The sequence below is a fragment of the Enhydra lutris genome, unplaced genomic scaffold (genome assembly GCF_002288905.1).
Source record: "Enhydra lutris kenyoni isolate GAN:26980312 unplaced genomic scaffold, ASM228890v2 scaffoldscaffold85, whole genome shotgun sequence".
NCBI lineage: Eukaryota > Metazoa > Chordata > Mammalia > Carnivora > Mustelidae > Enhydra > Enhydra lutris.
The window spans coordinates 8,311,101-8,590,140 of NW_019154169.1; the positions used below are offsets into that span (position 1 = coordinate 8,311,101).

Consider the following 279,040-nt stretch of genomic DNA (forward strand, 5'->3'; position numbering starts at 1 on the left):
GACCCACATTGGGAAGATGAGTCCCGTTACATTTGGTTTTGAAAACCAGTGGGACTTAACTTCACGAGTTTTTACAATCAGTGGGGCTTAACTCTGGTTACTTTAAAAATCAGCAGGTTTGGTTCTGGGAGAGAGCCAGAGGGTGACAGGAAACTCGAGTCCCTATCCTTTTAGAGCCAGCATAACAACCTGCTCAGATAACAACATAGAATAAGCAGTCTGAAAAAGCACCTGGGGGTATACATGAAGAACATTTATTTACTAATCTCAGAATGTGTGCTGGAGGGACACGGATCTTTGGGAAACTTCCCCAAGAACAAAAGAGCCAGCAGGAACCATTCCCTGCCCACCCCCAGTCACCACCTAGATAGCTGGAAGCTTTAGGAAACCAGTGTAAACATGCAGCACCTACCCTTCTAGCACTGCATGCCCCACCTTCGCATCCTCCTGAGGATCTGTCCCATCCAACCCACTGCACTCCAGAGAGGCTCCGGCCCCAACACACCTTCCAAGCAGCCCCAGTCGGGACAAGTGCCACTCCAAAGAGACTCCTGCTTTGTGGTCAGGGGAAGGATAAGCACACACACCAGTGTACCCACAGTTCCAGCAACCAAACTTTAGAGCTAGCGGTATGGAGAGTACCCTGCTGATCAGTGCACCTTCAGCCCTGGCAGATGGTCTAGGAGCAGGCAGTGTGACTGCCAGTCCTGCCTACCAGTGAGCAAGGGAACTTGGCCCCCTCTCAGGGGGAAAGGCAGAGAGAGTGCCTTGCAAGGTGGTGCAACTACAGTCCCAGTAGATAGGCTGAGAGCAGGCATCGAGTCTGACTGCTGACACCACCGATCTGCAAGCCCCTAGTGGCCCCCAACAGACCCCTTAAAAGCACAGAGACCAAACCTTACCCAGAACAGGCAAAGTGAGCCATTGCCACCAACGGGCTGAAAGCAAAAGAGGCTCTGCTGTTTTATTTGACAGAGAGAGCAAGCACAAGCAGGGGGAGCAGCAGAGGGAGAAGCAGACTCCCTGCTGAGCAGGAAGCCCGATGCAGACTTGATCCCAGGACCCTGGGTTCATGACCTGAGCTGAAGGTAGACACTCAACCCACTGAGCCACCCAGGTGCCCCGAGGTCACTATTTTCAAGATCAAGAGCTGTAACTGACTTTCCTAATACACGAAACAGAGTTATATAAAATGAGAAGACAGTGGAAAATGTGCCAAACGAAAGAACAGGACAGAATCACAGCAAACGAGCTGAATGAAACAGAGATAAGCAAGGTACCTGATAAAGAATTCAAAGTGATGATCATAAAGATACTCACTAGACTTGAGTAAAGAGTGGATGATCTTAGTGAGACCTTTGAAAACAAACAGTAAATATTAAAAAGAACCAATCAGGGGTGCCTGGGTGGCTCAGTGGGTTAAAGCCTCTGCCTTTGGCTCAGGTCATGATCCCAGGGTCCTGGGATTGAGCCCTGCACTGGGCTCTCTGCTCAGCAGGGAGCCTGCTTCCTCCTCTCTTTCTGCCTGCCTCTCTGCCTACTTGTGATCTCTGTCAAATAGATAAATAAAATCTTAAAAAAAAAAATTCAGAATGTCATAGTTTAGGTAAACAAGCCTGGACTCAGAAAAAGAGAGAGAGATAAAAGCCAAATTAAAAAAAAAATTAAATTTAAATAAATTTTATGGCACAGAAGCGCTTCAGATAACTAAAAAAGCCTAACAGTAAAAAAAAAAAAAAAAAAAAAAAAAAAGTAAAAGTAAACAAAAATGTTTTAAAAAGAAACCGATCCATAAATCAATTCATGAACTTTGACTGGATCTTAAATTGAAACACACTCCCACAAAACCAAATAAACGAAAGTTTTAAAGAGAAATGAGAGAAATTTAGCTGTGAGCTATGAGCTGTGAGCTGTGAGCTGCAGATGATACTCCTGAAATAGGGTGATTTTCTTAGGTGTGACAATGGTATGTTTATTTAGGTTAATTAAGATAATGAAGCTAATTAGGAATAATGAAAGGTTATTAGGACCTTTCCTATTCTTAGAAGATACAAAGTGAAATGTTTAGGTACCACATGTCAAAACATCAGTGACTTAGACCTACAAGTGGTTCAGCAAAAAAGGTTTCAAACATTTAGATACATAAATACATACAGCAAAGGTGGCCAAATGTTCACAACCAGTGAATCTAGTTTTCTTTCTTGTTTTTTAAAGGTTTTATTAATTTATTTGAGAGAGAGAGAGAAAACAAGCTTGGGGGGCAGAAGGAGAACCAGGCTCCCCACTGAGCAGGGAGCCCAACACGGGGCTTGATCCCAGGACCTTGAGATCACGACCTGAGCCAAAATGAAGACTCGGCCGCTTAACCGTCTGAGTCACCCAGGTGCCCCCCAAAAGGGTCACCTTTGAAAGGATGTAAGAAACCAACACGTTATTTAGAAAATTAGTAAACAAAGGAAAAGAATATTTATCTTCAATTTTCATATGAGCTGTACAACTGAGTAACTGAGTAGTAAATAGGGTGAAGTTTCTTTTTACACATGCATTCCAGCTAATAAAGAATAAATGACAGAATTCGAATATCCACCAATTTACAACCTCTGACGAATTAAGGGACATAGTATTGCCTGTCAGTGGCTGCTGCTAACACTAGAACAAGAAATCCAGACATCACATGTCAACGGACTGAAGAGTGTCACCAACACCTAGGGGGAAAAAAGGTTTCCCAAAAGTTTGATTAAGGTTCTGGACCCGTAAGAGGAGACAGAGGAACATGTTCCTCCATAACACCAAGATGTCGTCAGCAAAATCCAGATGGTCTGAAACTACAGGACAAATGCTCTAATTTAATGAAGAAAAAAACAGTTCACAAAAAAACAAAGAGGAACCTTTCATCTAAAAGAGACTTAAAAGACTTTTTAAAACGATAGGTAAAATGAAATCAGACTGGAGATGTTCACTCAGACAATAAAACCCTAGAGAAAACCTTTCCTGCAGGGAGGGGAAAGTCTGTGAGTGCAAAGAAACCCACAACAGGCTTCCAGAACAGCTGGCAAAATTGTGACTCACGGCCTGGTGGTTACAAGTGTAGGTACTTTTATTTTTATTTTTTTTATATATTTTTAAATTTTTATTTATTTGACAGAGATCACAGGTAGGCAGAGAGGCAGGCAGAGAGAGAGTGGGAAGCAGGCTCCCCGCTGAGCAGAGAGCCCGATGCGGGGCTCCATCCCAGGACCCTGGGACCATGACCTGAGCTGAAAGCAGAGGCTTTAACCCACTGAGCCACCCAGGCGCCCCACAAGTGTAGGTACTTTTAATCATGCAATTCTCTGTGTTGCAGTTTTCTGTGTCCTTGTCATACTTAGTTTATTTAAAAACTAAGAAGTGAGGAACACTCTCAACATAGAACATGGCTCTAAGTAACTCTTAGAACACATTCTGTGTTCTTCACAATGATAATCAGAACCTTGTAGGATCTGGTCCTGGCCTAACTCCCAGACCTCCCTTCCCACCATCCCTTTGTCTCTTTGGCTCGAAACTTCTTACTGCTCCCAGGAATAAAGAGACCATTTCCTGCTCAGGACCTCTGTGTGTCCTGCTCAGACTAGAATGCTCCTGCCCAGATTTGTGGCCTGAACCCTTCCTTCACGACTCTGTGCAAGCACGCCCACTTCAAGTCATGCTCCCTAACCACCCAACCCTGTCATTCTCCCCGCACTGTTCCTGTACACCTGTCTGCACAGCATCATTCCCAACAGTACTGACTTACTCATCTGCTTACTTGACTGATCCGTGTCTTTCTTGCCAAGGGCAGAAATGCTCATGCTCACATGATCATTTCACTGTACAGACAGTGCCAAGCAAAGTGCTTTGCTTGGAGTGGACCCTCAATAAATATTTGCTGAATATATGAAAACATTTTTTAGATCCTAGAAACACATATTGGCTCAGGGGTTTAAAACCTCTGCCTTCGGGCTGCCTGGGTGGCTCAGTGGGTTAAGCCTCTGCCTTTAGCTCAGGTAATGATCTCAGGGTCCTGGGATCAAGTCCCGCATCGGGCTCTCTGCCAGGCAGGGAGCCTGCTTCCTCCTCTCTCTCTCTACTTGTGATCTGTCAAATAAATAAAATCTTAAAAAAAAAAAAAAAAAATTCCTAGACCCGTTGTTCTCAAACTTCAGCTACATCAGAATCACCTGGGGGTGATTCTTTAAAAACAAAACAAAACAAAAAAAAAAACTCTGCCTTCGGCTCAGGTCATGATCCCAGGGTCCTGGGATCGAGCCCCACTTCGGGCTCTATGCTCAGTGGGGAGGAGCCTGCTTCCTCCTCTCTCTCTCTCTCTCTCTCTCCCTGCCTCTCTGCCTACTTGTGATCTCTCTGTCAAATAAATAAATAAATAAATCTTAGAAATTTAAATGCAAAAGCAGAGCTAGAAAGCAGATGGATGCAAAATATATGTTAAAAGATTACACTGCGGGGGGGGTGTCTGGGTGACTCAGTCAGTTAAGTGTCTGACGATTTTGGCTCAGGTCATGGTCTCAGGGTCGTGGGATCAAGCCCTTCGGCAGGCTCCGCACTCAGTGTGGAAGTCTGGTTGGGGTTCTCCCTCTCCCTCTGCTCATGTGCGTGCGATCTCTAATAAATAAATAAAATCTTTAAAAAAAAAAAGTTCACTCCACTGAAAGGAGAGGAAATAAAAGGACAAAACTTAGAGATAATTAGCAAAAGATGGAGTTCCTGTGAGAGCCCATGCTGTGTGATCTTTATTTCCTTCTCAGATCTCGGGCATTTTTATCCAACAGGCCTTGGGTCTTTGAAGGCATTTTTCCAAACCACATCTCAGGGGTATGACCCCTCTCTGACCCTCCTGCTCCTCTCTGCCAGCTTTTCCTCTACTCACCTGGGTACCATCCACTTGTTTCTCTCCTCAAAACCATCCAAGGTTCTTTCTCCTGCTCCAGTAAGGTAATCATATCTGGCTTAGAAATGGAACTTTCTGCTTAAAAACAAACAAACAAAAAGAGAAATGACATGACATATGGTGTAGAAATTTATTTATTTTTAAGATTTTATTTATTGGTCAGAGAGAGAGAGCACAAGAAGGGGGAGCAGCAAGCAGAAGGAGAAACAGGCTCATCAGTTTCTTAATGAAGAAACCCAAGCCTGGTACGGTGTATATGCACATGGATTTTCTTACTCAGTCTGCAGGTGCCACTTATCTGCCTTGTGTTCTTTCAGAAAAGAATCTTGATCATGGAAATTTCTGATTATCTTGGTGAGATACAGGTAAAGGAGGTTAGAACTGGTTGCTGTTACTTGCGATAGTCACACTGATTTGTCAACTCTCATGACAAGCTCAGTTCTTTAATGATTGAAAGTACCCACTTCCTGATAGCTCTGTTTTTGTTTTTGTGGTTTAATTTGGAAGTTGCTTTATTGTGGGGTTCTGTTTTATTTTTATTTATTTTTAAGATTTTATTTATTTGACAGAGAGAGATCACAAGCAGGCAGAGAGGCAGACAGAGAGAGAGAGAGAGAGAGGGAAGCAGGCTTCCTGCTGAGGAGAGAGCCTGATACGGGACTTGATTCCAGGACCCTGAGATCATGACCCAAGTCAAAGGCAGCGGCCCAACCCACTGAGCCACCTAGGTGCCCTGTTTGTTTGTTTTAGAGAGACAGTATAAGCAGGGAGAGGGAGGGGCAGAGAGACAGAAAAAAAAAATTTTAGGCTTCATGCTCAGTGTGGAGCCCGATGCGGGGCTCGATCCCAGGACGCTGGGATAAGTGACCTGAGCTGAAGGTAGACGCTTAACTGACTGAGCCACCGAGGCATCCTGAAAAAATTTTTTTAAATATTCAAAAACAAACAAACAAACAAAAAAAACCCCACAAAACAAAACAAACCAAAAACCTTTGGTTGAGATCTGGTTAAGTCTGTAGTAATATTTTTTTAGAGGGGGCAGGGGAGAAGGAGAAAGAAAATCTCAAGCAGACTCCTCACCCAGTGTGGAGCCCGACACAGAGCTCAATCTCATGACCCTGAGATCATGACCTGAGTTGAAACGAAGAGTCAGACGCTTAACAAATTGAGCCACCCAGGTGCCCCTAAATTTGTAAAAACAGACAGGCCCATTTTCAATCTGACAAATTCCAAATGATTTCCTCTGGGAACAAGAAGGAACTCAGCTATTTCTTAAAAGATGGCCCTGAAACTCACGGTGAAGCAAGCTGATGTTCCAGAGAAGAGACATTAATACTTTATTAAATTATTAATTGTTTTAAATTACAAAATTAATTATTAAAATTTAAATTATTAACTATAACTGTTCAATACCAATTTCATTGTAATATTAGTTAAAGATTTTTATTTATTTATTTGAGAAAAAGAGAGACAGAGAGAGCAAGCAAGAGCACTGGGCAGGGTCGGGGGAAAGAGAACCAGGCTCCCCAATGAGCAGGGAGCTCAGTGCGGGGCTGGATCCCAGGATCCCGGGATCGTGACCGGAGCTGAAGGCAGACGCTTAACCAAGGCATACCTTTATTGTAATATAAATCTTTAGAATGAACTACTACTGCAGGACAGTCTTACCCAGGGAGACCAGGTTGCTGTAGGTCTCCAACATCACGTCCCTGTACAAGGCCTTCTGAGCAGGGTTCAGATACTCCCACTCCTCTTGGGAGAAGCTGATGGCCACATCCCCGAATGACAGAGATCCCTGAAACCACACACACATGCATTACCGTGAAACTGAAGGAAATTACCGCAAGGTGAAGAGAGAGGAGGTGAAGAACCGCCATGCAGGACAGGGAAAATATGCCGCTTCTCAGCGTGCCTGCCGGTTCCTGAAGCATCTTGTGGCTGCACAGCACACTCACTGGGTGCTGTGGGATGACCTACTGATACCCGCATGGTGGGGAATGGCTAAAAAAAAAAAGTCATTATATTTCGGGAGAAGAAATATCAACTTACATAGGCCATGTTTTTAGAATGACAAAACTGGTCCATCTTCCTCATGCTTCCCCTCCTAGAGAGAGAGAAAAAACAAAGAAGGACTAAGCCAGGCTGTGCTTTGGTGCTCTCTAAGTGACTCATATTAATACAACAATTTTTTCTCCCATTTTTATGTCTCAACTACTCCCTAAAATTCCTCTTTTATCCCTCTCTGCTTCACACAATCTCCCTTTCCCTCCATCCCTCTGCCTTTCCCTCCCATCCCCCATAAAAAGTGGCCTCAAACATGAGGAGTCTGGACGAAATCAAGCTCTCCCAAGCCCCGGGGAACATGCTGTCCTCCAAAATATCTTAGCATGAGGGATCCTCCAATCTTGGGACGCACGACTAGGCCTAGGACTGGGCCCCCCTATCCTGCTCTGTGCAGATCCTCCTCTGCCATCCCACCTTTCAGGGCTGAGAATGGGTCACATCATCCACATCAGAACCTCTTTGTGAACTCAGAATTGGGAGAAGTGGGGCAAGGCATGAAAACTGAGAAGGATGTAAATGGAATTACTCAGGCAGAGTTTGGCTTTCTAAGTCCACCAAAGCCAGCCGGTTACACAGGGCAGGGCATTCTCATAACAGAATACTAAGTAATCATTACATGCTCAAGATACATGGTCAGCAGAAAACTCATGTTACAAAACAGGATGCAGAATATGATTACATCTATAAAACATGTATATATATGTAAAGACTAACAGACATTGACAGAAAAAAATTCTGGAAAATTACATTTCACGTTAACAGTTCTTGTCACCATATTGTGGCTCCAATTCTCTACTTTTTGCTTAAGAGTGCTTCACAATTGCAACTATGGTGCCTTGGCAACTTGGAATGTATATATAGTTATATTCATTAACACAAACATATATGTATGTGTACATTTATATGTACTTTTTCCTATGAGGAAGCTGTTCTCTAAATCAGATGAAAGACAAACTTTTACTTAACTTCCCTATGAACTTGGAAAAACTCAAGATATTCTAATAAACTCTTGTTTTTACTTAATGGGTTTGTTTCCTTTATTTCCCAATTCTTTTTTTTTTTTAAGATTTTATTTATTTATTTGACAGATGGAGATCACAAGTAGGTAGAGAAGCAGGCAGAGAGAGAGGAGGAAGCAGGCTCCCTACTGAGCAGAGAGCCCAATGCGGGGATCAATCCCAGGACCCCGGGATCACGACCTGAGCCGAAGGCAGAGGCTTTAACCCATTGAGCCACCCAGGCGCCCCTATTTCCCAGTTCTTGAATCAACACTAAAATATCTATATTTATCTGAGCAGGTTACAATAATTTGTAGGAAAAATGTCTGTAAGCCCCGAGCAATGTCCTGTATACATTTGATAGTCTCACATGTCCTCTTAACAGAAAAGCTTATTATGTCTCTAAAACTATTACTTCGGGGACACCTGGGTGGCTCAGTCATTACACGTCTGCCTTTGGCTCAGGTCATGATCCCAGGGTCCTGGGATCAAGCCCCGCATCGGACTCCCCACTCGGCAGGAGGCCTGCTTCTCCCTTTCCCAATCTCCCTGCTTGTGTTCTCTCTCTTGCTGTGTTTCTCTCTGTCAAATAAATAAACAAAATCTTTTTTTAAAAGTTTAATTAATAATAAAACTATTATTTTGGCTACGATATTCCCTACACAGCCACTGTATCATCTTCTACTATTAATCACTTTGCATTTAACAGATTTAGAATTTCTAAGTAAGGTACAAATTTTCCAACAGTTTCTTTAACTCTATAGAAATTCCATGGGCTTATAATTTGGTCAAAGCGTGGTGACACTATAGCCCAAAAGAGGTGTCTTTCCTGTAAACGTTCAAAGTACATGAGATGACTTTTTCTGATTGGGCTCTGTCAACCTCTGCTCTAAAGTTACTCTTGTTCAGACTTCTGTGCTGCAGAAATAAGAAACCTAAAAAAATACTAAGAGAATTCAATGGAAATGCATAATGACACATATTAACTGAGGGTAAAGATTACGTTTGTTAAAGAAACTTAACTCCACGGTTTCCCTTTTCCTTGTGTAAGTCATACAACAAAATATAGTGTAAGGCCTGTTCTTTTTTAGAATGCTAACCAAAAATATTCAGAGCTTAACTTGGAGAATGAAATTCTTAAAGAATCACATTAGCAAAGAGGGTTCTCAGAAAGACAAGGAGAAAAGGAGTCTTCCAGGCCAGAAGCCTCAGAGAGAGGCAATGGTGTTATGCCCTCTCTCACAGGCCCAGAAATGAATGAAAACAATCGCTTGATTTGTTTTTTGAACTGATTCTGATTCTATTCTACAGAAACAAAACGCTCGTATTCACACAAAAAAATAATTGGAAAAATATAAACCAAGGCATAGATAATGACTACCCCTAGAGGGTGGTATTGTAATTTTAACTTTCTTAAGTTCCTTAAAAATAAGTTTTGCACTATTCCATCATCAAAAATAGACAATAAAGGGGCGCGTGGGTGGCTCAGTCAATTAAGTATCCAACTCTTGATTATGGCTCAAGTCATGATCTCAGAGTTGTGAGATCAAGCCCAGAATGGGGCTCCACACTGAGCCTGAAGCAGAAGATTTTTCTCTCTCTCTCTGCCCCTCCCTCCCCCTGCTTCAGGCTGTCTCTCTAAAACAAACAAAACCCAAAACAAACAAACAAAGACCCACAGTAAAGCTACTTCCAAATTAAACCATAAAAACAAAAAGAGAGCTATCAGGAAGTGGGTACTTTCAGTCATTAAAGAACAGAGCTCGTCAGGAGAGTCAGGAGAGTCAGGAGAGTCAGGAGAGTCAGGAGAGTCGAGCTTGCATGAGAGTCGACAAATCAATGTGACTATCACAAGTAACAGCAACCAGTTCTAACCTCCTTTACCTGTATCTCACCAAGACAATCAGAAATTTCCATGATCAAGATTCTTTTCTGAAAAAACACAAGGCAGGTAAGTGGCACCTACAGACTGAGTAAGAAAATCATACGCATATACACAGTACCAGGCATGGTTTTCTTAAGAAACTGATGAAAACATCATTTTGGAGAGAATCCTTACAGAATGCCCTCGCTTAGTAAATGGGACTCATATACATCTTCCTGAGTATTACTGTCCCTAACATGAATACTGCTTAACACGAGAGCAAATGTTTTCTCTTTTCATGATTATTTATGAACGTAATTTTCCTAAGTGCATAATACTCCATCACGAATCTAGTGTGATTTGCTTAACTACTCAGTTTGTACAAGATCATTTTAAATAGCACTCCCGGGTTTCTCATCCTCTGCATTAATGCCATATTAAACCAGGAAAGTCTTTGTTTCCGGGGTGGGGCGGGGAGGAGGGTGGGGAGGGCTCTCCTGCACACTGTAAAATGTTCGTAGCATCTCTGTCCTCTACTTATTTGATCCAACTATCATTGGCCCCCAGTGTGGGAACCAAAGCTCCCTCTAAATACCACCAATGCCTCCTGGAGGGCAGAATCACCCCGTTAGGAACTACTGATCTACACAGATCGAGTCCAAGCCTTTTAGGTCATGCATGCTTCGAATAATCTCATGAAACTATACACTTCCCCCACCAAATCCACCATAACACTTTCGTATACTATTTGAAAGGATTTGTCGTCCCCTGAAACCACAAATGGAGTCACAGCAACTCAGGTTAAGCACTTTTATTCTTTTTTTTCTTAAGAGAGGGAGACAGAAGGGGAGGGAGAGGCAGAGGGAGAGCAAGAAAATCTTAAGCAGGTTCAATGCCCAGCATGGAGCCCCACACAGGGCTTGATCCCACAACTCCTGAGACCACAACCTGAGCTGAAATCAGGAGTCAGATGCTTAACCAACTGAGCCACATTGGTGCCCCAAGAATTTTTATATCGCCTGAGCATCTCACTCCTTAACATGCAGGCAGCAATCATGGATCACATATTCCCAAGGCCCACGTTGTATAGAAATTGAGAAAAATGAGCAAAAACACACACAGACAACAGCTAAAACGTTACCAAGCACTTACTGTAAGCCTGGCACTGCTCTAAGGGGCTTTATACATATTAACTCATCTAACATTCATTACAAACCTGAGACAGCCACAAAGAGCCACAATATTCCAACCCAGATACTCTGGGTCCACAGCCCCTACTCTCAACCACACAGTATCGCTTCTCACGGTCCATGCAAAAGGACGCCCAAGGCACAACTCGAGCTGCCAAACTTCAAACAGATGTGGCCAATGATACAAATTCCAACTGATGGAACTCCCTGGAAAAACCCTGGCTCTTACCAATACCGACTTCTGTGGCTAGCACTTTCCCTTTTCTGAAAGCCTCAGACTGACTGAAATCAGCTAACCATCTCCATTCTTCTCTTCTTCCAAAAGCAGGCCCTTACAGAGCAAAAGATATCCAGTGTGTGACTCTACCTGAACACTGATTTCCTTCTTACCAAATCAGAGTCTAAAATTAAGCTTTAGCATTAATCGCTGGAGGTTTATTTCCGTGTCATCTTAGAAAAATGGGAGTGCTCAAGAAGATGTGAACACATTTACCAAACAGTTTTTGGTGTATCTAATTATTTACCAAGTGAATATTAAGTGAAGAGGTGAGAGGCAACGGGGGACCAAATGGTGGGGTATCAATTTGCAGGTCTCCCTACATTTCCTGAAAATTTACTGGAACCTCTATATTCTAAAAACAAAAATGCCTTTCTTATGCAAAACAAAGCAGAACTCACCCTTGACTTTGACGTGCAGCAATAATAATACTCTCATCCTTCCCGGGGTCCTTATGGATAATGGTAGAAGGGGAAGGAAAAGAAGAGCATGAGACCCCAGACTTTTCTTGGACGGCAGACTAAATTTGAAAGCACCCTCCAGGGTCACATCTCCCTTACTTCGCACAAAATAGGATGGGAATAAAAGGAGCAATAGGTCCCCGAGATGGAAGCTGGTTCCTGGGGACAGTACTCTGAAAATGCGGTGGTTCTGAACATGGAGCTGCCCCCGTGCGGGACGCAGACAGGCACTTGCAGCTCTAAAACTCCTATTCCAAGTCCAGGCCTGGGCTTTCACGGGGAAACTTTCATTCTAGGGACAGTATCCGACCTCCCTACTGGGGCCATTGGTAGGCTACAGCCACGTGGCTGGGAGGGGAGAAAACGGCGGAAGCGGAGGGCCCACTGATCCCAGTGAAACACACACACACACAGCCACAGCAAAGCACGCTCAGTGTCCCCACGCCCCCTCTCCCGTCACCACAGCACCTCAGCACCAGGAGCGCCCTCACGCAGCCTCCCCCCTACCCCCAACCTCCACGTCCGCCTCTGGCGGTCGCACAATCCCCTCCTCGCTGCGCGCGCACGCTCAGGCGAGGGTCCTTCGGGTGCTTGTGAGCTCCCTGTCCTGAGCGCCTCTGTCTGCCCACCCACACTGGCGGATCCCTCCGGCTGGGGTCCTGCTCAGCAGAGGACTCTCTCTAGCAGCCCCCGACTCCTTTCTCGACCTGACGGCCTCGCCCCACCACGACGACGACGACCCCGGGATGGCCGGAAGTGGTCGCTGACTCCCGGTGGTGGCCGCTGGGAAATGCAGTCCCAAAGTGGAAACGCTTCCGAAGCCCAGCGTTCTGCGGTTTCAGATTGTTCCCAGCGTGCAACTTGGGTCCGCCCCTAATGGAGCTCAGCCCAGAGATTTGTGGGAGTTCCAGCCCCCAGGAGCGTGCAGGTGCAGGCTGCTGGTGACGGAGGGTTCCTCTGAGAGAACATTGCTTCTTCCTAGAGTCTCTGTAACTTACTTTTCTCTTTATGGAGAAAAATGCAAATGTGCTTAACTGTTAAAGGAGGCGGAATCCTATATGTAGGAAACCCTAAAGACTCCACCAAAAAAGGTGGAATAAACAGATTTATTAAAGTTGCAGGATACAAAATCAACAAAACTCAACAAAACTCAACTGTGTTTCTGTACGCTAACAAACTGTCTAAAAACTTTTTTAAGAAGGGCGCCTGGGTGGCTCAGTGGGTTAAAGCCTCTGCCTTCGGCTGGGGTCATGATCTCCGGGTCCTGGGATCGAGGCCCGCATCGGGCTCTCTGCTCAGGAGGGAGCCTGCTTCCCGCCCCCCCCCCCGCCTGCCTCTCTGCCTGCTTGTGATCTCTCTCTCTCTCTCTGTCAAATAAATAAATAAAATCTTTAAAAAAAATTTTTTTAAGAAAACAGTCTCATTCACAATAGCATCAAAACAATACAAACGTAGGAACAAATTTAACCAAGGAGGTGCATAAATTATCCTTGATGAAAGAAATAGAAGAAAACACAAAAATAAATGGGATGACATCTCGTGTTCACGGATTGAAAGAATATTGTTAAAATGTCCATACTACCCAAAGTGATGGACTAATTCGATGCAAGCCCTATCATGTTGCAGTGACATTTTTCACAGAAATAGAAAAAAAATCCTAAAATTCAGATGGAAGCCCAAAAGCCTTCAAATAAGCAATCTTAAATAATTTTTTTAAAGATTTTATTTATTTCTTTGACAGAGACAAATCACAAGCAGGCAAGAGGCTGGCAGAGAGAGGAGGAAGCAGGCTCCCTGCTGAGCAGAGAGCCTGATGCAGGGCTTGATCCCAGGACCCTGAGATCATGACCTGAGCTGAAGGTAGAGGCTTTCACCCACTGAGCCACCCAGGCACCTAGCAATCTTAAGCAAGAAGTATAAAGTTGGAGGCATCACACTTCCTGAATTCAAATTATATTATAAAGCCATAGTAATCAAACAGCATGGTCCTGGAATAAAAACACACGCATAGATCAATGGAACAGAATAGAGAACCCAGAAATAAACTCACACATATACAGTCAAACAGTCATTAACAAGGGAGCCGGGAATTCGTAATGTGGAAGGAGAGTTTCTTGGATAAATGGTGCTGGAAAAACAGGATACCATATGCAAAGGAATTATGGACTCTTATACCATACACAAAAAATCAACTCGAAATGTATTTAAAAATTAAACATGAGACATAAAACCACAAAACCCCTAGGAGAAAACAGAAAAAAGCTCATTGGTGTTGGTCTTGGCAATAATTTCTTGGATAAGACACTTAAAGCACAAACAGCAAAAGCAAAAATAAACAAGTGAGCCTAATTCAAAGTCAAAACGTTCTTCATAGAAAAAAAAAGTCAGCAAAATGAAAAGGCAACCTACAGATTAGGGAAAAAATATTTGTAAATCATATATACAATAAAGGGTTAATATTAAAAAAAATAAGGAACTCCTGTAATTTTTAAGAGCTCAGATCTATAGATATTTAATTTTAAAATGGGCAAAGCAGGGCACCTGGGTGGCTCAGTGGGTTAAAGCCTCTGCTTTTGGCTCAGATCATGATCCCAGCATCCTGGGATCGAGCCCCGCATCAGGCTCTCTGCCTGGTGGGGAGCCTGCTTCCCTTCCTCTCTCTCTTCCTGCTACTCTGCCTATTTGTGATCTCTGTTAAATAAATAAAAATTAAAAGAAATCTTTAATAAAAAATAAAAATGGACAAAGCTCCTGAATAGACATTTTTCTAGGCATGCAAATGACCAATAGGTACATGAAAAAGTCCTTAACAACACTGATCACCAGGGAAATGCAAATCAAAACACAGTGAAATATTACCCCACATCTGTCAGAGTGACTATCATTAAAAGAAAAAAAGGAAAAGGTAAGTGTTGGTGAAGATGTGGAGAAGAGGAAATCATTATGTAGTGTTGGTGGAAATGTAAATTGGTGCAGCCACTATGGAAAACAGTTTGCAGGGACGTACATTGTGGCACAAACATACAATGGAATATTATTCATCCTTTAAAAAGAAGGAAATCCTGCCATTTGTGACAACATTGAAAAACGTGGAGGACATTATGGCAGATGAAATAAGCCAGATAGTTATATCTCTTAGTTATATGTAGAATCCAAAATAGTCAAGATCATAGATGCAGTGAGTAAAATGGTGGTTGACAGGGGCTTGGGGAGGAAGAAACATGGAGGTGATGTTCAAGAGCTACAAAATTACAGTTATACAAGTTACATTATCAAGAATTAATATTGTTGGGGCGCCTGGGTGGCTCAGTGGGTTAAGCCGCTGCCTTCGGCTCAGGTCATGATCTCAGGGTCCTGGGATCGAGTCCCACATCGGGCTCTCTGCTCAGCAAGAAGCCTGCTTCCTCCTCTCTCTCTCTGCCTGCCTCTCCGTCTACTTGTGATCTCTCTCTGTCAAATAAATAAATAAAATCTTTAAAAAAAAATAAAGAATTAATATTGTTAAATTTTATTGATAAAGATAATTCTGGAAATCTATACAACATACTGTCTCTAGCTAACAATCCTGTTGTGTATATTTCGAACTTGCTTAGAGGGTAGATAAGAAGAAAGAAGAAGAAAAAAGAAGAAGAAAAGAAAGAAGAAGGAGGGGGCACCTGGGTGGCTCAGTGGGTTAAGCCTCTGCCTTCGGCTCAGGTCATGATCTCAGGGTCCTGGGATCAAGCCCCGCATTGGGCTCTCTGCTCAGCCTGGAGCCTGCTTCCCCCTTCCCTCTCTGCGTGCTTGTGATCTCTGTCTGTCAAATAAATAAATAAATCTAAAAAAAAAAAAAAAGAAGAAAAGAAGGAAGAAGATGAAGGTAGGAGGAAACTCTGGTAGGTGATGGATATGTCTATGGCCTTGATAGTGATGGTTTCACAGACGTATACTTATCCTCAAACTCATTGAATTGTATGTATTAAATATGCACAGCTTTTTACATGCCAATCATACCTCAATAAAGTTTATTTTTAAGTAATTGTACTAATTTACACATTTATGGGGAGTGTAGAGTTCCAGTTGTTTTTCATCCACCTCAGTACTTGGCATCATCTTTCCTTCTCAGTGTAGCCATTCTGATGTGTGGGTAGCAGTCATTTTTTCTTTTGAGGTGTATTTTTCTTACTGATTTTTAGAAGTTATTTTTTGGTACATTGTGGAGATAAATCCTGTATCAGTTATAGATACAGATCCATTCAATAGATGAATAGATCTATATCTATTGAAAGTATCTTCTCGGGGCGCCTGGGTGGCTCAGTGGGTTAAAGCCTCTGCCTTCGGCTCAGGTCATGATCCCAGAGTCCTGGGATCGAGCCATGCATGGGGTTCTCTGCTCAACAGGGAGCCGACTTCCCTTCCTCTCTCTCTCTCTCTCTCTCTCTCTGCCTGCCTCTCTGCCTACTTGTGATCTGTCAAATAAATAAATAGAATCTTTTTAAAAAAAAAAAAAAGAAAGTACGGGGCGCCTGGGTGGCTCAGTGGGTTAAGCCTCTGCCTTTGGCTCAGGTCATGATCTCAGGGTCCTGGGATCGAGTCCCACATCGGGCTCTTTGCTCAGCGGGGAGCCTGCTTCCCTCTCTCCCTCTCCGCCTGCCTCTTTGTCTACTTGTGATCTCTCTCTGTCAAATAAATAAATAAAATCTTTAAAAAAAAAAAAGAAAGTATCTTCTCTTATTCTGTGGGTTGATTTTCAGTCCCTTAATGTTGCCATTGGAAAAATGTTCTTCATTTTAATATATTACAACTTGCGGTATTTTTATTTTATGGTTAATATTTCTTGTGTCCTGTTACAAATATCTTTGTCTTAGGGTGCCAGGATGGCTCCGTCGGTTGAGCATTCGCTTTTTGAATCCGGCTCAGGCCATGATCTCAGGGGCATGAGATCGAGCCCCATATCAGTGGGGAGTCTGCTTGAGATTCTCTCTCTCCCTTTCCTTCTAACCCTCCCCCACTTGCACATGCTCTCTCTCTCAAAAATAAATAAATATTTTAAAAATGTATATCTTTGTCTCCTCCAAGGTCAAGAAGGTATTCTCTTCTGTTCCCTCTAAAAACTTTATTTAATATTTACAGAGTCTCTATCTGGAATTGACTTGGGGCAGCATCACAGCATTGCTGTAGCATAATTGTCATAAATCAGGTCACCATATATGCAAGGATTGATTACCAGACTCTATTCTATTCCACCGGTCCATTTGTCTTCCCTTGCACCAGTATCTCACTGTCTTAAACACTGTACCAGTATAATGGATTTCTATACACAGCAGCAAAAGTCCTCCAGTTTTATTATTCTTCAGTAAGATTGCCTTGGTTATTTTGGGACCTTTGCATTTTCATATGAGTTTTAGAATCGTCTTTTCAATTTCCACAAATTGTGTGATTTTTAATTCTGTGATTTTTAATCAGTATTTCATTACATGCATTTGGGGGAAATTTTTACATATTTACAATATTGAGCCTTCTAGTCCATAAATGTTATATTCTTCATTATTTAGGTCTTCCTTAATTTCTCAGAGAAATTTTGTGTTTTTCAGTGTAATGGTGTTGCTTATTTTGTTAAACTCATTCTGAGGTATGTGTTGTATTTTTATGTAAATGGTATGATTCATTTTTAATTTATTGCAGATATATAGAAATACAATTGGCTTTTATTTATTGACCTATACATAGCAACATTGGTAAATTCACTAACTCTGAATTTATAAAGATTGTGTATCCTAGAAAACCCAAAGCAAGTATGTGATTTGCAAGTAATAACAATTTGAGGGCACCTGGGTGGCTCAGTCAGTTAAGCACCGATTTTTGGTTTTGGCTCAGGTCATGATCTCAGGGTCGTGAGATTGAGCCCTGCACAGGATCTGTTTGGCACGGAGTCTGCTTGAGATTCTCTCTCCCCCTCCCCGTGTGTCCCTCTCCTCACTCTAAAAATAGATAAATAAATATAAAAAATAATTTTAAAAAATAACAGTTTTAGTCCTTCCTTTCTAATTCTTATGTCTTTTAGTTCTTTTTCTCCCCTTATTTCAATAGCTAAGACCTCCAGTACAATGTTGAGTAGAGAGGTTGTTTAACATCAGACATCCTTGTTTTATCCCTAATGTTAGAGGAATGACTTAACAGTTTGATATTATGATGTTGTTGATTTGTTGGGGCGGGGGTAAGATATCACTCAACAGACTTGGGAAGTTGCCTTCTGGTTTCAGTTTTCTACAAGTTTCATCATGAATGGGTCTTGCATTTTGTCAAATGTTCTTCACTTACTAATTTTTTATGTACCTAGATGACTGTATAATTTGTGGGTTTTTTCTTTATTGGTGTGGTAAAATGCCTTCAATGTTAAAAATATATCTCATTCCTTACGGACACTGGGGAGGGTATGTACTATGGTAAGTGTTGTGAAGTGGGTAAACCTGGCGATTCACAGACTTGTACCTCTGGGGCTAATAATACATTATATGTTAATAGAAAATTAAAATTTAAAAAAATATATTTCATTCCTGAAAGAAACCTCATTTGCTCATGATGTATTATCTTTTTATGTATCACTGGATTTGATTTGCTAATATTTTGTTAAAGATTTTTGCATCTTTGCCCTTCCTCCTGCTTACATTCTCTCTCACTCTCTCTCATAAATAAATAAAGCTTTAAAAAAAAAAGAATATGGGGGCACTTGAGCGGCTCAGTCAGATAAGTGTCTACCTTCAGCTCAGGTCATGATCTCAGGGTCCTGGGATCAAGCCCTGTCGTTGGGCTCCCTGCTCAGTGGGGAGTCTGCTTCTCCCTCCCCCTGCTCCTGTGCTCTTGCTCTCTCTCTGTCCCTCTCAAATAAATAAATAAAATCTTTTTTAAAAAGAATATGAAGGTAGAGAGGAGGAGGAGAACTAAGAACAACCCCTGGTGTACTACGGAGTTAAGAGATCTAGCTTGAAAGAAGTGGGCAGCAAAGAATGTAGGACAGAAAAGAATGGGGTGGTTCAGAAACTAAGAGAATGAAGTACATCAATAGTAAAATAGAGGGGTGGAGTGGGTGAAGGCAGTCAAAAGGTATAAACTTCAAAAGTTATAAAATCAATAAGCCCTGGGGTTGTAATATACAGACAGCATTGTGACTATAGTTAATAATATCATATCATATATTTGATAAGATCAAAACATATATTTGAAAGTGACTAATATAGATCTTAAAAGTTCTTTTTAAAAAGATTTTATTTATTTATCTGTCAGAGAGAGAAAGAGAGAACACACGCGGGGGAGCAGCAGGCAGAGGGAGAAGCAGGCTCCCCACTTTGCATTTCTTGAATAAATCATATATATATATATATGGTTGTGATATATATTTTTAAAAGATTTTATTTATTTACAGACAGAGATCACGAGTAGGCAGAGAGGCAGACAGAGAGAGAGGGCATCTGACTGGCTCAGTCAGTTAACAGGCTGCCTTCTGCTCAGGTCACGATCTCAGAGTCCTGGGTTCGAGCCCCACACTGGGCTCCCTGCTCAGTGGTGAGTCTGCTTCTCCCCCTCCCTCTGTGATCTCTCTCGCTCTCACTCTTTCTCAAATAAATGAATAAAATCTTTAAAAAAAAAAGACTCCTATTTGCCTGGGGATTGTAACTGCCTCAGAAAAGGAAAAAAGCAAATGTGTAAAAATATACGCAAATTTGTTATTGCACTTTGCCTTCTTGTGTCCTTTGATCTCCCAAGCAAGAACCCAGGAGGAACATCATTGTATCAGGTTGGAGTCAATCAGAGAAGTAGAACCACTGGGAGGGGAATGGAATAGGAGGTTTTCTTAAAGTAAGGATTAGACCTTCCACCGTTGTGGGAGTTTACGGGATGCCACGCAGGTCCAGGGGTGGGCCTGAGGTCGGTTGACAGGCCACATAGGCCATAAAAGCTAGGTGTGAAATAGGAGAGGTTGAGGACAAATTGGGACCCAAGTCGGTGCCTCACGACCTCCACCTCCTACAATGTGGGCGACCTATAGAAGCGGGCACTGAGTCCTGGGCTGCACACACACCTGGCACAGTGCTGGGAGGAGCTGAACAAGGTCCTGGCAGGAGCTGGGGCCCCGTGCCCACCGCTGAGTCAGCAGATGAGCAGCCCCGTGGGGAGCTGCGGCAGCACCTGGGCCACACTGCCCTTCAGAGCATATGGCTACTGCTTCTCTTCCAGCTTCCAAATATGGCACAAACATCGCCTCCGCCAAGCCCATCCTGAAACCATTAGGGAAGGGAGTTCTTGGAACTGGTAAAATAGAAAACCACCATCATCTTTCTTTCAGAAGATAAATAGGGCCATGTCATTCCTCTGTTCAAAAATACCTAGTGGCTCCCTAAAAAAGTCAAAATAGTTACACTACCTACAATACTTCATATAAGCTGGCACTTTAAACTCCTCCTGTGGCTCATTCCCCAGTCTCCCCGCAGCCCCTCTGGTCACCTTCCTATTCCCTAAATGCACCACTAACTGTCCTTGCTCGATCTTTCCCCTACCTATCAGCTCTACCCTCTATGTTCTTGCCAAAGGCTGTATGCATCACGTGCTCCCTCCAGTCCTTCAAGACTCTGCTCAAATATCACATTCTCAGGAAGGATCTCCTGACCAGATTATTGAAAACTGAATCACCTACCAGGGCGGCTCAGTCAGCTGGGTGTCCAACTCTTGGTTTCTGCTCAGGTTATGATCTCAAGGTCATGAGATCAAGCCCCACGTCGAGCTCCACACTCAGGGGAAGTCTGCTTAAGATTCTCTCTGTTTAGGGGTGCCTGGGTGGCTCAGTGGGTTAAGCCTCTGCTTTCAGCTCAGGTCGTGGTCTCAGGGTCCTGGAATTGAGCCCTGCATCAGGCTCTCTGCTCAGCGGGGAGCCTGCTTCCCCCTCTCTCTCTGCTTGCCTTTCTGCTTACTTGTGATCTTTTTCTCTCTGTCAAATAAATAAAAAAATCTTTTAGAAAAAGAAAAGGTTCTGTTTACCTCTCCCTCCCCCTCTACCCAACCCCACTCATGAGAACGTACACACTCTCTCTCTCTCAAATAAATAAATAAATAAAATCTTAAAAAACATAAAACAAAACAAAAAAAAAAAACCCCACCAAAACTGAATCACCCAGGGCATTTCTTGTCCCCCTCCTACTCATTAGTTTTCAATAGAGCACTTAGCAGCAGCTGAAATACTATGGTATCTGTTTAATATTTTCTGCCACTCACAGTAGAATATAAACTCCATAACGACCACTACTTCTTCCTATCAGATGTATAACTATATATTCATATCTGAAACATTGCCTATAACAGTGCCAGGCATATAGTAAGGGAGCATTGAATATTCTTGTTAAAATGAATGAATAAAGGAATGAATGGAGTAGAAGTGTAGATCTATCTCCTCTATCAGATCTTTAAATGAAGCTAACTTATTACTAAGTTCTCAGGCATATTCTCTCCACTCTCGAACTGCTCCTCCTCTTATTTCAACCCTACCTAAGTCCCTAGTACCGATATATGTTGTCGGCACCCAAATGTGTATCCCCAAAGCAAGCCTTCCCTCTGTCAAGGGAAGTGTGTGATACCTCACCAGACACATCCGTGAAGCGGATGCCTTAGAGACACAACACACGCCACGTGCTGAAAAGAATGTGCGGTATTTCTACACCCCAAGGACAGCTTCCCAATTTCTCAGGATCGAGATACACCACCGCAATCCCTCCAGGTGCCCATGTCTCCGGAGAATGGTGAGCCACTGTCCACAGCAGCCTTAAATAACCATTGGTAAGATGATTCCTAAGCTCAGTGCTTCCTTCTTTCTTTTTATTTTTTTTAAGATTTTATTTATTTATTTATTTATTTGACAGACAGAGATCACAAGTAGGCAGAGAGGCAGGTGGGGGGTGGGGGAGTGAGCAGAGAGCCCGATGCGGGGCTCGATCCCAGGAACATGAGAGCATGATCTGAGCCGAAGGCAGAGGCTCAACACACTGAGCCACCCAGGCGCCCCTGCTTCCTTCTTTCTAAGGAAGTTTTTCTCAAGTCCATGTGCTGCTCCCCCTCATGTTCATTTTCATCATCTTTATCAGAAGTATCGTCCTCTCTCACCTGGTGGACCTCAACAGTCTCCCGTATCTGCTTCCTAAGGCCACTGTTGCTCAATCCAATAAACCATGCTCAGAATGGGTATGCAAATTGGACGTTTTTTTTAATGCCTCCTTTCTCCTAGACGAAAATCCTTAAATTGTCTGAAACAACTGTTGAGAGTCATGATACAAATTCTTCACCTAATCTGTAAGACCTAGCTAATCGTCATCTGTCCTTCAATCATGCCGAAGTCCCTTGCTCTTGGCATACAAGGTACATGGGTTTCCTTCAGTTCTTTGTATGTTCTCTGTTCCTTCCTGCAAATGGTGTCCAGACACGCTTTTCTGTTTACCTAAAACACCCACTAAGGCTGGCAAACTTCCTCCAAAATGCTCAGGGAGTAGCCTAAGCTGCAGATACAAAGGGAAGCTTCCCACAGTCTTTAAACATGCTGTCCTGAGTTCCTCAGTGCACCAGTCCGCGTGACTGCAATTCTATCATTATTTGTCTGACGTCTGGATTCCCCACTGACTTCATTGGAGCAAATACCCTTGCTGTTCACCACTGTGTCTAACACACATCAGTGGTGCCGAGAATACACTTCACATACTTGACAGTAGGAGATCCAATGTTCTAGAAGGCTGTCAGTAGTTGGGTGAATTCTACAACTTCCTCAAGCAGGAACAGCAGAAGCTGGAGATACGAGGGTCCCTTTTTAAGAGAAAAAGGGACTGAGGGTTGGAAAACAAGATGCTAGAAGCACACTGGTGTTCACAAGCCACAACGGGTGGTTGTCAAAAAGATAAGCATGCATTTCAAAACCGGAAGAGAGAGAATGAAATATAGAAAAACTGCTCACAAGTCTTAGGATAGCTTTTGTGGCTCTGGTCTCTGGGGATATTTGGGAGGATTGCCTAGTGCTGGGAATGTGTTGGACTTGCTGTTGGTGCCTGTGAAGGAAAAATATCATGTACCCACTGGCCCATATCATGAATCCCAAGCAAATAACATCAAGAGAGGTGAAAATAATTAAATGTGTTGATTCTGTAATTGCATTAATCAATCAATTAGGGCAATACCCCAGATTTTATTTCACACTGATATTTCTGCTAGTCTTTGGTCCAGTCCCTTTCATGGGAGCAATGATATTTATCAGCCAATGAAACATTCAACTTGGGACACATGGTGAATTAATGTGCTTTGGGGATTTGAATTTGAGTTCTGCCTATCTACAGTTTGTAGGGTCAATACTCAAGGCCTAGAAACCACCCAAAAGACAGGTGATGCTAAGAGAATTTCCCTAGGCCACTCTGAAAATAAAAGACAAGTTTATGTATGACATTATATAGGAAATATTTCAACCCAAAGGCTACCATTGTCAAAGGGATTCCTCCACAAAGAAGGATCAAAGTATTGGCTAAAGCAAGATGGTTGATTATTTGCCTTAATGGTCTCAATCTAGGTCTCTGAAAAAGAGAGCAGACATGACAATGGAGTAAAGCATTACCCACAGTCCTTATTCCAGTTTGAGCAAGGATGACCATACCTATTGCCAAGTTAGCAGTAATCATTGCTTCGGTGACTAAAGGTCATGACTGAGGTATGATTTTGCTCAGGTCCATAGCACCTGGACAGAAACAGAAAGAACACATGAGTGTCTTCAAGTCAAATGAACTACAGTTCTCACCATAATTTCTTTAAAAACTCCTTTCTGGGAAACCTATCCTCTTGTCATGCACAAAAATCCTAACCCTGAAGTTTTTTTTTTCTCCTCATCACCTACTATATCTCATGTGGTACTTATAACAACTGAAATGATCTTATTGGATAACCTTATTTCTATCAAAGGAAGACCATTTCCTCCAACAGAACTATGAAAGCCACAAAGCAGGGGTCTTGTCTCCATGTTTTCAGTCCATATCCAGGGTCTAGAACAATCTGTTACTAGTAGGCAGTCAATTAATATCTATTACATGAATAAACAAATATGAATAGAGTCATTATTGTCACGCCAAAAGTCATTTCAATAAGTTCTTTACATTGACAGATTTCTTAACACAGAATGCATATCCTCCACTTAATTGTTAAAAATAGTGCATTAAGGGGCGCCTGGGTGGCTCAGTCAGTTAAGCATCTGTCTTCAGCTGAGGTCATGATCACAGGGTCCTAGGACTGAGCCCCCATCAGGCTCCCTGCTCTGTGGGGAGTCTGCTTCCCCCTCTCCCTTTGCCTGCTCCTACCCCTGCTTGTGCGTTCTCTCTCTCTCTGTCAAACAAATAAATAAAATCTGTTAAAAATAATGCTTTAAGCTCACTAATTGTGTTATTTGAAACTGCATGTTCTTACTTGATTTGAGCATTTGCTTGGTTTTGTTTATGTAAAAGCCTAATCTATCTGACAGATAGGTATTCAAGTAGCTTATGTTGCACTGGATCCTATCAAATACCCTCTGTCAAATGTTATCTTTCTATAAACCAATGTAATTTTTTGTCAGGGAGAGAGAGCACGCACAGGCAGGGGGAGCAGCAGGCGAAGTAGAAGCAGGCTTCCCACTGAGCAAGGAGCCCGACGTGGGACTTGATCCCAGGACCCTGGGATCATGACTTGAGCTGAAGGCAGACACTTAACTGAGCCACCAGGTGTCCCCCTATGTAATTTTTTAATACAACTCTTGAATCAAGGACCTAAACTGGATGAGCAGTATATCTTAAAAATAATACAACATTAATGAAGATATATTTCGAGACTACCCACGATTAATATGACAATGAATATTAGAAACAATCTCATTTCATGGGGGAGAAATGACTAACGTGAACTCATGCACACAATTCATTATTTTTCTGACTTGGTCAACAAAATGGCAGGAAAAAGTTATTTCTCTTTGAAAATTAGATCATTTTTATGTGTAATATTTGAAGAACATGCTGAAATATTTTAGAAGTATTAAGATAGTAATTTGCTCAAATGTTACACAAGTATGCAAAAATTTAAAATATAGGGGTGCCTGAGTGGCTCAGTCATTAAGCCCCTGCCTTCGGCTCAGGTCATGATCCCAGGACCCTGGGATCGAGCCCCGCATCAGGCTCCCTGCTCAGCGGGAAGCCTGCTTCTCCCTCTCCCACTCCCCCTGCTTGTGTTGCCTCTCTCACTGTTGTCTCTCTCTGTCAAGTAAATAAATAAAATCTTTTTAAAAATTTACGATATATTATGAATAAACACTTTTCAAATCTTGGAACCAAACTAGATCAGTAATATGCTGGAAATAGAAAAGTAAAAAAAATAAATAAATAGCATTAAAAAATCTTGAATGAGTGGAATTCATCGCATGTTCCTGGATGGGAAGATATAATGCCTCAAGATTTGATACTTCCTCAAAGGTATAGATTCAATTCTTGAAACTTCTTCAAATGTGTAGATTCAGTTCAATGTCAGTCAAAATAGCAAGACAGCTTTGGGGAGAATTGGGAAATTTATCTCGAAATTTAGCTATAATTGTACAAGAAAATCCAAGTCGTTTTCCCCAATACTTTATTACCAAAATTTTCAAACATACAGAAACTGATTCATTTTTTAAAAAAAAATAATAACAAAAAATAATAATAATAATAATAACAATGGATTGCTTACCTGATTTCCTAGAACTTATTACAGCAATTAAAGTGTGGGTACAATTGAAAACCAGTCAAATATATCAATGGGTCAGGATGAAGTGTCCATAAAAAATTATAAATATGTAATTATTATATAATATAAAAAATTATAAATAAATTATAAATAAATAGAATTATTTATAATTCTATAATAATTCTATTATCAATAGATTATAATTATTGGTATAATTATCAACTATAATTATTAATATAATTATTAACTAGAATAATTCTATTATCTATAGAATCTATAATTCTATGATAAATAAAATTATTAAAAATTATAAATAAATAGAAAATTCAACAAATTAGAAAACAGCCATTTGGTATGAGGGACCAGAATAATTGGTGGATGATTTGGAAAGTATAAAGTTGGATTGTCAAATCAAATATTAACAGACAAATAAATTTCAGGGCAAAGGAAAGAGCAGGAACCAGACACATACACGCAGATAGAAATAGCAGCAGAGGTGCTGCTGACCAAGGGAATACGGTGGCTGATGATGAATTCTGTATGGGCTCTGTGCTTGAGCAAAAAAGTGTGAAGATGGCTTCCTTAAGTCCATGTCCCCCAAGGTTCAGTGAGATTGCACCAAATCTTTAAGCCCCTGTGAGCACTGACCCTGTGCTAGCCATGGTCCTGATCGGTCATACTTGCTTTCAGGATTTTTATGTCCCTGGAACACAGAGCAGAAGGAAGGATCCACATCAGATGTCTGATTGTAAGAACAATATACCACGTCTCAGAATTTTGGTTTTGGTTTCAAATATGCTATTGGAAATGAGAACCCAGCTGTGAGATAGTCACAGGTAAGCATGCCTTCTTCCGTAATTGGGTCTGGCATGTGTTCCAAGGTGTATTATTTTGATTAAAAGATCAGAACCTACAATAAGATATAATTTCTTAGTGTACCAATCTAATTAAGATGCAGACAATGTTTTAAAATTTTTCATGCCGTGCACACGTAGCACTCTCCCATATAAATAAATTGCCCAAATTCAGTCTCATCCAGACAAGGTCCAGTGGAAACAGAAGATGTTAATATTTATTTAAGACATTCTAATATTTATTTAAGACATTCTATGTTATGCATCAGGCCTTTAATTTTCCCTATTATGCATTTAATACATTTTGATCCCACACTTAAGGAATCTCAGACTAAGGTTTAATCAAAGAACAGAGGTAAAAATTGGGGCAGAACTAATGCAGAGAAAGAATCAAGGAGACACTGTAGGCAAGTGGGCAAGGGGAAGAGAATCTCCAAATGATTAGAGAACATCCTTTCCCAGTAAGGCAGGCTCTACACGGATTCTTGTGTGTACTCGTGAAAAGGCAGTATTGTCCAGATGCTGTGCAGATTCCCATCTCTGAATATCCACCCCTCTTTTCTCCCAGTTTCTAAATCTGAACTAAAACTCCACTCACCTGAGCAACCTTTGTTAGAAGACGGTAAACCCAAAGTTTACCAGATTTGCCATGGGAGGGAAAAGCTGAACCCTCAGTTACAGGCTTGGTTTTACTGACCTCATCTCTTTAGAGCTGTGATTATTATGTTATTTCTAGCATCAATGACAGTGTCTCCAAGAAAAATCTCTAAACATTTTTTTCTCAGCATACTAATTATCCAAATTAATTATCGGTGTTTCAAGAAAATATTGCAAGATGCTATCAGAGGGAGCAGGAAGAAAACATTTTTCTGTATTCCCTACAGGGATGAGGTCAAATAATTGTGAGGTCATTAAACAGTGAGGGCTTAGAGAATAACATAGGACTCTGCCTTATCTTTGGAAAATCTCTGAGGGGTACATTTCCTAGAAGATAATTTGTAGATCTCACAGGCCTGAATGACTTCCACCTATCAAAGGTTTGTTAGGGAAAACAAGAGGCTTTCCAAGGAAGGAGCGTGGGGGATATCTGAACAAGACAGAAGAGGGGCACCTGGCTGGCTCGGTTGGAAGAGTGTGTGACTCTCGATCTTAGGGTTGTGAGTTTGAGCCCCACCTTGGGTGTAGAGATTACTTAAAAAAAATACATGAAAATTTAAAAAATAAATAAACAAGGCAGTAGGTATTGACAGAGACCCATTTTAAAAGATAAAATAAATGCAACGGGGCTGTGTGATGGAAAGCCAATTTACTATGCACTCGGTGTATGGGAGTGAGAAAATGGAGGGGAGTACAGATCACTCTACCAATAAATGTAATTGTAAAAGAGTAACCAGAACTTCATGGGGAAGAGAGAGAGTTTAAATACTGATGGGTAAGAGCTGGTAGATTGGATTTGTTGGATTACAGTAAAAAGACATATTTAATATTAATTAAATCAAAGTCCATTACTAAGTAAAAAGAAGGAGGAGGAGGAGAAACACCGGGCCTGTGCATTAGTAAAAAAATTAATCTTAGGGTTTTTTTTTGTTATAAGATTTTATTTATTTAACAGAGAGATACACAGCGAGAGAGGGAACACAAGCAGAGGGAGTGGGAGAGGGAGAAGCAGGCTTCCCACTGAGCAGGGAGCCTGATGCAGGGGCTCAATTCCAGGACCCTGGGATCATGACCTGAGCTGAAGGCAGACACTTAACACTGAGCCACCCAGCCACCCCTAATCTTAGTTTTAAAAAGGAATTCATCACTTAACATAAGTGTAGGAAAAAAGAATGGGCATGGGGGCATCTGGCTAGCTCAGTCAGGGGGGCATTTGAGTCTTGATCTCAGGGTCATGAGTTCAAGCCCCAGCGAAGTGTAGAGATTAGTTAAATAAATAAAACTTAAAAAAAAAAAGAATGGGCATAAAGTGAGTATCATTCTGAATTGTGCAAGGAAACACAGGGATTTCTCAACAGATAACTTCAACCTCTCTATGATTAGGACACAAGCATATTTTAAAAGGGAGGAAGAAGCATAAAGATCTGAGGATGGCTGAGAATATTTGAAAGCCCAGTGGCAGATAATGATAGAAAGAGTTGAAAGATGAAATAGAAGGGATCTGCTGGGCAGAATCACAGGAGGAATTCAGGCTATTTCCAATGAAACATTTATGTTGACACCAGTCTACCAATTTGTGTATTCAGCTGCACAAAATTGCCATAGTTGTAGACACAAGAGGAAAATGGACTCTAGATTCAATTAATGCTGAGGTTTTTCTAGGTCAGGGTGATGAAATAAGAAAAGAATTCAGGATACTGGGATTAACAAAAGACTGACCAGTAAATCACAGAGAGAAAAAAAGAAATGTTGGGATGAATTGACATGACAGAAAAAAGAGTATGTGGGGAGCCCGGGTGGCTCAGTCAGTTAAGCATCTGCCTTCAGCTCAGGTCGTGATCCCCGTGATTGAGCCCCACCTTGGGCTCCCTGCTTGGCAGGGATTCTGTTTGTCCCTCTTCCTCTCCTTCCTCCCCCACTCATGCTCTCTCTCACTCTCACTCTCCCTCAAATAAATAAAATCTTTTTTTAAAAAAAGAAAGAAAACTAAGAATATGTATGTAATAGGCTGCAGAGGTGATAAGAGAGAATAGGGAGCTATGCAGAAAAAGGGCCTCAGAAATCTACATGGGACCCCCCCTCCACCAGAGTCTTTGCTGAATACTAAATTGTGCACGCATAGGGTGAAACTCCATAAGGTCACACATATAAAAGATAGGTAGCTATGAACTAAACAGTTCCCAGAGCTCATTCAAAGCTGGAGGTGTTCAAGATATGATCAGCCCAAAAGGAGAGTCCTCACTCATCATTTAGGGCATTCAGTGGAGGCAATGAGGGGCCATGCCTTACTGGTTGGACTCAATATTTCTCCAAAGAAGGTTATTCTAAACCTAGTTAACAAAGCTTGAATATAAGCTTTGAGAGAATCAAACTGAACCACAAGTAAATTAACTGTATATCAGAAGAAGTAAAATTGACAATGTCCATCATTCAATTAAAAATTATTAGGTATGCTGGGGCGCCTGGGTGGCTCAGTGGGTTAAACCACTGCCTTCGGCTCAGGTCATGATCACAGGGTCCTGGGATCGAGCTCTGCGTCAGGTTCTTTGCTCAGCGGGGAGACTGCTTCTCGTTCTCTCTCTCTCTCTCTCTCTCTGCCTGCCTCTCTGCCTACTTGTGATCTCTATCTGTCAAATAAGTAAATAAAATCTTTTTAAAAAAGGGGGGGTGGAAATACATATTTCAGAAAGAATAATGGATAATAGATTCCTAAGTGTCGTGAAAACTATAAACTCACAGATCCAAGAAACACACTTCATAAAAACTGAAGTCCTGAAAACTAGTTAATCATAAAATGAAATTGGGGCCCTAAGATTAAGCCCCACATATGGCTCCCTGCTCAGTGGAGAGTCTGCTTCTCTCTTCCCTCTGCCCGCCCCTACTCATTTTCTCTCTCTCTCTCTCAAATAAATAAAATCATTTTAAAAAGAAGAGGAAAAACCACAGTGAGATACCACCTCACACCAGTCAGAATGGCTAAAATTAACAAGTCAGGAAACGACAGGTTTTGGCTAGGATGCGGAGAAACAGGAACACTCCTCCACTGTTGGTGGGAATGCAAGCTGGTGTAGCCATTCTGGGAAACAGTAGGGAGGATCCTCAAAAAGTTGAAAATAGAGCTACCCTATGACCCAGCAATTGTACTACCGGATATTTTCCCTAAAGACATAAATGTAGTGATCCAAAGGGGCATGTTCCCCCCAGTGTTTATAGCAGCAATGTCCACAATAGCCAAACTATGGAAAGAGCCTAGGTGCCTAACAACAGATGAATGGATAAAGAACATGTGGGATCTATACTCAATGGAATATTATGCAGCCATCAAAAAACTTGAAATCTTGCCATTTCCAATGACATGGATGGAAATAGAGGCTATTATGCTAAGTGAAATAAGTCAATCAGAGAAAGACAATTATCATATGATCTCACTGATATGAGGAATTTGAGAAACAAGACAGAGGATCACAGGGGAAGGGAGGGAGAAATGAAACAAGACAAAACCAGAGAGGGAGACAAACCATAAGAGATTCTCAATCTCAGGAAGCAAACTGAGGGTAGAGGGAAGGATAGGGTGGCTGGGTGATGAACATTGGGGAGGGTGTGTGCTATGGTAAGTGCTGTGAATTGTGTAAGACTGATGAATCACAGACCTGTACCCCTGAAACAAATAATACATTATACGTTAATGGAAAAAAAAGATAAGATAAAAAAGAAGAGGAACAAAAATAAGAAACATTAATGATTTCTAATCAGAATTTACACAGACCCTAAGAGAATTGAATTATATTTTTACAGAGCTGAAAGGGGAAAAAACTGTCAACCTAGACTTTTATACCCAAATAAAATAGCTCTCTCAAGGGAATTTAAAGACTTTCCAAAAAATATATAAAAATAAAAATAAAGATTTCTCTGATGAACAAAACCAGAATTTATCACCAACAGACATTTACTGGAAGAAAAGTTAAAGGAAGTTCTTCAAATGGAAGAAAAATGATAGCAGATGGAAACCTAGATTACACAAATAATGTGTGCTGCAAATGGGAAATGCATAGATAATATCAAAGGGGTTTTTTCATCATTGATTTCTTTTTTTTTAATTTTTTAAAAGATTTTATTTATTTATTTGACAGCTAGAGATCACAAGTAGGCAGAGAGGCAGACAGAGGCGGGCAGAGGGGAGCAGGCTCTCTGCTGAGCCTGATGCGGGGCTCGATCCCAGGACCCTGAGGTCATGACCTGAGCCAAAGGCAGAGGCTTTAACCCACTGAGCCATCCAGACGCCCCTCATCATTGATTTCTTAAAATATTATTTTCATTTTATTTTTTTAAAAGACTTTATTTATTTATTTATTTAGTTGAGAGACAGAGAGAGAGCACAGAGGGAGAAAGGGAGTGAGAGGAGAAGCAGACTCCCCAGTAAGGAGGGAGCCTGACTCAGGGTTCAATCCTAGGACTCTGCAATCATGGTCTGAGCTGAAGGCAGATGCTTAACCGACTGAGCCACCCATGTGCCCCTAAAATATTATTCTTAAAATAAAAATTATAACATTATTTTATGAGGTTTATAACATAGGTAGAAATAAAACCTATGTCAATTGCATAAAGAATGAGTGGAGGAATGGAAATATAGTTCTTATGTTACATGTGAAGTGGCCCACCATTACTTGATGGTAGACTGGTAAATTGTCCACTGTAAACCCTAGAGCAACAACAATAAAATAAGATATACAGCTAATAAACCAATAACAGAGATCACAATGCTAAAAACAAACAAATCAAAAAAACCCCTCAATTAACCAAAAAGGAAAAAAGGAGAAAAAATAAGTGACAGAGGGTGAAAGTAAAAGACAATATCAAAAAAGGTAGATTTAAATTCAATGATATGAATAATCACATTATAAATGGTAAAGATACTTTAACTAAAATGCAGAGAATAGTAGGCTGGATAAAAAGGCAAGACCCAGGGCACTGGCTGACTCAGTAAGAGAGGCATGCAACTCTTGATCTTGGGGTCATGAGTTTGAGACCCATATGAGGTATAGAGATTTCTTAAATAAATAAAATTGAAAAAATAAAAATGCAGGAACCAACAATTAGCTGTGCATAAGAAATTCATTCTAAAAATTCATATAAAGACTTATAGAACAATCCATCATCCAGATGCAAAACAGAGAGAGAGAGAGAGAGAACCTGGACCCATACCTCACATCATATGCAAATATTAACTCAAATTTGATCATAGAACTAAATATGAAAGTTAAAACTATAATATGCCAGAAGAAAATATATATTTCTCTGAAGTAGGTGCAGAATTCTTTTTTTTTCTTTTTTTTTCTTTTTTCCTCAAAGATCTTATTCATTCACTTGACAGAGATCACAAGCAGGCAGAGAGGCAGGCAGAGAGAGAGAGGGAAACAGGCTCCCTGCCGAGCAGAGAACCCCATGCGGGGCTCGATCCCAGGACCCCGAGATCATGACCTGAGCTGAAGGCAGAGGCTTTAAACCACTGAGCCACCCAGGCGCCCCTAGGTGCAGAATTCTTAAATAGAACACAAAAATACAAATCATAAAAGAAAAAAACTGGACTTCATCAAAATTAAAGGCTTTTGATCTTCAAAATTTGCAGTTAAGAACATAAAAAGGCAAACCATGGCATGGAAGGAAGCATTTACAGCCCTGTATCTAACTCGTATCCAGAATATATAAACAACTCTTGAAATCTGTAAGAAGAATACAAACAACTCCATTTTATTTTTTTTATTTTTTTAAGATTTTATTTATTTGACCACAGAGATCACAAGTAGGCAGAGAGGCAGGCAGAGAGGAGGAAACAGGCTCCCTGCCGAGCAGAGAGCCCGATGCGAGGCTCAATCCCAGGACCCTGAGATCATGACCTGAGCCGAAGACAGAGACTTTAACCCACTGAGCCACCAGGCGCCTAACAACTCCATTTTAAAATGAGCAAGATATCAGTCACTTCCCAAAGAAGATATATAAAAGGTCAATGTGCACTTGAAAAAATGTTCGACATGGGGTGCTTGGGTGGCTCAGTCATTAAGCATCTGCCTTTGGCTCAGGTCATGATCCCAGGGTCCTGGGATCAAGCCCCGTGTTGGGCTCTCCATTCAGTGGGAAGTCTGCTTCTCCATCTTCCTCTGTTGCTCCCCCCACCCCACTTGTGTTCTCTCTGTCTCTCTCTTTCCAATAAATGAATAAAGATCTTTTTTAAAAATAATTATTTAGGGACGCCTGGGTGGCTCAGTTGGTTAAGCAGCTGCCTTCGGCTCAGGTCATGAACCCAGCGTCTTGGGATCGAGTCCCACATCGGGCTCCTTGTTTAGTGGGGAAGTCTGCTTCTCTCTCTACCTCAGCCCGCCATTCTGCCTGCCTGTGCTTGCTCTCTTGCTCTCTCTCTCTCACACACAAATAAATAAATAAATAAAATCTTTTAAAAAAATAATTATTAAAAAAAAAAAAAAAAGCTTACCCCCCTGGGTAGGCTGAATAACAGCTCCCAAAGAGGTCTTTGTCCTGATCCTCAGAACTTGGGACTATGTCCCCATATGCAGCCATAGCGATTGTTCCGGTGGTCCAGTGTCATCACAAGGATCCTCATAAAAGGAGGCAGGAGGATCAGAGTTCAATAGAGAGGATGGAAGGATGGAAAGCAGAAGTCAGTGAGGAAGAAGCTACGTGGCTGGCTGTGAAAATGGAGGAAGGGGCCAGGAGCCAAGACATGGAGGCGGCCTTTGGAAGCCAGAGGGCAAGGAACTGGGATCTTCACCGGAGCTTCCAGAAGGAATCAGTCCTGCCACCACCTTGATGTTAGCCCGGTAAGACTTCTGACCTCCAAAATTATAAAGTAATAAACTCACTTTTTTTTAAGCCCCCGAGCCTGTGATAATTTGTTACAGCAGCAAGAGGAAACTAATATAGTCTCTTCAAAGGCAGGTGTTCATTTGCCTCACGTCCCAGACCCACAGAGCTCAGGAGGCTCACAAGAGAGAAGAAATGCTTGGTGCCTGGGTAGACACACACACGCGCGCACTCGCGCGCGCGCGCGCACACACACACACACACACACACACACAAGTAGAATGCCCACCATGTTAAGGGGGACTTTTGTGCAACCTCTAACATTTGAATATCTCCTTAAAATGCATTCACATGGGCGCCTGGGTGGCTGAGTGGGTTAAACCCTCTGCCTTCGGCTCGGGTCATGATCTCAGGGTCCTGGGATAGAGCCCCACATCGGGCTCTCTGCTCAGCAGGGAGCCTGCTTCCCCCCCCCTCTCTCTGCCTGCCTCTCTGTCTACCTGTGATCTCTGTCTGTCAAATAAATAAATAAAATCTTTAAAAAAATTAAAAAATAAAATGCATTCACATAACCAGTAATATCATTAAAATTAAAAAAGGAACAAACTCACCTAAGGTAGTGGTAAGTGTTGTATAAATTCACTCTTGCATTCATTTAAAAATATTTATTGAGCCCCTGCTCTGTCCAGGCACTGTTCTAACGCTGGAGTTTCAGCAAGAACACAGGGGGGGAAATTCGCTGCCCCTGCATATCTTCTGCAGTCTGCTAGCGAGATAGATAACGAACAAAATGATGAGTAAATTACATCGGGTGGGGATTAATGGCATGGAGGATCATACGCCAAGAAGGCAAGGGGTACCAGAGCAGGAGCCGCAAGCTTAAAGGGGTGGCCAGAGACACCCAAACTCAGAAGGCAACTTTTGAGCAGAGGCCTGAGGACGGGAGAGAGGGAGCCATGGGGATCCTAGGGGGAGGGCAATTCCAGTTAGAGGGGAGTGAGCAAGGAGGGGAAGAGAAGATGAAGTCAGGGTTGATGGGGCCCAGGATGGAGGTGGGGGGCAACCTTGCCAGGCTTTACAGGCCTTTGAGGGGAATCTGGATTTTACTTGTTGTGAAGCCGCTGACAGTAATAAGCAGAGAAAGGACATGATCACGTTTGCATTTCAACAAGAGAATAATTTAGAGAATAACCACCCAAGCAGGGTGGTTAGGGAGCAAATGTAAAACCCCAGGGGAGAAATGGTGTGTGTCTTGGTCCCCCGTGTTCGCATTTGGGATGTTTCACAAATTAAATCAACGGGATTTGCAGATCAGATGGCCATGTAATGGAATAAAGAGGGGAGTCGGTCAAAGACGATGCCAAAGATTTTGGCCTGAGCACTGGGACCGGTGGAGTTGCTGGCAACTGAGAAACAGAAGCCTACAGGCCGAGCAGGTTTGAGAGAAAAGATCTGGAGCTTGATTTTGGATGAGTCATCGCACATCCAAGGGCAGAATTCAGGGGATAGGTCTGCACCGGAGACAGAAATCTGGGACTAATGCTGGAGGCAGAGACAGCCTGCCTAGATCCTCCTTTGAGGTACGACTTGCCACTCCAGCCACTGGGAATGCCGTCAGCTCCATCAGGCTGGGTCCTGAGCGCCCAGGGGTGCACAGAACCACCTTGCCCAAAGGCTCACAGATGGCTGTCCCCATGGGGTAACTGAGGGAGTCGGGGATAAAAGACCCAGGACCTTGAGCCACATAGGGGACAATTCTAGTTGGCTCTGAGTCAAACAACAGAAGACTCTAATAGATTATCCACACTCCAGAGCTCCTTGTGGAATCAGTCAAGTCCAACCTTGGGCCTGGATCACAGTTCAAATTCTCTATTCACCCAGTGCTGTTCCTCCCACCCCCCTCCCACAGGTGTCAATCCCTAATAGAGAGATTACACTTCACACGGCATCTCAGTGCCCACTCCCAGAGGGCTCCACGGCCAACAGGACTCATCAGCATACATGTGGCACATACAGCCCAGAAGTTGCACTTAACAAATATAGAGACCACATACACAGACCCTAAAGTATTTCAGGCATTCTTCCCAAGACATCGACTCCTTTGTATCTGTACTAGGAGCCTGACATCCTAACCTAGAGAAACAAGAGGAAAATAAAAATAGCAACTATAAGCATTTCCTAAAGGCCACAATGGGAAAGATCGATGATGTCCGACCTCATTAGAATTCAGTATTCAGAAAGAGTCTGACAAAGGGGTGCCTGGGGGACTCAGTCAGTTGAGTGTCTGCCTTCAGCTTGGGTTGTGATCTTGGGGTCCTGGGATCAAGCCCCACGCTGGGCTCCCTGCTCAGCGGGGAATCTGCTTTTCCCTCTCCATCCGCCCTTCCACCCACTTGTGCTCTCTCTGTCTCTCTCTCTCTCTTTTTTTTTAAAGATTTTATTTATTTATTTGACAGACAGAGATCACAAGTAGGCAGAGAGGCAGGCAGAGAGAGAGGAAGGGAAGCAGGCTCCCTGCTCTGCAGGGAGCCCGATGTGGGGCTTGATCCCAGGACCCTGGGATCATGACCTGAGCCGAAGGCAGAGGCTTTAATCCACTGAGCCACCCAGGTGCCCCTCTCTGTCTCTCTCTTAAATGAATAAATTTTTTAAAAAATCCTTTTAAAAAAGGAAGAGAAAGGAAAGATTCTGACTAAAACCTCAATAGCATGACATTTCATATCCTGATGACCATCAAAAATTACAAAGTCAAGAACTCTAAGAGGTTTTAATCCATAGAATAGAACAAATATCCATGAGTCCATACTGATCTAAGGAAAGGATCTGGTAAACAGGTAAATGGAGGAAAGGGACAGCTCTTTCTCTCAACAGAATTCAAATTCATAAATGTAGAAGGAAAAACTGACACAAAAAATCTCTATTAGGCACATAACTGGGTATTAACTGTTGCAGACAAGACCCAATGATAGGTGTTAAAATTAGTAGGCAAAAGTTTGAGGGAACCAGATTTGTACAGTCTCAAAGTATCTCCCTTAACATACTTATTAATTACAAAGGGGAAAACCATACCTTTATAGTGGAAAGCACAGCAGACAGCACTATAACCAAGGGGTCAAAGTCAACATCGCCCCTAACAGGACACACGGACATTAGGAAGCCCCGGATATAACCCAGATACAATGCACTGAGAAGGACACAACATCATTCCCGTGGTATTCTTGGCAAAAATGCCCAATTCAGTCCAACCGTGAAAAATAGCAAACCCAACATGAGGGACATTCTATAAAACAGCTGTACTCTTCAAAAGCGTCAAGGTCATGAAAGGCAAGGAAATACAGAGGAACCGCCAGGGAGATGTGACAAATGCAGTGTGGAATGCTGGGTTCGATCCTAGAACAGAAAAGGGACATCAGTAGAAAGATTATTAAAACTCAAACCAGGTGGGCAGTTTAGTTAACATGATCCTTGTACTATAATGTTAACGTCGGGTGAGGAGACACAGCAGAACTCCCTGTATTATCTGCAACTTTCCTCCAGACCTAAAATTATCTAGCATTGTAGCTTTGCCTCCCTCTCTCTGGGTCCACCCGCTTTGGGGGGCCAGATGCACACTATGGAGAAAGCCGCGTGCTGAAGGACGGAAACCTACCAGCAACCAGCACTGTCTTCCGCAAGTGTGAAGGCTCCATTTTAGAAGGGGATCCCCTAGTCCCAGTCAAGCCTTCTTATGACTTGCAGCCCTAGAAAATGTCTTCACTGTCAGAGCTGCAAGCCAGAACCATTCATCGAAGCCACCCCTGTACCTGATCCACAGAAAGTGTGTGTGATGTTTATTGCTTTCAGTGACTTTTTAAGAGAAAATATTGCTGTTGTGCACAGTGGCCACCAGATGGCGCTTGGACTCCAAGCATGGAAACCGAGCTGCCGCCAACATTCCAAACAGGTCAATTGCCCTGGAGTTAGTTTACAAATGTATCACAAGCCTAATAAAAATGTCACCAAGGTTTCTCCCTAGACACAAACAACCTGATTATGAGGTTCATTTGGGAGTACAACATGCAAAGATAGGAGGAAAAACTGAAAAAGAGGAAGGAGGAGAAGGAAAAACCCAGGGAGTAGCTCTACCAGATATTAAAACCAATACAAAATGTATTATTGGTGTGTGAATAAGCATACAGATCAAGGGAAAATTATAAAATCCAGAAATAGAACCAATTGCGTATCCTTATAATACTATAATCATTTTTAATTCAGGAAGGGACTTCGGGGAAGTTTTTTAACTTACTAGTGTGGGAGCAACTACACAACCAAGAGGAAAAGCTGGGATCCACTCCTCGCCCTGGATATCACGTTAAATTCAAAGTGCATCAAAGATCTAAGTGAAAAAATACAACCCTCAAATAATACAAGAAAACACTGCGGAGTCTCCCAACCTTGCAGGAGCTGGGTAAATTTTCCAAACTATTCATCAGAATTTCCAAAAATTTGACAACAGAAGCAAGAAAGGGGAGAATCTTGTTAAATGGCCAAACAAAATGAAACCTTTCCCAACTTCAAAACGTAAACCCATCCTACATGAGCTAAAGAGTAACAGAGGACAAAACGAGAAAAAATACTTACAACTTGTATCGCAAAGGGTTCATATCCCTAAAATACAAAAAAGGCATCTAAAAATTGAAGGGAGGGGGCACCTGGGTGGCTCAGTCATTAAGTGTCTGCCTTCAGCTCAGATCATGATCCCAGAGTCCTGGGATCAAGCCCCGCATCAGGCTCCCTGCTCAGCGGGAAGCCTGCTTCTCCCTCTCCCACTCCTCTGCTGTGTTCCCTCTCTTGCTGTGTCTCTCTCTGTCAGATAAATTAAAAAAAAAAAAATTGAAGGGAGTGGGTGCCTGGGTGGCTCAGTCCATTAAGTGTCTGCCTTCAGATCAGGTCATGACTCCCGGGTCCTGAGAAAGAGCCCCACTTTGGGCTCCCTGCTCAGCAAGGAGCCTGCTTCTCCTTCTCGCCACCCAGCTCCTGCTCTCTCTCGCTATGACTCTTAAATAAATAAATAAATAAAATCGTGTTTAAAAAAAAAAAAGGTGGGGGAACCCAGAAAACTTTTGTAAATGGGTAGGATATATGAATAGAAAGCTCACCATGTAAGGAAATGCCAATGTCCCCTACAGATATAAAAATATGGTCTACCTCACTCATAAATTTTTAAAACCACAAATTAAAAACTGCACTGAAGGGCACCTCGCTGGCTCAGTCAGTGGAGCATGGGACTCTTGATTTCAGGGTCTTGAGTTCAAGCCCCATGATGGGTATCGAGATAACTTAAAAAAAAAAAAAAAAGATTTTACTTGAGAGAGAGAGAGACCACAAGCAGGGCTGGGACAGAGGGAGAAGCAGACACCCAACTGTGCGGGAGACCAAGGTGGGACTTGATCCCAGGACCCCAAGACCATGACCTGAGCCAAAGGCAGCCGTTTAACCAACTGAGCCACCCAGGTGTCCTTACAGAAACACTTTAACACGTGGGATTTAACATAAGGAATTGCCAGCTTGGTGTGATGTTGTCATATAGGCAATTGAGAGGGTACAAAGAGAACTCTAAGAGGTTCTTAAACATCAGCCGAATAGCCTGGAGGACCCCCTTGTTAAAACACAGACTGCTGGGCCTTTGTCTGAGTCTCTGATGGGGCTGGGGGGTGAGGGCCTGAAACTGCGTGTCTCACAAGTCTCGGGAGGTGGGGGCTGCTGACCCGGCTTGCTGGTCGGGCGTGGAGACCACGATCTGACAGCCCCAGCCCCAGGAGACCATAGAAGTAGCAGCAGCAGAAAGCAGCTAGCGCCCCCTAGGGATGGGAGGGGGGGACAGAGATGCTAAAGAGCGGGCACCCTCCGGCTGGTGCTGATGTTTGTGATAAACTTGATCTTGAAAACTACAGACTGGCTTAGGGTGCTGGCACAGGAGGAAGCGTGGCTGGGGAAACACGCTCAGGAACAGCAGGCAAGTTCCTTCTGCGTATAGGGTGTCCCACTATCCCGGGGAAGGGGTTCCCAGGGGGCGGGGCTGCAGAACTTTGAGTGCTGAAGCTGGGAGAAATCCTGAGCCAAGCGGAACGAGTTAATCACCCGACTTCTGCAGTCTAGCAAACCCTACTGCCAGGATCTCACAGAGAGCCATCTGGCAAAGCAGGAATGTGGTTTCCCAGCTCGGCATCACAACGCAGAGCAGAGGAGGATGGGTTTGGAGCTGAGGGAGAAGAGCTGCGTCACTGATACTCACTCCTTATGGTCTTCCGGGCCTCAGCAGTCCATCCCCGAGGCCCCCCTCAAGGGCACTTTATACATAGGTAAAACCAATCATTTCAGACTCTTGCTAAAAACCTTTCAATAGCGGCCCGTGACTTTGTGATTTCGAGTGAGAAGTATATGTTTGTTTTTTTTTAAGATTTTATTTATTTATTTGACAGACAGAGATCACAAGTAGGCAGAGAGGCAGGCAGAGAGAGAGGAGGAAGCAGGCTCCCCGCTAAGCAGAAAGCTTGATGTGGGGCTCGATCGATCCCAGGACACTGGGATCATGACCCAAGCCGAAGGCAGAGGCTTTAACCCACTGAGCCACCCAGGCGCCCCAAGAAGTATATGTTTGGTCTCTGTCTCCCTTCCTGGCACAGAGTCCCTAAAACCCTTGGATTTCCTTAAGTGGTAAGAGTGATAAAATGGAAGGAATGTCTTTGGTTATTCAAAACAAGCCCCTTCAACCACACCTGCCTTCAGGTTAATGCGGTGACTTTTAGAAACCCCCTGGGATGGGGGCTGTTTGCCAGAGAACCAACTTCCCAGAACTCTCAGCCTCGCTCCCACTGACCTCCAAGAAGAGAAGAGAGGCTAGAAGTTGTGTTAATCCCCAAAGGTCAATGATTTAAAGTTTCATTTATTTATTTTATTTTTTTAAGATTTTATTTATTTATTTGACAGACAGAGATCACAAGTAGGCAGAGAGGCAGGCAGAGAGAGAGGGGGAAGCAGGCTCCCTGCTGAGCAGAGAGCCCAACTCGGGACTTGATCCCAGGACCCTGAGACCATGACCTGAGCCGAAGGCAGAGGCTTAACCACTGAGCCACCCAGGTGCCCCTCATTTATTTATTTTAGAGAGACAGACAGAGAGACAGAGAGAGCAGAGGGACAGGGCAGAAGGAGAGAGAGTCTTAAACAGACTCCAAGCTGAGCAAGGAGCCCAATGAGGGGCTCCAGCTCATGACCCTGAGATCATGACCTGAGCCAAAACCAAGAGTTGGTTGGGGGTGCCTGGGTGGCTCAGTGGGTTAAAGCCTCTGCCTTCGGCTTGGGTCATGATCCCAGTGTCCTGGGATCGAGCCCCACATCAAGCTTTCTGCTTAGCGGGGAGCCTGCTTCCTCCTCACTCTCTGCCTGCCTCTCTGTCTACTTGTGATCTCTGTCAAATAAATAAATAAAATCTTAAAAAAAAAAAAAAAACAACCACCACCAAGAGTTGGATGCCTAACTGACTGAGCCACCCAGGCGCCCCTGAATTCCAGCTTTTTAATGCAGCATAAAAGGCTCTTTGAAATTATTTTTTTTAAATCAAAAGAAATCAAAACAAAAAACAAAGTTATTTGCACTTACAGCCTAGTCCCCTTTCCTGAACTTTCTGTCCTAGAAATATATAAATCTTCATTTCCTAAAGCAAATCATATTCCCAAGGTGTTATGCTTCGAATAGACTATTCCCACAACTGGGTTAAAAACACATAAACCCCCTTTTTAGAAAAAACATTGGATCAGAAGATGTGCTTCCCCTTTAAGAATGGAAGTTAGTTTTCAATCGATGAAGTGTTAGCTGGATTTGAAGGCCAGAGAAAATCTCAAAGCAAATGTATTTTTGAATTCCACAGTTATTTACTGTTCCCAAGCTTCTAACACCCAAGGAGAAAAAAGAGAAGAAGGCTCCCAGTGCTAATGAAACGTGCTAGTTTTTCTTTCCTGTTAGAGATATTTATACCTGAAGTCTTTTCAAGGTTCCAAACACTTTCAAATGAATTCCATAGATGAAAAGCAATAGTTGGTTTGGAAAATCAAGGATGGTTTATAAAATCTGATGACATAAAAGATTCAACAGCAGTTTACTAAACTCGTTGTTCCTTTTTTAGTAGTCTCTCCACCTGACATGGGTCTCGAACTTCCAACCCCAAGATCAAGAGTTGCACGCTCTTCCCACTGAGCCAGCCAGGCGCCTCTACTAAGCTTGTTCTTAAACTCAAAGGCTAGGAATTAGACTCTTTGTATGTTTATGTGGTTAAGAGTGGTTTTGCTTTTCTTCTCTCTTTCTACAGCAATACTTTTTTTTTTTTAAAACAAGTGATTTCTGACCAGTCCTGTTTGGTTTTTCTCCAATATAAATCCATTGTGAGGACTTTCAAGGCAAACTCGAGGTTCCTTATGGGGTCCCACAGGATTTGGCACCTTCGTCCATTGAGCAAGATTATAACAGCATGACTGTCTTCCCACTATGCCGATCCTCCTTTGAGGCCTTAACTGTGGGTTTTGGTCTCCACCTCGAGCAAGTTTGTGGTTACCTGAGTCTCAGCGGACTGGAAGACGGAGTGCAGGGGGTATGAGTGGGCGCCCTGCCCAGCAGCTGCCCGACCTGTGGCCTGGTGCAAGGATCCAACTGCCCTGGGCCTGTCTTCCTTTCCCGCAGAACAGGGAGGGTAATGATGACTCCTATCTCATCCCTTCCGGTGACAATTTCATGAGATGATGCGTATTAGGTCCAGAGCATATGGTTCGAGACTTTTTAAAAGATTTTATTTATTTGAGAGAGAGAGACAGCACAAGCAGGGCGGAGAAGCAGAGGGAGGGGGAGAAGCAGACTCCCCGCTGAGCAGGGAGCCCAGCGCAGGACTCAATCCCAGGACGCTGGAATCATGACCTGAGTCAAAGGCAGACACTTAACCGACTGAGCCCCCCACGTACCACAGAGCTTGAGACTTTAGATAGAATTTAAATATTCGCTGTTGGAGCTATTTTTTTTTTTTTTTTGAAATATAGTCAGCAGCACTCACGTCATACTTTTAAGAGCTGAAACTAGTAATATGATTAACAGAGATCCGGCCTACAGCGAGCTCTTGCTTGGTAAATCCCTCACTTCGGACTCCTTCTGTCTCTTAGCTGCTCTGGGGCATCTCTGTCTCCCCCTCCAAAATGCACCCTGCTGACCAGCTAGCTTCGCTGCTTCTCATGTCTCCCCCGGGAGGGGGGAAATGTTCTCCAAAAGAAAGACCCAGATAAGAGCCGCTCAGCCACCCCACCCTCCGTCTCTCTGACTCTTGCTATGACAAGTCTGGGTCTTGGGGTCACACCACATGGGAAAGAGCTAGTTAAGTGGGGTCAAGTGCTGGCCTTGGGTTTTATAACAGCAAATGTTGCTCAAAGGAGCAGCAAGGCAGAGTCGCCCCTCCGGGTTTCCAGCCAACTCCCCAGGGCAGTGAGCAGGTGGCCGAAAGGCTGCGTAACGGCAGGGCTCTGCGCCCGCAGTGCAGCAGGTACCACACTGTGGCCGTGGTTTGGCTGGTGCCTTTGGAAGTGGCCTAGAACCACAGTTGGCGGATGTCACCTTGCTACAGATGCACATAACCCCGTGTATTAGTTTGCTGGGGCCGTTGTAACAAAGGACCACAGCCGGGAGGCTTACACAACAGAAACGTGTTGCCTCACAGTTCTGGAAGCTACAGGCCCAAAATCGAGGTGCCCGGAGGGTTGGTTCTTTCTGAGGGCTGAGAGGGAAGGATCTGTTTCCAGAATCTTCTACCTGCCTCTTCACACCCTCTTCCTTCCAGCATGCCTGCGTCCAAATCTCCTCTTTTTATAAGGAAACCAGCCCTATGGGGTTCAGGCCACCCTAATGACCTCATTCTAACTTGATAGCTCCGTAAAGACCTCTCTTTCACATGCTGAGGTACTGGGGGGCTGGACTGGGTGGGGGGAGGGCCACATTCATCCCTCACAGCCAGCTTGGCCATTCATGGTCATGAGAGACGTCGGTCACCCCGTCATTGAGAGCGCTAGGGAGTGTGTCTCGTCAAGACAAGGCCGGTCCAAGCTGTCACTGTGTAAACACTGAGGAGCAGACCCACGATACAACAGCCAGACAACCTCCTCTGAACTATGGGTGAGGTCCAGGTTCCACCCCGTGAGGCGCGTTCGTTGTATGAAAGGTTCCCCGGAAACCGATGAAACCCTAAGGTAGCCATAGGTCCGCCCATCTCTTCACCCTCGGGAGGCAGCAACCCCTATACCAGGGGGCACAGGGTCAGAAAACTCCAAGGCTACAGAGCCGACTGGATTCACAGAACTCGAGCCTCCTTAGTGTTCTGTCCAATGTGCGTGTTGACGTGGGCTCATCTTACTGAAGTGAAAGCCATTCTAACACCTGTTATGCTAATTCGAATTCCCTCTATGTTGCCTGGAGAGAGAGCTCATTAAAACCTGGTAGTAGCCACCTCTGGAGTGTGGCCCTGTGATTAGGGCCCATGTGCAGTGTAGATCCAAACACAACACCCACATAGCCATCACTCGGTCCCGGGTGGCTTTTTTTTTCCGTCAGATTTTTAATAATCATCTTGGCAATACAAAATTAAAAAAAAAATAGGGGCACCTGGCTGCCTCAGTCGGAAGAGTGTGCAACTCCTGATCTCGGGGTTGTGGGTTCGAGCCCCACGTTGGGTATGGAGATTACTTCCAAATAAAATCTTTAAAAAATATATAATAAAAATGAATAAAATAGAATTTTAATTCTATTTAATTATTTAATTATTAATAATTATTTAATTATTATTTAATTCTAGTAGAATAAAAAATAAAATAGAATTAAAAATGTATCTGCATAGGGTTTATAATGAAAACAATTCCCCACCCCACCCCACCCTCGCCCTGCCCATCCTCAACCCCAGCTCTGCACCTCAGAATGTGTGGAAGTATCTTAACATCAATACAGACAATAACGACAACTTTCAACAGCAAAGCTCTCTCTTCCTGGACACTACAGAGCCTGAATTTTACCAGTAGGGGGGGAAAGGAGGTGGCAGTGAAGCCTTTTTTACTTTCTTTTTCTTTTTTAAGATTTATTTATTCATTTATTTGACAGAGAGAGATCACAAGTAGGCAGAGAGGCAGGCAGAGAGAGAGAGAGAGGGAAGCAGGCTCCCCGCTGAGCAGAGAGCCCAATGCGGGGCTCAATCCCAGGACCCTGAGATCATGACCTGAGCCAAAGGCAGAGGCTTAACCCACTGAGCCACCCAGGCGCCCTGCCCTTTTTTCTGAGTAAAATGAACTGCACATGCAGTTTCAGAGGGGACATGATACAGCAGAATCAAGGAGAGGATGGAAACCCAATATGGCAGCCTGTGGGTCTTAAAACTGAGATGCCTCTCACATGCAATTAAATTCAACATTTTCAAGGCATAAGTCAGTGGTTTTCAGCACATTCTCAATTTGTTGCGTCCATGACCAGAATATTTTCATCACCCCAAAAAGAAACCCCATCCCCATGAGCCGTGACTCCGCATTCCCCTCTTCCCTCAACCCTGGCAGCCACAAATCCACTTTCTGTCTCTACCGATCTGCCTCATGTAAATAGGGTGATAACAGTATTTGTCCTTTTATGTCTAATTTCGTTTAGCAAGCGTAGTGTTGTCCGGGTTCAGCCACATGATGACGTGTCTCAGAACTTCATTCCTTTTTGTGGCTGAATAATATTTCATTTCATACCACATTTTGTTTATCCATTCATGAGCTGATGAACATTTGGGTTGTTTTCACTTTCTTTTTTTAGAGAGAGAGCAGAGGTGGGAGGGGCAGAGGGAGAAAGAGAATCTCGTGCTGGACGTGGAGCCTGACGCAGGGCTTGATCTCACGAGCCTGAGATCATGAGCTGAGCGGAGATCAAGCATTGGACGTTTTACCAACTGAGCCACCCAGGCACCCCTGTTTCCACCTTCTGACCACTACAAGGAGCTGCTGTGAACATTCATGTACAGGTTCTTGTGTGAACGTCTGTTCAGTTCTCTTGGGTGTTTCCTTCACAATGGAATTGCTGAGTGAAGTGGTGACCGTGTGTTTAACTTGCTGAGGGACCAGTGTGTGGCTCGAGGGCAGTGCCAAGGACAGGAGAGCAGCGGCTTGTATTATTAGTATTATTAGTTGGCTGTTGCCGGTTGCCACAACAGAACACCACAGATCAGGGGGCTTAGACAACAGACATTTAGTGTCCCACAGTTCTAGAGGCTGGAAGTCCAAGATCAAGGCGTCAGTGGGGTTGGTTTCTCCTGAGGCTTCTCTCCTTGGCTCGCAGGTGGCTTCCCTGTGTCCTCACATGCACTTTTCTGGGTGTGTGCGTGTCCTTGGTGTCTCTTCGTCTTCTTCAAGGACATCACCAGTCCCATGGAATTAGAACTCCACCCTCATGGCCTCATTTAACCCTAATGCCCCCCCCAAAGGCCCCATCTCCAAATTTGGTCACATTGTGGGGTTAGGACATCCACACACAGATTTGGGGGAAGGGGGTGGACATGGTTCAGTCCCTAACAAGGTGATAGATAGGCAGGAGGCAAGTAGGGACCAGAACCATATCACAAGGGCCTTGGGTAAGACATGGCTGGGGACATTCTTCTTGACCCACCACCCGCTGAGGTCCCCAAGGAATTGGTTCCATAGAACCCATGTTTCCCTTTCTGTCCTTTACCTTCCAGGTAGGACTAAGCACTGAATGGGGCTCAACAGTGCATTTTTCAAGGTTGTCCAGGTAAGAGTAGACCCAGTGGGAACCAGCAGAGACAAATGGCCTGAAGAGTAAATGCCTGGGAGGGGTTATGCAGATTAGATACAAGGGACCCACCTCTTTAGGCTTCCTTCCTTCCGTGGGCCAGCTATTGAGGGCTACAGAACAGAACCTAAGCCTTTAACTCCTGCCTTCCACAGATCTGAAGGCCTATTGTGCCAGGGACTGTTCTAGGCCCTGGGGCCCTCACAAGCTTTTGTTCTAGGCCCGTACCATCCAACATGGCAGCCACTGGCACAGTTGGCCAGTCTGAACTGAGATGTGCTAAAGTATAAAATACATACCAGATTTCAAAGGCTTAATATAAACTATTTCATTAATAGTTTTTATACTGGATGCATCTGAAATGGTATTTCATTATATTTGGTTAAATAAAAAGTATATTATTAAAATTAATACCATTTATTCCTTCTTACCTTTCTTTTTATGAGACTCCTAGAAATCCTGAAATTACATATGTGACTCACATTGGTGGTTCACACTCAATTTCTCTTGGACTGTGCTCTCCCAGACTAGGGTCCACCCAGAGACCATGTCTGATCTAGCTCATCCCAGTGGACAGAATCAAAGGGGGTCCTTGATCTGGACCACTGTTCTTAAGGACTGGGGGATGACATCTAGCTGATGATATCCATTTTAAAATGAGCTGTAGGGGCACCTAGGTGGCTCAGTGGGATAAGCGTCTGGCTCTCAGTTTCAGCTCAGGCCGTTGTGGGATCAAGCCCCGCATTGGGCCCCATGCTCAGTGCGGAGTCTGCTTGAGACTCTCTGTTTCTGCCTCTCCCCATGCTTGTGCTCTCTCTTTCTCTCTTTTTATCTCTCTCTCAAATAAATGAGTAAAATATTTTTTTAATGAGCTGTAGGACCAGAAATAAATGGGAAAGGAAAGGAAAGAAAGATGAGATCCACACCCAGCTGGGGAGACTGGGAGGGATGCAAAGAATCTCTAAAGCCTGACAGCCAATTTCCAACTTGCCCTCTGTGGTAGGCAAAATCATGGCCCCCCAAAAATGCCCATGTCCTAATCCCTGGAGCCTGCCAATGTATTATCTTTCCTGGCAAAAGGAACCTTGCAGATGTGATGAAGCATTAAGGATTTTGATTTGAGAAGATTATCCTGGATTATCCAAGCAGATCCAATGTAAGCACAGGGGTCCTTACAAGTGAAAGAGGGAGGCAGGAGGGTCAGAAGGGGATGTGGATGTAGTGCCTAGCTCAGAGTATGGAGGAAGGGACCATGAGCCAAGGAATACAGGTGGCCTCCAGAAGCTAGAAAAGGCAAGGAAATGGATTCTCCCCTCAAGGTTCCAGAAGGGGTGCAGCCCTGTGACCCTTGGTTTTAGCCCAGGGAGACACAGTTCAGATTTCTGACTTCTCGAACCAGAAGATGATAAATGTGTGTTGTTGTAAGACTCTTAGACTGTGGTGACTTGTTCAAGGATAGTAGGGAAACCCCTGGGTTGGGTCTTCAATCTGCCTAGAGGGTCTTTGGACAAGTGACTTTCTTCTCTGCTAAGGCTGGGGGCAGAAAGATTGGTGGGGGGAGGGAATGGGTGGCATTCTCGTGGAGGGGAGTGACATATTTGTCTGTACTGGGCACCAGCAGAGATGGCATTATGAAAATTAGGACAAAACAAATACCAAAATCTGGATGGCTGTCCAGCATCTCATTTACTTCTAAGAACAGCCCCATGATTTGGATGACTATTATTATCCCATGTTAGAGCTAGGGAAACCAAGGTCAGAGAGGTTGGGTAACTTGCCCTCGGTCAACCTTGGTTTGCAGACTTCTGAGAGGCACCCTTTGCTAATGGGAGAGATTTGACCAACAGCGTGGATCCGTACGTTTCATTAATTCATTCACCCCACAAATAGTTGAAATTCAGGGTAGAGTGATGAATAGCTCAGGCCAGTTGAGTCTCACCATGGGACTGGGGGTGGGGTGGGGATTGAGGCGCTGCTTTCGCAGCACTATGTGCTTCTGAGCCTCAGAGCCCATCGCCTTCCCATTTGTCATAACCAAATTCATCATGGTTCTCGTCTTTGTTTTCCTTGGGAATTCCCCCAATACAGTTCCCTTTATTGTCCTGGGTTCCCTCTCCATTCTCCATTGTTCTCTGCATTGTCTTTGGCCCTGCCCATATCCTGCCTCCCTCCATCCTTCCCAAACTCTTCCACAGTGAGCCCTACAAACCACTCCCCGAATAGTCTCTCCAACTTTTGCCCTAACGAAAACCAGATCCATCCCTGGATATAGCCCTTCAATCCTAACTGAATGTTCTTCACGCTCCCAACTCACCAAACAACTCACAGTCTAGAGGATGAGAGGGGTGGTCAGCATATATGCCCCAGAAACAAATGAGGCCAAACCCCAGTGGTTCTCACACACACAAAAACAGAGACTCACTCATGTTCCCTCACCCAACGTGGGGTGGCTGGGGTCTGCTCCATGCCTTCGTCCATGGACCCAGTTTCTTCATTCACAGGCAGCCTGCAAAACATTGCCAATCCCCTGGCAGAGAGAAAAGACACATGCAATGCCATGAGCTGGCTTTTGAAGCTTCCACTCAGAAAAGATGCATGTCACTTGCGTTCACATTTCATGGGCTAAAGTGAGTCATATGGCCAAGCCAGCTATCAGCTGAGCATCCTTCAGGAGAGACAACAAATATTGTGAACAATGTGCTGTCATACTGGCACCCCAACAGTGTTTCCAGATATTATTAATCCTTCTCCATACTCTTATTTTTTTAAGATTTTATTTATTTACTTGAGAGAAAGAGAGAAAGCACATGCATGTATGCATGAGCCAGGGGGAGGGGCACAGGGAGAAGCAGACTTGCCACTGAGCAGGCAGCTGACCTGGGGCTTAATTTCAAGACTTTGAGATCATGACCTGAGCCAAAGTTAGATGCTTAAACAACTGAGCTGCCCTGGGCCCCCATACTCCAATTTTTTTTTTTTAAATCCTGCTTCCCCTTGACAGACCTCATGGAGTGATGTCTAGACCCTCTTGTTTTCCAGCTCTTCACGGTCTTCTAAGAAATCTGAAAGTCACACTTGGCTCTTCCTTCTCCTTCACCCCCTATCAGATCCTTTAGAATGTTCCCAAGGTTCTCTGTCACTTCTCTCAGTCCCCACCAAAACTACCCTCCTCCAAGCCACCATCATTTCTTGCGTGAACAACTATCACAGCAGCTTGGTCTACGATTCACACATCATCTACCCAACAAACAGCAGAGCCAGTCACGCTGCTTAAATCCTTCCATAGTTTCCCACTGACCTTCTGGGAATGTCCAAAATCCTTACCTTTTCCTAGAAAGCTCTTTCCAGCAGGCTCCCACCTGCTGCCTCAGGCCCTGCCACTGTCCTGGTCACTCCACAGTCCAGGACCTGGGCTTCTTCTGTGTCATATGCTGACACTTGAATTGCTTCAGGAATTTCATAACATAGTTCTCTTTGCCTGGAACTCTCTCTACACACCCCCTTCATCTCTCAGGTCTTAATTTCTTCACTGAGGTCTTCAGATCCAGTATTCCTTCTCTGTAGTGCTTCTGCAGCACCCCTACTGCCCCTGTGAGATACTCAACACTCCCTGTGGTGCTTGCTCAGTGCCCTGCCTGCCCACCCAGACTGGAGCAGCATGAAGGCAGAGGCTGTCTGCGCCATTGCTACATGGCAGTACTGTGCTCATGCTCAATAAATATTTTTTCAGTGACACAGTGAATTTGTCATACATAGAGACTGAGGGAAGGAAATAATCAAGGTTAATAGATGCAATTAGCTATGAGGAAATTAGCCTCCTGATGTAATCAAGGGAGGCAGAAGAGGCTGGGACACCTGAGCTACCTCTGGATCCCTTAGTCCCGAACCCACCATACACCGCTCCCTTCCTGCATCTCCTTATGTTTCTAACCTCATAAAGTGTCTTCCTCCCACCCATTGAAAGAAATCTGGTTCCATGACGGAGAAAACGCTTCTTTCTCTCTTCCCTCATCCTCACCCCTGCTGTTCTCACCTCTCCCCCAGTCCTTCCCAGTGCATCCCACAGGTCCTCCCAGCCAAGGCAGCTGGAAGAGTCCAGAGCCTCGCCAAGATGTTGCCTGTCCTCAGATTCTTTCCTGAGCAGAAGGACGTGAATGACACTCTGAAGAAAGGAATATCCTGATGCCTCCATGAGACACATCCCAGGCCTGGGCTTGTTAAATCTGGCTGCCTAACCAGGCGGGGCTATGGGTGCGATGCAAACAGCTTTGGAAAGGCTTCCGGTCAAGGCCTAGTTCCTCCTTCCAGGGCAAAGGCTGTGACTAAGATTACAGCACCGGAGACGATGTTAGTTTACCGTAACCAAGTACCACAGACCGAGTGGCTCAGACAACAACAGAAATGAACTTTCTCACAGCTCTGGAGCATCCAAGATGGAGGCGTCCGCCAATTCGGTTTCTGCTGAGGCCTCTCTCCTTGGCTTGTAGATTGTTCACATTACTGGCTTAATTTCTGTTTTTCTGACCAAACCTCAGCTGATGCACTTTGCCTTCTGGAGCCATAAGACTACATCCTGGCCAACTGGATAGGAGCGGAAGGAAGGTGGGCGTCTTCTGGGTCATGCCCTTAAAAGGAAGCTAGTGGCTCCATACTTCCAAGTTCTGTCTTCTCACACGCTAGGATGTGAATGTGGTGGCAGGGGGATGGCTTCACCCATGTGAGTCAGGATAATGTTCAGAGCAGAGCAATATGAAAGGCGGGAACTATGACCTCTGGGGGTGTGGCCACCTACCAGATCTGGGGCTTTTTGTGAAATAAATGTCTCAGAGGCATTCTGTTCTGGGCTTTCTTTGTTATACCTCAGTCCAAACTCTAGTGTGGACGGCCCTAAAAAGCAAAACTATAAATGCCCCCCAAACTTAATATAATATAAATAACTCTCGAGTTTAAAAAATAAAACATTAAGGAAAGAAATCTTTATAACTGGATGGCAACAAAAGCATGACCAAAAGCAGTGTCTGAGGGGTAATTCTAGCTTTCAACATTTTTATCAAAGAAGACTGAAAACAAGTGAAGAAAGGCTTAGCTTAAGAAATTATATATGAGAGGCGCCTGGGTGGCTCAGTGGGTTAAAGCCTCTGATCTCAGGGCCCTGGGATTGAGCCCGGCATTGGGCTCTCTGCTCGGCGGGGAGCCTGCTTCCCTTCCTCTCTCTCTGCCTGTCTCTCTGCCTACTTGTGATCTCTCTCTCTCTGTCAAATAAATAAATAAAATCTTTTTAAAAAAACCACAAATGTTGTCTATTTGAAATGCTTCAGGCAAAGCTGATGGAGAGATGCCAAATAAAAATGTAATTCTTAGTGAAAAGGAAGAAAGAACTACAGATATAAATATTTTTAGAATAATAAAATAAAAATTCTAACTCTATTAACCAGTGCATTTTTTTTAAAGATTTTGTTTATTTATATGACAGGCAAAGATCACAAGTAGGCAGAGAGGCAGACAGAGAGAGAGAGGAGGAAGCAGGCTCCCCGCTGAGCAGAGAGCCCGATACGGGGCTCGATTCCAGGACCCTGGGATCATGACCTGAGCCGAAGGCAGAGGCTTTAACCCACTGAGCCACCCAGGCGCCCCACCAGTGCATTTTTTTTAAGAGAGAATGCACTAGTGGGGGCAGGGAAGGGCAGAGGGAGAGAGAGAATCTTAAGCAGGCTTCACACTCAGTGTGGAGCCCAATGCAGAGCTTGATTTCACAATCCTGAGATCATGACCTAAGCCAAAATCAAGAGTCAGACACTTAACTGACTGAGATAGTCAGGACCCCTAAACCAATACATTTTAAAATGTTGACAAGATGGATGGATTCCTATAAAAAGAGAAAATACCAATACTGAAACAAGAAGAAACAGTAACTTTTGGATAGACCAACAACATGAAAGAACTGGAAACTTTAATCAAAAGAATCCCCAGGGCGCCTGGGTGGCTCAGTGGGTTAAGCCGCTGCCTTCGGCTCGGGTCATGATCTCAGGGTCCTGGGATCGAGTCCCGCGTTGGGCTCTCTGCTCGGCAGGGAGCCTGCTTCCCTCTCTCTCTCTCTCTCTCTCTGCCTGCCTCTCTGTCTACTTCTGATCTCTCTCTGTCAAATAAATAAATAAAATCTTTAAAAAAAAAAAAAAAAAAAAAAGAATCCCCAGAATGTTTACCAGGAGGGTTCTACCAAACTTTCAAAGAACAAATAACACCTACCATATACAAATTATTACCGGGGCCTGGGGGAGGAAAGAAATTCATTTTGTGAAGCTGTTGTATCCTTGATTCCTCAACCGAATAAGGACAATCTGGGAAAAGAATATTAGAGGTCCGTTTCACTTTCTAAATGCATATACAGGGGCGCCTGGGTGGCTCAGTGGGTCAAAGCCTCTGCCTTCGGCTCAGGTCATAATCCCGGGGTCCTGGAATCAAGTCCCACGTCTGGCTCTCCGCTCAGCGGGGAGCCTTCTTCCTCCTCTCTCTCTCTGCCTGCTTCTCTGCCACTTGTGATCCGTCTGTCAAATAAATAAATAAAATCTTAAAAAAAAAAATAAATGCAGGGGCGCCTGGGTGGCTCAGTGGGTTAAAGCCTCTGCCTTCGGCTTGGGTCACAGTCTTAGGGTCCTGGGATCAAGCCCCACATCGGGCTCCCTGCTCAGTGGGGAGTCTGCTTCTCCCTTTCTCTGCCTGCCTCTCTGCCTACTTGTGATCTCTCTCTCTCTGTGTGTCAAGTAAATAAATAAAATCTTTTTTAAAAATTAAAAAAAATAAATAAATGCATATACAATTCCTAGATATTAGATAAGCAAATACAAATAATGTACTGAAAATAAAATGGCATTGAGTAGGTTTTAGTAAACATTGGAAAGTTAACAATGTAATGCACTATATTATGGAATAAAGTAGGAAAGTCACATGGTCTCCTTCATAGATTAAAAAAAAGAAAATTGTTAGGGGCACCTGGGTGGCTCAGTCGTTAAACGTCTGCCTTCGGCACAGGTCATGATCCCAGAGACCTGGGATCAAGCCCCGAATTGGGCTATCTGCTCAGCGGGAAGCCTGCTTCTTCCTCTCCCACTCCCCCTGCTTGTGTTCCCTCTCTTGCTGTCTCTCTCTTTCTCTGTGTCAAATAAATAAAGTCTTTTTAAAAAAAAAGAAAGAAAAGGAAGCAATACAAGCAAAAATCATAAGGAAAGACAACAAAGGATATTTTATAATGATGAAAGGAATAATTCACTGATATCATGTTAGTATCATAAATCCTCATTCACCAACAACATAACTTCAAAATATATAAAGCAAAAACTGATACAGCTAAATGGAGAAATGGACATATCCTCACTAAAAGTGGGAGAGTTTATTATACCTTCCAGAAGGCAACAAATCAAACAGGAAAAAAGGTAAGGGTGTAGCAGATAAGATGTAGAGAATTAATAAACCCGAATGGTCAGATCTCTGATCCCAACAATCAGAATGCACATCCTTTAAAAACAGACAGGGGGCACCTGGGTGGCTCAGTCGTTAAGCGTCTGCCTTCGGCTCAGGTCATGATCTCAGGGTCCCGGAATCGAGTCCCGCATCTGGCTCCCTGCTCAACGGGAAGCCTGCTTCTCCCTCTCCCACTTCCCCTGCTTGTGTTCCCTCTCTCGCTGTGTCTCCCTCTGTCAAACAAATAAATAAAATCTTTTTAAATTTTTTTTTAAAAACCGCCATAGAGAACACTTCCAAAACAAAACAAAAAACCACATACTATGTCCAAAGGGAAATCTCAACACACTCCTAAGAATTTGTATCATTTAGAACATGTTCATTGAATAAAACCAGCAATCAATTTCAAAAAGATGATCAAGGAAAAATCCAGGTACACAGATAGTCAAAAATACATTTCTAAGTAATTTGGGGGTTAATCGACATTACATTTTTGGGGAACTGAATGACAAAAAACGGTACTGATGAAGGAGCAGAAGTCTGGCTGAGAACAAAGCAAAAGCTGGCACCTTGCACCCCCTCTCCACCCGCTCCCCTTGGTAATATGTGTGACATTCCTCAAGCACCCCTGGCTGCCCTAAAAGAAAAACAAATAGTTAACTTGCAGAGATCACAATCCTGCAAGACAGGAGTCTCCTTTGGTCTACAAATGTCCTAGGGATTCACAACAAAGAAGCTACCTTATCAATAGCCCAACTTCCAGGCACAAGTAACTCAGTTTCTCAAGCCCTAATGTCACCCTCCCCTCCATAAAACTGAAGGAGGCTGAGGCAGAAGGAAATGTAAATAAAGTTAAATTTCTTCTAAACCTAAAACTCACTGACAAAGATGTTTGAGAGGAGGAATGTGACATTCCACCAGGAAACTCCCAATTGTCTTCATGTTAGTGCCTCGTTAGAGGGAAGAACAGCCTTGGCTTGACAATAACCAGAGCTCCAGTATCCTGCCAGTCTTCTTTACCGTGACAGCCCTTCTTAACACCCCCTTTTTCCTCACCTACCCAACTCCCGTGTATATAATCAGCGACTCCTCAGGATAGCAGGGCAGCAGCTCTTTCTGCCCACGGGTCCTGTCCCTGTGCTTTAATAAACCACCATTTTGCACCAAAGATGTCTCAAGAATTCTTTCTTGGTCATCGGCTCCGGACCTCACCCCACCAAACCTCACCTATGTTCTAGAACTTCATCAGTACCACATATCAAAACCTGGAGGAGGCCTGGGTGGCTCACTGGTTTAAGCCTCTGCCTTCGAATCAGGTCATGAGGGTCATGATCTCAGGGTCCTGGGATTGAGCCCCGCATCGGGCTCTCTGCTCAGCAGGGAGCCTGCTTCCCCGCTCCCCCCCCCCCCCCCGCCTGCCCCCCCCCCACCCCCCTCCTGCCTCTCTGCTTACTTGTGATCTCTCTCTCTGTCAAATAAATAAATAAAATCTTAAAAAAAAAAAAAGACCTGGCGTACACAGAATAACTAAATGCGGGGGAGAAATGTGGAGAATGAATCAACAAAGCAGAAATAAATAAAATAAAATCCCTCCCCAAAAATAAGTAGGAGAGATTATCAGTAAACAAAATCTGGTTTGTTTTTTTAACACTGATAAAACTATAAAATTTTGGACAACTTTGCAGAAAAAGAAGAGAAGGAACAAATAAGTACCAGGAAAACCAAAGGAAATACAACTTCAGATGCAAATAAGTCATAAAAAATAACATGGATAAAGTATAAAAAATAACATGTATAAATGAATCTGAAATCCTAGATAAAACAGAGATTGCTGTAGGCAAATATAAATTACAAAAATTTACTCCAGGAGAAAGTAATGAATAAATAATAAAATAAACCAACACCCACAGAAGTTGAAATGACAAAGAACTACCAGAAAGGTACCATGCATGGATGACCTTTCAGTCAAATGCTGAAAGAGCAGATAACTCCACTGAACCACAACCGTTCCAGATTGCAGAATAAGGTAGATGGTTCCCCCAAATCGTAGAACAGGGCTAGCATTTCCCTACTGTCAAAACTGGGCAAGGACAGGGCAAGAAAGAAAACCACGGGCCAATTCCATTCTGAAAACAAACGCAAAACAACCCTAAAGGAAATAGTATTAAAAGTCTGGCACAATGGGGCGCCTGGGTGGCTCAATGCATTAGTTAAGCCTCTGCCTTGGGCTCAGGTCATGATCCCAGGGTCCTGGGATAGAGCCCCACATTGGGCTCTCTGCTCTGCAGGGAGACTGCTTCCCCGCCACTCTCTGCCTGTCTCTCTGCCTACTTGTGATCTCTCTCTCTCTCTCTCTCTCTGGCAAATAAATAAATAAAAATCTTTTAAAAAAATAAAAATATAAAAAAAAAAAAAAAAGCCTGGCACAGGATAAGGATTGTTCATTATCACCACTATAGGTAACATTGCATTGGAATTCCTAGCCAAAGGGGAAGGGGAGAGCAAAGAGTTATAAAGGTGGAAATATTAAGCTGTCATTTTGTTACCTCGAGGGGATCATCTAGCCAGGAGAGTATGGAGAATTAAAACAAGTAAGAGCGAGTTCAATAACGTAGCCAGATACAACATTAGCAATAAAAGCACGATAGCCGTAACTGATAAGAAGAAAAAAATCCAAGTCATAAATAAATAAGTAAAAACAGTAAAGTCCCAGGGAGTGAACCAGAGAACGCACGCGTAAGATATCCCAGGAGAAAATTATACCTGTGTCCAAGATGGAAGACTCAATATCACAAATCATAAATTCTCCCCAAATTAGTAACTTATTCATTACAAGCTCAATGAAAATCCAAGGCATTTGTTATGGCATTGACAAGGTCCATCTCACTCCCCATTCCCCTGCAGGACCCCCCAGGCTTAGAATCAAGCAGGCTCCCCTTCCTCACCCAAGTCTAGACAGCTACTTGGAAACCACCTGTTCTGCCGCCCACCTGCCTCTCTCTGATTTGAATCAACCCACAAGGGAAACAGAGTAACAATGTCAGCATAACACAAGCATGTTGGTTAATGGGCAATTTTCTCCCAGAAGTTAATATTTTGAAGCAATCAGGGGCAAGCGTTCTCACAGTTAAAAGAGGAAGCCTAGTGATCAAAGAGGATCTTTACACACAAAAAGCGGCAAATCTGCAGAAGGCTCTTCCTTTAGATACACAGAGGCTCCTTTTGGTGGTTTAAAGACCATAATGCTTGCTGCAGTGTTATGGTATGTGGCCAAGCTGTGAATGCAGATGAAGAAACTACAATGATATTCTCTCATATCAAAATGACAGATTAATGGGAGACAACACCTTCAATCAGATTTTTAATTTTGATGGAAATGGTCTCCATTAGAAATTATTACCTCCAGACCAGCATCTCCGAGAAGGAAGCACAAGCCCCAGCCTTTAAAGACTGCAAAGAAGGGACTGAAGGAGCTCCTAAGTGCGAATGTCTGTGGAAATTTAACTGTGCTAGTATTTCTACTGGTTTCTCATTGGTATGTCTTATTGGTTTCGTAGCTCTCTGATTATAAAGTTGCGTATGTTTTGAACAATCTGTTCCTAGTTCTATTTTTCCTATAAAGCCTTGTTATTTATAGCGCACTGTTTTGTAGAACTCCAATTTTTTTCAGGAACGCGTATATCAGTTACGGCAAAATCACCTGTACTCAGAATAAGGTGGGGACTCTGTCTTCTAACAAGCATTCTTTTTTTTTTTTTTTAAGATTTTATTTATTTAACAGACAGAGATCACAAGTAGGCAGAGAGGCAGGCAGAGAGAGAGAGGAGGAAGCAGGCTCCCCGCCAAGCAGAGAGCCCGATGTGGGGCTCGATCCCAGGACCTGGAGACCATGACCTGAGCCGAAGGCAGAGGCTCAACCCACTGAGCCACCCAGGCGCCCCTAACAAGCATTCTTGATAGGTCCTAAGTTGGGGAGGGAGGGTGAAGGTTGGGGGGTAGTTCTCTGGACCTTGGGAACCACAGCCCATCAGAGTTCCTCTCTTCTCTCCTACCTCCAGACCTCCGGGCCACCCAGGAAAAACCACGGGAAAAGGCCCAGAATTTTGCCGCTTACAAGCTTACAGATCTTGAGCCAGTCACTGAACCTCTGCAGGACTCAGTTTCCTCACTCTTTAAATGGGAAGGCAGTGTGTTTGAAGAATCATGTTTAATTTAAAAATCTGCCTCTGGGGCGCCTGGGTGGCTCAGTGGTTAAAGCCTCTGCCTTAGGCTCAGGTCATGATCTCAGGGTCCTGGGATCGAGTCCCGCATCGGGCTCTCTGCTCAGCAGGGAGCCTGCCTCCCTGCCTACTTGTGATCTGTCTGTCAAATAAAAAAAAAAAAAAAAAAAAAAAAATCTGCCTCTGATTCCCACTTTGCCATTTACACCTCTGTGACCTCGGACAAGAGACTCTGCTTCTTAACACGTCATCTGTAAAATGGGGTCTCTGCAAGAATTTAATGATGCTCCCCGCGTGCAAAGCACTTAGCACAAGAGGCGCGTTAAGCCCCAATAAATTGAAGTTCCTATTCTGGGAGGCGGGGAATTCTCGAGGGTATGAGGTTTGACTGCTGAGGCGGAAGAACCCAGAACTGGTGGGAAAAGACATGGCTGTGATTTCCCCCACGGACAGTAAACACGTCCTGCCTGCCGGGTCTTCCCCGCTGAGGCCTCTCCATCAGCCGGACCCCCTAGCTTGCAAGAGCCACCAACACGCTTCCAGTGTTTGGGGCCGCCTCCTGTCGCGCGGGTCCGAGAACGGACTACATTTCCCGACGTGCACCTCGGGTCGGGACCCCGAGGGGCCGGCCAGCAAAGAGGACCTTGTCCTAGCCGCGTTAGAGGCTGGAGGCAGTAACCACCACTCAGGCAGCTTCTGTATTTCGCTTTGCGAAGCCAGTCAGCCGCCGTCAATCCCACCTTGAGCCGCGGACCCGCAGGGTCTGTGAGGAGCGCTTGGCCCCCTCCTCCTTCCCTCCTCCAGGCGTCCGGCCCAAGGGGTCCCAGGGTCCGAGGCCAGGCTTATCTCCCCGGGAGGATTCCTTCGGCCCCCCGGGGTCCCCACTGTGGCCCGAGGTTGGCAGCGGGGCTCTGGGGGCTAGGGGACAACCTAGAGGCCGCCCGGGCAGAGACTACAACTCCCAGGCGGCACCGCGGCGGCGGCGGCGAGCACGTCACTCAGGCACCGCCGGCGGCCCCGGGAAGCGGCGCGGGCGGGGGCAGGGCTGGGGCCGACCGGGAGGCCGGTGCTGAGGATGGGGGCTGACCCGCCGCCCCGCGCGTGAGAAGGCCGAGGGGCGCGCCACCCCATCGCGGGGCAGGCGCCCCCCCGGGCCCAGCCACCCCCACCCCGCCCGGCAGTCGTGGCCCGGGATGCGGAGCCGGGGGCCGCCGGTGGAGCTGCGCGGGGTGAGAGGCGCGGGGAAGGGGGCTGCCTGCTTCCCTCACCCTCGTCCACCACCGGCGGGCCCCGGCAGGAATTCGGGAGCCGCGCGGCCAGGCCCTCTTAGCGCCCTGACATTTGGGGGGGACAGGTGAACCCGCCGCCCTTCCCGCACCCCGCCCCGCTTGGGCAGCTAAATCAGAGGGGACGACCCTGCCCTTTTAAGGAGGCTTTTTGTTGCTCCTGCGGAGGCCCTCCCCCCGGCCATGGCCACCAGGAGCCCCCTAAAACCCGCAGGGACTGCCCCCCATCCTGGCCACCGGGGCCCCCCCTCTGCATCCCGCGGGCAGCCAGTGTGAAGCGGCCTCCCGCAGCCCCCGGCCCCTCCCCCATGGAGGAGGAGGAGGGGGGGGACGGCCAAGGAGTGGGGCACGACCCCCACGGGGCCCGTCTGGACCGCGGTGTTCGACTACGAGGCGGCGGGCGATGAGGAGCTGACCCTGCGGAGGGGCGACCGCGTCCAGGTGCTTTCCCAGGACTGTGCGGTGTCGGGCGACGAGGGCTGGTGGACCGGGCAGCTACCCAGCGGCCGTGTGGGCGTTTTCCCCAGCAACTACGTAGCCCCCGGCGCCCCCGCCGCGCCCGCGGGCCTCCAGCTGCCCCAGGAGATCCCTTTCCACGAGCTGCAGCTAGAGGAGATCATCGGTGTAGGGGGCTTTGGCAAGGTCTACCGGGCCCTGTGGCGCGGCGAGGAGGTGGCTGTCAAGGCCGCCCGGCTGGACCCTGAGCGGGACCCGGCAGTGACAGCAGAGCAGGTGCGCCAGGAGGCCCGGCTCTTCGGAGCCCTGAAGCACCCCAACATCATTGCCCTCCGAGGTGCCTGCCTCAGCCCCCCACACCTCTGCCTGGTGATGGAGTATGCCAGGGGGGGGCGCACTGAGCAGGGTGCTGGCAGGCCGCCGGGTGCCCCCTCACGTGCTGGTCAACTGGGCTGTGCAGGTGGCCCGGGGCATGAACTACCTACACAATGATGCCCCTGTGCCCATCATCCACCGGGACCTCAAGTCCATCAACAGTAAGTGGTGTCCTCCCCCCAAAACTTGCTTCTACAGAATCTTGTGAGGTCAATTGTAGGTGGTGGGAAATGGGGACACCAGAAGACACTGCCTAGGGTGAGAAGGGGCAGGAGTATACCTTCCCGGCCAAGTGAGGCAGGCCTCGCCCATTAAGGGAGGAAAAGGAGGCTCAGAAAGGTCAAGGGGCCACCTGTACCCCAGACTACAGAGTCACAGTCACTTTGTTAATGTGACTGGCCCTGCCCTCCTGGCATCAAACAGCACCGATGCAGTGGCCGCCCTCATGGCATTCGCTCTCCAGCCCCGATGCCAGAGTCTGCAGGGCGGGGATAGAAAGAGCCTAGCCTGGAGTCAGGGTTTCTCAGCCTCGGCACTATTTACCTTTGGGGCCAGAGGATCCGAGCAGGCTGCCCTGTGTGTCGGGGTCTCTTTAGCAGGCTCATGGGCCTCTGCCCACCAGATGCCCTGAGCATTCCCCATCCCCAGTTATGATAACCGAAACTTGTCTCCAGACATTGCCAAACGTCCCCTGGGGGTGGGGGGAGGATAAAGCCACCCCCACTTGAGAACCATTTCCTGGAGTCCTCCCAGGCCTCTACCCCAGCTAGCGGAGGCCAAGTGGAGGTGAGGGAGGAGGAAGCGGGATGTGCCTTATGTAAAAGCTTCCAGGCTTCCGGGCTTATCCCAGGCTCTCAGAAGTTGCTTGGTTGGTTGAATGGGAACTGGGGCCAGGCAGAAGGGAAGGCTCCCCAGGACCCCCACTTAGGTCCAGGAGCTTCTCATGATGTTAGCACATGTTAATTGAGCACCTCTTCCCAGTGGTTTCCACACTTGTGGTCCTCACAAACTAAAGATTTCATTCATTCCCCAGTACTTCCCGAGCCACACCCTGCCCGGGGTCCTAAGTATACAGCAGGGGAAAGCCTACCTTCCTGGCTCCTCCCATCCTTCCTCTGCCTCACCTCACTCCCTTTCCTTCCACACTGATGGATTCATTCTTTCTTTTCTCATCTGGTGTTTGTTGGGCCAAGTCATGCGCTAAGGAAAGGGCTCAGCAGTGAATGAGGCCAGAGTGTGCCTCACCTGAAATGTGACGGGTTCCCCTTTGCCCTCACCTTTGGACCCCTGCATCTCATCTACTTCTGATTTCTGCCAATTCCGCACCTTGACATTTGTTTGAATTCATCTTGCGGGGTTTTTTTTTGTTGTTTTTTGTTTTTTTTACAATTTTGTCGCTCTGCCCTCCCCAACCCGCTCCGCAACAGCAAAGCCCCTGCAGCAGAAGGATGTGTGTTCCTTACCTTCTAGGCCTCGCATTTGGGCACAAACAGAGGTGCCAGGAGCTCGAGGGGTGCCAAGCGCTGTGCCAGGGCTGGGGAATGGAGCAAGAGACACACAGATGGCTCCTGCCTTCCCTGATGCTCTGATATGCTGGGCAAGTGGAGGCAGGATGGGCAGCGTGTCCTCTTGAAGGCTGACCGTGCTCTTGGCCCTTCCTCACCCCTGCTGATTCAACAGCCTAAAGGTGGAGTGTAAGGACACACACCTGTGCCGCCAGGTTTCCTGCAGCCATTGCTACTGGACATAGGATTGTTGGGGCTCTGTAGGCTCAGTCAGTGGGACAGGTCTGTGGCTGGGACAGGTCATGGGACTTCATAGCCCGGCTTCCTCCATTCCTCTTTCCCAAAGGAGCCCCTCTCCTGGTGTCGCACATACACTGGTTCATTCAACCAGTAATTCATAAGCAGAATTAAGTATATGGGCCCTATCGTAAGCTCCGGGATTACAGAAGTGAACCAGGCAAGATTTCCCCATATGGAAGTTAGGGGCCAGTAAATAGAAGTAGATGATGGTTATTTAAATGGGTAGGTAGAGAGATAGATGACAGTTTCCAGAGAGTATCAGGGGCTCTGAAGGAAATAAAGTAGATCACAGATGAGGCAGAAGGAGCTCTTGGAGTCAGATAGGCAGGGGAGGCAGTCCTGGAGTGGAGGCCTGAGCAAAGACAACCCAAGGTCCCAAGGTGGGAATGAACATGCCTTGTTGGAGAAAACAGCGAGGAGACCAGAGGGGCTGGAAGAAGAGGAATGAGGCAGAATTAGAAGATGAGGTCAGAAGTGTAGGCAGGGCCCAGATCAGGATGACCCTGGGGGCCATGCTGAGGATTTGGGGTATTTTAGTCAATGCCGTGGAAGCCATTAGAGGGTTTTTATGCAGGGGTGACGCAGATGGGAGGGAGTTCCCTCTGTCACAGGGTCACCCCACAAATAGGAGAGGTGGGGACCAAGAAGAGAGGGATGGAGTCACATGCCAGAGAGTTGAGGGAGGCCTCTGGGCTTTGATGACGGGAGATGTAGCCAGAAAGGATCAAAGATCCAGGTGGAGGACTAAGGATCAATTACGGTGACGTCGCACACTAATAACAATAGCCAGGATTTTGTAAGGACGTACTGTTGCTTCAGGCCCTAAATCCTTCCTACAACCCTCTAGAGTAAATATTACCGTTATCTCCATTTAACAGAGGAGAAATTTTAGCGTTAAGAAGAATACATTAACAAGGATCTGCTAGTGAGCGGCAGAGCGGGATTCAAACCGAGGCAGGACCCTGTACGCTTTGGGGCCTCCGTTTGGTAGAAGCTGGTAGAACATCATAGCAGATAAGAGATTGGGCTCTCGGGACAGATCTCGATCACGTCTTTGCTGCACAGTTTCCTAGCTGTATGATCTTGGCCAGGAGACTTCATCTCTCTGAGCCTAGTCGATAAAATGGGCTGCTTTCTAGTTAATTCATGTGAAGGGCTTAGCACAGTGCATACCATATAACGGACTGCTGATAAAACCAGCCGTGATTATAATCGTTAGGAACCATCCCAGGCAGCAAGCTGGAACCACTCAATATGCTTGGGGGATATGTCTGTCTGATTTTTGTCACCCTAATGCTATGAAACAAGCCACCCCCAAGACTCAGTGTCTTAAAACTTGATGTCATTCATTGCTGCTCACACATGCACGCCTGCCAGAGGGTAAGCTGTAGGCTGAGCTCAGCCGGAGAGCCTTGACTCCAGGTAGCTCCCGTGCACTCTGGACCAGCAGGCTAGCCGAGCAGAGCATGGTCTCGCGGTGATGGCAGAAGCTGAGAGGGCAGGCAGACAGGTGAGGCCTCTCAAGGCCTAGACTAGGACCTGGCATTCTGTCACTTCAGCCTCATCCTGTTGACCAAAATAAGTCACGTGGCTAACAACCCGGAAGTCAAGGAGGGGGAAATGCGCTCTGCCTCTTTCCCGGGGGAGAGGAAGGCACAATCACATGGCCAGGACTGTGATGCTGCAGAAGGAAGTAGAATGCCCCCCCGCCCATGCAGTTTGCCACAGGGGGTAACAAAGACAGAACCACATTCATTCCTTCTGCTCATGGCCTGTAGTTCCCGCCTCTGGGCTGGCTGGGAATTCAAGGCCTAGACCAAGGAGAACCAAGGCATTGGCTACAGACCTTGCGATGAGCTCCCCAGAGCCCAGGTTGAAGTGAGGAGGGTAGTGGGCCCAGGAGAAGCCCCCTCCGCATTCATGGGAGCCTGGGGCAGGGATTGGACTGCGGGGAAGGGTCCACGATATTCCAGACCAGGAAAGGAGACACTGCGGGGAGGGGGATGGACAGCTCAAGGTGAGGGAGAGAACAAGTCGGGGACTCCAGTTGAGGCAGGGGCCAGGACACTCAGGTCTGCAGCCCAGAAGCTGTGGGGTGACCCGCCTTTCTTCCTCCCCACCCCCCAGTCCTTATCCTGGAGGCCATCGAGAACCACAACCTCACAGACACGGTGCTCAAGATCACAGACTTCGGCCTCGCCCGCGAGTGGCACAAGACCACCAAAATGAGCGCTGCGGGGACTTACGCCTGGATGGCTCCAGAGGTTATCCGTCTCTCCCTCTTCTCCAAAAGCAGTGACGTCTGGAGGTGCTGATGGGGGCGGCGGGGGAGTCCTGGCAATGGGGGAGCAGGGGCGGGGGGGTGTGACAGAGTGGGAGGGGTGGTCTCCCACCGAAGCGAGGATCCGGGCCTGGCCAAGGGGCCCGCTGGCAAGGTCAGGCTGGCAGACACCAAAGCGGACGTCTGCTCTGTGCGGTCAGGTGGCAGCTGAGGACTCGGATTCGAGTGGAAAATTCCAAAGATCTAGAGATAAGGTGTCAGCACCAGGGTCCTCAGACACCATCTAGCATGCCACCCCACTTGTCAGCAGGGAACTGAGGCCTTTGGAGGCATCCGTCCATCCACCCATCCACCCAGCCGTCCATCCGTCTGTCTACTCTGGGTGCTAGGGATACGGCAGGAAATAAAAGTAGACACATTTCCTGGCCATGGGGATAGTAAATAAGTAAATAAACACACAAAAAAGCTGGGAAAACAGCTGGTTTTGAGTTTAAAAAGTCCTAAAATAATTTCAAAAGACAGTGAGCTAACCCCCAGGACAAAGCAGCAGACAGTATCAAGAGCCAGGGGCAGATCGAAAAGCCGGAGATGACTTTGGGGAAGGCTTTGCTGGGAAGCAAGACTTGAACTGAGTTCGGGCAGACACGAGGGAGCCAGCCCTGTGCAGTTTGGGGGAAGAAGCTTCCCAGGCAATGGTGACGGGGCCCACAAAGGAGACACCAGCGTGAGAACAAGCTTGGTCCATTCCAGATACAACTATGAGGCCCACGCGGCTGGAGCAGAGCAGACAAGGAGAGAGGTGGTAGGAAATGACAGAGGAGAGAGCGGGACGAGGGACCAGGCACTGGGCTTTATTCTAAGTGCGGGCGAAAGCCGAGAGTGGCCTTAGTGAATGGCATGGTCTGGCTGAGTGTTGCAAGGCTCCCTGGGCTGGAGGATGAGGACAGGATTGTGGGGGACAGGAGTAGTGGGGGAGGGCGCCAGTGAGGAGGCTGTTGCCCTCACCAGCGAGGCTGGTTGGTGGCAGCTGGACCTCTTCAACCCCTGGCCTCCTCCTGGGAGGGAGCCCAACCCAGGTCAGTCCCCAGCTGAGGCTCCAGATGGACCAAGCAGCAAAGTCATGGCTTTGGGGCAGACAAATCAGACAGGAGGTCTCCGTGAGAGCAGTGCAGCCCTTCGGAGAAGGCTCTGAGAGGCTTTATGTTGAAGCATTCATCTGTGGTGCCGAACATTTAACAGAGCCAGATCTCTGAGCAGAAAACCCCAAACGCAACAAATGGAAGCTTCTGCTTGCATGTAAAGCCCAGGGCCTCTGTGGGGCCCCCAGCAACAGGAATTCGGGATCCTAGATCAGGGGGTTCCTCAACAGGGGTGTCACTGACATCAGGCAAGGTCATTCTTCCTTGTGTGGTCCCACCTGTACTTTTCAGGACACCAGGCATACATGGTTCCTGGCCCCCAGACGTCATCGCGCTCCCTGGTCGTCATGACAGTCCAAACATCCCAACGGGTTTCCAGCGATGCGGGAGAGGTGCGGGGTTCACGCCGCTGCTGTTTTCCTCCACCTCGAGTGGCCTCTGTTCCCAAGCTCGCTTCATTATCCAACATCCAAAGTGACTGCTTGGGCTCTAGCTTTTAGGACCACATTACAGCCAGTAGGAAGGCCAAAAGCAGAAAAGACACCCCTTCTCTCTAAGGACTCTTCCCGGAAGTTAGTTGCAGCGGACATAGCCTCCTCCATCCCACTGTCCGGGGCCGTCGCCACAGAGGCTCCCTTAGCTACAAAGGAGGATGGAAAATGATTTCAGACAGGATACGCCCCACTCAGAGTCCCAGTGCAGGCCATGAGAAGGGAGGCTGCCCACTGGAGGAGAGGAGACATGGTGTCCCTCTTGCTCCGGGGCCTAGAACAATGTCTGGCGCAGAGCGGATGTGTTTCTATGTGGAGTGAACACACGCGTGGATGTGGGGGAGCCCGGGGACCTTCTGCATGCCGGGCGCTGCATGAGATGGTCATTAGGCTCCTGAGAGAGCTCAGTTTCCCAGAGCAGGGGGACCCGCAGGGGACCAGCAGAGGGGTGCACGCCCCGGTGTTGCATATCCATTAAGGACACTGCCATGGGCCTCAAGCAGGCCTGAGACCTGTCCACTTACTGGCTGTGTGACCTTTAGGCAGACAACTTAGCCTCTCTGAGCCTGCGCCTGCTCGCCAGATAAAACGGGGGTCATACCCATACCTTCTGCCTTACAGGGCTGTTGTGAGGATTACTGAGAGCGCCTAGCACGGTGCTGGCCTGGAGTAAGTGCTTTATACATGTTAAATAGTGTTAACTTGTTTTTAGAGGTAAGTGCTGAGGGGTCTTGTGGGAACATAGAGGAGGGGCCTCTAACCTAGCTTTGGAGGCTGTGGAATCAAGGAAGGCTTCCTGGTAGAGAGGGTACCTGAATTCTGACTTAAAGGACAGTTACGCAAAGGGAAGGATGTCCTCGACAAAGGGAACAGCATGTGCGAAGCCAGAGGGTAGGAAGAACAGGGCTGTTTCAACTTGTTTGACGTGACCGCAGCTGGTGCTGGGGTTGGTGCAGGGGCAAGAGCACTTAGAGGCAGGGGCTACAGGAGTCATCAGAGGTCAGGGCTAAGAAAAGTGCCTTTGCTCCATGGGCACAGGGGACACACTGAAGGTTTTCAGATAGGGGTGAGGGGAGAGAGAGCAAAGGCAAGACATCAGAGAGAGCCAACCCCATAACATCTATTTGAGATCAGGCCGGCAGAGGTCAATCATGTTCTTGTGGCCTCACTGGGAGTTGCTGGGGTGAGGGAGGCCCCCCAGGGGACCAGAGGCAGGGCTGGGGTGTAGGTGAGGATTCGGGTGGGCTGCAGCATCACCCCTCCCTCTTCCCCACCTGCAGCTTCGGGGTGCTGCTCTGGGAGCTGCTGACGGGTGAGGTCCCCTACCGTGAAATCGACGCCTTGGCCGTGGCGTATGGCGTGGCTATGAACAAGCTGACGCTGCCCATCCCCTCCACGTGCCCCGAGCCCTTTGCCCGCCTCCTGGAGGGTGAGCCAGGGCCCTGTGGAGATAGGCTCAGCTCGGGTGGCAGGGGCCCTCGGGCCAGCCCTCACCCCTTCACACCCATCCATCCCAGTGGGCCCAGGAATGAGGGAGAAGGGGCCGCAACCATCAGACCACAGACTGCTTCCATGGCCCCCAGACTCCTGTTCTGGCCAGGCCCACGGCTCCTCAGGCCAGCTGTTAGCATTCACTGGCCCCAGGATTCCTCCCTGATCCTTGATTCTGCCACACATGAGGGAGCGGGTCCCCAGGTTTCTCTCCCAGAGTTTCACTGAGTGAAATGTTGCCCGGAATTTGGCTCTGCCTTCCTTCCCCTCGGCTCCGTGGAAGTTGTTGGTCCACAGTCCCCTGAAGTCCTGCCTTCTATGGAGCAAGGTGATGCCCCAGAGCACGACCACTGACATCTCCCCTCCCACCGCTGTCCTCCCCACCCCCACCCCAGAATGCTGGGACCCAGACCCCCACGGGCGGCCAGATTTCGGGAGCATCTTGAAGCGGCTTGAAGTCATCGAACAGTCAGCCCTGTTCCAGATGCCACTGGAGTCCTTCCACTCGCTGCAGGAAGACTGGAAGCTGGAAATTCAGCATATGTTCGATGACCTCCGGACCAAAGAGAAGGTGAAGGCAGGGGACAGAGTGGGTGGAATGAAGCGAGAGCCTGCATTCTGGGGCCTTCGGTGGGGCAGAGGCCCCTCCCCTGAGCTGCAGTTTTTGGGTCCATCCAGAGCCAAGGGGGGCTTCTTTGGATAATAAGAAAAGGCACCAGGCACTGACATTCTTACAAGTGATACTGCCTGATCTATGGGGTTCTGAAACCCAACAGCCAGAATGGGAAGGACGGGGGAGGCAAGGGAGATGTGACATGAAGGCAGCTTTGCAAAGTATGAACAGTGGCTGACCTCCAGTGGTGAACAGTACATTGGTGCACTACTTTGCCTTTTTTGGATGTTTGAAGTTTTCCAAATTGAGGAGCCAAAAAATTAAAAATCAAAGGGGGAAAAAATAAAGCCACCCCTTTCTTTGTGCTAAAACAGTCTCATCTCCTGACAGGGCTGGTAAAGAGTGAGTTGCCCCATCACTGGTCGTGCTCGTGCTATGCCCTGACCACAGCAGCCGCGGGTGCATCCCCGGGGCGGGGGGGTGGGGGGAGAGGTGGGTACGGGGCTAGGGGGCAGATAGGTATGCCCCCTCGTCCCCAGCCGCCTGTCTCCTCCCCAGGAGCTCCGGAGTCGGGAGGAGGAGCTGCTGCGCGCCGCTCAGGAGCAGCGCTTCCAGGAGGAGCAGCTGCGGCGGCGGGAGCAGGAGCTGGCGGAGCGCGAGATGGACATCGTGGAGCGGGAGCTGCACCTGCTCATGTGCCAGCTGAGCCAGGAGAAGCCGCGGGTCCGCAAACGCAAGGGCAACTTCAAGCGCAGCCGCCTCCTCAAGCTGCGGGAAGGCGGCAGCCACATCAGCCTGCCCTCCGGTACCGCCCCCCGCCCCGCGCCCCGGAGGCTGCCGGGACCAGGCCTAACAAGGGCTTTTCATCTTCCTTTTAGTTTGTAAACTTTTTTTTCTTGCTAACTATATCACGCATGTGGAAAAAGACCAGAAAACAGTACAGCTTCGGGAGCACATATAGGTCCCCGCCCCATGAAGGCAGAGAGAACCTCCAGCCACCCCGAGTGCCCTCACGCCCCTTCCGAACACCAATCCCCAGCCACCCCCATCTCCACCAAGAGTAACCTCTATTATGACCTTCGAGGTATTCATTCCTCTACTTCTCTTCGTTGTTTCCTCTCCCATCTGTTTTGTTCGTTTGTTTTAATTTTTTTTTTTTTTTAGTTTTAGTTTAGTTTAGTTTTTTGTTGTTGTTGTTTTTAATTATCTTTCAGTCTCCTGCTTTTTCTGGCTTGCCAGAAATTTGTTGAGGAACATCATTTATCCATGGCTTCTCCCACAATGGGAGCGGATGTTGCCGCTTACAGCCCCCTGGATCCCCCTGGCATCGCATAACACACCCCTCCTTCCCCTGCATTTCTGATAAAGTGGTATTAAACCATGTGAAATTGCTGACCTTCAGCCCTTTTGTTTCACATGGCTTAATCAATTTCAAGTTCAGGTTTGGGCTCTTGTTTTCCCAAAGGCTGCTTCCTAGGGACCCTTACAGTGCTCACCTCCATAAGCCCTGTAAAGTCTGCTCGACTCTGTCTCTGGGATATTAGAAGCCATAGTGCAGTGCTCAGAACAGCACTGGCCAACAAAACCTAATGCAAGCCACACAGCTAAGTTTTAAATCTCCTCCTGGCCGCCTTAAAAGCTGGAAAAAGAAATAGGTGGCATTGAATTTAACAATGTATTTTATTTAGCCCAATATATAGATCCAAAATGTTATGGTGTCCCATGTAACCAACACAAGAAACGTTGTTAGGGATTTTACCTTCTTTATTCATACTCAATCTTTGAAACCCAGCATACAAGTTACAGTGCATCTGACTCGGTCCAGGCACTAAATTTGCATCAAAAAATACTTGATCTGCGTTTAGATTTCATGAAATTTGCAGTTGGGAAAGTAGACACACACACACACACACACGATTCACAATACCCAAGTTGTTCCAAACGTACTTCAAGGTTTTCAATAACCAAACTGAGTATCCATTTCTAAGTTTAAGTTTAAATCCACTGCAACCACACAGATGAAGTGTAAACTCTCCAGTTCCTCAGCGGCCATCCCACACGGCAAGTGCTCCGTGGCCACATGTGGCTAATGGCCACCACGTTGGACAATTAGGCCTAGATTCATAGTCAATCCTTAGTTAATTAGGGACCCAATTAGGATCCTTCCTCTCAACCTCCGGCATGTGCCAGAGGTCTCTGGTGGGCTCGTCATGATTAGAAGGCTGCCCTTTACCCCAGAGGTGCAGGAGGCCCCAAAGTGGGCACCCTCTCCCCATCCTTGGCCTCCAGGTAACTTGGGCAGTTTGGGAATGCAAACCAGTGGGGTTCCCATTCCAGCACTTCTTCTATCCTACAAAGAGACCTTCTCTTTGGCTACCCATGGAGCCGCTTGCTCAGGAAAGTCTCTTTCTTTTCGCAGGCTTCGAGCATAAGATCACAGTCCAGGCCTCTCCAACCCTGGACAAGCGGAAAGGATCCGACGGGGCCAGCCCCCCAGCGAGCCCCAGCATCATTCCCCGGCTGAGGGCCATTCGCTGTGAGTATCTCCCCCAGGCCCTGACCCATCTGTCATCAACAAACTTTCTCTGCACACATACCTTGCATTGAGCCGGAGGAACAGGAACAACAGGGACAAGACAGGCAGGGTCCCCTCCCTGATTCTCATTGGAGAGACAGAATAAACAAGCCAACAAGTCAGTTAGGGGGACAATTTCCTGTAGCGATAAGTGCTGTAAAGGAGAGCAGGGAAGGGAATAAAAGAGCAAAATGGCTGTTTTACATCAGGAAGGCCCGTGTAAGGAGCTGGGGTTTGAGCAGGGACCTGCGGGGTGAGAAGGAGAGAGGAGGGCCAGGATCCGAAGGAAGTATGTCCCTGCCAGAGGGACCAGCAAGGGCCAAGGCTGGGGGTGGAGGGGGTGGAAACAAACAAGGGAAGGGTCATGCTTGGAGTTAGAATCCAAGGTCCCTTGGACTTGCTGGTGGAGGGTGGATCTGAGAGTGAGGCGGGGAGCACAGTGGGCAGAGACTGTCCAAGACCCCGTAACCCAGAGGCTTCTCTTGACCAGTGACTCCTGTGGACGGTGGTGGCAGCAGCAGTGGCAGCAGCGGTGGTGGCAGTGGGACATGGGGCCGCAGCGGGCCCCCAAAGAAGGAAGAACTGGTTGGAGGCAAGAAGAAGGGCCGGACCTGGGGACCCAGCTCCACCCTGCAGAAGGAGCGGGCTGGAGGGGAGGAGAGGTACTTGCGGCTGACAGCCCACCGCTGGCCCTGCCCCTGGCCCCCAGGCCCCCTCCCCCACAGCCAGCAGGCCTGCACTCTGACTCCCTCCCCCCATCTCTGGTGCTCCCTGCAGGCTGAAGGCCCTGGGGGAAGGAAGCAAACAGTGGTCATCAAGCGCCCCCAACCTAGGCAAATCCCCCAAACATACACCGATCGCCCCAGGCTTCGCCAGCCTCAATGAGATGGGTAAGAGGGTGAGGGTGCCTTTAAAATGGAGAGGGAGGGGCATCCGGAGGGAAACATAACCCAAGAGGAAGAGGTGACCTCTCCTCCGGCTTGGGGGCTTGCGGGCTTGGGGGTTTGGGGGCTTACCGGGAGGGAGCCGCGGCACTGGACCTGTGGGTCGGCAACATTCCTGGAAAGGTCCTGGAACAGCCGCTGGTTGCAGGCTCATTCCCTGGGGCATGGGGCTCTGGGGCGGGAAAGAGTCCAGAACCATGATTGGTGGAACTTGGTGGCCGCGCTGCCCTGAGGGTCTTTTGGGGCTGCCCCCTTGCCACCGAGTCCCCCCGGGCACCGTGGGGACAGCGGGGTGGGTGGGGGGCGGCCAGCCCCGGGAGGCGAGTGACGGGCCCTCTCCCGGTTGCAGAGGAGTTCGCGGAGGCGGACGGAGACAACAGCGTGCCCCCCTCCCCCTACACCACCCCGTCCTACCTCACCGTGCCCCTGCCGGCCGAGCCCTCCCCGGGGGCGCCCGCGCCCCTCTCCCGGCCGGGCCACGGCGGCCGGCGGCGCTGCGAGCTGGCCCTGCTGGGCTGCGCCACGCTGCTGGGCGCCGTGGGTCTGGGCGCAGACGTGGGCGAGGCGCGCGCGGCGGACTGCGAGGAGCAGCGGCGCTGGCTGGACGGCCTCTTCCCCCGCGCCGGCCGCTTCCCGCGGGGCCTCAGCCCGCCCGGGCGCTCGCCCGGCCGCCGCGACGACGCGGCCCCCGGCCCGGGCCTGGCGCCCTCGGCCACCCTGGTGTCGCTGTCGTCCGTGTCTGACTGCAACTCCACGCGTTCGCTGCTGCGCTCCGACAGCGACGAGGCCGCGCCGGCCGCGCCCTCCCTGCCCCCCTCCCCGCCCAGCACCAACCCCCTAGTGGACCTGGAGCTGGAGAGCTTCAAGAAAGACCCCCGCCAGTCGCTCACGCCCACCCACGTCACGGCCGCGCGCGCAGTGAGCCGCGGGCACCGGCGGACGCCGTCGGACGGTGCGCTGGGGCAGCGGGGGGGCGCCTGAGCCCGCGGCTCCCCGCCCTGGTGAGTGAGGCGCCCGGCAGCCAGGGTGCAGAAAGCCACCCCCCTCCCCACCCTCCCCCAAGGTCCAAGGTCCCAGCCCAGCGGTGACCCCCTCAATGCTAGGGTCTGTGTCCCCACGGTCCTCACTGCTGGGCGGTCGAGCCCCGGGATGCAGGAGAGGTGGCAAACGGAAGTGCTTCCAGGGGCCAGGCGGGTGACATTCCTGGCGACAGCAACAGCTATGGGGAGTCTGCTGTGCCAGACGCTGTTCCCTGTGCATTTATGAACAAGGCCAAAGATGATCAGCATAGTAATGGGCTATACCTACTGCCAGGCACTGGGCAGGGAGGGAGCTGCTGTCCCGCCCCTCGGAGACAGTACTGTGCCTCAGGTCTCTCTGCTGGGCTGTGTGCCCGCACCCCGCACTTCAGAGAGGAATTGGGGGGGAGTGCTTTATCTAGAGGGGTGACAGGGGAACAGGCTGTGACAGCTTAAGGAAGATGCTCAGAGTCGCTCCCAGATGAGTGAGCACTTAGGGGTGCTGGGGGCCGAGGCCAAGGTCTTGCCCCAGCTGGAGAGCGGGCCAAACATCAGCGGGTATTTCCCAAAAAAAGTCAGAAATTCCACTTCTCCTGTAAAGGTCCTGGCTTTTCAGTGCCACCCTGTGGCCCACCCCATTGACCTCATCTGATCCTCTCTTACCAGGCCCTCGAGACCCCCTGGACTTCCCCCGCCTGCCCGACCCCCAGACCTTGTTCCCGACCCACCGCCGGCCCCCTGAGTTCCCTGGCCGCCCTACCACCCTGACCTTCGCCCCAAGACCCCGGCCAGCTGCCAGCCGCCCCCGCCTGGACCCCTGGAAACTGGTCTCCTTTGGCCGGACACTCGGCATCTCGCCTCCTAGCAGGCCGGACACCCCAGAGAGCCCCGGACTCCCTGGCATGCAGCCCACGCTGCTTGACATGGACATGGAGGGGCAGAGCCAGGACAGCACCGTGCCCCTGTGTGGGGCCCATGGCTCCCGCTGACGCCCGCCCTCCACCGCCCGCCTGGGCAGCCATGAATGTAGCACCCCAGGCCCTGCCGCGGCCTGCTGTGCCACAAGGCGGGGGAGGCCCTGGGCAGGATACTCGCTCTATTTATTGGGGAAGGGGTGTGGGGGTCACTTAATTTATTCCTTTGTACCCCAGAGGGTGGGGCCCTGTGCCCACCCTGCAGTTGGGGGGAGGGCGGGCAGGGATACTCAGGGACAGGGCATCATAGGGATTCGGCACAAAATGCAGCATTAAAGGTAACCCCTGCCCCCTACCGCTCTTGGTTCTGTCTTTCCCCAGCCCAGGCCCTGATCCTGGGTCATCCCCAGGAGGGCACCCCCACCCCCTATCCCACATTTCCTCCCTGAGCCTCTGGGTTTCCAAGATCCAGAGGGGGAAGCCCAGGTACGGTCTCCCCCTGATCCCCACAAGAACACCACACAAAGAGGTTACGGTCACCAGTGACAAGTGCTTTACCAGCAAACACACGAGTCAGGGGAAGTTACACGGTGAGGTGGGAGTGGGGGGAGGGAAAGCAACCCCCCTCGGTTGGCCTTAGCCAACGACATCCCGAGTCCCGGCCCCGGCCCCACTGTCTTCCCGCTGGAGGCTGCAACGGTTCATCTTCAGCTGAGTCAGCTGGATGTAGCGGAGGACATTGGTGTCTGTGGGGGAGGTGGGCATGGCGTTACCTGGGTGTCCAGGGACAGCCGGTGGCATCCACACCGCGGCCACTCACACCTCACCTTGCCCAGCCCACAGCGGCTCCCCCGCACAGCCGCTCTTGCCAGAGTCCTCCAGAAGCCCCAGCCACAACAAGCGGAACGGGGGCCTTTCACACCTCCACACTTTAGCTTTTGCTGTGCTCACCGCCAGAATGCCTCTGCTCAGACGCTGCTGTCATACTTCTGCCCACCCTCCCAAGAACATCTGCGAGATGTCTGTTCCCTCTAAACCTCTCACCGGGAAAACTCATGCTGCCTCTGCTCCCACAGCCCTGGCTGGGACCTGTACCCGTTCTGCTCCCCTGTCGCTGGCTCTCAACACAAGACTGATGCTGTGTCTGTCCCCTGTCCCCAACACCCCCCCCCCCGACTATGATGTCTTAGAGAGCAAGCAACAAGCCTCCAGCTCTGCCAAGCCTCCCCCACCCGACCCCACCCCTTAGAATTTCTTAGCCTTGTCCGCCCTGGGGTCTGCCTCCCAGCAAGTGCTCCACCAGCAGCGGGTGGGTGAAGAGGGGAATGATTAGGTGGGTGTGTGAATGGGTTAGTGAGTGGATGAATGAGAATGGGGGGTGGGGGGGGGTTGGAGGGGTGAGTGAGTAGGGAGTGGATGAATGAGAATGGGGGGTGGGTGGAGATAGGGGTGACTGAGTAGGGAGTGGCTGAGTAGGTGAGTGGGAGGCATAGATGAGTCAATGAATAGATGGGAGGGGGTTGGGTGAATGCCAGGGGAACATTGAGGGGGGCGAGGAGGGGTGAATGAATGGCAGGTGAGTGCCCGAGTGTAAGGAGTGGGTGGATGGAGAGGTAGATCCTGGGGAGGAGGCAGAGCCCTTCCTTGAAGCAGCTCTGCCCTGATCCTCCCTCGTGTTTCCTTGTTTTCTCTGCTCTAGCCCCTTTCCTTGCTTGGTCCGGCCCTCACCTGTGGGCTCCCGGCTGCGGGCCTCCTGCAGGTAGCGCAGCGCGCGTGCATAGTCGCCCAGGTGGTAGAAGGCAATGCCGGCGCGGTAGGTGGCCTTGAAGTTGCCCTGCTGCTTCTCCAGGACCTTGAGACAGTACTCGCGCACCCGCTCATAGTTCACCAGCTCCGACTGCAGCAGGCAGGCTGCGGGGACACCGGGGCCGGTGCTCGCAGAGCCTGGCGGCACCCCCAGACCTCACCTGACTGCTAGGAGCCGCCCAGCCCTTTACGGAGGCTGAGCCCTGGGTTAGGGATTGCTCAGGCCACTGGGGCCGCCGATCTTCTGACCAATCAGGGTAGAGTCAATCTGCGCGGCCGCTAGAGGGCGCGAAAACACAGACAAGCGCTCGCGGGCGATTAGCTGGGAAGTTTCTGCAGGGGAGAGGACTAAAGGATATCTCAGGTGAGGGATGGGGCGTTGAATCGCTAATCCCGGGTAAGATTTTCTCATCTGAGGTTCGCAGGTAACAGCCCAAAGCCCATTTCTTGCATCTCAGCCCTTCTATCCCTGTGTTCTCCAACACCCCCAACCCCTCTCCTTGATAAGCTCTGGGGTCTCCCTTCACAGACCCCAGGTCTGGGCCCTTCCAGCCTCCAGCCCCCCACCCAAGGCTTCACGATTGCCCCTCACTCCCCAACCCTCTCCGTATGCACCCTCTGCGCCCCCCCGACGGCCCCATACCCGTGAGAGAGTCATAACATTCCACCTCCGTATTCTCCACCAGGCGCCGCTGCTCCTCGCTGAGGCGGGCTGGCCCCGGGCTGCTGGCGGGTCCGGGGGCGGGGGCGGGCAGGCCTCCAGGGCGGGCCCCCTGAGCCGCCTTCAGCTGCAGCAGTGCCCGGTGATACTTGCCAATGGCTTCCCGGAACTTCTTCTCTCGGTAGCAGCGCTGGCCCTCCGCCTTGAACGCCACGGCGGCCCGCAGGCTGCTGTCGAGCGCCGCGCCCAGGCCCCCCGACGGCTCGGGGGCAGGGCTGGGACGAGCCGAGCCATGGCGGGGGCCCGGACCCGGCGGGGAGAGGGCGGGAGGCGGGCGCGGCGGAGGCTCCGGGGCAGCGCTGAGCATCAGCACCGGGGACAGCGCGCCGCGCTGCATTGTGGGAAACTCCTGCGGCCGCCGCTGCAGCTACCGCATCGCCCCCCGCGGGGCCGATCCCCACCCTCTCTCCGCCCCCGCACCTCCGGCAGCCGACTCCGCCTGCCCCCTATGGGTCTAGAGAAACCCCTCAGGACTTTCTATCCTCCAAATCAGCCCCAGCCCTAGTTCTCCAACCGGCCTCTCCCTTCTTCCCACTCCCCTTACTCCCACCCTCCTGCCTGTTCTCCTCCCCGCTGCCCAAAGCTCCGACAGCTTTCTGGAAGGAAAACAAGTCTACGGGAAAAAGACGGAAGATATCAAACCTCGTGGAAAGCCGGTTTTCAGACCCTAGGCATTTCAGGGATTTAGATAAGAGCACAGGCTTGTGCTGCCCAGATTCAATTCCCTGCTTATAATTTCTCACTAGTGATAGTATTTGGGCAAATCACCCAAATTACCTGGAACTCTATATCCTCATCAGTACCGTAGGACAATGATAGCAACCTGGAAACTCATTTATCTATACCGCAAACAAATATTCACTGATATTTCTGTACCCGGCTCTGGTCTGGGCGGTGGTGGGAAAGAGCAGGGACCGAGAGAGCCTCAGCCCCTAGTCCAGCCGGGAGACAGACCACTGACCAGAGAGTGACAGCCCCAATGGTCTAGCCTGGGAAGCTGTGGCAAAGTAGCCAGGGTGGGATGCATTGGGGAGGCACAACAGGATGTGAGGGCCCAGAGGAGGTGACTGCCTTAGACTGAGGTGGTGAGTGAAGGCTTCCTGGAGAAGGCAATAACTCAATGAACAAAAGAGACCTGCTTCTTGCCCTCCCCAAGCTCACTGGGTAGGAAAAGCCTGGGTAGGAAAAGCAGACAAGAGATGGCCCACAGTGAGTAGCACAAGAATACAAGAGTATACAGAAAAGGAATCACATGAGAGGCTTTTAGGAGAAAAACAGGGTGAATGAGATAGTTGACCTTCAACCCTCCTTAGCTGCTTACTTGGTGGTGGGAGCTTGGCTTCCCCCTGCCTTCCTTCTGTGTGACCTGGGGATACCAAGTGAATTTACTTCAGAGTAGTTGTAGGGACCGAATTACGTTATGCAGATAAAGCAGCATGGGGCCTGGCACAGGAATGGACAAATTAACAACCCCTGTTTCTTATCACCTATGAGACTGGGAGGTGCGTGATCACAAGCTCTGGCTGGGTCAGCATCCAAGGACAGTTGTTGAAGGAATGAGTGGATGAATAATGTTATGTACTCTACATATTACCCACCTCCCCTGAACCCTGCAGGACCCTGGCTTGGGCCTCACAGCCCCTAGCACCAAACTTAAATTTCCACTCTCCCCTCCCCCTGCCACTGCATGTCCTCTTCCAGGAGGCCACATGGCGGGTCCCACCTGACAGGTCCAAACCGGAACACAGCACCTTCCATCCCAGTGGCAATATTTGCTTCTATCTCTTATCGAGCTTTCCCGAGTGAGTCTCTCCCCCTCTCTAGTCCTCCAAGCGTGAACATCTCCAGGGCAAAAACTTCCTCCTCTATTGTACCTCCAAACCTAGGCTTGGTTAAGAATCTAATATTCTTTAAGTTTGAGTTCCTGAGATCACCTCAGGCCTGTTTTTAATTTAGAGAGTGTGGAGATCCATGGATTTCTAACAATTATTTTCTGAGCACTTACTAAATAGCTAGGTGCTGGGGGTTTGATAGAAACCAGGGACAAGTGTACCTAGCTCACACTCCTGCTCGGAGGCTGTGCTAGCAATTCCATAACACTTACTAGGTGTCAGGCCCTGTCCTAAAGCTCTACGTCTATATTAACTCACACCCTCCTCACACCTCTATGAGACCGGTGCTACTATTTATACCCATTCACACCGTGGCACTCTAGGGGTTAAGTAAATCAGATCCCATTAATAGAACACTTGCTATCAAAGACCCATACTATCACAAACTCAGGACTCCCACAGGCCAGAATATGTGATATGCTGGGCTTGTGCAACCATTAAAAAATATTGAATTAGTTGCTAATATATGGAAGCAGAGATACTTATGGAATTGTAGATTTTCAGCTTCACTTGAGCAAAATCTGAAAATCTGGCAACATCGAGGCAGCATTTCTTATGACTGGGATAGCTTCCCACAGTCCCCATCCCTCCTAGTTTCTTCCCAGCCCTGAATCCGAGAGCCACTCAAATTGCAGCATCTCTCCATTTATCTCCCCAGGCGTTTGCACTTGGGATCCTAGTTTTGGCTTTTCAAGCCGCGCTTGCGGACGTCCGCCAGTGCCCCCTGGCGGAGCGGTCCAGAATTTGCGTCATATCTCCCAGCCGCCATTAAGGGACTCGGTAAAAAGCATCCAATCAGAAAGAGGAGAGGCCTGAGAAGTGACCAATCAAAAGCGAGAGGGGGGTCGGAATTCACCCAATGAGAACAGAAAGCGCTCAGGATTAAAACAAAACAAAACAAAACCCCACACACCTCCTTTATTGACGTGGGAAATGGATACACACGGACAGTCTTTTTTGCTGGGGTCCTGGAGCTCAGGGAGGCTCGGACTGGGGGCGGCGGAGCAGGCGGGCGGCGGCGAGGCTGGTGCCCTGGTGCTGGGGCCGCGCGTACTTGAGAAAGATGGCGGCGCGGCCTGGAGCGGGGCCTCGGAGCGCGGCGCGGGCCATGCACGGCTCGAGCGGGCGCAGCTCTGCGGGGCTGCGGCGGGAAGATGGAGAAACTGAGGCGGGGGCAGGGGCAGGGGTGAAGACGACCTGTCCTCGGAGCTGGGGGCGCGAGGCTGAGGAGACGCGTTGACTGGGGTTCCCGAGGACCGTTCAGGGGCTCTCTCGAGCCACTGGAGAGCCGGAACCTCGGGAAGGGACGGAGCAGGTCTGAGGATGGACAGACATCCAGCTCTACCCGGGGGGGTGGGTGCTGAGCTGGGAGAAAAGGGGACTCACCCTGGCCTCCAGTGACATGGTTAACGGGGGTCGGGGGGGCGCCCCTCTGGCAGCTGAAGGGACACCCCATTCGCGGCCAGCAGGGGAGCCGGGGGTACTCGAGAGTGGCAGACCTCTCATCCTCAACCCTGGAACGCAGCTAGGATCTTCCGAGACCGGGAAGATAGTGCATCTTCTACCCAGGAGCAAGGGTCCCCAAATGTGGACAAACACCTCATTCTGACACCCCCCAAGACGGGGGAGGCAGACACACCATTTTCTCTCACACCCAGAAAAGTCAAGTCTGCCCACCCCCCACCCCCGCCATGGTCTCTCATTCTCTGAGACAGGAAACACAGTGATCAGGAAAGTAGGTTCCTGTAGCCACAGAGGCGCTCCCCTGGGGCCGTACCTGTAAAGCGAGGGCTCGAGGCTGGAGCCCGCCCCTTCGAGCAAGCGGTGCGCCAGGCTCAGCGCCGCAGCTGCGCGCCGACCGGGCTCCCATCCTGAGGCCTCGGCCTCCAGCAGAGACAGCTCCAGAAAGTAGGTGGCAAGTAGCATCACCTGCCAAGCACCACCGCCCCCGCGGAGATCAGGCCACGTCCCTACCCTCTAGACATGCCCCCCTGCTCCCTTCCCCTCCCCCTTGCTCCCCCCGCCCGGCCAGACCCCGCACCTGGGGGCTGCTCCCGGCCAGCGCAGCCAGTAGCCCGAGGCAAAGTAGCGGGCCCGGGTGGTGCAGCCGGAAATCCAAGCGGCTCAGGATGCGCCGCTCGGCACGCAGAAGCTCGGCCCGCGAGAAGGAGCCAGCGCCCAGGAGGCAGAGGGAGGCCGACTGCGGATGGCGGGGAAAGAGGTGGGAGAGTCTTGGACCCCGGCTGGTTGCTCCCTGCCCTGTAGAGCCTCGGATCGGCTCAGGCTCCGTTCTGAACCTCGACTGCCTAGTCTGTAAAATGAGGCTACTGATCTGTTCTCTAGAAGCCATGAAGAGCACAGGCTTCAGAATCAGCAAGACCTGGGTTCGACTTCAAACCCTACCATTTTCACACCGTGTTTACATGGACCTCACTGAACACCTGAGACGGAATTTCCTCGTTTGTAAAACGTACGTCACCAGGCAGCTCTGAGCAGGCACGGACTATAACTAGTAAAGCGCTACAGAGACTAACTGTTCAAGCCTGAGTCCGAGTCCCACCTGCTTTGGACAAATGTCTTCCTCTCCCTGGGCCTCAGTCTCCTTCTCTGCTAAAGGGACACATTGGTAGCCCTGGCCTTATACAGATATGCTGGGATTCCAAGAATAGGCAAAGCCGCAGCCCGGCACACAGTAGGTGTTCTGTGACACGACGAACAAGGGTTCGCCTTCCCAACCCCCACTCGGGAAAGTACCTCGGGAAGCACGCACTCTTCCATTTTGCACGCCACGAACAGGCAGGCCACGCCCAGCAGCTGCAGGCGGTGTAGGCGCACTCGGCCGGCGCGCAGGTAGGAATCGAGGAGGTGCACCGCCAGGTAGAGCGTGTCCCCCGCCAGGCCCAGGTACTCCTAGGGAAGGGCGTGAGTGATCACCAGCTTTCTAGGCTGCGACAGGGGCTCAGCCCTGCCCCCTGGCGGTTACGTACGTGCACCTGGATCAGCCAGTCCACCACTAGCGCGCGCATCTCTGGGGTCACGGTCCCGGGCAGGGCCCTCCGCGGCAGCGCACGGCACACCTGCGGTTGGGCAGGGCGGCCTCACTCTCCACACCTGTGCCTCGGCTTCTCGCCTGCGCTCCAGCACCAAGTGTAGCAGCCTCCCCGCACCAAGTGGCCGAAGCTGGAGCACCACACTGAAACTGGCCTCCAACGTCTACTCCAAATGTGTTTCTATTCCTTATCCCGCATTAGAGCCTTGGCCTTTGTTCGGGACGCCTCCCCAATCCACCTCTCCAGTCTGTAGCCCCCATGGCCAGGGCGCCTCCCGAGCATCTGCCTCCGCCCCCTGGCTTTCCAGACCATCAGCCGTCACCAACCCTTAACCCACCCTCCTCAGAGAACCCAGAAGGGTCTTTCTAAAATACAAAACTGGCCGAGAAACTCCTCAGCTTAAAACCTTTCCACGGCTTCCAGTATCCTCAGGAGAGAACCCTAATCACTCTCTCTCAGGCACTGCCCCCTGGCACCAACACCATCTCTTCGCCCTCTCCCTTCACAACCCATACTGCAGCTACACCAGCCTTCTCTAGTCCTAGACTAGGGCAGGCTCTTTCCTACCCCAGGGCCTTTGCACTTATGCACCGTTCCCTCCACCGGGAATGGTCCTTCCCCAGCTCCTTGCACTGTTAAAACCTCAGCTCAAACTCCCTGGGCTTTTCCTACACAGAATTCTCCCAGCGTCCATCCCGCTCTGTGTCAGCACTTTATGGTTCCCGTAGAGTTTTCAGTCTGGAGATAGCTAGTGTTTCCTTGTGTGTTCTGTCCGTTTGCCTCCCTAGGCTGCTGGCACCACAAGGGCAGGGATTTCTCTCTGGATCATGCCCGTAGCTCAGTTCCTAACAGAGTCCTGGCTGGGGAGAGAGGCTCCCCACTTCGGTCTCTTTAACAATTTTATCCCTGCACTATGTCCTCGGACAGTGCCTGTCCGGCACAGGTGCCTGCACTTTGGTCTCCTTTCCGTTATTACCGCCTACGTTTGCTTGGTCGTTACAATGACAGCAGACTATGTTGTTCATCACAGCATCCCCGGGGCCTAGAATATGCTCAAGCACGTTTGTTAATAAATTGCAAAGTGTTTGTGAAGGAATCCGTGCGAGGGACGAGTAGAAGTGGCTGCAAGCAGGTGGGAGTTCGGGAAGGCTCGTGGAGTGGGGGTTGGGCGAGCGGCCAGATCTCCCCTCCCCTAACCCAACCCCTCTGGTGCCCTCTGGGGCGCGCTCACCATGACTTCGGCGAAGATGTCCCCGGCGTACTCGCGCTCTCCCTCCAGCCCCAGAGCGCTCAGCGCCTCGGCCAGACCCGGTGGCGCGCACAGCCCAGGGGGCCTCTCCTGGCGTCCTGGAGACACGCTCGTGTCCTCGGGGATCCTGTTGGGGCCTGGGGCGCTCGGAGGGTCGGGGGACGCGGCGTCGGGACTCTGCAAGGGAGAGCGGTGGGGGTCAGCGGCTGAAGAGAAGCCTGAGGCGGGACGCTGGCTGCTGCGTCTCACCAGCATCCTCCACGCCGGCGTCGGGGGACCAAGCCGAGGGCTCCTCTTCCTCTTGGGGCTGAGGACCCTCGGCGGGCGCTTTAAATTGTGCCTGCACGCATGCGCGCTGAGCCCCCCACTCCCGGGCAGGTGCAGAGGTGATGGCGAATGCTATGCAGGTTGGCTCTGGCCCCTCCGAACATAAAGTCAGGCAGCTGGAGTCAAAAAGTCTTCCTGCTACTTACTGCACGAGCAGAAACAGCCCCTCCGAGGCTCTCTTTCCTCAGCTGTAAATTAAGTATTGTTTCAAAACTAAGACAAATGACCAGCAATGGGCCTGGACTAGCGCAGAGAGCTCCTCACGGCTCCCTGGTTCCCATACCCCTCGGTCTGTTACCCCCCACGCCAAGCAGCCAGAAGGGATCCTGTGCACACCCAAGTCAGATCGCACTCTGCCTCCCTTCAGAACTCCATTGTGGTTCCCATCTCCCTCAATTGGAAAGTCCACAAGGTCCTTTATTACCCTCCCACCCGTCCCCACACACCTTTGAGTTCATCTCCCAAACTTCCCCCCAACTCGGCTGTCTCCTGCCACACCAGCACCCTGGCTCATTCTCACCCACACCAGGCACACTTCTACCTCAGGGCCTTTGCGCTGGCTGTTTCCCTTGCCTGAAATTCTCCTCTTCCAGAGATCCCTCATTTAAGGTATTTAGTCAGATGCTACCTTCCTTGTGAAAAAGGCTATCCTGAGAATTTCCCATCACTATTCTTTGTACCTGACTCTCTCCTTAGCACTTACTGCCTGATCATTTTTACTGTCTCCCTCCTGATGAGACTGTGAACCCCAGGAGGGCAAGGCTTGTCTGGTGTTTTGTTTGATTGCTGTATTCCCAGCGCCTAGAACAGAGTTTGGCACACGGCAGGTACTCGAGAAATATTTGTTGGATGAGTAAGTGAACAGGCAGCACATAACTTAGAAACGGTGGCCTGGAAGGGCCTGAGGTGGTGATGTTGGACTGAAACCTGAAAGGCAAGGGGCCAGGAATGCAAAGGGAGGGGAGAATATTCCAAGGGGTGGGAGTGGCGTGAGCAAAGACACAGAGCTAGGAAAGGGATTGCTGTTTTCAGGCACTGGGAGGTCAGCAAGGATGTTAAAGTGAGCAGAGGAATGCGAGACGCCAAACCAATGACTTTCTGTCACACTTAGAGTAACACCCGAACTCCTTACCTTGGCCACAAGGTCCCTTCGGCCCGCTGTTACCTCTCTAATCCCATTTCCTTCTGTTCTCCCCTTCCCTCGTTCCCTTTGACACACCCTGGCCTCTTTCCATTCCCCCAAACACATCCAGCCCCTGCTGGCCTCAGGGCCTTTGTGTTTGCTGTTCCCTTTGCTTCAACACTTGATCAAACATAGATACCTACATTTTCAGAGTATCTCTATGCAAGATACTAACCTCAAAGGGAAAGAAGTAACTTTATAGTGGCGACACCTGACAGACACTGTTAGCAAGGGCTGGAAGTCCTCACCAGTCACGGGACAGAATCTGATGTGCCTCTTTGACAGGAGGTAGGGAGAAGGGCACAGCATTTCTCAGACTTCCTATCAAAGGTAGCTTGACTAGAACCATGAGGAACGTCAGGCCACAAACCTTAACTAAGGGACATTCTGTAAAATAAGTGCCTTGTAGGCTTCAGACAACCGAATGCAACAGGAGTCATCAGCCAAGTGACTGTTCCCTCGTGTACAAGGACAGGAGTGGGACCATTAGTCAAATTTGATAAGGATCTGCGAGGAGAGGGTTGTTTCAGTATTTGCCTTCTGACCCGGAAAACTGAACTGTGGTCGTGCAAGACAATGTTCTCGCTTCAGGTAGGATATGTGAACACGGAAGGGGAGAAGGAGGGAGTGCGCAGGAAGTGGCACAGCAACCCACGTGAAGGGTCGATGAGAACACTTTGTATTTTAAGGTTAATTTTATAGTAGGTTTACCGGAAGCTGCAAAGAGAGAAGAGAGTTCCCCTACAACCCAAACCTACTCTCCCCTGTAACATCCCAGTAGAGTACATTTGTCACAACCATGGACCAACTGGGACAGCACCCTCATCACCTGTAAAGGGCACTTCCTGCCAACAGGAGTTACAGGGTTGACATTGACCTTTATCACGTCACATAACGTGTCAGATTTCTTCACAGAAAAGTTGCTTCCCCACTTCTTATACTGTCTCCTTCGGAAGGAAGTCACTTTGCAGCCCACACGTAAGGGGGGGTGCCCCCCCCCCCCCGGAGGCACAGCATCTACAGAAACCACCTGGAAGTCCGTTCAGATCCGTCTGTTCCCACCACTTACCGTCGACCTCCGTGCGAACTCACTGATCATGATCTCTGCATCTAAGCCAGTGCTATCCTATTTCTTTTGCTGCTCCAAGTTCTCTCAGCCCAGCGGGAGCACTTTCCACGGGCCCCCGAGTCCCTTCTCATGCCCCCCATCGAGGAGGCTCTGTCTTGCCAGCTTCTGAGCGGGTCCTCACTTCAGGGCACTACACGGCGCTCCGCGCCTAGAATCATGTTTAGTACTGTTCTTTTTGGAAGTTTTCTGCTCCAAGCCTCCACGTGCAATTATTTTAAAAATAAAGGTAAGAATATGTGAATCAGCACACTCTAGAAAGCTAACAGACACGTTTTAAATTCCAGCCACCCTGGAACGTAGGTGACAAAAGCACGGGAAAGCTGCATCATTATAGTTCATGCCGGCACCGTCAGGAGAACCAAAAAACCTGCAGACCGAGTCAATTCTTGTCCACTGGGGGTGGCTGGATCAGTTGAGGGACCTCTGCATCATGTTGGCGAGGAGGTTCCCGAAATATAAGAAGAGATCTTGGAGGCTCTCATTTTTATCAGTGACCAAAACACCCCATTAATAATGTCCGTCTCCGGGCAGGACGCCAGAAAGATGCGGCAGGTGCAGTCCAGACACTCGGCATTAACTGGGAGGCAAGCCGTGCCGAACCCAAACCAAACCAAAGGGAGAGCCTTTTTTCTGATGCTCCGTGCACCTTCACAGGGAGGAAACGAGCGAGCACCAGGGGGAGCGCTGGGGACCTGGGATCAGGGCGCATCTCCACGTCGCTGGCTCCCTCAGCTCCAGCGTTGCTCACGTTATTACACAATACACACAGTTTTCCACGAGCACAACAAAAGACAAACTCACCTCCTCAAAACTAGTTTCCAGTTGATAAAATTTTATTATTAAAATGCTCCCACCTGAAAGTCCCTTCGGGAGAAGTTCTACAGAAGGAAGCACCACTACGGCCAGGGAGCTACGTTTGCCAGAGGGAAGCGGAGTGTCAGCCTGTGGGCCCCGCACGGGGGACCCGGGGGCCGCAAGGGGACCCAGCGGGCTGAGGTAGACTCAGGATGCCCCCCGCCAGAGAGCAAGAGGGGTGACATCCACCCCAGGGGCTTCAACTGGAGAGAAAGCGAAAAGGCTTTTCTTTAGAAGCTTCTCTGCTACTGGTCTTACGACCACCAGGACATCCTTTTGTTATCAAATAAATAATAAACTCGATGTGAAGTGAGAAAAAGCCACGCGTTCCCTGGGTCTTGGCTGCAGCGAACGCAGATTCCTAGAACACTGAATCTGACTCTTCTGCTACCCTCACTCAGGGTCTCTGAGACCACGTCTGTGAAGCCCCAACCCTTCTGGAAAGTCTGACGTTCAATTCACCAGGGCCGCACCCGCCCTGGTCCCCAGATGTGGGCAGAGTAAGCTAAGCACGGGAACCCCAGGGTAAAGGGGGCAGCCGTCAGGACCCCAGCCTGTGAGGGCTGTAACCAGAAATGCCCCCAGCTGACAGCCATCGCGACTCCAGTTCACACACCAAGGACTGTGCTGGAATTTGGGGGCCTTAAGGCTCCCTGGTATAACCTAAGTGGGGAGAAGAGGATATGCAGGCAGTGCCCAGCACCAGGGCCCAAGGGCCCCCGCAGAGAACCCGCTCCCTCACGCTCGCTTCCAGGGCTCAGTGGTGCCTGAGCACCCTCCTCGTTCAGAGCCACCAACCCGACCACCCCACCCTCATGCTCCCCCTTTCCACTCAGCTTCTGAAGACCTGGTCCCCAGGTCTCGGTCTGCCACACCCGCATGCCCCAGGAAGCGTCTCAAGTCCCTCAGCGGCTCCCGCCGCAGGGGCGCCCACCCTGACGGCCAGAGGACAAGCGCGGCTCCAGGTGCCCAGGACCCGGGAGCGGGTCAGCCAGGGCCAGGCTCCGCAGGCAAGGAAGGGCCCAGCGCGGTGGGCCCCGGTCTGAAACGAGTGTCTTTATTGCTTGTACCGTACAAATGGGAGGAATGGGGAAGGCCAGTGGGGAGGACAGAGAATTGTCAGATAAATGACATACACACACAGAAAGGAAAAAGACCCCCCACCCACCCAAACCAACCCTCACCCCACCCTAGGATGTCTCTCTCTGAACTACCTAGTACAGGAGGTGGGGCAAGGAGATCAAAGCCACAACTAAATTCCACACACCCGGAGATGTTAGGGGGGAGGGAGGCTGGGCAGCAAATGGACCCCAGGTGTGGCTCCCCCACCAGGCCAGCACCCCTCCCCTATGGGATGAAATGCTAGGGCTGAGGACAGGGCCCAAGCATGCACACACACACACACACACACACACGCACGCACGCACGCACTCAAGGCTGGGACACGCTTGCCCTCACACACACATACTGAACACACATGCACACACACCCCCATGTGCACCCAAGTCCCAGATGCATGGGGCCATCCAGACACAGGCTGACGCACGCACACGCGAGCCCACAGCAGTGACACACATTCACCTTAAGGCTGCAGAACGTGGGGCCCAGGGAGAGGAGGGAGGGAAGGGCCCTGGAGCCTCCCCTCTCAGAGGCCGCCCCCCCAGTACGTACCAGAGAACCCCACTCCCACCCCCTCTTTGACCCTAGTCTACGGGGCCCAATACTGTCTTGGTGTGAGATGTGTAACAGCTGGAGCTGGCACCTTCCGCCCCCGGCGGCCAGAAGGGGGTGATCCCAGCCCCCATCCTTGGCAAGGGCTGTGGCCAGGCCCGGGGCCCAGCAGGAGTTAAGGCCAGCCGGAAGGAAGCCCTGGTAAGGCACAGGACTGGGTGGTGGGGAGGCTCATCCCTAAATGTCCCTCCCTCCTCATCCACAGGGTCAGGAGAGCAGCTTGGGAGGCTGGGGAAGGCAGGGCAAGGAGGCAGTGCCCAACCCCGGGGCCTTCCTCATGCCCCCTAGGGTAGACTGGGCCCCATCTACACGAGGGATTCCCAAACCCCCAACCCCACAGCTTCCAAAGGACCCCCCCGCCTGTCCCTGGACATTATTGCTTTGCTGCCCCTGTGGAGGAAGGGGCCGGACCGCCCGTGCCAGGCCGCGCTGAGCCCAACAGCACCAGGGCACTGTCCGCAGGGCGTTGTGTCCCACGAGGTGTCCCATAGGAAGGCAGCCTCTGACCGGGGCAGCGGCACAGGGACAGGCTGGCTGCAGGCATCTGGCCAGAAATCCGGGCAGGACCCGCAGCTCCACGTGGCGCCCTATGCTGGGGCTTGTGTTGATTAAAAACCGGAATCTCTCCAACTGCCCGAAGCCCTGGTCCTGGGGCGGCCAGTGGAGTCTCCCAAATCCTGGTCTGGGCACCAAGGTGAGGACAGGACAGGATCCTGGAGGCGGGGCCACCAGGACCGCCGAGGTCAGTTTGGCAGAGGGCTGAAAAAACTGGAAATGGGGGTGAGCAGGTGAGGGATGGGGATGCAAACAAAAAAAGGCAAAATAAAAAGTTTAAAAACAAAGAGACAAGCCCCCAGGGCGGTGATGGCAGCCGATCTAGCGTCCTGCAGCGGAGTCAGCGGCGGTGGGCGGCTCTGCTCACTCGCGGATGCTGGCCGAGTAGGAGAACTGGGGAAAGTGGGTCCGCTGGTCCAGTTCGAGAGAGCCCAGGCTGTCATCTGTGGGGAGCAGGTGGAGGTGGATTGGGGAGAACTGGCCTGCGGAGGACCCAGCACCCCAAGTGCACTCCCGGGGGTGGGCAAGGGGGCCCGGCCTCAGGAAGGAATACGGGTAGCATGAACCCCGACTGGCAGGCCATCCGCAAGAACGGGACAGGGAAGACCTAGCAACTCCCCCTAACAGAGGTCCCCCCCACACCAGAGCCTGGGCCCACAGGCCCCACAGGCTGTTCCCTCTGCCAACTTCACTCTCCCCTCTGGCGCCCCCCTCTGGTCTAGCCCAGCCCCCCCCTCCCGCACCAGCTGCCCCTGCCGCCCTGCCAGTCCAGCCTCCATGTGCAGCCAGAGGAACTCTGCAAAGCCCAGAGGCAGCCCTGCCCCTTCTTGCACCAAACCTTTCCTGCCTCCCCACACAGCAAGTCCCTGCTCCTCCCAGAGGCCCCCAAGATCCTCTTGCTCTGGCCCCCGCCCCCCTCCAGCCCCCAGATGCGCTGGCCTCTGCAACACTCCCACTCCTGGACTCCATTCCCTCATGCCATTCCTTCTGCTCAGTTGCCACGTCTCCTCCTCCAGGAAGCCACCTGCCCTGACTCGCAGGCCAAGTCAGGCATTTCCTCTGGGTCCCCCAGTCCCTGGGCTCCTATACCTTAGACCTGAACACTCTGGGCTGTCGCCCCACCTGGCCCAAAGCTCCCTCAAGGCAGGGCCAGGGTTGTCTCAGTCACTGGAGGATCCCCAGCACAGCCCAGCAATGGCTGAGTGACAGCAAGAACTCAAACAGGAGCAGAGGCAATGCACCAATCAGGCCCCAAAGACCTGGGCAATTTGAAAAGACAGCTGTGACTATGCCATCCTGGCCCTGATGGCTTCCTGTGTGCCACCCGAGCTCTGGAACGTGCCATGGCTGATGGTTCCTGGTGACCCTCACTGGGTCCAAAGGTGCCAAGCCCAGTGGCAGAAAGCCCTGCGAGCAAACTGCAGCCAAACCGCCCGGACATGGCGAGGGGCCCATGAGCTTCCTCCCCGGAACAGGTCAAGGGCAGGCCCCACCGCTGCACACCCAGCCAGGCCCCGCAAGGGAGGGCCAGACACTCACAGCGGTCCGGGGGCGTGATTGTGATGGACTGGGCGGTAAACTCATCGTCAAAGTACCTCGTGTCGACCTCAGAGGTGACCTGAGGTTTGAAGGGTGGTAGAAGCTGTGGAGGAAAGGAGCCCAGACTCAGGACCCTGGGGTCAGGAGACCTGGCCAAGGCCACCCTTGAGCGGGAGCCGGCGGGTGGCAAGGCTCACCTTCTTCTGCACCACGTCCTGCCAGCTGACGCTGACGAAGAACCTGTGCTCCATGACCTCCCTGGCGTCGCTGGGCCCCCCGCCGAGCCTGGGCAGAGACGGCCATGAGCACCCGCCTCCCGGGCCCTCGGCTTCTGCGAGAGGCTTTCGGTGCAGGCCCTGAACAACTTTAATGGATCTGTCCCGGCCACAGACCACATGGCAGAGGAGGAAACCATGGCTTGGGGGTGGGGGTGGGGGCTCACGGGCCCAGGGTCAGAGCCAGGGAGCCTGCAACCTGGACTCCGAGTCCAGAACGGGAGCCAGGGGGGCAGGCTCGGCCACCCTCAGCCAGGATCGGGGCTGCCCTGTCTCTGAGAGTCCCCCAAGAACAAGATGGCGCGGGCAGAGCACTAAGGACAAGCCTGGCCCCAAGAGTGTCCTCTCTAGGGGCCTGCATCAGGGATGATACACAGGCATGTGCCCGTGACTCAGCCCCCTTCAGGCCAAGGGGACAGTGGCAGCAGGTGGCCCTGGGCTGGGCAGGACAGACTCCAGCCCTCACCTCTGCTTGGGGTCCTTCTTAAGCAGCCCAGCAAGCAAGGACTTGGCCTCGGGGCTGAGCGTGCGCGGGAAGCGGATCTCTTCCATGAGGATGAGCTCGAAGAGGCGCTCGTGGTCCTGGTTGTAGAAGGGCAGGCGGCCGCACATCATCTCGTACATGACCACGCCCAGCCCCCACCAGTCCACCGCGCGGCCGTAGTCGTTGTCCTCCAGCACCTGGGCAGGGAGGGGCAATGAGGGGCCAGGTCCATGGCCCTGGGGCCACTGGGCTCACAGGGACCCAAGGGGGGCCATCCAAGGAAAGGGAGCCTGTCCTCACAGGGTCTGAGCTAGGGAAACCACACAGGTCTGAGGGCCCCTCCTCCCTCGGCCTCACCCGCCCGGGGACCTCCAGCCCCAGGCACCTCAGGTGCCAGGTACTCGGGCGTCCCACAGAAGGTTTTCATGGTGGCCCCGTCACTGATGCCTTCTTTGCATAGGCCGAAGTCCGTGATCTTGATGTGGCCATCTTTGTCCAGCATGAGGTTTTCCAGCTGCAGGAAAAGGAAAAGTCAACATATCAGGGTCACGTCTTCCCAAAGCTTTGCATCCCCCGGAACCCCACAGGCCCCAGGAAGGCTCTGGCCTGGGGTGATAGCTGTCATGGCCGGGGCTCCAGACTGACCACGGGGCATACCCCCAGCAAAACGTTAAGCCCTTGCAGCTCAGAGGGAGTCCACGCCCAGGGCAGCTGGAAAAAAAGCCAAGGTAGAGAAAGATGGGAGACAGGCCCTGCCTACCTGCAGCCCCCACCATGGGCTACAGCTTCCCGGGCTGGCATGTGAGCAACACTAGCTTTCTTCCTGCATTTTTTTTTTTTTTTAAAGTAAGCTCTAGGCCCAATATGGGGCTTAAACTCCCAACCCCAAGATCAGGAGACGTGTGCTCTGCCCACTGAGCCAACCAGATGTCCTTCTTCCTCCACTTTTAACTAAACTTAACACAAATGGGCAATTTAACGGGCCTGTGTGGAAGCTCCACCAGGTCAAGAGACCATCCCAGACCCCAGAACCGCCCCCCCTCATGTACCCCTTCCTTGTTATGAACCATCCTTGCAACTGAAGACAAACTCTAGTCCTCCACTCTTCTTCATAGTTTCCCCACCTAAGGACGCCCCTGTAACATGTGGTCTCCTGGCTTCCGCTCCACACAAGCCTGGGAGGTGCATGTGCATGGCCGTGGGGCCGCAGTTCACTCGGTACCGGCTGTGCAGAGCCTTCCAGCCAGTCCCGGACAGCGGACCGTGGGGCTGCTTCCAGCCTGGGGCTCGTGTGAACTGTGTGCCAGCAGCGTGTGTGCACCTAGGCTCTGAGGGGGACACAGGGACATGCTCCGGCCGTGCACAACCCCAGGGCAGAATGGCTGGCTCACAGGGCATGCGGATAGTCGGCGCTGGTGGATTCTGCCGAACCATCTCCTACGGTGCTTGGATGAATACGCCCGCCCCTCCCCCAGCCCCCCACTCCCTGCATGGAGGTGTGTGTTCACCAGGGGTCCCAAAGGGCCCCCAGGGCCGCTGAGGCAGGCGGGTCGGCATCCCACGGCAAGGTGGACTCGGGAACACGCAGGTAGATAGACCCTCCACGGAGGAGGAGGTCCGGGGCTGAGGGCCTGGGTCCAGCCTCCCTGGTGTGAGCTCCACAGGTGCCATGGGCCAGGAGGCAGGTGCATGCTCACCTTGATGTCACGGTACACCACGTCCCTCGAGTGCAGATACTCAAGGGCAGAGACGATCTCTGCGCCATAGAAGCGAGCCCGCTCCTCCGTGAAGACGCGCTCCCGGGACAGGTGGAAAAACAGCTGCAGGAGGGAGGAGGGGCAGGATGTCATACATTGGCCCAGAGGAGAGAAACCCAGGATGCTGCCCACTGGCCCCCAACCTCCAGCCCAGTGCCATGGCGACACCTACTCCCCGAAACTGCAAGTGACAGCAGGAGGAACCAAGTGAGAGATGGTGAGCAGGGACGAGCTCACCATGAGGAAAACATGGAGCGGGGCATGAAGAGCGAAGGACAGTCAAGAAGCATCAAGAGGAGAGTCAGGAGGGACAGAGTGAGGGGGCAGGGGAACGGGGCAGTGAGCAAGAACGCGCAGGAACACAAGTCACGAGCAAGGGACAATAAGCCATGAGAACAATGGGACAGATGAAGCCCACTGTTAGGAGCCAGCGGGTGACACCTGTGCGCAGGGAGAAGGCTGTGAGGGATGAGGAGCAGGTGACAGCCCAGTGACGACGAGTGGCGGCCTCTTCCCAGCAGGAGAGCATGGACCAGCCTGTGTGACCCCCTCCCCATACATTTTCCTTGCTGCCTTACAGGATGCAGTCCAGAGCACACTGGCCACCCACCCCACAGCCCTCCACACCTCTCAGCACCTGCGTGTGCACCCTACCCCCGACTCACTAGCTGGGTGAACTTGGGCAAGCCACTTAACCTCTCTGGGCCTCAGTTTCCCCGTCTGTGAAATGGAGGTGATGATGTCTGCCTCAAGGGTTGGGCGGTGACATCCAGCAAGGTCCCTGCCACCCCCACTGTCTCACTCGTGGCTCCCCTCCGCTGCCCTGACGCTTGGGAAGGAGACATGGGAGGCTGGCGGGGGGCCTGCTGCTCACCTCGCCGCCATTGGCGTACTCCATCACGAAACACAGGCGGTCATGGGTCTGGAAGGCGTACTTCAGGGCCTGTGGGGCAGAAGACAGCCGGGGAGGGAGGTGGGAAGAAGGTAGGCTCTCTGCTGATTCCGCAAGCACACACACCCCCCACCCTTGTAGCCGGGGCTCAAACTTCAGCTTTGCCTTGGGGTACACGAGTGAGCTTTTGGCCCTGAGAGCAGGGAAAGGGTTACTGGGCTGAAGGATGGTGTCTTCAGCCTTCAACGAAACTTCTGAGGCATAGCCAGGGAGACATTCAGTTCTGAGCAACCGAAAACTGTTTCACCTCTCTCCACAGTCAGGTGTGTTGCATGCACACGCGCACACACAGGTTTGCTGGCTGGGAGTCAGCAGTGGCTTGAGAGCCAACCCCAAAGATAAGGATGCACAAGTGATCTGCCCAATAAACAGCAATTCTCACTATGCTCTAAGGAACCCTACAGAAAATTCCTCAAAGAACCCCTGAGTGACCCCTCTGCTCGTGACAAGTCTTCTATTCTCTGTCTGCACATCAAAGTACCTCATAGAATTTCATTTGAACAAGTGCCATGGCTTAATACGACACCTGGACAGCAGCTAAGCTAAGGAAATGACCCATCTCATAAGCCATCTTCCACCTGGTCCATTTAACTGATGGCTGCTGGCTCTGATGGAGACTGTAGCCCACAGAGGTGTCTCCTCAGACTAAGCTGACAGCAGCACAAGAATACATCTCCTTCTAGGACTATATTTAAACAAAGAAACAAAAAAACAATGTTCCCACTCTGACCAGCTGGGCTAAAAGCCTCTAACTCATGAACAGCAGCTCTCCTAGAACCATCTTGTAATGTGGCATCATCAGTCAGCCGAAACACTGCTATGAAGCCACCATCTGTGAAGAAGCTGCCAAACCTGGGGTTTGGTTCAGGCCATCTGGGGAGCCCAACACCATCTGGCCCTGGCCACCTGGCTGACACGAACATGCTTCAAGGTGGCAGGGTTGGGCTCTTTTCCTGAGCCCCGCTGGAAGCAGGTCTCTCATGGCACACAGGGAGGCCAGGCCCTGACTAAGAGGGAAGCAGCACTCACGGTGAGGAACGGGTGTCTGGTGTTCTGTAGGACCCGGCTCTCGGTGACCGTGTGGGCAACTTCATCCTGCAGACAGAGGCTGGGTGAGGGGCTGGCGGGCAACACCACACCTGCCCCCGCCCCCAGCTCAGGGATGGGGGTGCAGTGCTTCGGGGAAATGCACTTCCATTCCTAGCCGCTCCACAGAGAAAGGCAAAGTACCATCTGCAAACTAGAATGAAATTACGGCCCCACGGGCACCTGGGTGGCTCAGTGGGTTAAGCGTCTGACTCTTGGTTTCGGCTCAGATCATGACCTCACGGGCTGTGAGACGGAGACTGAGCCCCTGTGGGGCTTTGTACTCAGTCTGCTTGAAGATTCTCTTCCTCTGCCCCTCCCCCCACTCCTGCTTTCTCTCTCAAATAAATAAATATATCTTTTTAAAAAAAAGAAGAAAGAAAAATGCCCCAGACAAGGCCCATCAGTGGCTCACTTTCAAAGCGACAAGGGGAGAAGTCGATGGGGACTTTATGACAGAGGGCTCAAGCTGTCACCTGCGGAACCCACCGGGCAAGTTTAGTGTCTCTAAGGAGGGAGAAGCCATCCCTGTAAGATCCTGAAGGTGACCCCGCAGGCAGTGGGAATCACCCCTCCAAGTGCTGCTGCTGAACAAAGGAAGAAGAGCTGATTGGGGCTCTACCCCGGGGAGCAGCAGTTCCCGGTGCGTCCCCACGCTGGCAGCATCATGTGGCCCAGGAACTTGGAGAAATGCAAATTCTCAGACCCCTCCCAGACCCACCGAATCAGATACATAGGGGTGGGCCTGGCACAGGCTTCACAGGCCCTGCAGGCCACTTGAATACGGGCTCAAGTGTTGGTATCTGCTGAAAATCCTATACCGCCTGCAGCACTGGGGACACCGGCTCTTCCCGGGGCTGAGTCCATCCCCAGGGGACACGCGATGATGATGTCTGACGACATTCTTGACGGTCACAACTTGGTGCTAGTGGCTCTAGGGGCGAAGGCCAGGATGCAGCTACTCCTCCTGCGTGCACCGGACAGCCCCGCTGTAGAGAACGATCTGGCCCTGAAGACCGACAGTGCTGAGGCTGAGGAAGCCTGACTCGGGGGGACGGACAGCTTTGCTGGAGGAGACCACAGCTCCATTAAAGGCTTCAAAAATCTTTAGCTGTTAAAGATCTGAATCTAAGTATATATGGGTTTGGGGCGCCTGGGGAGCTCAGTTAGTGAAGCAGCTGCCTTTGGCTCAGGTCCTGATCCCCAGGTTCTGGGGTTGAGCCCCGCATCGGGCTTCCTGTTCAGCGGGGAGCCTGCTTCTCCCTCTCCCTCTGCCCCCCCACCCCCAGCTTGTGTGCTCGCTTGCTCTCTTGCTCACTCGCTCTCTCTCAAAAATAAATAAATAAAACCTTAAAGTATCTATGGGTGAAATTATACGATGTCTAGAACGTGCCTTAAGATACTCCAGGGCAAACAAAGTGGGGGGCAGACTAATGAAACAAGATGGGCCAGACACTGACAACAACTGAAGGTGGATGTCAGCTACACGGGAATCCACTGTGTTTACTTTTCTCTTAAACACTTGGTGTATATGTCAGGAACTTTCCCTTTTAAAAACTTTAAAGGGAGAGAAAGAGGAACAGAATTCCATTCTGGTCCAGCCTCATATGGAGAGGCCCCGAGCCACGCCCCCTGCCGCAGGGCCTCCCCACCAGCCCATTCTGTGGCCAGGAGACCTGCCTTCAGACCCTGACAGCGCCCACTGGGTGAGGCCTAGTCAGACACTCCACCCTAGTCCCCGGGGCGCCCGGAGGGCAGGGTGAGGTGGGCCTCAGGCTTCCTGAAGGTGCAGGTGGCCAGCCAGCAGCAGCCCCGGGGGCACCCACCTTGGCGATGATAACTTCCTTCCGCAGGATCTTCATGGCATAGTACCGGCCACTGGCCTTCTCTCGCACCAGAATCACTTTGCCAAAGGTGCCCTTGCCCAGAAGTTTGAGATAGTCGAAGTCATTCATGGTCTGCCCAGGAGAGGGAAAGAGTGGGGCAGTCAGTGCTTGGCACATGGCCCACGGGAGGACATTTTAACAAAGAGAAAAGAAAAATCAAAGGACACTGTTGCCAAAAGGCTTGGGCATAAGCAGGAAGGGAGGCTCTGGGCAGCAACTCTTTGCTCTGAAGTGGCCTTCAGACCGGGGCTCTCCCAGGCAGGGGGCCCCCGGGAGGGTCCAACATGGGGGCAGACAGGTCTTCGCGGTCACTGAGGATGCAGCTGCCCCTCCCTCCAGGGTCAAAGAGCAGCCCTGGGGAACCTATACCCGTGCATCAGCCATCCCACAGGGCAGTCCTGGAGGGTCCCAGCCGCGTCCCTATGCGCTCTGTAGGAAACCAAGGGCGGCAGGGCCAGTGTTGGTGGGGGGAGGGGTGCTCCCAGACAGGCTGCCTGCCCCTGCAGCACTTACCACTTTGGCCCGGGCCTTGCTAACTGCCACTTCCATCTCCTCAGCCGCAGAAGGGTCGCTGGGGGAGCCACACTTATAGTCCATGGGGTCCTCACCTGGGCCCCGCTGCTTGAGGCTGTTGGCAACCATCTGAATGGCTCGCATCCACTCTTCCCTGCGAGGGACAGGTCACAAGAGCCATGAGTCCCAGGGAGCCTGGGCAGGAAGGACTGAGCCCCACCCCCTCCAATGGGAGCAAATGACCAACACCTTTGAGCATTCTGGCAAGATCTGTCTGAGCTGGGGGGGAGCCAACCGGACAGGACTGACATTTTGCAGATCCTCTGGCTGCAGTGGGTAAAGAGAGGGTAAGAGTGGAACAAGGACAGAGATTGTATCTATGTGCCAGGAGAGGCCTGGCCTGAGGGCCACCTGAAGTGAGCAATAATTCAATGACCAAAGAAGGGAGACCACCTTTCTTCACAGCCCCTTGAAAATAAACCACCACCCTGAGCCACAGCACTCCTCGGGACTCCTCCAGAACAAATGACAAGCGCGATGATTTGTAAAAGCAAACCAAGAGTAAAAGGAAGAATTCATCAGCCAAAGAAAGCCGAAGATCTTATACAGCAAGATTCCCCAGAGGGAGCTGTCTGCCAGGAGGACTCAGGGACAGAGGTTCCTAGTGGGGCAGAGACGTGAAGCAGAAGGTGGCAGACAGGGAAGCAGGTCCCAGCCAAAAGGAGCTTGTTTAAGAATAAACTATTTCTGTCACTCACGATTTAGAACTTGCTCGGAAATAGCTTTCTTTTGATACTTGCAAACTGTTCTGTCTCTAGAAAGGGAAAAGCGATCTAGGAGGAAGAAGTAAAAGCAACCAGAGGCCACAAAAAAGAAAGTAGGAGGCTGAACGATACTCCATTTTCCATGCCCCTCCCAGGTTTGACTCACCACACAGTTTTAAGCGGCTCAACCCGCTATGGACTCAGCTTACTTAGGTCTATGAAACAGCCCCATGAACGGTGAGAAAAATAAAATGCACACTGAGAACAAGAAAATTCAAAGAGCCCAAGCGGGCAACTTTCCAAACCACAGCAGTTTAGATAAACCTCAGGGAGACTGGCCGGTCAGCCTCACTTCTTCGAGAATCAGCCCGGCCCCGGGCAGGAGGTGAAACTGTGCTCGCACTCCCGAGGCACGGAGGTCCCCGGCCAAGGTCACGCAGGGAGCAAGCGGCCTAAGGAGCCGGGGCTACCCTGGGGGGGCTGCACTCAGCCTCCAGCTCCTCACACCCCGAGGGGCACTACGGCCACTCCGTGCCGCCCAGCAGTCCCACGTGCACCTCGCCTCGCGTTCTGACACTACTGGAATCCGGGGGCACCTCACAGTTGGTGGCCTATCTCAATTGAACTGGGTATCGAGTTTGCACGGTATTAGAGAAAACAATGGTGTGCCTCCAGGTGATGGCACCTTGGATCTCCCTGGGCGCCGGGAGGTGCGGGGAATGTGTGTGAAGCTTCTATGTAAGGAACACTGGGCAGCTCAGAGGATCTAGACGCAGACCTGGACGGCCTGAGACACCTTAAGGGAAAAAAGAACATGCTGAACAGGGCGGCGTGTCACGCTGCTGGAGTTAGAATAAGAGCAATGCACACGCAGGCACGTGTGCTTACCCCAGCGCGGACCCCTCTGGAAGGGCACGCTTGACACGGAGGCCTGGCTGCCTCCAGGGAGGGGATCTGGGAGCCAGGGGCAAGGGGGAGTCTAATTCCACTGTCCCCCCATCACAAACACTCCTAGAGCACACTCGTCCCTCCTTCTGTGTTACAGATGGGAAAACTGAGGCACAGATTGGTGGGGAAAAAAAGCAAAACAAAAACCCCACCATTCAAGAGAAGCATAGTGGGTGTTCCGAGCCTGGTGGCTGGAATCACAGAGGGCCCGTGACCTTCCAGAGCCAAGGGCAGGGCTGCTCTCGCTCTGCTCCACGGCTCGCTGAGCCGGGCAGTCACTGCCACCAGAGGCCCCAGCTCACATCTGGAAGCTCCAGGTCTCAAAGTGGCCTGCTCACAGGAGACGCTGCTTCATAAGACAGATGTACAAATGCTGCCAACACTGACGCCGGTGCCGGCACACTGGCCCTTCCCAGGCTGAGTCCAGGGGCCCCATAACCCATGTATGTCAGGCCCACGAGGGCAGGGATTTTGTCTGTCTGTGGTATAACGCGACACCCAAGTGGACACTCAGTAGGTACCTGGGGAACCAGCAAGCAAGGAGGCCAAAGTTCAAGTGGCCCCAGACCCGGTGCACACACAGGCCCAGTACACACACAGCTGACACCGAGGCCCAGCACACACGCAGGCAGGGCAGGACTGGCCTCTTCCCTCTCTGAGCCAAAGCCTCAGGCTGCCATTTCTCAACTTGTTTTGACCCATGACCTCTTTGGGACACAGTACAGTATAAATCCCTACCCCCACATTCCTGTTCCTATTTTTCAGTAACGGGCGGGGTGAGCACATCCCATGAGAGGCTTTACCGGATCTCCATTGTCCTCCTAGAGATTTTTAAATGCTGACTTCAGGTGTAAGACCGTGGACTGAAGACAAAACAAATCACTTGGGCACCAGGGTGGCCCAGTTAGTTAGGCATCTGACTCTTCAGCCCAGGTCTTGATCTCAGGGTTGTGAGTTCAAGCCCTGCACTGGGCTCCATGTTGGACACGGAGCCTACTTTAAAAAAGAAAGAACAAACAAGAAAAGAAAGGGAAAAAAAACTCACCAATCTCCTAAGAGACATCAAAAAGAACAGAATACATATGTATCTGACGTATACGCACCCAGAGGGGCTGTCACATGAAAAAGCAAGTTAAAGCCTAGGACGCAGAGCGTGCCGTCAGCTCTGTTTATAAGGGAGAGGAACACAGTCGTCAACAGAAGCCTGGATGAATAAATGACGGCTTGTCCACACCACGGGAGCGCCAGCAGCAGCTCCAAGGGGCCTCTCTGGGCCGCAAAGCTGGCACTGAGGAGTCATGCGGGCTGGGGCTTAAGCAGCAGCTCTGCCCTGAGGACAAGCTCTCCCCTCCCTGGCAGACCAGGGACACCGTGGCACAGGTGAGCTGCTGTGTAGGGAGCACGGTACTCAGGAAGGGTTTGACTCCAGGAAGGTATTCAAGACGCCGGGCAAGGACTGGACCTAAGCCCTCCACCTTGGCTCACGCTGCCCAGGTTCCCCAGGAGCCAAGGAACCCACAAACATGTAGGAGATTGTTCAGGGGTAACAGGGGCTCTCCCACCGCCGGACAAGCCCCCTCTCCTGTTCCAAGTGGACCAAGACTACAAGGTTGCAGCACAGAATTCCAGAGAAAAAGCGAGGCCCGCGGCCCAGGCTACTCCTTAAGGGTTTGCAACACGGTGTCTGGGGCAGAGGGGAGCTCCCACCCAGAGGTGGGGCTGCTGTGCCTTCCCGCCCTCAAAGGAGAGCCCCCGGGGGGGGGCCACCCTCCTTCCCCAGAGACATGATGAGAAAACTAAGGGCTCCACAGACACCAGCCCCTTCCACACTCAACGACACTGGAGAGAGGGGGGCATTTCTGATTGGAAACTGAGACACACAGAGGTCGAATCACTTGTGGGGGTCACCCACACAGACGGTGCCAAAGCTGAGACTCACAGTGGGCCCTCGTGCTCCTTCTGGCACCATGCTGCTGTTCCCTGATGAGAGTAACAGCTCCCTTCCCAGATGCGGCCCGGGGGGCTGAAGCAGGGCCCTCCAGCAGGAAGGCTCGGGGAGAAGGCACACAGTGCCGTGGAGCCCGGGCACGGGGGGGGGGGGGGCGGAAAGCTGCCCGTTGGGAGTTCTGGCCCCGGCCACCATTTCGAGAGGGCCTCCCCCACCAGAGCAAGGGGAACACCACCGGCTTGCAGAGCGCGCTGCAGCCAGAAGCTGCGCGGGTGCTCTATGTGCCTCAACTTGGGAGTCTGCCCACAGCCCTCCCAAGCAGGCACTGCCACTCAGCTCACTCTACAGACGAGGAGACCGGGGCCCAGGGATGCCAGCAGGCGCCCATGACAGAGCCAGCCAGCGAGAGCTGCAGGCCCCAAGCCTGCCAGCCCCCACCGCACTCAAAGCACTTTCCCCATTGATGGAGTACTTTCAGGGACCATCTCATCCCTCCTGTGGGCTCTGGAGCCACCGGAGGCCCACTGGGAGGAGCCACATTCCCCCAGGAAGCACTAGGCCAAGTGCAGACCAGCCTGGGAGCAGGGAGCTGGGCCCAGAGCTCAAGTGCACTGCAGACGGGCCCTGGGGCCCTGAGGGACCTGACCTCGCTTCTCAGGCCTCCATCTGCCTTCCATGCACCAGGACATGACACACGGGCTGAAAAGCAAACTCTGGAGCCAATGGCCTGGCGTGAATCCGAGGTCTGCCCCTTCCTGGTGGTGATGCCAGGCCATCTGACTTTCCTGTGCCTCAGTTGGCTGACACGGAGAGCCGGGACGAGGGTCATGCGAAATGAGCAGGAGACACAGAGTGCTTCGGGCAATGCCTGGCATGGAGCAAGGACCTCAGAAGGGGCCACGGGGCACCAGCCAGCTGGCATACACTTCCCAAGCGCCCTCGGGGTGCCAGGCCTGTGTTCTGGCACTGAGGGTGCAGCCGGGAAGCCCGGGACGTCTGCAGAAGGCCCGCGGGCGCCTGTGTGGCTGGGGTGACAGACAGAGATGAACAGAGGAGACGAGGAGAGGAGGGAGGACGGGCCCAGAACACGCCGGGCTCCGTGTGGCACTGGGTTAGGGACGGACGTGTTCAACCGAATGGCCCAGGAAGCTGTAATGGGTCCATGCAAAGGGTGACGGGATCTGATTTCTGTGTTCCGTCTGCAGCTGCAGTGGGGTGCGGGTCAGGGGCAGGGAGAGGAAGCGTCAGGAGACTATAGCCGTCCTCCAGGCAAAGGGTGCCAGGTGGCCGAGGGGACGGAGGAGAGACAAGGCACCAGCAAGCATGAGTCTATGCAGGCAGCCTGGGCCGGCTGCTTCCTCGGGAGAAAACTAAGGGCTCCACAGACATGAGCCCCTTCCACACTCAACAACACTGGACAGAGCAGGGACATTTCTGATTGGAAACCGAGGCACAAAGAGGTGTGTGCTCCCACCGCAGCCAAGAGCCCGAGATCCACTGTGCGAGTGACACAGCGGGGCCGCTACTGCGGCCTGAGGCAGTGTCTGGCATGTTTAAGGAATTACAAGGAGACCAGTGTGGCTACAGTGAAGAAACTAGCCATAGAAAATGATTCTGCAGAGGAGACCAGATCACGGAGCACTGGGCAGAATATGGCATGAAGTGGGGCCCCTGGGTGGCTCAGTCTGTTAAGCGGCCAACTCTTGATCTCAGCTCAGGTCATGATCTCAAGATCCTGAGTTTGAGCCCTGCACTGGGCTCCATGCTGGGTGTGGACCCTACTTAAAAAAAAAAAAAATGGTGCCTGGGTGGCTCAGTCGGTTGAGCATCTGACTTTTGATCTCAGCTCAGGTCATGATCTCAGCTCATGGTCGTGGGATGGAGCCCTACACTGGGGTCCACACTCAGCACAGAGTCTGTCCCTGTCCTTCTGCTCCTCCCCCCACGTGCATGCTTTCTCCCTGCTCCCTCAAGTAAGTAAAATCTTAAAAAAAAAAATAAAAAGAATACGCATAAACTCTGGAGTTTACTCCCAGTGGAAGTAAAGCCACTCAGAGTTCTCAACAGAGAAATGACACGGTAAGATTTACATTGAAAGGTCGTAATAATCCAATGCACTATTAAGTACACCTACTCAGACCAAACATCTCCAAACTTCTCTTGGAAAGAGCCAAAGAACGAACATTTTAGGCTCGGTAGGTCACAAGATCTCTGTTAGAACTATTCAACTCGGCCATCATAGGACAATGCAGCCACAGACAATTTGTAAATGAACGGGCATGGTGTGTTTCAATAAAACTTTCTTTGCAAAAGCAGGAGGCTGGGCCCTTGTCTGCCAACCCTGCTCAGGCCCTAATTTCTGGTTTACAGGAAATACAGGCACAGAGGAACAAAGTAAATGGTGCAAAGGCAGTAAGATAACACATCCCAAGTATGAGACATTCTACAAGACAACTAGTCGGCTTGTCCGGGACGGGGAGGTGGGGTGGGGGTGAGAGACAGGGCTGAACGAAGTTAACAGGCCAAAGACACAACGAATACCCTGAAGGAATCCTGGCTTAAAAAACACTTTGAGGACAACCAGGGAAATTCTAGTAGACACGGACATGGAGAGATCGCAAGTCCTGCGAACGGTCCCCTCAGCAGTGGTAACGGCATCATGACTCTGTAGGAGAAAGTCCTCATTCTTAGCAGACGCCTGCTGACGTGTGAAGGAGCCAAGTGTCAGAAGTGTGATCAGAATTACACAATTCAGCACAAAACAAAGCTAGATGAGGCCACCGCGGCAGAAGCGGGGCTGCTGAGTCTAGGTGCAGGGCACCTGCACGTTCGTCTCTTTGACTCTTCTCTCCACTTTCCTGCACATCTCAAACAAGGGGGTTGGGGTGGTGGGGGGACACCGGGGGAGGCTCCCGGGAAAGGCTACCAGGAGCCCAGGGAACAGGCCGCTGCGGCCTCTAGACAACGCCCCCAGCCCGCGCCTCTCTCCTTAGACTCGAGCCTGCTAAGGCAGGCCAGTGATGACAGCCACGAATGAGCGTCCTTCCTCTTGCTAACTCACACCTGCCCCAGGGTTAAGGCCGGGAATCTGGAGTCTGGCCTCAGAGCAGCCCCAGCACATTTCTTTCCAGCAGCAGCAGGTGCCAAGAAAAGGAGCAAGGCAGGGGCTGTCTAGCCCCCACAGTCCCGTCAAAGGGATTCCTCCCCATGCTGAAGAGCACAGAATCTCACCCACATGGAAGGCAGAGTGGGGCTCCTGCCTACTCAAATGCTTTGCCAGCTCCCCAATGCTCCTTTTCCAGGCTTGCAAACTGTGCACCAGGTATGGCTGAATCAAGGGCTTCCTGTTTACCACCCCCCGGAATCCCTCAGTGACCTTGAGACAAACCCCAACTGACTCCCGGCCTGCCAAGCCCTGGAGGGATCTCCATCTGGAGTCCATGACCCAGCTGAGCCCGCCGGCGGCAGGGCCTCCACTGGCCCTCTCCCAAGGCCCCTGGCCCTTGATGCTTTGGTGACGAAGAACCCTCTGTGGTCCTGGAGATGACAACCCATCTGCCTCACCTCCAGGCCTTCGCATACGCTGGTCCCTTTTCCTGGCGTCATCGTCCCCTTCCTACCCAACACCTTCCGACGCCCAGGCCCTACTGGTACCTACTGGTCTCCATCTGCGTTTACTGGCAGTCCACGGTTTCTGTCCGCAACTATCAGCGGACTCGCACTTCGGCTGGCCTGAGGCGGTAGGGAGCCCTGCTGCCGGTGGCGGGGCAGGCACACCTTGAACTCTGGGAAGCCGCGCAATGACAGTGACGCCACAGGCTACGGGAACACACCTCACGACATTGTTCTGTGCATCCACTCGATACACGGTATCTGAGAGGGAAGCCACCAGCCATATGCGGCTACTTAAGTTTAAACTGATTAAATAAAAATAAAAATTCTCGGTTGCACGAGCCCCATTTCACATTTCACAAGCTCAGCAGGCACCGGTGACTCCCAGTTCCACCCCACCCCTGCCCCCGGACACCACAGGTACTGAATATTTCTGTCATGGCTGAAGATTCTCCGGGATGGCACCGTTTTCCTGGGTTTGCCACAGCGTCAGCTGAATCCTCGCCCCCCAGACAAGCCAAAGGAGTGTTTCTCAAAGTGAGGTCCAAAGGGACAAAGTGGGGGAAAAGATATGAGCTACTCATTATACACATCTAAGCTTCCTAACACATAAAGAGCTTTCAGAAATGAGACGAAGACTGACTACCCAACAGAAAAATAAGCCAAGGTTATGAACAGACAGTTCAGAAAGGGAAACTCATGTGGCCCTTGAAGGTAGGAGAGGATGCTCAAACTCACGCATATAGATAAAAGGGCCAGTGAAAACCACCTGAAGGTGCCACTTTCCACTGATCAGACGGAAAAAATCCAAACATTAGAAAACACAAGGCTGCGAGGACACTCTCAGACATCACGCTTAGAAATCGCAAATGCATGCTCCCCGGGACCCAGAAACCCCACACCTAAGAACTCCTCTTCCAGGGTTGCCTGCACATCCGTTAAATGAGATAAGCACGGGGTACTTCACTGTGGCGCCGCCTGTAATGAGCCAAAGCCCGGAAACAACCCCGATCACATTCATCAAGAACCGCTCAGGAAACCTGGGGATACGTGTGTGGCCACCTAAAACCAAACCCAGCCAGCGCAGCGGCGGCGGCGGCTCTCTGGGGACTGACGCAGAAAGATGCCCCAAGACACACGGAGGGAAAAACAGCGTTCACAAGTCTGTGTATGATGCCACCTTTTGTGTAAAAAGAACCAACCAGGGGAGCAGGGTGCAAGAGTCTATCTGAATGAGCCCGCCCACCCATGAAGCTCTCCAAGAACACAGAAGAAGCGTGGTTTGTGCGGGGACGGGCTGTATGGGGCAGAAGTAACAGACACCTCCCGACACGGGACTTTTGAACGAGGTAAATCTGTATCATCTCTTCTGATGATGAAACCGATCCTTTTAACACTGAATCTCTGAACCATCTGCTTCAAAATCAATGGTGATGCTCATTAAAAAGGCGGCCCCCTGGCCCTCCGTGGGTCGGCAGGCAGTGAGAGGCCCCGATGTGGGCCCAAAGCTCCGTTCTGTTGGGCTCCACCCAGGAGTCCAATGCCCACTCCAGTCTGAGAACGCAGAAGAAGGTCTGCAGACTAAGAACCCCTGCTTTCAGGGCATCTGGGTGCCTCAGTCAGTTGGGTGTCTGCCTTCGGCTCAGGTCGTGATCCCAGGGTTCTGGGATCAAGCCCCCAACTGGGCTCTCTGCTCGGCGGCAAGCCTGCTTCCCCCTCTCTCTGCCCCTCCCCCTGCTTGTGCTCTCACTCTATCAGATAAACTAAAAAAACAAAACAAAACAAAACAAAAAAACCTGCTTTCCAGTTCTCAGAAGAGCTGAGACAGGAAACTCCTGGGCAGGAGCCTAAGGGACTCTGCCACTCTGTGGCCCTCCTCCTCACACTAGGCCAGGTCACTCTCAAAGGGTGGCCACACAGAGGCCCAAGCTCACCTCTCATCTGGAGAGTCTACATGGAAGGTCCTCTCGATGACCGTGGTCCACTGCAGGCAGCGTATGACAAAGGTATTGGGCCGTGGTCTCTCAGTCTTCATCAGCTGGCATTCTGCGGACAGAGAGAGGGGACAGAGCCAGAAGGGTGAGGGGACAGCCCTGCTGGCCTGCAGCCCACATTCCCCGAGCCACCTCCTGTGTGCCAGATGGTATAGAGATATGTCAGTGATGGAGTCGGCCCTGGGCTTGCCTCTCTGGGGCTCAAAGTCCAGTGTGTGTCGGGGAGGGGGACAGACTACCAGACGATGATAGGTCAGCGAGCAGAGCTGTGACGGGGGACGCCCAGGAGGCAGCCAACCTGGCTCAGAGCTCAAGGGATATCCCAGAGGAAGGAGCATCCCTGCACTGAGCCCTCAAAGAGAGCTGAAGGCCAGTTTGGGGCATGGTAGGTAAACGGGACGAGAGGACATCCAGGGAAAGTGCAGGGGAAGGTGCTCGGGACAGGCTGACAGTTCAAGTGAGAAGCTGGCATGGGGCACAGCCTCGTCAGAGTCATAGAACACAAGGAAAGTGACCAGGACAGAGAGGAGACTGGAGTTGGATTCAGAGAGCATGGGTGGGAGTGGCCTCGGGTGCTGCTGTGGGAGAAGCTGGCACGGAGAGCTGGGTGGGAGAGGCTGGTGGTCTGGGCTGAGGAGCAGGGGTGAAGGGGGGGCCTCTGAGATATTCTCAGGAGGTGGGACAATGAGGACGTGGAGACCAATCCAGGTGGCAGGGTGTCGGGGGCAGGACTGTGGTTCTATGAGGACCAGGCAAGGGATTTGGGCCTGACAAGCTTTTACTGGCCAGGGTCCAGCGGGAAGACACCACTTGGGGTACCACAGAGGGGACGGAGGATGTGAAGTTGGCCCTGCGATCAGCTGAGCAGGGAGGCCAAGCTGTCCATCTCGAGGTCAGAGGAACAGAGAAGTGGGCCGTTACCAGAGCGCAGGAAGGATGGCAGGCGCCTGACATCCACCAGCACCATGGAAATGGAGCCGAGGGCAAGCAGGCCGTGGACAGGCCCACACCAAGGAAAGGCCAAGCCCCGTGGGCCACCTGGGTCTGCCAGCGGTCGGTTCCCCGAGCACCTGACCTCTGGCCTGGCGTGCCCCGAGACGCACCTGCGACAGAGAAGTTGTTCAGGGGGGGCAGGGTCTGGTCAGGGGCATCAGGCCGCTCCTTGTAGCCGATGAAGGAGCCGTCACTCTTCAACAGGAAGTACCGGGGCCTCCAGGTCTTGATGTATTCACCTGAGCCGGGGCAGGGGGCAGGGAGAGTGGTCAGGGTGGGAGGCCCTGTGTCACAGCAACCCGCAAGGGCCCCCGGGTAGGAGGAGGGCTGATGACAGGGCAGGGAGGAGAGTACCCCTCCAGGTAGCCCCTGCTGACGCAGGCTGGGCCAGGCCAGGCGCTGGGCTTGGCCCCAGTGACCCAGAGGTCAGGCCTGGCAGGAAGGCGCCTGCTGCACTGCCCTGGGGCACCGGCTGCCTCTGCGTGTGGCCAGCAGCAAGCCAGCCTGGCCGTCCCTGCCAGCACGTGGCCCACTCCCAGGGGAGGCCCGGGCTTCCAAGCACACACGCCCTGTGGCCCTGGAAGGCCAGATCCCACGGGCTGGCATGCACCAGGACAGCCGTGCGGGCCAATCAAATGTCACAACACTGTGCCAGGCAGGGTCTAACTGCTGCTGTGCCCTCTGAGTGCCCCTTGATTGCTTCCATTTGTTCAAACCATGAAAATCCAAGCACCCTGTGTACACACGCCCGCACGGTGAGGACCCAGTCCCCAGAGGGCCGTGGAGAACTAAATTAAGACGGTGAAACATACCTGCAGAAAAACTTGTGTGTGAATGTGCACAGCAATATTACTCATAATTGTAAGAAGTGGAAACTGAAAGTCCGTCAGCTAATGAACAGAGAGACAACGTGGCAAATCCAGACGAGAGAACAGTACTAGGTCCTACGAAGAAGTTATCACTACACACTACATACAACCCGGAGAGACCATAATCTATGCTAAATGAAAAAAGCTTGGGACCCACAAATGATGTCCCATTTGTATAAAATGTCCCGAGGCGGCAAATCTATAGGTGAAAAGCAGACCAGTGGCTGCCTAGGCCTGGGAGCGGGGGGGACGTCTGAGGGGAGGTCAGAGGGGAACGGCCAAGGGGGAGTGAAAATGCTTTAAAGTGACTAGGCTGAGGCCTCCACAGCTCTGATGGCACCGAGGGCCACTGCAGTATACTTCAGATTCCTGAACTGTATGGGGTGCAAATTCTAGCTCAAGCTGTTAGAAAACATGAGATGGCAACCACAAGACATCCAGCTTGGGGCCCAACACACCACAGGCATTCAGTAAACACTTGCTATCATCGGTCCCCTGTGCAAGCAAGCAAAACAAGACTGTGCCAGGCCCCCGCCCACATGGCACACGGGAGGCAGGCTTGCAGGGTGGGCTCTGAGCAGGGTGTGCTGTGTGGCCTCCAATAAGCCGCTTCACTTCTCTGAGTCTTCGCCGAGGTATCCATTAACGATGACAATGATTAGGTAACACTCTAATGGTATTCTGTGTCAGGTGCTGCCCTGAGTATCTTTTAGGACTTAACTCAGTCAATTTTTTTTTTTAAGATTTTATTTATTTATTTGACAGATAGAGATCACAAGTAGGCAGAGCAGCAGGCAGAGAAAGGAGGAAGCAGGCTCCCTGCTGAGCAGAGAGCCTGATGTGGGGCTCTATCCCAAGACCCTGGGATCATGACCCAAGCCGAAGGCAGCGGCTTTAACACACTGAGCCACCCAGGCGCCCCTACTCAATTCTTTTCAATGTCAATACTAAATGACTCAATGTATACAAAGTTCAAAAACCAGCAAAATCCCAAATCCAACAGCACAAAGGAAGGATTATGCGACATGATCAAGAGGGTTTTATCCCAGGAATGCAAAGGTGGTTCAATTATGAAAATCAACTAATGTAATACATATTAATAGAATGGGGGAAAAAACCTACATGATCATTCTGACTGTGACAGAAAAATACTTGACAAAACCCGACATTCTTTTGTAATAAAAATACTTAGCACACTAGGAATAGAAGAGAATTTCCTCCACATAATAAAGAGTATCTATGAAAAATCCACAGCTAACATCATTCGATGATGAAAGACTACAAACTTTCTCTTTAACATTGGGGAAAAAAACAAGATGTCTACTGCTTTCACCGCTGCTGTTAAACACTACACTGGAAGTTCTAGCCAGAGACAAAGAAAAAGAGAGAAATAAAAGGCACTGAACTTGAAAAGGAATAAGTTAAACTCTCTTTATTTGCAGAAATCAAAAGGAATCAACAAGTAATGACAAGAGCTAATAAATGCATCAAGATCAACATATAAAACCAGCTGTTGGGGGTGCCTGGGTGGCTCAGTGGATTAAGCCTCTGCCTTTGGCTCAGGTCATGGTCCCAGGGTCCTGGGATCGAGCCCCACATCGGGCCCTCTGCTCAGCAGGGAGCCTGCTTCCCCCTCTCTCTCTGCCTGCCTCTCTGCCTACTTGTGATCTCTCTCTGTCAAATAAATAAAACCTTTAAAAAACAAAAAGAAAAACAAAAACAAAAAACCAGCTGTTGTTTCTATACGTTAGCAATGAACAATCCAAAAAGGGAATTAAAAAAAAATTCCATTTACAATAGCACAAGGAGGCAAAAGATGCACACACTAAAAACTACAAAACACCGCTAAAAGAAATAAAAGCCCTAAACAAATGCAAAGATATTCTATGTTCATGGATCAGAAGGCTTCATATGTTAAGACGGCAACACTCCCCAAAGCGATCTACAGATTCAACATGGCAAGGCACCTGTCAAAATTTCAACAACTCTTTTTTCAGAAATAGAAAAGTCAATCTTCATACCTCTCAATTTCAAAAACTTACTACAAAGCCACGGTAATCAAATTAGCGTGGTCTAAGGACAGATAAACCAATGGAACAGAACTGGGAGTCAAAAAATAAACCCACACATATGATCAATTTTCAACAAGAGTGCTAAGACCATTCTGTGGGGAAACAACAGTCTCTTCAGCAAATGATGGGACAACAGGACATCTACCTGCAAAAGAACACAGCTGGCCTCCAGCCTCACACCATATACCATATACAAAAATTAGCTCAACATGGATCTACTTAAATATAAGAGCTAAAATGGTAAACTCTTAGAAGAATACATGGGGTAAGTTTTTATGACCCTGGATTTGGCAATGGATTCTTAGATATGACACCAACATTACAAGCACCAAAAGAAAAAAATAAAGTTGATCATTAAAAATAAAACTGATGTGCAAAGGACATTATCAAGAAGATACATAGACAAGCAGAATGGGCAAAAATATCTGCAAATCATAGCTCTGATAAGGGTCTAGTATCCAGAATATACAGAGTTCCTACAACTCAACAACAAAAAAATAAATAGCCCAATTAAAAAATGAGCAAAGGGCTTGAATAGGCATTTCTCTAAAGATATAAAAATGGCCATCGAGCACATGAAAAGATGCTCAACGTCATTAGTCATTAGCAAAATGCAAGCCAAAACCATGATGAGCTACCACCTCGTACAAACTAGGAGGGCTGTAATTTAAAAAAGAAAACAGGCACCTGGGTGGCTCAATCAGTTAAGTGTCTGACTTTTTTTTTTTTTTTTTAAGATTTTATTTATTTATTTGACAGAGAGCACACAAAAAGGGGCAGCAGCAGACAGAGAAAGAAGCAGGCTCCCTGGCTGAGCAGGAACCCCGGTTCAGGGCTTAATCCCAGGACCCTAGGATCATGACCTGAGCCACCTAGGCGCCCCATATCTGACTTTCCATCTCAGCTCAAGTCATGATCTCAGGATGTGTGATGGAGCCCTGTGGAGCCTATTTAAGATTTTTTTCTCTTCCTCGCTGTCCCTCTCCCTTCTAAAAAATTAAAAAAAAAAAAAATAATAATAATAAAAGAGAAAGAACAGAACAGAAACAGAAAAGTGCTGGTGAGGATGTGGGAGAAAGTGAAAACCTTGTGCACTGTTGGTGGGAATGTGAAGTGCTACAGCCCTACGGAAAAGTCTGGTGATTCCTTGAAAATTTTAAGTACAGAATACACTACAGATTATAAATACAGAATATACAACCCTAATGCATATACGCATAAATACATATAATTAATCACAGAGACTGCATTAGATTATAATTATAGAATATATGACCCAATTTATACAACCTGTACAAATACAGATTATAAATGCAGAATATATGATCCAGTGATTCCACTCCTAAGTCTGTACCCAAAAGAACTGAAAACAAGTAACTCAAATGCTTGTACACAAATGTTCATAGCAGTTCTGTTTACAATAGCCAAAAGGTAGAAATAACCCCAATGTTCATCAGCTGATGAATGGAGAAACACCACATGGTATTTTCATACAGTGGAATGTTGTTTGGCCATAAGAAGGAAAGAAGTGCTGATCCAAGGTATGATATGGACGAACCTCGAAGACATTAAGGTAAATGAAAGGGAGCCAGACACAAAGACCACCAACTGCATGATTCATTTGTAGGAAATGCCCGTAATAACGAAATCCTTAGACACAGAAAACTGATCACAATAAATCAGAGGCTGCCAAGAGCTGGGAGGAGCAGGGAGCCAGGAGTGGCTGCTTAATAAGTGCAGCGCTTTCTTTCAGGGAGATGAAAATGTTTTGGAACGAGACAGAGATGATGGTTACGCCATACTGTGAATGTACTAAAGGCTACTGAATTGTATACTTTTTTTTTTTAAAAGATTATTTATTTGTTTGACAGAGAGATCACAAGTAGGTGGGGGGGGGGGGGGAGCAGGCTCCCTGCCAAGCAGAGAGCCCGATACGGAGCTCGATGCCAGGACCTGGGCTGAAGGCAGAGGCTTAACCCACTGAGCCACCCAGGTGCCCCTGAACTGTATACTTTAAAATGGTAAATTTTGTGTTATGCAAATTTTACCTCCATTTAATTTTTTAAAAAGATTTTATTTATTTGCAATAGAGTGAGCATGAGTTTGGTGGGGGGGGGGCAGAGGGAGAGGGAGAAGCAGACTCCTCACTGAAGCAGGGGGGAGACTGATACGAGGCTCCATCCCAGGACACTGGGATCATGACCTGAGCCGAAGGCAGAGGCTTAACCCACTGAGCCACCCAGGCGCCCCTGTCTTGTTCTACATCTTGATCTGGACATTGGTTTTAGAGTGAGCTTATGATGCAGGCACTCACCTGTGATGTTTTTTTTTGTTTGTTTGTTTTTGTTGTTTTTTTTTTTAAGATTTTATTTATTTATTTGACAGACAGAGATCACAAGTAGGCAGAGAGGCAGGCAGAGAGAGAGAGGAAGGGAAGCAGGCTCCCTACTGAGCAGAGAGCCCGACGCGGGGCTTGATCCCAGGACCCTGGGATCATGACCTGAGCCGAAGGCAGCGGCTTTAACCCACTGAGCCACCCAGGCGCCCCTCACCTGTGATGTTTTATATATTCATAGTAAGGAGAAAGAAAGGGAGAAAGAAACAAACAAACTGAAGAGGAAAGGAAAAACATCTTCACAATCATCCCATTTTACAGATAAGAAAACTGAGGCCCAGCGGCTCCATTACTTGCCTGAGGCTCACAGGAATTCACTGGGAGAGCTGGGATTGGAACTCAGGTTTGCTCCACCCAGTCTCCCCTCTTGACCACTACACTGCCTGCCTCAAAACTGGCAGGCAGGAGCTGGCCTGGTGGGGCCAGCAGAGGGTGTGCTGGGGCCATGTCAGAAAGAGGACCAGCACAGGGCATGAGGGACTCCAAGAGCCATGCTCTCACTTTGCCGGTTCCTTGAGCAGACCCTGCTCAGCGAGAGGTAGCTTGTGGACCAGGCCTTGAGAGCACCGGTTCAGGAGGCAGAGGGTAAGTCTTTGCTGAATCTCGGGGTATATCAGTCTTCCTGCCGACCCTCCGCTTCCTTGCCTATAAGATGGCACCACCTCCCAGGGCAGCTATGGAAACACAGTAAAACTGGGCTTGCCTAGAGCAGAGCCCCGTGCCTGGCACCAAACAGGGACACGGCAAACTGGGGCTCCATTATTTTTAGCCACCAGAAGTGGGGTGAGATGGCACGGGTGCCCATCTGCCCTTGCCCACCTCTGCTCAGAATGGTGGACTATGGCGGGGAGGGGAGTATGATGCCTGCCTGGCTGTCTTTAGAACATTCGACTCTGGATCTTGGGGTCAGGAGTTCAAGCCCCAAGTTGGGCCTAGAGCTTACTTAAAAAAAAAAAAAAAGAAGAATGGCAGGCAGTGGGAGGCCCCAGAGCACCCTGCATCTGCGTGGGCAAACCCAAGGTGGGTACATCCCAGCCGGACCATCTGAGTAGCTCATCTGGGCCCTGGCAGCATGAGTGGAGGTGCTGAAGGCATAAGAAGGGTTAAGACCCACATTTAATACCATTGGCAGCCCTAGACCAGACACAAGTTCCCGGCCTGGCAATAGCTCTCTGGCTGCTTCCAGAGCTCCTCGCAGCCCAGCCCAGTGAGCTGCTGGCCTGGGGACAGTCAGGAGCTGAGACCCTGGCAACACCCTAACACCCTCATACCACCCGCACACACGATCCCAATCATTCTATCAGCAATCAGTAACTGAGCACCTGTTCCATGCCAAGAACTCTCCTAGGCCCTGGGGCTACCACAGTAAATAGCCAGATAACAATCCCTGCCCTCAGAGAACTGAGCAGATCAGAGGCCTGGGCTGTTAACCCATTTTACAGATGTGAAACCAAGGCTCAGAGAGGTAACAGAGCTTGCTCAGAGTCACCAAGAGGAAGTGGCAGAGCCAGGATTAGAACTCTGACATCTGCCAAGGTTCAGAAAGTTCCATCGACAGCCCCAAACTCATGGCCACCCTGGGCAAGTACGATCAAGGTGCCTCATATACCATCCCTGCCTGGAAAGGTCAGTGGGAATCAGGTCTCCCCTGCCCAGTCTGATGGTGAAGGCTTGGCCCTGGGGAACACTTCCATCCCTCCTCACTGCTCTGCGTCTGCAGACTGGGACAGGGCAGAAGGAGAGGGCACTTCTGGTTCTCACGGGACTGGCCCCATTGGCCTCCTTACCTCTTCAAACACGTCTGGCCCACTCCCCCTCTGGCCTCACGGCTGCCCTCTCCTACCCCAGGTAGCCGTGGGGCTCACTCCCTGCACTTCCACAGGTCATTATCAAATACCCCTTCTCAGTGAGGCTATCCCGGACCACCCTTGTTTATGACAGCTCCCCCTGCTTCCTCCCACATCCCTTCTCCCGCTGCTCCACTGTTCTCCATGCCCCTGTATGTAAGACATCAATGTGAGAAGGGCAACTTTCGCCTGCCTGGTCCACTGCCGAGTCGCCAGTGCCTGGAGCACAGCAGCCGCTCAGTACGAGTCTGCTGACTAAATGGGGGCGCACAGAAAGCAGTGACCACAAGGTTTGGCCCCCTCCCTCCCTAGGAGAAGGTCCACGGAAGCCGGACAGTCTGCCTCCTTCACTCCACAGCGCCTGGACGGCTGCCCCCTCAAGCCAGGAGCTCCACGCTTCTGGGGACGGGAGGCCTGGGCTCTAACGCTGCAGGCCGTTAGGCTCCTCACTGTTGATGACTTCATTTCTCCAGGCTTCAGCTGCCCAGCCGTAAAAGCAGATGAGGCCAGGCCCAGCTCCCAGCGTCCTGGGCTCAGATCGCCTGCAGGGTTAATTAAAGCCAAGGTCCTTCCCATGGCCTCCAGGGCCCAGCATGGTCGGATGCCACATCCGGCTAGGCCTTGCTCTCCCCACTCCAGCCAGCCCGGCCAACTCAACCAGGTACACTCTTGCCTTTGTCCCTACTATCTTGTTCCCTAGGACAGCCTTGCCCAGCTACATGTGTGGCTCACTCCTTCACCTCCCTCCACCCTCCCCCCTCCCACCCCGGGCCTCCACCACTGCCCCCTCCTCAGAAAGGCTCGCCCTCAGAGTCCCTACTGCTCCTAAGAACACTCCTCACCACCTGACATCGTACGCCTGCTTCTCTGTTTGGTGTCCTCAGCCCCCACTAGAATGTCAACTCCATGAGGGCACATGTCCCAGGAGCCTGGGAGCCCAGGATGGCCTGGCAGACCACACATACTCAGTAGGTGCACAATGAATGAATGTTGAGTACTGCCTCACTGTGTTACTTAGGTCAAGAGACTTCCCCTCCCTGAGCCTCAGTTTCTTCATCTATAAAATGGGGCTATGACTCAGACCACGGATGCAGAGGCAGATTTGAGACTTGGCCCCGGGGGCTTATACACGGTGCCCAGCAAGGCCGGGGGACTGAGCCCCAGGCAGATTTGCAGCTCCCCAGGCTGCTGCTGAAGGATTCCACGAAACGGGCTTGTGAGGAGCAACTGGCCTGGGCAGGCAGGTCAGTCTCAGCAGCCTGGCTCCTTAGGCCATAAGGACCCTGTCCCTCTGCCTCCCTGGGCACCAGCTGCCAGGAGGAAAACCCAGGCAAGAGGGGAGAGATGCAATCCAGTGGACAAAAGCAGCCCCTTACCACGCTTGTGGAGCCAGCCTTCTTTGATGACAGACACCTCGTTCATGGTGGCAGCGTGACACGCTGTCACCTAGCTTGGGACAGCTCAGGGCAGCAGAACATGCAGGAGGCACGGTGGACAGAACACAGTCTGCAAGACAAGAGAGGAGCTTGTGAACGTCAGGGGGACTTAGCCGCAGCCCCTGCCCTCAGGCCAACTAGGCTCTGGCCCCTCTGGCTGCCTGGCGGGCGCGCACGGAGTGGAGTCAAGGAGGGTAGGGAGCCCTGCCCACTTGGCCCAGACCGAGGGGAAAGATGTGGCCTCGTCCTCAGGGACTCCAACTGGGGATTGGGGGCAGGGGGAGCATGACCCTGCCCTCAGAGCCTTACTCTGGAGGGAACAGAGCTCCCTGGCCTCCTCCAGCTTCCCTGAGCCGAGGCAGTCCTGCCACCCGCCTGCCTTCACTGCGCACTGGGTGGGAAGGAGGGAGCAGTGGCCCCACCCCATGTCACTCCCGGGCCCCCACACTGAGGTAACCTGGGATGAATCAGACAGCCCTGGGCACCTGAGGGAGCGCTCAAAGCCACCAGCATCTGCCTGCCACCCCCCACCCAGACACACGCACACGCACACACACACACACACTGCACACTCTTTCTCTGCTCCCTCCCCTCCTTTCAGCCTAGCACCCTTAGCAAACCAAGTATCCCCCACTCCCTGTGCCAAGCCACCCTACGTCACTCCCTCAGCCTCAGTCCCCTCTTTGCCCCACCAGATGACTGCGGGAAGAGAAGTCTCCGACAGTCAGGATCTCGAACAAGACAGCAACCTACTGTGTATGCACTTGTCTGGGGCTTAGGAGCCAGTCCCGGGGGCTCAACCAAGGCCCTGGTCCTTTCCCCAGGACCTCCACTTCTGTCCTCAGGGACCAGCAGCCAACAGACTGACAGACGCCGAGGCCACTGCTTCGTCTCAGGTTCCCAGGGTGGAAGGGAGAAGGGCGGGAGGCAGCCGCCCGCTGGGCCCCTACCTGGAGCCACAAGCCTGGAAAGGGGCCATGGAGCCCAAGGCGCCTTTTGCCTTTCCCAGGCTGGGGTTATTTGCGGACAGCAGGTCAGGAGCTACAGCGGCCCCCAGAGAAGTGGCAGCTGGCTCTAGGGACACCGTGGGCATCAGCTTTCGCTCATGCCCCAGGGGAGCTGGCGGCCGGACGCACTACTGCCTGGCATGTGACGGTGGCAGGCTGCCCAGGCCTGGGCAGGGAAGGGAGGTAAGTGGGAGGAAGCGAAAGGAAAGACAAGATGGACAGTGACAGGGAAGTAAACAGCGGGGGTGAGAAATCACGTTCTGGACTCCGAGCCGCCAAGGCAGGGCCAGGAGCAGCAGAGGGGCCCCTGTGCGCAGCAGGCAGGACCAGCCCTGAGGGGCTCACGCTCCGCGGACAGAACACCCAGGACGCAGAGCCTGAAGATCCCAGCAGCCTGCGCTTCCACCTCCAATGTGACCAGTCCCAGCACCTGCCCCGCCTCTCGCCCCGCCTCTCGCCCCGCCTCCTGCCCCCCCTCCCGCCCTCCCAGTGGCCTGGCTCACTGGCTCCCGTCCAGGTCCAGTGTTGTCCTCTCCCTTGAGGGCCTCCCTCACCCCCTCCCTAGACTTCCCGCTCCCTTATCCCTCCTTTCAATCTGTCCCCATTCACCAGCCAGACCCCTCAAATCTGACCTTGTCCTTCCCCCACTCAAAACCCTTCCGTGGCTTCCCGTTGGCCTCGGGAAAGAGCCGAGCTCCCTCGCTTGGGATTCAAGGCCTTTCAGGACCTGGCCTCTGCTGACCTTCACTCCAGCTGCCTCCTGCCCCTGCTCAGGCCAGCAGTCCCCACTGTCCATCCACCCGCTTCCTGACACCTCTCCCAACTGCCCTGGCCTTCTCCCTGGGCTCTGAGTCTCTGCTTTCAACCCTTAGACTCCATCTAAATCTGGCCCTGTCCTTCCAGGTTAAAAACCCTTCTGGGGTTCCCCAGTGTGCTCACAGAACAAAGTCCCTTCCAGCACGAGCCCAGTGTCACCCAGAAAGCTATGACCATGACAACGACTATAGCTGGTACTATGTCTGTCTCCAGCTCCTCCTCCCCACACCCCTCTCTCTAACCAGGCTTCTATCTCTCTGGCCCGTCCCTCTGGCCTCCATCCCCTATACCTTCTGTGGGTTCTCCCTCCTCCTTTTAGGTCTCAGCTGAAACAAAGCCTCTTCCAGGAAGCCTTCCTGACCTCAGAGCCTAGATGCCCTCTGTGCACCTCCTCAGCCAATTCTCCCGACACCTAACTCAGTGCTCATCTAGTGGATGAGCGCAGCATCTGGGTATCTGCCAAGTGCATAATGAATGAGCCGCGTCTCCCCAGCCCAGGGCCAGACAAAGCCATGGAAACATTTCCAGAGTCTATTCACACCACCAGTCTCCTCTGAGCATATCTTAAGCTCCAAACAACCAGAGGGGTCCCGGAGATGAATCATCAGGAAGACACAGCCCCTGTCTTCGTGAAGCTCAGGCCTGGCTAGAGGTGGTGGGAAGTTCAGAGGTCCTCCCCTGACACAGGGGCTGGCACCGCACTCTCTCCAGTACCAGCTCGATTCAGAAGTTCCAAAGAAGCCAGATGGAGAACCCGAGTCCCAAGGAAGGGTGGATGTGGAAAGACAGGACCAGGGGCCTGGCGTCCAATCTTGGGCTCCCCTCCCATCTCCAGCCCGATGACTTCACCTCCGTGATTCTGCGTGTCTTGGGATAGTTGGTAGCTCGGCCTACTGCCTGGCCTGGCCCCCGGGGAACAGCCAAACACGTGGGTGAGCGTTCAAACACACAGCTGCCATGGTCCGAGAGAAGCAAAGGCAGCCAGGTGTGGCCAAGAGCGGTCAGGATCGCAGAGTCTGAGAGCTGCTGCCAGCCAGGTGGCCCTGAGCAAGTGGGGTGCCCTCGTGGAGTCCCTCCTGAACAATCACAACCGCCCCACCGGAAGGGCAGTGACCATGCCCAGGGGAGGGCAGAAGCACAGAGAGAAGAAGCCATTTATCTTGGGTCTCCCTGCTGAGGAAGGCGGGAGCCCTGGCCACTGCTCGACACCTGGGGCCACTTTCTACATTCTCATTTCGGCATCTAGAGAGCCAGCAGCAGCTTGAGCAAGGGCAGGGGAGGAACTGGAAGACCCCCCTTGCCCTTCCCAGACCCCACCCCATCCTCCCACTGAGGAGTCTCTGACGTGGCCCTGGAGTGATGAAACACCAGGCACTGAAGCCAAGAGGATGGCCTGCTCCCCAGGGAGCTGCCGGCAGAGGCCGCCCAGGCAGGAGGGCAGAGAATGGCCTCTGGAAGCCAGTGTCAGCACGCAGGGGCCTGCCCCGGCCACCGGCCCACAGGCAGCACACCCCATGGCAGGGAGGGCCTACATGGCCCCATCCCCACTCGCCACTTCCTTGAGTGTCGGGGCCCAAGTCAGTCAAGTGCCTGGGCCAGAGCTGCAGCCTGTAGGCTCAAGGTGAGCTCCCTGGGAGGCAAGGTGAAAAGGGCAAGGCCACTTCACAAGACAGGACACCCACACTACTAAGGTACACATACAATCTCATTATTTAAAGAGAAATGCAAGAGAAAGAGGATGGCTGAAATTTTAAAAACTGACAATGCCAAGTGTTGACAAAGACACAAATGATTACTGGTGGAAATGTAAAATGGTTCACCCACTAAGGAAAATTGCTTGGCAGTAAAAATTAAAACTCAATAAGCACCCATACTCCAGGACCAGCAATTCCACAACCCAACCCTGTTTAGCAAGGGACCTACACTAGAATGTTCACAGCAGCAATACTCACAGTAACCCCTGAAATGGAAGTAGACCAAGTGTCTACCACAGGAGAGCGGATAAACAAACGGAGGTAAATTCATACAGCAGAACGTTCCTCCACTCACTACCAACACATACAACAGGGACAAAGCCTAAGAAGGTTACTATGAAATAAATGAAATAAGCCAGACACACAACAGCACGACAGTCATGGGTCCATTCACAGTATGTCTGGAACAGGCACCACCACCACACTACGTGTTTGGGACGCCTTTCTCACTTATAAAACGATGCTGAATGTCAAGGAACCAAATCCGTGAACGTCAGGAGAGTGGGTATCAGGAGTACTGGAGGGGGATCTTCCAGGAGCTGACTGTGTTCTGCTGTGGCTACGCCGGGCTCTGCTCGTTAGCTGTTTGTTATACTGCACCACACAAAACGGGCTTAACATATCTTTCTGTATCCTATGACAAAAAAAGTAACTATAAAGAAAGAACCTAGGTTTGAGAGTCCAAAAAATGAGGGGAACCAAAGTCAGGCGTCCTGGCTTCCAGGGCTCGTCCTCCCCAAAGCTGGTGTGCCTGCATTTTCCCCTCAAGAAGGCTGGGTTAGGGCGCCTGTGTGGCTCAGTCGTTAAGTGTCTGCCTTTGGCTTAGGTCATAGTCTCAGGATCCTGGGATTGAGCCCGCATCAGGCTCTCAGCTCAGCAGGAAGCCTGCTTCTCCCTTTTCCTCTGCCTCTGCCTGTCACTTCCCTGCTCATGCTCATTTGCCTTCTCTCTAATAAATAAAAAAATCTTAAAAAAGAAGAAGGAGGAGGAGGCTGGGTCACCAATGAGGAAGGAGGAGGTCTGGAGGATCTGACTTTCACCCCCAGGTTTTCTGGCTTCCAGGCTGTGCAGCCACAGGCAGGTGACACCCCGCCCTGTGTGACTGCAGAGCTTGCCTCCACACAACAATCCTGCTGGAGAACGGCCATGAGAAGGGCCATGGCCCCACGGTGTGGGGAGTGGGCTAGAGGGAGGGGAGGGGACGTCTAGCTCTGCACAGAAGACAGCTGAACAGAGATGAAGATCACTGCTCTCGGTGGTCACTGAGCAGGGATGGGGGAAGGCGACAGGACAGGGGTCCCCAAGGAGACTCTGAGCACTCTGGCAAGCTTTTATTGGCCTCAAGAGCTGCAGAGTACACGGGTGTCACTGACCTACTGCACCATAAGGTCTCAAATGCTCTACAATAGTTTATTTTAGGGGCACCGGGGGGCTCGGTGGGTTAAAGCCTCTGCCTTTGGCTCAGGTCATGATCCCAGGGTCCTGGGATCGAGCCCCACATCGGGCTCTCTGCTCAGCGGGGAGCCTGTTTCCCTTCCTCTCTCTCTGCCTGCCTCTCTGCCTACTTGCGATCTCTGTCAAATAAATAAATAAAATCTTTAAAAAAAAAAAAAAAGACATTTGTATTCCCATCTATCTGACTCACGGGTGTTACTTATTGCTCAATGGTTTCCAAACTGTAACTCCTTGAGAAGCTTCAACTCACAGAGCCAGAGTCAGATCCGTGAGAAGCAACTCACAGGGCGAGGCAGGGCCGCCAGTTGGGGAAGGCCCTCGTGGCAGCCCTGGGTAGGGTCCTTCCAAACCTGTTTCCTCATCTGTAAAATGAGGGTTGTGTGGTTCCTGCTGCTTGGGGAGGGGGAGGCAGGGTTGTGAAGCCTCACTGAGCTCTAGCACTTCTGTCCTCACCCCTCCTATAGTCTGGGACCCTGGGACCATCCCAGTTGGAGCCCATCCCTCCTGTGCTCAAACCCTCCAGTGTCCCCATCTTACCCCGAGTAAAAGCCAGAGTCCTTACAGGAACCCTAGGACCCTATGAGGTCTGCATGGTTCCCCCTTTACTTCTCCAAATACACTCCATTTCAGCAGGGCCTAGGCCTGTGGCTCCTCCAACACACTAGGACATCTCTACCTCAGGGCCCTTGCACCTGCTGTCCCCTTGGTCAGAATCTGAGGGGCCCTACCCCCTTTCCTCAGCCTCTACTCACATGCCTTTCTTCGAGAAGCCTTCCTAAGCAGCAAAAAGGGAGCGCCCATCCTACCTCCCCTCACCCTTTATTTTTCTCCATACCTCTCCTTATCCTTTATTTTTCTTTGTAAGCATTTCTTATGGCTGACATGACTACTTACTCGTTAACCAGTTTATTGTCGACCTCTCCCCACTATGATGTCAGCATGGTAAGAGCAGGGCCCCTGGCCTGTCTTGGACCCTCCTGGGTCCTCTGAGGCTTGCAAGGCGCTGGGTAAACAGTGGGTACTTAAAAAGTTATTTGTTGGGGCGCCTGGGTGGCTCAGTGGATTAAGCCTCTGCCTTCGGCTTAGGTCATGATCCCAGGGTCCTGGGATCGAGCCCCACATCGGGCTCTCTGCTCAGCGGGGAGCCTGCTTCCTCCTCTCTCTCTGCCTGCCTCTGTGCCTGCTTGTGATCTCTGTCTGTCAAATAAATAAATAAAATTTTAAAAAAAAAGTTATTTGTTGAATGAATGTGCACAGAGTGAAGCCCTGTGCCCAGAACAGACTAATAAGTTAGATTCCTTTCCTTGCCACTTGTCAAGTCCTTTTTTCCTCTGCCCCCCACCCCCACCTGGTTTTCTACGCCAGATGGCACAGATGGCATAAGGGAGGCAGGAGGGGAGGCCGAGGTTCCTGGAGCTGGAGACAGCAGGGTGCGGCTCTTCCCTGGGGCTACAACCCCGCAGGGGCTTCCACCACCTGCCCTCTAATCTGTACTTTCGCTACAGCTCCCTGAGGAGGACTTGCTCAGGAGATGAACGCAAAGACCACAGGAACCTGTCATTCAACAGGCAGCACCTGCTTGCGGGAATCCAGGAGGAAAGACTCTCACAGGGTGGGCGGCGTGAGCAGAGGGAAGCCACTGCCTTGCTGGCCATCCGCGGCTCTGTGAACTGGTCCCTCACTCTGTGAGTGCACTTTAGCAATACTGGGAAAGTGGCAAACCCCGTTGGAATTTCTCCTGCAAGAAAATGATCGCGGTGGTGCAAGAAGTTCTAAGGTGGGGTTTCTCCACCTCAGCAGGAGTGTTATCTGGAACCGGGTAACTCGTGGTGCAGAAGGTGCTGTGCGCAGAGGGGGCCGTTTATCAGCATCTCTGGTCTCTACCCACACACCCTCCCCTGAGCTGTGACTATCAAAAAAGTCCTCATAGGGGTGCCTGGGTGGCTCAGTGGGTTAAGCCTCTGCCTTCGGCTCAGGTCATGGTCTCAGGGTCCTGGGATCGAGTCCCGCATCAGGCTCTCTGCTCAGCGAGGAGCCTGCTTCCCCTTCTCTCTCTCTCTGCCTGCCTCTCTGCCTACTTGTGATCTCTGTCAAATAAATAAATAAAATCTTTAAAAAAAAAAAAAGTCCTCATAGGGGCGCCTGGGGGGCTCGGTGGATTCAGCGTCTGACTCTTAATCTCGGCTCAGGTCATGATCTCAGGGTCATGGGATCAAGCCGGCTTGGGGCTCCTGGGGCTTTGCGCTCAGGGCAGAGGTGGCTTCTCCCTTTCCCTCCCTCCCGCCCCTCCCCCTGCTCTAAGAGGAAAAAAAAAAAAAAAAGTCCTCACACGCTACCAAATGTCCCCTGCGGGCAGAGCCACCCCCTGGCCGCGAACCACTGTGCCAACGGTGCACTTGCTGAAATCGTGAAAGACTGGAAGCAGCCGAAACGCCCGCCCCAGGGCTCTGACATGAATGTGACAGCACTAAAAAGAAGGAGCAGACTCCCATGTGCTGGTGTCTCATTCACCGCAGGCCAGGCACCCCCTCCCCGGCACTTTTACAATCTCTTTTTAGTGAAGAAACTAAGTCACTAAGTGTGACGACCAGTGCCAGTCCTCAGACCAGGAAGCGCGGAGCTGGCAGGGCTGGCGGCCCCATGGCATGAGTCTGGCACACCGGAAGCCGGGTCCTTGCTCCCCAACTTTGTGAGCTCCAAGTGTCCCCCTCTGTGCAGCGGGGAGGCCGGCAGTGCCTCCAGCGCGGGCTCGGGTCCCGTGTGGCAGGGCGGCGTGGCTCAGACAGGGGCAGCGTCCGCAGGCAGGTCGGTCCGCGCGCTCACGGCTAAACGGGACATGGTCCCCAGCCGCCTTCCCGCCACACAAATGGGCACGCAGCACAGGGCCTCCATTCTGGTGCTTTCTCACCCACCAGGCTCTGGAGCCAGCAGCACCGCTCACGGCCCCAGGGTATACGTGAGCCGCAGCAACCTCTTCAGGAAAGCAGCCATGCGACGACAGCTCTGGCAGGGAAGGGTGTCAGGCTGGGGGCCACGAGGAGGTGCGTGTGTAAACGTCACCTGCGTGGAGGGAATTGTGCCCTAAAAGGCAGAATCACAGGTGCAGGGGTCAAGGCTGCCTCGGGAACCAGATGCGCTTTCCCCTCGGGGCTCTGCCACCTCCTGGGCACATTGCATCCCCTTTTCCCCCTTCCTTCGCTGCCCACACACCGGAGACAGAAGCAGCGGGCACTCGGGCACTCGGGGCGGTGAGGACTGAAGTAGCCACTCCACACCCTGCCCCCTGAACTCTGCCCGCGGCGCAGCTGCTCGGCACCGTCAGGTGTTACTGCCACTGCTGGGGGGCGGCAGGGGGACCCTCGCCTCCCACGTTGCACGTTTCTGTAACATGTGAATTTTTACCTATTCCACCTCCTCAGCGGGAAGGCAGCGTTAAAGATACTTTTTTTCTCTTCAACGGCACACAGTCCCCTCAGCTGCCCCATCTGTCTACTTGGAGCAGGTAGGACTGGGAGCAGGCCAAAGACGTAGGCGGCCTGCAAAAGATACTGGGACGAGAATAAGCACAGAGCAGATTTCCTTCTCTTCCTTGCCACCCCCGCCCCATACCTGCCCCCTCAGCCTGTCACCCAGGGCCTTAGAGCACCCCACAGAAATCACGTCAGATATCTGAGCCGGCCTGGCCACAGGCTCCAAACACACCGGGTCACCAGGCTGCATCTGGGCAAAGACCCTCCAAACACAGCTCTGACCCTGTACCTCCCCTGCTCGGGGATCACATCCCAGGCCTTCACGGAGACAAGGGCCACCAGAAATGACCCCTGTCTACCCTCCTGCCTCATTGATCAGTAGCACCATCCCCACACGCTCTTCTCTGGTCCCTCAAACAGTCTTTGCGTGTGTGCTCTCTCTCACACACATACCCCAGGACCTTTGCACATATTAGTCCCCCAAGCCGGCACACTGCTCACCCATCTTCACCTGCTAAATCCTCATTTCCTCAGAGAAGCCTGCCCTGACTGCTCCTTGCCCCACAAAGAGTCACAGATCCTCGGAGCTCAGCTTTCTGCCCTCTCACAGCACTTACCTCTAATGTGCTCAGTCACTTGGACAATTATCTGGGTAATGGTACCTTCCCCACGGGACAGGGAGCTCCACAAGGCAGGGATGGGAGTGTCCTGGTCCCCGCTGTGTCCCCACCACATGGCCATGCCCAGAGCTTTCATGAACCTAGGCAGGGATAGCACCCCCAATTATAGCTTTTGAGATCAGAGTTGGGTCAAGTAAAGGCAAAACAAAAAATCCTGCATTCATTCCTTCCACCGCTATGGCACCCATGCTGTGTCAGCACTGCTCTAGTCACCAGGGAGGCAGCAGGGACCAAAACAAAACTCCATGCCCTAGGGGAGTTTATGGGGGGAGGGGAGAGGGTGGACAGGCCTCGGTAAAGCTAAACGAAGAGGCAAATTACATGCTGTAACACAAGCTGACAAACATTATGGAGAAAAGCAGCACACGGAGGACTAGGTATGTGGGAAGGGGCGAGGGTTTCTGGTTTTATCCAGGGTGTTCAGAGGAGGACTCATTGAGATGGTGAACGGTGAGCAGAAATTCTCACTGAGAGATGAGGCAGCCACTGGGGCCAGGGGAGAGGGGAGAGTGCCCCAGGCCCAAGAGGGGCGCCAAGGCCAGGTGGGGCCTACGTGAGGCCCAGTCGGGAGGGTGGAGGGGAACGGAGCACGTGAGACTACCGGGGAAGCCTGAGAGGCCACCGTAAGGGCTATGGCTACTTCTCAGGGACAGACGTGGAGGGCTCTGGCTTGGGGCGCAGTGGGACGTGGGGTTCCTGGTCCCAGTGAGGCAGAGGCTGTATCACAGCCGCTTTCTGCAGCTGCCCCCTGAAGAAACTCTACACACTGGCCTGACTCTCTCACCTCCTGACCCACTGGGGGACAATGAGGACCCACCTTTTATCGATGGGGAAACTGAGGACAGGAAGGATGCCATGAGTACCCAATGCTGGGCAGCTGGGATGCGGCAGAGGAAAGCGGATCCTGAGCCTCTTCCACCACCTTCTGCCCTCACTCCCAAGAGACTGAGTCCCCTCTTGCACCCGGGACAGCCCTTCCCTACCACCCCTGATGCCCTGCAGACCCAGGCTGCCCCTGCGGGCATAAACACACACGTGCACACATGCACAAGGAGGGCCACCCCCTCCCGCCCCGGTCTGACTGAGGCCTTCCTCCCTCACAGGCATTGCTCCACATCACCATCTGGCTGCCTCCTTGGCCAGAAGTTTGGAGGCAGGACCTGGCGGCGTGAGTCCCCATCTTACCCCTGGGGCACCTAGGAGCAAGCAGGGAGGCTCCTGCCCACGGCTAAGGTTTGCTGAGGGCTCCCGATGAGCCAGGTCCGGACTCATGGGGACCCTCACAGCAAATCCTGGGAGGTGGATGCTATCACTATCGCCATCCTGACCCAAGGAAGCAAAATCACATGCCCAAGATCACACTGTCATGAGTGCAGGAGATGGCTGCGCTAGCCAACAGAACTTTCTGTAATAACAGAAATGTAGCTCCAGGGGCTAGTGCAAGTAAAAGGCTAAATTTTTACTTGTATTTCAGTGTAATTCACTAAAACTCAAACAGCCTTGCAGGGCTAGTGGCTAGCAAACTGCAAGTGCAGCTCCACAGAAGCTCTGGGATGAAGCCCCAGGAGGCCGAAGGCAGAAGGGCTGGGGGGAGGCGAGCGCCGGGGCATGCTCCCAGGCCCAAGGGGCTGGATCCTCCTAGCCGGCCACGGAGGAGCTCCTGTGTGACACCATCACTCCCAACCCCTGACCCATTCGGCCCAGGGAGCCGAAACAGGGCTCAGAGCCCAAACCCACACCCAGAGTGCTGGTCAGTCCAGTCCTGGCCGCTACCTTCCAGGATTCACGGGTCGCTTTCCTGAACCTCAGTGTCCTCCTCCTCTATAAAACGCAATCTTCAGGACAACCTGAGCACGTTTTTAGAGTATTTCAAAAGATGTTTTGTTTTTTGGGGGGGGTTTTGGGTTTTTGTTTTTTGTCTTTGGCAATCCAGGGTCATCATGGGGACCCAGTGAGACATGCTTCAAGCACAGCTGGGGATGAGGCCAGCACTTCGGAAAACAGGCAGCAATTACACAAAGGCAAACTCCAAAGTCAAGGGCCAGCCTGAGCCCGAGTTAGTCAGAGCTATGGAAGTGGCAGCTATGTTCATCCTGTCACTTGCTGGTTAAAAGGAATCATCCAGATGATTCATGACATGCCCATATTCACTCGTTGAAAATATCATCTAAATGAAAACACACAGCTAAAAACAGTAGACAAGTCGCAGACACTACCCAAAAACACATGCTCACACTCCCAACTCCCTCAGCCCCCTCTAGGTCTTGGGACACCAGTTTGAGAAGCACAGACTTGCCAGCCAGACCTGGGCCCTGCCGCCCTCCCGTGCGCTGACCCCGCTCCCCCAGCTGCGGTGGCATGTACTCAGGGTCACCACACTAAGGTGTACCCCATCTTAGGGCCTTTACCTATGCTGCACCCCTGCCTGGTCTGCTCCTCTGGGCTTTCATGTTAAGGCCTGAATGCCTCACCTCAGGAGCTTTCCCCAAGTTCCCCTCCTGCCAAGGCCAGCCAGATCTCTGGTCCCTTCCTCTGTGGCACCAAGCACTCTTGGACAAACGCTACTTTTCTGCCTCCTCCAATAAACTGGGTGCTGCTCCCTGACAGCCAAAACCATCCACAGCACACAGTAGGTCCTCAATAAATCACCTGGTAAAAGAACAGAATACACAAATGACCAAAAATAGGCAAGTGCGGGCTCCAGTGGCCGTTCGGGAATCAGACCCCAAGGCAGGGGATAGGAGAGTTACCTCCCAACTCTCACCCCTGCCCCCTGGCCTCTAGGGAAAGAAGGGGCCGGCCAAGGCCACGGCTCCACAGGCACTGGGGAGGCCGCTGCACCCCATCTCCCAAGCAAGGATCGAACGGAGCTTAATCCAGGTTCCATCGTGTAGTGGTTAGCACATCTGCCTTACGAATGGAGCTTAATCCAATCATTTCCAGAACAACTGTGGCCTACTTCGTGCCTGCTCTGTTTAGAAGAAGAGAAAGCAAAAAAGATCATTAGGACAACAGTAGTGAAGGGCACCTGGCCAGCTCAGTAGCCCAGTAGGTGGTGTGTGCGACTCTTGATCTCGGGGTTGTAGGTTCATGCCTCACGTTGGGTGTAGAGATTACTTAAAATAAAATCTCTTAAAACAGCAACGGCAGTAATGACCTCAGAAACAGCGGCCATGGCACTGATCAGAGGCAGAAGAGCCAGTCTCAAAAAGGCAGACTGAACCCCAGACAGAGTGGGCTTCAGGTTTCCTGTCTATCCCAACACCGTGATTTTGGGCAAATCCAGTAACCTGCCCAGGCCTTTGCTCGCTCACCTAAGAAATGGGAAGAAGAGTTGCGCCGAGCTCCCAGATCATGGCGAGGACCGGTGAGAGCGGGCACGTGAGGCCCCGGGGCAGGCCTGGCATGGAAACACCGCCCCGCTAGCTCTCAGTAACAACGGCGTTCTACGCAGCTTTCTGTGCCTCAGTTTCTTAACCATCAATGGCGGTGCTCCTTACCCTACCTCACAGGCTGCTCAGACCCGTGTCTGGCTGCTCAGGGGCTTGGTGACAGGTATGATTCATTCCTGTCGGGAGCCCTCCCCAGCAGGAACCTGGGCTGATCAGCTTGCCACCTCCTCCCCAAGGCTCCAAACACAGAGCAGCTCCACCAACCAAGAAGCCCAGGCTGGCTGCAACCAGAGCCCCTTGTCCGCTCACAGATGCCCAACCTGACCCAGGCTCACCGTCCCCAGCAGCAGCAGCAGCCCAGATCCACCGAGCACCTTCCCAGGAGGCCCCATGTCAGGCATTTTCTAACACACGCGATCCCTGAATCCTCATGACTGCCCCACTTGGCAGTGTTGTTCCCGTGTCAGCCCAGCAAAACGCGCCTCAAGGACATGAAATAAGGCCCCCGGCGTTCCACAGCAACCAAGGGAGAAGCTGGGAGCAGCCCCGACCACCATGCAATGACCCAGCCGATGATGAAGGCCTTGAAATCAGGCCGGGAGGGGTGAGGGAGCGGGGCAAGGGAGTGGCAGCTGCCCCCCTCTTCCATTCGCAAAGGGCCCACAAGGTGGCAAACCAAGGCAGGCTTGGATTTCTGGCCTCACCCTTAGAAACAACATCTGCGGACAAGCTTCCTGGGCAGAACAGCAGGGCTCAAGGAACTTCCTGCACAGACCTCCACATGTAGTCTCCCTTTAGCCAATTCCCGCTTACCATGCCCTGCTTCACGCACCCAGTACAGCCAGGCCCCACTGTAGGTGCTGAGCTGGCGGTGGATCCTACCCCCAAGGGGGCCAGGCCTAAGCTCCCATCCCCCCCCCCCCACCCCTCCCACCCCTGCTCCCTCCTTCCCTCCCCTCCTGGTCCTGCTCCCAGGGCTGTCTCCCCTAGCTGGGCCTCTTGCTGCTTGGCTGGCTGTCCAGAAGAGCCTGCCACGGAACCACCCCACCGTGCAGCCTGGAGGCCTGGTGGTGGAAAGCCTTCTACCGAGAGCTCTTGGGCAGTTGAAGAGAGGCCCAGGGAGGGGTGTCCCTGGGTCCTCCAGAGGCCCGGAGAGCAACTTCGAAAAACACTCCTTTCCATCCCCCCATCCCAAACGATTTCCGGAGACTCCAGAGGTTTGCTCTTGAGGGTCTCTCCACTCCTTCCAGGAAGACAGCCCAGAGCAAGCCTGGGAAAATCAACAGCCCGGCTTCTGCTTAGTGCACTAAGCCTTCAGTATGAGGCTCCCTCACCCATGATGACCTGGTCTCAGAAGACCTGGAGCCATGCTGCCCAAATTCAGAGCCCAACCCCAGTACTGTGGGGTTGGGGACCCAGCACTGGTTACTGAGGCTCTCCAGGCCTCTGCAAGCTGGGAATCAGAGCCGCGTTTGCCTCAATCTAAGGGGTCTTCACTCAAGTCCTCCCACGGCTCCTTTGCATCACTCCACGATCCCTATCTATGTGTCACCTCTTCTAGGAGACCCTCCTTGATCACCCCACAGTAATAATATCCCCACACACTCTTTCCTCTTTTGCCTTTCTAACATTGGTCACAAACTGATATCCTCTTCTAGATTTGCTTGCTGGGCACCTGTCTCCACTAGAAAAGGTAGGCCCACAACACCTGGTCTTCCAAGTTCTAGAGCAGCAACCAGGAATGTGGCAGGTCCTCAGGCACACAGCTGCGTGGAAGGTCAAGTCAGCCAAGTACAGCTTTTATCAGGTATTACCGTTGTTCTGCACTGTTATTTGATATTAGCCCAGCTGTCTGGGTTGGGGAGGGGTGGGCACAAATCACCTCACTGAGCCTCCCCCCATCTGTCCCTAAACGGAACAGCCCTGAGCCCTGGGGAATGCGGTGTGAAAACCACAGAGGAGGGAGGCGACCATCACGCCTTTACCACCGCCTTTGCCACCGTTTCTAAGGCAGTGATTCTACTCAAGGGGGAAGTAGGAGGCATGTGAAACTCCCTGACCCACTCGAAAATCTACCCACCCCACCCCACCCCACCCCACCCCAAGCAGAGGCCTGAGAACCTCTTCTGGTGAAAGTCACCTTCTGAAGCTTGAAATCTGACCGAGCTATCCCTCAGAGAAGTCTGCAAGGCTCTGACCTCACCTGCCCTCCACTCCAGCCTCCCCTCACTCACCCTGCCCCACCACACAGGCCTCCGTGCTGCAGGTCCCTGTACCTCACCAAGTTTTCAACTCTGGCCCTGTGGTTCCCCCACCGCGCCCCCCCCAAGGCCGGTTCTTCTCCTTGCTCACCTGGTCCACCAATTGGGGATCAGCAGAGAGGCCTTCCTGACAGCCCGATGACAGAAGCTCCCAGTCACACCTGATTGTAACTGACCGATTGGCACCTCCCTTGAACCTGTCCCTCATTTATTCGCCAAGTTGACTGTCTCCCTCAGTGCCACGGAAGGAGCACCTCCGTCCAGGGTACTGCCCCATCCCCAGCACCCGAAGCGATGAAAGGCACACAGCAGGTGCTCAGTGAAGGCTGGTGGATCAGGGAAACCCTCTGGCTCTGCGATGCCTTCGGGACCAAGGGCGCACTTCTCCCCCTGCACCCCCCCCCCGCCCCCAACCCTGGCCCAGGTGGCTCTGCACAGCTGGGCCCCTGACTCCCACCAGCACTTCTGCTCCTCACCCAGCTTGCGCCCACCCTTCTGCCTCGCAGCCTTCAAAGGGCTGTTCTCACCTGGGTCAAGGCCCTTCCTGCCACTCCCGGGGGCTGTGGTGGAGATTCAGTAAAAGCACATAGAGCACGGGGGGTTAGCAGAGCCTGACATCTGAAAAAGAGCTAGAATTGTGACCTCAGAAGAGCTCTGGGCAGCAACTGTGTGGGAGGATGAGGCCTGGGTGCTGCACTTGCTACCCTTTATTTGATTGTATGTCCCACCTCTGCTCCAAGCCTCCAAAACCTCAGTTTCCTCATCTGGAGAATGGGGATGCTAATTTCAGCCGGGCCCTCCTCCTGGAGGTAGCTGCCAAGGCTCTACAGCCTGGGCAGAGCCTCCAAAATAACACGACTTATAATCGCTAAGCTGTCCTGAGGGCTCACCGTGTGTCAGGCACTCTCCTGAAAGAGTGAGAGCCGGAAACGTTTACTGGAGGCTGTGCCGGGGAGGCTTTCCACAGATTAACCCATTTCACCTTCAGGACAATGTATCAGGGGGGGAATGACCATCCCTCGACACAATGGAAGCTCAGAGAGGCTGAGGAACCTGCTCAAGGGCGCCCAGCCAGGAGTGCTTGGGGTTGGATTTGGACCCGCTGCTCTGAATCACGTTGATGGAGCTCTTTACAGAGCTCAGAAACCAGGACACAGGATTCCCGGATTCTGGCTGGGCCACCTGGGGAGCTGGACACCAAGACACCTGAGAGGAGTGAGGAGAGAGGAGCGAGGGGTGAGAGCGTGGGCAAGGATGGACGGGCTCAGGATTGCTGACTGGGCCTGTGCACGGCACCAGTCACCGGCCCAGGAGCTTCTGGTGGATAAACTTGTTTCATCCTCACAACAGTCTGACGTGGGTGCCATTCAGAGCCCACTGCACAAGAGGGGAAAACTGAGGTCCAAGGTCACACAGCCAGAACATGAAAGCTCCAGAAACTGCATGCGGGCCCAGCACACCGTGCTTGGGCAGGGGCCTCTAGCATGGCTCCTCTGAGTATGTCACCCCCTGCGCAGCCCCCCTGCTGTTTTCTCCTGGCTCCCAGTACTCTGCACCGGGTTAAAAGACGTCCCCTAGCTCAACACTGAGGGACGAAGTTTCACCAGCAAGCCCAGAACTACCAGGCTGGCTGCGGGCAGAGGTGCTCACAGCAGCCCTGGGCGCGGATGGTAAGAGGAAGGAAATGCCCAAAGGTGCAGCTGGCAGCGTCTAGGGCAGGGCCTCTGAGGTGCCCAAGACCCACTCTAGCAGGGGACCTGGGGAACAAAGAGCGCACAACACTAGAGGCAAGCTGACCTGGGTTCAAAACCCAGCCTGCCCCCGAGGGTTGGAGGGACCTAGGGCAAACCAATTCTTCCCCTGAGGTCTCATTCTGCAAAAAGGAGAAAACTACCACATCCACTGGGGGGGGCAACTAACCCACAGTTTTAGTTGTTGACAAGAGGCTCACTGAGACCAAACCTGGCCGGGTGGGGGTTCACATGGTGGTTCTATTACGTCTGGCTGTGACACATCAGGCCAAGCCTTTCACTTCACAGCAGGTGTCTCAGTCTCCTCATCTGTAAAGTGGGCACCACACTCCTACCTAGCTCACGGGAGTCTATAAAATGGACATAACCATACCTATCCTGTAGGTTCGTTTTGAGATTTAAAAGAGCTTATGTGTGTAAAAGGGTTGTCCCACGCCTGACATACTGTGGATGGCCAAAACCACCAGCTGTTCACTAGCTCTGGAAATGACTTGCCTCTCTGTGCTTCAGTTTCCCCTTCTAATACAGAGACCGTGCAACAGTACTACAGCTCCAGGATGTATTCAGCAAGTTAATCCATTCTGAATAGTGTGTCGTACCCAGAAAGCACTCAATAAATGTCAGCCATCGATCTCACAATTATGGTTTTTATTGCTGCTGTTAACCCATCAGGCAAACCCTCTAAAAGCTGGCAGAAGGAGACCAGAGAAACAAATCCTTAGTGGAGAAAAATTCTAGAGCCCCACAGTCTAGAAAAGACTCAAGGACCTCAAGGACTGTTCTCGAGGAACCACAACCTAAGAAGACAGACGCGTTGGTGGTATAGTGGTGAGCATAGCTGCCTTCCTAAGAAGACAGACAACTTGGGAGCCAAGGATGTGGACCAGCCTTTGACCACATCACCAGCCCACATTAGCTGGGGCAATCAGGGACTGCAGCCAGCCTTCTGGGAACTCCAGACCCGGGGCAAAGGCTACCTGGCAAGCCAAGGTCACGAGCTGGCCTAGGCAGCAAGGGCAGTCGCTCCAAGCACCCACCCAGTGATCACACTGAGAAACTAGATCTGTGGGAGATTTGCCTACCCTAAGTCCTTCAGAGAAACCTTCCTCCCTGGTTCCGGCTGGGCCAGGGCACCCCTACCCAAGTCCCTTGGGCGTCCGCAGAGAGAACAGCTGGGAAAACAGCACTCAGCCTCATTGTCGCCTAACGGTGAGACCAACTGTTATCGCCTGGTGGGGAGCGTAAACACGACAGGAGGCTGGACAGCTAACCAGGGAGACACAAACAGCCTCATGACTAGAATGGAGACTGCCATGATCTGTACTGGTGCCTGGCTCCTGGAAATCCACCGCCCAGCAAGGGTTATTTGGGTGGGTGCTTGGAGCGACTGACTGCCCTTGCTGTGTAGGCCAGCAAGGTCTGGCCAGGGCTGAACTCCCCAATGCTTCTCTGAGAGGCGAAGAGAGGACAAGGTTGAAAGGCAGACCATGGAAGACCAACATGATTACTCTAGCCCAGGCCTCCTGCTGATCCCAGGCAGCCCCCAAATGAGAGGAAGGGGGTCTTCAGAATTCCAAGGATCAAAACGTCCCCAGACACCCTGCCTTGACAGAGAGGTGTCCCTCTAAACACTCCTTCCTCTTAAGTCTTAACAAGTAGGGGCCACAGCTCCTCAAATCTGAGCTCAATAGAAAAGACTCTCCTCCCCTCCTCCTCCCCTCCCAAATATGGAGCTGAAAGCTCAGAATACTTCAGAGAGAGGCTTCTAAAACATCTCCTGCCCACAGAAACAAAGAATTCGCCGCAGAAGTGTCTCACACATCTTTAAAAGAGGTTTAATAATACGAAAAGGTTGTAGGACAGACAGCAATCCCAGCGACCATCCAGTTCCCCCAAAGTCATTGAGAAGTTCAATAGTGATCCTCCCTTCTACCGCTCGGAGTAAACCCCCAAGCCCCACCCACCAAACTCGGGAGGCAAAGCCCTTCCTCAACACTCCTCATTACAGCCCTCCCAAAATACTCTCCCGAACACCCACTGTGGCCTGCCCCCCTCACCCCTACGCATCCCTCAAAGATTATAAACATCACAACCCTCCCCCCTCGATACGGTGCTCCTCCACGCTCTCAGGATGCCCCCCCCGCACCTCAGTGGTATGACCCACACGGCGCTACTCGGAACGCACTTGGTACAGCTCCCTCCCCAGCAAACCCCCACCTCCCTAAACACGCTGGAAGCACAGCTCCCACAGCCCCGAATAGGTACAGCCCCCTACACTTGGTAAGGCGCGTCCCCCACCCCACCCCAATGGCTTAGTTCTAGCACACCGGGCAGGCGCACCCTTCCCATCCCGCTGGTTCAGCCCCCAGTTCCTCAGTGGTTCGGTCCCCGCACTTCGGTGTGCCCCCCACCCAGTGCCGCCTCAGTGGTACGGCCAGCCGCCCCCGCCCCCGGCCCCTCTGGGGTAGTCCGACCGCCCCCGCGCAGCCGCCCCCACTCTGTCCCGGAAGGGGGGGGGCTCGAGGACGGCGGTCCCCGCCCGGCGGGCACTGGTGGTACGGCCCAGCGCCGCACGGCGGGGGGTCCGGACGCAACCATCGCGGGGGGAGGCGCTCGGGGACACGCGCTGGCGCACTCACCTGTCACCGGCGGCCGCCCAGCCTCTCCGGCGGGGCCCTACTCCCGCCCATCGCCACGCTGCGCTTGGTCCCGCTCCTTGTGTTTCCTGGCGGCAGCAACTGCAGCGGCAGCGGCAACGCCTTCTCCGAGCCAGGCCCCACGGCTCGCGCGGCGCGGCCCCCCCGCCCCCTCCCCCCAGCCCCCGCTTACCGCCCCCTCCCACCCTCTGGCCGGAAATACCGCCTTCTCCCGCCACAAACAGGAACTGACGTAAAAGAGCGAGAGATGAACTCGGAGAGCGTTAGGGCGCAGGCGCAAGGCCGGGCAAGCGGCTGATTCAGAGCGGGACGCCTGCGTACTTTAGGCAAGTTTGGGTCGAGGTGAGCTAGAAAGGTACCACGCGCAGGCGCCGGATGTAAAGAAAAGACAGGATTGCGCAGGCGCAGCAGGACTCTGACGCCCGCTTTCCTTAAAGGCTCGCCGCAGCGATACTTCCCGGCAGCCCCGGGTCCTTATTTACATACGCTTTTGATCTCGCTTTACTGTGATCTCGCCTTTCCTCTCGGTTCCAAGGCTCTTAAAGAACCCTGGAGCGGGGGTTAGGAGAGTTTTCACTGTGTCTCGCCGTGGTGAGCACAGGCTCTGAAGTCTCACAAACCCAGCTTTGCATTTCCTCGCTGGTGATAGTAAACAGATTGACCGTTTTCTGTGGCTGTGTGTCCAAATCTGCAAAATGGAAACAGAGCTGCGTCACTGGGATATTGGACTTTTTTTATGTAAATAGAGCATTTTATATCAATTAGACACTCTGTGACTCCAAAATATTAATCCTACTGCTCATCATGTATGTGCAATAGGGGTATAACTTTATTTAATGGGGTAACTTGGTCCTTAAAAGGCCTTAAGATCGCCTTGTAAGAAAAGAGCTCTGAAGAGATTCTGGTCCACTGGTCAGCTAGTGTCCTAGGCAGTGTGAGACTTCTGCCTCCCAGGTCCTTCACTCTCAGAGGTTGGGTAGGGCTTGCTGCCTTCTGAATTTGGGTTCCAGTGAGCTTAGCAGGTATATATCGGTCAGTGCATACTTCTGGAAGCCCTAGCTGGGAGTTGAAGAATCCTAGGTCCACCTAAGTCTGTGAGAGTAACGCAGGGAATCCAGCTCAGAAGCGGGCCTTAGTTTATTCCGAGGTAAACCTAATGCCGGAACAAGCCCTTAGCTAATGGATTTCCAGCTTGGAACTTGCTTCTCTGTATTCCTTACTCATGGGCTTCCCCCAACACAGGGTTGATAACCAACCAACGCCTCCCCCACCACAGGCCTGATCATTTTAGTGTCTTACTGTCTGGTGACAGATCTGTCTCCACTGTGCAGAGAGTCCCACGAGGAAAAAGACCAGAACTGCCTCAGTCACCACCGTGTAGCTAACACTGCCCAGCAAAAGTCTTGGCACAGAGTGTGCTCTTGGGGAATATTTGTTTCGGGAATTAGTCCTTTCCGCTGTAACCTAGACTCAAGCTCACTGGGGTCTACCTTTGCTCCCTTCTGTACTGAACAGTTCATAGCCCGTTGCCCTATTTCTGAGTCTTCCTGGGCGAACTGGAATCCCTGTCCCTCCCAGGATGGATTATAACACGTAAAGACATCTCGCGGAAATCTCCCTTGTGCTTGTGTATAAATTCTGTGGGGCACAGTAGTCAAGAATAATGCTTTCAACCTAAGATCTAGTACACACGTATGTATACTTACCTATATACATATATACCTGCATGAAAGTGTCATCAAATACTATTTAACTGGTATGTATCATGCACCGAGATTTTTTTTTTTTCCAGTGCTATTTGAGGCCCTGCTAAACCGATTTTCTGAACCACTAAAGGGTCATGCCTTGCAGTTTAAAACACATTAGTCTGGGGGCGCCTGAGTGGCTCAGTGGGTTAAAGCCTCTGCCTTCAGCTCAGGTCATGATCCCGGGGTTCGGGGATCAAGTCCTGCATGGGGCTCTCTGCTCCGCGGGGAGCCTGCTTCCTCCTCTCTCTCTGCCTGCCTCTCTGCCTACTTGTGATCTCTGTCTGTCAAATAAAAAATAAAAAATAAAAAAATCTTAAGAAAAAAAAGTCTCCCTCTCCAGGCCCCTCCCCCACACTCTCTACCTAAAATAAAACTCTTTAAAAAAAATAAATAAATAAAATAAATAAAACACACACAATAGTCTGGTGGTGAACAACACTCATAGGCCCAGCTTCTAATCGTGCCTTTCCTGTGTCCTTGTCAAAATAACTTCACTTCTCTCATTGCAAAACAGTATCAATAGCATTGACTTAGCAATTGTTACAGGCCAGATTCTGTTCCTGACACAGTCCCACCAAGGCTATCCTGTTGTCATCAATACCATCTTGGAGGTCAGGTGCTCGAGGTCCCAGGACACATTAGGGATAATGCAGGATTTGAACCCAAGCTGTCTGTTACAAGAGTCTGTGCTTTGAATTCATATCATGCTGGAAAATGGGAAGTCATAGCCCTGTTTCGGCCCCAGCAGACCACTTAATTATCATTTTGGGGCCTCAGTGTCTCAATTTCCAAAACAAAGGTAATTTAGGAGAAAACTCCCTAAAACCTCAAATTGTTCTATACCCTCTAATCTATTCTGTGAACGCCCTGCTTATAACTGTAAAGATGGGCTGCATCTGCACTTCTGCAGAGATGGGCCAGTAGCTTCTCATTGGAAGGTTGCCCAAAGGCCTTTTGATTCAGAAAGAATGATCAAGAATCCTTTCCTGACAGGCGGAGAGGGCATCTCCTCAAAAATCGCCTTCTGTTGCCTCCAAACAGAAACCTGGCCCTAGAGTATATTTCTACCCTTTTTGGAGATTGGGCTCCCAGTGGTGATTGGACAAGTTGCATGGACCAACCATAAAGAACCTCTTAGGGGCGCCTGGGTGGCTCAGTCAGTTAAGCTGCTGCCTTCAGTTCGGGTCATGAACCCGGGGTCCTGGGATGGAGCCTGCTCAGGAGGGAGCCTACTTCTCCCTCTGCCACTCCTCCTGCTTGTGCTCTCTCTCCGTCCAGTGAAATAATAAAATCTTAAAAAAAAAAAAAAAAAAAGAAAAAAAGAACCTCTTAGTAGCCGCAGAGGGGGCGTCTGCGCGACTGCCCGAGGGGGGGGGGGGGGGGGGGGGGGTGGTGTCTGTGGCAGTGATGGAGCTGTCCGTGGGGAGGAAATCTCTCTGCCACACAGGCCCAGTCAGGAGGTACAAGCGGAAGAACTCCGATTTACCCCCTTCTTCATCCTAAGCAGAGCATTTTCCGGGGGACCAAGTCCATAACATTAATCAGATTCTCAAAGAATCCTGGAACTTAAAATAATGATAATAATAAGTTTTTATTTAAGGGAGTTTCCCATGTCCTACAGAAATGTTGAAATATCTTTGACTCCCCAGCCAGAAGTTACTTAGCCCCACCCTCGATGCTGTTTGGGAAGATCCTTTTAGAGTCATTTTAAGTTTTTGGCATAAGTACAGATAAGCCTCAGGGATCCTGTAAATGTTCCTTCCAGTTTCCTTTTATACAATATGTTTCTGTTCCAAAAATTGTAAATGAAAGACACCATGCGTCGTGCACATTCAACTTTTTAACACATCAGAGATTCCCAAATGCGTAAGTGGTCACACGAGGCTAATGCACTTGTAGGCAGATCTTGGAATGAAGCTTCCCCCCCCCCCTTGATAAGATCAAACACTTTTTCCATCTGCTCTGAATACATAGATGGCTTCCTATCACATGCAGAATAAAAGCTAAAGGCCTCATCATAGCCTTCAGGGCCCCATGGGGAGGTGCCCCTGCTTATCTTTCTAACTTCATCTCAAGCTCCTCTTGCCCTTGACCTACACATTCTGGACACACTAACCTCTGCCCCTCCCCAAAATACAAGCTTCTTCCCACCTTGGGGCTGTTTCCCTTGCTGTTTGTTCCTTTTCCCTGGACTATTTACCTCCCTATCCCGATCTTTGCATGACTGGCTCTTTCTTGTCTTTCAGAACTGAGTTCAAATCTCACCTCATTAGGGGCGCCTGGGTGGCTCAGTCATTAAGCATCCACCTTTGGCTCAGGTCATGATCCCAGGGTCCTGGGATCAAGCCCCACATCAGGCTCCCTGCTCAGCGGCAAGCCTGCTTCTCCTTCTCCCCTACTTAACACTAAAGAGTATCTTTGTTGTTGATGCCCCTTTGCAGCTGTCTTCCCCCAAACCAAAATATAAATTGCTGGTGAGGGTGAAGACCTTGTCTTGGGTAGGCACCACTGTATTCCCACCCCTAGAACAATGCCTGGCACTTAGTTAGGACTTGGGGGGGGGGTCAATAAATAGTTGTTGACTGAATGTGATTTTGTTTGTTTGCGTTTTCTAAGATTTTATTTATTTGAGAGAGCAAGCACTAGCGGTGGGGAGAGGCAGAGGGAGAAGCAGACTCCTCGCTGAGCAGGGAGCTTGACAAAGGATGGGGCTCGGTCCCAGGACCCAGAGATCATGACCTGAGCCGAAGGCAAATGCTTAACTAACAGAGCCACCCAGGTGCCCCTCACCCTAGTAGTCTTAACCTTCTTAGTCCAAAGCACATTCAGGGGTGCCTAGCTGGCTCAGTCCGTTAAGTGTCTGCCCTCAGCTCAGATCATGATCTCTGGGCTCCTGGGAGCCTCACATTGGGTTCCCTGCTCAGCGGGGAGTCTGCTTCTTCCTCTCCCTCTCCCCCCACTGCTCATGCTCTCTCTCTCTCTCAAATAATAAATAAATAAAATATATATTTTTAAAAGCTACTGGGGTGAATTTTACTTCAGGTCTGTACTTGTCCACTCACAAAAAGTTGAACAAATAATAATAATCTCCTAACATTTATTAGTGAGTTCCCACATATCAGGCACATTGCTAGGAACTATATCCATGACCTTGTTAAACAATCCTGCAGGTAGAAGGCTCTGTAAGACTTATTTTGCAGAAATAAACACAGAAGGAGAAGCCTCTCACCAAATCCCACACTGCCAGAATGTTGTGGCGGCCAGATCCATTCCCACACGTGTCTCAGGCCAAGCCCCCACTTTTATACAAAGCACTGAACCTTACATGTGTGGGCCCAGATTTGAGAAACAGAAAATCTCATTTTCTGTTGAAGCATATAGATTTAAAACAGTGAAATACTTAAAACAGAGTTTCCTACATTATTAAGAAAAATCAAGGGGCGCCTGGGTGGCTCAGTTGTTAAGCGTCTGCCTTCTGCTCAGTGGGAAGCCTGCTTCTCCCTCTCCCTCCCCCTGCTTGTATTCCCTGTCTTGCTGTCAAACAAATAAATAAATAAAAGTCTTTTTTAAAAAAATAAAGAAAGAAAAAGAAAAATTGGGATAATATGAATACCACCTAGTTTTTTTTTAGGTCCTCACGAAGGGAATCCTTTCACAGCCACTCAGCAGAGTGGTTTATAAACTATTCCTGCTCTTGCCACAAGATGGCGCCACGTGAGCTGGCCATCCCCGCTGGTACTCAGGCTGGAGCCCACCCCGGGCAAGGGCCGGGGAGCTTTGTGCGGTTACTTAAGCGTTCACTGTGAATAAATAAACTGATGTGACACCTAAATGCAAAGCACGATCCAAAATTGGGCTGTGAGCCAGGAGTTGGGGGGGCGGGGGGAGCAGAGAATGGCCATAAGGAACAATATTGCGAGAACTGAAGAAATTGAAGTACGGACTGAATAATATACAGAAATCAGGGGTGCCTCAGCCAGTTGAGCGTCAGACTCTTATTTTGGCTCAGGTCATGATCTCAGATGTGAGAAACCCCTTGTACCATTCTTGCAACTTTTCTAGAAGTTTATAATTATACTCTTTTTGAAAACGCGCGTGCACGCGCGCGCGCGCGTACAGGGGGGTGGGTGGGGCGGGCAGAGGGAGCCAAGCAGGCTCCACCCCCAGGGCAGAGCCTGATGCAAGGCTGGATCTCACAACCCTGAGATCGCCACCTGAGTCAGCACCAGGAGTAGGAAGCCTAACTGACCGAGCCACCAGGCGCCTGAAGTTTACATTTATATTAAAATAAACAGTTACCCAGAAAGTTCTTTTTTGTAGCCCATAAGAATGTCATGAAAGAGTTAAGTGTTGGAGCTAAAGATCCTCCCTGCAAATTATCAATTTCAGGGATAAAATGAGATGACAATGCTGTACCAGGCATTGTGAAGCCCTTCCCAATCATCCTATGAAGTAGATACTACTATTACCCCCATTTTATTGTAGAAGAAACAAGCACAGAGAGGCTGAGTAACCTGCCCAAGACCACACAGCCAGAGTCATGGCATTTTAACCACAAAAAGACCATCAAGAAGGCCAAACGGTGGCCACGATGCCCTATACTGGTCATTTCGGAGGAAGCACAGCACTAAATGTGAGGGGGCAAAAAAGGAAGCTTTAGGGAAAAGCTCTGGAACAACAAATATAGGTTTACGGGCTCTGAACCCCTGCCTCAACTTGTTAGTCAAGTCTATGCCAAAGCCAATCTTGAATTATGCAAGGTTTAACCAAAATAAAACCCAGAAATCAAGAGGCTGCTGATTCTGAGGTGACTGCACCTGCTAGCCGTTAACTGGGTGGAAAAATTAGAATATTCTTCAAATAAATCTGATTATTCTCAATATTTACTTGTAACATAAATTCAAACTTATAAAACATTTCCCTTCCCCCCTGTAATTTAACTCCTAGGTATCTGCCCTACGGATATGTCCACGCATAAGCAAAATGTTGTGGACGCAAGAGGCACTGTCTGTGATAGAAAGATCTGGAAACCACTAGGTCCCCCAGTGAGAGACTGGTTCTGTACCTAAAATACATCCACACAAGGGGACACCAGGCAGCTACTTGAAAAGGAAGCTCTTTCGAAGAAGCACTTTTATTAAAAGGCATTTAACGTCACTGGCCACCGGGGAAATGAGAATCAAAGCCACAAGAAAATTATGTCATTTCACACCCACTAGGATGTCCACAATCAAAAAGACAACGCGGGGGTGAGTGTGTGGAGAAATCAGAACCCTCGTACACCGCCAGTGGAAATGGACAGTGGCAAAGCTGCTTTGGAACACAGTCCAGCAGTTCCTCAAAGGGTTAAAATAAAATCAACATACAGCCCAACAATTCAACTCCAAGGTATACACCCAAGAAAACTGAAAACGTGTCCACACAAACACCTGTACACGGGTGTTAAGAGCAATGTTAATTCATAATGGCCAAAAAATGGGAACCACCTACATGTCCATCATCTTGATAAACAAAATGTGAAAAATCTGTACACGGCAACATTATTTAACAATTTTGGAAAAACAAAGTACTATGGAAGATCTATGGTATAACACAGACAAAACTCAAAAACTGCTAAGTGAAAGGACCCAGACACCGAAGGCCACGTACTGTATGATTCCATCCATATGACGTGTCTAGAAAAGGCAAAATCTATAGAGACAGGTTCGTGGTTGCCCAGGGCTTGGAATGGGGGGGCAGACTATGGGAGGACTTGGGGAATGACGGTTCAGGGGGAGGGGGTTTCTCTCTGGGGTAATGAAAAAAATCCTAAAAGTCTAGTGATAGACGCACAACTCTGTGAATAACTAAAAGCCACTGAATTATATCTCAATAAAGTTTGTGTGTCTATGTGCTTTTTTTTTTTAAAGATTTTATTTATTGATTTGACAGAGAGAGACACAGTGAGAGAGGGAACAGCAGGGGGAGTGGGAAAGGGATAAGAAGGCTTCCTGCCGAGCAAGAAGCTTGTTGTGGGGCTCGATCCCAGGACCTTGGGACCATGACCTGAGCCAAAGGCAGCCGTTTAACCACTGAGCCACCCAGGTGCCCCAATATGCTTTTTTAAAAGAAGATCATTAAGTACTGATAAAAAATGATCTCCGGGATATATTAAGCAAAAAAAAACAAAGCACAAAACTGCCATATATGCTACCATCTGAGTGGGAAAATATAGTTATGCTTGTAAATAAATATTGCTGGAAAGACACATGTGCCCCAAGTGACACCAACTGCCTCTGGAAAGGACTGGATGACCAGAGTAGGAGAGAATTGTTTTTAATTGTTAAGAGATACCAAAAAAGCATAAGGAATAATACAATGAACACCTTCGTGTCCACTGCCCAGCTTTAAAAACCATGCTTATACTGTTTTTGTTGTTTTTTAAGATTTTATTTTTAAGTAACCTCTGCACCCAGTGTGGGGTTCAAACTCACAACCCGGCGATCAAGAGTTGTGCACCCACCCCATTCCTAGATTGTGGAATCTCTTCGTGCCCTCTCCAATCGCACCCCCACCCCCCAGCCCAGAGGAACCCTTATCCCACATTTGGAGTGTACCATCCCTGTGCATTTCAGACATATACTACATTTTAAATAGTAAAGTGATGAAATTCTTTTTTTTTAATTTTTTTTTAGGATTTTATTTATTTATTTGACAGAGAGAGATCACAAGTAGACAAAGAGGCAGGCAGAGAGAGAGAGGAGGAAGCAGGCTCCCCGCCGAGCAGAGAACCCAATGCGGGGCTCGATGCCAGGACCCCGGGACCACGACCCGAGCCGAAAGCAGAGGCCTTAACCCACGGAGCCACCCAGGCACCCCAAAGTGATGAAATTCTTAATAAATATTTAAGTGGTAAATAGCTTGTGTATTTTAAAACTACACACTTTCTTCTGCGATTTGCTTTCTGCACTGAATGTTTTTGCTTTACTCATAATGATACATGCAGCGCTAGTTCATTTTCATTGATGTCTACCATACCACATGGTACATGGTACAGCACGTCCGATATTGAAGGGTAATTTGCCCAGACAGCCACAAATCCATCTCTCATCCCCCACGCTCTTCCTCCCTGGAGACACTGACACTCCTGTCTTTGAGAGGCAGGATCTATGGTCCCTTCCCCTTGCATCTGGGCAGAAGTGAAGCAACGTGACTTCCAACAATAGCCTAGAACAGGCAAAAGGGTCTTCCTTGGCTCTCTTGAGCAGCGCGCTGTTGGAACCCAGCCACTGTGTTGCAAGGAAGCCCAGGCGGTGTGGAGAAGCCTTATGTAGGCATTCTGGCTGACAGCCCAAGGTGAGGTCTGAGCTAAGTGCCAGGGTTGGTTAACCACCAAACGACTGGGGAAGCTTTCAAGAGGACACTGGCCCCAGCCAATATCTTACTGCAACCACACGAGAGGAGAGCCCCCAAGTGACGCAGTCTAACTGAGCCCAGTTAACCCCCAAAACTGTAAGAGGAAAGAACTGTTGATTCGAGCTGGTCAGTTTTGAGATGATCTGTTGTAAGTTAGGTAATTGCAACAACTAGGCCCTGTCGCGTCCACTCTCCAGTTGAGGGACATCTGGGTGGCTTCCAAGTTAATGCTATTACGAGCAGCAATCCTACGAACACTCCTACAGACATGTCTCTGTATGCACACGTTAAGTTTCCCCAGATCGGTAATGGCTGGGCTGGGGAGTGTCACATCTTCAATTATACTCCAACCTACCAAATTATTTTCCAAAATGGTTGATACCAACTGCCCCTCCCAGAGCAGGGTACCACACTCCCATCACCCCAAGTCTTCCCCAACACTGGAGAAAACATTAAATGTTTTGCCAATCTCCTGGGCACAAAACAGTCTTGTTGTATATGTCTTTTTGGACCTTGGCATTTTTTTACGGGTTGCATGAATTGACCCCAAATAAACACAGAGATGTGCGCTAATACATTCTGGCTTTCCTATTTTGAACATGCTTTATGTAATGGGGTTCCATAGTAAGACTGCATTTTTTAAAAAGGAGGTGCTGGGGCGCCTGGGTGGCTCAGTGTGTTAAAGCCTCTGCCTTCGGCTCAGGTCATGATCCCAGGGTCCTGGGATCGAGCCCCACATCGGGCTCTCTGCTCAGCAGGGAGCCTGCTTCCTCCTCTCTGCCTACTTGTGATATCTTTCTGTCAAATAAATAAATAAAATCTTAAAAAAAAAATAAAAACAAAACAAAAAGGAGGTGTTGCCCCAGTGGCAGTGAGCACGTCTCGAGCCTAGATCTGGGTTTCGATTCTCAGTTACCATTCTAAATAAAAAGAAGCTGGGGCTCCTCGGAGAAATGGGGCACTCTAGGACTCCAGGAAGGTACAGATGCGCCTGGAGTATCCACAGTGCCAGGAGACACCGAATACTAGAAATAAAAACACAAACAAAAACCCCCACCACCCAATGATGGAAGTCAAAGGACCCAGGAGCCAACTTCAAGAGTCCCCAAATGCCAAAGCTAGAATAACTTGAACAACAAAATAAATCAAGTAGGACTGGATTCTATCACCCAAAATGTAAAACAGATGCCCACGAGTCCATACCGATGAAAAGAAAATGATTGAGTAAGTTAATAGAGAATAGAGAAACATCTCCCTTGCAGAAGAATTTCTAATTTATGTCAGTACTTTGCCCTCAAGGAGGGGGAACATAAATCCCGGGCTCCTCACGTACGGGCTGCACGGAGTGACTGACTTCCCTTCGGAGAGGTCAGTACGGAAAAGGAGAGGAACTTGACAGTGGAGACATCCGGCAAGCAGTAGGCAGTCAAGCCACGTGATGAAGGTTAGATCAACAGCGATCCATCCAGTGGACAGTATGGACCCTAGAAACCATGTGGTCAAATGCCACTTTACCTCTGAGCTCTTCCTCTGAATTACACGTAACCCTGGTCTAAGAATGAGACAGACAAATCCCAATGGAAGGACAATCGCTAATAGACCTGCCTAGTATTCTTTAAAACTCTCAAGGTCATCAAAGACGGCCACAAGCAAGAGGGGCCTAAGGAGGCATGACAGCTCCATTTGGGTCTACGCAAATGTTGGGACAACACAAATGTTACGTGGGATCCTAGAACAGAAAAAAAGATACTAAAACTGGGGAAGAAGTTAAGGAAATCTGAGTAACTATGGGCTTTAACATTCATGGTATCAATATTGGTTCATTCATTGTTAACGAATGAATCCCACTACCAAGACGCTCATAAGAGGGGCAACTGGGCGTGGGGTGTATGGGAGCTCCATCCTAAGTGTACTTCTCCATTCTTCTGTAGGTCTAAAACGGTCCTGCAAAATGAAGTCTGTTCTAAAAAAAGATTAAGTCTTAAAACACAAATGTGAAAAAGGCGAGGCTCCTGGTCCTGACATCAAACCCGGTCCCGCCACTCGCTAGCGGGGTCAGGCTTGGCCTGTTTGGTGAAGGCCGCAGAGGGCCCGGCATTCACAGGGCGGGTAAAGCTCAGTGTAGGGGAACGTTGGACCTTCACAGGCAGGTACAGGGGCAGTACTCCCCAAACTAGTCAGCTCTGATCCCCGAAGGAGGGAAAGGAGGCAAAGGAGGGATAGAGTCTGCCGCCGCCCAATGCCTGGCCCATCCGGGAGGTGCAGGCTGTGACACAGGAGGAAGGGGGCAGTGGGGCTGCCTGCCAGTTACCCAAAGTTCCCATCTTGCTTTTGCATCTCCTGGGGTGAGCTACCAGAGGAGGTGACCTCATCCCAAGACTACCACCCAAACAGAACCGTCCCCCCAGGCTGGCTCAGCTCTGGCTCGGTGACTTATCATGAGCCCCAGACCCGCTGTACCTCCAGTGCACATCTGTTCACAGGATGACAATAGGAAGTCCCTGACCTTCATGCTGCTGCCCTTTCCCTGAGGACTCAGGGAGTCTGTCAACTTCGTGGAGCACTTATTTAGTACTTCCTGGCATAAAGGTGTGGTGATTGTTAGCTCTCAGCATTCCCCCACCTGCTTCCTCCAGGGATCTCCAGCTGGAAGAGTCCCATGGCTCTGAAGGCCTTTCTGGAATGGGGCGACAAGTGTCTGAATCACTCATCTGAAGAATGCCAGTGATTTTGGGAGAGCCTGCTTCAGATCTGCCATCAGCCTAGCATCAGTATCTGCACTGAAGCGATACGGTTGGAATTCTTCATATTCACCCCTGAACGGACCCCACGTGTGACAAGGTTGTCTGTCCACTGCAGCACTGCTCGTGACAGCACGACACGTCAAGCCACCCAAATTCCCTTCCGGAAAGGGATGGTTAAGTAAATAGACGTGTGTTACTCTATCTTCCTCTGCCTATATGCCTGTAGGGGTGCGTGTGTGTGTGTGTGTGTGTACACATGTGCGTGCATGCACACACAAAGCACACACACCATAAACACATCTCTGGGATTCCTCAAGACACTGGAGATACTGGTGGCCTCTGAGAAGAGGTCTGGGGGGGCTAGGAGACTCGGGAAGGAACTTTTGTATCTTTTGCAGTTTGAACCACGTGAATGTAGTATGCTCAAAAATATTTGATACAACCAGAGGAAAAGTGACGCACTGCTGTGGGTCACAGACATGGCGGTTGGTATGGGGGTGTCGCCGAATCAAATTGGCAGGGCCTCTGTGGCCCTGGAGCAACTGGGAGGCTCGGGAGGTATCTGGACTGGTCCAGCCAGCAGATGGTGGCAGGACACGGTGTGATTCTCAAGGCTGGGGCACCCCAAAGCTGCAAATGCTTCCTGCGGCAAGCTGATGTGGTGGGGGGAGCACAAGCACGTAAATAACTCTAGAAAACCCCAAACCACTCTCCTAGGACCCCACCCTCATCTTTCCGAAAGGTCTCGAGACAGCAGAGGGCAGGGGTTGAGGGACAAGGCTCCCGGCGGGGTGACACCTTGGGCAGGGCGCTTCCCTCTGGGCATCCATAAAGAGCAACAGTGACACATGAGTTGGCTCACGCCAGTGAGCGTTTCAGGGTTAGGTGAGCTATTCCTGTTTCTATATCACCCCACAGCAAGGAGTTACCCAGCGCTCTCAAGTTCCATAACCGGAAGTCGTCCTATCAACCCCGGCAGTTGCTAAAATGATCCACGAAGTGGAACCAGAAGAAACGACAGGGGAAAGAAACAAAAGCCAGAGTTAAAGAGCAGCAAGCCCAGCGTGGAGGCCTGCGAGCCCCGACTTGTGGCCCTGCCACGCCAAAGGGCCTCTGGAATCGTCCCTGTGTCCGCTGCCCTCCCCACGGCGAACCTTAAGCAGCGCCCCGTGGGCCTCACCTGGGCCCTAGCACCAGTCCTCACCCCGACGCCCAGCCCTTCTCACCCTGGGCCCCGTGCTCGGCAACCCCCGCACACAGCAGCCCCCTGACGTGACAGGACTGAAAAGCCACAAATAAGCAGACAATCGGCCCAGGAAGTTGGGGGACGGATGGTGGTGACAGTTTTACAGCAATGGGAATGTGCTTCATGCCACTGGACGGGGCGCTTACAGATGGTTACGACAGTCAATCTTATGTATATTTTACCACAATTAAAAAAAAAAAACAAAAACAAAAAACAGGTGACGTCTCATCTCATCGTCACCAGCTCTTAGGTCTCCCAAGCCACAGCCCACTCCTTGCTGATCCCATCAGTTCTGTTCTTTCAATGAGAAAAGGGCCCTCCGTCCCCTCCTGGGCACTCTCCTGTTTCTATGCTGCTCTCCACTGGTATCACCAGGCCCTTGGCTTTGAACAGAGTCCCCTGAGTGCTCCCCAAAGCTACTGGTCTCCAGCTCAGGTGCCCCCCACCGAGTCCCAGCAGCCCAGCGCCCTCCTGTCTCCCCAGCTCCTCCCTCCCCAACCCCTTAGTCTCCACAAACAGCACCTCTAGCTAGATGCTCTGGACCCCCCTCTAGGTGATCCCTGCTCCCCACCCCTGCGCCCCAACTTCTCATCCATCCACACTGCCCACAGCTCCTCTGAAGCCCACCCTCCTTCCCCCTCCCCACGCTTCACCCCATGCCACCTTCCTTTCTTGCCCTGGCTCCTGCATGGCTGCCCTCCTACTCCCACCCCTGCCCTCCCCACAATTTAGCCCCTCATGGGGGCCAAAGCCATCTTCATAAAAGGCAAGTCAGACATCACTTACTAGCTTTAAACCTTCCCAAACTTCTCAGGGCCTACGGAAGACGTCCAAATTCCTCACCGCAGGTCATGAAGCCCCAGGTCATCTGGTCCCTGCCCACTTGTCTCAACAACAGGTGCTCTGTGGCAGGCCCTTCGCTCCCTGGCCAGCATTCCCATCACCCCTGGCCTTCGTGTTCCTTGCTCCTCTGACCTCAGAGCCTTTGCCCCAGCTGTGTCCCCTGTTGGACCCTCTTCCTCCTACACCTCACACAGCGGCTTCTGATGGTTCCCTGCTCAGCCCTTACCTTCTTCCCCCAACATCAGCAGTCCTCCTGGCCACTTCTGCTCCTCCATCCCATTCTCTGGACAGGATGACCCCTCTCCCGCCACCTCCCTGACTGGAGAGCTCAGCCACGCAGGCAGAGGCTTGTCTGCTTTCCTCCAGGCAGGTCTGGCACAGGGCAGGGGCTGTGCAGCAGTGAACACGTGTATGACCCAAATGACATGAACCCACTGCCTCACACGGGAGCCTGCAGTTTGGAAAGCCACCAACAGGCAGAGTGGCAGAAACAGGTGAACTACACGGAGCGGGAGGACAGAGTGACGGAACTAGAGTCAGGTGAAGGGAAGAGGACGTCCAAATGAACGATGACCACGACCATGACTCCCCTCAGCTGGGGGCCTGCCCCACAGACATGGCCCACGTGGAGCCCTGACCTCCAGGGAGCCTGGCCTCCAGAGAGAGAACCCAACCCTTCAATGCCACCCACACCTACGTTGTGCTTTATGTGAAAAACAACCCTGTGACTCACCCTGAAGGAGGGGAGGGAAACAGTTTGAAAGTCACAAAAATATATTAAAACAGCCGTTTTCTTCTTTTTCTCCCGGCGCTGGCCTCCCTTCCCGGTGCCCTTGTCCACCACCCGCCATGGGCTGTCAGAGAAAAAGATGCCCAGGACAGGAAAGCCGAGGCAGCCCGCCGCAGCCCAGGGTCAGGGGCGGTCCCACCAGCCTGGGCGTGAGGGCCGCTAACAGTCTCTATAGGCTCGACGCCACCGCCGACGAGGGGGCCGCTGGGAGGCCGGAGGCGCAGGAGGGTCAGGCAGGACGCAGCGCACAGTCGGGCCTTGCCACAGGGACAGAAAACAGAAGAGAAATGAACAGTGTGAAGAGAGGGAGAGATGGAGAAGTTAAAGGAGCGGGCAGAGGGGGCAGAGGGGAAGTCGGGACATGGGCAAGGTGGGGGGACTCTGGGGGATGGGAAGTCTGGGGAGCTGGGGTGGACGCAGCAGATGCTGCGGGGGGGGGCAGGAGGGGGGAACGGAGGCGGGAAAAGAGCGCTTGGCTCTGGGAGCAGTAGAAAAGTGGGTCCTGCCAAAGGCCACAGTCAGAGAGGAGAGAGCAAAGGACATGAGAAAGGAAAGTCCTAGAGCAGCAAGGCCTGGCCACAGCGACCATCTCGGTCTCAGAATACTGGGGTGAATTCCCAGAAAGCTTGGGCCGGCTCGAATGCCGGAGGGAGACAAGCAGTGTCATCCGGGAGCCAGCAGAGGGAGCCAGCAGAGGGCCGGGCGCAGCCTCACCGGAGCCTCCACCGGAGCCAGGAGCGTGGAGAGGGACCTGCGCCCCGCCCAGAGGCTAGAAGGTCCTGCGGCCCAGTCTTTTGAACACGCTCACTGTGCCTGCATGGTCCATCTGGGCGCCCAGGCCCTCACTGGAGCTGCTCCCCCGGGGCCCCACCAGAGTCCTCTTAATGGTGACCTTGACCTCGGCCAAGGACTTACTCTTGGTGCTTGTGACCTGGCTGTCCTGGGCCTCGGGCACAAGGGCAGCCTTGCCCAGTCTCTGGATGATGCTGACTTTGGACAGGGACTCCGGCTTCCTCTCAAGCCCAGGGCGTGTGGAAAGGGCCAAGCGCCGCAGTGTTGGCGTGGCAGCTGTCGTGGCCGAGCTTGTGGCCTTGGCTTTGACAGTCAGTGCTGGCTGGGGACTGGGCTTCACCGGGCCCTGGCCCAGCTTCTTCAGGACCCCAGCATACTGCAGGACAGAGCTGCTGCTGTCATTGTCGCTGTCCCAAGCCAGATCCTCGTCCGTCTCCGGGGTGGCCCCGAGGCGGCTGAAGACTCCTGTGGGCTGCAGGGGTCAGAGACGGGACAAGTGAGTCATTTAGTCATTCAACATGCATATGCACAGAGCTGCCTCACTGTTCCTGGCCTCGCTGGGAGAAACACCCATGGTGACATGGTGACACCCTAGCCAGTAGTGAGAGCCATGACGGGACATCCAGGGAGCTGGCAGAACCCAAAGGAGTCTCCTGACCTTGGCTGAAGTTCAGGAGAAATTCCCTGGATGAGGGACACCTGAGATGAGATCTGAAAGTTCCAGGACGTAGGTCTAACAAACATGGGAAGACAAAGGGCAGGCCACGCACAGAGAGAAGACCATTGCCAAGGTCGACAGGGGAACACGACAAAAGACAAATTTGGTCATCCACTCAACAAGTATCTCCCGAGTCCTGACTTTCTCTGGCCCTGCGCTCAGGGGGCTCACAGTCTAGTGGGGGAGACAGACCTGGCCGTGGAAATCACACAAACAACTCCCTAATTACGACAGCGATGCGCTGTCTGGAAGAGATGGGAGTGCTGGCAAGGAGACCGGGAAGCCTTGCCTCCTCCAGGAGTTCAGGGACACCTTGTCCGAGGTGCTGATGTGTAAGCCGGGCCCTCACGGATGAGTGGGAATGAGTGGGCCAAGAAAAGAGCAAGGGCCAAGCCCCCAAGGCAGGAATAAGAATCCTAAGTATGGAGCGCTCACTCTGTGCTAAGTAAGCTCTTCACATGGCTGCATCTTCTAGCCACGAGAGCCCGACTGTTACTATCATGCTCGCGATTAAGATTCTAGGAGGTGATAAAGGTCAGGTAAGCCCTGGTGAGCAAGGGATGGAGAGGCAGGAAACGCAGCCGGGAGACCAGGTGCAGTTCACGGAAGGGGACACCTAGAGCATGCCTAACCACGCATCAGACGCCCCAGCCCCGTGCAGTGCAGCTCAGCTCATCCTCACAATGAGGTGGGTATGAGACAGATAAGGAAACCGAGGTACAAGAAGCTTAAGTGACATGGCCAAGGCCATGCAGCCAGGGAGTGGCAGAGCTGGATTCACACCGGGCAGGGTTCAGGCTGTGGGCTCCTAACCACACACCATCCCAGGGGCCTGCAGGCCAAGGCAAGGAGGGTGGCATTCATCCTGACCGCGCTGAGAAGCATCTGATGCGGGGGCAGGAGGCCTGTCGTGGACGTGGGCACACACTGCTGCTGTGGGGGAAGGGCAGGAAATGGGGGGAGGTGGCAGATCAGGGACGACAGACAGAGCCTTCACTGAAGCCGGCCTGGAACAGGGGCACCGGGGCATCCCTGAGACAGGGCCTGAGATGGGAGTCCCTCCAGGGGAAAGATGCCAAGGCCAGTCTGGGACACGGAAGTGGGAGCGGCCCAAGGGCAGCAGGCATGAGTTGGCCAGACCCCAGGCACTGGAAATGAGGAGAGAAGTCGAGGTGCAAAGAAGGGAACTGAGGCTGTCCGGGTGGGTGAGACGGTGCAGGGAGGATGAGGGGTTAGATGTGGGATTGACACCCGCAAGGAAGACAATTAGAGAACCTTAGGTGGTTTCCCCATTCCCAACTCACTTTATTCCCCGTCGTCGTGTCTGCCTTGGTCTCGGCACCGAGGCGGTCAAACACGGATGTCCTCTGGAGACCTGAGAGGGAAGTGAGCCCTCAGCCAGCACCTGCTGAGCCGCGCACGGAGCCCAGGCCTGGCCAAGCGTCACGCATGGTGCAGACAAGGGAGGGCAGACACGGCCAGTCCAGGCCCGGGCAGCTCTGGTCCAGGCGGGCACAGGCTCTTTGTCTACGCCCTGGCTAACAGTGACCCACACGTCTCTGGCTAGTGCGAAATCCACTGAAATTGACTCTTGGGCTCCTTGAGGCTGTACAAGTTCGAAACGTGTGTATGTGTGGGAAGGGTTCTTAATCCTTACTTGTTCCCTTCACTCTTTTGGGGGTCATGGGCCTCTGAGAGCCTACTGACTGGTGATAAGCCCTATCCCTACATCCCAACCCAAATGACCACTGAAAGAATGTTTATTAAATCACGATATACAAATATTTTGCAACTACTAAATGATCATTAAAAAGAGTTAAAGCCTGAGTGGGTCAGTCAGTTAAGCATCTGCCTTCAGCTCAGGTCATGATCCCAGGGTCGTGGGATTAACCCCGCCATCAGGCTCCCTGCTTCTCCCTCTCTCCGCACCCCCAACCCCTACTCATGCTCTCTCTGTCTCTCCCCGCAACAACAAAAAATTCCTTAAAAAAAAAAAAAAAAAGTTCTACAACAATACCTACAAAATGATGCTATTTGTGGTTTAAAACAAACTACCTATATGGGTCTATGTACAAACACACGCGGGCAAGCTCACACTGGTCTGGGTAGGGTAACGATGGCCTGGGCTATGGAACTGAGGGGACAGAGTCCGGCGGTACTGTATGTTCTTCTGCACCATATGAGTGTTTTTCCATGAAGACACAAACACTATTCTAAAAGGAACCCTGTGGGGAAGACCCCCTCTGTACCCCAGCTATGGAAGGAACCTCAACCAGGCTCCTCTGGCTCATGACGGTTCCTACGCTTCGGGCACCTGCCCTCTGGATCTCACTAGAGCCTGCCTCTCGGCCAGTGCCCGCAGGGCCTGACCAACCCCGCACCACGCAATGAAGGGAAATGCAGTCTCGACGCCAAAGGGCACCCCTGCCAGGTCGATACCTTTCGCTGCCTGCTGCTGCTCCAGGATCTTGCGGGTCCGGGGGGTGGTGCCTTTGGGCATGTTGATAATGTACTTCCCCTCCATCTCAGCAGTGACCCGGCGCCGCTTGGTGGGAACAGCCAGGCTCTCCTCCTCCCGCCGGGCCAGGGCTGATGGGGAGAAGGGGGATGGTGAGCATCTGCTGGGATAGAATGTGCTCCTGGGTTAGGGGCTGGACACCCTGCGAAGGGCACAAATGTGTCCCTCATCTCCATGTGTTCAAATGACTGCAATCCCTTATCTTCCCAACCACTGCAGACTTTGAACCACCAAGAGATTCAGGAGTCTAGGCACAACAGGGTTGCCAGTGGCGCTCAGAATCCCTACATGGTGGCTGGCCTCTCAGGGCTCCCTGTGGCTCTGTCCCTGCCCCCAATAGGCTGACCTCCCAGCCTAGCTGGGAAGGGGGAAACTGCTGGCTGATGGAATGGTTCAAGAGCTCCATCTAGGTAGAGCTTTCATGGGTGTAATCATTTTTTTTTTTACATTAATCAAACTGGGGGCGCCTGGGTGGCTCAGTCATTAAACGTCTGCCTTCGGCTCAGATCATGATCTCAGGGTCCTGGGATCAAGCCCCACATCTGGCTCTCTGCTTGGCAGGAAGCCTGCTTCTCTCTCTCCCACTCCCCTGCTTGTGTTCCCTCTCTCGCTGTATCTCTCTCTGTCAAATAAATAAAATCTTTAAAATTAATCAATTAATCAATTAACTAAACTGTACACTTACAATTTGTGCACCGTACGTAAGTAAATTATAACTCAGTTAGATTTAAAAAAACAAATGAATCCCCTCAACACATTTGAGCTGGTGACTCCCAGGCTCACCATCTTTTCAATACTTTAGAAATTAATCTTGGGGGTGCCTGGGTGGCTCAGTGAGTTAAAGCTTCTGCCTTCAGCTCAGGTCATGATCCCGGGGTCCTAGGATCAAGCCCCACATAGGGCTCTCTGCTCAGCAGGGAGCCTGCTTCCCCCTCTCTCTCTCTGCTGCCTCTCTGCCTACTTGTGATCTCTGTCAAATAAATAAATAAGTAAACAAATATTTAAAAAAAAAAAAAGAAATTAATCTTAACTTTCTTGCTCATGACACACAAATCAAAAAGGCCAAAGACGGGGAGGAAGTGCAGGGGGCACAGGGTGTGATGGCGCCAGGCCTAAGAATAACCAAGCTCCTTCTCTGGGCCTCGGTTTCCACTTGTGCCAAGATCTTTGCTGTGGGGGTGGGTCCAACAAAGGCAGAGCAGTGGGGCACACAGGAGGAGGGCTTGGAAGCCCAAAGGCTGGTGTCCTATTCCCAGCTTTCAAGCTGAGACCTGAAAGAGGAACAGAGGCCAAGCACAGAAAGTCTTTGGTGGAAGAGTGTGCTGGGAGAAGGGAACATCAGGGCAAGGGCCCACGACGGGAAGGAGCCTGGAAGGGACCCGAGGGAGGGAGCCAGGGGAAGACATGCCAGAGAAGGAGTCACATTATACAGAGCCTATAAGGCCATGCAGGTAGATGACTTTATTACTGGGACAGTGGAAAGCTCTGGAGAGTTCTAGCCCAGGGTGAGAGGATCAGGTCAAAGGTCTGGAAGGAGGATCCTCCTGGTTGCTGAGAGGAAACGGTGCCTTCTGGACCTCTGACCCCTGCACCGAGCACAGGGCCTGGCACCAGTGTGGGCCTCGGTGAGCATCTGTGAAAACAGACTGAGGCCCCTGTAATCCACAGCGCTGTACTGAACACTTGAGCCTTTATGAAGATGGTAATGTCAACGTTAAGTGTTCTTTCCACAATACAAAATAAACAAAAAATCAAAAACGACAGAACTGACCACTGAGAACCGCAGCACACCGCACCGGTAGGTACACGGTCTCAAGAGCTTCCCACTGTCCCCATTCTACAGACTGGGAAAGCAAGGCCCACAGAGGCGCAGGGGCTTGACAAAGCCTGAACTCTCTGGACACGCTGTGGTCTTCAAAGCACCTTGTGACCTTGGGCACGTGACCTCCGAAGACCATCCGCCAACCCACCCTCACCCCCAGCTCCTCCCACCATCTGCCCACGTCCCCTCACCGGCAGCCTTGGCACTCTTTGCTGCCATCTTGTTGGACACAGTGACCGAGATCTTGGAGGTGCTGGTGTCCGGCCGCCTGGGGGGAGTGCCAGGTGGGGAGTCGCGGTTCAGGCTGTTGGCGATCATTCGAGAGGCAGCTACAGGGCGGAAAGGAGAGAGTCCAGTCATGCCGAGGGCCCGGGGATGGAGGCCAGAATGGTGAAGGCAAACCTTGGGACTGAATGGGGAAGGGGCAGCTGGAGTCATGCTGGGGCTGCACAGCCACGACGGGGGTTGGCCAGTCTAACCAGGAGCGGGCCCACCCCTCACTGCGTGAGGGCCTTTCCTAAGGCCCTAGACCAGACTGGTTCCTGTCACACTCTCCCAAGCTCCTCTCCCGGCTCCACTTCAGCTAAGCTGGTCTGGGGATATTACTCACCCAGCAAGCGTGCACCTGTTCCTAGCACATGCTGTTCCCTCGACTGGGCATGCGGTTCCCCGAGGACCAACCAGCTCGCTCTGGCTCTTCACTCAGGTCTCCTCTCCGAGGGCACCTCCCCAGAGAAAGCTTCCTGGACCACTCCACCAGCCCGACCCTGCGCTAGGCTTGCTTTTGCCTCATAACCCTAAGTACTGCTTGACACTAAATGACACGGATGTCTCCTGGGGGGCTCTCCCTTGAGTATGCAGGCCCCACCAGGAGACAAGGCCTGTTTATTTCCGTATCCCCAGGGGCTGTGACAGTTCCTGGTGCATCACAGGTCCTCAATAAACATCTACTAGAAAAAATGAACCCTCTCATGGAAAATTCCAACAGGATCTACTACAAGCCCATTTTATAGGTGAGGAAGCGGGGACTCCAGACTCCGGGAGGGGTTCCTCCACCAGGCCCCTGGGCCATGGTGAGTCCAGCTACAGCTGGGCAGCGGGAAGACATGCGGTGACCTCCCTCTGGGGATGAGGTCTCTGGAGGCCCCGGTCTTCTGCAGAGTAGGGGAGAGCTACAGCATGCAGACAGGAGGGCTGGCCCCAGCACGGGAAGGACGAGGGTCTTATCTCCAGCGCAGTGTTCCTGGTTTTAGGGCCCGGATCTCAAAAGCTCTTGGGGAAGAGCTTCATGCTGCCCGGCTCACCCCATAGGCCCGGTGCTCCCCACTCCCACCTCCACCAGCTTTCAGGTTTTGGTATTCTAGCCTACCCACCCCCAAAGCCTTCCCTTTTTCTGCTGTGTGCTGCCTCTCAAAACCTAATGAAGTCCCCCACCTTGACTTTCGATGCATTACACAATTATATGTTGCTTGCTTGGTTTTGAAATTATAACTACAGCATACAAGAAAAAAAATATCAAACCCACACAGACCACTTAACAGAAAGTCAACTCCCACATACCCACCACCCAGGTCAAGAACCGGAGCCTGCCCCAAGTGCTGTGACGAGCCCTGGGTGTTATGTGAAACCGGCAAGTTATTGAACCCTACATCTGAAACTAATGATGTACCGTAAGTTGGCTAATTAAATTTAAATTAAAAAAAAAAGAAGAAGAAAAAGAACTGGATCTTTCTGAAGTCTGGGGATTGGCCCTTCCTGATCAGGCCTCCTCCTTCCCCCTACCGGGGAAAAACAGTCAGTTTCCAGCCCTGCTCACTCCCCTGATAATGATGGGTATATACGCTTCCACAATTTTTCCAAGACTTTTCTTCAGGCAGCTCTGAAGCCAGATAGGGTGGCTTTCTGGTGAGCTGGGCAGAACCTCCCAGGATGACTGGGATGGTCTGCGATAGAAAGTAAACAGAATTATTGGGGCGCCTGGGTGGCTCAGTGGGTTAGGCCGCTGCCTTCGGCTCAGGTCATGATCTCAGAGTCCTGGGATCGAGCCCCGCATCGGGCTCTCTGCTCAGCAGGAAGCCTGTTTCCTCCTCTCTCTCTCTGCCTGCCTCTCTGCCTACTTGTGATCTCTCTGTCGAATGGACAAATAAAATCTTTAAAAAAAAAAAAATTTAAAAAAAAAAAAAAAAGAAAGTAAACAGTAGAGAGGCTCTGCCTCGTGCAATGTACCCAGAGGGAAACGTCTTGCTTGAAAGGGATAAGGGATATGATGTTTCCTCATGACAGGTAAGCGCCATTTGGGTGTAAGAAAAACAACTCTGTCTTTGCCCTAATGACTCTAAGCCGTAGTTTGATGTCAGACACGCACCGATACAGACACATATATTCAAAAGCATATATTCTAAAGTGTATACAAGTGAGTGTACCAAGAATGCTGTTCTGGGACATTCTTCCACACTCCCTTTCCCTCTCTGTCTGCTTCTCCTACTCCTCCCGACTGCCTATTTTCTCCACTAGTATTTTTGTTGGTTTTAATTTTTTTTAAAGATTTTATTTATTTATTTGACAGAAAGAGATCACAAGTAGGCAGAGAGGCAGGTAGAGAGAGAGAGAGAGGTTAGCAGGCTCCCCGCTGAGCAGAGAGCCTGATGTGGGGCTCGATCTCAGGACCCTGAGATCACGACCTGAGCCAAAGGCAGAGGCTTAACCCACTGAGACACCAACAGGTGCCTCTGTTAGTTTTAATTTTTTAAATTTGTTTTAAACGAAGGCATTCAGAAGGCTATAAAAAAAATACATACTGTCTGACTTCAGTTATGTACACTTAACAGACTAGCAAAAAAGACTAACAAAAACAGACCATCTCTGCTGTGAGGCATCAGGGTAATGGGTGCCCTGGAGAGGGGGGAGTGACGCTGGTCAGGTTTTTGTTTCTGGATTTGAATGCTGCTGGTTACACGGCTGCTGCGTCTGTGCAAAGTGATTCAGCTGTACCTTCATGATCATACGTAAGTTCAGGCAGACTGTCGCAGCAAAGAACCCCAATTTGTTCAGCCTTCCTCTGTCCGTGCCCTTGGCTGGCACTGCCCACACCGATACCGGGCTTAGCCACGTGACGAGCTTTGGCCAATGGGACAACAGCAAGTGTTACACAAGCAGAACCTTAAGAGGTGCTCTGCACACTGGGGCCCGCCCTCTCCTGCTGCTCTAGGGCACCCTGCGATTGGCCCCATGTGGACGAGCCCGGGCACGCCTGCAAGAATACGAGGGACGTGTGGCCCGGTCACCTCTGTGGGCCCAGATGACATCAAGCCAACCACCAGAAATGTGAGTGAGGCCATGCTAGATCACCCAGCCTCCACCAACCTGCTAGGTGACCACTGAGATCCACTGAGCTGGCCCAGAGCAGAAGAGACTGGCCAGGACATAAAATCATGAGAAATAAAAGTCTGTGCCTGAAACCAGTTTGGGGCTCGTTAAGCAGCAAAGGCTAATATGCATATTAAATTTTTAAAGTTTATTCTTCTTTAAAAAGGTATCACACTGCTGAAAAAAAACCCAAATGTGTAAATACTGTCCGTTCTCACCATTCAGGGATTCCCTATTTGCAAATTTGCCTCTTCGCTAAGATTGATTTGTAACTCCAAAACCAAAACTGTGTTAGTGTTTTTGCTGTTTAAAATGGCCCCCAAGGGAGCCTGGGTGGCTCAGTGGGTTAAAGCCTCTGCCTTCAGCTCAGGTCATGATTCCAGGGTTCTGGGATTGAGCCCCACATCGGGCTCTCTGCTCAGCGGGCAGTCTGCTTCTCCTTCTCTTTCTCTCTGCCTGCCTCTCTGCCTACCTGTGATCTCTGTCTGTCGAATAAATAAAATCTTTAAAAAAATAAATTAAAATGGCCCCCAAATAGAGTGGCGAAGTGCTTTCTAGTATTCCCAAGTGATGTTCCTTATGGAGAAAATATTTGTGTTAGATTAGCTTTGTCCAGGCACGCATTACAGAGGTGCTGGCCACGAGCTCGATGTGAACGCATCAGCAACATATGACAAATGAAACGTCTTTACAGAAACATACATAAAGTAAGGTCTGTGTTGATTGGTTGACAAAAGTGTTGTAAGCAGAGGCTTGCAGGAGCCTAACCTTGTATTTCTTCTGGGAGCAACGACCCGGCACTCGCTCATTCAGTGTTCGCAGTGACTTTACAGAACAGAACTGCCACCAGTGAAAATCGGCGGCCGAGAGAACCTCTGCTGGCCTTGTTTCACCCCTGCAGACTCCGGGTGTGTCCCCTTTAGAGCTAAAGTGTAGGGATAAAGGGAAGGAACTCTAGGTAGGTGGGACTCACCGCTAGAGGCACCTCGGCGGATCTCACCAGGGAGGGGGCTGGGGCTGCAGGGCACGGACTCAGTGGCAGCTTTGCACATGTCCTGTTGGGGGGGGGGGGGAGAAGAGCCAAACAGGTGTCTGGGTTACCACAGGGACGAGGGCACAAGGTAGGAGAAAAGAAACCTGAGCAACACTGGGAGGATGAGAGCCCAAGCTGTTAGAGAAGAGATTTCAGTACATTTCACTCCTCACCACGAGAAGGCAGAGGACAGACCCAAACTGAGAGATGCTCTGCGAAACACCTGACCGGGACTCTTCACAACTGTCAAGGTCATCAGTCACCTGGGAAGACTGTGGAACGGTCACAGATTCACGGAGACTAAAGGAGAGGTTCGGAGACACAAAAGCAAGGTGGTATCGCGGAGCAGAAAGAGGATATGGGGAGGCGCCTGAGTGGCTCAGTGGGTTAAAGCCTCTGCCTTTAGCTCGGGTCATGACCTCGGGGTCCTGGGATCGAGCCCCGCATAGGGCTCTCTGCTCATCAGGGAGCCTGCTTCCTCCTTTCTCCCTGCCTGCCTTTCTGCCTACTTGTGATCTCTCTCTGTCAAATAAATAAAATCTTTTTTTTTTTTTGTTTTAAAGATTTTATTTATTTATTTGACAGAGAGAAATCACAAGTAGGCAGAGAGGCAGGCAGAGAGAGAGGAGGAAGCAGGCTCCCCACTGAGCAGAAAGCCCGATGTGGGGCTTGAACCCAGGACCTGGGATCATGACCTGAGCCGAAGGCAGCGGCTTAACCCACTGAGCCACCCAGGCGCCCCATAAATAAAATCTTTTAAAAAATCATAATAAAATAAAATGTATAAAGAATGGAGACAGGGAATGGCAGGCTATGGTAAGGCCTGGTGAGTGTCTGCTAAAGATTCAATGAGCTCTTCATTCCAGGTCTGGTGCTCAGTGCCCCACACGCTATCTGGTAGGTGGCCACTGCTCCCCTACGCAGCAGTGCAGTGTGAAAAGCCTGTTTCAGAGAGACTGTGGGGGGAGGAGTGATCTTCACTTGTCTAAGGTCACTGTAAGTGGAGGGGCCAAGAATGGAATAACCATGTTGTTGGCCCGGTGACCGCCTGAGTCCCCCAGGGGGAGCTCCTGTCCTGGGGATAGAGAAGAGCCCTGCTAAAGCTGATTATCATGAGGAAGATGAGAACTAGTAATGGTAAGAGAGCCTCTACCAAGGCCCCACTATTTACACTGGGGGCTTTTTATACTGGGCTTTCTTTAACTTAATGCTTACAACCACCCTGTGAGATAGGTCTACCTATCTGCATTCTACCAGTGGAAAAAGAAAGGCTCAGAGAGGTTAGGCAACATGCCCAATGTCACACAGCAAATGGTACAACCAGCCTTGGAACTCGGGTCTGCCAGCTTTTGCTTCCAAGCCTCCTGCTGGCTCTGGTACAGGCCCCCCACACCGCACCGTAAACCCAGAGATCAGGGGGCTGGGCAGCACACCCACCTGGCGGTGCACCACCTTGGCGTGCTTGAGGATGGCAATGATGTCGCCCACCACAGTCACACCCAGCTCATTCATGATCTCTTTGTTGAGATCCAGCAGCATGCTCTTCTGGATCCTGTGGGGGAGAGTCAGCAGTGAGGCCACAAGCAGGCCAGGACAGATGGGCTAGCCAGCTCCCGTCTCACCCCCTCCGCCTCCTCCCTTCCTCTCCCCTCCTCTCGCCAAGTTGCGCTCTGTCCCCTAGGCCCCCTTACCTATTATCCACAAACATCACCGCGTAATTGACAGCAGGCCCCGGAGGAATGCCGGCTTCCTTAAAGAACTGGATCCACTCGGAAGTGGCTGGGGGATGGACAGGGCTCGTTATTCCCATTATTCCCTCCAGAGAAGAGCAGCTGCAAAACCACAAGAGCAGCAGCTCCCACAGATTAAATGCTCACTGCATGCCAGGCCCCCGCCAAGGGTTTCCCTCGGACAGTGGAACTCAGCCTGCCCACAACCCTGCGAGCAGCTCGCAGCATTAGGCCTCCCTCCCTCTGCCAAGGAGGAGACTGAGGCCATGAAGCCCACGTGCTTCTGTCTGACCCTTCTGGTCACAGCTCTGCCCTGAGCCGCGAGGCCCCATGATCATCTTCACACACAGCCAATGCCCAAGTTCAGGAAGCTGGGGCTCTAGGTTCTCCGGCCTGGTCCCCATCGTTAGGCCCAGCTGCTGAGGGTGACAGGATCCACAGGTGAAGGGAAAGAAGGGACACAGAGCGGGCCTACAAGCGTCAGCAAGCCCACTCCTCACCACAGAAGCAGCAAGCATAGGCTTTGGCGCCTGGGTTCAAATTCTGACTCTGCCAGCTCCTGGCTAAGGGCCTACGGGAAGTTAACGCTTGGGGTCTCCGTTTCCTTGTCCGGAAATTTTAGGATGACACTCAGGAAGGATTTACCGAGGACTTGGCAGGTCCCGTTCTAGGCAGGTGGATTCCACTGCACAAGACAACGCCCCCGCCCTCACCGAGCTCACATTCTAGTGATAAGGCGTACATCCTTGGATCACTGCGCAGAGTCCCCATAAAGGACATGAAGTGGCACCTGGCCCAGGGGACAACCTCAACTCGTCGCCGCTGCTGCTATTTATTTTACTCTGCCACCACTACCGAGCCCAAGGCCCAGAGCAAGGACACACCCACCCACCGAGCTTTATTGTTTCTAAACTTCTCTGTTTTAGCCTCTTGGGTGTGACCTTCAAATTCACCCTGGTCTGGCCAATGGCTGTTAGATAAGATCAGTGATTCTGAGAACTTCCTTTTCACATTTTAACATCTCTGAAACTAAGAGCCACCTCACAATCAAGGGTTTCACTGGCGAAACTTTTCTTTCTCATTGTATATAGCATGAAACCCCAACAATCAAAATATGAAATTTGCTAGTGCTATGCCCATTTTGCTTATAAGACCACTGAGGCACAGAGTGGGGAAAGAGACTCTGGTTTCTTCTGAAGGTGACTTCAGGGCTCGGGCGCAGGCCTGGGACCACCCTTCTGCCTACCTAGCCACAGGCCCGTCTCCCCAGCACTGTAGCCGGTGAAGATCATGCCCTAAGCACTTCTGCCACAGGCCCAGGGGACAGGGGGCTTTTTTCTGCCTCATACAGGCACTATCCACCTGCCCAGGCATGGGGCCCTGGGTTCCATCAGCCATAAGCAGGCAACTTCATCTGTTAAAAAAAAAACCACATAATGATTCCACTTATATGAAATGTCCAGAATAGGTAAACATCTATAGAGATCTAGAGAGACAGAAAGCAATCAGTGGTTGCTCGGGGGGGATGGGGGGGACAGGCAAAAGAGAGTGACGATTAGTTAATGGGTATGGGTGCTTTGCGGGAAGTGATGAAAAGGTTTTGAAACTGATTGTGCTAATGGCTGTAGAACTCCGAACGCAGTATAAAACCACTGTATTGTACACTTTATTGTATAAAATGTGAACTGCATCTCAATCACGCTGTTACTAAGGAGGGAAAAGGGGCCACATCACTTGCGGGGGGCTAGCTGCCTGAAGCAAAGTCAAGGAACTGAGAACATCCCCACATCGGGCCCTTGTCGTCATTTCATGTCCTACTAAAGAGGAAAATACGCTGCCAAGTGGGGCGCCCGGGTGGCTCAGTGGGCTCAGCCTCTGCCTTCGGGTCGGGTCATGGTCTCAGGGTCCTGGGATCGAGCCCCGCATCGGGCTCTCTGCTCTGCGGGGAGCCTGCTTCCCCCTCTCTCTCTGCCTGCCTCTCTGCCTACTTGTGATTTCTCTCTCTCTGTCAAATAAATAAAATCTTGAGAAAAAAAAAAAATACGCTGCCAAGTAAATGGTCAGGAGCGCCCCCATTCCAGAAAGAGTCAGAGGGGACACAAAATGTGTCTTGGACTCAGGACACAGCAGGAGACACACACTGGAATATTCACAGCAGCTCGTCTGTTAACAGCCCCAACCCAGAAGCAACGTGGGATCCACAGACAGAAGCAGGGGCAGGAAATACTACACAGCGGCTCAAAGGAAAGACATGGAGAGGATTCCTGGCCCTCGCATGGAGCAAGAGAACACAGGACATTTAGTTCACCTAAGCTCACAACCAAACCCTCAGGCATAGGAATATTTTCTGCCTACTTGTATACAAGTACAAAAGGCAAGGAGAGGGGTGCCTGGGTGGCTCAGTCGTTAAGCGTCTGCCTTCGGTTCAGGTCATGATCTCAGGGTCCTGGGATCTGGCCTCGCATCAGGCTCCCTGCTCAGCGGGAAGCCTGCTTCTCCCTCTCCCATTCCCCTTGCTTGTGTTCCCTCTCTCGCTGTGTCTTCTATCAAATAAATAAATAAAATCTTTAAAAAAAAAAAAAGGGCAAGGAAAAATGATCCCAAAATCATGGTTCATTCCCCCTGGAGGAGGTAGAGGGTCGTGACCGGGGTGGGCCCTCAGGGAGGCTGGCAATACTTTATTTCTTGACCTAAATGGTTGCGGGGGGGGGGGGGGGGGGTTGCTTTTTTTTTTTTTTTTAAACCTTTGTATTGAACTATAACTTACATACACACAAAGCACACGTAAGTCGGTAACGTTCAAAAACCAACACATGCACGGAACCAGCCCCCAGATCAAGAAATAAAACATTTCCAACATCCCACAGGCACCCCCCCACCACCACCACATTCCCTATGTAGTGACATCACTCTGTTTTTTGAGGGCCACTGCCACTTTCCCACAGCATGGACTCGTCCTGCCTGTCCCTGTGCTTCATAGAAATGGAATCATAAAGATGCAGTCTGACGTTTACCTTCTCTCATCGCTCCCATGACCACATAAAGATGTCTTATGTACTTCTCTATATGTACAAATCTCAAAAGTGGTACAAGCTACCCACTAACCTCAGAGCTTTGGCAACCCCAGAGTGCATAGCTGAAAGAGAAGATAGTGATGAGGCTTACGAGAATCCTAATGGCTGACATTTGTCAGAAGTGTGCCCAAAGTCTGACATGCACTAACCTCCTTAATCCTTACAACATCCCAGGACGTAAGGCCTGTGAGTATCTCCATTTTACACGTGAGAAAACTGAGGCTCTGCTGGGTTTCACATCACAAGTTCTTTAAGGCTAGACTGTGCCGTTGGGAGGCCAAGATACAAGAGTGGCTAGGCCCTGGGCAGGCCGCAGCCCCACCTCCACAGTGCTAGGAGAACAGCTGTTCCTGCCAGTGACCTGGCTCTCCCTCCCCCACCTCGGCTCCCCTCCCCAAGGTCATACCTCAGAAAGGGCAGTGGGGAGGGGGACCCCCGGAGAGAAGGCCACAGACTCACCCATAGTCACTGAGACCATTGTCTCCCCGGGCCCTGGTGCCGCTCCCAAGAGCCTGGAAGAGAGAACAGCGGGAGAAGGCCCATGAGTCGCCACAGGCTGTGAGTGTGTTTCCCTCGTTGCCTGCCTGCCTGCCTGCCTGCCTGCCTGCCTGCCTGCGGGCCAGAGGAGAGTGCCTGGGGGCTCACAGCCCAGGAATAGCCTGAACAGCTGGCAGGAAGTCAGCCTGGGACAGTGCTGCCACCACAGCTCCCGCTGCTGCCTGGGACGAGACCCAGTGACAGCAAATGTCCACAGCTCCATCCCCGCACACCTCAGAAGTTTCTGGCTGGGATAAGAGAGTGAGAGAGGAAAAAAAAGACATCTTCCCCTACGACACACCATGCAGATCCTCACTCAATACTTTAACCATAAATACCCATTAGTCATCCATTCATAAATTATTTACTGACAACCTACAAGGTGCGAGGCACTATTCTAGGAGCTAAAGATACTGCCGTGAACAAAAATACAGGGGCGCCTGCATGGCTCAGCGGGTTAAAGCCTCTGCCTTCCGCTCAGGTCATGATCTCAGGGTCCTGGGATCAAGCCCCGAATCAGGCTCCCTGCTCACCGGGGAGCCTGCTTCCCCCTCTCTCTGCCTGCCTCTGCGTACTTGTGATCTCTGTCAAATAAATAAATAAAATCTTTAAAAAAAAAAATACAGAGGGTAGCATCTAGGTGGGGACAGAGGAGGAAGGATGAGAGAGTAAACAAGCAAAATGGATCATGATTTGGTGAGCCAGAAAGCCCTCAGTGTCACCCAGAACACAGGGAGGGCCTGGCGAGGGAGGGAGGGAGGGGGTCGTGATTCCAAACAGGCTGAAGAGGAGAGACTGCTCTAAAGCACATTTGGAGACCCCAAAGGAGGCGGAGGAGTGAGCCCTGTGGTTTCACAGAGGAAGAGTGTTCCAGGAGAAGGTACAGCAAGTCCAGTGTCCTGAGCCAGGAGCCCATTGGGCATAGAGGCGGGACAGCACGGAGCCAAGGTGACTACAGTACAGTGAGTGAGGGGACAGCGGGAGGTGGGGAGACAGGGGGAGGAGAGCAGGAGGAGCTGAGGGCAGAGAGGTGGGCCACTACACCATGAGGAGCCTGGTAGGAGAAATGGAAAACCAATGCCTGCTTAGGTAAGATGAGCAGGTGCCAGAAAGCTGTTCAGGACATATTAGCACCAATGGGGACTTTCCCCTGAACGTTACTGGGCATCTGGGTGGTTCAGTCAGTTAAGCGTCTGTCTCCAGCTCAGGTCATGGTCCCAGGGTCCTGGGATCAAGTCCCGAGCTGGGCTCCCTGCTCAGTGGGGAGCCTGCTTCTCCCTCTCCCTCTGTGCTCCCTCTGCTTGTGCTCTCACTCTCTCTGTCAAATAAATAAAATCAGGAAGGAAGGAAGGAAAAGAAAAAAAGAAGTAAGGAAGGAAGAAAAGAAAAGAGAAAGAAAAGAAAGGAAACTAAAGGGAAAAACTTCCTTGCCTGATGATTCACCTCCATCTGCCTCCAGGGCCACTTGGCCCACTCAGCCGTCCTGCTCTTCTCTAGTCCCGCCCTCTCCTCTAAGCCCTCTGCGCTCTTCCTTCACTCTGCTCCCTTCTATGCACTCTGGCCTCTGATTCTTTTTTTTTTAGATTTTATTTATTTGAGAGAGAGAGAGAGAGAGCATGATAGTGGGGGAGGGGAGCCAGAGGGACAAGGAGACTCCCCACCGAGCAGGGAGCCCCAGGACCCTGAGATCATGACCTGAGCCGAAGGCAGACGCTTAACCAACAGAGCCACCCAGGCGCCCCCCTGGGGCCCCCAATTCTGATCCCTCTCCATCATCCCTCCTCGGCTTGCTCCACAGGATGCATTAGTCCCTTTCTGCTCACCTTCATACACAATCTGCCGCTCCCTGCTTCCATTCTAATGGTACAACAGAGATGGTATGACAGTAAGGACTCTGGAACCAGACCTCGGGGTTCATATCTGGCTCTACCACTTCCTAGCCACATGGTCTCTGCAAGCTACTTCACCAGTCGGGTCTGGTGTCCCCATCTGGAAGTCAGGACCGCACAGATGTTACTTCCCTCAAAGGAGGGCTGGAACACCCAATGAACTTTTATGCTCAGAACACCTGAGGCAGTGGCCATACCCCCTAAGAGTGTGGAAGTGTTGGCTAGTCTCACCTCCCAGGCCTCCCGTCTTAGCTGACACCTAGGAGCTTTGCCTGCCTCCCGGTTTTCCAAAGAAGCTCACCTGTGCCTGGAATGCTTTCTTATCCTGTCCTCCTGGCAAGCTCTCCTTCACTCTGTTTGGCTGTCACCGGCTTTGGGAAGCTTTCCCGAAGTCCCCAGATGTGGGACTCTCCCCTCTGCCTCCAAGTGGGGCTCATGCTGACCTTCTCTGGCTGCTGTTGCGTCTCTTGTTGATAAACAAGACCACAGACATCACTCTGCCCCTGTACTGGACTCCTAAGATCTACTCTGCCTTCTGGATTTTGCCACTGGACAAAGACAACACCACCAGCAGCTCTGAAAGAGCAAGGCATGGCGACTCTTCAATGTGTCACACAGAAAAACAACATGTCACATACCAAGCACTGATCATGAACCAGGACCGGAGCCAGGCCTCCTGCTGACACCTCACTACCTCCTCAGGAGGGAGGACTATTATTAGCCCCATTTTAATCGATGAAAAAAAAACCGACTCATCGAGGTGCAGTCGTTTGTCAAATGCCACATCCACCAAGTGACTTCACTGGGATTCGAAAACAAGTTCTCCCTGATTCCACTGGCCATTCGGTAACTCCTGTTGAAGGCCTATGGTGCCAGGCACTGAGTATACACAGCTCAGTGTCTCCTCACAACCACCTGGGGTAAAAAAAAAAAAAAGTTAGGGGCACCTGGGTGGCTCAGTGAGTTAAGCCTCTGCCTTCAACTCAGATGATGATCTCAGGGTCCTGGGATCGAGCCCGGCATCAGGCTCTCTGCTCGGCGGGGAGCCTGCTTCCCTCCCTCTCTCTCTGCCTGCCTCTCTGCCTACTTGTGATCTCTCTCTCTCTGTCAAATAAATAAAATCTAAAAAAAAAAAAAAGTTAAAAACGATCCCCATGTTAAAAATGAGAGTGGTAGGTCCAAGGTCACACAGCAAGGAACTGTAGGGCGACAACTTGAACCCAAGTCAGTCTTAATGCCTATGACTAACACTGACTGATAGACTACTACAAGCCAGGCGCTGTGGTCAGTCTTTCGAGGTGTCAGTTAATGCTTACCAGAAGCCTTTGAGAACTGGTATCCTCTCCCTACAGCGGCAGAAGTCCCCCGGCTGGACTCAATTGCCTCTTTCCTCCATTAAAAGACCATCTCCAGTGATCACTTTCTGAACAGTGAAAATTAGAACATTAATAATAATAGCAAATGACAGTTTCTAAAACTCACGTAATTACCATATATCAGACTCCCTGGCTAAGCCCTTGAAAGGCTTGGATCTATGTCCTGACTTTGCCACTTCCAAAACCCCACCCTTGGGGGTCAGGGGTTAACCTTAACCTTTCTGGATCTCACTTCCCTCAACTATAAAACAAGAATATAGGAGTATATGTTCTTAAAATGGTTAGAGGGATGAAGTGAGTTCACAAACACCAAGTCCTTAAAACAATGCTGGGCAGATGATAAGTGCTATGTACATATGCATTAAATAAATCAAACTCCGGTGAGCTAGAGAAAGGGGAGGACAGTCACTGACCTAATGTCAGCCACATGCAAAGGGTAAGCAAAGAACAGAGTACAACCTGACAGGGTCTATGGGACCACGATAGTCCCTTTTCAATTCTCTTTCAGCTTCTGTCTACAATTTAAATAGACTATTCTGCTTCTGTTGTATTTCAGGTTACGTTTTCCTTCCTTTTGCACCCAGCAGTGCTAGTTTTCCCTTAGTACGCCAATATGAAATTTTCTTCTCAAATTAATTGACTGGAGAAAAATGCATCAGTGCTTTTAAAGAAGAAGAAAAATCTAAATCTATGAGATGGGGCAAAATTAGTCAAATAGGAAGTGGCAGGATGTCCATTTGGCCAATTCCAGATTCCAAGTTTTTCCTATTGCTGTCTCTGAGCTTCGCCCTACTCCGTTCTTCCCTGGAAGTCCCAACTACGCCAGTAACTCTCATTATCATTATTAACATAGTCCCAATACATTGAGCATATAGTGCAAAACCCCATGCTAAGGGATTTACACGCACATTTCATCAGCATCCTCACAACGACCCTATGATATAGGACTATTAACCCTCATTGTATAGATTAGGAAAATGAGCTCCAGAGAGGTTCAGGCACAGGCCCACTGCCACAAAGCTAGCTGGGCTGGGACTTGCGCGGAAATCGGCGGGCCTCCAATTGCACACTCCCACACCCAGATCTTCCACGCCAAGCGCAAACATTATCATCGCTACAGTATTAACAGTACTAGTACAGTAACGAAGTGCGCAGTGTGCTAGGCGCTGAACTAGGGTCTCCGACATGCGCGAGCAGACCTCCCACTCTAAGCCCTAAGGAGGATGCTATGGTCAGATTCTGGCCCCCATTCTACAGAGGAGGAAACCGAGGTTCAGAGAAAGAAGTCGCTTGTCCGGGCCGCAAAGCGACGCCAAGACTGATTTCAGAACTAAGACGCCATCCATCCCCTCCGCATCTTGCCCGGACCCACCACCCCGTGGCCCGCGCCTCACCTGACCCTCTGAGCCCGCGCCCACACGCGCCGCCCGCCCTCCTAGCCCGCCGCGCCAACTGTCAGACCCTCCTCTCTCAGCCCGGCAACCCTCCCCGGAAGTACCGCCCTCGCCACCGGAAGCCGGGTCGCCCAGCCCGCGACTGCTCTAGCCCGCCGGACCGCCACCAGCGAGAGTGCGGGCCCCCGCCCCTCGCCCACTCCAGCCGTCACGTGACCTCCCACGGTCCGCTTCCCTCCGCCCTGCGCTAGCGAGGATCGAGGCCAATGAGAAACTCACATGCTTAGCCCCCGCCGCCCCGCAGTCCCGCCGAAGTGCGCCTGCGCGCGGCGGGGGTGGCTAGGCGGGGCTCCAGCCTGGAAGGTGCGTGCGGGGCTGGGTCCCGGAGTAGGAGACGTGGAGTGCAGGTACTGTGCGATCTGGGGGCACGGCGCCTCTGCTACCCTTTTCATGTTGTCCTTCCTTCTGTAATGCATTTCTCCCCTTATGTCATCCAGTTTCTCTTTATGTAGCCATCCCTCCCCTTCTTTCGCATCCCGGTTGAATAATCATCACCCCACTTCTGTCGCCATCACCCTACTTATGTCGCTGTCAACCCCTTTAATTCGCTTTCGTTCTAAGCCCCCGTTGCCGCTTTACGTTGCAGCCTTTCCCCCTTTATGCCGCCATCGCCTTATGTCGCCTGCGCCCCTCTTTTGTTGCTATTTTTCCTTTATGGAGTCCTCACTTCTCATAAGTCGTCGTCATAACCCCGTTCACCCGCACACACCTCCAGTCACCAAATCCTCACCAAATCCTTAAATCGCAGTCACTCTTCCCTTACGTCATTTTCACCGTTTATGTCTCCATTCTCCCGTATCACCTTTGCTCCCGGCAGTCACCGTCCATGCCTTAGGCTCCTAGTTTTCCTCATAAGGAGCTACTCTGCCCTCCAGTTGTTTTTTTTCCCCTCCATGTCTCGTCATTTTCCCATGTCACCTCTCATATCATCACCACCATATGGGCTACTAGAGCCGGTTTCCTGGGCTGTGCCAGACTCCCAGCTCTACCATGAAACCTCTGGGTAACCTTGACCACCTGATCACCCCTTTGCAATCTCAGCTTCCTCAGCTGTAAAATGCACACAAGGACACCTATGTCCAGGGTGGTTGTGAGGATTCTGCCAGTTTATTCTTGTGATGTGTGCAGCTTGATGTGGCGATTTGGGCTAATCATGTTATTAACCATGTCACTCTCATCCTGAGGCAGTCACCTTCATCACATCTTCATTGTCACTCCCCCCACCAGCTGCCCTCTTCATTTCCATGGCATCTGTATGCTCCCTGTACCATGATACCCTCTGCCACGGCAACCACCCCACGCCAACCCACGTCACAGTCTCCATGTCCTCATCTCTGCCACGTCACCCCACCCGAGGGGGTGGGCCATCAGCCATCCCAAACCTTGCTCGGGTAAATACTTCATCCCTATCTCTCTACCTTGATGGATTGAGTGGTTCCCCCACCTACAAAATGAGAGTCCAGGAGTAGTGGGCAGTGGGGGGGGACTAGCTAGCTTAGACCCAGATCCCCTTGACTTTTAGAATCAGGGGTACAGAGAGATGAGGCAGGTCCCAGCACACCTCAGTCAAACCTCAGCAACCCTGAATGCTTGGGTAGAGAGTTAAATATCTTACTCACCTGCCTTAGAGAGGCTATATGAGACAGTGGTTAGCAATGGGTGTCTGGGATCTGGAACCCTGGCTCCAACCTTGTTTCTAGGACTTCATACTTAAAAGAGTTGCATGGCCTCGAGAGGTGGCTTCACCTCCCTGTGCCTCAGTTGCTGTATTTGCAATATGGGAATAAAAACACAAGTTGTTCATTCAATAAATATTTACTAGGCATGTTCTACATGCCCAATACTGTGCTAGGCCTGGGGGACACAGCAATGAACCAAACAGACAGAGATCCCTGGCTTCATGGAGTTTACGTTCTAGCAGGGGTAAGAGACAACAAGCGAACAGGTAAGTAGATTGTATGATATGTCAGAAGAGGGATGGGAATACATGGTAAAGGTTACAGTTTTATTTTTTTTTAAGATTTTATTTATTTATTTGACAGAGATCACAAGTAGGCAGAGAGAGAGAGAGAGAGGAAGGGAAGCAGACTCCCTGCTGAGCATAGAGCCTGATGCGGGGCTCGATCCCAGGACCCTGAGATCATGACCTGTGCTGAAGGCAGAAGCTTTAACCCACTGAGCCACCCGGGCACCCCAAGGTTACAGTTTTAAATAAGGTGGTCAGGGAAGGTTTTCTGAGATGGTGGTACATTTGAACAAAGACTTGAAGGAAGGGAGAGAGTGATGTGGCTCTATGGGGAAGAGCATTCTAGGCAGCGAGAATGGCAAATGCAAGGGCCCTGAGGTTGGGGCATGCATTGACTATTTCAGGAATAGCAAGGAAGCCAATGAGGGAGGAGATGGGTGGAGCGAGGTCAGAGGAGGGAGGGGGCAGATCGGCTGAACTCATGAGCCATGGAGAAGACTTTGGCTTTACCCTGAATGAGGCAGGAGCCACAGGAGGATTTGGAGAAGAGAGACTTAATCTGATGTGATATGAAACAGCAGCCCAGCTCCAGAACTTCTACCAAGGATGGATTGGCCAGAGCAGCCTGGTCAGAAGGAGAGCCAGAGCTGTCTTCTTAAATCTGCACTCACATATCCTTTGTATTTGGAGAAAGCTTCCAAGGTCCCTCTCAAAGACTGGGAGAAAGAGGAGGAGGAGATGTTGGGAGAGTCTTTGAGAAGCCAATGCCAATGAACCTCTGGGTTCAGGTGCTATGGGGGGCGGGGTGGCGGTGGCTGGCAGTCCCAGATCTGCAGATGATAAACAACAGGAGAGGCAGCTGTCTACACCCGGACCCCGAGGCAGCTCGGGATCAAATCCTGGCTCCACCATTTCCTGGCTGTGTCCTTTTGTGCCCATGACTTGATCTCTCTGGGTCTTTAGTTTCCTTATCTGTTACATGGGGCTAAGAAAAGGACCGGTGTGAGTAATTAAATACATAAAGTGCTTCCAGCAGCGCTTGGCTCAGTAAACAAGGAGCTCTGCCCTCTGCTGGGGAGGGAGCAGGGCAAGGAAAAGACATTCTGCCTTATTTTATGTTCATGAGCTGGTTCAACATCATAGTGTCCCGGAACAGAACTGAGTTCTGGGTTCAAATTCTATACCGACAGACTGACACCGTACAGCCTGAGCAGAGAGTTCCCTGACCCTTACTGCCTCATCTGAAAAACAGGGCTAACAATGCTTTGCCCCCCAGATGTGCAGTGGCGTGGTGTTATTTTTTTGAGCTGAGACCTCAACCATTTTCCATTGTGAGGCCGCTCTGCCCCTTGCCTGCTTTATTTTTCTCCAAGGCGCATATTATATGTTTCCCTCATCTATCTATTTTCTTCCCCCCCAGAGAGTGTCATCTTTAATAGGATTTTTCTGTTTTCTGCAGTATTCCTGCACAAAACATTCCTACACAGGCTTTACCAGCAAGTAGTCACTGGGAAAATAGTAGTTGAATGAACAGATGAATGACTTGAGCACCTGCCATGTGCTGTCCCTGTGCTGGGTGGTACTGGGCACACAGTGGTGACGGAGACGGCCCCAGTGCCTTCATGGGTTTCACAGTCCAATGGGACAAACAGACTCATCACCAGGCAGTGCCAGTCCAGAGGGCTGGGATTGGGGAAGCTTAGGCAGAAGGGTCAGGGCTGGGCTGGAAAAGCTCAGGGGCTGTTGGAACCCAAAGAGGGGATTCTGGACCAGCCCAGGAGTCAGGAAGGGCTTCCTTGGGGAGGAGGCATAGGAGCCGATAGGAACGAGGCACACGAAGAGAAGAGAAAGGTGTGGTGGGCAGGAGCAGCAGCTGTGAGAGTGTGTGGTGGTAAAAGTGTGGTTTCAGTTCAAGGAAGTGAAAGCTATTAAATATGGATGGGATCTAAAGGTCGGTGAGATGGTAAACTGAAAAGGTGTTATTAAGGGGAGATCATTCAGAGCTCTGGGAACCACAGTGAGGAGCTGAGACTTTGTCCTGAGGACACCAGGGGCTGGTGGGGGACATAGGTTTTTGAGCAGGAGAGGAACAAGTTTGTCTCAGATGGAGGGGGGACTAGAAGGGTTGGGTGGAGGTTGGGAGCCAAAGGAGGTGGCAGAAGTGGGGACCCAGGTGGGAGAGGGAGGTCAAGGCCATGGAAGGGAGAAAGAAAAGGGGTGTGTGGGAGGGACCCTTAGGAGGTCAAGTGGACAAGTTGTGGAGGGTCCAGGATGAAGCCCAGGGCTTTGGGACAATCCTGGAGGGCTTTCTGGAGGAGATGGCACACAGACCGAGACCTGTGGGACGGATAAGACAGCTATCCTTGAAGTGGGGACCAAGGAAAGGAACAGATTTGGGAGAGATTTTAAGGACAGTTGGGGACATGGTAGGAGTGAGGGGCTTGGGAATCCTTGGGGAGAAGCATTGTGAAGGCCATGGGACTTCCAAAGCTGAAGTTCAGGGAACAGGTGAGAGCTGGAGACAGCTTTGGGCCCTAGAGGACATGGTAAGAGGTTTACCCTTTGCCCAGAGGGCAGTGGGGAGCCACAGAGGGGTTCTGAGCAGGGATGAAAAAGCTTAGATTTTTTGAGTTCCAACTCAGAAATATTCACCAGTCATGATGTGGTTTCTTTTGTTGTTGTTGCGTTAGTTTTTTTACCCATTTAAATGTTCTTCAGACCAAGCATCTTCTCTTCCTATGAAGGGCACCTTCTAGGGGTCCTTTGAAATAAAAGTTCTACTGCTAAAAACCAACCAACCAACCAAAGTCGATAAAACCAGTCAGTGCTTTGTTCTGTTTTCTGTGGACTTGAGCTCAGACAACTGATTTTTCTGTTCAAAATGGTTTGCACAATCAATTGAAAATCGGCTCCTTTTAAACACATTTCTGTTTTGAACCATATGGAAAATCCATATGTAAATGTTTCCTGTGGTGTCCTCTGTCTGGCACTTCAGCAGCTCTCTCTGATGGCTTGAATCAACCTTAAATTGACCTTGAACTTTACTCTCGGGCCGAAAAGGCCATAATCTACCTCCCCATCTGCTCTGGGCTTAGAGCACATGCCGGTTATCACTGTGTATAAAACAAATGTCACTAGGTCTACAGAGACCTCTATGAAAGTCTGTGCTCCAAGGTTTTCACTCTCCTGCTCCCCTTCTTCTGTTTTCAGCAAACATTCATGGAGTGCTTATGATGTGCTGGACACCAGGGAGTAGAGAAATACACCAAACACAGACTTAGCTTTTTAAGGGACATATAAGTCTGTCTGCGATAAAAGTATGTACACAGTGCTAAGGGACACGCAGATCTCACCAGCAACTTGTTTTGGGGGTTTGCTAGTCTACCTCTCTGCGTGGATGGTTTCATTGACTCTTCCCAGCAAACATGAGGTTAATGTACTCGTTCCCCCATCGGTCTGAGGATGAAAGTAAGGCTCAGAGAAGGGAGCCTCTACTCATGGCTGAGATCAGAACCCAGGGTGGTAGGAACTCCGAGACCCACCCCCTTAAACTGTTCAGAGATCCCTCGGCCTCTGTCCCACAGATGAGTAGGAGATGATCCCGATTCTATAGCTAGGCCCGCAGGGCTCAGAGAAATAAAGTCCCATGCCTGAGGTCACTCAGTAAGAGTGACAGGTGGGATTTGAACCATGGGTTCCGCAATCTAAAGCACTGCTATGAGGGAGGGATCACATCTCCGACCCCCAGCCAAGGGTGGGGTGTTCAGGGATCTGTGACCAGAACGTGTCTCAGAAACCCAGTGGGTTTTGCTTCCTCCTTTTCTGTGGGCTGTGGTGTCACACCCCAAGGCAGGCAGCATGTAAGCCAAGGGGCCGGGCATATCCCTGGGGCTGGGAGGGCTGCGCTTGCTGGCAGAGATGCCTCCTACCATCAAAGAAATAGAGCATAGGGACCAGCCTGGACATTGCCCTGGAACCCAATGGGGGTTCCAGGTTCCTGGGAATGCAGGAGCTGAGCTGAGGGAAATGCCTGCACCTGTCAGCCTGGCTCAATCAGTCCAGCTTTCCGTGTCCACCTTCAATTTCACCTTGCCCTGTGCCCCCAAGGACCTGGGGACCGGGATGCTGGATATGGAGGCCATAGTCTTTTTCTGGAAACTGATGTGGAGAAGGGGGCACTCCAGCTAAGAGCCTGGGCCTCCTAATTTCATTTCCAAAGAAGTCTTATGTGCATTTAAAAAAAAAAAAAGGTACCTAGAAGCTTACAATGGAAAGCAAGCATCTTGCCTTGGGGGGAGGGGGGGAAAGGGTGCCTTTCTTTTTTCTTTTTTCTTTTTCTTTTTCTTTTCTTTCTTTCTTTCTTTTTTTTGGGGGGGGCTGTCAGGATCTTTAACACAGTCACATTTACTGAGAAACTCTTGCGTGTCCATTCTGTATGCTTGAAAGATATTAATTCCTTTAGTTCAAAGGAGTCACTTCTCAAATTTTGTATATTCAAAACACACACACACACACACACACACACACACACACGTCCCCCATGCAGCCAGAGGGAGCCAGCAGACACCTGTATTAGTTCCCTGTTGCTGCTATAACAAATCACAAACAGGGTGGCTTAAGACAACCGAAATTTATTCTCATGGTACTGGAGGCGGGATGTCCAAAATCAAGGTGTTGGTGGGGTTACGTCCTCTCCTGAGACTCTGGGGGGCATTCCTGCCTCTCCCAGATTCTGGTGGCTCTGCCTCCCTGGTCATGTGGTCTTCTCTGTTTCTTCTCTTCTGTCTCTAAGAGAAACTTGTCATTGGATTTCAAGCTCACCCAGATAACCCAGGATGATATCATCTCAAAATTCTTAATATAATTACATCTGCAAAGACCCTTTCTCCAGTCAAGTTCATGTTCACAAGTTCCAGAGATTATGGCCATGTTGGGCATATCTTTTTTGAGGTCACCACTCAACCAACTGCAAAACCCAAGGCAGATCATGTCTCCATTCTGCTTGGAACATGTCGTCCTCACTGCAGTCCAGGCAGCCCTACACATCAGCTCTCTGACGCATCTCTCCCCCCCCCCCCCCCGCCCACCCCACGACAGACACATGGGCTTCCTTGCTCTTCCCTACCCACATCAGGCACGTTCTAGCCTCAGGGCCTTTGCACTGACTGTTCCCTCTGCTTGAAACAGTCCTTAAGAAGTCCCTGTAGCTCTTTCCTTCCCCTCCTTGAAGCTTTTTTCTCAGGTATCCCCTTCTCAGCGAGGCTCTCCCAGACTTCCTTAATTTTTTTAAGTGAAGATTTTTTTTAAATTTATTCACTAGAGAGAGCAAGTGAGAGCACAAGTTGGGGTGTGGGGGAGACAGAATGAGAGAGAGAAGCAGACTCCCCCCTGAGCAGGGCGCCTGACAAGGGGCTTGATCCCAAGACCCCAGGATCATGACCTAAGCCAAAGGCAGACGCTTAACCAACTGAGCCCCCCAGGCACCCCTCGACCTCCTTATTTAAAATTGCAAACAATCCCAACCCCACCCTTACCCCTGCCCTGCTTCTCTGTGGCATTTATTACCTTCTAACATATAATTTACTTACCATCTCGTTTTTTGTCTGTCTCCCCTAGTGTCTATTTTGTTCACAACGGTACTTCCAGTGCCTAAAACAACACCTGGTACACAGATACTAAGTATGTGTAAAATTAATGAACTGCCTTATGGAAAGTAAGTACTGTTGTTACCATGCCCATCTTACAGACAGGAAAACTAAGGCACGTTGTCATTTCTCAAGGTCAAACAGTCACATAAGGGCTGCGGCTCGTATTCAAATCAGGCATCTGGTGCAGGACCGTAGGTATTAACAGCCTTGCAATCTATCCAGTCTAAACCGCTTCTCCAGCACGAGTTTTCTTTTTAAACACCTTAGAGGTATTTTGATAAAAATATAACAAGTTAAAGTTAAAAGCATTGTTACTAGACCCATAATCGCTATACAAGTTGGAAGCCAAAAGGTCGCTAACAATTTGAACACACACCGTCTATCTTCTTCCTATTTTTGGTGTGTTAGTGGGCATCCCATCCCTCCCATCTCCATGCCCTACCTCTCCCTCCGTTTTGCTCATTTTCATCTTCCCTAATTTTACATCACCTGATGTTCCAATCGCAGATTTTTGTTTGTTTTTAAGTACTCTCTATCCTCAATGTGGGGCTCGGACCCACGACCCTGGAGACCAAGAGTCACATGCTCTACCAACTGAACCAGCCAGGCGCCCCCCCCCCCCACAACCCTGTATTCTTAAATAAAACATTTCTCACCAAGGCCTTCACAGGTTAATAAAAGGCAAATGTTTCCTGCCCCGTGCCTCCCCTCCCCCACCTAGCAACCCTGAGGTCAGCCACCTCTGAGACTTAGCCTCTGCTTCCCCTGCTGACCTCTCAATTCCAAATAACCTTGATCTTTTGCCACTACTTGCTGGATCCACTTGGTCCATCCGCATTTGTTCCTCTACAGTAAGAGGTGCGGATCCAGCTCTGCTCTCCCCTTGCCAATCTGGGATCGGACTTTGTGGGGGAAGGGGTTTCCAAATTCTCCTTTAAGATCTAGGCAGGATCTTCTGTGAGGAGAGAACCTAGCTCCCTTTTGGAATTTTCTTTTTTTCGCCCTTCTTTTTTAAAATCACGGTAATGCCTGCGCATGCCAGTGGGACGTGGCGACACCTGTGTTGGCTTTATAATTATTCTTTAATCTGCGGAGATTTTTTTTTCTCTGCTTTTCTGTAAGTCGCTTATATTGCACAATTTTAAAAAAGAAAATAGGCGTGCAAAAAAAAGCAGTCCTCATCCACCCCAGATCCCAGTCTCGAGGCAACCACTTCTGACGCTTCTCTCAGTGATCCAAGCCTTTTTTGCATTTATCTGTTGACTTCCTGCGTGGACGGAGGGGAGAGCGTGCCCTCCTTTTTTACTGGGTAAGGTGGATGTGGAAGAGTTCTTCGATTCATTTCTCCAGCGGTGGTCTTTTTTTTTTTTTTTTTTAATTTATTTGACAGAGATCACAAGTAGGCAGACAGGCAGAGAGAGAGGGGGAAGCAGGCTCCCCGCTGAGCAGAGAACCCGATGTGGGGCTCATCCCAAGAACCCGAGACCATGGCTTGGGCTCATCCCAAGAACCCGAGACCATGACCCAAGCCGAAGGCAGAGGCTTAACCCTCTGAGCCACCCAGGCGCCCCTCCAGCGGTGGTCTTAAATTCTTCTTGGGAGATATGAGATGGGAAATGGCAAATCTTGTTTATCCTTCCAGCCAGAGCCTGGACTTCAGAAACCAAAATTTTTAAATCCCTATCAAAATATCAGTCGGCTTTTTAAAAGAAATCAAATACTATTATCCAAACAGACTCCAACAGGAAACCCACCCTCTCCTTCTGCCACCTTGCTCTTCCCCTCACCCTGTAGCTTGGGTTGTGTCTTCTGCTGATTTTATTCTCTTCATCTAGAAATCATATCATTCAACCCTGAGCTCTCCATTTTATTTTATAAGGCTTTTAAAAAAATTTTTTTTGAGTATAGTTGACATTTCCTTTATACGTTTTTTAACGATTAATTTTATTTATTTATTTTTGACTAGGTAATACATGCCCATGGTACAAAAATTCACAAGGTTTGTAGACAAGAAAGACGTGGGGTTCCTTTTTCTCTTTACCTGTGGCCTCCCTGCCCCACACTGGGGCTCTGTGGGGGGATGGAGGGGTGGCAAAGCCCATCCCCCAGCCACGTACTCTACCCACCCGGACCAGGTTGACGCGACCGTATCTGGGGGACCCCGGCCCCCCTTTTCCCTGCGGTGAGCCGAGGCGGCCTGCGCAGTGCGCAGACTCCCCGCTGCAGCGGGCGGAGCTCCGTCTGGCCCCGCCCCCTCCTTCCTCCCGCCCCTGCTCAGCCTGTTGGGGCAGTAGCTGGGGCCCCGCGGAGGTAGCAGCTGCCGCCAGCGGGGTAAGGCCGAGTCCCCTCCGGGGTAAGGTGGAGGAAGACGGCTAGGGGGATGGGCTGGGAACTGGTGGTGAGGCCCCGATAGTCGCGGGCTCCCAGCTTGACCTGTCTGGTGGGTATCTGTGGGTGATGGCAGGGCAGCCACCTGGAAAATGCTCCCTGGGTGGTCTCCGGGTGGTGAAAAGCCAGGCAAAGATATGAGGCTCCGCTGACCCCATCCACAGTTGTCTTTTGGGGAATGTCTAGATGAGCGCTCGGAGAAGCGAAGATGCTAATGAGCAGCACGAGCGTTAATGAGGAGCCGCGTGGGCGCTCAGGGGGGCAGGGTGGGCAGCATAGACTGATGGGAAGAAAGCTAGATGTTAGACCTTGAGGGATTTCGAAATCCCTGCTGACCAGCGGTCAGCTTCCTCCTTTTGGGGTGGCGGGCCCCATGCCAGTGGCCCCCGTGATCGCAGACAAGGAGACCCAGTGGATCCTATGAGCCCAAGACTAATCTGGTTTCCGTGATGTTCCCCTAAAGCCCAGAGCATCCCCACAGTGCCAGCTTTTGTTCCCCACAGTTTGGAGACCCTGACACACCCACTTTCCTGCCTGGTCTTGGCGTGTCCTCCTGCTACCTGGCAAGATGAAGCCTAAACTGATGTACCAGGAGGTAGGTGGACCTGGGTAGGAGCCCAGTGGGATGGGGCTGGGTGCAGTGGAGGGCAGACACCCCGTCAAGGTGCCCTTTCACCCCCCTACCATCCCCATCCCCCAGCTGAAGGTGCCAGCGGAGGAACCTGCCAGCGAGCTGCCCATGAACGAGATCGAGGCTTGGAAGGCTGCAGAGAAGGTAGGAGCCCACCACCACCCCCTGCCTGTCTCCAGCATGGGCTGGGCTGCCCGCCACGGGCTGGCTCATCGCCGCCTCCTCCTCCTCCCCCCAGAAAGCCCGTTGGGTCCTGCTAGTCCTCATCCTGGCAGTTGTGGGCTTCGGTGCCCTGATGACTCAGCTGTTTCTATGGGAATACGGCGACTTGCATCTCTTTGGACCCAACCAGCGCCCAGCCCCCTGCTATGACCCCTGCGAGTAAGTTGGGGAGGGGGACCTTGGAGGGTTGGGGAGGAGCCGTCTCAAGCCTCCCACGAGGACACTTACACACTGGGCAGGGCCTGCACGGAGCCACACCCACTCCCTGTGCCAGTGGGAGGTGATCAAAGCCGCCCAAGTGCCCTGTCACAGGGGCTTCCCTCCATCCGCAGCCCCTTCCCCCAACACTGTTCCCATGACACCCGCAGCATCATCTTCTGTCCAGATCTGTGAACTGACAGGCACACACAGACACAGCATCTTCCATCACATTTGTGGACAGACACATACACACACACATACATAGGAGTCTACATACATGGTCTTCCTTCTGTATGTCTGGACAGACAGACGCACAGACACACAGAGTCTTGAATATGGGCACACACAGACAATATCGTCTTCCATCCTCTGTGGGCAGACACAGGTTCCAGCCGGTTGTCTCTGGCCCCCTGTGGCTGATACCACCCTCCCTTACCCCCCAGAGCAGTGCTGGTAGAGAGCATTCCCGAAGGTCTAGACTTCCCCAATGCCTCCACGGGCAACCCCTCCACCAGCCAGGCCTGGCTGGGCCTGCTCGCCGGTGCTCACAGCACTCTGGACATTGCCTCCTTCTACTGGACTCTCACCAACAACGACACCCATACTCAGGAGCCCTCTGCCCAGCAGGTACCTGGTAACCTGGGCCCTGGCTGGTGGCGGTGGGGGGCGGGGGGCGGTGAGGGAGTGAAGAGGGCACCCTGGCAGCCCGGGACATGGGTGGGCACGTCTCACACAGCGAGTGGGACACAGGTGATTGAAAGCAACTGTCTTCACATGGTCCCCTGGACCGGAGGCGTTTGTCACGGTCATCTGGAAGCCTCTGAATGTCAGGTTGTGGGTTTGCCTACAAGGGATTAGGCTGACTGATGTCACTCCCCCACAAGCTGCCCCAAACCCTGTCATCCAAAGAAATGGAAGGAGCAGAGTGAATAACAGCCCAGCCTCAAGCCAGCCTGCCACTGCCCAGCTGTGTGACCTTGGGCAGGTCACCTCACCCCCTCAGCCCTCAGTTTCCTGATCTGTAGAATGGGGCCAATACATAGCAGTTGCCCTTCTGAGAAGAAAACAGGCCCATCCGTGCAGACCCCCACGCAGCATCTGACATGGTCAGAGCATTCGCTCTATATCCTCGTGACAATATACAGGCGCGCTTTTAAAAAAACAGAAAACTAATCTCTTCCTTGCAAAACATGCTGAATTTGTCCCTCCTTTTATCTTCCCCCTGCTATCTCTTTTTGTTGGAAGTGGGATTAACATTTAGTAAAACTGTGGGTCTTCTTGAGCACTGCCTAAAAAAAAAAAAAAATACAGAAGTAAAAATGATAGGAGCGCCCACTCCCTGCTGGGTCCCACTGGAGTGGCTCAAAGCATCAAGCATGGCCATAGGGAACCAGTGAGTGAGTTCAAATCCCACGTTGCTCCTCAGTTCTCCAGTGCCCCATTTTCTCCTCCACACCCTGGGGATTATACTCAGCCCTGCCCCATCCATGAGAGTGGTGAGAAATCAGTGAGTTCAGAGAAGTAGGGGCTTAGAATGGGGCTGGGTCACAGGAGGAGACAGGGAACCCTTGGCTGTTATTGGCCTCATCAAGCCTCAGCTGTACCTTCCTGGCCCCTCCAGCCTGTGCCATGCCTCCCAATATCCTGCAAGGTGCTTGAAGGCCCCCGCAGTGCCGGGCATTGATGCTTCCAAGGCAGGATCTTGGGAAGGTCCCTGGCAGAACAGGAGTGGCCAGAGGGCCCTGGCAGGGCCCAGAGCCCCAGTAATTAAAAGAGATGAGAGGTTTTAAGAGCCTGTGAAGCCATCCCTCAGCGTGCTGACGAGTGGAAAGCCTGTTCACTCCTGATTGCAAATTGGGACCCAATAGGAAAACAGACTTTTTGGGGTAGGGGGGCTACCTGGGGTTAGAGAGCTGGCCGGCCCAGCCCCTCAGAAGCTATCCTCTCTCTGCAGGGTGAGGAGGTCCTCCGGCAGCTACAGACCCTGGCCCCTCAAGGTGTGAAGGTCCGCATTACCGTGAGCAAGCCCAATGGGCCCCAGCCACAGGCCGACCTGCAGGGGCTGCTGCAAAGTGGTGAGCTGGGCCGGACAGCGGAGGCGGGGGTGGGGGGTGGGGGTGCTGGGAGGCGGGGCTTGGCCCCTGGGCCGGTCCTGATGCACTGTTTGTCCTAGGTGCCCAGGTGCGCATGGTGGATATGCAGAAGCTGACCCATGGCGTCCTGCACACCAAGTTCTGGGTGGTGGACCAGACCCACTTCTATATCGGCAGTGCCAACATGGACTGGCGCTCCCTGACCCAGGTCTGGCTGCACCCTGCCCAGCTGTCCTCCGTGATGGCTCCCTGCCCCATGGGGCCCCCAGCCTCCACCCGCACCACTCTTCAATCCCAGAGTCTTCTCTGGCCAGTCTCTGAAGTGGCTTACTTCCTCCCTCCCGCATGGGCTGGCTCATTGCCGCCCCCCAACCCAGAAAGCCCGTTGGGTCCTGCTGGTCCTCATCCTGGCAGTTGGGGGCTTTGGTGCCCTGATGACTCAGCTGTTTCTATGGGAATATGGCGAATACGGCGACTTGCATCTCTTTGGGGTGCCTCCCCCCAAGTCCAGCCTTCCCCTGCTCTTAGAATCCTGGGGTTTGCTCTGATCCCTGATGACGGCTGCCAGCCCCACTGCAAGGCATTCAAGGCCCCGTCCACTGATTGGTCCTTCATTATTCAGTTCCTTGAGTACCTGCTCTAAACCCAAGCCTGTCCCCGGGGATGCTGAGGACATGGTGGTAAGCGATGGGAACTGCCAGTCCAGTGTGGTGACGGGCTGGTCACCAGGGACAGGGCCAGGATGGGGGACCCAGGCCAGAGTATCAGAAAATGTCTTCCAAAGGAGGTGACAACTCACAGGACACTTGAAGCAGGATTGGCGCAAGACAGGAAAGGAGGTACAGCTTAGGCAGTGATCATTTATAAACTCAACAGATATTTCCCGAGCCCCTAATCTAACCAGCTCTTGTGAGGAGATGCTGAAGACAGAGCCACAGCTAAGACATCCCCAGTGCCTACCTTCCTGGTCCAGTGTCACCAGAGACAGACTTGAGGGAAACCCAAGGGAATGTAAAAGCCCAGAGGAATGCCTGACACGGGTGGGGCAGTCCAAGAGGCTTCCTGGAGGAGGAGGCTGTCAGCCGAGACCTAAGAATGAGTAGGAGCTTGTTCTGTGGAAGGTAGAAGCAACAGCATATGCGAAGGTTCAAGAAACCTGGCTCTTTAGAATAACCAAATGACTTTCATCAAAAGTTGGCAAGACTTTAGCCTCGAGTCAAGTTCATGCCCGTTCCAGGACTTAGTTCCAGTGGTGGTGGCAGGAGTAGGGGGACAGGGGCCTGAGGGACAGATAAGATAGGGGGAGATTGAGGGGTTCAGGGACAGGAAGAGGGGCGGGAGGCTGTAGGTGTTCATGTCACCCGTGGGCACCAGGCCACCACCCTAAGGCTCAGCACCGCCCTCCCACAGGTCAAGGAGCTAGGAGTGGTCATGTACAACTGCAGCTGCTTAGCTCGAGACCTGACCAAGATCTTCGAGGCCTACTGGTACCTGGGCCAGGCGGGCAGCTCCATCCCGGCCACCTGGCCCCGGCCCTATGACACCCGCTACAATCAGGAGACACCAATGGAGATCTGTCTCAATGGAACCCCTGCTCTGGCCTACTTGGCGGTGAGTCGTTAGGGGGAGGGGCTGGGCCACTCACGGTCCCTGTCCAGCCCCACCTAGTGATGTGGGAAGGGGGGCAGGAAGAGGGTCCCGACCCCTCACTTCTGTTCAGTCTGCTTGGTCTGGGGCCAAGGCTATGTCCCAATCTCCCCAGGCCTCAGTGTCCTCTCCATGGTGGCTGTCAAGATTATCTGCAACCTTTAGGGCTAATGGGGAAGTCCAGCTGGGGTTTATGCACACTGAGCCCCTAGGGGAGCCCTGCGCTATCGAGCAGTCCAGTATAGCTACATTCGGGTCTTTGCCCTTACAAGTCAGTTAAAATTAAACATTGCTCAAAGTTCAGTTCCGGAACTGCACAGACGCACATTTCAGGTGCTGAGTAGGCCCAGGGAGCAGACAGCTGCCATGTTGAATGGTGCAGCCGTAGAACGTTTCTGCCACCATGGAAAGTTCTCTTGCCTGTGGCAGATACTGAGCTCTGAGGCAAGGCACTATTGTTTGCAGCTCTTGGATATCGCCCCCATTTGAGGTGGCCCATCTGGGTCCCCTTCCATCCCCTTCTGCGCCAGTCACCTGGCCAACCCCAGAGTCATTGGGGAGGGCCCCAGAAAGGCCTGGGCGCAGGGACACGTGGTTCATTGGGGTCCTTTTCTCCATTGGTCTCGCACAGAAGGCTAAGGGTTCCCCCATGGCCACTTCCCCTTCAGAGCTTGAGTTTGCTCCATCTGTCACGAGGAGGGAGGGAAGCGGGTAAAGGGCCTGGTGTCGAATGGCACATAAGGAGTGTCATCTGTGTGGGCTGTGAGCAAGTCGGGGACACGGATGATTACAGGAGAAGTCCTTAAACCTGAACATGCCTCAGAAGCATGAGGAGGGCTGGTTAAAACCCAGATTCCTGAGCCCCACCCCTGCACCCTGGTTCAGTAGGCAGTGTGCAGCGAAGGCCCAAAATTTGCAAATTTAACAAGTTCTAGATGATGGCTTTGCTGCTGGACCAGAGCCCTTATGTCTAGAACCCCTGTGTTAGAGCAAACATTCTGGAACCAAGCAGCCTGTGTGCAAATCCTGGCTCCATTTGTCAGCTGTGTGACCTTAGGCAAGCCACTAACCCTCTCTGAGCCTCAGCTCCCTTGCCTGTAAAATGGATATGGCAATTACCCCCCCTTCATGGAGGCTGTAGGATTCAGTGAGACCCACAGGACCGGCTTGAGACAAACTGCATTTGTGGGGTCCACGATGACGGCACCCTTAGCAGGCACGTGTCTTGACTGTCCCCTCACCCCCCAGAGTGCGCCCCCACCACTGTGTCCCAGTGGCCGCACCCCAGATCTGAAGGCTCTGCTCAACGTAGTGGACAATGCCCGGAGTTTTATCTACGTCGCAGTCATGAACTACCTGCCGACCATGGAGTTCTCCCACCCGCGCAGGTACAGCGGCCTCGCGGATGGGGCTCAGGGAAGGGACCCACCAGGGGCAGGAGAGGGAGTGACCAGGCCAGAAAGCAGGCAGGACCAAGGCAAAGGGACAGATGGTGGGAAGCCACAAGGAGAGGCAGAGGAGACAGGGAGAGGGGGTCTAAACCCTTGAGACAGAAAGTGGGGACAGAGAAAAGGCTGAGAATCCTGGGGTTGGGGATGGGGCTGGGGGTATGGGCTGGAGACAGGATGAGTGGCTTGGGGACAGGACTGGGAGCCAGGAGTAGGGCAGTCTTGGGGTTTAAGGGTGCCTAGAAGCTAGAGTAGGCTCCCTGAAGCTCAGGGGAAGGCCTTAAGTAAAGCTGCCCTCCAAATCCTCCACCCCTGTCCCCAAGGTTCTGGCCCGCCATCGACGATGGGCTCCGGCGGGCTGCCTATGAGCGGGGTGTCAAGGTTCGCCTGCTGATCAGCTGCTGGGGACACTCTGAGCCGTCCATGCGGGCCTTCCTGCTCTCCCTGGCTGCCCTGCGTGACAACCATACCCACTCCGATGTCCAGGTGGTAAGCACCCACCACACACCCAGCCCCCAGCCCTAGTGCCAGACGATACTGAAGGCGCAGCTCTCGTGGAGCTCACCTGTCACCTGACAGGGCTGACCCTGAGGGATGGGGCCACGCCGTGACTGGGGGATCCCGAGTCGGGCCAGGATGGTGGGGCCCAAGGAGAGGGGGCAGGGCCCTGACGGAGGTGGCATCATGGCCAGAATAGGGGGGACTCAGAGGAAGCCTCTACCCCAGCCTGGGGGAGGGGGTCGAAGAGGACTTTCTGGAAAAGGGGACATCTGAGGCAAGACCTAAGGGACGGATAGGAGCCACACGAGAAGGAATGACAAGGGAGGCAGCTGGGTCTTCCCTTTCAGTGAGTGTTACTGATACCCCAGCCCAGATCCCAGGGCTTCTGCACCCCCACCCTGCAGCTCACGCTCCTTCCTTTTCTGCCCGCCCCCTCAGAAACTCTTCGTGGTCCCTGCGGATGAGAGCCAGGCCCGAATCCCGTACGCTCGTGTCAACCACAATAAGTACATGGTGACCGAACGGGCCACCTACATCGGTGAGTGTCCCAAGCGCCCCCAGGGGGCAGGAGGGGAAGCAGAGCACAGCTCTGGGCTCTGACTCTCTGACCGCCCCCCCCATCCCTGCCGTCACCCCCACCCAGGAACCTCCAACTGGTCTGGCAGCTACTTTACGGAGACGGCGGGCACCTCGCTGCTGGTGACGCAGAATGGGCGGGGCGGCCTGAGGAGCCAGCTGGAGGCGGTTTTCCTGAGGGACTGGGACTCTCCATACAGCCATGACCTTGACACCTCAGCGGACAGTGTGGGCAATGCCTGTCGCCTGCTGTGAGGCCCTGGTCCGGCAGACAGGCTGAGGCCTGCACGGCCCCTGTGGTCCCAGATGTCCTGGGTCCTGGCCCCTGTCCCTGTGCCCCTGCTTCTGTGTGCCCCATCGTGGCTCCACTGGCTCTCTCCCCTGCTCTCCCACCTCTATCTCGGTCCCTGCTGGCCTGATGCTGTGGCCCCGGGACCCAGCCTAGCTGGGGGAGGGATCAGCCCCCAAAGAAATGGGGGTGCATGCTGGGCCTGGCCCCCTGGCCCACCCCCCTTTCCAGGGCAAAGAGGGCTCCAGGTTATAATAAGAAGTAAATAACTTGTCTGTACAGCCCATGCCGGACCTGAGTGATGTGAAGTGGGGCGTCGGGTAGGACACGGCCAGCATACCCCTCTCTTGGAGACCTGGTGTTGGCAGAAACCTCGGCGTATTACCAGCATGGTTTGGCAGGTCCTGAGGCCACAGCACGTGCTGGGCCCTTAGCATGGATTTGGCATGTGCTGAGCACACAGCATGGGACTGGCGTGTGCTGAGCCCGAGTGTGTGATGCCCATGAGCCAGTATGTGCTGAGCATGTAGCGTGTGACCACACGGCCTGGCATGAGCTGAGCCTCGCACAGCCAGCACAGGGTAGCAAGCACCACACACTTGGCACGTTCCCAGATGGGGACGCGCCGGACCATCACCGGCTCCCAAGGGTGGCCTCGCAGGTCCAAACACCTCAGGGTGCACCAAGCATAAACTGATGGCTGCCACGGGAATTTACACGTAGCCATGACCCAAACAGCGGTGTGGGCATGCCAAGCCTATACACGTGGCAAGGGCAGGTCGACAGATGAGACCTTGGCATTGGGCAAGCTCGGATTGGCACCTGCTGAACACCGGGAATGTTCTGAGGACGGATCCTCACGTGCCAAACGCTTAGCATATTCAGGGGATGGGTCAGCCTGTCCCTCACAGTGCGATGGCAGCCCAGCCTCCATCCTGAGCCAGGGGCCAACGGGGCGCAGCATCAGAGAGCAGGGCCCTGGGAGGCCAACCCGAACCCCTCCCCAGCTCCAGTCCAGGCCTCAGGCGGGGCTGCTGAACAGTTCTTTATTGAAATGGGCAAGGGCAGCAGGGCCGAGGGCATGCTCAGGGCCAGCGGGGGCAGCCCCCTTCCTGTGTCCCTTTGGCCCAGGGGGGAGGGGGAGGCGACGGGCCAGACCCCAAGGCCCTCCTGTGTTCAGGGGGTATGTGCTGGCATGCACCACGGGCGAGGGTATTGGGGGATTTCTGGATAACTATCTTTCTGTAAGAATAATTTGTGGGTTTAGGAAATGGCTTCTCAGGAGGGGATGCCAGCCCCACTAGCACAGCCTCCAGTGATGGGCAGGGGTGGGGTCACCATCAGTGGTGCCCACTGACGTGCTGCAGAAAGCTGGTGGTCCGGGAGGGACCATGCGGGCGAGCGTGGCGGGCTGGGAGCCCCTGAGCCCGTGGCCCCCTGACACCCTCCAGGGTCCAGTCTGGCTCATTCAGCCATTCCCCAGGGCAGCTGCTGGGGTCAAAGAGCTCAGGGCCTGGCCTCTGTTAGGAAGAAGAAAGGACCATCAGCCAAGGAGCCCCCGACCCTGGGAACCACCAGCCTGCCCCTCCTGGACTCTTCTCCAGTCCCATCTGAACCCTTGTCACTTCCCCAGGGCAATTTTGTAGATCCCAAATGCAACTTAGCGGCTCAAACAGTGTGTGCAGAAACCTTAATGTGTTCTGAGGTACTATTAGGGTCTCTGAGGCTTTGTCATTTCTTCTTGGGGTGGGTAAGCCCCTGCTAAGGCCTTGTTCTGAGTGCTGGGCCTTTATCACTTCCAATAGGGGGATTAATGCATTCTGACTTTCTATACATCAGGAAGGTGGATTAGTGTGTGCTGAACCTTCTATCCTGAATATGGGTTAGTGTGTGCTGAGCCTTCTATCTTGAATGTGGGTTAGTGTGTGCTGAGCCTTCTATCCTGAAGTGATCAGTGTGTGCTGAGCCTCACCACCTTGTAAGGGTGGGTAAGTATGTGCTGAATGTTACATCCTGAGTACGGGTTACTATATGCTGAGCCATAGCAAATCCTAATCATATTCTGAGTGTGGGTTAGTGTTTGCCGAACCTTGTCACATCCTGAGAGCAGACTCGAATGTGTTGAACCCTGAGCCAGCTGCAGCCTGTACCCACCATCCTGGAGCTCGGGGAGGCCCTGATCCCAGAACCACCCACAGCCTACAGGCCCACTAGGCTTACATCAGCATCCATGGTCATATCCTTGACGTCTGGTCCATCCCCATCCCGCTGTGGGAGGCTGGGCGGCTCGGCCGAGGCCCCGCGGCGCTCTCCTTCGGCCCAGCCACTGCCCCGGCATGGTCCCTCGTCCTCGGGGGAGGCCTGGCTCAGCCGGATGAGGTTGCTGAAGTTGGAGTCAGACTTGGAGCCTGTGGGTGGCTTGCGGGCCTTGTGGCGACCCGCCAGGCGGCTGCCGTAGAAAGCCAGGATGGGCTCGGGGCCCGAGTCAGGCACCCGGCGGCCAGTGGCGGCCGTCTTGAGTGGGGCCAGCATGTCAGGAACCACGTCGGCTCGGGTCTCGCCCCACAGCCCGCATCCCACCTCCTGCAGACTCAGGTCGTCCAGCTGATCGATGGCCCTCTGCATGCCTGGTGCCTTCTCCTCACAGAAGAAGGGCCCGCTGCCCACCACGCTGCCTATGCCCACGGCCTCCTCCTCCTCGGCCAGCCGGTAGTAGGGGGGCCCATCCTCCACGGCCGCCACGCCGGGCGTTGGCGGCTTGCCTTCCACCTGCAGCGAGAGGCGGCAGCCGCGCAGCGAGAGCTGGTAGTAGCGGGTGGTCTCGTGGGCGCTGCGCAGCTGCTGCATGGACACGAAGGGGTGGCGCAGGGCGGCGCTGGGGCTGATGCGCTCGTGCGACTCCCACGTCAGCATGCGTTTGATCAGCTCCACCATGCTCTTGAGGTCGGCGAGCTCAGCCAGCGCCTCGCGGTCAGGGAAGGTCAGCCGGCTGGCTGCTCCACCGCCATTCACGGTCTCGATCTGGTCCAGTGACTTGAGCATGTACTTGCGGCGCTCCAGGGGGCGCACCTGCTGGGACACGGGGGGTGGGCACGGGGCTGACACTGAGTCCGGGCCCTTGGGCTCCTGCTGTGGGGCCCACGTATGACCACGCCATCCCCGCCCCCAGCTTCCAGTCTGCCCTCCAGTCTTGTCCGGGCCTCTCTTGCGGCTGTGAAGCCCACACACCCAAACCTAGACTTCCAGTTCTGCCCAGGATCTGACCTGGAGCTCTCTTGCTGCGGGGAGGGCCACACCCACTCCCTATGGCCAGAACCCCTCTCATCTGACCCAGCACCCTCCTGCTGCTACAGGAAACCTACCAGAGTGGGCCCTTTGGTCTTCCTGCCATCTCACCCAGAGTCTCACTGAGCCAAGTTTCACTTCTCCCTCAGACCTCCAGTCCTCTCCAGAGCCATGGGTGCAGCCCCAACCAGCCACCAGCCCTCAACCTCTAGTCCCTCCTTGGAGTCAAATCCAGATCCTTCCTGCTCCTGGGTGCCACACCACCAAGCCCAGCCAGCCAGGCCTCCAGGTGGTCCAACCGGCTTGCTACACTAGCTTGTCGACCCCCCTTTGCCAGGAAACTCAGAACAGCCGCCATATACTTCCAGTGCCACCTTGGGTCTCACCCACATCTCTCTTGCTGTCACTTGCTGTGATTTGAGCTGACCCTCTAATCTCCAAGTCCTCTCTGAGGTCTAGCCTAGATTTTTTTTCTCGATGAAGCAGACCCCACATGACCAGCCCTCACCCTGCCTGCTCCACACCCTCCCCCCCTCCCCCACCCACCTCAGCCTACCTTGGTCTCAGCCAGGTAGTCGGCAGAGGACTTGAGCTGCCAGGGGTTGCTGGCATCAGGGTGTGGGTTGCGCTTAAAGAAGTGGTGCGCCTTGCGGGCGGCGTGCAGCAGGTGGGACTTGGGCAAGCCCTGGGTCTCACAGATGTAGCGCACCTGGTCGTACTCGTTGTTGCCTGGGTAGAGGGGCCAGCCCAGGTGCAGCTCGGCCATGACGCAGCCCAGGGACCACACATCCACCTTCTCGCAGAAGGGCAGCCCTAGCAGGATCTCGGGGGCCCGGTAGAAGCGCGACTGGATATATGGCTCTTTGACATAGCGCACCTCGCTGAAAATGCTGGCTGAGCCGAAGTCTATCACCTGCCGGCGGTGGGGGTTGGGGGAGGGGCCGGGGACGACCGATCAAGGTCTCCCCTGTGGCTCTGACCAGTGTCTTTCTGCCCCTGCCATCTGACTGTCACTGTGTCTGTGAGTCCTTATCTCTTGTTTATGTCACTGTCTTCGCTCATCTCTGTCTCTGGTTTTGTGTGTTTGTCTCTCTGTTTCTAACCAATAGAACATATGCCTTTAGGACCCCTCTCTTCGTCTTTCACTCCACACCTTGTCCATCAGCAAATCTTGTCGGCTCCACCTTCTGAACGGATCCAGACTGGGCAGCCTCCCCATCCCCAGCCTTGGCTCCCCCCAACCCCACGCCACCCTGTCCTGGGGCATCTCCCACTGAGGCCGATGTGGGGGCCTCTTCAATGGGCTCCCTGCTCCTCCCCTCTGCACCCCAGTTCACTGGTCATATGCACGCCACTGAGGGATCCTGTGAGCACCTGAGTCCGATCACATCCTTCCCCTGCTCAGAATCCCTCCATGGCTTTATCATCCTATGATAAAAGTCAACTTTCCCATGGTGGCCCCCAAGGCTCGAGCAATCTGGCCATTGCCCATCACCTCTCTGGCTTCAGCTCCTCCTGCTTCCCCTCTCTCACAGGTGTCTCACTGTCCCTTGAACAAGCCAGATGCATTCCTAGTGCAGGGCCTTTGCACTAGCTGTTCCCTCTGCCTGGCATCTCTTCCCCCAGGTGTCCACATGGGTCACTCATCTCAGGTCTCAAAAGTCAACTCACTGAGACCTCCCCTGGCCATCCTATAAAAAAAACACCATCCCCCACGGTTCCTATCCCCCTTCCTGGATCCCTGCTTTTCTCCAGAACTTTTTTTTTTAAGACTTTATGTATTTGACACACAGAGAGAGAGAGAGAGATCACAAATAGGCAGAGAGGCAGGAAGAGGAAGAGGGGGAAGCAGGCTCCCCGCCGAGCAGAGATCAGCAGAGAGCCTGACACAGGGCTCCATCCCAGGACCTTGAGACCATAACCTGAGCCGAAGGCAGAGGCTTAACCCACTGAGCCACCCAGGCTCCCGTTTTTCTCCAGAACTCTTAACACCATTTCACATCCTATATGTTTTACCATTCAGTCAAGTTCATTGTCTCTCTACCCAGCTAGGACGCCAGTCTGGGGATTTTGTCAGTTCACTGTTGCATCCCTAGGTGCCTAGAACAGTGCCCGGCACACAGTTAGGGGCGCAATCAGGAGAGAATGAATGAATGAATGAGGGGGCTTATGTCCCTGGCATGCTCTTTCCTTCCACCTCTTTTTTGTATCACTCTCTTTCTTTCTTTGCCTCTTCATTGCTTGCCTGTTCCTGGTGTCTCTCATCTCTCTCTGTCTCTACCTCGATGTCACCTGCTGGGAAGACACCTCCAGGAAGCCCCACCCTCTTCCGTCTTCATCATCAGGCACCCGGAGGGGAAGGCGGAAAATCTTTCTCTCCTGATGCCGCTGGGAGGCGCCCTGTGCTACTTTCACTCTGAATCTCCAAGACTCTCTGGACCCCTTCCTCAGTTTCCCCCTCTTAGTTTCTCTGCTTTTCATTCAGCCATCCTCGTGTTCTGTCTGCAGAAGGTGGGATGATGGGAGAGTTATTAACCTGCACTCTGAGTGTGGGTGGCAAAGGCCTGAATCTGAGAGCGTGAGGGCCCTGGGGCACTTGTCGGCCATGGGATCCGTTCATTCATTTGTTCCACAGACACAGGAAGGAGGGCCAATGCCGGCCAGGTGCTGTGGATGCATCCTGTCTGCCTTCTGCTGTGTTTGTGGGAGTCTTTCCTTCCTTGGGGCTCTGTCCTTCCATTTCCTAGGGCAAAATGATCTGCCTTTTCCTGCCTGCCTCTCTCCCTGTGACTCTTTCATTTCGCATTGACTCCGCCCCCTCACTGTGCCGGGAGATGCCGAAGACACCGTAGTGGCCACAACTGACCTGGTCCTGCCTTCACAGCCCCGCCCGCTCCTGGTCAAGACCCTTCACCAGACAGTGATAAGCTCAGAAGTGGACAGAGGGGCCAGGGCTGGGATGGGGGACACAGGTGGGGGTCCAGGGCAGAGGAGCTGGGGCTGGTTGGGGGAGCCCAGGGAGCTTGTGACATGCATAAGAGGTGCTTCTGTGTGCCCAAAACAGGGTCAGGTCCTGGGGTCAGGTCCAGAGGAGGTCAGTAAGTGTTTGGGTTTTGTTTAAAGATTTTTATGTATTCAGGGGTGCCTAGGTGCCTCAGTGAGTTAAAGCCTCTGCCTTCAGCTCAGGTCATGATCCCAGTGTCCTGGGATTGAGCCCCGTGTTGGGCTCTCTGCTCAGTGGGGAGCCTGCTTCCCCTCCCCTCTCTCTCTGCCTGCCTCTCTGCCTACTTGTGATCTCTGTCTGTCAAATAAATAAATAAAATATTTTTAAAAAATGATTTTACATATTCATTTGAGAGAGGGAGACAGAGACAGAGAGAGCACAACAGGGGGAGCAGTAGAGGCAGAGGGAGAAGCAGGCTCCCCGCTGAGCCAAGACCCCCCCCCCCCAACATGGGGCTCGATCCCAGGACCTGGAGATCATGATCTGAGCCCAAGGCAGACGCTTAACCATCTGAGCCACCCGGAGTCCCCAGGAAATATTTGTTAATGAACAAACTGCCTGTGATGAAGAATGGCGCCTCCATCCTTCCAGTCACTCGGACTATCAGGCTCTCCTCTCTAATCAAGTCCTCTCTTATACCTCACATGAGATCAGTCAGCAAATCCTGTACTTACCTAGAACCCACTGTGTCCCTTCCTCCCACTACCCTGACTCCATCCCCGCATCCGGGCTTCCCACTTGGCGGGGAGCAGCCACCCCTCACTGCCCTCCTGCTCCTGAACCTCACAGGCTGTTGCTCTCACACAGCCAGAGGGACCCTGGCAACACCTGAGCCGAATCATGATCTCTGTCTGCTCAGAAGCCTCCTGTGGCCCCATCTTACATGGAATAAAACCAGTCCTCATTGTGGCCCTTGAGGCCCTGTGTGTCCCAGCCTGTGACCTCCCTGGTCCCATTCCTCTCTCTTCTCACCCTGGCCTCCTGGGTGCTTCTCAAACACATATACTCAGATCACTCCTACCTCAGGGCCTTTGCATGAACTCTTCCTTCTCCCCAGATGCTTTTCCCCAGATGTCTACATGACTACCTCCCTCCTTTGGGACCTTCCTCAAATGTCATCTCAACGAGGTCTCCCTGACTGCCATGTCTACAATTTCGGTCACCACTGCCACCCCCAATCAACACCCCACCCACATCCTCCTCCTCTATGCTTTATCTTTTCTCCTTCTCACTCACATACCACATTTGACTAATTTATCTTAGCAACTGTGTTTCCCACCCCCTCCTAGAATGTCAGCCCCACATAGATAGGACCAGGCCAGAGGAGCTGGACTATGAATTGGAGAAGGAAGGTCAGGTCTCGGGTCTGGGACAGAGAGGATGTCAGTATTGGGACAGGGAGGTGGGGAGGATTTTAGGGCCAGGAGGTGGGGAGAGGCATCATGGGCAGGGAAGGGGAGACATTCAAGGCTGGGAGTGGGGGACACGGGAGACCTTAGCGACAGGAGAGTGTCCAGGGGTGGGGGAAGCTCGGAGAAGACGAGGAGGAGGGATATGGCCATACTGGGGCTGCCCCACTCACCTTGACCCTGAAGGGGCAGCGGGTCTGGTCCACCAGCATGATGTTCTCGGGCTTGAGATCGGCATGGATGATCGCCAGCTCCTTGAGCCGGGCCAGGGCTCTGAGCACCTGCAGGGTAACTGTGCGGATGTGGCGGGCAGGCAGGGGTGCGAAGTTGTTCTCCTTCTGGAATTCGAACAGGTTTTGCTCCAGCAGCTCGAAGACCAGGTAGAACTTGAGGGCATCATGGAAGAACTCGAGGAAGCGGATGACGTGGGCCTCCTCGGGGTCCAGGCCCCGCATACACCGCAGCAGCTTCAGCTCGTTCTTGATGATGCGGTTGCGGTAGGCGTCATTCTTGAGGATCTTGATGGCCACCATCTCCCCCGTGCTTCGCCGCCAGCCCTTGGCCACCTCCCCAAAGGTGCCCTTGCCCAACACCTCGATGATGTCATAGCAGTCGGTCTCAGACTGGATGGTGGCCATAGTGCCCCGGCCCCCAGGCGCAGCCCTGCCACTGCCCCCGCCCCACAGGCTCTGCCTTCGAAGGCTTCCGGCCCGCCACCGGCTCTGAGGCCCCCCCAGCGGGGGAAAGAGAACCGCACTCGTGCCTCCCGCTTCGAGGTTCACGCCCACCTCCCTGGCACCCCCCAGCCCCCTGGGCCACACTGCCAGTCTGCCAGGGGCCACACCCCTCCCCCGAAGCCCTCCTGGCTTGGGACGAGGGGCCCCAGGCCCCCCCGAATGGGTTCCAGCGTTGCTGAGTGGCTCTGGTTCTGTTGTTGGAGACCTGAGCCCCAGGCTGGAATGGGGGGTGGGGTGGCCGGTGGAGCCCCCTCCCCCACCCCAGCGTCGGAATCCTGGAGGGGCTGGCCAGGTGAAGGGTCGACAGAGAAGGAAGTCCAATCCCGGACCTCTGGCAGGGGGAACTGGGACATTCCTAAACAGAGGTGAAGAGCTTGGGGGATGTGTGTGTGTGTGTGTGTGTGTGTGTGTGTGTGTGTGTGTGTCCCCATGTGAGCAAACACCTGCCCCTACCCAAGGATGCCATGGGGGGAGGGGTGCGGCTCAAGCCAGGCCAGCTGGTAAAGGGTCTTGAATGCCAGGCTAAGGAGTTTGGACTCATCTCTCTGAGGGCCCTGGGGAGCCACAGAAGGGCTCTGAGCAAGAGAGTACAGGGTCAGATTTAAATGTCAGAAAGCTATCGAGCAAATAAGAGTGGATCAGAGGGGACAAGAGTGGAGGCCTGGACCCTGGAGCAGGGCGTGCGGGGGGGAGGCTGGTGTATGAGACTGGCGGCCAGGAGGGCAGGCTATAGGACTGATAGTTTGGTGGGGGAGAGGGAACCATCCAGAACAAGGCCCAGGTCTCAGGGATGGTCCCTGGAACAGGGACATGGATAAGGAACACCTTAGGGGAGCAGATGCTGATGTCAGGTTAGACAAGTCTGGAGTGCTTTAGAAGCCTTAACCCGTCCTTAAACATACATTTTATTTATTTTTTTTTAAGATTTTATTTATTTATTTGACAGAGAGAGATCACAAGTAGACAGAGAGGCAGGCAGAGAGAGAGAGAGAGAGGGAAGCAGGCTCCCTGCCGAGCAGAGAGCCCGATGCGGGACTCGATCCCAGGACCCTGAGATCATGACCCGAGCCTAAGGCAGCGGCTTAACCCACTGAGCCACCCAGGCGCCCCCTTAAACATACATTTTAATAGCAACATTTATGGAAGAGAAAAGACGCAAAGAAGTTGAAAAAATGCCGAAGGCCACCCAGTTGGGTGCCAGCGACAGGCTTTGACCCCAAGCAGTCTGACTCTAGACCCAAGCTCCGAACCACTGCCGCGTCCAGCGGGGGCACTCAAGGAACACTAGGTTCCCATGTGGACCACAGGGAGGGTGACATGGCCTGGGGACGGGGTGGAGGTGGCTGAGGGCCTCACAAGAGTCCTGAGGGCCCAACGGGCATGAGGAGAGAGAGGAGTGGGGAAGAGAGAAGAGAGTGTTTAGAAAGGAGAAAGGGACCCTGAGAAGTCAGGACAAGGGAGACAGAGGAAGCCCTCAGCATGGCCATAGAGAAGTCACCATAGACACTGACAGGTCAGCCGTAGTGGGAGGGAAACACCAAGTGGGGGGAGGGGAGGGCTGGGCAAAGAGTATGCGCCAGAGGTATAAGTCACTCCTGCCATGTCTGGTGGGGATGACGAGAAAGCACGTGACCAGGTGGTGACCCAGGGGAGGTCAGCTTTAATGGAGAAGATACTAGAGTAAGCCAGTGGTGTGTGACAACTCAAGGGCATGGCTGGATGTGAGGAGAGCAGACAGACGGATACTGGGGCGTCAGGGGGACACTTGGGACTGGACAGAGTATCTTCTTGTCCCAGCCTGGGCCACCGCAGAGAGATGCGGGGGAGTCTGGAGCTCCTTGGTGGGGGCTTAGGACCTGCGTGGGGATGGGTCCCTGGGAGCCAAGGCCCAGCCAGCCCTGATGGGAGCTGAGGACGCTGGGACCTAGTCCTAAGAGGACTGGAGCCTGGAGAGGGAGCAGGAGGGGCCTTCCTGGGTGGGGCCGGGCCGGATGGGGCAGTCAAACCTGCCAGACAGGAAAGCAATCCCCGGGATGTGGAGGTGGCCTTGTCGAGGAGAAGGTGGCCAGCAGAGGTCACATGCGTAGCAATTGTGCTGCTCTCTCAGGGCCCCCCAGGGAGGTCCTGGTGGGAGAGGCCTCAGCCTAGGGATCTGGCTCAGAGGCCCTGGGGAGTTCTGAATGGCTAGGGCAGGACCCACTGCTAATCTTTCCTGACTCTCTTCAGACCTGGGGTGGCCCGGTGTCTGCCAACAGAGGCCCTCCTCAGGCCAGGCTCCAGCAGGCCCCCTCCTTGGGGACCTCTTTCCCTGCACCCTCTCCACCCTCCCCTGTTCCTCCGCCACACACACACACACACACACACACACACACAAGAAACCCAACACAAGGCTCCTCTGGATTATTTTATTCACATGGTTCGGCAAGATACAGGCCCTCCTGCCAGTGAGCCAGGCATGAGGCCTCCCTGGCCCGGTCCCGGTCAGTCAGCCACCTCCCGGCCCTCTGAGGCGTTAGTGCTAGTTATCTCACACACAAAACAAGAAGGAGGCAGGAATAGGGAATGGGAGGGGACGTTCCCTCTGCTCTGGGGCTTTAGACGACAGCAGCCTGAGCCCCCTCCATCCTGGCAGGGCCTGGAGCCCCTGTCTCTGAAAACCCCACACTGGGCAGCCGAACCCGGAATCCACCCTCTTCCTGGTCCCCACTCCCACTCCGGGCCTTGGGGCTTAGGGACACCCGGGGGAAGCGGAACTTGGGTGACTTCTCCCCACCAGGGGACTTGGGGGCTGCCTCGCCCTCCTGGCCCCGAGAGGCCTTAGACGGGGTGGCCAGGCCCACACGGGGCAAGCGGACCCGGACTCTGCCTCGGCGCCCAGAGGCCCCTTCCCCGCCACCCTCCTCCTCTTCCTCCTCGGGGCTGGGGGAGCTCTCCCCAGGGACTGCCTCGCTCTGGCTGAAGCCCACTCGTGGCAGCCTGAGTTTGGGGCTCTTGGTCTTCTCACCCTCTTCAACGCCCTCCTTGGCCCGAACCAGGCCAAATCGGGGCAGCCGCACCTTGAGCTTGTGTCCGGCCTCCCCGTCGCCCTCTGCCACCTGGTACTCAGCATGGCCACCCACGGTGGGTGGGGAGATCTCGACGTCGGGTAGTGAGAGGTGGAAGGTGCGCTCGGCCCCTGGGGACTGGTCTCCAGACCCCTCTTCCCCAGCCTCAGCTCTGGCCCCCAGTGTGGGCATCTTCAGGCTCAAGCCCCCCTCGCCTGTGGCTGCCTCACCCACCTGCGCCTCTCGGCCCAGCCCCACGTCCAGCTCAACCTGGGGCACCGACACAGCAGGCATCTTGAAGACGCCCTCACCTACCAACAGCTCGCCACCTGCCACCTGGGCTCCAGGCAGAGACAAAGTCACCTGAGGCACCTGGACCCTGTAGCCTGCTGCACTCTCCACTGACAGGGCTGCACCCTTGACCTGTGGTCCAGTGGTGGTGCCCAGGCCGGCCTCCCCGAAGCCAGACAGCTCGACCTGGGGCAGGGAGATGCCCAGGGGCATCCTCAGCGCCCCCTCCTGGCCCTCAGTGCCTGCCGGCCTGGTCACGGACACTTGGGGGCCTGACAGCCGTTCGCCACTGACAGCTACTACCGCCTCAGCCCTCCCTTCCTCCTGGGCCCCCAGGGTGACCAGCTCCACCTCAGGGATCTTAAGCTGCCCAGCCACGGACTCGGGCTTTTCTCCTGGGCTGACATGCCCACCCTGGATTTCAGCTTCCTTCCCCCGAGCCAGCCCAAAGGAGGGCATCTTCAACTTGGGCATCTTCACCTTCCCATCCCAACCCCAGCCCTTGCCCTCCAACTCGGCCACCCCTGGCGCTAGTTCTCCTGCCTCAGCATCCCGGCCCCTGACCCCAAACTTGGGCAGGACAAACCTCGGCCCCTTGACCTTGACGTCAGCCCCTGCCACCTCCACCTTGCCTGTGGGCAGACGGGCGTCCAGGCTGAGCTGCGGGATGGACAGATCGAGGGCAGGCAGCAGGCCTGCCTCCCCTGCCCCTTTCACTTCAGCCTCAGTCCCCGCTCGGGCCTTGGGGAGTGAGATGGCGAACTTGGACACCTTCAGCTTGGTGGCTCGCCCAGCCCCCTCAGCCTCTGCCTTGGCCACCTTGGGCCCCGAGAGTCCAAACTTGGGCAGGGAGAACTTGGAGGAGGGCTTGACTTTCATCTCCATCACCTCAAGCCGCCCCTCCTCTACTTCCACAGTGGGCAACTGTGGCGTGACGATTTCAACAGAGGGCATTCGGAAGGCCACTTCCCCGACCCCTGCGGCCACCCCAGGGCCCTCTGCCCGCTCCACCTTGCCCACTTCGGCTGCTGGGACCTGCCCCTCCAGGCTGAGGGCCCTCGGCAGGTCTAGCTCCACGGAGGGCAGTGTGAGAGTGGGGACGCCCACACGAGCCTCGGGACCTACCTCTGGCTGCAGACAGGGCAGTGTCACCCGCTTCCCAGAGACCTCAGCCCCTGCCTCGCCTGCCTTGCTTTGCAATGGAGACTCTGCCCTCCCTAGCTTGGGCATGGTCATCTTGGGCATCTTGAAGCCAAATTCCATCCCCTCTGCCTGCTCGGCTTTTAGCTGCACCTCCGGAGCCTTGGGCAGCTTCACCTCGGGCGCCTTCGGAAGATGCACCTCTGGGACCTTGGGCACCTGCATTTCTGGCAGTCGAATCTCTGACACCTTTGGCAGCTGCACCTCCGGGAGGTGGACCTCGGGCACAGCCATCTCGGGCACCTTGGGGAGTTTTATCTCTGGCAGTTTCATCTCAGGGAGCTTCATCTCGGGGAGCTTCATCTCAGGGACTTTCGGCAGCTGCACGTCGGGGAGCCGCACCTCGGGCACAGCCATCTCCGGCACCTTCGGGAGCTTCATCTCTGACACTTTGGGGAGGCCTACCTCTGGGAGTTGCACATCTGGCACGGCCATCTCTGGCACCTTCGGGAGCTTCATCTCGGGGAGGTGCACGTCAGGGAGCCGCACCTCGGGCACGGCCATCTCTGGCACCTTCGGGAGCTTCATCTCGGGGAGCTTCATCTCGGGGGCTTTGGGGAGCTGCACGTCGGGGAGCCGCACCTCGGGCACGGCCATCTCTGGCACCTTCGGGAGCTTCATCTCGGGGAGCTTCATCTCGGGGGCTTTGGGGAGCTGCACGTCGGGGAGCCGCACCTCGGGCACGGCCATCTCTGGCACCTTCGGGAGCTTCATCTCGGGGAGCTTCATCTCGGGGACTTTGGGGAGCTGAACGTCGGGGAGCCGCACCTCGGGCACGGCCATCTCTGGCACCTTTGGGAGCTTCATCTCGTCGAGCTTCATCTCGGGGACTTTGGGGAGCTGAACGTCGGGGAGCCGCACCTTGGCACGGCCATCTCCGGCAACTTCGGGAGCTTCACCTCAGGCCCTTTGGGCACCTTGACCTCAGGGGCTGAGACCCCAAGGCCAAACGAGGGCATCTTGATGGTGGGCAGCTTCAGCTTGCTCTCGACAGCAGCTTCGGCAGCAGTCGGCCGGGGCTCCAGGAGCGAAAGCCCAAAGGTGGGCATCCGAAGTCTGGGCCCCTTCACCCTGGCCTCAGGGCTGCCCTTGGCCACCTTGGCCTCGGCGACTTCCTTTGCTCGAGTCCCGAATCGGGGAAAACTGAGGCGGGGCATCTTCAGGGCCACCTCAGGTGCCTCTCCTCGGGCCTCCACCTCCACACCTGGCAAGGCCAGGTCCACTCCTATGGCAGGCGCTGCCACATCCAGAGTGGGCACCGTCACGGCCGCAGCCCCTTCCCGGGTTTCCAGGCAGGGAAGTGTGGGCAGAGTGGGGAGCGATGGTAAGGTGGGCAGCTCCACTTGGGGGACCTGGATCCCTAGGGCCACAGGCTCCACAGCAGGGGCAGTGGGGGCTCCTAGTCCAAGGCTTGGCAGGTGGAGAGCCACCTCTCCCAGTCCCTTGGGGGCTGAGACCTGGGGGACACCGACCTCGGCGCCTGGCAGCCGGGGCCCAACCAACTCCACCTGGGGGGCTGTGAAACGGGCTCCTGCTGCCACCTCAGCCTCCACTTTGGCTTTCCTTGGGGGAGGAGCAGCAGCGGCCAGCCGGGCTGCCTGGGCCTCTTCTGCCACTTCTCGGACGCGCAGCCGAGGCAGCTGGAGGCGCCGGCGGGCTGGGGCAGCTGGGACGGGACCCTTGGGAGCCTCGGCTTTGAGGCCCCGACGCAGACGGGAGAACTTGGGAAAGGAGAATTCGACGTCAACAGGGGCCAGGTCTGCAGGGGCCCCCAGGGCCCCGGGCATCACCATCTTCTTCTTCTTCACGGGGGACAGACTCTGGATGTTCTGGGGAGAGAGGAGAGATGCGGGAGGCAGTGGGACAGTGGGAGGCTCGGGGAAGACAGGGGCAACCCCATCTGGCATTGCACCAGGCTGGGGATGTGTTGGATGAAGCATCTTGTCCCCAAAACACCAGCCCCACTTCCTTCCTGTCATTTCACAATTACTGCCCCGGTAAGGCACAGACATTCATTTAGCAGCTGACAATGAGTCAACAGGAGTGTAGGAACTGGGACCCAAGACTACTAGGTCCTCATCCAGGATTTTCCCCAATACCTTCATTCTAGAGATGGGGAAACTGAGGCCCAGAAAGGGAAAGAAACTGGTCCAGGGTCACTCAGCAGTAAGTTAGCAGCACTCAGGCTTGAACCTGGCCTTGCTGGTTTGGAGTTCCCTGGTTCAGGACTACCGGCAAGCCTAGAGCTAATAGCTCTCCAAAGTGGGTAAAGGCCCTGGTCTGAGACAGGTGGGTCCCCCTCCCCAGGGAGGAGTTTAGGGGTAGAGAACAGAAGGCAGACAGTGGGATTAGCGTTGGGTTAGTGATAAGACGGCCCACGGTGTGGAAGAGTAGGGCTCAGGGCGCAGAGACTGGATCGCTGGGGCAGTCCAGAGCCGGCGCCGGGCTAAGCACGCGTACCAGCTTGGCCACCTTGGCCCGTGGGCCCTTGATCTCGTAGCCGGCCACGGTGCCAGGCCGCAGCGCCAGGTCCCCGGTGGGCACAGTGCGCTTCAGACAGAAGGAGACCTTGTAAGGCTCGGCACATTGCAGCAGACGTAGTGCGTCCTCGTACTTGAAATTCTCGAAGAACACACGGGCGCTCAGTAGTTGGTCTCCTGTAGGCAAGGTGGATGTGGGCAGGGCGTGGGCATCTGCTGGCTCCACCTAGGCCTGGTTCCACCCACTTCCCTGGAGCGACCTCAGCAAGGCTGGCGGGCCCCAAACCTTGGCCCCGCCTATCCTCCCCGCCCCCACCCCCAGTACAGACTTGAGAAGCGAAGTCCTCCCAGTTTGAGATCCAGACAGGCTCAGGTGAAGCCCCGCCCCATGGCCTTAGCCCCGCCCCTGCCGAACAAATCCCCTCCCATCCAAGCCACGCCCATTGCCTTTCCACTTCCCTCCCCCATTCTCACATTTTACTTTATTTTTTATAAAGATTTTATTTATTTATTTGAGAGAGAGACAGAGATAGCAACAGAGAGAACAAGCAGGGAGGAGAAGGAAAAACAGGCTCTCCGTTGGGCAGGGAGCTCCATGTGGACCTTGATCCTAAGACGCTGGGATCATGACCTGAGTGGAGGACAGACACCCCCCCCCCCCCCCGCCCAGACGACTGAGCCATCCAGGCACCCTCCCCATTCTCACATTTTATTTTATTTTTTAAAGATTTTGTTCATTTATTTAAGAGAGCAAGAAAGCACACAAGTAAGTGGGCAGAGGGGCAGAGGGAGAGGGAGAAACAGAGTCCCTGCTGACCAGGGAGCTGGACTCAGGGCTTGATCTCAAAACTCTGGGATCATGACCTAACCCCAAGGCAGAAATTTAGCCAGTGGAGCCACTCATGCACTCCCCTATTCTCACATTTTAAGATATTGACTTTGTTTACTGAGAGGACAGAATCAGACCTTCCAGAATCTTCCACGCCATACTCACCCCCCAGTTCCTGTGGCTATTCACTCCACTCTCCACCTATTTCTAAGGATGAACCGTCCCCACTTCCAACTCAGGTCAGCCTTTCCACCACCTTCTCAGGGACATCCTCCAGCAGTTCTCCCCTCTCTCCCCACATCACCAATTTGTCCCTTTCTTCTGTGTTATCCCCATATGCATACAACATACCATTATTTGCCCCATAGGAAAAGTTATCTTGACCTCACTCCTGGAGCTCCTGCTCCATTTATCTGTTCACCTTAATGACAAATGCACTGAGTTGTCTAGCTGCATCACTTTCCACGTCTCCAATCACACTTCTGACACCCGTTTCCAGAAACTTGAATGGCCCCTCTCAAGGTCCCATACGTCTGTATAGCTAAGCCCAGTGATCAAGTCCCAGACTTGATTTGAGGGGACCTCACAGACTTTGACCTAACATCACTCTCTCCTTCATTCATTTGTCTGGCTTGGGTTCCAGGGTAAGACACACCCTCTAGAACCTCCTGGAGGTTTCTTCTCAGCCTCCCCACCTCCTGGATCTCTTAATGACACACTGTCCCAGAGCTCAGGTCTTGGGCCCCTTCTCATCTCTGTCTCCATGCTATATTCACCCCTTTAGGAAGCTCACCCAGATTAGGAGTTTAAAGACCATAAATGGGCTGACAACTCCCAAGTCCATTTCTCCAGTCCAGCACTCTCCCCTCCATTCTAGACTCATATATCCACTTCCCCCTCCACAGCTTCACCATGGCATCCAACAGATATCCTTCACTTGACAGATCCAAACTGTTCTGGCCTTACTCCAAACAAGCTCCAGCCCCAGTGTTGCCCATTTGTGGAACTAGCAACTCCAACCTCAGGTCAAGAATCCCTGGACACATCCTTGACCCTTCTCTTTTCATCACACCCCATATCCAGTCCTGAAGGCTCCTCCTTTAAAATATATCCAGAAAAAAAAATAATAAATAAAATAAAATATATCCAGAATCCAAACCTTTCTCTTCATGCCCATTAACACTGTTTTGTGTCTGAACATCACCATGTCTTACCTGGATAATCAGAGTAGCCTCTGTGTGTGTGTGTGTGTGTGTGTGTGTGTGTGTGTGTGTGTGTGTACTTATTTATTTAAAGTTATCTTGGGGCACCTGGGTGGCTCACTTGGTTAAGCATCTGCTTTTGGCTCAGGTCATGATCCCAGGATCCTGGGATTGAGTCCACATCAGGCTCTCTGATTACTGGGGAATCTGCTTCTCCCTCTTCCTCTGCTCCTCCCCCCACCCCTGCTAGTTCTCACTCTTTCAAATAAAGTTAAAAAAAAAAAAAAAAGTCTTAGGGCGCCTGGGTGGCTCAGATGGTTAAGCAGCTGCCTTTGGCTCAGGTCATGATCCCAGGGTTCTGGGATTGAGCCCTATATCCGGCTCCCTGCTCAGTGGGGAGTCTGCTTCTCCCTCTCCCTCTCCCTCTCCCTCTGCCTGCTGCTCCTCCTGCCTGTGCTTTCTCTTCTGTGTCAAATAAATAAAAATCTTAAAAAATAAAAATATAAAAATAAAAACGTTTTAAAGATTTTATTTGTTTGAGAGAGAGTACATGCACAAGCAGGGAGTTCTGTGCTGTCCCACTCACAACCTTCCCAGATTAAAAGCCAAAATTCTCACCATGGCCTATGAAGCCCTCTGAAAACCAGATGGCCATACAGCTCACTCCCTTCCCTCCACCGGGCCTTTCCTCCCTTCCTGGCTCACCCTATTTAAAAATACAACTGTCCTACAGGCACGCACAGCACACAATGCCTTCTAGTTTACTATGTGTTTTACATATTTTGGTCAAATATATCTCTCCCTTCTAGAAAGTAAGCATAAATGCAGAGAGTGTGTTCTGTTTTGTTCACTATAGTAGCCCAAGCACCTAGAATCGTATCTGGAAATAGAAGGCACTTAGTAAATAGTTGTTGCATGAATAAATCACATCGGCCTCATCCATGTCACTTAAAATATCCCTTACTTACTAAGACTCCCTCCAAGTTAACTCCACCTCTTTTCTCCAGGCCCAAAAACAAAAATAACTAGTGCTTACACGGTGCTTACTGTGTGCCACTTAGCTATGCGCTAAGCATTTTCAACTACTGACTCACTTGATCCACGTAATAACCCTGCGAGGTGAGTACTAGAATTATTCCCATCTTCGAGATGGAAAACCCAAGGCACATAAGATCACAAGCTAGCTGCAGATCTCGAAGTCAAACCGACACTATATGAGCCTCCAGAGCCCGCTCTTAGCCACTGCCAGGCGGACACACAAAGCCCCGCCCCAAGCCACTCTCCCCGCCTCCTGGGAGCAGGCCACGGCCGGGACCTGGGGCGCACTCCTAACCCCGCCGCCTCCGAAAGGCGCCGCCTCCGAAAGGCCCCGCCGCAAGCTCCCGGCCCGCCCACCTTCCTGCAGGCTGAGGCTCCTGGCCGCGGGCGAGTCCTCCCGAAGCTCGCGGACAAAGATTCCCTCTTTGCCGCCGCCTGCTACGTTGATACCGCTGACCCCGGTCTGCGCCTCAGTCTCCACGATGATCTCCACCAACTCCGCCCGCCTCAGCTCCTGCGGAGGGCAGCGAGGGGTCGCCATGGGGCGCTGGTGCCGGACCTCGCCCAGAGTCCGGCATCGCGCTTAAAAGCGGCTCTTAAAAGGGTCCTCCAGTTACACGACCCTGCGCGCGGCTCCGGCCAGCCGTGCGGGCCCACCCACTCCGACATCTTCCCTTTGAGGAAGCGCGAGGGCCGCCTGCTCTCTCGCACCAGCGGCAAGGCTCAACGGCTCGGTCCACTGCTGTCGGCCGGAGCCCTGGGGCCGGGGTCGAAGGGGCGGGGTTATAGACGAGAAGCCGAGTAGCGAGGCGGGGGGAGCGGGGGTATGTGCGAGAGGGGAGGGCCCGATAGGGCGGGCTCTGTTCTCGGGGGCGGGACCAGTTCGGGGGCGAGGCTAGGGGTTGGGCTTGTGAACAGACCGCTCGCGCAGGTAGAGCTCAGGCCACAGAGGAGGGGCCAAAAATCTGGGAGGGGTGTGGCAAGAGAGTAATACAGGAAGGTAAGGCGGGGATCCATAGGGTGGGACTGAGGTATGGAAAAAGGCTTTAAAAACAGCCCAGCAAGGGGTGGGGTGAGGATGGGCTTCCGAGGAAAGTGCTGGATCTTTAAGTGGTGCAGGATGAAGGGGGGAGGTTGAGACTGGGCTCTTCAGAGGCCTGAACGCTTGTGAGACTATGCCCTATTGTGGACTCTGTGACCCCAAGACCTGCATAACGCCTTTGGGAGAGAGAATCCAGTGAAGAAGAGGGGTGCGTGGGTGATGAGTAGTGGACCAGCAGACATGGCATTCCTGGTATTCACTTTAAATGGTGCTGTCCTGGCCCTGGCCCAGCAGCGCCCGTCGGGATTCACATCCGGGATTTAGAAAAGGCCGTGAGAGACCCCAGTTCCACACCGGTCTAGGAACTCAATCTGCTGTGTGTTTCTGGGGGAGAACTTTGCCCTCTCTGGGCCCATGGGTGACATGGGTTTACGGAAGGAGTCCCTGTGAGCTGAGACCTGAAGCAACAGGGATCCGAGGATGCTGTAATGGGCGGGGCATCGGGACTGGGTAGATTGGAGTTGAGCCCAGGGCTTGGAGAGGGTTACGGCAGCAGGTCGAGGCTGGCAGTGGCCCTGGGACTAGAGGGCTGGGAGGAGCATGTTGAGAGGAGGTGAGAAGAGTTGTAGAGGCAGCTGGGAACAGCAGGAACATGACCACCTCCCCAAGGCCCTGGGCTAAGCATTTTACCTACAGCATCTCATTTCATCCTCCTCACAGCACGGACAGACACAAAGGTAAAGAGAAGCGGAGTGATTTGCCTAATGCCACACAGCAGAGTTAAGCAGCTAGGCTTAAACCCCCGTCTGTGACCTCAGAGCCCCTAGGCCATCCTGGAGGCAGTGAGTGACCTCCTTGGCCTTCCCCCCGGCCTGCCACCCCTCGGATTCAGCTTGGCTCCGGGAAAAGTAGACCCAGTCTGTGCCTAGCATCCTGTACGAAGTGGTCGATGCGGGTCCTCTAGCGCCATAACAGTGACCATTGTCCCATTTCACCAATGGGAAAACAGGGTTTGAGAGGTCAGGTCCCCTGTTTGGAGCTGCACAACCAAAGTGGGGGGTTGGCATTTAAGCCCAGGAGCTCAAAGCTCACGTATTTAACCCCCATAGCAGCCTGCCTCTTCCAACAAAAAGTTTCTGCCCAATTTTCTTTAGCCCGTTATTAATATAACTCCGTTAAGCCCCCAATGAATTCGCTGCTTGGACTCTCAGTTTGTACCAGGCACTGCTAAGCACTTTCCATATGTTCAAATTCTTTTCCTCCCAGTGACCTATAAAATAGGCACTGTCACTATTTCTATTTCACGGATGGGGAGACTGAGGCACAGAGAAACCAGGAAGTGTCTTCTTGCTGCCTCAGTCTGTGCCCCCTACCTGCCCCCCGCCCCCAGGTTCCCCTTGCAGGGCATGTGAGTGCTCACCTCAGCGCTCCGGCTCCTGGCCTCCATGGCACAGCTGGGAGTCACCCGAGCCCCAGGCTCCTGCTTCCTCTCTCCCTTCTGCTGCAGAACCAGCTTTAGCTCTGCATGGAGCAGCTGCCTCTGAGCCTGTGGGGGACAGGAAGGGAGGCTTGAGGCCAGGAGAGTGGCGAGGAGGAAGCCAGGTGTGGAGGGAGAGGCCAAGACGGATATCAGAACAGGAGAAGGGCCCCCCACCCCTTCCTCTCACCGCTGCCTGGGCACAGGCACCCCCGCCTAACAGGAGCCCAGCCTGGGGTGTAGCACAGGCACAGTCCTCTGCGGGGCTCACACCCTTCCTCTGGGGTCTTGCTACCTGTCAGGAAGAGACCAGGGCATGAGGCTCCAAGCAGGCCGGGGAGGGATTGGTGGGGAGGGGGGTGGGCATGTGGCACCGGCCAATGCTCACCTCAGGGTCTCGGCCAGCTCCTTGGGCCTCCTGGGTCCGGGGCTCTGAGAAGAAGAACGTGAGCATTACCATCAGCTAACCCCACCCATTCCTTCCTTTTTTTTTTTTTTTTTTTTTTAAGATTTTTAAAATTTATTTGACAGACAGAGATCACAAGCAGGCAGAGAGAGAGGAGAAAGCAGGCTTCCCTGGGAGCAGAGAGCCCGATGTGGGGCTCGATCCCAGGACCCTGGGATCATGACCTGAGCTGAAGGCAGAGGATTTAACCCACTGAGCCACCCAGGCATTCCCCACCCATTGCTTCCTGAGTGCCGGATGCTTCCTGCGCTCTGTCAGGATCCCATCCCCACAGTGCAGGGGCGGGGGGGGACTGAGGCCTAGAAGGCCTTTATTGGCCAACAAACAGTAAAGTAAAGCCAGAGCTGACTCCTAGGACTACCTGAGAGTAGAGCCCCTGCGCCAACCACCTGGGTCGACCGAGAGAGCCAAATTCACCATAAAACAATCCTAACCACTCCCCTGTCCTCCCTGTGGGCCAATCACCTCACCTCTCTGGGCCTCAGCTTCCTCATCTGTTAAATGGGGAGAAGAACAGCACCTACTACGTCAAAGAAGTGGGTAAATACAAAATGCTGGGTACATGGAGGGGCTTCAGAAGCCCTATTATTATTACTGAGCACTTCCTGTGGTCCTGATCTTGTGACAAATGTCCCACAGGGGTCATTCATTGCCCCTAAACCTCAGAACACTCTTGTGAGGTCAAGAGAGTTTTCGAGCCCATTACAGAGAAGATGCCTGAGGCTGGGAGAAGGACAACCACAAATGGTCATGAGTGGCTGAGCCAGGATTTGAACTTATCTGAGAGTTCCAGACTTTTCTACAGGTGATGGTAACTAATGGGTACTGAGCGGTTATTCTTTGTCAGTCCTGTGCTCCGCCTCCTCCCTGTGTAAAACCCACAGCTCCTCAGAGAGGCCAAGAATCTCGCATAAAGTCACACAGCCCAGTGAGAAGGAGGCAGAACTGGGATTCCCATGCCTCCTCCCCAACAGGCCTTTCTGGGGAAAAGGGCATGGATACTGTCTCTCCACATTCCCTCCCCCTTGGCCGACGCTGGCCTTGTCCTCCCAGCCCCCACCTGGCATGCCAACCCTCCAACCCCCACTCTACCGGGAAAGGTCAGGCCTCACGCGGCACATTCCCTCAAACAATGGCCCATCTGCTGTGCCCAGTCACATTCCACCCCTGCCCACCCACCCCCAGCCGCACAATGGCCCTTCATAGCCCACCACTGGCCAGGATAGAGGACACAGGGACCCCTCAATGGTCCAGCTGTACCCACTCCACTGGCAGGGACCCCACAGTACCAGAGGGCTTCTCCCTGGCCCTCCTAGGAGTCCTGGTCTCTGTGGCCTTCCCCAGTCTCCCCTCTGAGACCTCAGCTGCTCCAGGTCCCACATCTGTGGCATTTCCTACAGACTAGCCCCAGTGCGGATCCCCCTAGGTCTCTGAATCACCCTGAATATGGTGGTTGTTTTAGGGTTGGAAACTGAGGCTGAGAGAGGGGAAATGACCTGTCTAGGGTCACACAGCCAAGACCCTACCCTTGACCCCAACTCTGGACCTGAACTTTCATTGGTGGCTCTGAGCACTGGAGAAGCCCCAAGCAGCAAAAGAACTGCGGCAGGGGCTGGGCTGGGAAGGGAGGTGGGGATTGAGGGTGCCCCAAACAGGCATTTTTAAAGGTAACTCCTCGGCCAACCATGGGCTAGGCAGGCACTTTATAGATGTGGCCTTGGTACCCCATTTTACTGATGAATAAATGAGGGTTAAGACACCACAGTGGCAGGGGCGCCTGGGTGGCTCAGTGGGTTAAAGCCTCTGCCTTCAGCTCAGGTCATGATCTTAGGGTCCTGGGATCTAGTCCCACATCGGGCTCTCTGCTCAGCAGGGAGCCTGCTTCCTCCTCTCTCTCTTTCTGCCTGCCTCTCTGCCTACTTGTGATCTCTCTCTGTCAAATAAATAAATAAAATCTTAAAAAAAAAAAAAAAAAAGACACCACAGTGGCAGAGTTGGGACTTGAACCCAGGTCTGAAAAACTGAGTCCCTGACACCACATAGCATCCTGAGTGGGAGGTGGGAGAGCCTGATACTTGTAGGAGGTAGTGGAGATGGAAGGGAGGCTCTCCTGGCCTGCCAGTTCCCTGTCTCAGGCCAGGGCAGCAAGGGTCACACCCAAAGGCTGGCATAGGAAGCTTAGCCAGGGCGGGAGCAAGAGAGCGTGCCCTCCTCCCTCCTCCCTGCCGAGCCCAGGTTATATTTAGCCCATCTGTGCCCTTCCTGAGCCATATACCCAGCTCCTGGGGTGGGGTAGGGGTGGCTTCGGAAGGAAGCCCCCCCAAATACACCCCGGGCACTCTCTGTTCCCAGCTCTGCCCATCCCATTAGGTGGGGCGGATGGGAGAAGGACAAGTGGGGGAAGGTTCCTGGTGGTCCCTGACTGTATTAGGGGAAGATCTTCTAAAGGGGTACCCCTGGTGACTGAAGGTCAGGCGGGACCCTCCAGATGCCCACAGCTATTCTTGAGTGGGTCCTGTGGCCCTGCCATGGTACATTCCTCAGCTTCCAGAATTCTCCCGAGTCCCCATTTCTTGAGCACTTACGATGCACAAAGATCCTTGCCCACCTTGGCTCATTACATCCTCAAAATACCTCCCTGAGGAAGGTGTGACTGAGAGTCCCATTTAAGATGTCACTGGTTTCCCTCAGAGCAGGCTGGGGGAGGGCCTGTCATTTGGGCCCTGGGCCCTTCAGCTGAGCGGGACCTGCTAAGGGATCCCCCATTTGGCACCCTCTTCTCCCCATGGCTGGTGCCAACCCCATATGAGAACGCTCCCCATCCAGAGCCTCAACTTCCCCAATCGCCAATGATGGGGTGCCCTCAGCAGTTAACAGGAGTTAACCTGACTTGTCTGGGCCCCTAGACATTCTGTTCGGACAGTGGCCTAGCAGCAGCCTCACTCCATCCCTGCTCCAGCACATCTCAGGTATGAACACCTGGGCGAGGTATTTCACCTTTCAGGGACTCCGTTTCATCCGCGAAACGGAGCCAGTATACAGTATACAGCCAGTATACAGTAAGCGCTCAAGTAATGTATGCTGGAGGGTGGGCTGTCTCATATCCAGCTCTTGCTCATCAGACTTTCTCTCTCACCCAAGGGGAACTCTGGGTGAGCGACAACAACCAGCTCAGGCACTGGCCTCCTACCACCAAGATCCCCAGCACCCTATTCCAAGCACCAAAAAGCCGGCCCCGGCCTAGGCATCCTGCCCCAGCTCTCTGGAAGCAGCAACTCATCTACTCTCACACCAGCCCTGTGAAGAGGCCTCCGTCAGCCCATTTCACAGGTGGGATAGCAGAGGGACAAAGGGTGCAGTATCATTCCGAAGACCGCATAGCCAGAAACAGAGGAATTTTGGGATTTGAACCCAGGGTCTGGCTCCGAAGTCTGTGCCTTTATCTCCTATACCACACTACCTCTGAAGCCCCCCAAATGTCCTCCCAGCACAACCCAGCACTTCCCAGGACCCTAGGTCTCATTCCCACGGCTTCTCGGCCATTGCCAAGGATGGGGTAAGACCGGCTGATCTCTTACCACTGGGCCTCCAGACACCTCGAGAGCTCCCGGTCTGTCTACTCAGCCCCAGCCCCAGGCTGGGGGGGAAAAGGAATAGGGAGGGGGGAAGTGGGGGGAGACCCCCAGCCATTGGCTGCTGAGGCATGACATCACCAGGGAGTGGGTGGTGGGGAAACAAACATCCCCCCTCTCCCAGCTACATGCACGGGGAAGGGGGTGGGGAGCCTAGGCTGGCATAGGACAGAGACAGCTGCTGCCCTGGCCTGGGCTGAGACCTCTGCTGGAGCCTCTGTTCCAGAGACCTGCACGTCACTGCCTGCACTCGGAGGCTGACCACCCGACTAGCATTATGTCCTGGTTCCAGACCCAGGCACGGTCCTGCTGGTTCCTGGGGCCCCTAAAATAAAGTCCTACCGCTCCCTCTTTCTGTCCATTTGGATTCAAATCCTAGCCTAGTCACTTGCCGGCTGCCTGACAGCATCTTCCTGGGCCTCTTCTTCTTCATCTCTAAAATAGGGATAATAAAAATGCCCACCTCATGGGGCTGCTGCAAAGATGACAGGAGTTAAAAGAGGCTAAGAGCCTGGCATCAAGTGAGGCCACTTCCAAGAATTTTGCATTATTATTCACACAAATTAGGGGTCTGGCTAGACTTGTCGCTGGGTAGGGGGATCTTTAGGCCTGAGTGAGACTGGGCACAGAGGAGCCCCACTTCTCTGTTTCATGGAGTTTCCATGTTGAGGGTACATCTGTCGTGGGCTAAGTACTATACTGGGCACCCTGAGCTCTGCTCCCAGGATCCAGGGTTCAAGGTGAGCACATTATGCCCAGTATTTAGCTACCCAGCCAGGAAGTGGTAGAGCTGGGGTTCAACCCCACTTCTGCGGGGCCCCAGAGACCCTGTAACTCTCTTCTGTCCTCTTCATATAACAGACAAGGAGGCTCAGAGACAGTGACACCCAAGGTCGCCTGCAGCAAGTCACTGGTAACAACAGGCTTTGAACCCAGACCTGCCCAAGTCCTGAACCAAGGCCACCAGGCCTCACCCTGATCCCCTGACCCCCAACCCCAGCCTGCCCTGACTCACCAGACCCCGGGGGGCGGCAAAAGGAGCACAAGTACCCCCACATGCCCTTCGCGCCCACCGGCCGCTGGCTCCGATGCTCCCAGCTCTCTGAGCCCCGGCCTGGGGCCAGAGCTGGGATGAAACCGGGGATTACCCCCAAAGCACGCGTCAGCAGCTTCTGTCCCATTGTCCAGCCAGACACGGCCACCAGGCCTTCACCTCAGTTGTCAACCTTGCTCCTCGCACCAGCCCCCCAGCCCCTCTGGGGACCTGTACCCCACCCCGCACCGAGAGTTTGGGGCCTACTCCCGAGGGCACAGGGATCAAGCACAGGCTGGCAGGATCCCAGAATGCTAGGGTCCTCCCCCCTTCTCTCCAAAATGCCCCCGGCCCACTCTCAGCCACCAGGGAAGGCAGGAATGTGCTGAGCTTTGGGAAATGCCTTCCAGGCCTGGCAGCCACCAAGGGTTGGGGTGTGGCCAGGTCCCTGCCAGAACCCTTCTCCTGGGAAGGGTGCAAGGAACAGTGTGATCAGGGCGGCTGATGGGCCTGAGGAGACCCTCACCCTGGCGAACTCTCTCTGTCTCTCTCATTGATCCATTCAACCATTCATGTGTTCGTTTATTCACTCAACAAACACAAGCCCTTAGCAGCAGCCTCTTTGCCGGGCACTGGGGACACCGACAGACCTAAATTTACCCTGCGGGGTAGGCTCAGGGAAGGATTTCTGGAAGACATGACATGTGAAGTCAAACTGATTGGTTGAGAAGGAGGGAGCCAGGTTAAAAAAAAAAATGTGTAGGAAGGGGCTACCAGGGAGAGGGGCAAATGCAGGCAAAGTACCAGAGAGGAGAAAGGCAACGGTCTTTATCCAAGGTCAGCAGTCCGTGAGCACCTGGTCTGGTGTCCAACCCTATGCTGGATGGTGCTGAGGACACAGTGTGACTTGGACAGCCAGGGCCTGTTTTTGCAGAGTTCATAGTCTAACAGGGAGACAGACCCAGAATGGTGACGATTGTGATGAGAGAGTCGTGGGCAGAAATGTCAGGGCCTTGATGGGGGAGCCCAGGAAAGGTGCCTGCTCCAGCCTTGCAAGGGAGGTCAGGGAAGGCTTCCTGGAAGAGGAGACATGTGAACTGAGACTTGGATGACCCACAGGAACCAGGCAAGAGAATGTGGAGAACAGTTTTACGGGCAGAGGGAATAGCCTGTGCACAGGACCTGAATCCAGAGAGAGCTCAGCACATGTGAAATTTCTAGAAGTTGAGAGCTGAGTCCTCGTTAATGACTGCGTCCCCAGGGCCAAATATGCGCCTTGCTTATATCTCCTCCTATTTTATACATTTATTCAGCAGCTATTTGCAGACACCTCTTCTGTATCCATCCCTGGGCTATATCACAGAAGTGACCATGACTGCGGCCTCACAAGGCTCACAGCTTGGGGGGGGTGGTATGGGAGCAGGCATTCAAGAAGTGCTCAGTGAAATGAGTACACTGACTTAAGGAGTATGAGGGACAGATCTAGCACTCTGGGACTATCAGAAAGGGCAGGGAGGGCTTTTTGGAGGAAGTGGCATTTAAGCCAGCACCTGAAAGATACATAGGCGTTCATGCAAGGCTGCTGGGCAGGTGGTGGATCAATGACTGGGTTTCAGGGAGAGGGAACAGCCTGTGACAGGGGCCCCTTTGAGAAATCAGTGAATGGGAAGGAGTGAGGGGAAGCTGAGGGGAGGCCCATGTTGGGCAGCGCCTGTGAGGAGGGGCTGACACTTCATCCTAAGGGCCTTGCTTGCCTTGTGCTTTCAGGAAGGGCAGAGTCTGTGGAGTTTTAAGTAGTCGAGGTTGGAAAGTCTGACTACAGGCCAGGCTAGAGTTGGGAAGAAAATCCACCTCTCTGCTCGGGGTCAGCCAGACAAGGGAGGCCCGTACAGCGCTCTTCTGTCTCTCTCTGTGTCTCAGAGCACAGGAACCCTTGAACGTGGGCCCTGAGACTGGGAACAAGCATTCAGCCTTTTGCCCTGTTGGCTGTGTTTTGTGGTCACCCTTCAGCGGGTAAAGGAAGCTTCTTTGTCATGAAGGGCGTGTCTGTCTGTGTGTCTCTCTACCACTCTGTTCCTCTCTCTGTCCTCATTCCTTGTCTCTGTCTCTCTCTTTCTCTGTCGCTCTGCGTTCTCTCCCTTTCCCTCCCCCAGGGGGGTGTGGCCATGGGAAGTTGAGTTTAGGGGGTGGCACCAGTATCCCGGTTCCGGCCAAGGTCACCTCAGTAAACACAGGACATCCTGTGGGACGAGGTGGGGGGGGGGAAGAGGTCGAAGCTTATCTTCAGGGACAACCCTCTCCCACCCACTAGGAGCCAAGTGGCGGCTGGGTCCCCAACAGAGCAGCTGATCTCTCCATTCCTCCCTCCCATCCTCTCTACCTGCTCCAGCCTCCTACCCTCCCTACCAAGCTCCAATCCCACTGGCCCAGCAATCCCGATGCTTTCTCCTGGTTCCCCCTCCCCCAGCCTCTCCCATCCCCTGTGTCCCTCTCTGGCTTTAGCATCAACCCTAGACCTGCTTGTCCCCCCAGTCACCATCCCAGTGCAGCCCCACAGTCTCCCCCCACCCCAGTTCCCTGGTTAGAACCCTGGGCCTCATCCTAGGCCCCTGCCCCATTGAGTCTCATCAATTCCAGAACCTGTCCTCCTGGCTTGCTAAACGCCTCTCCCTGTCCTCCCAACCACCCTGCCAGGGGTGTGATGTCCCTTCCCAGCCTCCCCTCGAGGCTACCAGCCTTCAGTCTCATCTCTGAGCCACCACATCCACGTGGCAGCCAGAGGGATCCCTGCACTTCCTGACTCCCTCGTGCCTTAGCAGTAAAGCCCCTCACCCAGGGCCCCTTGTGCACTGACCCCCTGCAGACTCCTCCAGCCCCATGATTTGCCTCACTGCTCCTCCCTCTTTCCAGCCAAACCCAGAGCTTCCAGATCCCTGAAAATGTTGTAGGGTGCCTCTCATCCTAGTCCTTGCTTGTGCTCTTCCCTCTGCCTGGGACAGCCCCCTCCCCGGAACCACAGCCCTTGGAGGTGGGCACTGTTGCTGTTCCACTTTACAGATGAGCTCCCGAGGCCCAGAGAGGTGAAGTGCCTCTCCTGGGGTCACACAGCCGCAGAACAGCAAAGCAAAGTTTCTTTTTTTTTTTTTTTTTTTTTTTTTTTTTTCTTTCTTTTTTTTTTTTTCAAGGAGAAAACTCCCTTCTTATTTATTTGACAGAGATTACAAGTCAGTAGAGAGGCAGGCAGAGAGAGAGGAGGAAGCTGAGCAGAGAGCCCGATGTGGGGCTCGATCCCAGGACCCTGGGATCATGACCTGAGCCGAAGGCAGAGGCTTTAACCCATTGAGCCACCCAGGCGCCCCCAAAGTAAAGTTCAAAGGCAGATGGTCTGGCTTTCAAACATCATGTCTGCTCAAGGTCTCATTGGGTCAATAATCATTGACTAAGCATCATTGGATTTCCGCGGCCGGCATTGTAGGTGTTCCATAAGGGTTCACTCAGTGTGTGAATGGGACAGGGGTGGAAGGTGAGGCTTGGAAGGGGCAGAGTTCAGATCTCAGAGGATTGAGATAAATTCGGAGGGTCCGGAGCAGAGGACAGACATGGTTTGCCTTTTACTTCGGGCCAGGCACACAGTTGTTACTCATAAATCTTTGCTGAATGAGAGAAGGAATGAAGGGAAGGAGGGAAGGAGGAGGACAGATCTCAGGTTCCAAGGGGAAAGGATGTGTGTGTCATGGAAGGGGGTCCCCGTGAATGTCCCTGGAGGGGAGCCAGCCTGGGGAGTGTCCTGGTGGGAGCACACAGAGGCTCTGTGAAAAACCAGTGCCAGGGCTGGTGGCTCAGCTAGGAATGGTGTGGGCCCTGGAATCTGCTGGCTGAGGACCTGTGGCCTCTTGGGGTTGAGCCTGAGGGCGGAGGGGCACACTTGAGCCAGGGAGCCTGCACAATCATCTGGGATCAGACAAGGGGAGAGTGGCATAGGCCCTCAGGCTTGAGCTGCTCATAAACCTGAGGGTACCAGAGGGAAGGGACTAGTACTGATCTAGCCCATATGGTGCTTTTATGCAAAAGGCCTGCCCCTTCCCCAAGGCACTTGACCTCCATCTGCTGGGAAACTGTTGTAGTAAATATGTAAATGAATGGTGCCTAACACATGCATGGTAGCCCCTTAAATATGGTGTTTATGTTTAGTGCACAACCTGTGCAACTGTCTGCAGAGGCTCTGGGGAGAAGGGGGCATTGCTGGCCAAGCAGGCACCGGGGCAGATGGGAGCATCATTGACAGATGGGTGGCTGTCTGCACCAGCATGTATCACAGATTATCCCCCAATTTGGCACACAGAGACATCAGAAACAGGCTCCCAGAGTGTCCTAAACATAGCGCACTGCTGACCCCACACTGGGGGACTCCTTGACCACTGGACAGACCTCAAGGGAACCTAAGGCAGTGGCATCTCAGACCCTCAGACTGAGCACCAGAGGGCATTGCTGAGCCCAACACCCGAACTCCCAAGGTCTGGGTCCGGATCAAAACCGAGTCTGAGTCCCACTGAGTCCCACTGAGTCCCACTGTCACCAGGTGTTGGAGTCAGGCACCCGGAAGACCCTCAGCCACCGCCCCAGCTCGCTTCGGGCCATTTCCACTCCGCCTCCGTGGGCCGCCTCAGCCACTTCCAGAAATGGGCACGACTTCCTCTCCTCCTCCAGGAAGCTCCGCTCTGCCCGCCCCTTCCCGGCCCAAGGGGCCGCCGAAGCTGTCCGCCTCCCCCTGTTCCACCCCAGCTTCAGCCTCCCTGGAACTTCCGGCCGGAGGGTAGGCCCTGGGGCCCAACGATTTTGATGTCCCCTCGCCGGCGTCTTCCCCACTCGAGGCCCAGTGGGCTCGGAGGTCACCGTCCGGCCCTTTGCTCCTCCCGGCCCCCACCCCCACCCGCCTGCTTCCGCCCCCCGCAGCTTTCACTGTGCTCCTCCCCCCGCCGCACCCCGGGCGCTGCCCTGCCCCCACGGCCGCCAGGAAGGACGCCGCCTGGGTCCCGTGCCAGGCCTCTGAGTGTGCGGCCCCTCCCAGCCCGGCCAGGAATGCGGCTGGACCGCGGGGGCGGCGCAGACACCCGGCGCTCAGGCCAGCCCGATCACATAAGCAGTCGGGCAGGTGGCCCCGGCTCGCGGGGGCCTGGGTTTCTTCTAGAAGGAAAGCAGGACCGCCTGCCTTGCGGTCACGCCACTAAACCGGGTGGCTTTATTTCGCAGCCCCCCTCCAAGTTGCCCTATCCTCTGCCCAAATGCAGATTTGAGTCCCCGAGGGAATTTTTTTTTTCTTTTTTTTTTTTAACTTGCTGGAGTCTCCTTGTCTTTCCCCATGTTCCTGGAGAGCTGGCTCTCCATGCTCTTTCTGGAGTCTCTGTCCAGCCTCCAGCTTTGGGCTTTTCTTTCTGGCTCATTCTGAAAGCTCCCTTTTGCCCCCAGCCCCAAGACACAGAGGTAGATTCAAGGGGCCGGGCCCCCCCCCCCCCCCCCCCCCCCATTATGTACCCACTGGGCACACCAGAGAAACCTGGCCAAGTACTTCTGGGGAGTTTTCTCCAGTTACCAGAGCTAATCCATCTGCTTCTCAGACCGATATAAAGCAGTGAAGTTCATGGTCTGAAACCCACGTCCTCAAGGGATGACCTCTTGGAGCTTCAGGTTTCTGGGCTGTCAAGTGGGGATAGTAATGACGCCCATCTTGTTCGGGGGATGGCAAGGGTTAGCACTGTGCCAGGTGCCCAGTTCCCTGCTCACTAAATGCTGGAAGTTACTATGTCGCCCTTAGCCCAGATACAAAGCACATAGACTTGAAATTTCCCAGGACTGGTTTTAATTTCCACAGAATGGTGTGGTCTCTTCCCACATCAGGGAAAAGACTCCCAGGCTCCAGCCCCTGGGGTTTCAGTCCAGCACAGGGCCTGGTCCAAATCATCTTCCAGCCACCAGGCCCTGTCCTCCCATCCCCACGGCCAATCCCAGCCTCCCCCAGCCTCCCCTCACGAGTCCTAGACAAGAGGATAGAGGTGGAGTTGCTCAGGACTGGATTCTTCTCTCCAAAGCCTCTCTCTCTCTGTTCTAGGGAAGCCAGCTATGTCTTTCAGAGGAGAGCTGGTCCGGCCACCAGGCTCAGTTGGGACACCAGACTACCATCCCCGCTGTGGGCATCAGCGCCCCGGACCCGGTGGCCGCTCCAGGGCCTGTGTGCCCACTAACACGTCCAGGAGGTAGTCCAACTCGGCCTCATCCAGTTCCAGAGCCTCCTCCTTGCCAGGTCCATCCTCAGGGCCAGGTTTGAGGGCCTCGGAGGCTGGTGCCCAAAGTTCACTGTCATACATAGAGGTGTCAATGTCCTCAAACAGGCCCTCGAGCTCATCGTCCAGCAGACAGCCAGTGGCTGGGCCCAGCAGGTCCAAGGCACCCAGGCTGGGTGGGGATCCCCCGGCTGGGCGGCCTGGGGGCCCCTCGTCCACCAAGGGCTGGGGGGCCTGGCTCAGGCCCTCGATATGGCTGAGGTCCTCCAGCAGGCTGGCCATGGAGGCCGAGAGGGCGGCATCGGAGCTGGCCAGCAGGCTGTCAGCCACACAAGGGGCCGCAGAGGGTCTGGGCACAGGTGGCAGGGTCGCCTCGGGGGCCATGGATGCCTGGACGCGCCTCAGCGTGTTCACTACCAGAACCAGGTGCCGCAGGTCCGGCTCGCTCTGCCGCAGGCTGTGGTGGAGCTTGAGCACCGAAAGGTCAAAGAGGGAACTGGAGGTGGCGGGTGGGGGGGCCTGGGCTGCAGCAGGGAGGCTGGGATCCAGCCACCAGGTGTCCACTGCCAGGGTTTCCTTCTCCTGCTCCTCCTCCCGCTTGCGCTTCAGACCTTTGCTCAGCATCATCTGCAGGAAGGGAGGAGTCAGTCATTCGTTATAGAAAGTCAACGTGAAGTTCAAACCCAGGCTCTGATAACTGATGTGCAGGTGTGATCTTGGGCAGGCCATTTAATTTCCTGAGCCTCTGCTTTCTTAGGGAAACTTTAAGATACGAATGATAATAGTTATCTACTTCAAAGAGTTGTTTTATGGAATCAGTGCGATAATATACAAAAATAACTTACAACAGTGCCTAATACATTGTAACTCTTCTGATTAACAAGTACTCTGAATAGCTAGTATATTTCTTTAGCGAACCAGGTGAAGCGCCCAATATTCAGGAAATTTTTTTTAACCCCGGGAAAGCAGCTGTTTCACATAGTTTGACATTTATTGAGTGTCTACCACCCATCAGACAAATAAATACAGGAAATGTACAGATGGTGCTAGGAAGATCCTAACAGGTTCTCTAGAGAGTGGTCTGGGAAGGCTCCTGGGAGGAGGTGATATTTGAGCTGAGCCCTCAAGCAGGAGTCAGCCAAGGAAGAACCAAGGGGAAAGCATTCAGGTAAGAAAGAACAACAACAAAGGCAAAGAAAGACTTGGAGGCTGGATGAACTTGAACTTAAAATAAAATAAAAATAAAATAAAATAAAAAGCACCAGTGTTGTCAACGCACAGAGTGATGCAGGATGGGACGGGGTTTGGAGAACAAGCAGAGGCAGAGTTTGGACTGCACTGTGTCATTGAAGGATTTTGATCAGGGAATACGGTGGCGTTGTGAACTGGTAAGGTTTCCAGAAGATCCCCCTAAGCTGCTTTGAGGAAGATGACGCGGGAAGGAAGGGAAACCGGAGAAGAACGTGGTCCCGAGCTCCATTCAGAGGCTACTGCACTCTGGGGCGGGTGATGATGGTGGCTTGGAGAAGAAGGTGGTTGGCAGTGGACTTGGAAGAAAGTTGGTTGATTCAGGATTTATTTGGGAGGCAGAGTAGACAGAGCTTGCTGGGAAATCCTGACGGGCACCGGGGGTCACTGAGAGAATTTTTAAAAACCCACACTTTCCCCGGGGTAGGGGCCCCTGGGGTTCCGGACCCCGGGCCCAACTTGCTAAAAAGCAAGTTTGGTAGCTTGCAGGGTCCAGTCCCCGAGCCCCTGGCCAACAGGACATTAAGACTGACCCTCTCACACTACTCAAAACGGTTCTTGCCTCCTTCCCCGAAGACCCGGGAGTCCAGAACCCCAGGAATTCAGCCCCCACCCGGACTCCTCCCCCTGGTCCCGGCGCCCCCTAGCGGCGCCAGGACGGCTTTCCCCGGGGATTCCGGCCCCTCGGACCCCGGGAACCTCGACACTGCCCCCACGTCCTGCCTGTCATTCCTGCCTGCCTCCCAGGGCCGTGCGGGTCGGGATCCCCGGAGGGCTCTTCTGCCCTCTCGGCCCGTGCTCGCTTCCGGCAGGCAGTGGAGGCGGCTCCTCCCGAAGCGGCGGCGGCGGGGGCGGGTGAGTCACGCAGCCGGAGCCAGAGAGCCGGCGCCTCCGCCCCCTTCCCGGGCTGCGGCGTGATTCACCCAGCCCGGCCGGGCGGCACTTAGGAGCCCGCGCATCTTGATGCCGGGCAGCCCCGGTGCTCACCGGCGGACCCGGGGATCGAACCTCCCAAACGACCCCGCCGCGGGTCTCCCTTCTCTCCTCAGGCCCCTTTACTTCATTTACATACCTAGCTGACCCGCTGCCAATCAGAACGAAGAGGGATCCACGCGCAACCAATCAGGAAGCGGCGACGGCAGCATCGCTCGCTCGCTCTCCTTCAGCAACCGACGCCTGGGTCGGGAGACGCAGTTCTGACTCCGGCGCACGACTCCGGGCTCCAGACTCCCCTTAACTACCGCCCACTCCTGTAGTGGCCCCGCCTTCCACCTGGGGATTGGCCTGGGACGGTGGTGGGCGGAGCCTGTAGAAGGAAGGCTCGAAGGGAGAGGAGGGTGGTTTCAGGGCGCATGCCCAGCGACTGCGTGAGGGTACCCGGCCAGGTGGGTTGGCTTTTTTTTTTTGCCGCGGGACAGTTGGGTGGTGTTTCTTGCTTCTCGAGGTGCGGGTCCGCACACCTGCCCACACACTTGCCAAAACCCAGCAACTGAGCTCCTTGCAGACCTAACCCTAACAGGGGTCTGCACTCTAAGCCGGATAGGCATGGGTTCACATTCTGACCGCTCACTGGGTGTGCTATCTTGGAAAAATGCTTGGACCCCTCTGAGCCATACAGACTCTGTTAAATGGGCATCTTCTTGCCTATGTTTTGAGAGTTAGAAAATTTAAAAGAAGGTTGTGTCTGTAAGAGCCCTGTAGCACACTGAGCAAATAGAGGCCGGGCAGCTGGACTCAATGGCGGTTACAGGGGGTGGGGAGGAGGAGCGGGCGGAGTTAGGAGTGGAGCCACGGGAGTCACATCCCGGGCTCCATTCCCTAAGTAGCTCTGCGACTTTGGGCAAGTGTTTTAATCCCCTAGGGTCTCCGGTTCCTCATCTTTTTAAAATGAGATTATTTTGAGGATTAAAAAGAATAATCGCACAGGGGCGCCAGACTGGCCCAGTCGGAGGAGCATGCGACCCTTGATCTCCGAGTTCTGAGTTCAAGCCTGCGTTTGGTGTAGAGATTACTTAAAAATAAGATCTAAAAGAAAAAAGAAAAAATAATAATTGGGGGCGCCTGGGTGGCTCAGTCGGTTCAGCTTCTGCCTTCGGCTCAGGTCATGATCCCAGGGTTCTGGGATGGAGCCCTCCATTGGGCTCCCTGCTCAGCGGGAAGCCTGCTTGTCTCTCCCTCTGCCGGCCGCTCCCCCTGCTTGTGCGCAGGCTCGCTCTCTCTCTCAGATAAATAAAATCTTAAAAACAAAAAAGAATAATTGCACAAAATGCTCAGAATGGTGCACAACATGTTCTTTTGTTGGTAGTAATAGCTGTTGTGGTTATGGCACAGGCAATTAGGTGGGGGGGACGCACAAAGTGGGATATAGGTAGACAGGAATTTATCACTTGTCTGATAAACTGACAATGGGACTTAGCTTCTTCAAGTAGCTCATTTGCTAACTTTTCTGGAGTTGTGGGAAGAACTGTCCGGAGTAAAGCTCCTGGCCAAAGTAAGCTCCAGAAAATTCTAACTATATTAGTTGATTCAGGCAGCAGTTATCAATGGATGTTCATTCAAACCTTAGGGTAAAAGGTTAACAGGATCTCGGCAGGCTCCAAGGCATTCCCCCACAGGTTGCTTGCTAACTGCCAAGAGACAAGTAGCCTTTTATGATGGGGAGATGTGCTGCTCACCATCTTAACCATGTAAGGAAACTCTGCACCCACAATCATGGGACACCCTGACACTGGGTACCACCCCATGTGATGCTTTAGGAAGTATACAACATTCCCTTTGGGGTCTCCCTGTTAAATTTCATAGGCTGAATCTCGTGAAGCCTCCAGACCTGAGCTTCAGTTTCCAGAAAACAGAGAGGAACAAATTAAACGTGAACACAATCAGACAAATACAGAATGTGGGACATCTACAAGTACAACTGGGCTGTTCCACCGAAAATTCATTTTGAGAAAACAGAAAAAGGGATTGGTGGGTTTAGTAATGGGGAAATTTCTGGAATGAAAGTTACTATATAATTTCTTTATTATGACTAAATAAGCACATGAACTCTCAATGAATCCTGATTTGGGGAAGAGGAGACAGCTACAAAAGATATTTGTGGCAGGGGGCGGGAGGAGGGGGTGAGGCCTGGGTGACTCAGTGAAGAGGGAGCTCCATCCCAGGACCCCAGGATCACGACCTGAGCAGAAGGCAGACACTCAACTGACTGAGCCACCCAGGCACCCCTGCCCCTATCTTTTCTATATGCTTAATTAAAAAATTTTTTTAATTAATAAAAAGAGGGTAAAATGCTAATTAGAACCAAGCCCCTCCCAGGCAAATTCACATAATTTCCCCCGTAACCTATCCTTATGGCCTAGGAAAAAAAGTGGCTTGCTCCAGATCACATGCTGGAGATTCATAGGAACCTCAAGAATTTGATCAAAATGTGTTTATTGAGCACCTACTATATCATGGACGCCGTTGTAGACACTAGGGGTACAGCGCTGGATAAGTCTCACACAGTGGTCTCTCTTTTCATGGATCAGGGGAGGGGGTAAACAGAAAAGTATGACAACAAAAACATTCATGGATCGAACACCTGTGCGCCAGATAGGGCAGTAATTATATAAAAATCCCTGATTGGGGGGGTGGACAATACACTTTATATAATAAATAATTTAGTATTTTAGAAGGTGACAAGTGAAAAGGAAAAGAATAAAGCAGAGCGAAAGGAGAGGAATGAAAGGGCGTGCGGTAGACTGGGCGGGTGCTGATGCTGGTAGAAAGTTCCCAGAGTAGACCTGATGAAATGAGAGAAGTAGTAAAGCTCTGGTAGAAGAATGCTCCAGCCACAGGGAAGGGCCAATGCAAAGGCCTCGAGGACGGAGTCTGCGGGGCAGCGAGGCCAGTGTAGCTGGACTGTATGTTGCGGAGGGGGCGGTCGGAGAAGCTTTCGGGCCGTTTAGAGACGTCTAGAGACCGTTATGATTTATTCCGAGTGGTTTGAGACCCTGGAAGATGAATAAACGAAGAAGATAATGTCGACCTCTCTTTGGTGCCTTGAAGAAAACAAAATAGGACGGGATAATACGGAGGCCTGTGCCAGGGTGGTCCAGGAGAACGTCCCTGAGGAGGTGACCCTGGAGCTGAGACCAGAAAGCGCAGAAGGAGCCAGGAATTCAAAGGGCTGGGGGGGGGGGGGGGGGGGGGGGGGGGGGGGGAAGCAGGGGGGGAGGGAAGGAGGAGGGGCGGGAGGGGGGGGGGGGGGGGGGGGAAGGGAGAGGGATAGAGGTCAAGCTTTGGGAAATGAAACCAGAAGCAAGCCATCGGGGCCAGCAGGCCTGGGGAGGAGCCTCCGCCCGCAGGGGATGGGGGTGGGGGAGGGAAGCGCCCCGCCCCCAGCCGGCCGCCCCAGCCTGCCGCCCCACCCGGCCTCTGGGGAGGGAGCAGGCGCCGGGCAGGCTCCCGCCACCGCCGCCGCCTCCGGGGTATTCCACCGCCCCGCCAGCTCCGGGTGGGGGTGCAGTTGGGCAGGTGGGAGGGGCCTGCCTCGCCGGCCACGCCCCACGACGGCCGCGCCCCATCCACACCACCACCCCCCAGCGCCCCCACCCCCGCAGGCGGGAGGAGAGCAGTTTGGGGAAGGTGGACTCTGTCCTCAGGCCCGGTTCGTCTGCGGGCCAGCCTTTACACTTCTCTCATCAGTTCTTTAACCGGGCAGGATCTGGGCCTCTGTTAGCCTGTTTGTTTACCTGGAAAGTGTGGGTATTCCTTATACTGTCCTCATTGTGGTACTAGCAAGCTACAGGATTCCTTTTCACTCGGATATCTGTAAGGCAAAGAGGGCCTAGTAAAAGGTGAGTCAGGGCTCATCTCTCCTCTGCTCAGCAGCCTTCCATGGCTTCCATCAAATTCGGTAAAGCTCACTCCTTCCCGTGGGACACCCATCTTGTTCACCTCATCTTGTAAGATGCTCTCTGTTCTTGTACACTCTGCTCCAGGTACACTGACCTCTTCAGGGTTCTGCAAACATTCCACTCATGTTCTGACCTCAGGGCCTTTGCACTAGCTGTTACCGCTACCAGGATGGATCCCCCTCCCCACCCCACCCCCAAATGATAATGACTCACTTCTCACCTCCTTCAGGTCTTAACTCAAATGTCACCTTGTCAGTGAGGCCTTCTCTGGCCATCCCATTGAAATAACAATGCCCCACCACTTAACTGCTTTCTTTTTCTCTACAGCATTTATCACCTCCTGATGGACAGCACATTTTACTTATTTTTGTGTGTATTTCAGCCTTCCCCAAATGCATTGCTGTGTGAGAGCAGGAGCTATTTTATTCCCATGACTGGAGGAGCACCAGGCCCACAGCAGGCAGCCAATAAATGTAAGCAATTATTGGAATCCTTAGGGTACATTGGGTCCTCCTTTTCATGGGTTACACAATCGCTGGGTGAGGTGGGTACTCCTGGAGGCCTGAGGTTGGGACATGCTGGTGTGTTCAAAGAACTGGAGAGTGGTAGTGTGAGGAAGATGAATTCAGAGAGGTAAGAGGGAGGGTGGGAGTTCTTTTTTTCAATAGGAAAACAAAAAGTTTGTTTTTGAGTGCACACCTGTACTGAGCATAGTTCTGTGTACTGGGACATACAGCTAGGGTAAGACCAACAAAACCCCTCCCTCTCCCGGTGCTAATAGACCTGAAGCCTAACCATAAATAGGTAATAAATAACTTGAGATAGAATAGGTGCTACTAAGAAAATCAAATAGAGGGTGGTGGGGGGATGGTGCACCTGGAGATCTGAGAATGGGACATTTGGATCAATGAAGCTGTAGGAGAAATGTCCTCTGGGCCATTGACAGGAGCAAAGGCCCTGGGGTATATGAGCTTGAGGTCAAATGAGACCTGTGTGACTTGAGGTGAGGAATAGTGGAGATTAAACTGCAAAGTTAGGAGCAAGATTGCCGGGTCTTACAGAAGTTTGGGTTTTATTCTGGGTGTGAGAGGTCACTGAGTGTTTTAAGTAGGGGTAAGACCTGATCCAGTGGGCATCCATATTGAGATGTGAAACATGTGTCTTGAGGTTCTCATGACCATCTCCTCTCTCTTGATTGGCACCCATTGGTCAGCTACCTCACTTTCAGGTGTGTGTGTGTGTGTGTGTGTGTGTGTGTGTGTGTGTGTGTGTGTGTATTTTATTTTTTGCTTTTAGATGCAAAGCCCCTCTTAGGGAGAGAATCTTGGCTTTAGGTCAGAAAGCACAGGCAAAATCCCCCTCCTTTCCTGGCCTGTGGACTCCACCCTGGTGTGGTTCCTCTTTGCAAACCTTCCAGAAAAGTCCCTAATGCTGTGTAAACTTACCTGGTGAGCTTTCAAACGTCTTTGCAGGCCTAGCCAGGGCAGCAGTATTTCACATTCCATCTTCCTGGACCTCCCCTCTTCTCTCTACTCACCATCCTGGGCTTGTACCTCCCAAATAAATCCTTAGTACTTTAACTTCAGCCTGGTCAACAGTTTTCTAGATCTTTTTCTAAAATGTTTTTTCAGGGGCACCCGGGTGGCTCTGGGTTAAGGCCTCTGCTTTTGGCTTGGGTCGTGGTCCCAGGGTCCTGGGATCGAGCCCCGCATCGGGCTCTCTGCTCAGCAGGGAGCCTGCTTCCTCTTCCTCTCTCTCTGCCTGCCTCGCTGCCTACTTGTGATCTCTGTCAAATAAATAAATAAAATCTTAAAAAAAAAAAAAGTGTTTTCAAAAAGATTTTTTTTTTTTTTTTGAGAGAAGAGTGAGAGCACACAGCAGAAGGGTAGGAGGGGGAAGTAGGCTCCCTGCTGAGCAGGGAGCACCTCAGCTTGGTCCCAGGACCCCAAGATCATGAACTGAGCTGCAGGCAGACGCCTAACCAGTTGAGCCACCCAGGCGCCCCTAGAAAGATCTACACTTAATGCTATTTTGGGGCATCTTCCTTACCCTTTGGGCCTCAGCAATACATTGCATACAATGAAAGAGGTGACTTTTTAAGTGCTAAGAGTGACCTATCCTTTTAGTAATTCATGGTACTGTTTCTCCTCCTGTATGCATCCATGTGGCTGGCGATCTAAGTTTACCAAGTAGCAAAGACACAAATAGTTAAGAACCAGTGGCTGGGGCGCCTGGGTGGCTCAGTGGGTTGAACCTCTGCCTTGGGCTCAGGTCATGATCTCAGGGTCCTGGGATCGAGTCCCACATCAGGCTCTCTGCTCAGTGGGGAGCCTGCTTCCCTCTCTCTCTCTGCCTGCCTCTGCCTACTTGTGATCTCTGTGTGTCAAATAAATAAAATCTTAAAAAAAAAAAAAAAAAAAAGAACCAGTGGCTGGAGGCCAAACTTAGTTTTGGGTCCTTGCTCCCTGGTTCTTTTTTTTTTTAAATATTATATTTGTTTATGTATCTGAGAGAGATTGAGAAACAGCATGAGAGGGGAGAGGGTCAGAGGGAGAAGCAGGCTCCCAGCTGAGTAGAACTCGATCCTAGGACCCCAGGTTCATGACCTGAAGACAGTTGCTTAACCAACTGAGGTACCCAGGTGCCCCATGGTCGTTGCTTTTCTTGCAGTGTGACCGGGAGCAATTGATTCATCCCCTCTGAACTTGAGGTTCCTCCTATGTAAAGCCTGTTAACAAAATTCTATATAACCATTAAGATTAAATGACTTAATTCAAACAAAGTGGATAGAATAGTACTCTTAAGTACTCAGTAGTTATTACGTTTAACAATATGCTGCCCCCACTTTGGCAGGTAAGGGGTGCAGGTGCCTGGGGTCCCTCCCACTGACCCGCTGAGGTTTAGAAACTTCAGGCAACACCAGCCCTTCCAAAATACTTTTATTAAAAAAAACAACAACAAAAAAGTCATTACAAACAAGCAAAAAACAAACAAAACCCACCACAAAACCCGCCTTTGTTTTAAATAACGCGGCATGGAGTGGTTTGGTTTCCACCCTATTGCACGTGGTCCGGCCTGGTTATGAATCAGGAGACTGCTGGGATGGGGTCTTGCCAAAGAGGTGGGGTTCAACCTTGGGGGAGGAGGCCAGCCCCTCCTGTTCCCTTGAGGTGCAAGAAGCAAAGTCTGAGTTCCCATAGTAACCAGGCAGCACATCCCTGTCATCCTCTGACAGGCCCAGATTTATCTTCCCTGAGGCCCCAGTGGTCACAAGAGGAGTAGGAACTGGAGGGAAAGGCAGAAGCAATGTGGGAAGTGGGAAATCAGACTCCCAGAAACAGAGTCATGTTAAGGCATTTGGAACAGATAAATTAATTCAGGAAGACCCACCTTCACAGAAGGCTGCGATAACCAGACCCACACACACATGCAAGATGGTTTGTGGAACCGTGAAATGGGAGGAGAGGAGGCCACAGTCACGGCTTAGAGACCCCACCAAAACACACATACACACACACAGTGGCATCCAGGGATCCAGCCCACCGAGGCTGAGATGAGGAAAGAGCCCCCAAAGTTTTAGGATCCCAGAATGATTTCCATAATGTGATCTAGTTCATTCCACTCCCAGGACCCTGGGGCACAGAAGAGGTTGTGAGGAGGCTCCGGGGGGGCCAGGGCAGGCTCCTTCTCCACAGCTGATGTGTCAATGTCCAGAAAGAAGTCATCCAGACCAGAATCCCCCAGGTACCGGGAGCTCAGAGCTTCTAAGAAGACTGGATCGGGCTGGGGCAGCACTTCGTTCTGGGGACCTGCGGGAGCCACTGGATTCTGAGGGGGCTCCGTCTCGTCCATGGACGTCTCCAGTTCCCTGAGAATAGAACCGATGGTGGCTGACAGGGAGAAGTCCTCCTCGCCCAGGAATAGGGGCTCAGGGGGCAGGGTGGGTGCTGGAGCCAGGCAAAGGGCAGCCTGGAGCTGCTGGAGGGTATTGTGTATGAGGACATGCCTGCGTAGGCTCGGGGCTCGGGGGCCCAGGCTTCGCTGGACTTTGTCTAAGGAGATTCGAAGCAGGGCTTGCTGGTAGCTCCGCAGGCCTGCTGAACCCCAGTCCCACTTCTCAACCTCCTCTTCCTCCTCCAAATCCGAGTGTTTCCTCTTCAAACCTCCTACCATGGTGCCCTGAAGAGAGAAGAGGAGCAAGTCAGACATAGTAGGGCTAGTTCAAATCCCAAATCTATAAAATGGACATAGGAGGAATCCCACAGGGCTGCGGAGGAGAAAACTAAATCTGGACAGACACATAGCTGGGTTTGCATCCCACTTACTTGCCTGTGTGGCCTTGAATAGTCAATTTGTCTCCTTGAGACACAATACTCATTTCTTCAAAAGTGTTACATATAACAGGTGTGGAGTATGGGGACCTGGCCTGGAGGCAGGAAACTTGGGTTTAAATTCTACCTTTGACACTGCTCAGCTGTTTGATCCTTGTAAGTTATGTGATATCGCCTCTCGGTTTTTTTATCAGGTCTCAGTTTCCCCATCTGTAAAATGAGGACTGTAAAATTTCTTACCATATGCTCAAGGAGATCCCACCTGTAAAATATGCATGGGGCCCACCTACAGTTAACCTTAACAAACAAGAATTTAATTGCCATTTATTCATTCAATATTTTTATCTATTGACGGCCTATTATATTCAAGCCACTTGGAGCCCCGTTAAGACACCTATTTGTTGAGACTCTTCTTTCACAGGAAGTGTATCTTCTTTTTAAAGATTTTATTTATTTTCGAGAGAGAGCGCGCAAGTGGAAGGGAAGGGCAAAGGGAGTGGGAGAAGCAGACCCCCCCCCACCGAATGCGGAGCTGTAAGCGAGGTCCATCCCAGGACCCCGGGATCGTGACCCTAGCAGAAGGTAACCGCTTAAGCGACTAAGCCTCCCAGGCATCCCGGGGAGTAATTTCTTTCCATGTCCTCTTCCTAACCCACTGGAAGCACACCCAAAAGCTGGGAAGGAGCCTCCCTCCTTCCCTCTTCTACTCCTTCGGCCTCCCCCAAAGCGCACCCCACAAGAAAATTTGCTAAAACTCGACTCCTGCCAGGCTCCGCCCCCTCCATGGAACTCCAGTCAGAATCCAGGTAGGCAACAATTTAGCCCAGAGGCTTCTGGGAAATGTGGGCCAAGAGCTGCCTGGCACGCTCAATAACGTTGAGCGTGCACTACAATCCCCAGAGGGCTCCGCACGCCGGAGGGAGCACCCTCCCCCGCCCTCCCCTAGGGCATGCGCACAGGGCCCGGGGCAGGTGGGGGAAGGGAACCCGGACGTCCAGCTGCCCGGAGCCTGCCGAGCCCCGCCCTCCGCTGCCCCTAGGGCGGCGGGTCTGAGCTCCACGCCTGGAACTCCCCTCCCCCACCCCAGACTCCGGCCCTACAACTGCTTTCTCCTGGTCCTTCGGACCCCAAGAAGGCCCCAGATTCTTCCCCCAAACTGCTCTCGGGTCCACAGACCCAGGCCCCAACACATTGCTCAAAAACTACAAATGCGCTCCGATCTACTCCATTCGGGAGCCTAATTTTGATACCCTCAGCCGTCAACTTTCTCCTATTCTCCCATCTTTCAAACGCCTTTCGACTTCACCCCCCAACTCTCCCTCTGACTCCAAGACCTGAACATGGGATTCTCCCCAGCACCTCCTCTCCTCCACTGCGTTTCCCTCACCAATATTCCTTGCACGTAGTTCTCTCGCTTTTCCAAATGCCCAGAATCCCAGCCCCAACCCCTCACACCTTTTCCAGAACACTGGAGCCCCGAATTCAACCCGCACGGGAGACGCCAATTGTCCCAATCTTCAGATTTCCTGCCCCAAAAGTTCCTTCCTTGGTTCTCTCGCTTCTCCAAACACCCCATGTCCCAGCTTCAAACTCCGTCCACTTGAAGATCCTGCCCTACCAACTTCGCCTTCAGTCCGGGATCTCGAATTCAGCCTCCAGTCCCCAAACCCCACCAACCCCATCAGTCACCCTTATCTGCACCCCCTACCCACGCCCAGACCCCGCCTCCACAACTCTCGGGGGGCGCGCCTCCACTTCCCCTAACCCAGGGCAAATCTCAAGCTGGGTGGCTTCACTCTCTCTCTCACCTTAGCTGCCAGGTTCGCAGTGACCAAGTCCTGGAACGTCCACAGCTTTACGACCCACCAGCGCCGAGCAGGAGACTCACTCACCTCCCCAGGGCCTCTCGGTTTGGCCTCCGGCCCACCCAGCTCCGCCCCGGGGCCGAATCGCGAGTCGCGATTGGCTGGAGTCCTGCCCGCCGCGGGGCAAGGATTGGCTGGGTGGAGCCACCCGCCTGTAGCCAGGAGACGCCCGACCCGCCCTCCCTTTACTTACTCCCCGGACCTTTTAAAGGATTCCGACTCGCCCGGGGGCGGGGCCACGTCTCGAGGGTGGAGCGTGGCGAGGACGTCAGAACCGTTTCCTTCAACTCAGCCACTGTCCTCGCTCCAAAATCGTCAGCATTGCTCTCTGCGATACTTTTATACCAGGTGAGGACGCCCGTCGGCCCAGGGGTGGGGGGGCGGGGCGAGGCTGCTTGGCACGCCCCTCCCCACCCCGCTTTCCGGGCGGGTGGGGCTGAGCCCCGGCGGAGGACGCGCCCCCGGCGTTCCGAGGGCGGAAGCTGCCGGGCAAGGATGACGCCGCTGAAGACCAGCCAATGGTTCGGCGCGGCCTACGTTGCCTGGGCGATCGCAGCCGGCTTCCTGTCTTCCTGCCCGGCCCCCCAGCTCCCGCCCGCTCTGTACCCCGCGGCCCCTTTCTTAATCCTCAGGATTTCTCTGCAAGTCCTGGGTGGTCTCTCCAGCACCCCTCCTTCCGGAGCCCCGTCCTTCCTCTCAGGCAGGATGCCACCTCCACTGCTGGGAACTCATTCCTTGCTCGCTACTGCCCCGGGGACAAAGTCCCAGCTCCTCCCCTTTTGCCACAAAGCCCTTTACCGTCTGGCCTGAAGCACACTCCTCCTGGCTCCCCAGGATCCGGCCACAGTGATTGAATTTCAGTTTTCACAAAATGACTTTACGTGCCCGCCGCCGCCATAAACGCTGAGATTTTTGTCTGTTTTCTTCCTTCCTGCCTAATCCCCAGTCTTTTATGTACCATAGCAAGTACTCAAAAATGACGGTAGACGGCCTCTGGATCTTTAAACTTGTTTCCCCATCCTGAAAATACACCTTCCGTTCTCCCTTGACGCTCCAGAATGGGTGAAGTACCACTATGGGCTGCCTTAGTGTCCTGGGCTTCCCCTGTCCTGGCCCTGACCCCTCTGCCCATGCCTCCCATTCCTGGCCCTGTGTGCACTCGCGGTTGGGACTGCGGGGCCCCCCCACGGAGGGCAGGTACCAACGGGGACTTGGTCCATAGCGTTACCTAGCACATGGCTGGACACAAGGAAGGCACTGAGTGAAGTTTTGTAAATGCCCAATATGACAGAAAGAGCAAGAGGGCATAAAACAAAACAAAACAAAACAAAACAAAACAAAAAAACAGGGCTACTGCCCCAAAGCCTGAACCAGTCGTGCCCCACCCCCACAAGTTTCACCAAGAGGAGGGGGGAGGTTTAAGGCTCTGAAGAGAGTCCAGTTCTCATCGGTTGGAATTTGTCGATCAGTTCTTCAGACCAGTTCTCATTGGTTGGAATTTGTCAACCAGTCATCCTGCTGCTTGCAGAAACAATATAGGAATGGAATGGATTTTTTTTTTTTTTTTTGGAGGAGAAAGGAAAAGGTGTTGGGTGGGGAGGTAGGGTTGGGGGAGGCTGGAGATAGGGAGGGAGGAGTGGCTCACTCAGAGGTGGGAAAGGTGCCTCTGGGGAACAAGGGCAGGGGACAGTAGATATCAAAGAGGGACATGATTAGGAAGGGGTCATTCTTCCCCCTCCTAAACCTGCCCCTTTTCCAGCCCCCCCCTGCACTCCCCTTCATGTTAGAGTGGCCCCACTGTAACCCTGTCTCCAGGTTCTAGCTCTTTGCTTCTTCCTCCATCTCTACCCCCCCACCCCCATCGTGGACTGTCCACTCCGCTCACGCCCACTCTCTTGTCTGGCTCAAGGCCTCTGTCTTGGTATCCCTTGACCCAGCAGCCAAGGGCAGCTTTATAAAACACAAATCTGACTGTGCCCACTCCCCACCTCTCTCCTGCTCCACTCCTTACACAGAACCTCAGAATAAAGCTCAACCTTTTTATAATGATTCTGCCTGGTTTAGCTTCCATGTAACAGCCTCTTGGGGCCGACCACTTCTCCCCTCTAAGCGGAGGAGTATTATTAACTTCTTTGGTCCCCAAGCTTGGTCAGATAGTTCTCTCAGCCATCTGGGCTTCCTTCTTCAGAGCTGTGGCCTCTCTGGGTTGTCACTTCGCAGGCCAGGATGTCTTCCTCCCTGGACTGTGAGATCTGTGAAGCTCAGGTCACCCCTGGGTCTTCACACTCCTCACCTGGTCTCTAGCACGGGGTCAGACAAATACATGAATGAAAACCTTCCCCGAGGCAGATAGAGACCCCGAATCACCCACACAAAGCCAGACAGAGGAAGAGTCACAAGAGTTGGTTCTTGTAGAATAATTTGAAGCTCTTGGCTCAAGGTTTATTTACTCCTTTCCTCTGTTCTCCATTTCCCAGAATGCTGTCCTCCTGGACAGGGTCACAGCCCTAGTCATACTGGTGGGAGGGGTAGGTGTTGTGCCCGTCGTACTTATCGGTGGTGAGGCAGCTCAGCATGAAGTGGCCCAAGTCGTGTTTGGAGATGACCCTGGAGGGCCCTCGTCCGTCCAGGGTCACCGTGTAGGCCCCTGTCAGCGGCTGGTCTCCTGCAAGGTAAGGACACGGGATGGGTGAAGCCCATGTCTTTTCCCCTCTCCACAGCACATGATCACTCCTGAGTGCTTACAGCATCCCCAGCCCAGAAGGTGTAAAAGTCAATGATGTATGAAACTCTTACAAACATGGAGGACGCCAGTCTATACCCCTTACTTCATTCATTCGACAAATCCTTATTGATGGCCTATTAGGAGTTGGGTGCTGAGCAACCAGCAAGGGACGAAACATACAAGAACCCCTGCCCTTTGCATGCAGAGGTTCCCTGGGAAAAGGCAACAAATAAGAGAGTAAAATAGATAATATGTTACAAGGAGAGAAAAAAAGCAGGGACTAGGCTAGGAACGGTTAATAACTCAATGCTACCCATGAGCAAACTGAATCCGCAGGAGAGAAAGTCAACCCCAGGCTTGCAAAGGGTGACTTCCCAGTGGCAAAGGCTAGATTTGCTCTGGGTCCTTACATCTGGAGGCATAACCTGGCCGTTAGGAGGGCATCTGTTGGCTCCACTATGATAGTTAAAAAACTCTGACAGTGACCAACTTAACTGAGGGACTGAACTCAGCCTACCCGTGCAGGGGCAACCTGGAACCATGTGCACGAAAAAACATACACCCTCTCTCAAGCGGCATTCCTGCCAACAGTGTTTAATCTGAGCCTGAGAGAAAACAAGCAGAGAAATCCAGAACATGGGATATTTAGAAAGATACCCGGCTTGGTTAATTTTATGAGACATATTTCAAAAAAGAGATGGAGGATTGTTCCAGATTCAAGGTGACACAGCACACAACCCACGATCCTTGGTTGGATCCTGATTTTGTAGGGAGGGAACACTGAAGTATATATATATTTTTACATTTTTTAAGGATTTTACTTTTAAGTAATCTCTGCACCCAAGATAAGTAATCTCTGCCCCAATGTGGGGCTTAAACCCACAACCCCAAGATCAAGAATTGCAGCTCTTCCAACTGAGCCATGCAGGCATTCCAATATTTCTTGACGGTTGGAGAAATCTGAACACTTTTTTTAAAAGATTTTATTTATTTATTTGACACAGAGAGAGAGAGATCACCAGTAGGCAGAGAGGCAGGCAGAGAGAGAGGGGGAAGCAGGCTCCCTGATGAGCAGAGAACCCAATGTGGGGCTCGATCCCAGGACCCTGAGGTCATGACCTGAGCTGAAGGCGAGGCTTAACCCATTGAGCCAGCCAGGCGCCCCGAAAAATCTGATTATCGACTATGGCATGGACACTAAATGACGTGGTAAGAGTTAAGATCCATTCCCTTGGTGCACTATAGGTAGAGAGGGTCATTCCCGAAGACTTTTCTTCTTGGGAGATGCCTACTGATGTCCTAGGAGTGGAGTGTGACAAGGTCTGGACCGTACTCTCAAATGGTTCAGCCAGAAAAAAATTTTTTTTTTAATTTTTAAAAATTTCTTTTTAAAAAAAAAAATTTTTTTTTTTAAAGATTTTATTTATTTGACAGAGAGAGATCACAAGTAGACAGAGAGGCAGGTAGAGAGAGAGAGAGAGGGAAGCAGGCTTCCTGCAGAGCAGAGAGGCCGATGTGGGACTCGATCCCAGGACCCTGAGATCATGACCTGAGCCGAAGGCAGAGGCTTAACCCACTGAGCCACCTAGGTGCCCCTAATTTTTAAAAATTTCTTAAAAAAAAAAAAAAAATTTCTTGGTTTTTTTTTTTTTTTTTTCAGAAAAAAAGTTTAAAATATGTATATATTTATACATATATACCCCCATTTTTTTTTAAAGATTTTATTTATTTATTTGACACAGAGAGAGAGAGAGATCACAAATAGGCAGAGAGGCAGGCAGAGAGAGGGGGAAGCAGGCTCACTGCTGAGCAGAGAGCCTGATGCGGGGCTCGATCCCAGGACCCTGAGATCATGACCAGAGCCGAAGGCAGAGGCTTAACCCACTGAGCCACCCAGGTGCCCCTATACCCCCATTTTTAACATACATATATTTAAATAGATATATTTACCCCCCTCCCTTTTTTTTTTTAGAATGGTACTATGTGTTCAATACTTTTGAGGCATGATGTCTTTGGGTTTCACTTCAAACCCGGGAGATCAAGATATGCACAGACACTCTGTAATATGTACTCTGTTCAGAGACGACAAAACCAAGGCCAGAGGCCATGGGCCCGAGGTCCACCTGGTGCCAGGGCTGGGATTTTGACTCAGCTTCACCCTGCAGCCTCACCACTGCCACTGAGTCAAAGCTTAGGATTCTGGTCCCAGGAGGGCCCTGAACTGAACCTAAACACTGAACTTTATTTGACCCTCTAGAATGTGTGCAGGCCTCCTCCTGTCAGGGGTCCCAGGAGGCAGAGGGCAAAGTAGAACTGCTCATAGCAGGGGTGCCTGGGTGGCTAAGCAGGTTAAGTACCTGCCTTCAGCTCAGGTCATGATCTAGAGGTCCTGGGATCGAGCCCTGTGTCAAGTGCCCTGCTCAGCAGGGAGTCTGCTTCTCCCTCTCTCTGTTGCCCCCTGCTCATGTTGTGACTGTGTCACAAGGGCACACACTCTGTATGCAAGAGACATTTGTGAAATGAATGAGTAATTGAATGAATGTCTCCCTGAGTCTGACTCTGTGTGTCTCTCAAGGAGGATTCCAGACCTGGGAGAGGAAAAGAGGTTGTAGGTAGGTATAGTAGGTATAGTTTTTGATCCTCTCCACAATGCCACTGGGAAGTGTGGTTCCTCTGGATTAATTCATCAGACAAATATTTACTGAGTGTCTACTATATGCTGAGCCCTGTTCTGGGCAGTGGGAATATAGCTGTGATTGAAATTAGACAAAATCCCTGCCTTCAAAGAGTTAACATCCTAGTGATAGAGGCACACACTAAATAAGGTAAGTAATGATATGGGGCGCCTGGGTGGCTCAGTAGGTTAAGCGTCTGACTTCGGCTCAGGTCATGATCCCGGGGTCCTGGGATGGAGCCCCGCATCCCTGCTCAGCGGGGAGTCTGCTCCTCTCTCTCTGCCTGCCGCTCTGCCTACTTGTGCGCGAGCTCTCTCTGTCAAATAAATAAATAAATAAAATCTTAAAAAAAAAAAAAAAAGAAAGAAAAGAAAGGAATGATATGCTCTGTGTGGTGAAAGGGAAGTCCCCTTCCCTTGAAGATGGGTTAGCCCCAGTAACTCACTTCAAATAATAATAATAATAATAAATAAGCGTTGTTTTACATTTCTGAACTTGGGGTGGTTGGTTCAACAGAGCGAGGCAAAAAGGTGTCAGAAAGGAGACAAAAGCAAGCAAGACAGAGAAGAGAAAGTGAAAGGGGAAGGCCTGCAATTTTAGACCGGCTGGGGAAGCCCTGGCGGACCTCCCCTGCAGACAGGAGGGGGCGAGCTGGTGGTGACCCTGCCACCAGGTCCCAGACCCACTCACCTATGTGTGGTGGCATCACAGCCACGTACTTCAGGCCCGATTCCTGCAGCACCTTGTGCATCCGGATATGGTCATCGGTCACGTCCTGCAGTCGTGGGGGCACCTTGGTTGGGTCCCACAGAAGGAAGGCTGGGGTGGAGGGAACACAGGGCATGGTGAGCCAAAGCTTGAACACAGACTGCCCAGGCCACACAGCCTGCCAGCCTTAGGCCAGAACAAAACCCTACAGGGGCTCTCCACGGCCTTGCATTTGGCCCAGCCTCCTGGCTTCCTGACGGCCACCCAAGGGCTGATCACATCTCTCCCCACCTGCTCCTGTCCAGTTACCTATCTGCCTCCTCCCTGGTCTGCCCACCCAACACTCCCTTTCACATACTCTGCCCCCGCCATGCTCCCACCTCAGAGCTTTGCACCTACTGATCCCTCTGCCCCCCACCCCAGGTCGCTTCCCTTCCTGGGAGGATGAAACACAGGGGCAAGGCATGGAGACCATGGAGACACAGCCAGCCATGATCTGTATGAACTCAGCACAGCTGGTGGGCCTCCCTGGGCTTCCTCTGCCTTCCATGCAACAGGGCATAAGAACTGCTTCTGTTAACTGAGCACCTAGCATGTGCCTCTGTGAGTGTAGATACTCAGAATTTGGTGAGGATTAAGTGGCATTCGTCCCTAAGGCCTCAGATGGTGCCTAGCACATGGTCAGTGCTCAGTAAATGCTGTTCGCTTTAGCTGTCCCTGTTATGAACCCTGTCCTTTGGACGATTTGAGGCAAGCATTTGTTTAATGTCCCTCTCCTCATAAATGGGGGAACTCTGTGAGAGGACAGACCTGGTCTGCGTAAGCCAGGCTCTGTCCTTTCCTGCAGGAGGCTCTCCCTGCCCTCCTCCCGGGCTGGGTCAGGGGCCACCTCAGGGTTTCTCCTGTTCTGGCCCTTTTCCCTCTGCCTGTGTTGCTCCATCTTGGCCCCAACTTCTGGGGCCTACCACTGTGCAGCAATGGGGCTGTTCACCACTTCCTTCCCACCTACGAGACCCAGGAGTACAGAGCCCAGGGATGTATTGGTCACCACTGTGTCCCCAGCATCACCCAGCAAGGTTCATGCACACAGTTAGTGCTCAACAAATGCAGAGTAACTTGGGATGGCTCCAATGCCACCTTGCAGAAGCCCCTTGGCTGCCTGTCCAGGACCTACCCCTACCCAACCCTTCAGTCCCATCCCTATGACCCCACCACCCACCCGAGGTGCACGCCACGACCTTGTCCACGCCATGGGCCTTCATGGCCGCCACAATGTTCCGGGCGCCCTCGGACATAACTGTGGTAGGACCTTAGAGGGGACAGAGAGTGGCTGTCACTAGCAGGCGGCGGTGGTGGCGGGGGTGGCAGGGGTGGGGCCGGGGGCGGGGGTGGTGCTGGGGGCCGAGGCCCAGGGGTGGGCCGTGGGCAGAGGGGGGGCCCAGTACTGAGGTCATTGCGGGTGCCCAGCAGCACGATGACGGCATCCTGCCCAGCAACAGTCTTGTCTACATCGGTCGCATGGAGAACATCACCCACTACCACGTGAGCCGGCTGGGGCCCCTCTGGGGGCAGCCTGGAGGCATCCCGCACCAGCACTGTCACCTCATAACCTGTGGGCAAAGAAGGACAGAAAGGCACGTCAGTAGGCTTGTGGACTGGCACCCCCAGGCTCCAGGAGCTGGGTCCTAGAGGGTGCCACAAACCCCCAAATCACCCCCCAGGCCCCCTGTGAGGTGGCAATACCTTCATGCCAGTTTGTAAACAACCTGCCTCCAAGGGCCTCCCCCAGCACTCCCAGACTGCTCCACTCTCCAGCAACTACAGGGTTAAAGCCTAGCATCCCAGTGGTCTATGCCCCCTATCCTTGGTCCTGGAGGAAACTGAGGTATAGAGGAAAACATGAGTTGCCCAAAGGTTGCCCAGTGATGCGATTAGTCCTCCAGGCTTACTTCTGAAGGTCTGGGCTCAGTCTAAGTGGTCATTAAAATGGACATACCATCTTGGTATGTCCCCTCCCAAAGAATTTTGAGTAACTCTATGTCCCCACACATACACATCCATTTTATATATTTTTTAAAGATTTTATTTATTTGACAAGAGTCAGAGAGTGCACAAGCAGGAGGAACAGCAGGCAGAGGGAGAAGCAGGCTCCCCACTGAGCAAGGAGCCCCATGTGGGACTCGATCCCAGGACCTGATATCATGACCTGAGCCGAAGGCAGACGCTTAGCCGAGTGAGCCACCCAGGTGCCCCAAAATAAAATCTTAAAGAAAAAAAAAAAAAAAAAAAAGAAAGAAAGAAAAAAAAGGAAAGAAAAAAAAAAAAAAAAAAAGGAAGAGAGACCAGCACTCTCTGTTCACCAGGTGAGGCACAGCAAGAAGTCAGCTGTCTGGAATCCTGGAAAAGGGTCCTCACCAGAAGCCAGATCTACTGATACCTTATCTTGGACTTCTCAGTCTCCAGAACTATGAGAAATAAATGTTTATCATTGAAGTCACCAGTCAATGGTATTTTGTTACAGGCGCCTGAGCTGACTGAGACAGCTCACTGGAAAAATCAGGGACAATATGATTTATCCAAACGAATATGGACCACAAAGAACTGAAACACGTGAAGTACTCAATTATTTGGAAAACGAGAAAAGGAAAAACAACATTGTTCCACTTCTGTCCTCATGTATTTCTCAAAAACAAATGACGGGAAAGGATCACATGTGGGATAGCAGAGCCCCCCCACGCTGCTGCCACCATGCCGGACAGCTGGGACAAGGACAGGGACCCCAAGCCCCAGTGCCGATGCTCACACCTCACCGCAGACCTCGCTGCCCAACCCTGTAACCTATTTGACGAAGGCCTTTGACCTCCTCGCAGACCTGCCTGTAACCCTAGTGAGAGTTTATAGAGAAGTGGCATGCAAGAAAACAGGTATTATTACTACGACTGAGAGGTCCACCATGTGCTAAACATTACTGGATGCTGGGAAGAGGATGTCTTGTGCATGTTTGAAACAGAAATGCAACAAAGGGGTCCCTGGGTGGCTCAGTTGGTTAAGCATCTGCCTTCAGCTCTGGTCATGATCCCAAAGTCCTGGGATCGAGTCCTCCATGGGGCTCTCCGCTCAGTGAGGAGCCTGCTTCTCCCTCACCCTCTACTGCCGCTCTGCCTACTTGTGCTTTCTCTCTCTCTGTCAAATAAATAAATAAAGTCTTAAAAAATAATAAAAAAAGGAAAAAACCCAACATGTTTAAAATAAATAAATAAATAAATAAATAAATAAAAATGATGGGAGATTTGAACACTCTGGAGCAAAGATGTTGATAATAAGGATAATATTTATACAACTTTTCACATACATTAATTCATTTAATGCTCAAAGTAACACTGGGTTTGAACTGCGGCCCCACCACTAGCTAGCTGTATGACAAGGGGCAAGTCACTTAGCCTCTCTTGGCCTTAGGGCCTTCATTTATAAAGGCACACTAATAATAGTCTCTACCTTACAGGGTTAATGTAGATTTCAATAATGTACCGAAAGGCTTAACGTGGTCAGGTGATTTTTGGCAAGTGTGCCGGGACAATTCAATGGGGGAAAGAATAGTCTTGTCTTGTCTTTTCTTTTTTTAAATATTTTATTTATTTACTTGACACAGAGAGAGAGAGGTCACAAGTAGGCAGAGAGGCAGGGAGAGAGAGAGGGGGAAGCAGGCTCCCTGCTGAGCAGAGAGCCTGATGCAGGGCTTGATCCCAGGACCCTGGGATCATGACCTGAGCCGAAGGCAGAGGCTTTAACCCACTGAACCACCCAGACGCCCCAATCTTTTCAACAAATGATGCTGGGGCAACTGGATATTCATCTATAAAAAGAATGAAGTCAGATCCCTACCTCACACCATATATGAAAATTAACTCAAAATGACCACAGACCTAAATGTAAGAGCTAAAACCATAAAAAAAAAAATCTTAGAAAAAAAAAAAAAACACAGCTGTAAATCTTTGTGACTTTGGATCAGGCAATAGTTTCCTAGCTATGACATGAAAAACACAAGCCACAGAAGAAAACACAGACACACTGACATCATCAAAATTAAAAACTTGTGTGCTTCAAGGACACCGTCAAGAAAACGAAAAGATAATCCATAGAATGGGAGGAAACTTTTGCAAGTCATACATCTGATAAGGAACTTGTATTTAAGATATATAAAGAACTTCTACACCTCAGAAATAAAAAGATAAACAACCCAGTTAAAAATTGGGCAAAATATCCGAATAGAGACTTCTCCAAGGAAGATACACAAATGGCCAATAAATATGTGGAAAGACACTCAACATCACTGGTCATCAAGGAAATGCAAATCAAAACCACTGAGATACAACTCCACACCCACTAGAATGGGTAATAAAAAAAGACAGACATTAAATATTGGTGCACACATGAGAAATTGAAACCCTCATACACTACTTTTGGGTGTGGTGATGATGCAGCTGCTTTGAAAAAGTCTGGTAGTTCCTCTAAAGAATAAAAATGGAGTTATCTGGGGTTCCTGGGTGGCTCAGTGGGTTAAAGCCTCTGCCTTCTGCTCAGGTCATGATCTCAGGGTCCTGGGATGGAGCCCCACATTGGGCTCTCTGCTCAGCAGGGAGCCTGCTTCCCGCCGCCCTCCTCCCCCCCCTTCCTGCCACCTGCCTTTCTGCTTACTTGTGATATCTCTCTCTCTCTGTGTCAAATAAAAAAATAAAATCTTCAAAAACAAAAACAACAACAAAAATACATGGAGTTACCAGATGACTCAGCCTTTCCACTCCTAGGTATATGCCCAAGGGAACTGAAGACATACATTCACATAAAAATTAGTAGGTCAGGGGCGCCTCGGTGGCTCAGTGGGTTAACCCTCTGCCTTCGGCTCGGGTCATGATCTCAGGGTCCTGGGATCGAGCCCCGCGTCGGGTTCTCTGCTCGGCAGGGAGCCTGCTTCCCCCTCTCTCTCTGCCTGCCTCTCTGCCTACTTGTGATCTCTCTATCTGTCAAATAAATAAATACAATCTTTAAAAAAAATATGTATATATATATTTAAAAAAAAATTAGTAGGTCAAAGTCCACAGAGGCATTATTCACAATAGCCCAAAGTGGAAATGTCCCTCAACCACATGGATAAATAAAATGTGGTCTATCCATACAATGTACACAACAGTATCCAATGATGGAAAGAAAGGACATACTGACACATGCTACAACATAGATACACCTTGAAAAAATATTTTTTGCTAAGTGAAAAAAGCCAGGCACAAAGAACCAGATAGTGTAGGATTCCATTTAAAGATTTTATTTTTATTTATTTGTCAGAGAGAGAGAGAGCACAGGCAGGGAGAGCGGCAGGCAGAGGGAGAAGCAAGCTCCCTGCTGAGCAAGGAGCCTGATGTGGGACTCGATCCCAGGATGCTGGGATCATGACCCAAGCCGAAGGCAGCCGCTTAACCAACTGAGCCACCCAGGAATCCCTGTGTAGGATTCCATTTATTTGGAACGTCCAGAACAGGCAAATCCATACAAACAGAAAGTAGATGAGTAGTTGCCCACAGCTGGGGGAGAGGTTAAGAAGAAAAATGGGGGGTGGTGGTGACTCCTAGGTATTTCTTTTGGGGGTGATGAAAATGTTCTAAATTAATTGGGATGATGTCTGCACAACTCTGTGATTAGGCCAGAAAGCACTAAGTTGTATACTTCAAGTGGGTGAATTATATGGGATGTGAAGGAAATCTGAACAAAACAAAGCTGTTATAAAAGTATGAAACTTGGGCACCTGGGTGGCTCAGTTGGTTAAGCAGCTGCCGTCTTCAGCTCAGGTCATGGTCCTGGAGTCCCGGGATCGAGTCCCGCACTGGGCTCCCTGCTGGGTAGGGAGTCTGCTTCTCCCTCTGACCCTCCCCCATCTCATGCTCTCTCTCTCTCTCTTTCCCTCTCTCTCTCTCATTCTCTTCTCTCTCAAATAAATAAAGTCTTTTTTAAAAAATATTTTAGTTATTTATTTGACAGACAGAGATCACAAGTAGGCAGAGAGGCAGGCAGAGGGGTGGGGGAAGCAGGCTCCCCGCTGAGCGGAGAGCCCGATGCGGGGCTCGATTCCAGGACCCTGGGATCATGACCTGAGCTGAAGGCAGAGGCTTTGACCCAATGAGCCATCTAGGCGCCCCTCAAATAAATAAAATGTTCAAAAAAAAAAAAGTATGAAGCTAAGACAAATGAAAAGTTTAGGGGAGTGCCTGGCACAGGAATGAGTGATCTGTGGGTGCTAGCTGTTCCCGCAATTTTTAATCATCTCAGATGTTATTTCCTGGGGGCCTGGGTGGCTCAGTCAGTTAAGAGTCCGCCTTCAGCTCGGGTCATGATCTCAGTGTCCTGGGATCTAGTCCTGTGTCAGAGTTCCTGATCAGCAGGGAGCCTGATTCTCCCTCTCTCTCTGCTGCTTGCCCTGCTTGTGCGCTCTTTCTCTCTGTCAAAAAAAAAAACCCTTAAAAAAAAAAAAAAAAAAAAGAATGTTATTTCCTGTCCTGGTCTAGGCCTCCCTGGGTTCCTGGCCCCTGTCTCACCCCCTCTCATCCATATTCCACATGGCAGCCAGGCAGAGCTTTCCACAGTTACACTGAAGTCCCCTCCTGCTCGTATCCCTCCCATGATGCCCTTCCCCACAGTGCCCTGAGATAAAGTCTATGCTCCTCATGACAGCCTTCCAGTCCCTCGGGGTCTGGCCTCTCCTCTCCAGCCTGTGCTGGACCCACTGCCCTCTTCACCCACTGCACCTCTTCCAGTTCCCCAAATCCATCATGTTGTTTCCTGCCTCCTGGCCTTTGCACGTGCTGCCCCCTCTGCCTTGAGCACCCTTTTCCTTTCCCCGGGGCCACCGGCTACTTGGGTGTCCTCTGCCATGGTCCTCTGTCACTTACACTGCCCTGGAGTAAATCAATGGCCCTGCAGTTCTGGGGACATCGTCATATTTGCCACCATCTCCCTGGGGTTTGGTAAACACAAAAGTGCAGGCTTTACTGCCCTATGGACCTAGGTTCCAACTCTGCCACCTACTAGCTGAGGAATCACAGGAAACACCTTCCCTGATTGGACCCCAGTCTCCCCTCTAGCGTGAAAACGATAAATCCCAGTATCCCCATCCCATGTGACCACCCTTCTTAAGGGAATGACACAAAACCTGTGCTGTACTCATATACATCGGGGAGCCAATGAAGGCATTGGTTAACTACCAATGGTTAAAACGGACCCTAGTAAATTCCGGGTATTCTGGGGGAGAAAAATGTCCTCCTGGAGAGTGAGAACTTGGACACAGGCTCAGTACAAGGGTGCCCATTAGTGTTCTATTTTTGCTGATTAGTGACATTTATGGAGAACCTCTTACCGGCCAAGTGCTGTGCTAAGCTCTTTCTATGGACGAATGGTATCTTTTTTTTCCAAAAATTTTTTTTTAACACAACCCACATTTAAATGAAAATTTCAATAGCCACATGTGATCAGTGGCCACCATACCAAACAGCAGTGTTTTAGAATTTACAGATTTTTACCCTTTAGAAAACAGAGCGTTTGGATGGTACTTCCAAACTTCTTCCTTCTTCTTCATTTTCTTCTTCTTCTTCTTTTTTTTTTTTTTTTTTACAAATCCCTTACTTGATATTTTTCTCTTAATTTTTTATTTTGAAATAAATTTAGACACCTCGGAAAGTTGCAAGACCTCAATCCTCATGCTTGCTTTTGCTTTATCTTTCTGTGTGTGTGTATATAATACATAACATATATAATTGTATACGTATATATATAAATACATTTATACATAAACACACATTTTTTTTCCTAACAATCTGAGAGTACGTTACAGAGATCATGCCCCCTTTAGGCTTCTTTGATCTCAATCCTCAGTACAAAATGAATATCAAAGCCTAACCCAGTATATACAAATCCATGCATAGGTAACTGAAAGAAGGTTCATAACACCAATATTCAACATGCGATACACTCTGACACCTTTGTGACCAACTAAGTATATTTCAAAACTCGCTGTCACCCACAGTTTGAAAAGCACCAGATTGCAACAACCCTAAAAGGTATTATCTGCCCATTTTGAAGATGGAGAAATTGAGGCAATTTTAGGCAACTAAGCTGGGTTCACACGACTATGAGTTCACTTAGCCTACAGAAGGCTTACTGAGCACCAACTATATACTGAACATGGTTCTGCGCATTTTGCATATATTATCTCATTTAATCATTGCAAGCGCCCAGGAGCAAGCGCTACTAGTTTTATTCCCACTTTCCAGCTATCCAGGCACCCAGATGATAAGGCATTTGACTATGTAGATGGTAAGTGTTAGAGCTGGGATTGGTATGCGGGCAGGCTAGAATAAGCCTCATAGAATCACTGAGGTAAATAAAGTCCCAATTCAGTCAAGCTCTTCTGATGGGGACAGTGAGGCTCAGGGGTTCACTGTGGCTCTGAAGAGACTTGTCAGAGCCACAGTGAGAAGGCAGGGCCTCCCCCAGGCCTCAGCTCTCAATTGCCTGGGGGTGCAGTCCCAATTGTGCCCAGCAGGGCGGACAAACGCAGTTCATGGAATTCAGGATTAAGGGTAAGGGAGTCACATGGGAATCCAGATCCTCATGGTGACTCAGCACCTCTAAACTTCTCCGTCTTACTTCCTCCCCCAGAAATGCTTATCCACAAATTTCTTTCCACCCTCCCCACAAATCAAGATCCTCACTAGGTCTTTCTGGGGAAGGGGTGAGCAGTGGGCCTGACAAGGAACTCTCAGGCAGAGTGTGCAGAGGGTGGGCTGGGCTATGAGACATCAGAGTGGGATCCTAGCAGCCTCCACCCCTTTGGGGGCACCCAGATAGCTAATATCTTCAGAGTCACTGAGACCAGCAAGGGTGGGGCCCTATATCTGGAAGTCCCAGGCCCCACTGGGGGTTGGTGAAGTCTGGATGGTGGAGGCAGGGAGGCTGCCGGGTGCTTATCCCCTTCCTTGAGACAACTGTGAATTTCTAGCTCTCACCCACTTTCCCACGACCAGAGCCCAAGTCTTCACCTATGTCTCTGCTACGCTTTTTTCATTAGGTGCTCCCAGCAACCGGCCCCCCCCTTCCAGCCTTGGTGCCCCGGCCAGGAGCCCGTGGACTTTTGTTGGCAGTTAAGAGCACAGGCTGGGTTCAAATCCCAGCACCACCACTTTCCAGCGGTCTGATATTGGGCAAGCCACTCTCTGCGCCTCAGTTTTCTCCTCTGTCAAGTAAAGTGATACTGGTTCTGAGGGCGATGAGGATTTAACACTGGGGAAGATTGGTAGGCGCTGAGAGGCAAGCCGCTGCCTGGCTGAGGAAGCCTTCGCTGGGTGTGCTAACAACCACCAAAACTACAATAACAACGTTTCCTAAGAGCATTGTATTTAAACCTGTCACTGGAGTCCCCCCTTGCCTCCCAGGGCCAATTCCTAGTCCTTGGACTCACATAAAGTTGGATCTCACAGCATCCCCCACTTCTGTCCCCGTCGCCACCTGCTTTGCCCCTAGGTCACAAACCAAAGCACTGATGGCCCAACCAGCCTCAGGAGGCCCCTTCCTAATGCGCTGCACGTGCACCCCGTTGACATCCCCCGCCCACCCCAGCTCATGCCTGCTTGCACCGCCTGCGCCAGCGTGGTGAGCCCGGTCCTGCCCGTGGCGCCGAAGATGGCAATCTTCTTGACGGCCATTCTGCGGAGTCGTGGGGGTGCGAGGCCACGGAGTTGCACGACGCGCGGGAACCGGGAATCTACTGGCTGCCTGGCCGCCCTCTCAGTCCTTCTCAGGCGGGAGAGAGGGGGCGGGGCAGGGACAGAAGGCCACGCCTCAGCTTCCTCTGGGCCAAACAGGCCACGCCTCTAGCCAGGAAGAACGCGGCGGGCGGGACGTAGTAGGCTGCACGCCTCTGCCTGCGGCCCGGCACCGTTCTCTCCGCCTGTCACTTAGGCTGGGAGGCGTGGCCGTATCTGGCCAACTGGGAGGAGCGTGGGTGGACCTGGTGCCCCGCCTCTGCGCTCCAGCCGGAGGCGGGGCGAAACTCGGGCTCCGCCCACCTGCCTAGCCTAGCTCACGCCCCCTCTCCTAGGGCCTGACGCTGACCTGGGGTTCCCACTGTGCCCAAAGGCTTTCTGGAAGCTGCAAGGGAAGAAAGTGAGGGAGGGAGGGTGTGACCCTGTAACTGTGTGTATATGTGCCCGTGTGACTCTGGGACTGTGAGTAACCCCAAGGGAGAGCCAGTTTGTGGGTGACACCATGTGCCAACCTCTGTGTGTAGCACTATGTTACATTATGAGACCGCATGTGACACCACGTGTGGCAAGCCTTCATGATGTTCTTTTGTGACCTTGTGGTGCTACTGCGGATGACACTGTGTCTGTCTGTGATGCTGTATGCATCCATGAAGCTGGGGGATTTGGCGTGGGACATGTGTGAGATGTGTTTTATGGGAGTGTGTGACTGTTAGACAGTGACAGTGTATGACCCCCCACGTATCATGTTGGGATGTGTGACCGTGACCCTATTTGAGTGTGTGACTGTGGGTATTAACCGTTCTTGTGATGCTATTTGTGACTTCTTGTGACTGCATGACGTATGAGTGTGTGACAGTTACAGGATGTGTGACACGTGTGTGACTGATGTGACAAGTTTGAGTGTGTAAAAGTGTGTGACACTGTGTGATTGCGAAGCTGTGTGTGACCTGCTTGTGACTGCTTGTGACCCCATGGCAGTGTGCGACAGTGTATGACATTTGCGTGATTGTGTGTGACACAGCGTGGGTGGTGGCGGCACTATTCGAGTGTGTCACTATGTGTGAGGCTGTCGGGCACTGTGCCAGTGTGGGACCCCATGAGCGTGTGACTGAGTCTGAGTTTGAATGTTTGACTCTGTGTGACACCGTAGGGGGTGATACTGTGTGAGTGTGTGGCTGTGGGTCGTGTTTGCGCCGCTGTATGTGACCCTGTGTGTGTGTGTGCCAGTGTGGGAGTGTGTGACCCCGTGAGGGTGCGTGGCTGTGGGTGACGCTACCTCTGGCCCCGCGAGTGCTGTGACTCGGTGTGTGACCGCGCGTGGGCCAGCGCTGCAGGCGGCCGAGGCGGCGGGGGACCGCGGGCGGGAGGGGGTCCCGGGGGCGCGCCGAGCGCGGCGGCCGCGCGAGCGGGGGAGGCGCGGCAGCGGCGGCGGCGGCGCATGCGGATCTGGTCGAGCGGCGGGGCCCGCGGGGCCGAGCGGAACGGGCCGGGCCGGGCCACGGACGCCGACAGGGAGGGCGGTCGGGCTCTGCGAGCAGCGGAGACAGCGGCACCGGCGGCTGCGGGCCCAGGTGAGCGGCGTGGGGTGATAGCCCCTCCCTGCAGCATCTCCCCACCTGCCCAGCATCCCTCCCCCGCGCGCTGTGGGCATGGCCTGAGCCCCTAGGGTCCCCCCGGCTGGAGGAGGGGACGGGTCCAGGGCAGAATGCACCCCCACCCCTCAGCCCAGCCAGTCTCCGCGCCATGCGTAGGTATTCCACCCGGGCCTTGTCCTTCCCAGGCCCCCTCCTTGCGAGCAGTGACTAGACTGCAGGGAGAGAGAGACACGGCCTTGGAATGGTTAAAGCATCGATTTTTTTCCTACCCCCAGCCTCGAGCCTTTGCTGGGGCCGCAGGACACCTCTCTCCACCTCCCCCATCTCCCTCTTCTCCTTTCCTTCTCCATTCAATTGGGTAATGGCTAGGGCTCTTCCTGGAGCTGACAGCTCACCAAGTGTTAAGTACCTCCCCATCCCCAAGTATCCTCCACCGAGGAAACAGCTGTTTTAACAGGGAGAGAAACTGAGGCAGAGAGACCAAGTTAAAGCGGAAATAAAGCAGGGCTTGAACTCATGTCTGTCTGACTCCAACACAGGCACTTTGGTTTGCCAAGATATGTGACCAGAGGAATAATAATAGCAAGGACCATGTATCAAGGGCTTGCATGAACCAGATACCATGTTCCCTGCATTATTAACTCATTTCATCTACAAACATCCCTAGGAAATGGGCACTGTTACCATTACCGTTTTACAGATGAACAAACTGAGGCCTAGAGAGAGGAAGTGACTGGCCAAGGTCGCACAGGTGGTAAGTAGCAGCCATGCGCCGACTTACAGCTTTCCACGGAAGGAGAGAAGAATAACAGGGGATTTTGCAGTGTCCACCAAAAGGGACAACCTCCACTACTCTGACCAAGACCTGGGCCCTGCTTTCCTACAATCTGAGTTGTCAAATGTCTGAGTTTTTGAGAAGGACAGTGATCTCCCCACCATTCCCTCCTTTCTTAGTCTTGGAATCAGGGAGCCTGGAGGGAGGAGGAGATGTATCTGATGTCTCCCACCCCCTTAAATTTCATATTTGCAATCTGGCAGTGTTCTAGAGCCTAGCTCTGGATCCGACAATATGTCAGCTTGCTGTTGCCACAATAATGCTGCCTAAGGAACCACCCCCAAACTCAGTGTCTTAAAACACTGAGCGTTTATTTAACCATCAAGTCTGAGGTCAGTGACTTAGGCTGGCTCAGCTGGCCTTATGCTTATGTGTGGGATGTGGTGTTGGGAGCGGTGTTGGTGGCTATAGGTGGCCTTGGCTTTAGTGACTGGGCCCTTAGACCAGGACTATGCCAACAACGTTTTCCTCACCCTCACAATCAAGCACAAGCAAAAACATGTGGTCTCTTGAGTTTTAGGCTCAGAATTCGCTGGAAATTCAGAATTTCCCCCTAATCCTGTTGATCAAAGCTAGTCATGGGGCCAAACCCAGAGTCAAGGTTGTCAGGGGACACTCCTCTGATTTCCCCATCCCTACAGTAGAAGAACGGTCAGGAATTATATGGCAAAGGACAAGGTTATAAGGATGAAAAATTGGGGCTGTTTAATGCAATCATTTGATCACAGTACCTGCATTTGAACTCTGGCTACCCACTAGCTTTGCGACCTCCTCTCTAAAATAGGCCAAAGACTAGCCTATCTTTAGGGAATTAAACTTGTGGGAATTAAATAAGATAATGCATATAAAGTCCTGGGGACAGCACAAATGCTCGATAAATGTTAATTCTTGTTCTTACTGCATTGGAGAGTTCTACTGATAACAGTGTCATCGTTCTAACAATAATACAGGGACAGTTTGGTGAGCCCCTACCCTGCGCCGAGTGCTAAGCTGGGTGCTTTGCCACCGCCCTGAGAAGTGGCCTGGGCGAAAGTGACTGTCAGTAGTAGTCTGTCTACTTGAAAGACAGGGAAACTATTAGAAGCAGGACCTCTGAGCTCAGGCTCTGTTTCTAGCCTAATGAGCCTCTGCTTCTCCCCAGGCCTCACCTTCCCCGATGGCGCAGGTTCCAGGCGAAGTGGACAACATGGAGGGCCTCCCGGCCCCCAACAACAACAACCCTGCAGCCCGCTGGGAGAGTCCTGATCGGGGCTGGGAGCGGGAGCAACCAGCAGCCTCCACAGCGGCCACATCGCTCTTTGAGTGCTCCCGGATCAAGGCCTTGGCAGGTACCTGGAGGAGGGCTGGGTGAGAGGGAGAAGGGAGGGGAGGGGAAGAGGCTGCTGGGCTGGTGTCTGGGTACCTCCTCGGTCAAGAACCTTGGTGGCCTGGAGGATGGGAAAGAGAGTCACAGACCCTTTGCATGTGAATCTCTAGACCAGCAGCATCCAATGAATGGAACGTTTCTCGGTGACAGGAAAACGTTCTCTATCTGTGATGTCCAATATATGAACCACTAACCACTAGTACTTGTGGCTGTAAGCACTTGAAGTGTGGCCAGTGCTTCTTGAGGGACCGAATTTTTAACTGTATTTCGTTTTAATTAATTTAAATTTAAATAGCCACATGTGGCTGGTGGATACTGGCTGGGGCGGGGCTGCCTTAGAAAAGTAGAGTTCAGAAATGTGGGATTTTATAAGCATACTTCCTTAGAATCTCAAGATGTTGAAATACTAGAGTTTTGGACCTTGGAATGTCATGCTCAGGGATTCTTCCAACTTGAGGCCTTTAGAAATGAGGTTAAGCATCTGCCTTCGGCTCAGGTCATGATCCCAGGGAACTGGGATGGAGCCCTGCGGTGTTGGGCTCCTTGCTCAGCGAGGAGTCTGTTTCTCTCTGCCTGCCACTCCCCCGACCTGTGCGCTCTCTCTCTGACAAATAGATAAATAAAATCTTTAAAATAAATAAATATGAAAAACAAATCAAAACTATGAGCAAAGACCCCAAGAACCTTCAGAGCCATGTAACTTCATAATCATTAGCCTTAAGCCTTTAAAATATTAGACCCTTGGGACCTTTGTTATCTTGGGAACGCAGAATGTTAGAAACAGAAACTATAGATTGTAGTAATCATGAAATCTTAAAACCCTAAGGTTGGAATCAGTTCCCTGAGAATCTCAAGAATTTTAGTAACTCAACATTTGACAATCATGGGATCTTTGCTACTAAGATTCTTGGAACTTCATAATTTTAAGATTTTGAACAGTGATGTCCAACTCGAGGGCATCTGGGCAACAGGTGACAGGAATGAAAGAGTAGACTGGGGATCATGGTCAGCTGGAAAGCAGTGCCCTGAACACCGGCACCAGCCATGGGGAAACGTGGGCCCCAGATTGCTAGCTGTGATGTTTATCCAGAATTTCCCAATTGAAAAAAAAAATCTGTATGTGCCACAAAGTCTGAACTAATATTAATTCACAGATTGCCAGCTTCCTGTGATTGAGAAACTAGAATGGTATAAAATGTATTTTCGGAAACTTAAAATCATAGTATCAGACGGGGCATCTGCGTGGCTCAGTGGGTTAATGCCTCTGCCTTTGGCTCAGGTCATGATCCCGGGGTCCTGGGATCAAGCCCCGCATTGGGCTCTCTGCTCAGCAGGGAGCCTGCTTCCCTTCCTCCCTCTCTGCCTGCCTCTGCCTACTTGTGATTTCTGTCTGTCAAATAAAATAAATAAAAATCTAAAAAAAAAACATAGTATCAGACTCTTTGAGCCTTAAAAACTATGATCTCATCCACAAAATATTTATTCAGTGCCTGCTCTGTGCCTGACCTGTGTTGGACAATATGAGGGACATGATGGTGACTGAGCCAGCCCCTAGGGCTCCCAAGCCACTGAGAGAGTTAGATCCAGCCAGAGAGTGATGACCCTGAGTGGTCAGGGCCTGGATGGTCTGGGAAGGGAAAGCACAGATGATGCCCCTGCTTCAGTCCAGGGGACTGCCCTGGAGGAAGCCAGAGGGCTTCCTGGAGGAGGAGGTACCGAAGATGAGCCCCAAAAGGATGAATAATAGTGAACTCTGGGGTGGAGAGTGGAAGAGTATTCCAGGCAGAGGGAACAGCATATGTAAGACCTTCAAAACTTGGGAGTGGCTAGATCGAAGTAATGAGGAAATGATAGTGAGAAAGGAGGCAGTGGGAGTCAGAGCCTGAGGACCCTATAAGCCACCATGCAGGGTGTGAGGGCACTGGAGAGCTATGGTAAGAGTTTAAGCAGAGGTGGAATGTGGTAATGTGGGGATCAAGGACTCTTCGCATCTGAGAAGAACATCAGTGCCAAATACCACAGACAGATAAACATCCAGTCCAGGGAAATAATTGGTTCCCTGTAAGAAAAAAAAAATTCTCATACACTCCCTGTGTCTACTTAAATTATTATATCTATAATTTTCCTAAATGCAACAAACCCACAACTCTGTTTCTGTCTCTCATGCCTACAGTTCTCTAAAACTAAAACACGTTATACTGGACTCCAGAACCAAAGTGCAAAATCAGTTAACAGTCAGCTTGGGGCACCTGGGTGGCTCAGTTGTTAAGCGTCTGCCTTCAGCTCAGGTCATGATCCCAGGGTCCTGGGATTGAGCCCTTTGTCGGACTCCCTGCTTGACAGGGAGTCTGCTTCTCTCTCTCCCCCTGTCTCTTCACCCAGCCCATGCTCACTCTTTCTCAAATAAATCAATAAAATCTTTTTTAAAAAAGATTTTATTGATTTATTTGACAGACAGAGATCACATAGGCAGAGAGGCAGGTGGGGGTGCGGGGAGCAGGCTCCCTGCTGAGCAGAGAGCCTGATGCAGGGCTTGATCCCAGGACCCTGAGATCATGACCTGAGCCAAAGGCAGAGGCTTTAACCCACTGAGCCACCCAGGTGCCCCAATCAATAAAATCTTTAAAAAAAAGATTCAGCTTAAAGTAACTTCAGGATGCTGTTTATGCTGTTTAAATGATGTTGCTGCTCAAAATCCTTACATTGTGACATAGATCATTAGGGTGCATTTTCTTTTGCATCCGTTTCCTTATAGTTTTTCTCTCATGCTTTTTCTCTATTCAAATTATAAGTCCAAACCTTTGAGCAGAGTCCTGAGTAACATGCTTTTGTAGGAACACGTTTGAGAAAATTGTCTGGACCCCATGCTCAAGAGAGTTCCATTAATGATGTTCCCCAGTTTGTGGCTTGTTGTCCTTATCAGTCTATGGGAGGATCCTCTCCTCCTCTTCATCTGTTCATTTACTCTCTTTGCTTTTTAACATTTTTAAAAAAGGAACCTCTATGCCCAACGTGGGGCTTGAACTCAAAATCCCAAGATGAAAACTCTTGTGTTCTACCAACTGAGCCAGCCAGGTGCTCCTATTCCCACATCTCACACCAATGCCTTCTCCCCTATGGGCAACCATTCTTTTTTTTTTTTTTTAAGATTTTATTTATTTATTTGACAGAGAGAGATCACAAGTAGACGGAGAGGCAGGCAGAGAGAGAGAGAGAGGAGGAAGCAGGCTTCTTGCTAAGCAGAGAGCCCGATGTGGGACTCGATCCCAGGACCCTGAGATTATGACCTGAGCCGAAGGCAGCGGCTTAACCCACTGAGCCACCCAGGCGCCCATGGGCAACCATTCTAATCATTTGTTTGTTTGTTTGAAGAACAGTCTATCTGCTTATTTTTATTTTTTTTTTAGAGAGAGAACATGCATGCATGTGATCTAGCGGGGTTGGAGGAGGGGCAGAGAGAGAGGGAGAAAGAACCCCAGGCCGGCTCCACACTCAACACAGAGACCACTGTGGGGTTCGATCCCACCACCCTGAGATGAAGACCTGAGCTGAAATTAAGAGTCAGTCACTTAATCGACTGAAACATCCAGGCCCCCCCCCAATTCTGATAGCTTTTTTTTTTAAGATTTTATTTATTTATTTGACAGAAAGAGATCACAAGTAGGCAGAGAGGCAGGCAGAGAGAGAGAGAGGAGGAAGCGGGCTCCCCGCTGAGCAGAGAGCCTGATGTGAGACTCGATCCCAGGACACTGAGATCATGACCTGAGCCGAAGGCAGAGGCTTAACCCACTGAGCCACCCAGGCGCCCCCATTCTGATAGTTTTAATGCAAATGATTATCTTTGCATGCCGATGATTTTGCAAAATGTGCATTGCTAATTAGTGCGCATGTATACATATATTTTAACTGTTCATTAAAGTATGACATGCACACAAAAAGGCAGATAAATCGTGAGTGTCCAGCATTTCCACAGGTGAGCACCCTCTGGTAACCAATCCCCAGATAAGGAAACAGAATATGACTGCCCCAGCGAAGCCCTCCTCGGGCTGCCTCTCTCACTACATCGCAAGAGTAAACACTATGCTAACTTCTTTTTTTTTTTTTTTTTTTTAAAGATTTTATCTGTTTATTTGACAGAGATCACAAGTAGGCAGAGAGGCAGGCAGAGAGAGAGAGGAAGGGAAGCAGGCTCCCCGCTGAGTAGGGAGCCCGATGCGGGGCTCGATCCCAGGACCCTGAGATCATGACCCGAGCCGAAAGCAGAGGCTTAACCCCCTGAGCCACCCAGGTGCCCCAACACTATGCTAACTTCTAAGAGCACACCCTGGTTAGGCTGGTGTTTGAACTTCATATGAATAGAATCCTAAAGCATGTACCCCTTTGTGTCTGGCTTCACTAACTCACCACTGTGCTGATAAGATTCGACCGTGTCTCTCTGTCCTTGTTGGGTCTCCCTTTTCATTGCTGTATAGTATTCTACAGTGTGACTGTGCCATAGTTTATCCATTTACAGGTTGATGAGGATTGGGGTTACTCCTCTTTTAGGGTTATCCCAAGCTAAACTATTGCAAACCCGTAATTCCCGGTATTTCAAACTATTACAAACTGTTGCTTCTTTAAATGTTCTACTACAGTAACTTTTTGGTGGGCGTAAGCCTTCATTTCCACCCAGGAGGGAAAGTGTTGGGTCATAGGGTAGGTGTATATCAAACTTGAGTGGAAACTGCCAGTTTGTGTCATTTTGTATTCCCACCAGCTGTGTATGAGGGATTCACTTACTGTACCTCCAACCCTTCGGATGGTCAGTCTTTTTTATTTTAACCGTTCTGATGCGTGTGCATTCCATCGTGGTTTTAATTTACATTTTCCTGGTCACTAATAACAACTAGTGAAGTTGACTGGCTTTTCATATGTTTTGTTTTGTTTTTAAAGATTTTATATATTTATTTGACAGACAGAGATCACAAGTAGACAGAGAGGCAGGCAGAGAGAGAGGAGGAAGCAGGCTCCTTGCTGAGCAGAGAGCCTGATACAGGGCTAGATCCCAGGACCCTGGCAGAGGCTTAACCCACTGAGCCATATGTTTACTGACTATTTGGATAGCTTCCTGTGAAGTGCCTGGTCAAGTCGTTTGCCTATTTGTATTTTAATTTTCCTGCCTTTTTCTCATTGTTTTATGGGAATTCTTATATATCCTGGGTACAAGTCCTTTGTCAGATAGATGTGTTGTGAATATTTTCCCCCACTGTGTGGCTTGTCTTTTTATTATTTTAAGGTTGCCTCTTGATGACCAGTGTTTCTTTTTTTTTTTTAAGATTTTATTTATTTATTTGAGAGAGGGAGAGACGAGAAGGGGGAGGGGCAGAAGGAGAGGAGGAACCAGACTCCCTGCTGAGCAGGGAGCCTGATAATGTGGGCTTTGATCCTAGGACTCCGAGATCAGGACCTGACACGGAAGGCAGAGGCTTAACTGACTGAGCCACCCAGGCTCCCCAATGTACAGTATTTCTTAATTTAAATATAGTCTAATCAAATCATTAATAATTATTTCCTGTGTGGCTAACACTTAGTGTTTGAAGAAATCTTTGCTTACTTCAAGGTCATAGAGATTTTTTTTTTTAAGGAAACCTTTTTTTTTTCTTTTAAGATTTTATTTATTTATTTGACAGAGATCACAAGTAGGCAGAGAAGCAGGCAGACAGGGGGCAGGAAGCAGGCTCCCCGCTGAGCAGAGAACCTGATGTGGGGCTCGATCCCAGGACCCTGAGACCATGACCTGAGCCGAAGACAGAGGCTAAACCCACTGAGCCACCCAGGCGCCCCTGGTGATATTTTTTGATGTTTTCTTCTAAAGGTCTTATTTGATCCTTTCACATTTAGACTTATAAACCAGCTGATATTTACTGTATTTATTACTGTGTACAGTGTGGAGTGTCAGTCAAGGTTCTTATTTTTGCCACATGCATATCCAGTCAACTCCATTTCATTTATTGAAAAGACTTTCTTTTCCCTAACTGAACTGCAATTTCAAGGTTAAAAATCCGAGAGTTCTATGTACATGAATTTGTGCATGCAAACATTGCTAACTGGTGAAGGTTTTAGCATATTCTAGATCGCAGGTTTTTGTTTTTAAGTAAGCTCTATGCCCAACATGGGGCTTGAACTCCCAACGCTGAGATCAAGAGTCCCATGCTCTACCCACTGAGCCAGCCAGATGCCCCTAAGATTGCAGTTTTTGCATTGTTTCCCCATTCAGCACTATGCCTTAATACTCAGCCATGTGGGGGCACCTGGGGGGCTCAGTCGGTTAAGAGTCTGACTCTTGATTTCAGTTTGGGTCATGATCTCAGGGTCCTGGGATCAAACCCTGGGACAGGCTCCCCATTGAGCATGGAGTATGCTTGGGATTCTCTCTTCCTTTTCCCTCTGCCACTCCCCACTTGTGCCCTCTCTCTCTCAAGTAAAATAAAATAAAAATCTTAAAAAAAGGAAAGGCTCAGCCATGTGGCGGTGTGTGCATCAACTTTACTGCTCGTAACTGCTACATGGAGGCTATAGTATGAACTCACCGTATCCAATTTTCCCAGTGATGGACAACAAGGCTTTCTCGAACCCCCAACCTGCCCCTACCGCCTACCCCCCAAATAACATTGCATTGGACATCCTCCTCCATCCTCCCTATAAACCAGCATGGAAAAGTTTATAGGACTTAAGCACAGGGAAATAACTGCTCTGTCATGAGGGTTTGCCCTAATTTCATTTGACTCTGATGGCTTCCAAGATGGCTGCCCCAGTGTGTAACTCCCACCAGCAGGCACATTTCCACCACTACTCATGGCTTCCTAACTTTTCTCAGACCAGTAGCCAATCATCATTGACATGCTAAGTGTCGCTATAGCCTTTCCCCTTAACCCACAATGGATAAAAGCATAGTTAGTTATTCCTCAGCTCTGTGAAAGTCTCAGTGTATGAAAGAGAAGAATATGTTGAAACCTTATTCTAAGGAAATGTGTTTTGCCTCTGACTAGTGACTACCACAGCAGAGAAGACATATAAATGACAACTCACGGGACGCCTGGGTGGTGTGGTTGGTTAAGCGTCTACCTTGTGCTCAGGGCATGATCTCAGGGTCCTAGGATTGAGTTCCGTGTCAGGCTTCCTGCTCAGCAAAAACACTTCTCCTTCCTCTGCCAAATAAATAAATGCAATCTTAAAAAATAGTTATATAAAAAAATGACAACTTATTATGAACACAATGGCAGGGGTAGGACGGTTGTCATTTGGTTTGGACAGCTAGAGTCGTGGCAGGAAGCAGATGGCTCCCCTCAAGGGGGTAAAATTGAGGAGAACTTAATGAAGGGACTAATTACAGAGGTGTGGCCAAGGCTATGGGAACCTACAAGGCCAGTGGACACCCCAGGGACTGGGGCAGGGCAGGGAGTGGTGAGGGCTCCCAACTTGGGGGTTTAGAGAGAGGAACCAGGTGCTGATGTAAGCAGGGAGGGAATAAATCTCTCAGCCCTTCCTTTCTCCTCTTTTTTTTTTTTAATTTAATTTATTTACTTGCGTGATCGAGAGAGACCATGCAGAGAGAGAGGGAGAATCTCAAGGAGACTCTCAGCTGAGCACAGACCCCAACTCGAGGCTCAGGGCTCGATCTCAGGACCCTGAGATCATGACCTGACCTGAGCCCAACTCAAGAGTCAGACACTCAACCAGCTGAGCCACCCAGGTGTGCTACCCCCTTCTCCTCTAATCTCCTGCTAGCCAAACCCAACACAGGGTCTGAGGCCTTTGAGCGCTGCAGAGCTCATTCGTACCAACCCCCACAGGCAGTCTCCCCGGGCCCAGAGCATGTGCAGAACAGTAGAGGCAGGCACCCGAGGGGCATGGTAGACAAACACACTCACCAGCACGGTAAACATTCAGTGTCATCTGAGGTCAGAAGGGGCACTTGGGGACATACCTGGTTTCACCTCCACTGTGGTTTTTCTTTTTTCTTTTTCTTCCTTAATTTAAGGTTTCTTTATTTAGGGGCACCTGGGTGGTTCAGTCGGTTAAGCATCTGCCTTCGGCTCAGGTCATGACCCCAGGGTCCTGGGATTGAGTCCCGTATCTGGCTCCCTGCTTCTCCCTCTCCCTCTGTTGCTCCCCCTGCTTGTGCTTTCTCTGTCAAGTAAATAAATAAGTAAACAAATAAAGAAAGAAATAAAATCTTAAAAAAAGAAAAATATTTATTTGAGAGAAAGTGAGCACGCATGCGAGTGGGGGGAGGGGCAGAGGGATTGAATCTTCAAGCTGACTCCCCGCTGAGCGTGCAGCCTACTGTAGGGCTGATCTCACAGCTCGTGAGATCCAGGATCTGAGCTGAAACCAAGAGTCCAAAGCTTAATTGACTGAGCCACCCAGGTGCCCCACCCACACTGTTTTGTTTCTTTTTTTTTATAGAGTTTATTTATTTATTTGACAGAGAGAGAGAATACAAGCAGGGGGAGTAGCAGAGGGAGAGGGAGAAGCACGATCTCTGCTGAGCAGGGAGCCTGATGCGGGGTTCCATCCCAGAACCCTGGGATCATGATCTGAGCCGAAGGCAGATACTTAACTGAATGAGCCACCCAGGTGCCCCCAATAATTAATTAAAATAAACAAGATAAACAAGTAATTTAAAATAAACAAGTAATTTAAATAAACAAGATATTTCTTATGGATTTACTATTAATTTCTGCATACTCACTTTCTTTTATTTTTTTTAAAGGTTTCATTTATTTATTTGACAGAGAGAGAGAGATCACAAGTAGGCAGAGAGGCAGGCAGAGAGAGAGGGAGAAGCAGGCTCCTCACAGAGCAGAGGGCCCGATGCAGGACCCTGAGATCATGACCTGAGCTGAAGGCAGAGGCCCAACCCACTGAGCCACCCAGGCACCCCTGCGTATTTACTTTCAAATGAGAAGTAAACATTCAAGATCTTGTTTAAAGTTAAAAAACAAAACAAAACAAAACAAAACAAAAAACAGGACAGTCAGTGGATATTTTCTAGCAATGTACGTATGTTTTCACTGCCAGAATCACATGCAGTATTTAATATTACAAAAAGGGCGTTTGGCTGGCTCAGTTAGTGCAGCATGAGACTCTTGATCTCCGGGTCATGAGTTCGAGCCCCATGTTGGGGGTAGAGTTTACTTAATAACAAAAATAATATCATGGGGCACCTGGGTGGCTCAGTCGTTAAGCCTCTGACTCTTGATTTCAATTCAGGTCATGATTTCTGGGTGGTGGGATCGAGCCGCGTGTCTGGTTCCGTGCTCAGTAGGGAGTCTGCTTGGCCCTCTCCCTCTGCTCCTCCCCTCTACTTGCTTGTTCGTGCTCTATCTCTCATAAATGAATAAATAAATAAAATCTTTATAAAAAATATTACAAAAGGTAAATTTTTTTAAAAGATTTTATTTATTTATTTGACAGAGAGAGAGATCACAAGTAGGCAGAGAGGCAGGCAGAGAGAGAGGAGGAAGCAGGCTCCCTGCAGAGCAGAGCTCCCAATGCGGGGCTCGATCCCAGGACCCTGAGATCATGACCTGAGCCGAAGGCAGAGGCTTAACCCACTGAGCCATCCAGGCGCCCCACAAAAGGTAAATTTTTAAAAAAAATAAATTATTGAGAGATTTCAAACAGTTAAAAAGGGAAACAGACTGGCTATTCAAATCTTGCTTCCTGCACTAATAGGAAACTTAGAAGTATGATAATTAAGTTATTTAGTAATGAAATGCATACTGTGCCCCTGAGCCGTTGCAACAGACCCAGCAATGCAACGCCTTAAAGGAGATAGAGGTTTATGTCTCCCTCCTGGATAATTCTGACACGAGCAGCCTCATGGGCAGGGGAGGCTCTGGTCCAAGCAGTCAACCTTCTTCTGTCCTGTGCCCTGTGGACCTTGTTTTCAAGCCTGTGGGAGTCGGGGGAAGAGAAAGGAAGGCCAGGTAGTAGCTTCCTGATCTGGTAACACTTTAAATTGGGAAATAATCATAGATCCAAACAAAGTTGCAGAGAAAGTACAGATGATAAAAAGACTCACCGAGGGGCGCCTGGGTGGCTCAGTTGTTAAGTGTCCAGCTTTTGGTTTCATTCAGCTCAGGTCATGATCGCATGGGTGATGGGGTACTCAGCATAGAGTCTGCTTGTCCCTCTCTCTCTGCCCCTCCCTGGCTTGTTCTCTCTCTCTCTCTCTCTCAAGGAAATAAATAAAATCCTTTTTAAAAAATAAAAAATAGGGGCGCCTGTGTGGCTCAGTCGGTTAAGCATCTGCCTTTGGCTCAGGTCATGATTCCAGGGTCCTGGGATCGAGTCCTGCATTAGGCTCTCTGCTCAACGGAGAACCTGCTTTTCCTTCTCCCCCTGCCTGCTGCTCCCCCTGCTTGTGTGTGCTCTCTCTGTCAAATAAATAAATAAAAATTAAAAATTAAAAATAAATAAAAAGATTCACCCAATTTAAAAATGGGCAAAGGATTTGCATAGACGACTCTCCAAGGAAGATACACAAATGGCCAATAAACACATGAGAAGAGGTTCACCATCATTAGTCACCAGGGAAATGCAAATCAGAACCACATTAAGAGACCGGTTCATACCACTCTAATGGCCATGATCAGATAGGAAATAGCAAGGAGTGGTGAGGATGTGGGGACACTGGGACCCTCGTCCATTGCTTGTGGGAATGTAAAATGGTGCCGCCACTTTGGAAAACAGTCTGGCAGTTCTTCAAAAGGTTAATCCTAGAGGCGCCTGGGTGGCTTGGTCAGTTGAGCATCTGACTCTCGATTTCAGCTTATGGCATGATCTCAGGGTCCTAAGATTGAGCCCCCCCCGCCCCCATTGGGCTTTGGGTTAAGCAGGGAGCCTACTTGGTATTCTGTCTCTCTCTCTCCCTCTGTCTTCCCGCTGTCTGTGTGTGCTCTCTCTCATAAGTAAATAATAATTTTTTTTTTAAAGGTTAACCATAGAGTTAACATAGAGCCCAAGTATTTCACTCCCAGGTATATACTCAAGATAACTGAAAACATGTGTCCACACAAAGACGTAGGTACCCAAATGTTCATAGCCGCATTATTCATAATTGCCACAAAGTGGAAACAACCCCAATGTCCATCCGCAGGAGAATAGATGAGTAAAATGCAGGCTGTCCACGGAATGGCTATTATTTAGCCGTCAAAAAGAAATAAAGTACTGACACACGCCACAACACGGACGAACCTTGAGAACGTGACACTAAGCGAAAGAAGCCAGACACCGAAAAGGTCATATATTGTATGATTCCATTGATATGAAATGCCCAGAATAGGTAAATCCATAGAGACAGAAAATAGAATAATAGTTTCCTAGGGCTGGGAGAAGGGGGAATGGGGAGCGACTGCTCCTGGGCACAGGGTTTTTTCTTGGAGGGATGAAAATGTTCTGATATTAGATGATGATGCGGGTTGCACAATCCTGTGAAAATACTAAAAATCACTGAATTTATGCTTTGAAAGGGTGAATTTTATAGTATGGGAATTATAGTTCACACTAAAGCTGTTGTTAAAAAAAATAGGATGGGCACTTGGGTGGCTCAGTTGACTGAGTGTCTCACACTTGATCTCAGCTCAGGTTTTGATCTGAGGGTAGTGAGTTCGAGTCCCGTGTTGGGCTTGGTCGAGGAGGCTACCTAACCAGCTGAGCCACCCAGGCGCCCCTTGGTGGAGCCTACTTAAAAAAGAAAAGGTAGTAGGAGAGGTTCCCAAGCAATGTCTTTGTCAGTGAGTCAGCAGTTGAGCAGCTGCACAGATTCCTCCGCCCCCTCCTGTTGGCAGTCGCTTGCCTACTCTGTGCCCTAGGGATGTGGGAAACTCAGGGTCCAGCTGGCAGTCCAACTACCACAGGGTGGGGGTTCGGGTGTGTGTGTGACATGGTTCCTGTCCTCAGGGTGAATTCTTACTAGCATATTCCTTCCTCTTCATCCCTCACACCTGGTCAGTGCCAAGTCTTATTTTTTTCATCTGTGACTAACTCTTCAGTATGTCCCCTTCTCCCATTCCCAGCTTCTGCCCTCTCCACTTGTCCTCTCTCTCCAGAATGGCTTCCCCAGTCTCCCCCACTGAGCTGCCATTCTTGCGCTCTCTGACCTACCCTCCCCACTCTCCACGGCACAACTAAAACACAACTCGCATTCTGCCCCACCCCCTCCTTAACTTTCCATAGCTCCCTAGTGTAGTATCTGTGCCCCCAGTAAACTGAGCTCTGGGAGGGAAGGCCTGTTTGTATTCAGAGCCTAGAACATAGTAGGTGCTCAATTATTGATTGACAAAATGAACAGGGCCAACTGGATGAGAGTCCAGGAAGACTTCTTGCGGGAAGTGGCATCTCAGGAAAGCTTTAAAGGACCTGTCTCCAGGTGGGCAGCGAAGGGTTTGTGCAAAGCTTTAAAGGACCTGTCTCCAGGTGGGCAGAAGGGTTTGTGCAAAGCCCTGATTGTTGCAAACTGGGCCAAAACAGCGTTTGGGCCCGAGTGGAGGGCTGGGGAGAAGCTGCAAGGGGGAGGTACTGGGGATTCGGGAGCTCCTCAGAGCCCGTCTTTCAGATGAGCGCGAGGCGGTGCAGAAGAAGACCTTCACCAAGTGGGTGAACTCGCACCTCGCCCGAGTCGGCTGCCACATCGTGGACCTCTACGCCGACCTCCGCGACGGCTTTGTGCTCACGCGGCTCTTGGAAGTGCTGTCCGGAGAGCAGCTGGTGAGGGGACCTGAGGGCCTGGGGGAAGGCCGCGACCCTGGGAGAGGGGCTGGGTTATCACAGGGTCGGGCTAACGGATACCTGGAACATCCAAGAAGGCCCGGCGGGTTTGCGGCCTCCGTACTCAGGTGGGTGGGGCTATGGCCCAGAGGTGGGGCTTGAGTGAGCCTGGGGGCGTGGCTGCGAACGGAAGTGGGGATTCGGTGGAAGGTGAAGGCGGTGGTTCCTGCGGCCCCTGGGCATGGGGTGGGGAGGAGCTCTGTTGGAAGGGGTGGGGCTATCGGAGAAGGGAGGGGCTTTATTAGAGGGGGCTGGCCTGCGTAGCGCCGTAGCAAGACCGAGGGTTATAAAATAGGGGCAGGACCCTGTTGCAGGGTGTCGATGGGTGAGGGTGCGGTTGTCATCGGAAGGGGAGGCCTAGGTCATGGAAATCTGGGGAACCAGACAGAACTCTGGTGTGAGTTTGGCTTGTGGTATCGGTTGCCGTTGTATTTCTGGGCGTGGATGAGGCTTCATCGCAAAGGGTGGGATTCTGACGGAACTAGAGATTTAGTAAAGGAGCTCAGAAATCCTAAGTGGCCTGGCTAGAGAATAGAAACAAAGGCCACTGGAAATGCTAGCGCTGTAAACAAGGAGAGACCTGGGGGAAATGGGCGAGGCTCTTGGCAAGGACCTGAGAGAGGGAGGCGCGGGGGGTGGGGTGGGGTTGGGGGTGGGGGTGTGTGACCAAGGATCCAGTGGCCAAACCAAGGTGGCCTGGGGCAGACCTCCATGGGGAGGGGCGGGAGTAGGGTTACTGGCTTGATAAGAGGTTTGTGTCAGGTCGGAGGAGGAGCTTCAGTTAAATGGGTGGAAACAGGAATTAGAATGAGCCTAGAAGGGAACGGGCTCTTAAGAAAGGGTCTGGCCAAAAAAAAAAAAAAAAAGAAAAGAAAGAGTCTGGCTTTAGGAAGGGGCAGAGCTTCTTTTAAAAGGATGGGGTCCCTGGTCCTCAAAAAGACTGCGGGGGCGTGGCCTGAGCTTGGGCACCCAGGGGGCGTGGCTATGGGGCTGGCCTCTTTGGAAGGGGTGAGGCCGAGGGCCCAGTGTTCTTGGCCAGGCCGCCCCCCCAACGCCCCTGCCACCCTAGCCAAGACCCACGCGCGGTCGCATGAGGATCCACTCGCTGGAAAACGTGGACAAGGCGCTGCAGTTTCTGAAGGAGCAGCGCGTGCACCTGGAAAACGTGGGGTCGCATGACATTGTGGATGGGAACCACCGGCTGACCTTGGGGCTAGTCTGGACCATCATCCTGCGCTTCCAGGTGATCCCCAAGTGACCCCGGCCCGGTCTGCTCCCCATCGTGTGGCCTTAGGAGGGCGTCCCCCATTCACTCCCCCCACTTATTCACTCATTCATTCCAAAAATTTTTCCAAAACGATCCAGGAACCCTAATCCCCATGGTGGGAAGGGGGTGAACATGATGATAAAAATAATATCATTATCTGGGACGCCTGGGTGGCTCAGTTGGTTAAGCAGCTCCCTTCAGCTCAGGTCATGATCCCAGCGTCCTGGGATCGAGTCCCGCATCGGGCTCCTTGCTCTGCAGGGAGTCTGCTTCTCCCTCTGCCACTCTGTCTGCCTGTGCTCACTCTCTCTCTCTCTCTGACAAATAAATAAATAAAATCTTTAAAATAAAAATAAAAATAATATTATCACCACCATCACTATGATCATTTACATATTTTTTACTTTGTTCTAGGCACTGTTCTAAGCATTTAAAAGCCCAACAACCCCATAAATTAGGTACTGTTTATTATGTTTTACCATAAGGAAAGTGAAGCCCAGAGAGGTGAAGTAATATGTCCAAGGTCACACAGCTGGGGAGTGGAGCTGGAATTCAAATCCAGGCAGTTTTGCTTTAGTTCAGAAACAAAACCGACAAATTTTCTTTTCTTCTCCTTTTTTTTAACCAAAAAATTTTCTGCCTCTATGGAGCTTACATTGTGGTGGGGGAGACAGACAGTAAAGAAACCCTTAAATACATAGAACAAGAGATGGATGAGAAAAGGATCAGCTCTAGGTAAGAGTTATGCAGAAAAGGTTATGATAAAGCAGTAAAAGAAATACAAAACATCAGGTTGATGAGGCTGAGATTGTAGACTCAATGGTCAGAGAAGGGCTCTCTGGGAAGCTGATGGCTACATGACATGAAGATGAAGGAAGAAAGCATTCCAGGCCAGAGGCACAGCATGTGCAAAGGCCCTGACTAAGTTGGGAAGGAGCTGGAATGCCAGAGGTATAGGAGAGCCACTGTGGCTAGAGAATGGGAGGCAAGGGGGAGCCAGGAAGGAGATGAGGTCAGAAGGGTTGACAGGGCCTAGGTGATCTGAGATTAGCGGTTTTGATTTTATTCTGTTTGAGATGGGGAGAAATTAGAGAGTTTTATCAAGAAGATAGACATAAGGATGCCTGGGTGGCTCAGTCACTTAAGAATCTGCCTTCAGCTCTGGTCATGATTCCAGGGTCCTGGGATCAAGTCCCATATAGGGCTCCTTCCTAAGTGGGGAGCCTGCTTCTCCTCCTGCTTGTGCTCTCTCTCTGACAAATAAATAAGATCTTTAAAAAAAAAAATCAAGTGGTTGGTGAAGACCTCACTGAGAGGTGACCAATGAATCAAGACCTCAAGTTGGGGTGGAGCCATGTGGGCCCCTGAGGGAAGGAACAGGCAGTGCAAAGGCCCTGAGATGGAAGGACACTGGTGATTTAATAAAGAGGACAGCAGGTCTCTAAGACAGAGCAGAGTAGGCTGTTGAAGATGAGGTCAGAGACATAACAAGGGGAAGTTTACTTTTGCCGTGAGTGAGACCCACTGAGGGTCTCGAGGATGGGAGGGAGGCATGTGATCTGATCTGAGGGCTCACAGGGTCCCTCTCTGCCGTGAGAACAGATTGTGGGGGAGGAGCAGAGACACCAGCATGGAGGTGACTGCGCTAGCCCAGGCCCAGAAATGATGGTGCCTTGGATCAGGAAGTGAGCCAGATGCCAAAGTTTGGAGACGTCCCTGAAACTGACACCGTAATCCACAACTGCCTCTCCCAACTGTAGATGTCCCAGCCCACCCCAGGTCCCACTCTCACACTCCTGAACCCCCAGCCCCAGCCCGAAGCTCCCTCTCCCATCTCTTCTGTCACCTGCCACGCCCCCACCCCCCAAAACGGGGTCTGCCAGTGTCTCCCAGGCTCATGCCCTCCTGGTCCCAGCAGCCATGTTTTGTATCCTCACAGATTCAGGTAATCAAAATCGAGACTGAGGACAACAGAGAGACCCGCTCAGCCAAGGACGCCTTGCTCCTGTGGTGTCAGATGAAGACAGCGGGGTAAGCACACTCCCCACGTGGCGCCCCCACCAGGCAGACAGGGCCCTAACCTAATCTGGAGGGTTCCTTCTGGGACAGGAATGCAAGGGGGCAGCCCAAGTCCTTAGTGTCAAAAGTTGCGTCTGAAGTTAATGAACTGCTGGATAAAATACGTCCACTCTTCTGACCTTGACAATAAACCCATGTAACAATCTGGAAGGCCTGGTTCAAATTTAGAACTCGGGCTCCCCAGAAAGCAATGTTGGAGAGTAGTGGACTGCCCCCAGCTTGCTCCCCTCCATCCCCCCCACCTCCAGAGGCCTCATGTGCAGCTGTTTGGATACCCCAGCTCTGTTCCTGAGCTGTGGCCACCCCCCTGACCCTGAAAGCAACCACCCTTCCGCTTAAGAGGGTCCACCCTGGGGCTCAGGCAGATCCAGAAAGAAGTTCCAGCTTCTGGGGACCTTTGCTGGGGCTGAGAAGGGAACTGTGCAGACTCTGTTGGGAGGTCCCCAGGACGCTCAGTGCTCTGTCCTGTGGGAGGGGTGTGGTCTGGAACTTGGGCGCCCTCTGGAGAGCTGCCCCGGGATGAAGGGGAGGCAGGTATGGACGGAGACTGGGCTTTCTCTGATGTTCAGCCTTCTGGGGCTGGTGGGCTCTCTTGTAGTGCTGTCTTTCCTGGTGTCTTGTGTTTACCTCTTTGTCCGCTTTTCCTTGTTCTTATCTCTCCCTCCCGCTTCTCTCACTCCTCCTGGCTCCTCCCCTCCCTCCTTTCTTTCCCCGTCTCTGTCTATATCTTGTTTTCTCTCCCTCTCTCTCTCTGTCTTTCCATCTCCCTGCCTCAATGGATCAATCGATCAATTGATCGATCTATCTATTGTCTATCCACCCACCCATCCATCCACCTCTGTCTCTGTCTCTTTCTCCCTCCCATTTTTTCCTCCTGTCTCCCTCTCTGCCTCTGTCTCTCCCTTCCATGCTGCCAGTTACCCTGAGGTTAACATCCAGAATTTCACCACCAGCTGGCGGGATGGCTTGGCCTTCAATGCTCTCATTCACCGGCACAGGTACTGCCCAGCCCCGCCTTGCCCTGCCCTCTACCCTGAGTCCTGTGGGTACAAGCCCGCAAACATGTGCATGTAGACGACCCATGTAGACTTGAGGACCCATCCCTTCACACACATGCCCTTCACACTTGCACAAGGCACACACCCCCTATCTTCCCAACTTAGTTCAGGCCATGTACTCTGTGTACACGCGGAAACACACGTGCCCTCACACAGATGTGTATACACACTCACTCATGCGCATACATGGCTTGCGCCTGCTGCTTCGATGCCCCCAGGGTGGAGAGCTCACTTCCCCAGGGGCTGTCCTCTCTGGTGTGTGCGTGGGGGCCCCCCTCTCAGCAAGTCCTTCCTCTAGATGAGCCCCAGAGCCCCCCTAATGCCTTTCACCCACCTTTCACACCCCCACGCCTGGTGCTGAATTGGCTGAGGGGTTGGCATCCAGACAAACTGCACCCACATCATGATCATACACATGGCAGATTAGGGAAACTGAGGGCCAGAGCCTGGGAGGGACTTGCTCTGGTGTGGTGGGAATGGAACCCCAGCTTTTTCTGCTATAGACACGTGTTCACTCTCAAGCCTTGCCTGTCACACATACACACTCATATACATGGGGACACCCAGCCCCACCTCCACAGCCAGAAACCCACCAGCTCTACCCGATGGCAACATTTACTGAGCGCTTCCTTTGTACCCACCATGGTTCTCAGTGCTTTCCAATAAGTCACTTAATATTCAGTGAGCCCATGAAGCAGATACTAGTATTATCCCCATTTTATAGAGGAGAGAACCGAGGCACAGAGAGACAAAATAACTTACCCAGCATGACAGCCAGGAAGTGGCTGAGATGGGGTTTGGGCCCAGTAGACCGACTGTAGACCTCACACTTCGCACTGCCGTGTGCTACTGTTTAGAAACACACCCAAGTAGACATGTAAGCCTTGTGAATGCAGTCATGCACATGCTCTCATGCTGTTCTCACAGCCTCAGATAAATGCACAGACATGCACCAGCACACACAGGTTTCTCTGGGCCCAGGGGGCGCCCCTCCTGCCCCTCGCTGTGTGTGGGGCTCAGACGAGGACGTCTTTCTGCCCCCTTGCCCACTGGCCCTGGAGCCTGCCTGCTGCCTGCCCGCTCTGTGCCCCTGCCCAGGCCCGATCTCGTGGACTTCAGCAAACTCACCAAGTCCAACGCCAACTACAACCTGCAGAGAGCCTTCCGCACGGCTGAGCAGCACCTGGGGCTGACACGTCTGCTGGACCCTGAGGGTGAGCCCTGCACGGCCCCAGCTAGACTTCCCCTTGGGGGGACTCCCGACCCCAGTGCCATCCCAAACTCCGCTCCATCCTGCTGCAACACCATAGGAACCCAAGGCCTTCCAAGTCCCAGCTCCCTCCCACCCTCTCCCCTTCCTCATCTCCAATCCCTCCATCTCCCCATCTTCCTGTCCCTTCCTTTGGCATCTCCATCTCCAACTTCAGCCTCATCCCCCTTCCTGTCTCCAGCTGAACCCCCTCCCCTTCCCAACCCCCTCCTGATTCAGCTCCCCTCAAGCCCAACCCCCTCTCCCTCCCTGACTCCAGTCCCAGCCCCAAAGCAAAGCCTGCCCCCAACATGATCCCCATCCCCTGACTTCAGCCTTGCTCCTCATCCATGATCATGCCAACACCAGTCCCCCAATCTCTGGAGTAACAGCTGTTCCCCTTCTCTGAGCATCTACTCTGTGCCAAGCCCAGGGCCGGGAATTTAATGGAAACTTCTCCCCTCATCCTCACACTGACCTGGTTGGATAGAACTTATCCATCCTGTTTTTAAAGGGATAGAAATGAAGGCTCAGAGAGGTGGAGTCCCTTGCCCAGGGTCACACAGCAAACCGGCAAATGGGACTTGTGATAGCTGGATTCTGTGCTCAGGGCCTGGCACATAGAAGGTGTTTGGTGGCTCTTGGTTTCAGGAGTTGGTGAAGAGTAAAGGCCAAGTGTAATATTGTGCATTCAGTGGGCAAATCGAAATGACAATCGGAATTCGTGAAGTTTCTCCTCTGTGCCAGGCTAGTCTTTCTAATACTTATGGTGCTCCCAGGTGGCAGGTGCTGTGATTATCCTTCCTGTTACACTGGGGAAACTGAGACTCAGAGAAGTGAGGTCTGTTTCCTAAGGACACACGTGAGGAAGTAGTTGAATAGGGATTTAAGCACATGCTGCCTACAAAGCCCATGTCCTTGACCTCTGATCTCCTACATCACTTATATACTTCATAAATATTTATGGAGTTCCTACTCTGTGCTGGGCATGACTGAGACAATGGTGAAAAAAGACAGCCATAGGGCCACCTGGGTGGCTCAGTCAGTTGAGTGTCCAACTCTTGATTTCAGCTCAGGTCATGATCTCAGGGTCACGGGATCAGGGCCCACCTAGGGCTCTGCAATCAGTGGGGAGTTTGCTTGAGGATTCTCTCTCCCTCTCCCTCTGCCCCTCCCCTTGCTCACATTCACTTGCACATGTGGTCTCCCTCTCACTCTCAGAAAAATAAACACATCTTAAAAAAAAAAAAGGCATAGCCTTTGTCCTCCTGGTGCTTAAAGTCAAGCTAAGGACATGATCACATGAATGAATATTTAAGTACAAATTATAACATCCAGGAGGCAGTGATAAGATGCCATGAGGAAGACTAACAGGGATAACCAACTCTACACATGCTGAACAGGGAGGCTTATCTGAAGAAATGTAAGTTGAGTTGAGACCTGGAGGATGAAAGGGAGCTAGGCACACAAAGAGGGGACATTGTTCTACCTAGTGAAAACAGCATGTGCAAAAGCCCTGAGGCAGATGGCAGAATGGTATGAAATAATTATGGATCGTTTCTCTGTGGTGGCTTGCATGTGTCAGATACTGTTTAATCCCATGAGGCAGATCCCCATTTGGCAGATACAAAAATTAAGAAAATTAAAATTAAGAAACAGAGAGGTTAGTTATCTTGGTCACACAGCTAGTAAGAGTGGGTTCCCCCTCCCTCTGCCCGATCCATGTCAGAATGCTCACCATCATGCTCCCCCACTCTCTTTTAACCCCTAGATGTGAACATGGAGGCTCCCGATGAGAAGTCCATCATCACCTATGTGGTCTCTTTCTACCACTATTTCTCCAAGATGAAGGCCCTGGCTGTGGAGGGGAAGAGGATCGGGAAGGTCTGGGAGTCTAGGGATGGGGTGGGTGGGAGCTTGGGAACCACTTGGAAGCATATCTGGGATGAGGCTGACCCCAGCTTCCTTTGCTGGGTCAGGTCCTGGACCAGGTGTTGGAGGTGGGGAAGATCATTGAGCGCTATGAGGAGCTGGCGGCTGAGCTGCTGGCCTGGATCCACCGCACAGTCGGCCTTATCAGCAACCAGAAGTTTGCCAACTCACTGAGTGGAGTGCAGCAGCAGCTTCAGGCTTTCACAGCCTACTGCACCCTGGAGAAGCCAGTCAAGTGAGGCCCAACTCAGGAGAGAGGGTGGCAAGTGGCGGTGTGGGGGTGGGGTTCCTGAGCTCCAGCCCCTTCAGGTTTCAGGAGAAGGGGAACCTGGAGGTGCTGCTCTTCAGCATCCAGAGCAAACTGCGTGCCTGTAATCGTCGCCTCTTTGTGCCTCGGGAGGGCTGTGGCATCTGGGATATCGACAAGGTGAGGCTGAGAATGTCGGGGAGAGGCAGGGTTGCTCCGTGCGGGTGTGTAGGTTGTGCACTGTTCAAGGCAGCCATCTACATTGTAGATACCACGGACTGGATAATCATCCTGACAATTTTCCAGCAGGGAAGTGTCATGAAGGAGCAATTTTTTTTCCCAGTTTACACAAAGGTGCTGCTTTGAGTCACTTCAGACAGAGAGGCCAGGGCCATTAAAATGTGGGGTGGTGTTGGGGTCTGACTGCTTCCTCCTGTCTCCCTAGGCATGGGGCCAGCTGGAGAAGGCAGAGCACGAACGGGAGGCTGCTCTGCGGGCTGAGCTGATCAGGCAGGAGAAGCTGGAACTACTGGCCCAGAGGTTTGACCACAAGGTTGCTATGAGGGAGAGCTGGCTGAATGAGAACCAGCGCCTGGTCTCCCAGGTACTGCATGCAGGGCTTTGTTCTGGGGGAGAAGGAGGGAGGGCAGGGCTGGTGACCCTGGGACCAGAGAGGGAGATTCGATCTCCAAAGCAACTGAGAAGTGTTGGATTAGTCTCCTAGGTGGCAAATGAGGGTGGGAAGGGAGAACTGGTCTCCTAAGTGAGCAGTGGGGGAGGGGAGTGGGCCTAATCTCCAAGGTAACAGGAGAGTTAGGTTGGTCTCCAGGGTAACTAAAGAGGACAGAATTAGTCTCTTCAGAAATAGGAAGAGTATTTAATTAGACTCTTAGTGACAGAAGAGGTTGTGTCTGGTGTCCAGGGTAACTCAGGAGGATAGACTCAGTCTCCTAAGTAACAGGATACAGTAGGCCTGGTCCCTAGTCTCTAGGGCAATGGTAGGATGGGGACTGTTTCCTGGGTGACGAGTTTCAGGCTAGAAATGTGATGGAGACGTGCGGCTGGTCTCCAGGGGAACAGAGGAAGAGGGGGCTGGTCTCCAGGGTAACTGGGGATGCTGGGGGCAGGGGCAGGGTAACAGGTGGATGGCTGGGGCAACATGGGTAACTGTCTGCCCTGCCCTGCCCCAGGACAACTTCGGGTATGAGCTGCCGGCGGTGGAGGCCGCCATGAAGAAGCACGAGGCCATCGAGGCCGACATTGCGGCCTACGAGGAACGGGTGCAGGGCGTGGCCGAGCTGGCCCACGCCCTGGCGGCCGAAGGCTACCACGACGCCCGGCGCGTGGCGGCCCAGCGTGACAGCGTCCTGCGTCAGTGGGCCCTGTTGACCGGGCTGGTGGGGGCCCGGCGGACGCGGCTCGAGCAGAACCTAGCCCTGCAGAAGGTCTTCCAGGAGATGGTGTATATGGTGGACTGGATGGAGGAGATGCAGGTAGGCGGGCCCAGGGGCCGAGGGTGGGCGTGGCGGGCCGGGAGGGAGAAGGAGGGCCGTAGTAACTGCAAGGGTTGTCAGGGAGCTGGAGAGGGTCGGAGAGAGAGAGAGATGCTGACAGGGACACGGAGACTGAGACGGAGATCAGAGTTCAAGAGATGGGCTGGAGGAGTAGAAGAGTGACGGGGCAGTGCAGGGGTGGGACCGGCCTGTCCCGGATGCCAAGCATGTGCTCAGTGCTGCCCCCTCTGGTAGGCTCAGCTGCTGTCCCGCGAATGCGGGCAGCACCTAGTGGAGGCCGAGGACCTATTGCAGAAGCATGGACTGCTAGAGGGGGACATCGCGGCCCAGAGCGAGCGGGTAGAGGCGCTCAACGCTGCTGCCCTGCGCTTCTCTCAGCTGCAGGGTGAGTTTGGGCCCTGGGGGTGGGGGTGGAGACTGTCAGGGCTGGTGCCTGTAGAAACAGAATGACTCCTAAGAGACAGTAGGAAGGAGTGAGCTCCCTGTCTTTGAAGGCAACCAAGCACAAAATAGGATCACACTCCATTGGGGATATCATGGGGAAAACTATTACATGGAGTGGAGGTTAGACCACGTGACTTTTTCCTGCTTTGAGATTCTGCAGTAATAGGTACATTCTTATCGAGCACTTATTTTGTGCTAAGCCCTTCACAGCTATAGGTCAGTGAATACCATAAAAAGACTGTGTAAGGTAATATATAGTCAGGACCTGTTTGGCAGGAACTGACAGAAATATCAGTTCTCTTTTTCTTTCTTTCTTTTTTTTTTTTAAAGATTTTATTTATTTATTTGACAGACAGATCACAAGTAGACAGAGAGGCAGGCAGAGAGAGAGGAGGGGAAGCAGGCTCCCCGCCAAGCAGAGAGCCTGATGCGGGGCTCGATCCCAGGACCCTGAGATCATGAGCTGAGCTGAAGGCAGATGCTTTAACCCACTGAGCCACCCAGGCACCCCAGAAATATCAGTTCTCTTAAGGAGAAAAGGAGAGTCATGGAAATGTCCAGAGAGGGGCAAGTTTGGCTTCAGGCATGGCTGGATCCAGGTACTGTCCAATGATGCTTCTAAGACTCCATCTCTCTCACTGTAGTGTCTATGTTTGTGTCACTGTTGGGCCATCTCTCCCCTTGTGGTATAAATCTGGGATCATTCAGCCCCGTGTTTACATCCTAGCAACTGAGGAGACCCAGCAGGAGACACTCCTCCTTATGGATGTTTACCCCAGGAAGCTCCATCTGTCTTCTCCTTATGAGATATTGGTGCCTGGTAGCAGCCAGCGGCCACACAAACAGCAAAGAGGCCTATGTGTGTGTGTTTGTGGGGGGGTGTTGTCATGGTGATGGGAGGCTGCACTGCCTGATATGTGGTCCAGAGATTGGCCTCCTGATCTGCTACTTCTTAGCTGATCCTGGGCAAGTAGCTTCCCTCTCCAAAGCTCAGTTTCTTCATCTATAAGATGGGGCTAATAAAGATACTGCCCCAGAGGATGGCTGTGAGGTTGAAGCGACACTGGGCCAGGGCCAGAATCAGGTCTGGATACACAGATGCCTGTTGCTGTTGATAACTCAGTTGGATGCCTTGGTATTCAGGTCAATTTCACTGAATGTCCAGAATTCCAGAAATGGCGCGGTCCATCTAGGGCAGTGTCTCTTACAGTGTTTTGACCCAGTAAGAAATACGTTTACCTCCTGACCCAGAGTTCACACACACGCATGCACACACAGGCAAAAAGGTTTTGTGAAACAATGCTTCACCTTGTCCTGTGTGTGACATCCTGATATTTTCTATCCATTCTATTCTATTCCATTAAAGGAATGCTGCCTATGAGCCATTAAGTTAATTTCACAATTCTCTCATCACAAACCAGAGGTGTGGGAGGAAGGCAAACTATTTGGAGAAAAAAGGGAGTTCAGGTCATCCTTGGAGTTAAGAGATAAGGCAACAGAGGATGAGAGGGGGAACCCAGAAGGTGGTTTAAGAACAGAGACGTTTCCAATTGCCTGGCTGGCTCAGAGGGTCAAGCATGCAACTCTTGATCTCCAGGTTGTAAGTTCAAGCCCCATGTTGGGTGTAGAGATTACTTAAAACAAAAATAAAAAGAATAGAGATGTCTCATTTGGTCCAGTCCTGAAGGAAACATAATTTACCCTAAAACATACAGATTCTAGGATTCTCTGAATCTCAGTTTCCACCCATCATTCAATCAGTAATAAGTCACCATTTTAATTAGGTACTGCTCTGGGCTCCACCCAGTGCTGGGCAATGGTGGGGACACAGTGTGACGGAGACAGCCTCGGGCCCTGCCCTCATGGGGCTCCCAGTCCTGTGAGGGTAACATACAGGCAATGATAGACCACAGGGGTCAGTGCCAGGATGCACGTGGGGGGTAGGCACAGGCAGAGGGGTCAGGTCTGGGATAGGGGAAGCAGAGAAGCCTCGGGGAATCGGAGAAGGCGCCTGCTCCAAAGAGCGTGTCCCGAAAGACTGCTTGGGGGAGGGGACGCGCACCCTGGCACCTGATGAACCCTGTCTGGACAAGGACAGGGCAGGTGGCTCTCGGGCGCCCCCTGGCCCGTGCGTAACCGGTGATCCTCACCTTCTCCCGGCCCAGGCTACCAGCCCTGCGACCCGCAGGTCATCTGCAACCGCGTGAACCACGTGCATGGCTGTCTGGCGGAGCTGCGGGACCAGGCGGCGCGACGGCGCGCGGAGCTAGAGGCCTCGCGGAGCCTGTGGGCGCTGCTGCAGGAGCTGGAGGAGGCGGAGAGCTGGGCCCGCGACAAGGAGCGCCTCCTCGAGGCAGCGGGCTGCGGTGGCGGCGGCGGGGCAGCGGGCGCGGGGGGCACGGCGGGCGGCGCGCACGACCTGTCCAGCACCGCGCGCCTCCTAGCACAGCACAAGATTCTGCAGGGCGAGCTAGGCGGGCGGCGGGCGCTGCTGCAGCAGGCCCTGCGGCGCGGCGAGGAGCTGGCTGCTGCTGGCGGCCCCGTGGGCCGGGGCGCCGAGACGGTGCATCTGGCGGGCCTGGCGGAGCGCGCGGCGAGCGCCCGGCGGCGCTGGCAGCGGCTGGAAGAGGCGGCGGCGCGGCGCGAGCGGCGGCTGCAGGAGGCGCGGGCACTGCACCAGTTCGGCGCTGACCTTGACGGGCTCCTGGACTGGCTTCGCGACGCCTACCGCCTCGCAGCCGCGGGCGACTTCGGCCACGACGAGGCGTCCAGTCGCCGCCTGGCCCGTCAGCACCGCGCGCTCACTGGGGAGGTGGAGGCGCATCGCGGGCCCGTAGGCGGCCTGCGGCGTCAGTTGGCGACCCTGGGGGGCGCCAGCGGCGCCGGGCCGCTGGTGGTGGCACTGCAGGTGCGCGTGGTGGAGGCGGAGCAGTTGTTCGCCGAGGTGACCGAGGTGGCCGCGCTGCGGCGCCAGTGGCTGCGGGACGCCCTGGCCGTCTACCGCATGTTTGGCGAAGTGCACGCGTGCGAGCTGTGGATCGGGGAGAAGGAGCAATGGCTGCTGGCCATGCGCGTGCCCGATTCGCTCGACGACGTCGAAGTGGTGCAGCACCGGTGAGCACGCCCTCGTGGGACTTTGCGAGAGGGGGCCCCTTCCTCGGTTCACGCAGTCTTGCCTTCCTTGGTTCAGCAGTTCTCACTTCCGCTCAGCTGGGGGTTCCAGGGGAAGGATGGTAGTCCCCACCTCGCGGGTGACATGTAATGAGTACTTGTAGGACACTTCGCAAATGCTAGGGTGCAGGGAGCATTTCCGGGGCGTTTGCTATTATTATGAGGCTTATATTCACCTGACGGGAAGTTAACTGAAGCTTCTCCGGAGACACCCCAGCCTGGCCCCTCCCCTGGGACTGCCACAATTCCTGCATAGTTGTCACCTCCCTAGCTCATGAAGTAGCTCAACCCTGTCACCTTCTCTTCCATCATTACCCTGCTTGATGTTTCTTCATAGCACTTAGCCACCCCTTGATACTTGATATGTGACTTACTGACTCCTCTGTGGCTGACTTAGTAAATGAGAAATTAGTGGTAGATCCCTTTTATTCATCCATTCATTCGTTCACTTGATACTTACTGAGCTGTCGCTGTGTTCTAGGTCTTGTGCTGGCCATCACTGACACAGAGGCCTGGTCCCTATCCTTATTGTGCCCGCAATTATCCAAGCCACAGTTTTGGGCACTGTTTTAAAAGGGGGAGGGCTATGCTCAGCTTTAAAAAGATCTCCCCGGGTGCCACGTAGAGGGTGTGTTGGAGCAGTTGAGAATGGTGGCTGGGAGCCCAAAAAGGGGCCTCAGGTGGGGCCCCGGGTGGGAGGGGACAGGACTGGACCAGGCGAGGAGGCCAAGTGGAGAGGCCATGGGGGTGAAGAGTTTGGGGAGGGCCATTGTCCAAAACAGGACCCAGAGCTGTGGCCTCGGGGATGGTGGGGCTGCCCCTGAGATGGGGACCCAGGGGAAAACCAAATTTGGGGGAAGGTACTGATGCTGGTTTGAGTCACAGTGGCTGGGAGGAGCCCCGTGGAGGAGTCCGGCAGCTTTGAGGTTGCAGACATATTCCAAAGGAACGAAGTTGAGGCTGCAGAGAGAGATGTGGGGGTCATGAGACCAGGGTCATGAGAACTGAGACTGTGCAGATGGATGGGATGGCCCAGGCAAGGTGGGAAGGAAAGCTAAGGGAGTTAGCTAAGAGTTAGAAGGAAATGCAGAAGAAGGCCAAGAAGTGGGCAGGTCCCCGGGGTCCAGGCCTACCTGAGCAGGACCATCTTCCTCCTACAGATTTGAGAGTCTGGACCAGGAGATGAACAGTCTGATGGGCCGTGTCCTGGATGTGAACCACACAGTCC

At 51.9% G+C, this 279,040-nt stretch overlaps 13 protein-coding genes and 1 pseudogene across 27 annotated transcripts in view; 3 read left to right on the forward strand and 11 right to left on the reverse strand.

Annotated features, from left to right (window-relative positions):
- The window catches only part of LOC111161481 (zinc finger protein 780A-like), an 18,149-nt gene extending 5,535 nt beyond the window's left edge, over positions 1 to 12,614 (reverse strand). For 2 of the 6 annotated variants that reach the window (XM_022525176.1, XM_022525171.1), the window contains exons 1-5: positions 11,878 to 12,268; positions 11,719 to 11,768; positions 6,974 to 7,028; positions 6,593 to 6,719; positions 4,904 to 5,002 (exon numbers count right to left, since the gene is read on the reverse strand). In XM_022525176.1, the coding sequence (XP_022380884.1) occupies positions 4,904 to 5,002; positions 6,593 to 6,719; positions 6,974 to 7,028; positions 11,719 to 11,768; positions 11,878 to 11,976 (430 nt within the window). In that variant the 5' untranslated portion in view covers positions 11,977 to 12,268. Of the gene's footprint in view, positions 1 to 4,903; positions 5,003 to 6,592; positions 6,720 to 6,973; positions 7,029 to 9,870; positions 9,919 to 11,718; positions 11,769 to 11,877; positions 12,269 to 12,407 lie in introns of those variants that run through there. The other 4 variants (XM_022525174.1, XM_022525175.1, XM_022525173.1 and 1 more) reach the window with 4 other exon arrangements.
- Positions 12,615 to 22,547: 9,933 nt separating this feature from the next.
- LOC111161401 lies at positions 22,548 to 23,456 on the reverse strand (annotated as a pseudogene).
- A 36,088-nt stretch (positions 23,457 to 59,544) lies between these two features.
- On the forward strand, positions 59,545 to 74,089 carry LOC111161402 (mitogen-activated protein kinase kinase kinase 10). Its single transcript, XM_022525018.1, is given in 13 exon segments — positions 59,545 to 59,580; positions 59,929 to 60,480; positions 60,482 to 60,629; positions 64,401 to 64,581; positions 67,465 to 67,613; positions 68,071 to 68,246; positions 68,847 to 69,093; positions 70,708 to 70,824; positions 71,354 to 71,525; positions 71,641 to 71,753; positions 72,157 to 72,776; positions 72,778 to 72,808; positions 73,493 to 74,089. Coding segments are annotated over 13 exon segments (2,865 nt in total). The 3' UTR covers positions 73,816 to 74,089.
- Positions 74,090 to 74,286: 197 nt separating this feature from the next.
- LOC111161577 (tetratricopeptide repeat domain 9B) lies at positions 74,287 to 76,604 on the reverse strand. Its single transcript, XM_022525321.1, has 3 exons — positions 76,190 to 76,604; positions 75,469 to 75,651; positions 74,287 to 74,486 (listed from the first exon to the last, which is right to left on the reverse strand). Exons 1-3 carry the CDS (start codon positions 76,602 to 76,604, stop codon positions 74,377 to 74,379), a joined length of 708 nt encoding a protein of 235 aa, XP_022381029.1. The 3' UTR covers positions 74,287 to 74,376.
- Positions 76,605 to 79,134: 2,530 nt separating this feature from the next.
- LOC111161360 (cyclin N-terminal domain containing 2) lies at positions 79,135 to 82,713 on the reverse strand. Its single transcript, XM_022524962.1, is given in 6 exon segments — positions 79,135 to 79,300; positions 79,799 to 80,134; positions 80,136 to 80,359; positions 80,914 to 81,069; positions 81,147 to 81,236; positions 82,441 to 82,713. Coding segments are annotated over 6 exon segments (1,245 nt in total).
- Positions 82,714 to 86,958: 4,245 nt separating this feature from the next.
- Positions 86,959 to 134,980, reverse strand: LOC111161374 (AKT serine/threonine kinase 2). Its single transcript, XM_022524988.1, has 14 exons — positions 134,834 to 134,980; positions 115,549 to 115,678; positions 107,100 to 107,228; positions 105,937 to 106,048; positions 96,731 to 96,884; positions 96,158 to 96,289; positions 94,275 to 94,340; positions 93,168 to 93,236; positions 92,234 to 92,356; positions 90,922 to 91,050; positions 90,519 to 90,733; positions 89,975 to 90,062; positions 89,778 to 89,880; positions 86,959 to 88,681 (listed from the first exon to the last, which is right to left on the reverse strand). The coding sequence occupies exons 2-14, from the start codon at positions 115,592 to 115,594 to the stop codon at positions 88,602 to 88,604; spliced, it is 1,446 nt and encodes a 481-aa protein (XP_022380696.1). The 5' UTR covers positions 115,595 to 115,678; positions 134,834 to 134,980; the 3' UTR covers positions 86,959 to 88,601.
- A 390-nt stretch (positions 134,981 to 135,370) lies between these two features.
- LOC111161375 (chromosome unknown C19orf47 homolog) lies at positions 135,371 to 169,924 on the reverse strand. 6 transcript variants are annotated; one of them, XM_022524989.1, is made up of 11 exons: positions 168,413 to 168,472; positions 167,735 to 168,011; positions 165,130 to 165,182; positions 161,558 to 161,645; positions 161,304 to 161,418; positions 159,807 to 159,888; positions 155,659 to 155,796; positions 153,567 to 153,716; positions 152,432 to 152,502; positions 150,533 to 150,881; positions 135,371 to 135,539 (listed from the first exon to the last, which is right to left on the reverse strand). In XM_022524989.1, the coding sequence occupies exons 2-11, from the start codon at positions 167,821 to 167,823 to the stop codon at positions 135,391 to 135,393; spliced, it is 1,284 nt and encodes a 427-aa protein (XP_022380697.1). In that variant the 5' UTR covers positions 167,824 to 168,011; positions 168,413 to 168,472; the 3' UTR covers positions 135,371 to 135,390. The 6 variants fall into 6 exon arrangements, with proteins under 6 accessions (XP_022380697.1, XP_022380702.1, XP_022380701.1 ...); XM_022524993.1 differs by lacking the exon at positions 135,371 to 135,539 and adding an exon at positions 149,357 to 149,874; XM_022524994.1 differs by lacking the exon at positions 167,735 to 168,011 and having other exon boundaries at positions 168,413 to 168,457.
- Positions 169,925 to 170,156: 232 nt separating this feature from the next.
- Positions 170,157 to 187,820, forward strand: LOC111161444 (phospholipase D family member 3). Of its 2 annotated transcripts, none has more exons than XM_022525096.1 (12): positions 170,157 to 170,273; positions 180,432 to 180,523; positions 180,629 to 180,703; positions 180,798 to 180,940; positions 181,426 to 181,609; positions 182,937 to 183,057; positions 183,156 to 183,283; positions 184,486 to 184,686; positions 185,971 to 186,110; positions 186,494 to 186,659; positions 187,110 to 187,209; positions 187,315 to 187,820. In XM_022525096.1, exons 2-12 carry the CDS (start codon positions 180,497 to 180,499, stop codon positions 187,500 to 187,502), a joined length of 1,473 nt encoding a protein of 490 aa, XP_022380804.1. In that variant the 5' UTR covers positions 170,157 to 170,273; positions 180,432 to 180,496; the 3' UTR covers positions 187,503 to 187,820. The 2 variants fall into 2 exon arrangements, with proteins under 2 accessions (XP_022380804.1, XP_022380803.1); XM_022525095.1 differs by lacking the exon at positions 170,157 to 170,273 and adding an exon at positions 179,825 to 179,871.
- A 1,056-nt stretch (positions 187,821 to 188,876) lies between these two features.
- On the reverse strand, positions 188,877 to 195,872 carry LOC111161612 (homeodomain interacting protein kinase 4). Its single transcript, XM_022525369.1, has 4 exons — positions 195,408 to 195,872; positions 191,378 to 191,734; positions 189,757 to 190,605; positions 188,877 to 189,056 (listed from the first exon to the last, which is right to left on the reverse strand). Exons 1-4 carry the CDS (start codon positions 195,870 to 195,872, stop codon positions 188,877 to 188,879), a joined length of 1,851 nt encoding a protein of 616 aa, XP_022381077.1.
- Positions 195,873 to 198,364: 2,492 nt separating this feature from the next.
- On the reverse strand, positions 198,365 to 209,001 carry LOC111161533 (periaxin). Its single transcript, XM_022525261.1, is given in 7 exon segments — positions 198,365 to 201,369; positions 201,372 to 202,335; positions 202,967 to 203,163; positions 206,413 to 206,569; positions 208,518 to 208,643; positions 208,765 to 208,869; positions 208,963 to 209,001. Coding segments are annotated over 5 exon segments (4,149 nt in total). The 5' UTR covers positions 208,545 to 208,643; positions 208,765 to 208,869; positions 208,963 to 209,001; the 3' UTR covers positions 198,365 to 198,565.
- Positions 209,002 to 219,539: 10,538 nt separating this feature from the next.
- On the reverse strand, positions 219,540 to 222,497 carry LOC111161513 (SERTA domain containing 1). 3 transcript variants are annotated; one of them, XM_022525224.1, is made up of 2 exons: positions 222,304 to 222,497; positions 219,540 to 220,610 (listed from the first exon to the last, which is right to left on the reverse strand). In XM_022525224.1, exon 2 carries the CDS (start codon positions 220,608 to 220,610, stop codon positions 219,897 to 219,899), a length of 714 nt encoding a protein of 237 aa, XP_022380932.1. In that variant the 5' UTR covers positions 222,304 to 222,497; the 3' UTR covers positions 219,540 to 219,896. The 3 variants fall into 3 exon arrangements, with proteins under 3 accessions (XP_022380932.1, XP_022380934.1, XP_022380933.1); XM_022525226.1 differs by lacking the exon at positions 222,304 to 222,497 and adding an exon at positions 222,219 to 222,256 and having other exon boundaries at positions 219,549 to 220,610; XM_022525225.1 differs by lacking the exon at positions 222,304 to 222,497 and adding an exon at positions 221,263 to 221,801 and having other exon boundaries at positions 219,549 to 220,610.
- Positions 222,498 to 228,941: 6,444 nt separating this feature from the next.
- On the reverse strand, positions 228,942 to 232,364 carry LOC111161479 (SERTA domain containing 3). Of its 2 annotated transcripts, none has more exons than XM_022525168.1 (2): positions 232,269 to 232,364; positions 228,942 to 230,308 (listed from the first exon to the last, which is right to left on the reverse strand). In XM_022525168.1, the coding sequence occupies exon 2, from the start codon at positions 230,300 to 230,302 to the stop codon at positions 229,706 to 229,708; it is 597 nt and encodes a 198-aa protein (XP_022380876.1). In that variant the 5' UTR covers positions 230,303 to 230,308; positions 232,269 to 232,364; the 3' UTR covers positions 228,942 to 229,705. The 2 variants fall into 2 exon arrangements, with proteins under 2 accessions (XP_022380876.1, XP_022380877.1); XM_022525169.1 differs by lacking the exon at positions 232,269 to 232,364 and adding an exon at positions 230,588 to 230,911.
- A 2,381-nt stretch (positions 232,365 to 234,745) lies between these two features.
- Positions 234,746 to 248,272, reverse strand: LOC111161593 (biliverdin reductase B). The gene is made up of 5 exons (XM_022525348.1): positions 248,101 to 248,272; positions 239,879 to 240,043; positions 239,653 to 239,742; positions 238,416 to 238,544; positions 234,746 to 234,990 (listed from the first exon to the last, which is right to left on the reverse strand). The coding sequence occupies exons 1-5, from the start codon at positions 248,177 to 248,179 to the stop codon at positions 234,833 to 234,835; spliced, it is 621 nt and encodes a 206-aa protein (XP_022381056.1). The 5' UTR covers positions 248,180 to 248,272; the 3' UTR covers positions 234,746 to 234,832.
- A 3,553-nt stretch (positions 248,273 to 251,825) lies between these two features.
- The window catches only part of LOC111161403 (spectrin beta, non-erythrocytic 4), a 68,708-nt gene continuing 41,493 nt past the window's right edge, over positions 251,826 to 279,040 (forward strand). The window contains exons 1-14 of the mRNA XM_022525019.1: positions 251,826 to 251,997; positions 264,640 to 264,791; positions 265,921 to 266,094; positions 268,058 to 268,149; positions 269,115 to 269,195; positions 270,354 to 270,469; positions 272,276 to 272,388; positions 272,484 to 272,671; positions 272,746 to 272,863; positions 273,129 to 273,287; positions 273,874 to 274,176; positions 274,432 to 274,582; positions 276,807 to 277,755; positions 278,973 to 279,040. The exon at positions 278,973 to 279,040 is cut by the window's right edge and continues 70 nt beyond it. Coding sequence (XP_022380727.1) covers positions 251,826 to 251,997; positions 264,640 to 264,791; positions 265,921 to 266,094; positions 268,058 to 268,149; positions 269,115 to 269,195; positions 270,354 to 270,469; positions 272,276 to 272,388; positions 272,484 to 272,671; positions 272,746 to 272,863; positions 273,129 to 273,287; positions 273,874 to 274,176; positions 274,432 to 274,582; positions 276,807 to 277,755; positions 278,973 to 279,040 — 2,836 coding nt within the window. The remainder of the gene's footprint in view (positions 251,998 to 264,639; positions 264,792 to 265,920; positions 266,095 to 268,057; positions 268,150 to 269,114; positions 269,196 to 270,353; positions 270,470 to 272,275; positions 272,389 to 272,483; positions 272,672 to 272,745; positions 272,864 to 273,128; positions 273,288 to 273,873; positions 274,177 to 274,431; positions 274,583 to 276,806; positions 277,756 to 278,972) is intronic.

Excerpts from the sequence above, each read along its gene's own strand:
- LOC111161444 (XM_022525096.1), top strand. The coding sequence starts at position 180,497 with ATGAAGCCTAAACTGATGTACCAGGAG. Across the intron at positions 180,704-180,797 it reads CTTGGAAGGCTGCAGAGAAG|AAAGCCCGTTGGGTCCTGCT; the intron begins GTAGGAGCCCAC and ends TCCTCCCCCCAG. Across the intron at positions 184,687-185,970 it reads CTGCTCTGGCCTACTTGGCG|AGTGCGCCCCCACCACTGTG; the intron begins GTGAGTCGTTAG and ends CTCACCCCCCAG.
- LOC111161479 (XM_022525168.1), bottom strand. The coding sequence starts at position 230,302 with ATGGTAGGAGGTTTGAAGAGGAAACACTCGGATTTGGAGGAGGAAGAG.
- LOC111161612 (XM_022525369.1), bottom strand. The coding sequence starts at position 195,872 with ATGGCCACCATCCAGTCTGAGACCGACTGCTATGACATCATCGAGGTG. Across the intron at positions 191,735-195,407 it reads GCTGCCCCTTCAGGGTCAAG|GTGATAGACTTCGGCTCAGC; the intron begins GTGAGTGGGGCA and ends CACCGCCGGCAG. Across the intron at positions 189,057-189,756 it reads ATATGACCATGGATGCTGAT|AGGCCAGGCCCTGAGCTCTT; the intron begins GTAAGCCTAGTG and ends TCTTCCTAACAG.
- LOC111161374 (XM_022524988.1), bottom strand. The coding sequence starts at position 115,594 with ATGAACGAGGTGTCTGTCATCAAAGAAGGCTGGCTCCACAAGCGTG. Across the intron at positions 107,229-115,548 it reads AGGCTGGCTCCACAAGCGTG|GTGAATACATCAAGACCTGG; the intron begins GTAAGGGGCTGC and ends GCCCCGGCTCAG. Across the intron at positions 94,341-96,157 it reads AGGAAGTTATCATCGCCAAG|GATGAAGTTGCCCACACGGT; the intron begins GTGGGTGCCCCC and ends CTCTGTCTGCAG.
- LOC111161593 (XM_022525348.1), bottom strand. The coding sequence starts at position 248,179 with ATGGCCGTCAAGAAGATTGCCATCTTCGGCGCCACGGGCAGGACCGGG. Across the intron at positions 239,743-239,878 it reads GGGCACCCGCAATGACCTCA|GTCCTACCACAGTTATGTCC; the intron begins GTACTGGGCCCC and ends GTCCCCTCTAAG. Across the intron at positions 234,991-238,415 it reads TGTGATGCCACCACACATAG|GAGACCAGCCGCTGACAGGG; the intron begins GTGAGTGGGTCT and ends CTTACCTTGCAG.
- LOC111161375 (XM_022524989.1), bottom strand. The coding sequence starts at position 167,823 with ATGGGGCTAATAATAGTCCTCCCTCCTGAGGAGGTAGTGAGGTGTCAG. Across the intron at positions 161,419-161,557 it reads GTGATGTTTGTGGATAATAG|GATCCAGAAGAGCATGCTGC; the intron begins GTAAGGGGGCCT and ends TCTCCCCCACAG. Across the intron at positions 135,540-150,532 it reads CCAGGTCACAAGCACCAAGA|ATTTGGACACACAGCCACAG; the intron begins GTAAGTCCTTGG and ends TCCATTTTGCAG.
- LOC111161513 (XM_022525224.1), bottom strand. The coding sequence starts at position 220,610 with ATGATGCTGAGCAAAGGTCTGAAGCGCAAGCGGGAGGAGGAGCAGGAG.
- LOC111161577 (XM_022525321.1), bottom strand. The coding sequence starts at position 76,604 with ATGCAGCGCGGCGCGCTGTCCCCGGTGCTGATGCTCAGCGCTGCCCCG. Across the intron at positions 75,652-76,189 it reads ATGTTATGACTCTCTCACGG|CCTGCCTGCTGCAGTCGGAG; the intron begins GTATGGGGCCGT and ends GTGTCCCCGCAG. Across the intron at positions 74,487-75,468 it reads CCGCAGCCGGGAGCCCACAG|ACACCAATGTCCTCCGCTAC; the intron begins GTGAGGGCCGGA and ends CCTCCCCCACAG.